General features: G+C 52.5%; 83 protein-coding genes across 83 annotated transcripts; 41 read left to right on the forward strand and 42 right to left on the reverse strand.

The window, feature by feature from the left end:
* Positions 1–786: 786 nt before the first annotated feature.
* JN550_007610 (uncharacterized protein) lies at positions 787–3,502 on the forward strand (the record flags this gene model as incomplete). The annotated part of the gene is made up of 3 exons (XM_049319479.1): positions 787–1,186; positions 1,239–3,188; positions 3,243–3,502. 3 exons carry the CDS (start codon positions 787–789, stop codon positions 3,500–3,502), a joined length of 2,610 nt encoding a protein of 869 aa, XP_049170267.1.
* Positions 3,503–4,240: 738 nt separating this feature from the next.
* JN550_007611 (uncharacterized protein) lies at positions 4,241–6,259 on the reverse strand (the record flags this gene model as incomplete). Its single annotated transcript, XM_049319481.1, has 1 exon — positions 4,241–6,259. One exon carries the CDS (start codon positions 6,257–6,259, stop codon positions 4,241–4,243), a length of 2,019 nt encoding a protein of 672 aa, XP_049170268.1.
* Positions 6,260–7,426: 1,167 nt separating this feature from the next.
* On the forward strand, positions 7,427–8,511 carry JN550_007612 (uncharacterized protein; the record flags this gene model as incomplete). Its single annotated transcript, XM_049319482.1, has 3 exons — positions 7,427–7,534; positions 7,617–7,740; positions 7,802–8,511. 3 exons carry the CDS (start codon positions 7,427–7,429, stop codon positions 8,509–8,511), a joined length of 942 nt encoding a protein of 313 aa, XP_049170269.1.
* Positions 8,512–8,618: 107 nt separating this feature from the next.
* JN550_007613 (uncharacterized protein) lies at positions 8,619–9,995 on the reverse strand (the record flags this gene model as incomplete). The annotated part of the gene is made up of 3 exons (XM_049319483.1): positions 8,619–9,446; positions 9,501–9,688; positions 9,851–9,995. The coding sequence occupies 3 exons, from the start codon at positions 9,993–9,995 to the stop codon at positions 8,619–8,621; spliced, it is 1,161 nt and encodes a 386-aa protein (XP_049170270.1).
* Positions 9,996–12,012: 2,017 nt separating this feature from the next.
* Positions 12,013–15,056, forward strand: JN550_007614 (uncharacterized protein; the record flags this gene model as incomplete). Its single annotated transcript, XM_049319484.1, has 2 exons — positions 12,013–14,437; positions 14,491–15,056. 2 exons carry the CDS (start codon positions 12,013–12,015, stop codon positions 15,054–15,056), a joined length of 2,991 nt encoding a protein of 996 aa, XP_049170271.1.
* Positions 15,057–16,773: 1,717 nt separating this feature from the next.
* On the forward strand, positions 16,774–17,939 carry JN550_007615 (uncharacterized protein; the record flags this gene model as incomplete). The annotated part of the gene is made up of 2 exons (XM_049319485.1): positions 16,774–16,950; positions 17,004–17,939. 2 exons carry the CDS (start codon positions 16,774–16,776, stop codon positions 17,937–17,939), a joined length of 1,113 nt encoding a protein of 370 aa, XP_049170272.1.
* An 806-nt stretch (positions 17,940–18,745) lies between these two features.
* Positions 18,746–20,749, forward strand: JN550_007616 (uncharacterized protein; the record flags this gene model as incomplete). Its single annotated transcript, XM_049319486.1, has 1 exon — positions 18,746–20,749. One exon carries the CDS (start codon positions 18,746–18,748, stop codon positions 20,747–20,749), a length of 2,004 nt encoding a protein of 667 aa, XP_049170273.1.
* A 1,401-nt stretch (positions 20,750–22,150) lies between these two features.
* Positions 22,151–22,627, forward strand: JN550_007617 (uncharacterized protein; the record flags this gene model as incomplete). Its single annotated transcript, XM_049319487.1, has 1 exon — positions 22,151–22,627. The coding sequence occupies one exon, from the start codon at positions 22,151–22,153 to the stop codon at positions 22,625–22,627; it is 477 nt and encodes a 158-aa protein (XP_049170274.1).
* Positions 22,628–23,398: 771 nt separating this feature from the next.
* JN550_007618 (uncharacterized protein) lies at positions 23,399–24,529 on the forward strand (the record flags this gene model as incomplete). The annotated part of the gene is made up of 1 exon (XM_049319488.1): positions 23,399–24,529. One exon carries the CDS (start codon positions 23,399–23,401, stop codon positions 24,527–24,529), a length of 1,131 nt encoding a protein of 376 aa, XP_049170275.1.
* A 1,565-nt stretch (positions 24,530–26,094) lies between these two features.
* Positions 26,095–26,912, forward strand: JN550_007619 (uncharacterized protein; the record flags this gene model as incomplete). The annotated part of the gene is made up of 3 exons (XM_049319489.1): positions 26,095–26,451; positions 26,507–26,610; positions 26,708–26,912. 3 exons carry the CDS (start codon positions 26,095–26,097, stop codon positions 26,910–26,912), a joined length of 666 nt encoding a protein of 221 aa, XP_049170276.1.
* Positions 26,913–28,200: 1,288 nt separating this feature from the next.
* On the forward strand, positions 28,201–29,705 carry JN550_007620 (uncharacterized protein; the record flags this gene model as incomplete). Its single annotated transcript, XM_049319490.1, has 3 exons — positions 28,201–28,674; positions 28,911–29,328; positions 29,473–29,705. The coding sequence occupies 3 exons, from the start codon at positions 28,201–28,203 to the stop codon at positions 29,703–29,705; spliced, it is 1,125 nt and encodes a 374-aa protein (XP_049170277.1).
* Positions 29,706–31,676: 1,971 nt separating this feature from the next.
* On the reverse strand, positions 31,677–33,539 carry JN550_007621 (uncharacterized protein; the record flags this gene model as incomplete). Its single annotated transcript, XM_049319492.1, has 3 exons — positions 31,677–32,136; positions 32,190–33,298; positions 33,345–33,539. 3 exons carry the CDS (start codon positions 33,537–33,539, stop codon positions 31,677–31,679), a joined length of 1,764 nt encoding a protein of 587 aa, XP_049170278.1.
* Positions 33,540–34,446: 907 nt separating this feature from the next.
* On the forward strand, positions 34,447–35,784 carry JN550_007622 (uncharacterized protein; the record flags this gene model as incomplete). The annotated part of the gene is made up of 1 exon (XM_049319493.1): positions 34,447–35,784. One exon carries the CDS (start codon positions 34,447–34,449, stop codon positions 35,782–35,784), a length of 1,338 nt encoding a protein of 445 aa, XP_049170279.1.
* Positions 35,785–38,268: 2,484 nt separating this feature from the next.
* JN550_007623 (uncharacterized protein) lies at positions 38,269–39,740 on the forward strand (the record flags this gene model as incomplete). The annotated part of the gene is made up of 4 exons (XM_049319494.1): positions 38,269–38,445; positions 38,491–38,744; positions 38,799–39,384; positions 39,552–39,740. 4 exons carry the CDS (start codon positions 38,269–38,271, stop codon positions 39,738–39,740), a joined length of 1,206 nt encoding a protein of 401 aa, XP_049170280.1.
* Positions 39,741–40,668: 928 nt separating this feature from the next.
* JN550_007624 (uncharacterized protein) lies at positions 40,669–41,667 on the forward strand (the record flags this gene model as incomplete). The annotated part of the gene is made up of 1 exon (XM_049319495.1): positions 40,669–41,667. One exon carries the CDS (start codon positions 40,669–40,671, stop codon positions 41,665–41,667), a length of 999 nt encoding a protein of 332 aa, XP_049170281.1.
* Positions 41,668–42,653: 986 nt separating this feature from the next.
* JN550_007625 (uncharacterized protein) lies at positions 42,654–43,944 on the forward strand (the record flags this gene model as incomplete). The annotated part of the gene is made up of 2 exons (XM_049319496.1): positions 42,654–42,661; positions 42,744–43,944. The coding sequence occupies 2 exons, from the start codon at positions 42,654–42,656 to the stop codon at positions 43,942–43,944; spliced, it is 1,209 nt and encodes a 402-aa protein (XP_049170282.1).
* A 305-nt stretch (positions 43,945–44,249) lies between these two features.
* JN550_007626 (uncharacterized protein) lies at positions 44,250–44,900 on the reverse strand (the record flags this gene model as incomplete). The annotated part of the gene is made up of 1 exon (XM_049319497.1): positions 44,250–44,900. The coding sequence occupies one exon, from the start codon at positions 44,898–44,900 to the stop codon at positions 44,250–44,252; it is 651 nt and encodes a 216-aa protein (XP_049170283.1).
* A 1,300-nt stretch (positions 44,901–46,200) lies between these two features.
* JN550_007627 (uncharacterized protein) lies at positions 46,201–46,854 on the forward strand (the record flags this gene model as incomplete). Its single annotated transcript, XM_049319498.1, has 1 exon — positions 46,201–46,854. The coding sequence occupies one exon, from the start codon at positions 46,201–46,203 to the stop codon at positions 46,852–46,854; it is 654 nt and encodes a 217-aa protein (XP_049170284.1).
* A 1,247-nt stretch (positions 46,855–48,101) lies between these two features.
* Positions 48,102–48,838, reverse strand: JN550_007628 (uncharacterized protein; the record flags this gene model as incomplete). Its single annotated transcript, XM_049319499.1, has 3 exons — positions 48,102–48,183; positions 48,296–48,448; positions 48,513–48,838. 3 exons carry the CDS (start codon positions 48,836–48,838, stop codon positions 48,102–48,104), a joined length of 561 nt encoding a protein of 186 aa, XP_049170285.1.
* A 4,039-nt stretch (positions 48,839–52,877) lies between these two features.
* On the reverse strand, positions 52,878–54,080 carry JN550_007629 (uncharacterized protein; the record flags this gene model as incomplete). The annotated part of the gene is made up of 1 exon (XM_049319500.1): positions 52,878–54,080. The coding sequence occupies one exon, from the start codon at positions 54,078–54,080 to the stop codon at positions 52,878–52,880; it is 1,203 nt and encodes a 400-aa protein (XP_049170286.1).
* A 962-nt stretch (positions 54,081–55,042) lies between these two features.
* JN550_007630 (uncharacterized protein) lies at positions 55,043–56,411 on the reverse strand (the record flags this gene model as incomplete). The annotated part of the gene is made up of 4 exons (XM_049319501.1): positions 55,043–55,524; positions 55,602–55,760; positions 55,822–56,080; positions 56,145–56,411. 4 exons carry the CDS (start codon positions 56,409–56,411, stop codon positions 55,043–55,045), a joined length of 1,167 nt encoding a protein of 388 aa, XP_049170287.1.
* Positions 56,412–58,661: 2,250 nt separating this feature from the next.
* JN550_007631 (uncharacterized protein) lies at positions 58,662–61,172 on the forward strand (the record flags this gene model as incomplete). Its single annotated transcript, XM_049319503.1, has 1 exon — positions 58,662–61,172. One exon carries the CDS (start codon positions 58,662–58,664, stop codon positions 61,170–61,172), a length of 2,511 nt encoding a protein of 836 aa, XP_049170288.1.
* Positions 61,173–62,307: 1,135 nt separating this feature from the next.
* On the forward strand, positions 62,308–65,148 carry JN550_007632 (uncharacterized protein; the record flags this gene model as incomplete). Its single annotated transcript, XM_049319504.1, has 1 exon — positions 62,308–65,148. One exon carries the CDS (start codon positions 62,308–62,310, stop codon positions 65,146–65,148), a length of 2,841 nt encoding a protein of 946 aa, XP_049170289.1.
* A 666-nt stretch (positions 65,149–65,814) lies between these two features.
* Positions 65,815–70,076, reverse strand: JN550_007633 (uncharacterized protein; the record flags this gene model as incomplete). Its single annotated transcript, XM_049319505.1, has 12 exons — positions 65,815–65,845; positions 65,903–66,131; positions 66,257–66,660; positions 66,813–66,937; positions 66,991–67,393; positions 67,607–67,669; positions 68,185–68,250; positions 68,305–68,533; positions 68,654–69,020; positions 69,075–69,105; positions 69,254–69,372; positions 69,444–70,076. The coding sequence occupies 12 exons, from the start codon at positions 70,074–70,076 to the stop codon at positions 65,815–65,817; spliced, it is 2,700 nt and encodes an 899-aa protein (XP_049170290.1).
* A 2,115-nt stretch (positions 70,077–72,191) lies between these two features.
* JN550_007634 (uncharacterized protein) lies at positions 72,192–75,623 on the reverse strand (the record flags this gene model as incomplete). Its single annotated transcript, XM_049319506.1, has 2 exons — positions 72,192–75,497; positions 75,555–75,623. The coding sequence occupies 2 exons, from the start codon at positions 75,621–75,623 to the stop codon at positions 72,192–72,194; spliced, it is 3,375 nt and encodes a 1,124-aa protein (XP_049170291.1).
* A 570-nt stretch (positions 75,624–76,193) lies between these two features.
* On the forward strand, positions 76,194–76,715 carry JN550_007635 (uncharacterized protein; the record flags this gene model as incomplete). Its single annotated transcript, XM_049319507.1, has 3 exons — positions 76,194–76,449; positions 76,518–76,579; positions 76,641–76,715. The coding sequence occupies 3 exons, from the start codon at positions 76,194–76,196 to the stop codon at positions 76,713–76,715; spliced, it is 393 nt and encodes a 130-aa protein (XP_049170292.1).
* Positions 76,716–76,970: 255 nt separating this feature from the next.
* JN550_007636 (uncharacterized protein) lies at positions 76,971–77,610 on the reverse strand (the record flags this gene model as incomplete). Its single annotated transcript, XM_049319508.1, has 2 exons — positions 76,971–77,459; positions 77,542–77,610. The coding sequence occupies 2 exons, from the start codon at positions 77,608–77,610 to the stop codon at positions 76,971–76,973; spliced, it is 558 nt and encodes a 185-aa protein (XP_049170293.1).
* Positions 77,611–78,108: 498 nt separating this feature from the next.
* JN550_007637 (uncharacterized protein) lies at positions 78,109–78,916 on the forward strand (the record flags this gene model as incomplete). Its single annotated transcript, XM_049319509.1, has 2 exons — positions 78,109–78,138; positions 78,203–78,916. The coding sequence occupies 2 exons, from the start codon at positions 78,109–78,111 to the stop codon at positions 78,914–78,916; spliced, it is 744 nt and encodes a 247-aa protein (XP_049170294.1).
* A 1,444-nt stretch (positions 78,917–80,360) lies between these two features.
* JN550_007638 (uncharacterized protein) lies at positions 80,361–80,684 on the forward strand (the record flags this gene model as incomplete). The annotated part of the gene is made up of 1 exon (XM_049319510.1): positions 80,361–80,684. The coding sequence occupies one exon, from the start codon at positions 80,361–80,363 to the stop codon at positions 80,682–80,684; it is 324 nt and encodes a 107-aa protein (XP_049170295.1).
* A 794-nt stretch (positions 80,685–81,478) lies between these two features.
* JN550_007639 (uncharacterized protein) lies at positions 81,479–82,907 on the forward strand (the record flags this gene model as incomplete). Its single annotated transcript, XM_049319511.1, has 3 exons — positions 81,479–81,723; positions 81,785–82,034; positions 82,092–82,907. 3 exons carry the CDS (start codon positions 81,479–81,481, stop codon positions 82,905–82,907), a joined length of 1,311 nt encoding a protein of 436 aa, XP_049170296.1.
* A 614-nt stretch (positions 82,908–83,521) lies between these two features.
* On the reverse strand, positions 83,522–84,460 carry JN550_007640 (uncharacterized protein; the record flags this gene model as incomplete). The annotated part of the gene is made up of 1 exon (XM_049319512.1): positions 83,522–84,460. One exon carries the CDS (start codon positions 84,458–84,460, stop codon positions 83,522–83,524), a length of 939 nt encoding a protein of 312 aa, XP_049170297.1.
* A 2,034-nt stretch (positions 84,461–86,494) lies between these two features.
* On the forward strand, positions 86,495–87,236 carry JN550_007641 (uncharacterized protein; the record flags this gene model as incomplete). Its single annotated transcript, XM_049319514.1, has 2 exons — positions 86,495–87,058; positions 87,108–87,236. The coding sequence occupies 2 exons, from the start codon at positions 86,495–86,497 to the stop codon at positions 87,234–87,236; spliced, it is 693 nt and encodes a 230-aa protein (XP_049170298.1).
* Positions 87,237–89,003: 1,767 nt separating this feature from the next.
* Positions 89,004–90,472, forward strand: JN550_007642 (uncharacterized protein; the record flags this gene model as incomplete). The annotated part of the gene is made up of 3 exons (XM_049319515.1): positions 89,004–89,054; positions 89,268–89,971; positions 90,025–90,472. The coding sequence occupies 3 exons, from the start codon at positions 89,004–89,006 to the stop codon at positions 90,470–90,472; spliced, it is 1,203 nt and encodes a 400-aa protein (XP_049170299.1).
* Positions 90,473–96,283: 5,811 nt separating this feature from the next.
* Positions 96,284–98,469, reverse strand: JN550_007643 (uncharacterized protein; the record flags this gene model as incomplete). Its single annotated transcript, XM_049319516.1, has 2 exons — positions 96,284–97,666; positions 97,747–98,469. 2 exons carry the CDS (start codon positions 98,467–98,469, stop codon positions 96,284–96,286), a joined length of 2,106 nt encoding a protein of 701 aa, XP_049170300.1.
* An 876-nt stretch (positions 98,470–99,345) lies between these two features.
* On the forward strand, positions 99,346–99,680 carry JN550_007644 (uncharacterized protein; the record flags this gene model as incomplete). Its single annotated transcript, XM_049319517.1, has 2 exons — positions 99,346–99,549; positions 99,606–99,680. 2 exons carry the CDS (start codon positions 99,346–99,348, stop codon positions 99,678–99,680), a joined length of 279 nt encoding a protein of 92 aa, XP_049170301.1.
* Positions 99,681–100,482: 802 nt separating this feature from the next.
* On the reverse strand, positions 100,483–100,842 carry JN550_007645 (uncharacterized protein; the record flags this gene model as incomplete). The annotated part of the gene is made up of 2 exons (XM_049319518.1): positions 100,483–100,634; positions 100,695–100,842. The coding sequence occupies 2 exons, from the start codon at positions 100,840–100,842 to the stop codon at positions 100,483–100,485; spliced, it is 300 nt and encodes a 99-aa protein (XP_049170302.1).
* A 2,739-nt stretch (positions 100,843–103,581) lies between these two features.
* Positions 103,582–105,744, forward strand: JN550_007646 (uncharacterized protein; the record flags this gene model as incomplete). The annotated part of the gene is made up of 5 exons (XM_049319519.1): positions 103,582–103,878; positions 104,266–104,575; positions 104,637–105,382; positions 105,442–105,638; positions 105,696–105,744. The coding sequence occupies 5 exons, from the start codon at positions 103,582–103,584 to the stop codon at positions 105,742–105,744; spliced, it is 1,599 nt and encodes a 532-aa protein (XP_049170303.1).
* A 667-nt stretch (positions 105,745–106,411) lies between these two features.
* On the forward strand, positions 106,412–109,624 carry JN550_007647 (uncharacterized protein; the record flags this gene model as incomplete). The annotated part of the gene is made up of 9 exons (XM_049319520.1): positions 106,412–106,466; positions 106,521–106,889; positions 106,931–107,082; positions 107,139–107,876; positions 107,928–107,983; positions 108,103–108,527; positions 108,580–109,146; positions 109,194–109,366; positions 109,421–109,624. The coding sequence occupies 9 exons, from the start codon at positions 106,412–106,414 to the stop codon at positions 109,622–109,624; spliced, it is 2,739 nt and encodes a 912-aa protein (XP_049170304.1).
* A 592-nt stretch (positions 109,625–110,216) lies between these two features.
* JN550_007648 (uncharacterized protein) lies at positions 110,217–110,774 on the forward strand (the record flags this gene model as incomplete). Its single annotated transcript, XM_049319521.1, has 3 exons — positions 110,217–110,245; positions 110,307–110,441; positions 110,573–110,774. The coding sequence occupies 3 exons, from the start codon at positions 110,217–110,219 to the stop codon at positions 110,772–110,774; spliced, it is 366 nt and encodes a 121-aa protein (XP_049170305.1).
* A 134-nt stretch (positions 110,775–110,908) lies between these two features.
* Positions 110,909–111,478, reverse strand: JN550_007649 (uncharacterized protein; the record flags this gene model as incomplete). Its single annotated transcript, XM_049319522.1, has 1 exon — positions 110,909–111,478. The coding sequence occupies one exon, from the start codon at positions 111,476–111,478 to the stop codon at positions 110,909–110,911; it is 570 nt and encodes a 189-aa protein (XP_049170306.1).
* A 395-nt stretch (positions 111,479–111,873) lies between these two features.
* JN550_007650 (uncharacterized protein) lies at positions 111,874–113,410 on the reverse strand (the record flags this gene model as incomplete). Its single annotated transcript, XM_049319523.1, has 3 exons — positions 111,874–112,963; positions 113,014–113,104; positions 113,164–113,410. The coding sequence occupies 3 exons, from the start codon at positions 113,408–113,410 to the stop codon at positions 111,874–111,876; spliced, it is 1,428 nt and encodes a 475-aa protein (XP_049170307.1).
* Positions 113,411–114,958: 1,548 nt separating this feature from the next.
* Positions 114,959–115,316, forward strand: JN550_007651 (uncharacterized protein; the record flags this gene model as incomplete). The annotated part of the gene is made up of 2 exons (XM_049319525.1): positions 114,959–115,126; positions 115,191–115,316. 2 exons carry the CDS (start codon positions 114,959–114,961, stop codon positions 115,314–115,316), a joined length of 294 nt encoding a protein of 97 aa, XP_049170308.1.
* A 631-nt stretch (positions 115,317–115,947) lies between these two features.
* Positions 115,948–116,244, reverse strand: JN550_007652 (uncharacterized protein; the record flags this gene model as incomplete). Its single annotated transcript, XM_049319526.1, has 1 exon — positions 115,948–116,244. The coding sequence occupies one exon, from the start codon at positions 116,242–116,244 to the stop codon at positions 115,948–115,950; it is 297 nt and encodes a 98-aa protein (XP_049170309.1).
* Positions 116,245–117,487: 1,243 nt separating this feature from the next.
* Positions 117,488–118,971, reverse strand: JN550_007653 (uncharacterized protein; the record flags this gene model as incomplete). The annotated part of the gene is made up of 4 exons (XM_049319527.1): positions 117,488–118,071; positions 118,123–118,187; positions 118,251–118,695; positions 118,761–118,971. 4 exons carry the CDS (start codon positions 118,969–118,971, stop codon positions 117,488–117,490), a joined length of 1,305 nt encoding a protein of 434 aa, XP_049170310.1.
* A 1,802-nt stretch (positions 118,972–120,773) lies between these two features.
* On the reverse strand, positions 120,774–124,061 carry JN550_007654 (uncharacterized protein; the record flags this gene model as incomplete). The annotated part of the gene is made up of 1 exon (XM_049319528.1): positions 120,774–124,061. One exon carries the CDS (start codon positions 124,059–124,061, stop codon positions 120,774–120,776), a length of 3,288 nt encoding a protein of 1,095 aa, XP_049170311.1.
* Positions 124,062–125,269: 1,208 nt separating this feature from the next.
* Positions 125,270–131,773, reverse strand: JN550_007655 (uncharacterized protein; the record flags this gene model as incomplete). Its single annotated transcript, XM_049319529.1, has 4 exons — positions 125,270–126,905; positions 126,973–129,764; positions 129,837–131,627; positions 131,702–131,773. The coding sequence occupies 4 exons, from the start codon at positions 131,771–131,773 to the stop codon at positions 125,270–125,272; spliced, it is 6,291 nt and encodes a 2,096-aa protein (XP_049170312.1).
* Positions 131,774–133,743: 1,970 nt separating this feature from the next.
* On the reverse strand, positions 133,744–134,817 carry JN550_007656 (uncharacterized protein; the record flags this gene model as incomplete). The annotated part of the gene is made up of 1 exon (XM_049319530.1): positions 133,744–134,817. The coding sequence occupies one exon, from the start codon at positions 134,815–134,817 to the stop codon at positions 133,744–133,746; it is 1,074 nt and encodes a 357-aa protein (XP_049170313.1).
* A 10,149-nt stretch (positions 134,818–144,966) lies between these two features.
* Positions 144,967–147,408, forward strand: JN550_007657 (uncharacterized protein; the record flags this gene model as incomplete). The annotated part of the gene is made up of 1 exon (XM_049319531.1): positions 144,967–147,408. The coding sequence occupies one exon, from the start codon at positions 144,967–144,969 to the stop codon at positions 147,406–147,408; it is 2,442 nt and encodes an 813-aa protein (XP_049170314.1).
* Positions 147,409–149,433: 2,025 nt separating this feature from the next.
* Positions 149,434–151,418, reverse strand: JN550_007658 (uncharacterized protein; the record flags this gene model as incomplete). Its single annotated transcript, XM_049319532.1, has 7 exons — positions 149,434–149,487; positions 149,555–150,163; positions 150,213–150,301; positions 150,355–150,453; positions 150,591–151,023; positions 151,072–151,099; positions 151,180–151,418. The coding sequence occupies 7 exons, from the start codon at positions 151,416–151,418 to the stop codon at positions 149,434–149,436; spliced, it is 1,551 nt and encodes a 516-aa protein (XP_049170315.1).
* A 1,407-nt stretch (positions 151,419–152,825) lies between these two features.
* On the reverse strand, positions 152,826–155,047 carry JN550_007659 (uncharacterized protein; the record flags this gene model as incomplete). The annotated part of the gene is made up of 2 exons (XM_049319533.1): positions 152,826–154,893; positions 154,956–155,047. 2 exons carry the CDS (start codon positions 155,045–155,047, stop codon positions 152,826–152,828), a joined length of 2,160 nt encoding a protein of 719 aa, XP_049170316.1.
* A 1,229-nt stretch (positions 155,048–156,276) lies between these two features.
* JN550_007660 (uncharacterized protein) lies at positions 156,277–157,656 on the forward strand (the record flags this gene model as incomplete). Its single annotated transcript, XM_049319534.1, has 1 exon — positions 156,277–157,656. One exon carries the CDS (start codon positions 156,277–156,279, stop codon positions 157,654–157,656), a length of 1,380 nt encoding a protein of 459 aa, XP_049170317.1.
* Positions 157,657–158,729: 1,073 nt separating this feature from the next.
* JN550_007661 (uncharacterized protein) lies at positions 158,730–159,505 on the reverse strand (the record flags this gene model as incomplete). The annotated part of the gene is made up of 3 exons (XM_049319537.1): positions 158,730–158,893; positions 158,951–159,108; positions 159,198–159,505. The coding sequence occupies 3 exons, from the start codon at positions 159,503–159,505 to the stop codon at positions 158,730–158,732; spliced, it is 630 nt and encodes a 209-aa protein (XP_049170318.1).
* Positions 159,506–160,703: 1,198 nt separating this feature from the next.
* On the forward strand, positions 160,704–161,681 carry JN550_007662 (uncharacterized protein; the record flags this gene model as incomplete). Its single annotated transcript, XM_049319538.1, has 1 exon — positions 160,704–161,681. One exon carries the CDS (start codon positions 160,704–160,706, stop codon positions 161,679–161,681), a length of 978 nt encoding a protein of 325 aa, XP_049170319.1.
* A 4,846-nt stretch (positions 161,682–166,527) lies between these two features.
* Positions 166,528–169,097, reverse strand: JN550_007663 (uncharacterized protein; the record flags this gene model as incomplete). Its single annotated transcript, XM_049319539.1, has 5 exons — positions 166,528–166,768; positions 166,817–166,996; positions 167,048–167,596; positions 168,093–168,681; positions 168,740–169,097. 5 exons carry the CDS (start codon positions 169,095–169,097, stop codon positions 166,528–166,530), a joined length of 1,917 nt encoding a protein of 638 aa, XP_049170320.1.
* A 1,473-nt stretch (positions 169,098–170,570) lies between these two features.
* On the forward strand, positions 170,571–173,527 carry JN550_007664 (uncharacterized protein; the record flags this gene model as incomplete). The annotated part of the gene is made up of 7 exons (XM_049319540.1): positions 170,571–170,686; positions 170,739–170,852; positions 170,906–171,104; positions 171,167–171,334; positions 171,389–172,812; positions 172,861–173,128; positions 173,177–173,527. The coding sequence occupies 7 exons, from the start codon at positions 170,571–170,573 to the stop codon at positions 173,525–173,527; spliced, it is 2,640 nt and encodes an 879-aa protein (XP_049170321.1).
* Positions 173,528–173,738: 211 nt separating this feature from the next.
* JN550_007665 (uncharacterized protein) lies at positions 173,739–175,667 on the reverse strand (the record flags this gene model as incomplete). Its single annotated transcript, XM_049319541.1, has 1 exon — positions 173,739–175,667. One exon carries the CDS (start codon positions 175,665–175,667, stop codon positions 173,739–173,741), a length of 1,929 nt encoding a protein of 642 aa, XP_049170322.1.
* A 938-nt stretch (positions 175,668–176,605) lies between these two features.
* JN550_007666 (uncharacterized protein) lies at positions 176,606–178,578 on the reverse strand (the record flags this gene model as incomplete). The annotated part of the gene is made up of 8 exons (XM_049319542.1): positions 176,606–176,786; positions 176,856–176,992; positions 177,056–177,183; positions 177,240–177,406; positions 177,464–177,965; positions 178,021–178,114; positions 178,166–178,254; positions 178,326–178,578. The coding sequence occupies 8 exons, from the start codon at positions 178,576–178,578 to the stop codon at positions 176,606–176,608; spliced, it is 1,551 nt and encodes a 516-aa protein (XP_049170323.1).
* Positions 178,579–182,058: 3,480 nt separating this feature from the next.
* Positions 182,059–183,581, forward strand: JN550_007667 (uncharacterized protein; the record flags this gene model as incomplete). Its single annotated transcript, XM_049319543.1, has 5 exons — positions 182,059–182,395; positions 182,465–182,540; positions 182,596–182,734; positions 182,805–183,358; positions 183,413–183,581. The coding sequence occupies 5 exons, from the start codon at positions 182,059–182,061 to the stop codon at positions 183,579–183,581; spliced, it is 1,275 nt and encodes a 424-aa protein (XP_049170324.1).
* Positions 183,582–184,160: 579 nt separating this feature from the next.
* JN550_007668 (uncharacterized protein) lies at positions 184,161–187,123 on the forward strand (the record flags this gene model as incomplete). Its single annotated transcript, XM_049319544.1, has 2 exons — positions 184,161–186,698; positions 186,767–187,123. 2 exons carry the CDS (start codon positions 184,161–184,163, stop codon positions 187,121–187,123), a joined length of 2,895 nt encoding a protein of 964 aa, XP_049170325.1.
* Positions 187,124–187,928: 805 nt separating this feature from the next.
* JN550_007669 (uncharacterized protein) lies at positions 187,929–189,882 on the reverse strand (the record flags this gene model as incomplete). The annotated part of the gene is made up of 2 exons (XM_049319545.1): positions 187,929–189,334; positions 189,468–189,882. The coding sequence occupies 2 exons, from the start codon at positions 189,880–189,882 to the stop codon at positions 187,929–187,931; spliced, it is 1,821 nt and encodes a 606-aa protein (XP_049170326.1).
* A 1,566-nt stretch (positions 189,883–191,448) lies between these two features.
* Positions 191,449–192,840, reverse strand: JN550_007670 (uncharacterized protein; the record flags this gene model as incomplete). Its single annotated transcript, XM_049319546.1, has 6 exons — positions 191,449–191,481; positions 191,530–191,649; positions 191,700–192,278; positions 192,342–192,373; positions 192,630–192,673; positions 192,755–192,840. The coding sequence occupies 6 exons, from the start codon at positions 192,838–192,840 to the stop codon at positions 191,449–191,451; spliced, it is 894 nt and encodes a 297-aa protein (XP_049170327.1).
* Positions 192,841–193,875: 1,035 nt separating this feature from the next.
* JN550_007671 (uncharacterized protein) lies at positions 193,876–196,653 on the forward strand (the record flags this gene model as incomplete). The annotated part of the gene is made up of 4 exons (XM_049319548.1): positions 193,876–194,020; positions 194,098–194,614; positions 194,676–195,547; positions 196,007–196,653. 4 exons carry the CDS (start codon positions 193,876–193,878, stop codon positions 196,651–196,653), a joined length of 2,181 nt encoding a protein of 726 aa, XP_049170328.1.
* Positions 196,654–196,813: 160 nt separating this feature from the next.
* On the reverse strand, positions 196,814–198,069 carry JN550_007672 (uncharacterized protein; the record flags this gene model as incomplete). Its single annotated transcript, XM_049319549.1, has 5 exons — positions 196,814–197,275; positions 197,327–197,431; positions 197,515–197,694; positions 197,769–197,956; positions 198,051–198,069. The coding sequence occupies 5 exons, from the start codon at positions 198,067–198,069 to the stop codon at positions 196,814–196,816; spliced, it is 954 nt and encodes a 317-aa protein (XP_049170329.1).
* Positions 198,070–200,238: 2,169 nt separating this feature from the next.
* On the reverse strand, positions 200,239–202,455 carry JN550_007673 (uncharacterized protein; the record flags this gene model as incomplete). Its single annotated transcript, XM_049319550.1, has 1 exon — positions 200,239–202,455. One exon carries the CDS (start codon positions 202,453–202,455, stop codon positions 200,239–200,241), a length of 2,217 nt encoding a protein of 738 aa, XP_049170330.1.
* A 548-nt stretch (positions 202,456–203,003) lies between these two features.
* JN550_007674 (uncharacterized protein) lies at positions 203,004–203,429 on the reverse strand (the record flags this gene model as incomplete). The annotated part of the gene is made up of 1 exon (XM_049319551.1): positions 203,004–203,429. The coding sequence occupies one exon, from the start codon at positions 203,427–203,429 to the stop codon at positions 203,004–203,006; it is 426 nt and encodes a 141-aa protein (XP_049170331.1).
* A 1,749-nt stretch (positions 203,430–205,178) lies between these two features.
* JN550_007675 (uncharacterized protein) lies at positions 205,179–207,745 on the forward strand (the record flags this gene model as incomplete). Its single annotated transcript, XM_049319552.1, has 3 exons — positions 205,179–207,032; positions 207,104–207,344; positions 207,414–207,745. 3 exons carry the CDS (start codon positions 205,179–205,181, stop codon positions 207,743–207,745), a joined length of 2,427 nt encoding a protein of 808 aa, XP_049170332.1.
* Positions 207,746–211,350: 3,605 nt separating this feature from the next.
* On the forward strand, positions 211,351–213,372 carry JN550_007676 (uncharacterized protein; the record flags this gene model as incomplete). The annotated part of the gene is made up of 5 exons (XM_049319553.1): positions 211,351–211,550; positions 211,606–211,930; positions 211,980–212,207; positions 212,261–212,374; positions 212,434–213,372. The coding sequence occupies 5 exons, from the start codon at positions 211,351–211,353 to the stop codon at positions 213,370–213,372; spliced, it is 1,806 nt and encodes a 601-aa protein (XP_049170333.1).
* A 439-nt stretch (positions 213,373–213,811) lies between these two features.
* Positions 213,812–215,444, reverse strand: JN550_007677 (uncharacterized protein; the record flags this gene model as incomplete). The annotated part of the gene is made up of 2 exons (XM_049319554.1): positions 213,812–214,808; positions 214,900–215,444. 2 exons carry the CDS (start codon positions 215,442–215,444, stop codon positions 213,812–213,814), a joined length of 1,542 nt encoding a protein of 513 aa, XP_049170334.1.
* A 1,100-nt stretch (positions 215,445–216,544) lies between these two features.
* On the reverse strand, positions 216,545–218,108 carry JN550_007678 (uncharacterized protein; the record flags this gene model as incomplete). Its single annotated transcript, XM_049319555.1, has 2 exons — positions 216,545–217,054; positions 217,131–218,108. The coding sequence occupies 2 exons, from the start codon at positions 218,106–218,108 to the stop codon at positions 216,545–216,547; spliced, it is 1,488 nt and encodes a 495-aa protein (XP_049170335.1).
* Positions 218,109–219,254: 1,146 nt separating this feature from the next.
* On the reverse strand, positions 219,255–221,104 carry JN550_007679 (uncharacterized protein; the record flags this gene model as incomplete). The annotated part of the gene is made up of 7 exons (XM_049319556.1): positions 219,255–219,526; positions 219,583–219,862; positions 219,907–219,998; positions 220,048–220,221; positions 220,284–220,460; positions 220,520–220,527; positions 220,590–221,104. 7 exons carry the CDS (start codon positions 221,102–221,104, stop codon positions 219,255–219,257), a joined length of 1,518 nt encoding a protein of 505 aa, XP_049170336.1.
* Positions 221,105–225,399: 4,295 nt separating this feature from the next.
* Positions 225,400–225,840, reverse strand: JN550_007680 (uncharacterized protein; the record flags this gene model as incomplete). The annotated part of the gene is made up of 1 exon (XM_049319557.1): positions 225,400–225,840. One exon carries the CDS (start codon positions 225,838–225,840, stop codon positions 225,400–225,402), a length of 441 nt encoding a protein of 146 aa, XP_049170337.1.
* A 750-nt stretch (positions 225,841–226,590) lies between these two features.
* Positions 226,591–227,290, reverse strand: JN550_007681 (uncharacterized protein; the record flags this gene model as incomplete). The annotated part of the gene is made up of 4 exons (XM_049319559.1): positions 226,591–226,726; positions 226,802–226,901; positions 226,966–227,093; positions 227,181–227,290. 4 exons carry the CDS (start codon positions 227,288–227,290, stop codon positions 226,591–226,593), a joined length of 474 nt encoding a protein of 157 aa, XP_049170338.1.
* Positions 227,291–228,676: 1,386 nt separating this feature from the next.
* On the reverse strand, positions 228,677–230,776 carry JN550_007682 (uncharacterized protein; the record flags this gene model as incomplete). The annotated part of the gene is made up of 2 exons (XM_049319560.1): positions 228,677–230,151; positions 230,224–230,776. 2 exons carry the CDS (start codon positions 230,774–230,776, stop codon positions 228,677–228,679), a joined length of 2,028 nt encoding a protein of 675 aa, XP_049170339.1.
* A 1,271-nt stretch (positions 230,777–232,047) lies between these two features.
* On the reverse strand, positions 232,048–232,938 carry JN550_007683 (uncharacterized protein; the record flags this gene model as incomplete). Its single annotated transcript, XM_049319561.1, has 1 exon — positions 232,048–232,938. The coding sequence occupies one exon, from the start codon at positions 232,936–232,938 to the stop codon at positions 232,048–232,050; it is 891 nt and encodes a 296-aa protein (XP_049170340.1).
* Positions 232,939–233,845: 907 nt separating this feature from the next.
* On the reverse strand, positions 233,846–236,383 carry JN550_007684 (uncharacterized protein; the record flags this gene model as incomplete). Its single annotated transcript, XM_049319562.1, has 1 exon — positions 233,846–236,383. The coding sequence occupies one exon, from the start codon at positions 236,381–236,383 to the stop codon at positions 233,846–233,848; it is 2,538 nt and encodes an 845-aa protein (XP_049170341.1).
* Positions 236,384–242,417: 6,034 nt separating this feature from the next.
* On the forward strand, positions 242,418–246,188 carry JN550_007685 (uncharacterized protein; the record flags this gene model as incomplete). The annotated part of the gene is made up of 1 exon (XM_049319563.1): positions 242,418–246,188. The coding sequence occupies one exon, from the start codon at positions 242,418–242,420 to the stop codon at positions 246,186–246,188; it is 3,771 nt and encodes a 1,256-aa protein (XP_049170342.1).
* Positions 246,189–251,011: 4,823 nt separating this feature from the next.
* On the reverse strand, positions 251,012–251,896 carry JN550_007686 (uncharacterized protein; the record flags this gene model as incomplete). Its single annotated transcript, XM_049319564.1, has 1 exon — positions 251,012–251,896. The coding sequence occupies one exon, from the start codon at positions 251,894–251,896 to the stop codon at positions 251,012–251,014; it is 885 nt and encodes a 294-aa protein (XP_049170343.1).
* A 1,968-nt stretch (positions 251,897–253,864) lies between these two features.
* Positions 253,865–256,105, forward strand: JN550_007687 (uncharacterized protein; the record flags this gene model as incomplete). The annotated part of the gene is made up of 5 exons (XM_049319565.1): positions 253,865–254,320; positions 254,372–254,760; positions 255,234–255,284; positions 255,336–255,531; positions 255,584–256,105. 5 exons carry the CDS (start codon positions 253,865–253,867, stop codon positions 256,103–256,105), a joined length of 1,614 nt encoding a protein of 537 aa, XP_049170344.1.
* A 3,031-nt stretch (positions 256,106–259,136) lies between these two features.
* On the forward strand, positions 259,137–260,652 carry JN550_007688 (uncharacterized protein; the record flags this gene model as incomplete). The annotated part of the gene is made up of 3 exons (XM_049319566.1): positions 259,137–259,242; positions 259,329–260,032; positions 260,137–260,652. 3 exons carry the CDS (start codon positions 259,137–259,139, stop codon positions 260,650–260,652), a joined length of 1,326 nt encoding a protein of 441 aa, XP_049170345.1.
* A 702-nt stretch (positions 260,653–261,354) lies between these two features.
* JN550_007689 (uncharacterized protein) lies at positions 261,355–262,259 on the reverse strand (the record flags this gene model as incomplete). Its single annotated transcript, XM_049319567.1, has 3 exons — positions 261,355–261,660; positions 261,844–262,088; positions 262,202–262,259. 3 exons carry the CDS (start codon positions 262,257–262,259, stop codon positions 261,355–261,357), a joined length of 609 nt encoding a protein of 202 aa, XP_049170346.1.
* Positions 262,260–263,959: 1,700 nt separating this feature from the next.
* JN550_007690 (uncharacterized protein) lies at positions 263,960–265,959 on the forward strand (the record flags this gene model as incomplete). Its single annotated transcript, XM_049319568.1, has 4 exons — positions 263,960–264,742; positions 264,798–264,876; positions 264,939–265,513; positions 265,630–265,959. The coding sequence occupies 4 exons, from the start codon at positions 263,960–263,962 to the stop codon at positions 265,957–265,959; spliced, it is 1,767 nt and encodes a 588-aa protein (XP_049170347.1).
* A 780-nt stretch (positions 265,960–266,739) lies between these two features.
* On the reverse strand, positions 266,740–267,072 carry JN550_007691 (uncharacterized protein; the record flags this gene model as incomplete). Its single annotated transcript, XM_049319570.1, has 1 exon — positions 266,740–267,072. The coding sequence occupies one exon, from the start codon at positions 267,070–267,072 to the stop codon at positions 266,740–266,742; it is 333 nt and encodes a 110-aa protein (XP_049170348.1).
* A 944-nt stretch (positions 267,073–268,016) lies between these two features.
* JN550_007692 (uncharacterized protein) lies at positions 268,017–268,579 on the forward strand (the record flags this gene model as incomplete). Its single annotated transcript, XM_049319571.1, has 2 exons — positions 268,017–268,086; positions 268,161–268,579. The coding sequence occupies 2 exons, from the start codon at positions 268,017–268,019 to the stop codon at positions 268,577–268,579; spliced, it is 489 nt and encodes a 162-aa protein (XP_049170349.1).
* Positions 268,580–268,603: the final 24 nt, after the last annotated feature.

Consider the following 268,603-nt stretch of genomic DNA (forward strand, 5'->3'; position numbering starts at 1 on the left):
AGAAGTAGCCTCGCCTATGAGCCACCCCATCTGATTGGCTCTCGACCAGTTGGCGCCAATCCGGCCTGCTTAGGGAGCTTGGCCTGTCTACCCGTCCACCAGAGTTACTACTAACGTTTACTTGCTGTTCAGCACCACTGTAGGGGTCAGGACAGGTCTGGTCAGGATAGACAGACAGCCCGACATTTTCGAGGCGACGAACTTCCAACCCCCAATCCCACCGCATCCCATCCCATCGCATCGCATCTGCCATGCACTAGCTGCAAAGGGGGCCCTTATTCTTCGCTGTCAATCCTTGACTGTTTTTTTTGCTCTTCTCTGTACGATTTAGTTAATAGAGACCGGCCCGATCTGCGACGACAGCATCACCGCTACCATCCCGACCTTCGACCATCCCCGAGTTGCTCACTTGATCGGCAACGGCCACCCGCGACCAGCTTTTCTCAACGCCGCGTCCGCTCCGATCCCGCCCATCAGAGCAGCCCCAATTGCTCGCTTGTCTGCCGAGCAACGTCGACCCCCAGTCCTCCCTTGCGACGGAGTGGCATTGCCGCTAGCTCGCGCGCTTTTCTCTCCCGAGCTGCGCGCGTGTCTTGGTCTCGGGACAACCACCCAACCCAGCACCCCCGGCGAACCGCAGATGTGTATATCGGACCGGCTTGCCTCGACATTCCAACGGTGAAGGCGGTGGAGCAGGGCTGAATACCGTCACCCACTCACCAGCAACCGCCGCACAGCGCTTCAGGGCTCGAACCCGTGGGCATGAGTTGGCAACAGGTATCCGCAATGGGTGCTGGAAATGGCGCCGGTGGTGCCAACATGGGCGGCCAGGAGATGGGCGGCATGCCCATGAACGGTGGGAACCAGCCCCATGCTACCGAGTACACCCTCCAGGGCGTTATGCGCTTCCTCCAGACCGAGTGGCACCGGCACGAGCGCGACCGCAACGCGTGGGAGATTGACCGCCAGGAGATGAAGGGCCGCATAGCTGCTCTCGAAGGCTCTGCCCGGCGGGCCGATGCCACCCAGAAGGCCTTGAGGAGATATGTTGGCATCCTGGAGAAGAAGGTCAAGGAGCAGGCCATGCAGCTCAAGTCGACGTCCGAATCCCATTCGTCAGACGAACACGCCGTCAAGCAGCCGCCCAAGACCGACCGCGCCGCCCTCATAGCCGAGAAGCTGAAATGTGAGTTGACTCTTGTTTGTTTTACACGAGTGCATACTGAGACCTTGTGTAGCAACGGATGACAAGCCCAAGGAGCCCATCCCCGGCCTGGAAGGACTTCTCGGTGAACGTGTGCAGGAAGATGAGGAGCGTGAGAACCTCAAGACGTTCCTGGATCAGTGCCAGGCTGAATTCACGTATCTGATGCTTACGCCTGCGAACCCGATGCCACCTAGAGAATCGCCCCCCTTGCCCAGCATGGACGGCTTCAACGACGGTGACTACGGGGTGCCACTAGATGCCGCATTCCGAGGCTTGCACCTGAACCAAAATCAGAACCACATCAAGGATCCTGCACCACGTGCCCAGGCCAATCTGAACCACGCACCACCGGTGCAGCAGCAGCAGCAGCAGCATCATCAACAGCAACAACAACAACAACAACAACAACAACAACAACAACAACAACAACAGCAGCAGCAGCAGCAGCAGCAACAACAGCAGCAGCAGCAACTGCAACAGCAACAAGGCCAAGCCACCAACCTGGGACGACAGGCTGTGCAGGAACTCCAGGCTGCACCCATGATGCGGTCGGCCGATCCACAGAACGCAATCTACACCGACTGGCCCGCTCCTGTAGGGGTAGCGGTGACAAGCCGGGAGGAACCGCCTCCAAGGCCGCAGTTCAACAACGAGTACCCGAAGCAAAACAGCGTCGAGGAGCAACCTGAAAAGCGCGGCGCGTCAGAGACAGACGGCTGGGACTTCGGTGAAAGCTCCTTCCCAGAGACCACTTCTTCTCAACCTCTTCAAACCATGCCGTCACACCGCCCCGACACGGATGTCTTCCCCGCTGCCGACAACCTGCCAAAGTCCCCCAATCGGGGGCCCAACCCTCATCGACGGAAGACCTCACTGTCCCGCAGGCGCAGTATAGACCATGAGCTCTCGTTGAACCCCGCATCGCAGAAGGCAGACAGCGGCAACTTCAAGCTGCGCTACGGCCTTCGTGGACACCTCAACACTGTCCGGACCATAATTTTCTCGGGTGGCGGTAGCCCTGGCGAGCCCGAGATCTGCACCGCTGGTGATGACGGCTTGATCAAGCGCTTCCACATTCCCCGCGAGAACCCTAGTCACCTCAATGCCTCCGACCTGGATGTTCCTGCCGACTTTACGCATCGAGGCCATGCCGGTGCCGTTCTTTGTTTGACCTCGTGGTCCCCCTCTCCCAACTTCGCCACTGGTGGTCGTGCGCAAGGCGATGGCTGGATCTTCTCTGGTGGCCAAGACGCCTCCATCAGAGTATGGGAGCGCGGCCGCGTTGATCCCAAGGCCACGTTGGACGGCCATACCGATGCGGTCTGGGCTGTCTGCGTTTTGCCTGCCACTCTCGGCGCCGTCTTTGGCCAGACAAGCAGCTACGGTAGCCCAGATCGCATCTTGCTCGCATCTGGCGCAGCAGATGGTGCGGTCAAGATATGGTCCGTCAGCGCGCCGCCGCAGCTGACATCACCGCAACCCGGGCCTGCTGGACGGCGTGCTACAGGCAGCCGGGGCAGAGGCAACTCCATGAGCTCCGGATCACAGTTCCCCAACTCACCACAGCCAAACATGACTTCCAACACTCCATTCCACTCAACGCTGATCCACAACATTACCCGGTCGAATGGTTCCAAAGCTAGCCCTACATGTATTACACCACTTTCTGCGAACGGCGAGGCCTTTGTAGTGTCTTATTCCGATGCAGCTATTATTATATACGACACAAGAACTGGAGAAGAGATCGGTACCATGGCCAGCCTAGAAACATTTGATGGCACGTCTGCAACGAGCGTCAATGCTGTCGTTGCCACAACAGCTGCACTTGAGCAAAGCTCTGGGCCGGGCATGGGGGATGAAGATGGTAACGCAACGGCAGGCGGTGCGGGCCCTACCGGCGGAGGTACTGGCAGTGGGATCGAAGGTGTTGTCATCAGTGGCCACGAAGATCGCTATGTCCGTTTCTTCGATGCCAACAGTGGTATGTACACCAGTTGTCTCGGCACCTTCTGACGCTATGCTAACATGAAGACAGGTCAATGCACATACAACATGCTTGCTCACCCTGCCGCAATCTCGGCCTTGTCGCTTTCACCCGATGGGAGAGAACTGGTTTCCGCTGGGCATGATGCCAGCCTCCGGTTCTGGAGTCTAGAGAAGCGCAGTTGCACCCAGGAGATCACCAGCCACCGCATAATGCGCGGCGAGGGCGTCTGTGCCGTAGTCTGGAGCAGCGACGGCCGATGGGTTGTCAGCAGTGGCGGCGACGGCAGCGTCAAGGTCTTTGCTCGGTGATGAAGAAGAAGAGAGCCACGCCTTTTTTGGAAAATGATTTCAAGACCCCCGAGCAATCTCGACGCAAGATTGACGCCGCTACGAGTTCAGGAGATACGAGATGCGAGTTGGCCTGTTTTTCATGATACCTAGTCCCCTCATGGCCCCACAAGATGAGGATGACAGGCCTGTGTATAAATTCGAAAGGAGCTTACTTGCTCTGTGTGTGACACTAATGCAAATGGGGGATTTGACGCGGAACTTTCTTGCTGCCGTGGGTTGTTGTTGGCAGCCATTGTCTGCCAAGCATCGTGACTCTCTGATACGGCCTGTGAAATATTTATGCCAGTTCATCATCCCATTCCTTCGGTGTTGAGACAAACCTGTAGATTCCTGAGACTAAAGCCCCTATTTCAGTGTGTCCTACACGGTTGGACCATCAACGCAACCGCATGGGCTCCATCCTTGCCTCTTGTCTATCCTCAAACTGTGTCACGATGACTTCGTCCCTTTTTGCTGCTGTTGTAGATTATAAGCTGGCTTCCACCGGGTCACCGGTAAAGCGTTTGAGCATGTCCAGGTCAAGTATAACGTGTAGAAACCTGAGAGGACTTGTCTGCGCAAGACTGCAGTGAAATCACTGCCGCCGTACATTGCTATCGTGTCCATTGATTCATACAGCACGCTCTTTATGTACATGACACATCCATCCGCATGCCAGCGGAACCGTCCTTGACTCCACCCTCCCCGAGAACCACCTCACGAGCTGCAGCTGCACTGCATGGCCCTCTGGAACCTGGGCACCTCAGCGACCCAGCGAGCCTCCTCCTCCTTGTCACCCTTCCAGGGCTCGCCGCCCTCCTCGCCGGCGATTGTCCGCCCGTCCCACCCGTCCTCGAACGGGTGCAGCGCCATGCGCATGGCGCGGCCCAGCACCTCGCGCTCGCCGTCCTTCTCGACGCGCCGGATGATCTCGTCCAGGACCCAGCCGCGCGGCACGAAGCTCGGGTTGACGGCGCGCATGGCCGCGCGGCGCTCCTCGTCCGCTGCCTCCGCCTCGCCCCAGTCCTCGACGACCCGCGTCCGCCACTTGCCGAGCCACTCGCCCACGCGCTTGCGCGCCTCCTCGTCCTCCCGCGGCGTCGGGGCGCCGGCGTTGGTGCCGTCGTTCTTGGGGAAGAACAGCCCGGCCTTGACCTCGCGGGCCTCCTGGGTGTCGAGGTGGGCAGTGCGAAGGCCGCCGAGCCGGCGGAAGAAGAGGTTGAAGTCGAGCTCGAGCGCCTCCATGGTGTCGAGCAGCGAGCTGAACAGGTCGTCGAAGTCGGACTCGCGCGAGGTGCGCAGTCCGAGGCGCGCGCCCATCAGCCGCTTGTACTCGGCCAGGAACACGGCCTTGTACTCCTCGCCGGCCTGCAGGATGACCTTCTCGGCGCGGGCGATGATGCCGTCGGCCTCGGCCTCCTGGACGCCGTCCTCGACGAACTTGGGGTCGTCGACGCGGGCGCCGGCCCCGAGCAGCTCGCCCAGCGACTCGCCCAGCCGCACCAGGTTCCACCAGATGATGGACGGCTGGTTGCGGTAGCTGTAGCGCAGCATGTAGTCGTCGTGGTTGGGCGTGTAGGCGGGGTCAAAGTTGTCCATGAAGGCGAAGGGCCCGAAGTCGATCGACAGCCCGAACAGCGACGTGTTGTCCGTGTTGAGCACGCCGTTCATGAACCCGTACGCCTGCCACCGCGCTACCGTCAGGGCGTTGCGCCGCACGATCTCGCGGTACAGCCGCGCGAAGCGGTTCTCCGCGCTCTCGTCCGGGCCCTGCAATTCGTCCCGCGCCACGCTGCGGCCGGGCTCCGGTGAGCTCGTGGGCTTGTCCGGGTCCTCGAGCCGCGCGGGAAGCGCCTCCCAGCCCCCGAGCACGTCCTCTGCCACGTACGTCGCCAGCTTGCGGATCATGTCCCGCTCGCCGCGGGCGCGCAGGATGTCAAAGTTGCCGATGCGCAGCCAGCTCTGGGCGAAGCGGCTGACGATGGCGCCGGGCTCCATGGTCTCGCGCCGCACCTTGACCTCGGGGGTGAGGACCAGGCCGAGGGCGCGGGTGCTGGGGATGCCGAGCGCGTTCAGGTACTCGCTGACGATGAACTCGCGGATGCTGGACCGCAGCACGGCCTTGCCGTCGGCGAAGCGCGAGTACGGCGTCAGGCCGGCACCCTTCAACTGCAGCTCGTATCGGACGCCGGCCTGGTTCGTCGTCTCGAACAAGCTGATGGCTCGTCCGTCGCCCAGCTGGCCCGCCCACTGCCCGAACTGGAACCCGCCATACAGCTGCGCCCAGGGGTAGCCGGCATCTGATTTGTTTCCATCCGCACCGTCTACTTCTTTGCTACTGGCGCCGTCTTCCCAGCCCTGGATCTTGTTCCCTGCTAGCGTAGCTATGAAGTCCGGGTTCTTGGTATCAGAGGCTTCGATACCGAGGTCGCGGAGCGCGGCGGGCGAGACGGCCAGGAGCTCGGGGTTCTCGACAGTCTCGGGCCGCACCCAGGTAAAAAGGGCATCGCGGACTTGTCGCGGGCCGATCTTGTCGCGCGGCGTCTTGTGCGAATCGGCGGGTGTTGGGAAGGTCGAGTCGGGCGGCAGCTTGGAGGTGAAGTTCCAGGACTTGGGGATGTCGTTTATGGAGGCGCCGCCGCCCGGTGAGGGCGCGGACTTGGCGTGTAGGGCGGCCATCTGGACGAGGCGCGGGCGCGGTATCGAGGCTCGGCGCAGCAGTTGGCGACAGAGCATATGGAAGGAATCGTGGGTGTTGTGTATAGCAAGGGATGCTCTTGCTGTCTCGACTACGAAAGAAGCATGGGGAAGATGTTGCGATAGTCGCTATATCGGATGGCAATGCGTAGAAAATGAAAATTGGATAAAGCGCGAGAAATATCTGTCACAAAGGCACTTCTCCGTCCGTCCCGGCGACGTTGAGATCACATCATTACGTGGTTAGGAAGTATGGAGTGGCGATTCGGAAGAGGTCCCGTCGCCCTGTCAGAGCTGTCCCGGCCGAGGTTCATGCCGCAAATCTCAAACCGGACATGTACACTAAGTTGACTAAATGGCATTGGAAGGTACAATGTTGTACCTGCGATCTATTTCGCCGGCCAGTCTAGCACTTCAATCTATGCTTGTCACGACTATAGGACTATATCATTATCTTGAATCTTGCACATCTCTCGAATGTATGCTTGGCCAAGCTTGACGTTGATGGCCCAGGCTGCCCGGCCTCTTATCGCGGGATGGATAACGTCATCCCTCCTACCCCACCATGTAGTTCGACTCTCCTGTATACCATAGTACGGCCGTGTTACCCTGGACCGAGAATGGGTTCGACGACGGTACCAAGACGTTTGTACGACACGAAAACGCCGCAAAGTGTCTTTGCAATATAACCCATCTCCTGCCAATGAGCTGCCGATCCCGCCGTGAAGCTACGGGGCATATTCAGAAGTATACAAACCACTATCCGCACGTTATAGAATTAGGGAAAGACCAAAGCAATGGTGGGGAAGGAACCCTCGTAACGTGCACTGAATGATGCCATCACCCATCTACCGGCACCAGGGCCTGGCAGGGTTGCTCACTGTGCTCCATGAGGCCGCATACCGGCCCCGTAAATTCAACTATTGCCGTATAATATCCTCGGACAAGGCCTCTCCCCAGCTTGTCGAGCTGTCTGATTCAAAAAAACGAAGCAACCACTTCACTGGCATTGAACCCCGTTTTCAATAGTAGATGTCATCTCTTCTCCTTCGCCGGACTTATACTTTGACTTCCTATTCTCCGCGATCTGCATTGGCGTTCAGTGCATCTCTACGACAGCCGTCTGCGTTCTCACCATTTAGAAGCACATCGCTTCGGGCATTCTCGGCTCAGAGGGTAGCTCAGTTCAGAACCGTTCCCAGCAAAATGCATTCTGTCGCAGGGCACTTCAAACCCGACGCCTCGGGCGCAGCTCCGAAGCAGATGGAATACCTTCCGCACCTGAAGCTGAATGATGGGAACGAAATCCCCATGGTACATCTATACTATCTGACTTTCGACCTCTCATATAGGTGGAGGTTACATGGACATCCTGGGACTAACCACTATGGTGTAGCTCTCATATGGCCTAGGCACCGCCCGAGCTAAAGATAGGGATGCTACCGAGCAGGACGAAGAGGTCGTGAAGCTGACCACCATGGCTATCAAGAACGGGTACTACCACCTCGATGGAGCCGAGGGTGAGTAGATGATCAATCCAACTTTTTGGGCACCTAAGACTCGGCACTGACACCTGCTCAGTCTATAAGAACGAGGAGGAGCTCGGCGCCGCCATCAAAGCGGCCGGCGTGCCGCGCGAGAAGCTCTACGTCGTCACCAAGCTGTCGGGCACCAAGAAGCAGGACGTGCAGACGGCCTTCGAGACGTCGCTGGCCAAGCTGGGACTCGACTACGTGGACCTGTACCTGGTGCACGCGCCGTACCTGGCCCACACGCCCGAGGAGCTGCAGGCCGTGTGGGCTAAGATGGAGGCCATCAAGGACTCGGGCAAGGCCCGGTCCATCGGCGTGTCCAACTTCCTGCAGGAGCACATCGAGACGGTCCTCAAGACGGCCCGGATCCCCCCGGCCATTAACCAGATCGAGTACCACCCGTACCTGCAGCACGGCGGCCTGGTCGAGTTCCACCGCCAGAACAACATCGCCATCTCGGCCTACGGGCCCCTGACGGCCGTCACCAAGGCCAAGCCGGGACCCCTGGACGCCACGTACGCGGACCTGGCCAACAAGTATGGCGTTACGGAGGCCGATGTGGCCTTGAGATGGTGTCTGGACCAAGGGATCGTAGCCATCACCACGAGCTCCAATGAGCAGAGGCTCCAGGGCTATTTGCGAAAGCTACCCAGCTTCAAGCTCACGCCCAAGGAGGTTGAGACGATCTCTGAGCTGGGTCAGGAGAAACACTTTAGGGGATTCTGGAACAACCGGTTCAAGAACGATGATCGTCGATAACTGGACTGATTCGCATCTCCACTGCATATAAACTGTGTTTATTGACTGTCACCTAAGAAATAGGACAGGCCTAGACTAAAGTACCGAAAAACGTATATGTGACAAGCTTATAACTCATCGTCTGACTCTGTTTCATCGTCGTCCGCCGTCTTTGGTGACTCCGGCTTCCTGTTCTTAGTTTGGTACGGTAGAGTCCGCCTAGGGGGTGAAACATCGTCATCGTCTTCATCGTCTGTGGGTGGTGTTGCATCCCCCTTACCCTTTCGACTAGACTTTGGCGATGACGAAGCTCTACGCCGCGATGCCGCAGACCTTGCCGTAGGTTTCCTCTTGGTGGTCGACTTTGCAGGCGGTTCTGGCGGATCCTCGACATCTTCGTCTTCGCTCTGTGTTTCTGCCCCCTGCTCCTCGTCGGTCGTCTCCTGTGCATCCATGTCCTGGTCATCCTCGGGCTCTTCCTTGATGTCTGTAGATTGATCGACGTCCATCTTTGTGAAGCCATCATCGCTCTCGTCTGATGACTCCTGAGCAGCTTTGCGTTTTCCACCCCTTGATGCCCTGGCCTTCCTCATGGTATTTTGGCTCGCACCGACATTCTCTAGTTTATCGGGGTTTACATCTGCGGATGCCAAGAGGCGGTTCTGCTGACGGATCTTGAGCTTCTTCTCATTGAGAAGATCCCGGAATTTCTCGAGAAGCTGCCGCTCGTCATCCTCCTTGGCCTTGATAATATCCTCGAGTTGGGTCTTCAACTCGTTGACGGACTTCTCTAGCTCTTCCGCCTTGGCTGTGGCAGCAGCCAGATCGTCAAGGACCCTGGCCCGTGAACCAATGGCGGCCACGCACCAGTCGAAGAGTTGCGGCCCATTGTCAGCGCCGGTCTTGGGGTCTGTGACAATGTCAAACTCCTTCAGCTTGATGGACCCAAGCCGTTGCTAGAGCCTGGTCAGCGGCCAAGACGATCAGACGGCACGATGATAAGGACGAACCGTTATTCCTTGGATGTTCTTGCGGAAGTTCAATGTAGTTGACTCCGATTGGAGATCAGCCTTGATCTCGATATCGCGAGCATGGGCATGGTCTGGCTCGATCAAGGTTGAAATCAAGATTTGTTCCCACTCCTCATCCGTGCAGTGACCACTGGGGGCTTTCCATTCGTTCACCCTCCGGTGACGCACTGTTTTGAAACGAAACAAGGCAAGTCAGCATTCAGGGTCCGAATCCACGAGCGCTAAGATCCCGATGCATGAAATACACGTGCCGGGGTGATGGAGCCGGCCGCGTCGATCACGAGCCTAGGCCAACGGCACGTGGATATGTACGAGAAAACCTTACTTACACTTCACCTCATATGCCCCTGTGCCCTCTGTGCCCACGAGTCTGAGGTCGAGCGGATGCTGCTTGCCGTTTGGGATGACTTGTAGAAGATAGAACTCATCCTTCTTACCCGAAATTGGGAAGCGGAGGACGGGCGAGTATGCCATATTGCGGAGGCTCCTGCGAGACGGCCGTAGCAGGAAGTCTAAGCGATGAGCGTCTGCGCGGTTGCGTAGGTACCCAGATAGGCTTGTCCGATGAGACGAGCAGAGAATCGAGATTAAGGGTCGGCGTTGGTTCCGCCAGGGAAGAGTCGAGGAATCAGATGGCCCGGGATAATCAAATGAGACTACGTTTCAGCTGTCACGGATGGTATATGATGGTGTGGGGTCGTATAATAGTCCCAAGGCTGATATCATATCCAGAACTCGGGGAGCATGGATCAGCTCAGAAGCAGAGCTGCAAGGTAGCCAAGGTAAAGAGCTTGCATAAACGTGACGTGCGCCGACGCGTTGCAGCAGGTGCTGGCACAAAGTCAAAGAGAGTCAAAGAGAGTCAAAGCAATTCAGAGAGCAAAGCTCCGTCACAGAGGCGAGGTCTGAGCAATGCCGCGCGTGGAACGGCGCTCTTTAATACGTCGCGGCCGAGGGCAGTCTGTTGCGATGGCCGTCGCCAATTGGAGGTGTCTCGGGCCGTCCAGACACCCGTGTGCTCTCCTAGGCAGCGCTGCAGGCACCAGCGCCGTGCCAGCGACGGGGGAACGGGGCACGCTTAGTACTGGGCTCCAGCCGGCCTCCGCCTGTTGCCTCACCAAAGCGCAGAATATAGCAGACCATAACAAACAAATATTGGGGCGAGTGTAATTAATCAGGATGAAGACATTCCTGATTGTCTTGCATTAGAGATCAGCTGCCCGGGACAGGGTACGAAAAGGGCAATTATCGCAGACGGATGGAATGAAGTGAAACATTGGGAAGGAGGGGTGTGGTTTGTCTCTGCGCAGTCGACAGGCTGACCCGTGAGCGCGTCAGACCGCGTCAAGCTCGCGATACGGAGGCTTCCAGAGGGCTTCTCCTCGGAAGACTGCTGAGGTGTGCCGTGCCTGTGCCGTGTGCACCTCAGGGGTCCAGGGCCAGCCTGCCAGGGGGGGGCTAGGTGCTCTGTGCAGCCTGTGCGCTTCTTCCTCAGCGCCGAAACCCGCGAAGCAGCGTCCCCCGGCCACGTGATTTCACTGAGAAAATCCTGCTCCAGGGGAGGGGCCAGTGGGCCCCCGCTGTTGTTGGGCCCCGATCTAGGGCCCACAGGGTCTTTTTTGGCCCGTGCCCCCGCCAGCCCAGCAGCCCCAGCGGCACCCAGCCAGCGCTGCCAGTTTGCCAGCCTTCCGGCCACCAAAGCTCGATTTTGCAACCCCCCCAGTCCCCAGCCTCTCACCAGACCCAGGTCCACGTCTACGATCCACGAATAGCAGAGACCGGCCACACGACCACGATCGATACACCGACCTTCTCGAATCCGACGACCACACGGACTGCAGGCCAAATCCTGTTCTCGCTTGTCCACCCTCAGCGGCTGCGATTCTTCTCGTGCCTGGCATTGTGTCGCGCAAGCTTGCTGCATCATTCCTCCTCTGTTATTGACGTGCCCACCCACCGACGCCACGGCATCCCACGTCGACCCTCATCTTCACGCCATTTGCCACAGATTGCCGCAAAACACCACCAGATCACCTTCCAAGAAATCATTCGCGGCCGGAAATTGCATCTGCGACGCACCCCTACATATCACATCTGCCTCTGGACTCCCGCGGGATAGACTGGCCGCGAGAACAAGGCCTTGCATCTACGCTACTGAAACACACCACCCCGAGAAACGAAACGACAGATGAACCACGACGATGCGACGAGAGAACATGGGAAACTGCTGATGTGAATATGATTCCCGGATATTGAGCCCCAGAGCTTCGTTGAGTGCTGAGAGCCTTGCGAGGGCGAACGTGGTCGCGACGTCCACCTCTTGAAGTCTGGATCCGTCACGCCGTCGCGACCCTGTACACATATTACGATTTGGCTCCGCAGCACGACTTACGACTACCGCAACATTGTGGTTTCTGACCCGAATTCCTTCGCTTAGCACCTTCCCCCGTACCAGAGATCCGCTCTCTGGCCTTCACACACACCCACCATTATGGACACTTTACGACTTAAACCCAGGCTACCCGTCGAGGACGAGGTTGAGAACTGGGACGATGACGACTTTATGATAGATAATGAGGACCTGACCTTCCGGAGCGCTTCCACCGCCACTACGAGCAACCATCCAAATCGTAGGGACAGCCATGCTTCGTTTAGATCGGACCGAGAGTCCCTGTTTGGGGACGAGGAGAGGCAGGTTCACCTGGCTGGGGAGGACGAGAAGTCTACCATGGATGCCATAGCCGCCGCCACGACGGCTGGCATTCCTATTCCCCAGAATGTTCCGCCTTCCGCCTTGATGGGCGGCACTATCAAGCGCCTAGGCGGCCGCAAGATTAAGAAGGTCATCCAGGAAGATTGGGGTGATGACATCGAGATGCCCAAGAACGGCCAAGCCCTCCGAATGAAGCACCGCGATGCTTCTCAGTTTCCAGAGACTTTGCGTCAGGTTAGCGGCTCGGTGACATCAAGTCCGGTCAAGCTGATGAGCCCGCCTGTCATCCACGAGTCTCCACGGAAAGAAAACCAGCCGCCGACATCGTCCCCGGCGTCCACCTTGGATAGATTCCGAGACAATGATGACGATGACGACGATGTCTTCGGTGACGGCCCGGCCACCATCAAGGCACCTAAACTCCGCCCCCAACACAAGCCCATCTCTCTTATAACCCCGCCGACCCCCCAGAAGAAGGATGAAGATGATGACTTCGAAATGGATTTGGAGCTTCCTTCCAGCGGAAAACTCAAGCTTACCAACCGGAGAGATATACCGCCCAAGACTCCCAATGTCAACAGTGGTGATGAGTTCGACTGGGGAGAAGGCAGCTTGGGGACCAGATTTGGAGGCACTCGAAGGGATCCATTCTCGAATCGCAGCTCTAGTGCATCTGCTCTGAGCCCAAGCATCGCAAGCTCGATCACGGCTGAAAGCGAGGACGATGTCTTTGATGGCATAGTCCTACCTACCGGGCCCCTAGACCTTAATGAGCGCCTCAAGCGGAGGAAGCAGAGCCGGTCTCCCGCACGACCTTCAGATATGGACAAGCGTCCTAGATCATCTAAACAACATGGCCCAGAGACGCCTGTCGCCGAGAAGGACAAAGAGGATCTCCTGGATGGTCTTGATCTTGGCGATAGTGACGTGTTTGGCTCCGGAAAATTTACGCTGCACCGCAATGTAAAGGTCAAGGAGACAAGGCAGTCCAGCCCTGCACGGCCCAAGACCGCACTCTCTTTGACATTCACGCAGAAGCCGGTGGCCGCTCAACCCTCACGCTTGCCTCGACCCACACACATCCATCATGAGCGTTCGCATACGCAATCTTCCCTGGAACCCGTCTCAGAAAGCGGTGGTCCCATCCCCGTCCGACCGGCTCGAAGGTCACAATCCCGGATGGGCCACTCGGCCACATCGTCTGTATCTAGTATTGCCACCCCTACTACTCCATCTTCGACAATGTCCTCCCAACCATCAACCCCGAGGCGGCGAGAGCTTGGCCAAAAAGCCTCGACCGGACAGTTGCGGAACGAGTCTACAACCACGAGCGCTCAACTTCTGCGATTTAAGAGGTCGCTTCCAGTCATGAAGGGGCCTGAGTCACCGGCACGGTCCGTTGGATCTCGCTATGAAAGGCCGTCCTCCAGGACAGATTCACACCGGTCCCAGTCGGCTTTAAGGCCCAAGACTCCGGTAGAACGAGCGCGAACAGCTTATGAAGGCAGTGCAGCTCAGGCCAGGAAGAACTACGTACCATTCTTGGCTGGTGGCTCTACCGCCTCCCAGTCGCATCATGTTGCTGCCAGGAGTTCGCGGACCCTCCGACGCCATGACTCTGATTACGGTCCAGAGACTCGCCCGCTGTCTCGTGCCATGTCTCGATCCACGATGAGGTCGCCGAGTCCCCGGAAGAACCGCAGTGTCGACAAGATTGCCATTGAACCCTGGCAGCAGCTCAGTAAGCCTCGGCGCCAGCGCCAGTTTGGCGACGGCACGGAGCTCGACGGGTTCGACGACTTGCCGACATCGGCACAAACAGAGTCGAAATATACCAAGCAGCCTCAGGGTAGCAGTCGAGGGTCAATCAGGAATAAGATATACCAAAACGTGTTGCCCGATCGCAGCACACCATCACCCGTGTCGCCATACTCCCCGGCCCGGGTTGATTATCAACCACACTTCGCCCGGGACACTGCTGCCAGTCGAATGGCTAGGGAAGCTAGTCTGGCACAGCGCGCCCCTTCAGGGCCCCTCGCCCCTCTGACATCCCAGCGAATCGGTCAACTATCTACGAGAACAAACTTGAACCCCCATATACCTCATCTTCCACATGGTTCGATACGGACCAAGAAGACGCGGAAACCTCCACAACTCAAGCCCCACCTCATCTCTAATTTGACTTCCGCCAAGGAGAGCAAGGGTATGTATCATTCACCGATCCAGTATTTAGCTCTTACTAACGTGTTGATGTAGTGGTTAATGGGATGACTTATGACCCAGTAACATGTCGATGGGATGGAAACGAGAATGTCCTGAACGCATTTGATGCTCCCGCTTCATCACCATCAACGGCGTCTTTACCGCCACATATGGCTGGCAACAAAGAAAACGGGACGCCCCGACCGTACCTCATCACTCCTATGGGTGTCCCGAAGGGCGTCAAGCGGGAAGGAAACATGGTCTTCGACCCACAGGCAATGCGTTGGCTTGAGTTAACCAACAAGGTGGCATCTGCCACTAGCACCGATGACCCCATGGAGGGGTTCGATGCTTTGGAGGACGAGGATGACCCGTTCAAGGACATTCCCGATCTCGAAGATAAAGAGGCAGAGAAGGGCGAAGGGGGCAACGGCCGTGTCAGCGACATTGGAAGTGAATGGCTCGTTGGAGAGGAATTCGACGTTGGACCCGAATTCGTGCGCAGGCAGAGAGAAGAAGAAGACCGCTGGCGCAAGAAGTGCGAACGATGGATAAGCACCACTGCTCGCGACAATGATGCATGGCGATGGGCCCTTAGAGATATTGTCCAGGGCTCATAGGTTCAGGCCAGAAGTTGTCTTTCGGCATCCACTGAGTAGCTTGTCACTCGCTGGCAACGGTCCCTCAAGACTTTGGCGTTTCTGGGCATACTATCTGGTAATGAGTGGGGGTTTTGGAAGGAACAAGGGGGGACCTCCTAATGATCCTTACGCGGCATTGTACTCACTACTTACGACCCATTTCAGCATAACATGGGACACTTGGAAGGGAAAGGATCAAGGTGCCTAGGAGGCCAGGAGGACTCCATTCACACTGGAAGTGCACGGCACTCCCCGCTGGCGACCTTTGATGCATGATACATGACGGGGCCATTACAGCCGCACCTACATAGGTGCATCGAAGTTTTGGTTTTGTTTTTGGCGGGTGGGAGGGTTGAGGTTTATTTTTGCATCTGGGCAAAACGGCTTTGGTTCACGACGAAGGAATGAATGACATTAATGACTTGCAATGCTTATGATATCGAATTGTACTTATAGGGCTACTATCATCGACAAGGGAGTGTCGAAAGAGTTGATAGACCAAAAAAGGGATGTTTGTTGTTGCCGATGCCAATAACATGGTTCTTTCGCAGTGCTTGAATTGATATGCGTGGGTTTGACTGTGCCAGTCCACACATGTGGCTGGCTTGGGTTTCGATGCCATCCTGTCTTCTACGCTACTGATATCAAGCTGCAGCCAAGTAATGGCTGCGTTCAAATTGATTAGTATCAGTCGTGGTCGCAGTTCGGCCTGATCTGTAGAAAGAACAAATTATCTCGATAACCTCGACGTGCCTTTGCTGCTCCTTGGATAGAGTCTGACATTTTCTCGCCAAAGGTGAAGCTCAAAAACTCGATTATACATAAGACCATAGACCATACTTGTCCATCATCTTGACATTGTCTAGGTCTCGCCGAGGAAATCCTCCGCGACTACGTACACCACGTCAGAACCAAGTGTCTCAGCAAGAGGCTGCCCTGGTCAAACTCGGTCAACGTGACACGCCTGAACCCGACCATTGTCGCCATGGCGAGTTGGAAATCAGTCCATATTTCAAGCCGACCAGGAGCATATAATGGAAGTCCTTTCCGGCGATGATTCTTGGAACACTGATGTAGTCGCTTTTTTGAGTGTACCTTGCATTCGCCAGAGGTAGTCAGGTCGGAAGGGGTCACACAAATGCCAGCGCTTGGGCCACGCCCTCCAGCTAGCTACCACCACCAACCACCACCAACCCCAGAGGCTGCGATTTCGTAGGCCAAGCCATCCTCTTTTTACCCCAGGTCGCCAAGCTGCACGAATCCTGAATGCGCCGCCTTGTTGAGCCTGGCGTCCGCCATTTTCGCAAGCCCAAGGCCTAATCCTATGACTTGGAAGCAAACTCCTTGGCATCAGGCCGCCAATTGCAATTGATTGGTGCCGTCTGCTGTGTTTCATCTTTTTGTCCTTGTACAGCTCAGTGACAATGACGTAGACGTAATGTGAGCGTGACACCTGAACGCGAACGGTGAATCTTGATGCAGGGCTGGGCTACCACATAGAAAATGTGTATATACTGGCAACAGTCCAGGTGGGTTTGCCTTTACTCTCCTAATCTCTTGTTCATCTCTATAGCATAGCATAGCTGCTCCACCATCGCGCTGGACGACCCACCTGCAGTTGTAGGTCAAGGTGCAGCCCTGCTATCCCAAGATCAACAAGGCAGCTCGAGTCGTTCACCACATGCCGCAGTCCATCATGGGCTTTCTGGGTCGCCGCAAGGAGCCACGTGCTACCACGAATCGGGAGCGGAAATCATGGCTTCGGCGCAGCGAGCCCTACAGCGTCGAGAAACGGCCAAGCTTTGGCCAGTGGTTGAAGGTCACCATTTTGGACATTCTGACGATGATCGTTCTTGGTGTCATTGCCCTAGTGGTAAGGTCTCGGATTGGACCTTGGGAGGCTTCTCATATCTGACATGTCTTTAGGTTTTCCGCGCTGGCCCAGCAGGCACACGCACGTTTCCTCTCACGGTTACCAACACCGGTGAGGTCGTCTACCCGCAGTTCGCATACCCATACCGACCTCAGTTCGTTGCGGCGTGGCTAGCTACCTTCTTGGCAGCCGTGATCCCGATTGTCATCATTCTGCTAGCTCAGATCCGGATCCGTAGCTTCTGGGATATCAACAATGGCATCATTGGCTTGATCTATGCCCTCGAAACCTCGGCTGCATTCCAGGTCATCATCAAGTGGCTCATCGGCGGCCTACGACCGCACTTCTACGATATCTGCAGGCCTGACCCCTCTCTTGCGTCACAGGGCCAATTCAATGCGACGGGGTTGAACGGCGTGGGCTACCAGAACTACATGTTCACGGCGGAGATATGCACTGGTGAAATAGAGGGGATCAACAACGCGCTCGAGAGCTTCCCCAGCGGGCACTCGACTACCATATTCGCCGGCATGGTGTATCTCTACTTATACCTAAACGCCAAGCTCAAGGTTTTCTCAAACTACCACCCAGCAATGTGGAAGCTGGTGCTCCTGTACTGCCCTATCCTCGGGGCCTGTTTGGTCGGTGGCTCCTTGACCGTGGATCAAAGTCACAACTGGTACGATATCGTCGCCGGCGGAACCATCGGGACTGTTTTTGCGTTCTCTTCGTACCGGATGGTGTACGCAGCGATCTGGGATTCACGCAAGAATCATATCCCACTCAACAGGAGCAGTGCGTTTGTATGGTCAGATGGCGTGGAGGGTTCCCGTATGGTTTTCACGAAGCGCGCCGGTTGGAGGCCGAGCAAACGAGGCACTCATGCTGTGAATGGAAATGAGCAGCGAGCCAGCTTTAGCAACGGCCACAGCCCCAAATTCCCCCGAGGCACTGCGAGAGGATCTAGGAGAGGTGATGACATAGTCTAAAGAATCGGGCGAGATTTCAGTTTATAACTGTACGGGCAATTTCTAGGAGTGGATGGCTTGAAGACTGGCTGTTCGACGTATAAGTAACGAATACTGTCAATGCAATAATACATTCTCAGACAGCATGAGGCAAGTTGATTGAATGATCAAATGTGTACAGTAAGTTTAGAATTCAATTCAGCCTTGGGAGTGCACTCTGCCCCATCGGTATCATTTCATTGGCGGCTCCGTTTAAAGTTGAGGATCCTCGCGAAGCCTTCGGTATTCGGCAGCCCGTGTGGATCTACCCCGGATAGGAAGGTCGGCATTGCAACGTAACTGCTCATTCCGCATCTCGTCCTACAGTACTCGGAGGTGAATCATGACCCAGATTTCTAAAGTACTTGACCAGCAGGTGGTAGTATCAGCCGTGGATTCAACAGATAACTTTGTCTTGGCATGCATGCATGGAGTAATTTCTCCTGCATCCCCATTATTCGTACCGCTTCTAGCCCCTGAGTGGATGGCGAGATGCCGAACCAGGATGGGGTTACAATCGGATTGTGGCAAAGATGTACGATGCAACAAAATATGGCAGCAACAGCGCAGTGTATATACAAAAGCGCGGCAACAGTCCATTATAGTTCCCCCGCTGCTGTCGTTCTAGAGTGTTGTGCATCGGGCCATCGCTCTTGAACTCCACATATCGCGTTCTCCAGAGCGTGTTCAAATTCTGGGGTCGAGACTACCACATACGGCGTCCGCTGAGGTTGATCCAAAGAAATACAGTCAGAGGGATTTAAAAATTGATGCTGTGCAAGCTCGCGATGGGTCCCTACCAGACGCTTGCGACGCTCATTGCGTTGCACTCGAATGCAGCTTTGGCAGCATTGGTCGGGGTATCCAACTTGGATCCCTTTGGGGTGCTCGATCCACAGAACTGGGTCAATCCTGATAACATGACCTGGGCTGATTTCAAACCACCTCCGGGGACGAATTGGAGCGACCCACCCCGGAAGGGATCAGAACGGAACTTCAACATCGCGCTCGTGACGATAGACTACTCAGATCGCCCCTTCGTCGTCACTCAGCCGACCGGCTCGACAATCTACGGCAACCCGCTGCCGGCAGCCCCTCTCCTAACAAGAGATGATGTGCCGGTATACTACCGTGATCTACTAAATACTCCGAATGACTTGAACAAAGGCCATACTCTGCATGAGTACTGGATGGGCGACTCGCTTGGACGCTACGGCGTGGACTTGACAGTGTTTGGTGCTTATGAAATGCCGTCTCTATCTTACCAGTACGGCATCACAAACGACATGAATTCTGGCGGCTGCCCTGAGACCGGTGTCTGTAACAAGGATATCCGCACCGATGCTTTGAGACTGTGGCGGGCAGATGTGGGCAACGCAACCGCCGACGCGTTCGAGTTGGTATTTATCCTCTCAGCTGGGCAAGACGAGTCGTCTACTTGGCAAGAGTTTGGGGAGATGAAGTTCCAAACCAAGGATGACGTCCCAGAGGAGTTCGGCCCGCCAGATGCCGCCGCCGCAAACCTGACCAACTATGCGAAAACGCGATATGTCGAGTGGACTTCCTGGGCGGCTGCATCCAACACCTGGCCGAACGCTGGAGGTGGGTCATCTACACAGGCCGAAAGCTCGGGGATGTCGACATACGCGCACGAATTGAGTCATCTGCTCGATATTGGCGACAACTACAATAACCCCTACGGCACTCCTCTTCGTAGGGCGTTCGCCGGCCCGTTTTCGATGATGGATCGAGGGAGCTTCAATGGTCCCGGCGGCCCTCATTCGAGGTGGCAGATTCCCGCACTAGAGGGTGGCTCGATGGGATCTCTGCATACAGTGCGAGATAAGGCTCAGCTGGGCCTTATTAGCAACTCCAGCATACTCCACCTGTCACGCGAAGCGCTGGCTGACTCGGGACTCGTGGTGGCGGAAGTCACAGCTCGTGCAGTCGATCCAGGTGAGAGCGGACTGATGGGTCTTCGCATCAACATGAACGCAGACCGGTCACCAGCCTGCAGTATCCAAACTGATGTTCTATGTGACGGTGGCCGATACAACCACTACCACGTCGAAGTCATCGACCGAGTCGGTGCTGACTCGTTTCAGCCAGACTCGGGTGTAATGATTAGCAAGACGAAGGAGCAGGACTCTCAGCCCTTTGTCTGGGTCATAGACGCAAATCCGCAGGATATCGAACTAGTCGACTTCTATCGCCCGAATGGCACCGCGGCCATGATCACCATGGGCGACTATCGTCAACTTGCTGATGCCCTTTTCCATGCGGGAACGCGGTCAGGCAGTGAATTCGAATACGTCGATACAGCGAATAGCCTCCATTTCTACGTAATTGATGTAATCCGCGACGGTGCTGGAGTGCTCTCTTACAGCATTGGCATACGTTCGCTGAACGGTACTGGGGGCCCAAGTGAACATGGCATCTCGCTTGAGGCGGGAACGACCACAGCGGAAAATGTGACGGATCAGGGCGTCTTCTGCACATTTCCACTGCTTAACAACGGAACTTACGTACCAGGCGAGTACGGACATCCAGACGACGCATCGGCATATCTTGACTCCGATATTTACCGGATCAGCGCCGAGGTAGACGGACAAGGGTGGCGCGTTGAATTGCCCAATACACTGGCCGCGGTCAAGTTCGGCGCGAGTGGCGAGGCTAAAGTTGCTGTCGGTGCTGATGAAAATGCAGTTACGACTGCAGTCGTCACGTTGACCGTCTCGTCAGAGTCTGACCCGTCTGTTATTGCAACTGCTGAGTGCCTGTTACAGAAGTAGCAAGGATAGTGGTGTAAAGATTTGCATCGTAATACATCCCAAGATATCTATACGCAAGACCATGAATTGCTGTAGCTGTAGGTCTCGAGTTGTTCATTCTCTGACCACAATGAGTTCCAATTGGTTGTTACCCTGACCGTCGTGACACCCCATCGGTTACTCTAGCTGTACCTAAGACAATGCAAGAATTTTTCAAATCCTGTCAATCGGCTCTCGCCACGTTTCTATCCGTACAGCTCGCTGCCTACGATGTCCTTTCAAGAACACGCCTTCCTGTATACTGGCTTCATGCAGGGGTATCCAAGTTACGTTCTATGTCACAACGGATAGTGTATAAAATAAAGCCCTGTGATAGGCTTACTAAGCAAACAGTGCCACATACCACCGGAGAACATGTACGTAGCATCGTGCGTCAGGGTCACGGAAGATGGCATCTGATAATAGTCACTCGTTACTTGCTAAACCAGAGACATGCCACGCGCCAGCTCAGACTCACGAACTCTGGTATGTAAGACAGATTGTCTGTCTGGATCCTGGTACAATTAGGGTCGTCACAGACAGATAACTGCGGACCCAAAATTGCAATGTATCTCTTCAATGGTGTGTTGCGATGTACTTTAAATATAATTTCTATACTGGTCGTGCCTACTAAGAGTGAAGCGAGCATGTGCGTCTTCAGACCGAACCTGCACAGAGAATTGTTTCCTGCACGTGGAACAGGCAATCACGGCGAAGGATCAGGCGTTGAACATGCACAGGCATGTCCACACCCTCAGGATTATTTCTCAGCATGTTTTGGAGATGTCCCGGAATGCGTCCAAATGCCTATCGTATTACTCACTCAAGTCTTCTGAAAAGCCAGTAGCTGAGTATTTGTCACTTGAATTGCATCAACCGCCCGGACTGACTACCTACAAGTCCCAGTTCAATGTAGGAGTAATAAAGTTTAGAAACAGTTATGATTATGCGATCAAGGTTTGCGAGAATGATACGAAGTAAAATGTGCTGGTTTTTGAGGGTTTGGAAGAACCTGTCACGCTGAATGATGTTATATTCACTCAGTCCAAACTTTAAACTTGAGATAGAATGCGAGGGCTTCGGAGATGAAACACTATGGTAATATATAAATCCATGAAATAGCCAGAAGCTAACATTCAGTTCGTGTCTACACTCGTCACAGCCAAAAACAAGGAAATCCTCAACTGGAACATTCAACAACAAGTTTCACACAAATCAAATCAATACTACATCTTCGACAACCAGATCAGCGAAGATCAGGCTACCGCTATTACTACAGGAAGCTGCACAATCGACATACGTACGTAAGTCCCTTCAGAAATAGGCGAAGCCATATGAAGACATTAACTTGCAAAAGCGATCAGGGAAACTTGACGGTAAATCATGAAGCTCGTCGCTATCACCACTATCGTCGCTCTTATAGCGAACTCGGCCTCAGCACCAGTGATTGTGAAGCCGCAAAGCGATGTGAAAACTCGGCACATCATCCCAGTAACTGACGTCGGATGTGGCGGTGATGTACTGGATCCTTCAGACACGGCGGAGGCGAAGAAAAAGATGATCAGATGGGACAGAGCGGGAAACAAAGTGGACCAGAAGAATTGGCATCCGGAGTATTTCAATGGAACGGTCTGGTACTTGTGCAATTGCAAACTCTTCTGGAGAGATGGCGCTCCGGAAGAAGAGCTGAACCAAGTTGAGCAGATCTTGTCGGAAACATGCGGTCCCGCCCACACTGGCTGGGTTTGGAGCAAACCGTGGCAAAAGGCATACAATGTGGCGAGTGTGAAGACAATATCGGGCAAGAAACCTCCTCATCTCTGTCCCCGTCACTGCATGTGGGCGCATATTGGAGACTAAAACCTAGGCAGCCGCACCACGAGATGTCCTCGACGTCAGTTCAATGTGAGCTCACCGGGGATGATGTCAGTCGAGTAGTCTAGCCAACGAAAGTGTATAGCCTCGATTAACTTCGACTTCATCCTCCGGGATCAACATTGATGAGTCCGTCGTCGCAGGTACATTAGAACCCCTGCCACTGTAGGAGTGAGATGTATGGATAATCGGTCAAGGCAGCTGGGACATTATAAGGGACACTACTGGAGCATGTGAGCGTCTGCTAGAGCCAATCAATCTGTGTATATCAAGAAACATAGCGACCTCAGATAAATCATTTGCCCACTCATTTCCTAATTTGAACTCGCATGAAGCACGCTAATCCAAGGATGAGAGTTGACACTGCAAATTGTTGAAAGTTTATAGTCAGTTTCAATTGAGTCTCCTTGGTAGAGCAGAGGGGGCAATGCGTTGGGTATTAGAAGTGGGGTCTGAACTACGGAAAAGTGAACCCGTATGTACCATTGCACGTGGTGGCAATTCGTCAGAGGGTGGGTAGTGTTACGGGTCGATTTGAGCCACCACATGAAGGCGGAGACGGATCGTGCGCGTGACGATATAAATGGTACCATGCCCAGTTAGCTAGAGGGTTAGTCTACAGAGTACAGCTATCTTATTATTGAGACCTACTCTTCTTTTCATCTTGTCCTGTCTAAAACGCCCTTTCAGTTTGCGGCCGAAGCATCTGGCAGAATATCTAGTCACCACGTGTTCCAAACGTGCTAAAAGTGCACAATGATCAAATTTGATCGACAAAAAAACGAAGAAACTAGAACGACTTCAATAGAAAAATTCGCCATTACAAACGTCCTTGTTTTCGATGGCGAAGCGGTCAGGGGTCCGGAAACTGTAGTCGTCGAGAATGGGACCATTGGAACCAAGTCCGACGGTGCTACAATTGTGGATGGTACCGGTTGTATGGTGTTACCGGGGCTCATCGACACACATGTTCATATCGTCGACGAAACTGAGTTGCAGAACTGTGCGAGGTATGGCGTCACGACAGCATGCGACTTGGGTGCATATCCAAAAAATCTCTTTGAGAAACTGAAAAAAGTCAATTGGCCAACGGAATACCTTTCCTCGGGGCTTGCAGCCTTCCCTCCTCAGAGCTTACACGCCCAATTCCACTCGAACTTGGACAAAGACATGTCCCTGAGGCCAGAGCATCGCGTCGCGGACTGGGTCGAAGCTAGGGTATCTGAATGCGTTGATTTCATCAAGATTATCGCCGACGAACCGGGATTTGATCAAGCGGTTCTCAATGAACTAGGCCGATATTCTAGAGCCAAAGGCAAAGTAACAATTGCTCATGCCACGAATTACACAGCTTACGAGAGAGGAGTGGCTGCCGACTACGATATCTTGACACACGTCCCTCTAGAAAGACCAGTTGATTCCGTAATGGTAGATAAGATGCTCGCACAAGGGACAGTATCCTCTCCAACATTGGTGATGATGAAGCTTATGGTGGGAAGCGAGCACTTCAAACTCCCCGGCGCAGACTATCAAAACTGCCTGAGAGGGGTCAAAGAAATGTATAAGGCTGGTGTTCCCATCCTCGCTGGCACCGATTCAAATCTTTTGAACATGCCAGTTCACCATGGGGCGAGCATCCATGACGAACTGGACCTTCTCGTCACAGCTGGACTGGATCCTACAGATGCGCTTAGAGGCGCTACGTCATTAGCAGCGAAGCACTTTGGGCTACATGATCGAGGCAGAATTGTGCCTGGGTTCAAGGCAGATTTAATCCTGGTTGAAGGAAATCCAACTGTAAATATCAAAGATACTACGAAGATTAGGAAAGTGTGGAAGGACGGGACGGAAATACCACACTCTGGAACAGGAGACCACATAGCATGATAACATGCACACTTTGCACTGGACACTGGCGGCCCCTTAGCGTCTCTCCACCGATCAGAACACAATGGTATTGTTTAGAAACTCGTTAGTATGATTTGATCCACTTGCTGGTTGGGATAAAGAAGGTTGAATGGTTGTTGAACAATAAGTAGGTTGCACTTCAAGAGATAACCGCCCGACGCGGCTTGTTTGTTGCGCCCAAGTATGGTCTGAATGCCATGCGATTGACCCGCTGCAACGGTAGCTCCCTCGATTTCTCGGGCTCAGGCAACTTAGGAGACTAAATTACGGTATCTGCCAAGGGTCGATCTTGATAAAATGGCATCATCAATTCGGGATCAGGTTCTTGGTGTGCAAGAACTTCTTGAATCCATCTTGCTTCAGCTAGACCAGAAAACCATCCTAGTTTCAGCCTCTCGAGTTAGCAAGAAATGGCGAGCAACAATTGACCTTTCGCCTGCATTAAAGCGGCACCTATTCTTTGAACCTGACTTGGGCGCCCCTCCCACTCATAACCCGCTCCTAGCACTTCATTTCCCATTCATGTTTTACCACGTGGTATCTCCAGATAACGTCGCGCCGTTCAGCTCTCTAACAACGGCCAAGCTAGATGATCTGGACAATGAATTTCCCGCAATGCCTTGGCTTGTTGAGAAGAAAGAAGCCTACATGTATGAAAATGCCAGTTGGAAGACGATGCTCGTACACCAACCACCCTTCCGGGGACTAGGGTGTATTGTCACCGACCACCACATTCTGCTTCTCGGCTCCGGTAACCGAACCTGTTCGGACAGACCTATAATGGCACAGGATTTGATGGTCTCCAGTCTTGCACATTACCATCTACAGGTGAGTGGAAGCTACGTTCCTACAATAACTAGTTTTCGCGTGCTATGGAGAAACTTGCCTGCTGATATGATCAGTCTGGGAGCAGCTGCCGACGCAGACAGCAATATTTTTCTAACGTCAGATAATCTAGATCGTGTAGCGGATATATTGCCCGAGTTGGATTTACAGATGGAATTATTTGGAATTGTGTTGCACATGGATATTTGTCAAGAAACGCCGTCGGCGCTGACTAGTGCGACAGGCATTCTGTGGGAGATTTTGAACTGCGATTGTTGTCTATTAGATTCTACTTAATTTAGACGACTAGACTCTAGATTGATACGCCCCACAGATAAGAAGAACTAGCTTTGTAAGTGTAGATGCGGCGCACCAAATGCGTCACGGCAAGGTTACAAAGGAGTTCTGGGGGGTTTCTCTATCCTATGAGATTAGATTGAATTGACCAATGATAATACCCCATTCCGTTTCATAACTGAGTACAGTATGCTCAAAAAGTCATGTTACCTAGGTACTAATAGTGATCGAATAAGGAGTATATCCTCAGAATTTTCTCCACTCATACCGGTCTGACTCATTCGGTATGCACTTTCGGGTGCTGCACCCGGCAACGGCTGGTCTTACATCTGACGACTGTCAATGTGGTTATATAGGAAACCTCCATCATTGTCAACACGAAACAATAGCTGCAACTTGCATTTCTCTAAATCCTACGAACAATGGAATTTCACAAGGAAGCTCTCGCATCTTGGGAGACCAACGCCTCGTTCTGGAATGAAGGTGTGGGGAGGGATGGCAACAAATACTGGAAGTCACTTCAGATGCCAGCTCTTGAGCGCATGATCGACGTGCGTTCGGGCAGCCGAGCCCTGGAATTCGCGACAGGCAATGGGCTGGTAGCTAGGTGGCTTGTAAGCCGCGGTTGCAATTCGGTCCTCGCAACCGATGGAAGTGCAGGCATGCTCAAACATGCAGAAAATCGCCAATCAGCTGACGAGGCCTCCAAAATTTCCTACAGGCAGCTTGATGTCACGGACCCTGTCTCATACGATGAGTTAAAAGCGGATCCTCGAGCTGTAAGTAGCAGAGAACCGCCTTAGGCCTCTCGCTGATCTATTCACACATTGGTAGACTGGTGGGTTTGATATCATTATCATCAACATGGCAATCATGGACATTGCGGATATACAGCCGTTGGCCCAGGCACTGCCAAAACTATTGAAGCCTGACGGAGTGTGAGTACTTTTGCGACAGATGTTTACTGTCTGAAATTGACCGTTTCTGTCATGCAAATCGGGTAGTGGAGAGGCATGCCTACTAAGTCGTGGATAGATTCGTTGCCACGGTCCTCCACCCTGTGTTTTTCACCTGCGGCGCAACACGGTCGATTGAGATTGACAGCTCCGCCGGTATTACCGACAAACCGATTGTGACCAGGGCCAAAGTAATACGGCAGTACCTGAATGTTCCGCCATATCACGGCGTGGCCCTGTATGGCCAGCCGGCGCAGCAGGTCAGTCACTGTCGACATGATTGAAGTGGGACCCTACCCTTACTCTATGTATCAAAGGTCTATTTCCATCGCCCAACACATGAGCTATTCAAAACATTTTTCCAAGCTGGGATGGTCATGGATGCTATTGAAGAGCCTGCTTTCACCGGACGGGACAGTGAACCAGACCGGATCGAATCACATTCTAACTTTGACCAACTTCCAGCCATCTTAGCATTTCGGCTACGGGTCAAGTCTTGAAAAGGCCGTATTGAGGTGTGGTACCTGATAGCCGGAAAATTGTCCTCGTGTTGTCCCACGATAATTCGATAGTCAGGCGCTGCGATAGTGCGTTGAGGGGTATTGATGATTATGGACCGAGTTTTTCATGATCAATAGGAAAACTGATCAATTGTTTTCATACTCTGAATGATAATACTTGGTATGGGCCGAATCTTTTGGTGGCAGTGGTTTACGACCGGCAGTGTCTCGTGAGCCGCACTAAATGAACCCACTCTTGTGTCAGAGTGCTCTGGCATTTTCCACTTCCTACTTTTCTTTATGCATGCATTAGATCGTATGTAACGATGTGTATGACCGAGTGGGAAAGCCTGGAAGCAGAAGGTTCAACTTTCAACGGTGCATCGCGATCATCTTCACTGAGTATATGACACCACGACATTCGATACGACCAAAGCGTATAGTAATTCCAACGAGTCCCAATATCCCCAGCTGACGGAGCCTTGCTGGGTTAACTATCTCGGTGGGCTTGGCCCATCCGCATTTCACGGGCTGCAAGGCCGCCATCTATTGTAAGCTCTAGCTGTTCTTAGCCATCTAAAGGAAAGCGATCCTGTTGTTTCACCGCGCGTCAATCCGAACTCTTGCCTCAAATACTGCAAAAGTGTTGGGAACGGGCCCGATAGTTTGATAACGGCCAATGCAGCGTGATAATATCTGTAGAGAGGTTGCTGGATACGACCCGATGATAACGGTCTTGGTAATGCAGCCAGCCCGTGCCATGCCAGTGTTGATGATTGATTTTCTGTGACACAACAGAAATCCTATGTCCCAAGGGAACGGAACCGACCTTTTCGTGCACAGGGGTGGTGGATAGGCGGCTAGAGAGGGCCCGTGAATGGTCATCTGCACCTGGGTTATGGAGGATACGGCCCCTGTCGGGAAGCCGAATCTGCGGCAATATTCGGGTACTTGAGAAATAGAGAACTCATCGAAATGAAACATATGAGAACCGAACGTATTCTCTCCAGGTCGACGAACCTTCCAAAACACCAAGCGCTGTTGTGACGGAATCTGTATCCTGACACTTGCAATGGCACATCCTCATCAGTACCACTACGACCCGTCTCACGAATATGACCTTCCTCAAGAGGAGAATATGGGGTCAGTTCCACCATATCCCTACCACCTCATGACCCCGCCGCCGCCGCCGCCACCACAATTCCCGTCGCAATTCTCTCCACCTCTACTTCTACCACCACAGCTGCTAGCTTCATACGTGCCGCCACAAGTACCGGTTCAATCTCAGGTGATGACACAGCAATACTCGCCGTTTCTCGTAGATGAGGAGACATACAACTTTGGGCAGTATGACTATGTTCCATCCCAGGCAATGACGCAACCCCCCGACATGGAGGAATTTCTCCTGGCCCCACCTCCGAACCCAGAACCAGACACGCATGAAGTGACTGGTACTTCGATCATCGCGCCGGGCACAATTGCAGACAGTAATGGACGTCTTTACCAAGGATATCGAGAGGGGCGTTACTTCTTACCGAACGACCCCGTACGTCTTACTTGATTGACCGATGCGGAGCTCGTAAGCTTATTGAGATTGCCTAGGCCGAACAAGACCGGCTCGATTTCCAACACGCCGGCACGATGATTCTTCTTGATGGCAAGTTAGCTTGGGCACCCATCCAGTCGCCAAAATATGTTCTTGACATAGCAACGGCAAGTGGCATTTTGTGTTCTTAGTAGTCTCTGCCTTCGGCTTTGGAATACTGACAGTGAGCATTGTAGGGGACTGGCATTTGGGCCTCAGAATTCGCGGAGCAACATCCAGAGAGTCACGTAATTGGTAGTGACTTGACGTTGATCCAGCCGGAGGCCAGAGTTCCTAACTTAAGCTTTGTCCAAGAGGATTCGGAGGAGTTATGGGTCCACAGCCAACTCTTTGATTATATCCACCTTCGGTATGTCTACACGTGCTTCGATGACCCCCGGACTGTTATTAGATCGGCATTCGAGAATCTCAACCCGGGTGGATGGATCGAGTTCCAAGACTCGGCAATGGAGCTTCATTCTGCGAAAGGTGCCGCCTATATAGCTGACAACCCTTTAAAACGGCTTATGGATCTCGCGGTTGAAGGCGCGGCTAGACAGGGCCGAGACATTCGCGTCTCGAGGCATTTTAAGCGATGGTTGGAAGAAGCTGGCTGTAAGTTTATGCTGTTTACCTCCGGGTCTTACCTTGAATGGGATACTGGCACGTCTGAAGGGTCGACAATCATGACCGCAATCAACGAGTTATCCTTGTTGCGAGTATGGTCCTAAAACAGATGCATAACTGATCCCATTACAGTCGTTGATGTCGTCGAGAAGAAACTAGCAATCCCCGCCAAGGAGTGGCATCCAAGCCCGAAGTTAAAGAAGGCTGGCAAGTATTTCAGCAGGATGATGATGGATAGCCTTCGGGGGATCGCGTACAAGATGATTCAAGGCAACGGGCTTACCGGAGACGAGATCGACGAGGTGGTGACGCAGGGCAAGACACAGGTCCGCAACTTGGACATGCAAGGATTCTTTCCTTTGTAAGCCCCCCTCCCCTTCGAGCCTCTTCTATGGTGTGTACAGGGTTAACAATGTAATGTGAAGCTGGGTTGTGTATGGGCGGCGGCCAGTTATAAAAAGCGAGCCTACTCATTCATAGGAGGGCGATGCGTTTGTGTCTTCCATGTTTATTCAGCAAGATACATAAACCCACTTGATAGTTTTATCAACCATTCGGCATGCTTCGATTGCTTTTTCGTAATTAAACGTGTACAGTAAACAAACGTTGATGGTGTTCCATCTCCGAAGTTGGTTGGGAGTAGTGAGATGCCCTGTTTCTTGCGTTCATAATTTCGGCTTCCTCTGACCCCTCATTTACGTTCCACCTCATCGGAGTCGCTGCTGGAAACAATGCAGAACCCGAAGACGACATTCGGAATAGTACGGCGGCTACTTGTCAGTCTAATGCATGGCGCAGACTCCACATGCCACGAACACGTGTACGGCGTACGCGTATGGGTTCTTCTCCCGCTGCTTGTCACATGCAGGCACACAAAGCGCTAAAGTAGCTGCGAAGATGGCACATGTTTTCAGTTAGCATCCGATCATTGCCGGCAGATCTTGCCATGTGGGATGGCGCAAACCGCACTAGTTAGCCCTCTGTCAATGTTTGCCGGCACCCGAACCCCACGGCTCGGGCCGAGAAGTGTCTCAAACAAGTGGTCACATTTTCCCCAGTCAGTATGTATGGAATGGAAGAGACCAAAGGCTTCATCTCGTTCAGTAGTCGGACTAAGGAGAGCTCTTCCTGTAATGTGAGGGACCGAACAAGTGATAGATGCAGCGTGGACAAAAGGTGAAAGTTTATCCGGACCGTTGGCAAGGTTATCCGCCATATCTACAGCTCCAGCCACTCTTCATGCAGGATATTAGTTGACGATGTGAAGATCAATCACCCGATTCATCAGACGATTTCACAGTGGTCGGCCAAGTTGATGTTAGTTTCCAGACTTGATGCACACATATGGTTAGCTCGTGGTCTGTGCCATCGACGGTCACAAAACGTGTTACGGTAGCGCTGAGAAATACCTCACTACGATCAATAGTCCCTTGTAGATCACCTGAGTTTCACCAACTAAAAAGCTTGCATATCAATAGTCCACGCGGAAGACTATCCAGCATGCATCTAGAAATCCTTGAGAAAGCTGCAAAATCGCCCTCCGAAAATTCACTCAGCTGAGGACACGCACTAGATAGTAGATACACCGCTCCTCTTATGTGTTACCCGAATCATCGAGGCGAGCGCTTGATATACTTGACGCACACCTTGAACAATCCATGTGCTAATCTTTTCAAGCCATGGGGACAACCTGCCTCTTTCGTAGGGTTATGGTACAGCTGACTCTACATCAGCCAGCCTCGGCATTGATGTTCGACGCCGTCCCACCGTACCCGTACCAATTGCAATACAGATACCTATCTATAACCTGATCACATGCACCCTGGTCTGCAGAATCCTGGGGTTACATAATGGTTACACTTGAAAAGGCTTCCTGATCAAGTACACCGTGGGTGGGATAAGGTGGAGGTGTTGACCCACTTCCGGTCGGAAAACGCTCCCATACACGAATGCAAACGACTCAGGATGTGGGCAGTGTGACTACTGGTTTCCTCACCTTGAAAGTCAGCATCTCTCCAGTCTCACCGCCGGCGGCTGTCACTAGATGCCGGGGATAGGGCAAGTTGCGTGATAATTCTCCCCTTGCATGTTTGTTTGTCAGATGTTCTCTAGGTGGACTGTCCGAGTAGCTATATCGTGAGTTGTGAAATTCATCAATGGTATTGCGCATGTAAAGAGAGACGAGCCCATAACATGCCTTAATCATTGCGCATTTATACCAAATTGAGTAACGGACTAGCCGATGGCATGTTCAATTGAAGGGTGCTGTTTACTCATAAATGTGCAATCATAGAAGCTGAAATTAATTTGTAACAAGCGCCTTGAAGATAGCGCTATCAATCAATACGTTTCCTTTGTAATGAAAGCAACCAGGCAGTCGTAGCTGGGCCACCAAGGTTTTTCTTTGCTGCGCTAACAGCAGTCGACAAGTTCCTTCGCAGCTTCGCAATCGACTTCCGTACACTCTTGTACAAGGACGGCCACCGCCCATCATCCATCTGGAGACCTGTGCGTTCTAACAATTTGAATCGTTGAACTTTGCCGCTCGGTGTTCTGGGTATACTCTCGACAAACACAACACCTCCAGCTAGCTTCTTGTAGCTTACAAGACGGCTACGTACGAGATCATAAATCTCTTGGCCGAGTACAGACTCTCTACCAGGATGCCTTTGGACGACATAGGCACGAGGAGCCTCGGTAACCTTATCCTCGGACAAAACGCCAACTACTGCGCAGTCCACGACATTTGGGTGTTGTATAATAACCGCCTCGAGTTCAGCGGGTGCAACTTGCCATCTGACGAGAGTTAGTTTACTTCAGCATCAATAGGGTAAAGCTCGAACACTCACCCCTTCACTTTGATCAACTCTTTCGACCTTCCAACAATGTAGAGCTTGTCCTCGTGTACCTGCGCTATGTCGCCAGTTGGAAACCAACCATCTTCGTTGCACATTGGGATTCCCAGATACCCGGTCATGATCGCTTTTGATCGAATAAGAAGCTCACCAGGCTGGTTGTCCTTCACAACTTGTCGGCCAAAATCATCAACAAGCTTCATCTCGTAGTCTTCCATGAGCCGCCCAATGGACCCGGTATCATCATGCTCACCCCACCGAAAAAGAACCGCTGGGCCGAACTCTGTCATTCCCCAAACAGGCGTTACAGTCGCTCCTGGCTGAAGATATGAGCGCATTTGTCTCATTGCTGTAGCATCAATTGGGGCGCCACCAATGCCGATGTACTGGATCGTAGACATCAGTTGGCGCAGAGGTCTATCGGATCTGTTCATGGCGTGAACCATTGGGGGTGCCATATAGGTTTCACTTATCGCGTATTTGTGGATATTCGATATATAGTCGTCAAGTGAGAACCGCGCCATGATGTACAGAGGTTCTCCGTATCTGAGTGGTGAGAACAGGGCCCAAGCAACCCCGAAGATGTGAAAGAGTGGGAGACAAGCTAGTCGCACTACTTCATAAGGCGTTTTCGTAAAGAGGCTCTTGTGTTGAGCGATCAGGGAGTAGTGAGAAAGGCTGGCGAGCTTGGGTAAACCTGTAGTACCAGATGTGGGAAAGTAGATTGCTGGTGTGTTTCTTGCAGCCTCCTCGTCAGGCAATGTATCCCATGGTGATTCTCCATGTTTTCTAAGGTCGCTGACGAAGTTGGTGCCAGCAGATGCATCTTTCTCAGACGCAAGCGTGTCGTCTGCCTTGGCCGGATGATCCAAATGTTCTGATTGCATTGAGAGGTCGTCGAAAGCAAAAACGCATTCATTGGGTATACCCTTGATTTCGCACATTTGTGCAATTGTGGGGATGGCACCTGGAGATGCAATAATGAGACGAGGCCTGGCAATGTTCGCGATATGAACAAGCTCGTCCAGCTGATATGCAGGATTGGTTCCACAGAACACGCCGCCTGCTCCGACAATACCAAGTATCAAGGCGATATAGAAACACTATAACAATGAGTTGCTGTTTGGCGGCAATGAATAACAGACTTACATTGTTTGGCATGCAGACCAACACCGGATCACCTTTCCTAAGCCCTGCGGCTCGGAAGCCGGCAATAAGTTGCTTCACCAAACATTCCGTTTGAGTTGCACTCAATGATACCGAGGAATCTGCGGCGTCGATATACAGAGGCTTATCTGAGTTGTAAGAAGCTTGTGCATCGAGCGCGAACGAAACAATATCCATATTCCGGTTGAAGGGGGTAAATTTCACTTGTTTGGCGGTCTTGTAATACGATGTTGGTCAACGAGGTGCGGTAAATTGGTTAACACTCTACTTTGCTTATGTTCCAAAGTCTTTATATCTCGCTTTAGGTAAGCTGTGTTCGGCGCATGTCATTGACGGATCTAAGCGATGAGCTGTATGCAGCTCCGATCATGTTGGCGGTGTGGATAAGCGGCATGCAGGAATGTGGATATTATGCAACCAAAGAATAGCTTCGTGAGGAGTAGAAGTCTGGGTGCAGTTCCGCCCGCATAGTGGGAACCCGATACTGACATTTTCAGCCACCGGCATTCGAGCTGGAAACCGAGCCCCGCTAACGACTCCACACACGGAACACCGCCTCCAAAACTCCTCATCCAGATATCTGACATCGCCGACCTAATGACCACGAACTCGCTGCCCACCCAAGCCAGTAGTTCAAAAGTTAGTTGTGATTCTCTCTTGAGCTAACTAGTCGGCGTTAGAAAGCACAAGTCCCGCACAGTCTAGCACAATTGGAGTATGCACGAGTTTGAGCTATTGATGGATGCATGTTGTTGTAACTGTCTCATTGGGTGGCTATGTGGTGCAACTGCTAGGAATGCTTCTGAAGTGGGAATACTAACCTCCTAGCAAATGCACGTGTCTGCATGTGTGCGTGATATTCTCGGTGTAAGTCATACGACGGGGCGGGAGGCGGGTAGTCCAGAGCCGCAATGCGTCGCGGTGTACCATCTTGCGGTAGTACCGTGTAGTATATAAAATCATGCATACATAGGCCTCCAAGATTTTGCTTTTTTTCGTAAGACATATCGTCAAAGTATAACGCCAGATTTCTTGCCCTGGTCCCCTCATGGAATCTCACTTACCCGGAACAGGGACAGCCAAGATGTCTCAACTTGAACATCACGTTAGATCATCTATCGACATCGAGAAACAAGTTGAGCCCGTCGTGCATAAGCGCTTTGCGAGGCTCAGATATGGGTTGCTCAACACCTACCGGCGCTTGTTCGGTCTGGCATTCATGGGAAACCTCATCGCATTCATCATCGTCATGGCCCGCGACCGATTTCTTCTTGACTGCATCAACGCTTGTGCAATCAATATATTGGTCTGCGGTCTTGCACGGCAACCTCTAGTTGTCAATGCCCTATTCGTGTCTCTCTGCGCTGTGCCCAGATCGGCACCACTCAGACTCCGACATTTAGCATGCAAGATTTTCCATCTAGGAGGCGTTCACAGTGGAACTGGTGTAGCCTCATGTGTGTGGTACATCGGATTTCTCGCAGTTTACACATATCAATATCAGCCTTCACCCGTGGCAACCGCGGTGCTAGTACTGGGATACTTGATTCTTGCTGTCCTAATACTGACAGTTGGTGTATCTACTCCAAAGTTTCGGATGATGCACCACGATTGGTTTGAGTTGACACATCGCTTCTCAAGCTGGGCTGTTCTGGCGCTGTTCTGGGCACTCCTCCTCACTTTCGCATCTCAGCAGCAACCATCTATGGGCGGCTTCTTGGTGTCGCAACCGGCATTTTGGGCTATTATCATCGTTACGATTGCCATCATCCAGCCATGGGTAATGCTTCGACGAGTGCAAGTGATGGCTGAGCCTCTCTCGAAGCATGCTATCCGTCTACACTTCTCTCACACGTCTATAATGTACGGACAGGGCATTTCGATTTCGAAACACCCGCTCCGAGACTGGCACAGCTTTGCCACAATTACGGACAGATTCGATACTCCGGATACGAGGTTCTCTTGTCTCATCTCAAAAGCCGGCGATTGGACCTCCTCTATCATTTCACAGCCTGCGAACCGCGTGTGGGTTCGTGGCGTTCCGATCTATGGCTTTGGGTACGTGATGCGTGTTTTCAGCCGCATCATTGTCGTCACAACTGGGTCAGGCATTGGACCCTGCTTGTCGTTCATCGATGACGATAATAGGCCACAAATGCGTGTGGTATGGCAAACCAAGTCTCCATTGCAGACATACTCCCAAAGAACGATCGATCTAGTACACAAAATGGACCCAGATCCATTGGTGATCGACACAAACATTTCAGGAAGGGTGGATATGCTACAAGATGTACTGCGTCTACATCAAGAGTTCAAGGCTGAAGCTGTCTGTGTTATCAGCAACCCTATGGTCACCAAAAAACTTGTCAATGATCTTGAGGAGCGCGGTGTATATGCATATGGCCCAATTTTTGATAGTTAGCTACTTATTACCCTTATATCAAGCTACTTTGCAATTTTGCCCCTAGCTACACGTATCAATCTCTATCACTATAAATGTTGTTCATTCTTATAAATTCATTCTGGCTGCTAAATTCATGATATCCATGGGAGCCAGGTTTGTAAGAATGAGGTGTTTTGTTGGATGAGTCGTCACGGTCTTTACCTAAGATTCGTAGCACTAACTTGGGTAAAGTGGGCGCACAGGCCGACATGATGACAAGGTCGGTTTCAATACTAGAAGGTTCAGTGTGCGCAAGGGAAGAAAATAACAGTAAGACTCACTACGTAGTGATCATCAATGAGAATAATCCCCATGTGACATCCTCGACCGTATTTTGATAGAGCTGAGTGGTCTTTACGATGGCTGCAATCATGGCCCTGCGGATTGTTGATCAACAGAGGTTTGTAGTATGAGCTTAGGAGCTTTTCTTACAGAAAACCAAGACCCATGATTGTCATAATTGCAAATTTGCGGCTATTTTTCATTTGCAAATTCCAAAATATTGTAATGGGGAAGACAGCCAGGACCAAGTCCGTGAATGCTGACCATGCTGGATCAAAGGCAACTTGAGTTAGTCGACGACATTGCGCACAGTGCAAGAAAAGGAAAACGACTTACCGCCTCCCACGTATGTGACATCCTTCAATACATAACTTGGGAGACAAGTCGCCTCCGAAAAAGGTTGCCAAAGGTGAGAAGGCGGATTACACTGAGCGAAGAGCATGATGAAAGAGAGAGCAGAAGTTATAAAGAGTACTGCGATAACGGAATATAGAAAGTATACTCCTCGTTTCGCAGTGCCCATTAATTTGATGATTAGCATGACGACGGCCAGCTTCGGCAAGCAGTAGGCTGTTATGCCAACTGGTTGCAAGACAGTCGCATAATATAGGGTGTTGGTTATCTCTTCTTCGGATAAGTAATAAATATGGCGGCCAATGCCGTGGGACACCGCAACGGAGGACAACGAGTTTGTGGCGATGTTCAAGAGAGATGCAGCGACTATGATGCCGTCATCCCATCCAGCAGATCGGGTTATACAAACCCTGCTGTATATACGCAAAGCGACGAAAATGGTGGCAAGAGTAGCTCCGACCCAGCCTACAATGTTGATAATGTAGCCTCTACTTTCATCAGGAGGGAGCAGAGTGCTGTGTTCAGAGGCCATTGGTCCAACCCAAGGAATCGGGGCAAGATTTGTTGAACTAAACACAAGAATGATCTCAGCAACAACTCAGGCTGCAGGAGATTAGCAAAGGGCTCAAATGGAGAGACCGATAGTGATGAATCGAAGCAGAGTCAAAAACGTAGACGACACGAGATGTGAACGATCTACATCGCTGCACAATAAAGCATATGTATAAGGGAGCATACATTGTAAGCGCTAATGTGTAATTTCAGGTACATAAACCAGCTGCACGTCACGTCTAATCCGCCGGATCCTTAGTGCTACATGGAAGATGTAGCATAACATGTTCTGCATGATCATTGGAAGGTTGGCGGCCCATGGATCAACTACAGAATATGATGCATCTGCCCAGCTGCGGGCCGGATGTTTCTGCAGCTGTTGAGACGCCAGCCTGCCAGCAAAACCCCTCCAGTTTCAGCACCATTTCGCGAGCAAACGGAATTTGCAGGGCATCACACGGTCCAATGTTCCCAAGCACGCCAGGCGCCACTAAATCGCAGCTAGCCCAGCTTTGACTTCAAAGAAATCCATGGTATATAGGCTAAATCGACCCAAGAATAAAACGCCGACCTCAACCCTCGACACTCGAAGGACCCACCCTTGCTTGCATAAGGCTGACGTGCGAGCATGGGCGCGTACGAATGACAGCGGGCCGTTCCATGGCCGTTCCATTCCTTCATTTTGCTGAAAGCGCTGGAAGTATATCAATGTGCAATCGCTTTGCCGTTACGGGCCAGGTAATCATCGAGTGTACGGCAACAGCAAGTACTGTAAGCTGCAAAGGTCTAGCGTCTCCGGCTAAGTGACAACGAATCAAGGGCGGCATTTCGACGCCGCAATCCAGCAGTACGCATGTTACTATGGTGCAGGTAGAGAAGAGGAAGACTAATGCTACCTTGTGCGGAAACACGAACTCTCTGCATAAGGTTACCGAAATTTGCACATCCAACCTGGGTGCCGAGGCTAAAGATCCTGGTTGGTTGTAGGGATGGAGTTATGTGCATATCGTATAATATGTCTTGGCAGATCCTTGAAGCAGGGAGACAAGGAAGCCGATGCATATAACAGTGGCAAACATACAGTAAGGTAGGAGACCCCTGGCACTGACAGATTGGGGGAATGGTATTGCTTTGGGATCGCAGCATTCGGTGCATCGCTGATCTACGTATAAGGCTTCTGGTCTCGGTGTAGCTGCACAAGAACTGCACCACGCCAATACAGTTCCATTATCGGTTCCCACCAGGGTTGGACAGCATACTACTCAATTTCTCATCATGTCGGGTTTCTCCAAGGACAATATCTCTCAGGCGCTGAGCCAAGTTGCTGCCGAGGGCAATGATTTCCTAAATGGCCAACCAGGATCACGAGAGAAGCTGATAGCGAGCGCTCGAGATCTTATAGCCGTTGCCGAAAGCCCCGTTGAGTCGCTTCTATGGAGTATCTGGGCACAGGTATGGACTTCACTTTTAGTCGAGCGATATTAACTCTTTATCCAGCCAACCCGTACTGTTGCGGCGCGCATTGCAGTAGATCTCAAAATTTTTGAGACGGCTGTCCAAGACGATGGCCGGCCGAAAACAGATTATGAGCTGGCTGCTCCAACAGGAGCGTCGCCTGAGCTTGTCAAGCGTATCGCGAGAGTGTGCGTCTCGATGCGTATGCTAGATGAAAAGGGACCAGGGCTATATGTTCCAAACGGACTTACTCATGTCCTAACACAACCAGAATATGCTGCTGGTATCGTCTTTTGGTTAGTGGGCGCCAGTAGAAGCAAATGGTTTACAGTGGCTTACCTGTTGAGCAGTTTCGATAGCGCAAATCCGTCCTTCGCTCAAATGCCCGCCTATCTGAGGAGCACCCGATTCCAGAATCCTAAGGATCCCGTGCAAGGACCGTTCCAGTATGCCCATAAGTGTGGACATGCCTTTGGGTGGCTTCTCGAGCACCCAGACACATTCGAGGCTTTTCATGGCTATGTACATGCGCTTAGAGTACATCGTCCATCTTGGTTCGAGATGTACCCCGTTCAGGAATGTCTGCTGGATGGTCTGAAGCCGGAGGGTGATGCATCCGCCCTCGTCGATATTGGTGGCGGCACGGGTCAGATCCTGGAGGATTTCCACGCGAGTGTGCCACACTATACCGGCCGCCTTGTGCTCCAAGATCTTCCTGAGGTCATTGCGACTGCTTCGGGCTTGAGGGTGGGCAAGGACCCGCGCTTCGAGCTGCAAACGCATGACTTCTTTACCGAGCAGCCAATTAAGGGTGCACGCGCTTATTTTATGCGTTCTGTCCTCCACGACTGGCCCGACGATAAATGCCGTATAATACTCAAGCACCTTAAGGATGCTATGGAACCAGGCTATTCGAGGATTCTCGTGAGCGATTGTGTATGTATTTCCCGGTGGATTTTTGCGTTTTCATGTGCCCGCTACACTGGAAGGAAATGATTTACCGACACCAGTTCTACCACATACTTCCCTTAGACTATACGGTAGTTGGAAATGGTCCCTTCAAATCCTCTACAAAACATCTGCTGACTACAGGTCCTACATAGATCGTCGCCGATGAGCGTGCCGCCTGGCAGCACTTGTCACTCGACATCTTCATGATGGCTCTGGCTTCGTCTCAAGAGCGAACCGCAAAGGAGTGGCATGAACTCGTCGAAAGTTGCGGGCTGAAGATAACGGGCTTTTATAATAAAGGTCAGGGGAACGAAGGTCTGATTGAGATCGCGCATCCATAGTGTACTAGGGACATAAGGCTTGTTCATGTTAACCACAACCGCCAGGAGATTACGTTGATTGATAATGCTTAGTATAAACCTTGAGGGGTTGCATAGTGTTACGGTAACACAAATGGCTTGAAGACTCGGGTGCGAATCCTGTCATATTGCAAGAATCTATGGCTGGGAAGGATCACGTCACAGCAACCATGCCAGCAATCCGCCACAAACTCCGTAACAGAAAGTAGACTCACTTAGTGCAGGGATGCGATACCCTGACAAGCGCACCTTCCACTAGTAGTTACTGCAATTATGCAACGTACCTGGAAGTGGATCTACCTATCACAACAGTACTTCTGAATACAGGCTATTAACCACCTCCAAGCTACGCCGCTGCAACATGCCAATTAGCTACTCTACCCGTTTGATAGTTGTGATTCCATTAAAGCATTACTGCTGCAACCCTGTGCTGCATAAATGACCTGAGGGTTATGAGCACCATAAATTGTCGCCCCGGCTGAACCGGAGAAATGGTTATAAATCTAATCCCGTGACCAACCTAATCGGATCGGGTGCATATGTATGCAACCACGGACTCCGCCGTACAATACATACCTAGGCAGATATCTTGCTTTGCAGCTTGTCCCAACGGAGGACTTTCTCGTTAAGTCAAGGCACAGATTTTGCGTCGTTTCCTCGAATTATATCCAACGATCCAATCAGATCATCCCTGCTGCTTGTTTGACTAGGCACTCGTAACTACCTAAAAGGATCGCCGGCGTGACATTTCTTGCGTATAAAGAGGACCGAGGACTACATCAAATAATTGTGTCCAGCCCGGACTGTCTTCTCTGAAGTAGTCCCACTCCCAGGCCATCACAATTCTCAACTTGAAGTTTTGAGCTCCCTAAACGCCCTTGTCTCGTATCCCCAGTGCCCAGTTGCAGCCATGTCTCGCAGGCAGCCGAGTACGAAGCTGTCAACTAACAAGGACACTCCCCATGATGACGACGCTGCGAAACTGTTCGACGGCATTCACAGTGGTGCATGGGTCTATCGGTTCCCTCCGTCCTGGGTCCCATACATACAGCTCGCGCGCCTCAGCCCCCCCGTACCTGTGCTTCTGATCTACTTTCCGCACGTGTTTGGCATTGCTCACGCGGCGGCTACGCAGAAAGCACCTTTGGGGGATGTCATACGTGTCTGTCTCTTGCTGCTTGGCGGCAGCTTCTTCCTGTCAAACGCAATCCATAGGTGGAACGACTTGATCGATGCTCCCATTGACAGGCAGATTCCACGCACGCGCAATCGTCCTGTTGCACGAGGAGCCATCAGCCCCCAAGGCGCAATGATCTTTACAATCTCCCAGGCGTTTGGCGCAGCTCTGTTCTTACTCTTCTTACCCAGTGATACGGTATTGTGTACGTTGCCCAGCATAGTTGCAAATACGTACTACCCATTTGCGAAGAGACACACGCACTTTCCCCAAGTGGTGCTCGGTGTTGCTCTACAGTGGGCAGTGATAGTCGGTAGTTGTGCTATGGGCGGTGGCAGCCCACGGGCCAACACATCGGTTCTCTACCTGTTCCTGGGCTCTCTGCTCTGGACGGTGATTTACGACACGATCTACGGCTTTCAAGACTACGCAGACGACATCAAGATAGGTGTCAAAAGCACTGCGGTTCTTTTTGGGGAATGGGGAAAGCCTATCTTGTGGCTCATGAGCAACTGTATGGCGGGTCTGTTACTCGCGTCAGGCCAAGCTGCTGAGATGAGCCTGATTTATCTTGTGATCGCAGTGGGAGGTACCTTTGGATGTCTCAACTGGATGATGGCCAGTGTCAACCTCAAATCTCCCGACAGCTGTGCATGGTGGTTCACGTATGGCTTCTGGGGTCCTGCCGTATCGATCTCGCTTGGGCTTCTTTGCGAATATATCTTCGCCTAGACTCATCGATCCGCGCGATAGTCTACAAGATGTTGAGGATAGACGGGCTGCTGCAGGCAAAGATACGCAACAGACAACCAGACAACCAATCAGTCAGCCCCAAGGGTGAAGTTTAGCTAATGCCCACCATCTCTATCAAGGGCGGTATCATGGTCGCCGGGTGCTTTCAGGCAAGTCACCGTAATTCAAACGATGGACAAACTAGGAGACCTAGGAAAACAAATTTAAGCCCTCCCTTATTTTGTTAACGACTGTCGTATCTAGTAATACAACCAGTTGCACCCGTCTCTACCTTGCATTACTTGTTTCAACAAAAGGAGTCGTTCAGTAACCGCCAGATGGTGACTCAGCCGCAGCTCCAATGGCCAAGAGCCGGGTGCAAGATGGAGATGTCTGATTACTCTTGAAACTCGGAAGATTCGCCCAATAGCTCACGGACCATGTGCCACATGGATATCCAATGAAACAGAGAGAACTTCTCACTATCCCTGAAATGGTCTCTATTCTCCTCGCTATTAGAGGCCCTCCCATACAATAAGTACTGGTCAGTGCGTTTTGCTTCTATTGCTTCTATGTATGGGAGCTGGTCCATGAGCTATCAGGCGAATCTTCCGAGTTTCAACGGTATCTCATTGTCAAAAAGGGAGCCAAGTAAGTTAAACCTTGGCCAACCACACAGCAGCTGGTTAGGAGAGGGTTAAATACTGTATTGAGTTCGATGCTCAATGGCGCCAGGGCATTGAGTGACCCTGCGGGTCCCTCTTTTTTCTACAGCTACCCAGGCTACCTGTCCCCACTACCTAGAGCTTACCTAGGTAGCTCCCGAACGCCCCTGGCGCCAGCCTACAGGTGCCCCTCCAACGAACGTCGATCATCCATCCATCCCATCGATCCGTTTGAAGAAAACATTCATTCATCAGGATATGTTCAACACGAGCAGGCTATGGGCTTTCGATCAAACATAGCTTAATTAAATCTCCTCCAAGATGCCTCTGTAAGTTCCCACGCTAGCCCTCTGCGCTACTTCTCGAGGCGCTGTACCGTAGCAACTCTAACCCCACCTGTCTCCCCTGCAGCCATCTTCTGGGCAAGAAGTCATGGAACGTCTACAACGCCGACAACATAGCGCGCGTGCGGCGCGACGAGGCCGAGGCCCGCGAGCGCGAGCTGGCCGAGGAACAGCGCATGCAGGAGATCGATGGGGAGCGGCGCCTGGCCATTCTCCGGGGCGAAGTGCCGCCGCCACTGCCCCGAGCGGCATCGGCAGAGGACGCAGGGCCGGACGGTCGATACCAGCGCGACGCCAGGGGCCAAGAGTCCTCGCGCGACTGGGCTAAGCAGGGAGGCGGCGAACGCAGGAAGCGCAAACGCGTGGGCGAGGACGACACGGACTTTGAGATGCGCGTGGCGCGGGAGCGGGCGCAGTCGCACGGCGCGCCGGACTCGACGATGCAGACGGGATCCAGCACTGCCCTCGTGCCGCACAAGAGCAGCGACGCGCCGCTGACGGACGCCACCGGCCACATCGACCTGTTTCCCGTGTCATCTGCGTCCGGGACCGGGCCGCACCAGAAGAATGCCGAGGCCGAGGCCGAGAAGGCCCGCAAGCGCCGCGAGTACGAGGACCAGTACACAATGCGCTTCTCCAACGCGGCCGGGTTCAAGACGTCGGTCACCGAGGGCCCGTGGTACAAGAGCGGAAAATCCGGTGATGCGGAGCCGGGGCCTGAGGAGGCCGGAGAAGTGGGCAAGGATGCGTTTGGCAACCCGGACCCGGGGCGGCGGAATCGCGACGCCGCACGAATTGATGCGAATGATCCGCTGGCGATGATGAAAAGGGGCGCAAAGAAGGTTAGGGAGGTGGAGCGGGAGAGGAAGGTCCTGAATGAGGAGAGGGAGCGGGAGATGAGACGCCTGCGCAAGGAGGAGAGGAGGGACAGAAAGAGGCGCCGAGAAGACGACGACTTGGACGGGTTTAGCCTTGATGGTCCTGCACCAGAGAGCCGCACACGGGCCCACGGGGCCAGGCGAGGCCATGACGAGGAGAGACGGCGAAAGCACCGCTCATCGCGCCACGATGAGGATCGTGATCGCAGGGAGAGGAGCCACCGTTCCTCCGGCAGGGACAGTGAGAGGCATGGGCATCGATCCGAACACCGGCACAGAGACGGTGACCGACGGCAGCATTCCCACAAAGACCGCGAATCCAGAGACAAGGAAAGCCAGCTAAGAGACAGCCGCCTTCGACGCGAGATGTCGAGGACGGATCATTATTAACATTACTATTGGCATAGGAGTTGGCGTTTTCTAGTGATTCTAGCATAGAGATACCCCATAGTTCCAGTCGTTTATTAGCAGAATGTCTGCGCTCAGACACAATACCCTCAGGCGGTAGTTTTCGCCCTTCGCGACTTGCCATGGTGCAGGCGTGGCCGACGACCCAATGTGACGGACGACCTCCTCGTCGGCGTCATGGCCCCGGCGTCGTCGTCCCATTTCCAGATGGCGCTGGACCCGCTCCGCCGGCCGATGATCCACCCCTCCCGCGGATCCCATATCACGCTGCCGGACCGCGCGTTGTCCTATGCGCCGCGAGTCTTCCACGGCAGCTTGATTTCCACCGCGAGCATGTCCTTGCTGACGAAGTCGACCACCTTGGGCGCCGCATCCAGGCCCTTAAGCGCCTTCATGACCTGGTCCAGCGTGTCCTGGCTCAGCCCCTCCTTACGGTCGCTGTAGATGTCGACGCCCTCTTTGGTGAACAGGGTAGGCGCGAACCAGGTGACAACCCAGCGCTCGACGCCGTCGGCGTGCGGGCGCTCGCCCCAGCCCAGGACCTCCCAGTGGCTGCTCGCGATCTTGAGCCAGCCCTTGCCGCGCCAGTTCCAGGAGCCGGGCGTGGACGGGTCGGGGGTGTCGATGCCCTCGACCTTCTTGAGCGAGCCCTTCTTCTCGTACTCGACCAGGTCGTCGACATTGTCGGTGGCCTGCCCCGCGGGTGCGGCCAGCGGCTTGTAGGTGATGCGCACGTTGCTGGCGGAGCGCCACATGGGCAGGGTTGAGTGCGTCACGGACCAGGTCCGGCAGACCCAATCGAGAGGCGGCGAGACAAAGGTCGTGTTGGATGTCGTTGCGGGTTGCGACTTGTCTGTGAGGTACTTGGATGGGGCGCGCAGTTCGATGGTGCTCGGGGGCGTCGTGGCTGCCGTCGGCGTCGTCTCTGGAGCTGCCATGTTGATCTGAGGGTTGCGCTGCACGGTAGGAATATGAATTGATCGCAAATGTTACAGGGTTCAGCCGAAAGATCCTGTTGCGACAACAGTTGTGAGTAGCGATGCCAGGAGCAGATAGGTTGGGTAGTCTCTTGGAGATGCGAGATGCGATTATGGAACGGGAGCTAGGACAGGCGGGTGTACGGCCTTCTTGTACCGGAGGGATCAACGAACGGCGGCGAAATGATGCCAATCTATCACAGCGTCTGGCACTGTCGATTGGTCGCTGAGAAAAGAAGTATGTACAGTGAACAACGGAGGCAAGACAGCAGGAATAGCTATCCCAGCGTGTCCAGCTTCATATCGGCATCTCGAGCTTCCGGCACTTGCCAGCGGAGCCAGGGAGCTAACTCAAGGGACCAGTGACCATCGATCAGTTAGCGTTTCAGGGATCCGGTGATGTCACAGCGATTACAGAGCAGTCGACCTCCCTGGGCCCTCCTATAGCTCTCCACTGCCATCCGATTGGACCTCGAGGTGCTTAACTTACGTGCTGGCTGATCAACGGCGCCACCGCCTCGCATCCTCTTGTGAACCTGCGCCGACAGTCGAGTTGAGAAATCGCGATTAGGACTGAGTTCTTCTTCGGACGCCTTGTCCTACCTCGGCCAGATGCGGCTCTTGTCCACGCAGCCCGCACAGCAGGCGACGGCGCTGATTGTGAGAAGTGACGGGATTCCCCACAGCCCTGGAGCCCGGCCAACCCCAGTGCAGTTGCTGAAGAAAGCCTGGAGAAGCCAAAAGCAATGCTGGGCAAACTGTCAAGAGTAGCCTAGGCCAAAGTCTAGCAAGCTAAGGCCGGGGCCCCTTGCCCACGTTCCCGCACCACGAGGCTGAACCGAATGGGGCACAAGGCCTTAAAAGTTGAGTTGGTTTAACCACCGTATCTCAGTTTAGCGATATTGGGCCATCCCGACCCGAAACTTATGGCCAACGTCAGTTTCTCCATTCCCCATTACTTCCACATTCTCAACCCAAGCACGTGGATCTGGGCGAAGAGAAGTTCTCAGGCTATCGGAGAGAGGTTTGCAGACAGCTTCCTTTCCTGCTATTGGTTCCTTTGGTTCTTGTACCTGGGTCTCCTTACCCGGGCTCCAAGTGACCCCACAACAAATTGTTTCTCAAGTCGCAAAGTTTGAACGTCGCGAAATCCTCTCTGATCGTCAAGCAGCTAGGCCGACGTTGCCAATTTGCCCGCAACCCCCGACCTCGACGCCTTCCCGACCACGTCCCAGCCATGGACGACGCCGACGCCGACGCCATGGCCCGCGCCATGGGCTTCTCGGGCTTCGGCACCCAGCCCGCCAGCAAGCGGCGCAAGTACAATCCGCGCATCGACGAAGCCGTCACCGACGCCGCACCCGCTCCGGGCCTCCCTGTGCGCCACAACCAGGGCAAGGGCGCTAATTCGCTGCCGTTGGGGGTCAGGCGTGCAAACAAGGACGAGATCTCGCTCGATGATGATGACGACGACGCCGCCGAGGACGGGGCGCCCGCCGTTGTCCAGCAGGATGAGGTCAGGGCTGGGGGAGCACGGTCGTCTAATGGGAACGACGACGAAGATGACCCGGAGCCTCAGTATATCGACACGTCGCGCCCGTCCTTACCAGAAGTAGACGATGTCCAGTCCAAGATCAACGCCATCGTCGGGTCAACGACAGATCCAGCCCAGCCAGGGCCCCAAGGCCCCTTCGCGGGCGCTCGAGGGGGACATCGTCCGGGAGGCCGTGGCGGTGAACGGGAGGGCCACGTGTGGTACGAGGACTACTATGATCCGACGACGAACATGAACCCCTGGGAGAAGCTGGAGAAGGATCTGGGCTTGAAGCCGACGAACTCTTGGCTGACCTGGGAGGAGTCCAAGGCCCGGTGGCAGGAGATTCAGGAGAAGAGCCTGCAACAAACGCCTGCTTGAACACTTCTCGACTGCTCGAGTGCGACGCGGAACTACCATGTAGCGTCGAAGAGCACCCGAGATCACCAGTGTTTATAAAGCGATCATCGAATACCTGTCTTCTACCTGGCTCAAGGTGTCAGACACTCTACCGGCCGGTCTATGGCTCTCCGGCCCTTGGGTGCTCAGCCATCACGTGACACCCTCCGTCGTCCACGTATTGTATGTCTCACGGGGTGACTGGAGCTAGATGGTCATGACGCGTGGAGGGAGGGTCTTGCCCACCTCCCTTGGGCCACCCAGGGAGCCCCAGGGCTTGATCACAGGCCACAAGCACCGTGTGGACTACATCACTACGCACATGGGCTATGTCAACAGGAAGAAAAGCCGTTATATTAGTACGCCGAGGGAGACCAACTCGTCATGGTCCAATGGGAATGACCAAAGCGCTCTGGAATCAAGATATCAACACACCCTTCTCGAGCCTAGGGGGCACCACGCCGCCGTCCAGTACAGAAGAGGTAATATCCACGGCCCCGAAATGGCAAAGTGCCATCGTCATCGCTATGGACTGTCTACAACCCTGTCTCCTGCCTCGCGTGTACCCCTAGGGTCAGACCAGCCTCCATTTTTGGCTCCTGCCGCCTCATTCCTTGCTCAGCACCAAGACCTTGGTTCTGTGACTTCCATGGGCAACCCTGCAGTCTGCTTGCATATCTGCAGCCCTGCCGCCGCCTGTCACCACACCGGTCGCACGCAGCTCGCGTGGCTCCCCGCTCTCCCGTACATGCTAAAGGATGGTGTACTTTTGAAAATGGTGTCCACGGTGTACCCAGATTACTCCCCTCGTCCAATCATAAGTCATGTCCTCGTGAAACAGCCGCAGCCCTCCCGCGCCGCCGCTGCCCTCCTATGCAGCAACGTGGGGAACGAGCCGAACAGCTCGATGCAGGAACGCCCGCTCTGTCCATACCCACCCACAACCCCATCATTGACACTGCGTCGTAAAGCAGCGACATGATGGCGTCTGGGCCAGGGGCCGTTCTGCCGCGCGCTTCTCCTCGACATCCACCAAACAACGCCAGGTATTATTCCGTGCAGATCCACGGGGCCGAAAAAGGAAAGGGGTGTGTACGCATGCTGCAGATGCCAAAAACTGAGATCCCAGATCCCAGATGGCGCCAAAAATAGAGATCCGCTAAAAACTAAGACATGGGGTAGAAGATGGGTAAGGTGAGTTTGCTAGCCCTGGCCGTGCGGCTCAAAATCTAGTACTCGGGCGAAGGGTACCTTTCGCGAGCCTTCTTGTACTCCTTGGAGTGCTTCTTCGAGGCCTTGGTCTTCATAGAGCTGTCAAGCTTGTTAGTCTCAATTCATGTAGCAGTAGATCGTAGTCCCTGCAGGATCTTGCAGGCTGCCGTTCTCTCGATGCAATTAAAGTTGAGGCTCTGGGGCTACTCACGAAACCTTCTTTGACGTCCACTCGAGATTGGCGCGGACTTCTTGCGCATCCTGAACTCCTTCTTGGAAGCGCGCGCGCGACTTGGCAAGACGAGCTTGGGCCTTCGCCTGTAGCTCGAGGAGCTGTCTGTGCTTGTTGTTGAGTTGCCCAGATCTGAAGACGGTTATTAATAGGTCGCTCTCCACATTGCTTGTAGGATCTTGAACATTATACTTACGTCTGTGCTTGGACGGCCAAACTGCGGTCAAGCGGGATTGGATCAAAAGACTCAGCAAAACGATCGTGAATATAGTCATTGAAATCCACGCCACTTGCGGAGGCAGATGTGTCCCAGTCGCCGCTGTAACTTCCGTCGTAGGTAGAATCACCAACGGAGTAGCTGTTGCCATAAGACGCGGTACCTGATGTTACAGAGGCATCATGGTCCTCTGGCGGCGATACGGAGTAGGCGCTGCCGCTACTGTGGTAATAGGCCGAGTATTGGTCGCCCTTGGTGGGGATAGGCACACCTGTTGTGTAGTAGTGGGACGAATAGGAAGCCATTGCTGTTGATATAGAGGTGTATAGGGGCAGAACAGTATAGGTACTGGTTGGAGAAGTAGGTGTGGTTCAGGGGAAGTATCAACACTTGAAGTGATATGAGAGTTCAATGAGAAACTAAGACAACTCTTGAGGGTTTTTCCTGAACAGTGCAATGGTGTTCTGGGGACTCAGGAAAGTGATGAGGAAGGAAGAGGAAGCAAACAGACCAAACCCATCAACGATACCCCTATTTATACTTTTTCCGAGCCTCCCCGGCTCACTAGAAAACGACATCTTCGTTGCCAGAAGGATAAGTCCCGATGAAACTATTCGCCGAGCATAACGAACCCCGCTCGATGGCGAAGAGGAAGGTAGGAGGCAAGGGGCCGGATAGAGTGGTGATGGGTGACGATGCTCTAGCCCGGGTCCTAGTGCTGTCACTCACTTACTCGTTTCATCATCTCCTGCGGGCAAGGTGTAGAGCCAACGCGCATGCCGGGGAGTCTGGCCGACAAGCAGATCCCTGACCGTATATCTGCCAGGAATCAGAAGCTTGGATTGGCTCCACGGCTGAGTTTCGATTGCTCAGAGAAAGAAGCCATCAATCTCGTCTGCATGTGCCGAGAGACGATTGTCCCCCTTTCCTAGACTACATGGGTGGAGACGACCTCGTTGGAGGGGGGTGAGAGCCAGAGCAAGCGAGCAGGGTCTAGATAGTTCGGAAGTCAGGAGCAGAATGGAAACTATCACCTCTGGGGGTGAACCGATGGTCACGGCAAAGGGGGGCGGAAACCAGGCGGACGTGTTGCCGTCAGTCTCTAAGTCTTTGCAACAGTAGCTACCTGACAGATAGTGCCCGGCTGACTGACTACTTGAACTAAGGATAAAAGCGGTTGGAAGTTAAAAAGTCAGCCTAGGCAAAGCAACATTACCGGTAGCCCGTACGGATGACGGCGTTTCCAGATGGAGGATGGAGCACGCACCAAATCATCTACTTGAACACTGGGGCGTGCTTCAGTCAACTGGATCGGACGATGACCCTCATATGCAAGGTTCTCTGTCGAAGACCCAACGGCTTTCTGCTCCCACGCCCCCTCCAACAGCCAGAGGCACACAGAACAGAGGAGGATGAGGGCTTCAGACAAGCGCGGCTAGACTAGCGGATGGCAAAAGCGGCGATGGATCGCGTCTGGGCCACTGGCCCACGAGCCGGGAGCTGGGAAGGAAGAGAGGAGAGCCTGCAGCGGAGTCAGAGATGCGTTTGGTCGATAAGAGTGGGCATGGAGGGAGGCATCGAGCGTTGAGCCGTCCAGAAACCGGCGTGCTGGATATTGTTCCAAGCCAGGAGTCCGGTCAGGCAGAAGTGCAGCAAGTCGGGCAATTTTTTTTTCTTTCGTTGTGTATGATGTGTTGTCAAGTCTCCGGGGGTGTGTCATCAGCGAATACAATTTCACGTTGCATTTCCCTCCTCGGGCTGCCGTCGAATTATTTAGTCTGGAATTTATGTGCCCTTTGAATTAGGAAAGACTACGCAGCAGGCAGGCAGGCAGGCAGGCAGGCACGTTCTTTTCCTTCAGCCCAGGGCCTTGCAGGGTGAGGTGACTTTTCTCCAAGCTGCACGCAATCAATCCCCCCAAAACCTGGGGGCCCTGTCGCTTCCGCATCGGGCTTGGGAGGCGACTCTGTCTAGAGAAATTCCAGAAGGGTGCAGGGGAGTTCCAAGAATTGGCTGAATTTCGCGAATTTCCATTGGCCAGAAAGTCGGGATTTCGCTGGACAGGGGTGGTGGAATTGAGCAGAACGAAACGTGGTCGTCAGTCAGTCGTGACCTGACCCCTCTTCAGGTGCTCGAAAAAGTGCGTGCGATTGCCCCTCCGTCATCCGTCCAATGCCCCGCCACGGGACGCTGTTGTGGTGAGCGATGATGATGGCCGTGTCTCCATGGACGAAAATGGGCTTTGCGCCTCGGGAGTGCATTAGAACACGGAGCCGGCGGACATTGCGCGTGCAATGGGGTATGGCTTCGTTTTGTAGTGGCCAACGAGTAGCCTGCGTACCGTCGAAACGGCCCAACCTGCGCATTACCCAAGGGGTGGGATGCTGCATGTGATTTTAGTTGCGTCCGAGATACATTGACAACTAAGACTGCATGCGCTGGCTGCCTCACCCTCATGGGTGGGTTTCCAAGGGGGTGCGCTCCGTCCCGCACGAGTGAGGAATAAAACAGTCGGCCACTGGAAGGCGAGATACTTCACACACTGGTATCTCAATGTAGACTCGTAGTCTGCTGCCATATAGATGCTGCTGGCGATACAGGACCACCTTCTGTTATAAGATGCCGCAGATGGGCTGCGTGTATATACGTGTGCCGCATACTTCTAGACTGGCGGCCACTAACCTGTAAAGACTGGAGCGGGCGAGCACTAGATATTTGATTACACACCAAGTAGTGGCATACAGGGCCGGCGAACTCTAGTAGGCAGGCTGAAAAGATCCTACCGGTTGCTTTGGTGGTACCCAAACCTTGCTCGGTGAAAGACAAGGGGTTTTTCGTCGTGCTAAGAGAAGCGCAAGTCCAGCCGTGTCAGCAGACCAGCATACTGACTACAGGGTTTCATGTCCACATCTGGCTCTTCGAAATATACAGCCCTTCATTCTGTGCGTCGACAGGCGCTGACACAATGCTCCTGAGAATATGAGCTTCTACGGGCGCCAATTGTACAGCCTCTTCATGTCGAGACAGATCATATTTGGAGCGGACGAAGGGCGTTGACCCTTACGGCAAACAGTTGCTGTTGGAAGGTCTCATTTCTGCCTATCATGTCGTCGAACTAGGTAGACCCAGCTTTCGGGTCCATGTCATGTTGGGCTAGTCATTTCTGCATTAGCTCATGGAGGTCGGCTTGTCTCGTACATAATATGTACACGCCTTGCCGGGCGGGCCCTCATCACTGTTGGTCTTCTAAAGTCCAGATGATCGCCTAGCGACTTCGGGACAGGGGTCTTCTTTAGTATACGGGCAATGTCCATACAATCTCAGAGGATTGCTTGCTTGCTCGGTCTTGAGTCCTAGCCCTGCCATAATATAGAGGCGTGTCCTTCACCATGCGAGGAAGAACAGTAACCAACATTCATTGAGTAGAGGAATATTGACTTGTGTACCGAAGCATGACGAGATGAGCCCGGTGGTGAGAAAATACATTCTAGCCGACTATGGGGGTCATGCAGGAGGCTTGGTTAAATGCGGTGGATACCGACTAGGTACAGCGAGCAGTAGTATGTGTTGTATGTCGGAGTGTATGCAGTCGAACAGTAATTGCGCTCCGATGATGATGGGGCAGTGTCTCATAGGGTGGGTGAAGTAGCCGAGTAGGCCTTGAGCATTCTGAGAGGCCAATTCCGCCTTGGGTGGCGGTTTTTGACAACAAATTCTACATGATTCTGAATGCAGATTGCGACGTTGCCTCTTTATCTGTATGCAAGTCCACATATGCGCTGGACATTGCGAGTTACTGCTGTCTAAGTCCTTCGAAGTACTCACGATATCTAATCCGAGATGCATGTGCCTACTCTTTTGGGATCATAAGCCGCTGGCCTTCAATAGTTGGTCACTGCAGCGGACGGTGGGTTTCGACTCCCTCCCAAGAGACCCGGTTATGCACGATGTATCTGTCCCAGGCAGTGGACGATGGCCCGGCAATGTGAGCGTTCAAATCCCAGAGGCAACGGACCGGACTGTGCGGGAACCGAGTCTAGCTATTGGATGCAGACATCATCCCGATCTAAGGAGCTGCACAGGCGCTGAACTCGCACTAGCAGCCATGCTGCAGATGAGCTTGCGACCTTGTCCTTGCTCAGAGGTCATCTGAGTTCCACGATCCTTGACACCATAGAGCAGAGAGGGTAGTTTATGCCAAATACTTCGAACAGTCATCCCACCCGGATCCTTGTCCATCTGGGGCCAGCCAATGCCCTACCATCCTTGTCTTGCCCATGCCAACGCCAATCAAACAGTGTTTGCTCTGTCTTGAGTTGTCCTTCTACTGTAGTTCGTCTATCATTAACCAAAAATCTTGAGAAATCCCCATATGCCGATGCCGCTCAGGACCGGTATCGTGAGATTATCATCCCAGCCAAAAACATCGATCACCTCGCTGCCGGCCGCAACGAACCCGGACCATAAGCTCATCAGGCCCAAGGCGGGGACTCCACTAATCGTTGTTTGCTCTTCGCTCAATCCAAGCAAGCCCGTGACGAAGTGAGGTAAGCGCAGGGAGCCGCTGAACATGAAAGGATGCAACTCGTCGCCTGGGAAAGAGGGGGTTCGTGGGGCGAGCCAACCCCAGAACCAACCGGCCGTGATGACACCCACCAGGAGTGCAGCGAGTGAGCCTGCAAGGGACTTGCCTCGTCTGATTCGGGGAGTATGTCTGCCGTATAGTCGACCAAACGTACTAGCGGCAGTATCGCACCAGCTAAGGAGCATGACAGAAACAACAGCCACGTCCTTGGGGAAGAAATGGAGAACGATCCAGGCCCCCAAGAGATAGAAAATGACGCCGTTGTATCCAGAATACTCGCTTTCCCGCATAAAGGCACCAAGGCACTTGACGTAAAACCGATTTAGTGACGCATATGTGTGCCGGAGGAAGTCGGTGGTGGCAATGGGTATCAGAAATCCCATTAGCCAAGGGGTGACCCTCGATGTCTGTGTACCAGTTACGTAGAGCCAATACACCAGGAAACCGATCGACACGTGCAGGACCTTCCTTGGGACCTCATGCTTGTGTACCAACGTTCTGAAGTGTCGGTGTATTGGAATCAAGCCCAAGGGGCTTGGGCTGCGACTAAAGTCTCGCCAGTTCCAGCCCGTCGGGGATACTGGCGTCGGCGCAAGGTGGCCATTGGATGTCGTGAACATCCCATTGGCATGTTCGTTCAGCTCTTGTTCGGGGGCTTTGGCAACCCGTTTCGATCGTGGCTTCGTAGTGGACGAGAGACCCGCGACTGTGCGTGTCTTGATCGGGCTTCGAGATCGCGTCCGGGCCCGCCGAAGATCTGGATCCGACTCTTCATCCACGTTTTCCTCGATAGGCAGCTGGGGTGTGATGCTGCTGCCAGTTTGACGCCTTCGCGCAGCCGAACGGGTAACAGGCCCGAAATATGAATCTTGGGAGCCATCGAGGAGGGTTTCTGAAGGTGTTGGGCTCGGAGAAATGACGCGAGGTGTTGCCGGAATGACCGGCTTGCCGCGAGTAGACATGTCGTAAGGAAAAGGTGGGAGAATAGGATAGAAAACAGCACCGGTAAAAAGTCGTCGTAAGTCGTAAAATCGTAAAGGCCAGAAAGTTGAGTGGAGGTGGTTATCTCTTCGAGATTTGCGCGTGGTGAAGGGAGAATTGGTGCCAAAAAGCGAGGCGGCGGCTGGTATTGAATCCAGCGTGAATTATGATGACGATGATGCAGCAGAGGCGAGCCCTACCGCATGCATGATGGTTGGGGGAAATAGAGATGTCGCGGACGGGGCTCAAAAGCCTGATCTGGGGCACATGAACCGGCTCATCCGAGACGCAAGAGGGAGTCCAGATGATAGGCTGGCAAGCGACAGTCGGGGTGGCTTGCGATGGTGGACAAGTTGGATGTTGCCAGAGGTTGGTCAGATTGAATTTTTCACAAGCCAGATACAGATACCTAGGTACAGACCGACTCAGGCGCCGAGCGGTGACATAAGGCGGGCCGCCGCACACGATCAGCACCCCGGCTCCAGCCCGCCAATCCCCCAAAGCCCCCCGTCGTTCGCTTCCACCGCGACGGGTTCCGTCTCCAGCGGTCCATGCTGGGATTAATTCTCCGGTCAACCCAACTTATCAGGTCTGTCGGCGTTCCTGAATTGGCTCCGTTATCGAGCTGCACTGCTTCTAGGTTGGCAACATCTATGTCTCTCAACACACATATTATCTTGCCACTGTGCCGCTGTGCGGCCACGAGTTTGGAGACACATTCACGGACTCCTCAAATATTACCTAGGTACTTTGGGTCATTATTGGCCAGTAGCTAGTGTTAACCTTATTCTCGTCCCGTCTTCACGTTAACACCAACCTCCTCGAGGGATTACGATGGATTACAGAACACCCACTATGGCATTGAGACCTTTTCCCGTGAGACGATAGTTGTATTATAGATCAGGATTTCAAATTCAAGGCTACATCAACAACCCGAGTAAGTTCAGGCGCCTCCTGCGTTGTTGTATGCAAGGAGGTTGTTCGACGACAAGGCCAACCCCACGACACCTTCGTTTGCCAACGCCTGGATTCGCTCACAGAGGGCAATGGGATCACGCTCTCCCTCGAGCGCCAACAGGTACGCGCCCAGGCCAGTGACATGCGGCGTGGCCATGGATGTTCCGGAGATGATCCCGGTCGAGCCGTTGTTCCAGGTCGAGATGATGTCAACGCCAGGTGCGAAGATGTCAACACCGGGTCCCCAGTTAGAGAACGAAGCACGCTGATCGTTGGACTCAGTCGCTGCAACGGTGCAGACGCTCGGCTCGGATGCGGGCGATTGCAAGATGGCGAGAAGACCATCGTTACCTGCCGCAACAGCCAGGAACAGCCCAGCCTCAACTGCTGATGCTGCAGCATCGTTGACGGATTGCGAGAACAAACGCAAGCTCCCCAGTGACATGTTTGCCACAGCTTTCCCAATGCCTATCGGCTGTCAACATTTGAAATAGGAAGGAAAATCACCGATGGGTTATCGCTTGACTCTCAGGAGGACTACTTACGACCCTTGCTGGTTGCGTCGTCAACGGCCCATTGAATACCTGCGATTATCTGACTCAATGAACCAGAACCTTCAGAACTAAGGACCTTGACAGCGATCAGGTTGGTTTTCTTGGCTACACCGTATGTTGCTGAGCCAGTAGTTCCTGCGACATGTGTACCTGAAGGGAATGTCAGATCACGACCCTACAACTTAGCCCCTAGGTGAGAATGGGAACTTACCATGACCATGGCCGTCAACGTTTTCTTCGCCTTCAACGAAGTTGGCGCCCCACGTTGCCCGGCCTTCAAAGTCAGGGTGCTCAGTATAAATACCAGTATCGATGATATACGAGTAGGTTCCTTCTCCGGCTGATTCGTCGTAGATGTATTCTGTCGTTCCGGGTTCTACGTGAGAAATTCGGGCAAGCCCCCATGGGGCATCACTCTGAGTTACCAGAGCATTCAAAGAAACCTTGGCATCCGGCTCGATGTATGCAACCTGTTAAACCTAAGGTCAGCCAAAACGAAGCCGCCGTCTTTGTATATTGGCTCTGAAGTCTGACCTCACTCAGTTTCGAGATCGTTTCGATCAATCCGTTTGCTGCGGAGACATGATAGCCTTTGAAGTTGCCGAGCGTATAGCTGAACTTTGGGGCCAGTCCGCCAAGGATATCTGTCGCTGACTGGATACTGCTTAGGATACCATCACTAGTCGTCTCGGGCTTCAAGACAACGATAAACTCGCCCGGGATAGTCGTATCCTCCCTCGCCTCGAGGATAGGAGCCCCAAGAGCAATAGGAGCAGCAAGGATTAAGGAAAGCAACTTCATCTTGCTTCTAATTGGGATATGTATGAATTCTCCGAACAACCCAAGATAAGGAGAAACTGCCCAGAGAAAGCTTGTACCTGGGGCCGGCTACCATTCGCCTTTTATGAGCTTGCATCTACCCGCCTGCTCCAACCTCCACCCTTGCTGCCTGTATTGTGATATGCGCCTCAATTGCACATGTTGACCGACATCTCTCAACTTCGGCTCCGCTGATGGCACGATGCCTATCACGACCTCAATTCGGCAGAAGCCCTGTGGCCGGCCAAGCGCTAGTGGGCAATAACCGCAGAGTTGACAGCCGGGGCGGTCGCTCTTGAGGAGACGCCAAGACACAAGCTTAATCCTGAACCGTGGAGGGCGGCCGTCGATCCCTATGTTGGTTACCGCTTCGAGCGACAAACCTATTGATCGAGAGTCTGAGCTCTTGCCCTTTGCCGCGTTCCCCTCATTTGGACCCTGGCCAAGGATGCAAAACAACATGCAAGATTGCCATTCATTGCCCTTGGTGACTCGTGGGGTAACCGGGGTTCACTTGTCAGTCTGCAGCTGAGGGTTATGTTATCATTACGATGTTGTATGCATGCATTTCGCAACGTGAGCAGGCAACCAGGCTTCAGCACTGTCAGGAGCCTGGGATGGAATCGCACATGACAAAACGAGGGCTCTTTGGTCGCTGTAGGTGCGATTCGCATCGAAAGGGCCTCGTAATGAAACAGCCTAACACCATGTGAGGTATGTATCAGAAAAGGGACTAGATTACGAGCAGGTCTGTTGGGGGAACAACGAATGTCCCAAGCAACCGGCAAGGGAACTGGTCGTTGGTCAAGATGATGAGCAGATGCTGATCTCGCCCCACCTTTCGGTCCAAGTTAGGGAGCTATGATCCATAGAAGATCACTTGTCCTTCAACGGCGATTCGTCCTTTTTCTTGTTGATGCGATGTGATGTGATATGGTATATCCTTCATGCTTCTGGTGAGTCTACTGGTTGTAGCATTGGCTTGGCGGGTTGCCCATGGATGATCAGACTAGAGCCAACACATTTAGTCCCTCAAGAGGCTTTGGTCATCGCAACGTTCAATTGATACAGTTCACTTCATGAACTTATATTACACAAACGGAGGCTCGCCTCTCGGTGCCTCGAAGCTGGCCATCGGCAACGCGTAGAAATCAGTGCATCCCCGTGTCCCCGTGAGCTTCTTCAGGCCCAACGGACATTACCTATCGTAATCGTGTCTTACAGCGTGGGACATGGGGTTGGTTTCTTCTGAGTCAGCCTGCAAACCTCCAATGCCCAGAGTTGAGTCTGCCGAAGATTTTCATAGCTTCCATGGTCCGCGGTTCAGTCGGAGGAAGAAACCAATATCACAGAGGGAGCTCCCGCCCAGAGTGAAAGACGAGCTCGCAGCAGTGATGTTTCCCCGGGGTAGGTCCTTCCAAGCCACTTGGGGTGTCCTAGGCACAAGAGAGGATAGAGTTCCAGTCCTAGCAAAGAAGCTGTAACGTTTTTCAATTCGAAAGCTGCCGCTCACCGAAGTAGGCGCGAGCCAGGAGAATGCACCGTAGCCAAAGTCCGCCGTGGCTCCGGGCAGCCGGGCTCGTCACAAGGTCGGCACCGGAGGCGGGCAAGCTGTGACAGCGGGACGTAGGCAGCCCCTCGACCCGTGCACGAGACGCTAAGCCGCATTGGCCCAACTTCGCCCCACCAGTCAGGGCGTCGAAACGTCAGATGCGACATGGCAGGCAGCTCCAAGCGGACCCAACGCATTTCTGGTCAACTACAAAGAACATCTCAGCGACAAGACGACATCGTGGCAACCCGACGCTGGAAGCGCCACTCCAGTTCTGGTAACTTCTCTTCTGTGTTAAGGAAAACGCATCATTCGCTTGCCACTGCATCCTCGAGCAAACCGCTAGGCGGCCTGGCATTTCGCTGCCTGAACCACACATGTAACCACCCCCACCAACAACCTGGAACGCACCAACTTGTCATCTTTGTACTGACCAGATGTCCACAACCAGAGACTCATACAGACGAGTTCAAACGACGACAAATACCCATTACCGAGATACCAGCCACGTCATACTTTCAAGGCCACAGGAGCCTTATCACGGCGTTCAGACCATCTGTTCACACGTGAACCAGCGATTTACCCAAGTTCGGCCCCGCGCCATCTTCGAATAGACTACGACGACATTTCTCCTTCCATCTTACACCAATTCACCAGATATCGTGTTTCTATCAGCAGCTATGGACTCGCGGAACGCTCTCTTCGGCAGGGGACCTCGCGCCGGGCTGCCTGGTCGGCAAGTGCAAGGCGGAAACCCAGCGGGTTATAATCAGGCTCCCCCGCCGCCCCCTCGAGACTACGGCGGTCCCGGGGACTACAACTCACAAGGTGGCGGCTACGGCGCTCCATCGCCTGGATACGGTGCACCACCACCATCTCGCCAGCCGCAGAGAATGTCTGGTGGTGGCGGTGCTGGCTACGGCGGCGCCCCAAGTCGTGCTATCCCTCTCGGCATCGAGAAGCTACCCAACGGGCATGAATTCATTTTCCGCAATTTGTCGGCAGTATCGCCCAACGATTTTCAGTCACGCGATGGCGGTGATGTCTATGTCTTGTTACGAGGGCCGTCACTTCAGGGCGAATATGTCGTCACGGCTCGACCGCTTCCGGGCTTTCCGAGCGGGAGAATCAGTCTGGCGGAACATCAGAGATCGTGGTGCGGCATCGCGATGCAAGACCAGTTCACTGGAGAGGTGTACGACCCCTTTGCAAACAGCAAAAAGGCTTACCTAGGCACCCTCGACCTCGAGGTTGGCTTTGCACGGTCGAAGGTGACCGAGACTCCTTACGATCAGGATAAGCTCTCTGAAGAAATTGCCAAGCTTTTTGGAAACCAGATGTTCTCTCCCGGTCAAAGGTTCCTAATGGATGTGCAAAGCATTCCATTGGCTTTTACTGTCAAGACGGTCCAGCTTGTGGACTTAAGCATGGAAAAGGGAGGCACCTCGGACGCTCCCTCTACCAGCGACAGAAGCGCCCGGGGAATCCTTACCAACGTCACTACCATCAACTTCTTCAAAGACGCAAAGTCCCCAATCAAGCTGAAGGGGTCGGCAAGGAGACCGGCTACCAATGCCATTCTCCGACCTGACTTCAAGTTTGAGAATATGGGCATTGGAGGACTCGACGAGGAATTCTCCACTATCTTCCGAAGAGCGTTCTCCTCACGTCTTCTTCCTAGTGGCCTCGTCGACCAGATGGGTATTCCTCATGTGAAGGGCATGCTGCTCTTCGGCCCTCCAGGAACCGGAAAAACCTTGATTGCCAGGCAAATCGGAAAGATGCTCAATGCCCGGGAGCCTAAAATTATCAATGGCCCCGAGATCTTGAACAAGTTCGTTGGTCAGTCAGAGGAGAATGTTCGCAAGATGTTCGCAGATGCCGAAAAGGAATACAAGGAGAAGGGCGAAGAGAGTGGACTTCACATCATCATCTTTGACGAGTTGGACGCTGTCTGCAAACAGAGAGGCAGTGGAGGAGGTGGTGGCACTGGTGTTGGAGACAGTGTTGTCAACCAACTTCTGACCAAGCTAGACGGTGTTGAACAACTCAACAACATCCTGCTTATCGGTATGACCAACCGGAAAGATATGATTGACGATGCTTTACTTCGTCCTGGTCGTCTCGAGGTCCATGTTGAGATTTCGCTTCCTGATGAAAATGGCCGTCAACAGATCTTTAAAATCCACACGGCCAAGATGCGGGAAAACGGTCGCCTAGAAAGCAATGTCGACATCAGAGAACTTGCGGCCCGAACGAAGAACTTTTCTGGCGCCGAGATCAATGGCCTCGTCAAAGCCGCTTCTTCATATGCCTTCACCCGCCAGGTTAAGATTGGGGAGCTCTCTAATCCTCAGGTGAACTATGATGACATCAAAGTGGGACAAGAAGACTTCCTCCTCGCCCTGGAAGATGTTAAGCCGGCCTTTGGTGTTTCGGAAGAAGAGCTCGAGTCCGCGCTCCCTCTCGGCATCATTCCGTTCAGTCATCATATCAACCGAATACGTTCCGACGGTCAATTCTTTGCCAAACAGGTCGCCACCTCGGCGAACCAAAGGCTCTTCTCAGTACTTCTCCACGGCCCTAGGGGCTCAGGGAAAACGGCTTTGGCTGCTGATATTGGCATCAACTCTGGTTTCCCCTTCGTGAAACTAGCCAGTGCCAAGCACATGCTTGGAATGAGCGAGCAAGGCAAGATTGATTACCTACGGAAAGTCTTCAGCGATGCCTACAAATCCCCAACGAGTATTGTCATCCTTGATGGAATCGAGAAAATGATCGAATGGACACCGGTCGGACCGCGATTCCAGAGCGGTGTCATGACTGCAATTAGCGTCATGATGAAAGCGGAACCTCCCAAGGGACGACGCCTCCTCGTTCTGGGCACAACGTCTCGTCGCAGTATTTTCCAGCAACTTGACGTTCTTGAATTCGACCGTGAGCTGGCTGTTCCTGCCGTGAAGGATGTGACAGAGCTTAAAGCGCTGCTTGCAGCCAGAGGTTACCAGCAGCAGGATGTCAACGAGGCTGGGTACGAGGTTGAAACTCTTATCGGCTCAACTGAAGTCGGGCTTGGCGTTGCTCAGGTCCTGTCTGCCCTAGAAACGGCGGAGGCGAAGAGTGCTCAGGATGATCGACCCATTGGGCAAATTTTCGCTGGGGAGCTTTCAGAAATCATGACCACCATGTAAACTCTTACCGATATCAGATGGTGAGCATGGGGGATCTACCTCCATGCCCTTTAGAACTGGGGATAAATAAATAAATAAATTAGACTTGGTTCAAAATTACCTCACTGCATACTTATCAAGATCATGCCATTGTCAGGCTACCACTCTGGCCAGCTCCAGGTCCACCGGCGGCCTTGTTGATGGCAAAGAAATGATTACCCAATGCCTGAGGTGTTGCTGGTGAGGATGGCGCTTTTGGGCCTTGGGTTTTTTGTAGTCCGTTGATGACGGCAAGTAGGTACAAGAGCGGCCACAAATCCCCTAGAAGTCCGGGGTGCCCCACGATCTCTTTCAGGACAATCTTCCTTGACAGCCAGTGTATGTTCCGGAGCACTGATCCTGGTTCCGAACTTCATATGTACAGATGCTGTGATTGAAGCTCATAGGTCTTGGGGGCTTCCCTCGAAACGAAGAATTGGCCCTCGAATTGATACATATACCAAGCGCTTATCTCACAACTTAATGGAGGCTCAAGACCCTCTCTTATGTGGTCTCTGAAGGCTCGAGGGGGAAAAACACATTGGAGATCCAATCTCTGGAGTTCCCAAGTCCACCAACATATTCTAGGGTTATTGTCACATGGCATGATCAGTTTCTGCTGCTGCCGAGCTGTCATGTGCCCTCGGGCCGTCCCTTGAACCCAATTAGGTGACTTGCGTCATCTCTTGCGCCGCTGTACTGAATGGTTCGACGCGCAACTGTGACGAGAGGCGCGTTCTGCAGCGAAAGGCTACATTTATCGCCCGGACGGGCAAGGGTGAGTGGATCTGCACTCTGCAACCCTCAAATCACGAGATCGGACGTCGCTGCGAGAGTGGGCACGGGTGTGACAACTGTGCCGCTTTGCAGCATCTCGGGCCGCGTCGCGTTCTATGCGAGCCGGGCGCGGCAATTTGGTGGCGCTTAACGGTGCGCTTCTCTGGCTTGATTGGTTGTCTATGGAGAGGAGAGAGCCAACATGCATATATATCCCATTTGATTTTCTGGTTTCTACGGTATTTCTGGGTCCCTCTTCTCCGTTGTGTTCTAAAACTTCTAACCTCTGATCGCCGCTGCTGCAGCACGTGTGCTGGGGAGACCATACTTTCTGATTATCATGGCTCGATTTTCCGATATACCAGTTGAGCTTCTTCTACATGTTGTCCGTCTGCTGGGCACTTGGACGGATCTCACCGCTGTCTTGGCAGTGAACCGGTACACGAAAAAAGTCGTCCAACCTTTCATCCTCGACCAATTAGCCAACACAGACCTCCTCTCTGTGTACTTGTCTTGGCTGATTGATAATCAACATGCCGACGCCGTGCAAGCAGTTTTGGACTTTGGCGCAGACCCAAATGAAATCCTCAGCCAACTGAAAACACGATTGATACTTGACGAGGCTTTCACATCGTCATCGTCGCCGTCGCCGGTAATCACGTTGCATTATCGGCGAGCAGGCGGATTGGAAGCCTCATTGAAGGAGCCCGGTCATTGTCGAGAGAAAGACGATCCTGGTGAGGACGATCTTGGTGAAGTCTCCAACGGTGTTGCCGCCCCCGGAAAACCAGGACTTTCACGACCATGGAGGCTCCTTGAATATCTATCGTTTTATCGCGGCGCTGATTTTTCTCCTCTTCATCTTGCGGCTCAGAGAGGCAACGTTGAAATCGTCGCAAACCTTCTTGGCCGTGGTGCCGATGTGGAGTCCTTGTCCCTAGATACCCTAGGGAGTGCTGCTATGGCAATGAGAATCCTATTCCCTGGCTTGCAGCAAGGTCAGAACACAGCCGATCAAACACGACCATATGTATACTTCACTCCCCTATATATGGCTGCCATTTCGGCAAATATCTCCGCGGCAAAGTGTCTTTTGGCTTCAGGTGCATCGGCGAAAAGGTGCATCGTACCGAAGCACAATCTTTTGGTCTCTGGGTGGATGGTGCCCACGACAATAATACACCTGGCTGCCTTCGTTGGTTCCTCGGAACTGGTCAAATATGTGGTTGATAATCGATATGACAGTGGGATAAATTCGAACGACGAGTCCGGCCTCAGTCCGCTGGCATACGCCACCGTGAGCGGAAACTTAAGCACCGTGGGGCTATACCTGCTCCAAAAAGGGGCTAACCCGAACGTTACCACCTCTCTTAAGTGCAGTTTACTGCTTGAGACCTGCTGGCATGGGCGATTTGGTGACGCACTGCTGTTACTCGACTATGGGGTTGAGCTTGGGAAGTCACAAGATCTTATTGTGCCCGCTCTCCACGCATGCTGTAGGACGAATAATGGCCCGTTGAGGATGTCTAGTAAATGGCAGAGTGACATCCCAACATCATCTGACCGGCATCTCCGAGCTCAAGTTGTCAAAAGACTCGTGGAATCCGGTGCAGATGTCAATGAGCAGGTTCAGTTTCCTGGTCTGGGTCCCGATACAACGACCCCTGTACTGCTCGCAGCCGAATCCGGATTGGTAGATGTGGTTGCTGAACTGATTGCTGCTGGCGCCAACGTTTCAGTTCCGAACGCCATGCACCGCAATGCCTTACTGGCGGCTATGGGGGGACATCAGGACTTGCTGTCCAAATACGACACGATCTCCTACCTCCTCGAACAGGGTTGTGACGTTAACGAGAGAACTGCCTGGGGTGGAACGCCACTTCATTTACTTGGAACCATGAGCACAAGGAATTCACATAGCTATTGTGATCACTGTGAGGAGATGATCGGCCGAGAGCTCATCACACGGGGCACAGATATTCACGCCAGAACCACTCAGAGTCAACCAATAACCGTCTTTCAAGTATTTTGCAAACTCGGATCCTACACGCTGTGCAAGGTATTGGCAGACCTTGGTGCTGCAAATTCATTGAAACCTCAGGAGTTCAAAACCATCTTTCGGAAACTGGTACAGAGTCGCTCTGTTCACCGTACAGATACCGAGGCCATCAAAATGCTTGATCTCTTACTGAGCCTGGATCGAACCCGATCGATTTTGAAAGACGCTGATTGCTTTGACTTTGCAGTTTTCAGCGGAGACACGATAATTGCACAGATGCTGCTTGAAAGGAATTGTTCGCTGGAGTCAAACGGCACTCAAAACTACCACTTCGTGTCCAGGGCATGTCTAATCGGAGCGGTCGAGGTTGTGGCGCTGCTTCTCGACCGTGGTGAAGACGCCAATGAACCGCGGTCGCTCGACCTTCAAGGAAAAACCAGGTTCCAGACCCCTTTAGAATGCGCCATAAGGTACAGCCACGACCTGACTGGGTGCCTTCTCGAGCACCGGCAGAAGTCCTTCCAGCTGGTAAAGCTTCTTCTCGACCGCGGCGCGTTCCTTGGTGGTCATGACCTTGTTCGCGCCGTAGTAATGCAATGTATTGGGTCCGATTTGTGGGAAATACTAGACATGCTGTTAGAACGCTGTGACGTTGGGATACACTCAGAGAGCGATATCAGCGAATATCTGGCGGCTCTTTGTGATTCCAAAGAACGAAGATGTCAACCAGAACTGCTGCAAGTGTTCTTCAAGCATTTCCTGAGGGCACCACGGACACTCAAAGTCATGAATGCGAACTTTCGCAACCGCTACAATCAAACTCCCATTTCCTGGCTGCTTTGCAGGTACGAGCCCTTACACTTCTGTCCATACGAGGATTGCAACTGCGGTGAACGTCTGCTGGACTGTATCGTTGTTCTTATGTCAGGCGGACAACTATCATATGCGCGCTCGCAAGCAGCTGAAGTGGACGAGGTCCTCACGCAGTGGTGGGATGACTTGAAGGGGGCTGTTCGCGATGCTACTTTACAGATGGGAGGACGCGTCACTGGAACAAGTCCTGGCGGGCGGGGCCGAAGTACCAGGCATTGTATAGAATTCCTGATGGACAGGCTGGGTTTATCAAGCGCCGACATCAGGAACGTGTCGACCCGGGCCACGTTCCTCAATACAGTTCTATAGGTATTTCGTGACTACTTGGGGTGCTCACACAAAACTGGAGAAATTTTAAAGAATTGAAGTGCACAAACAAAATTATGCCAGGAAGGATATTGAACAAAGTTGAGTGTATCAAAGCCCTGGGTACGCCAAAGTGGTTGCCAGAGAGGAAAAAGACCATGCCATAATCTGCACGCAGTTCTCACTATAAAAGACGTCGGCTCTGATACCCTTACTGGGGGGAAAACGACTAACTAGGGGCTTTCGGACCGAGTCCTACATCTTGAGGTGCAGAAAATGCGGGCATTATAGAGTTGCATTTTCATTCTGACAAGTACAACCAGCGATTTATATACTACCGCATCGGTAAAAACTTCAGGAGCAGTAGACACAATGGTAATATACAAGTCATCTAAAATCAAGCTGACGTTGAACCGAAGCATATACTATCCCCCAATGTCTTCCATATCTTCTTTGTTTCAAATCTTGCATTTATTCCCAACCTCGACAGAGAGCACAGTGTCCTCTGATTTCTCGCCCTGAAGGAAGCCACGGAAACAGGGGCGATCTTTGCTTGCCTGCGTCTTCGGGTAGTTCAGCCAACTATATGGGTGACGAGGCTGTCCCTACGCCTTACTGGATGTACCCAAAAGGACCTAATTGAAGAGAACCTCGTCCAAATAAAACAATTCAGAAAGGCTTTCGTCCATATACTATCCAGCTGCAGAGTGGAAGTCAGTCTTGAAACCCCAATTTCACCAAGGCGTTAGAAGCTTACAAGGGATAGTAGGCCTTAAGGCTCAGATCACGGTACTGGGGCTTGACATTGGCCACCATGTCGTCGATCTCGAACTCCGATAATCCGTATCCCTGGAGCATCTTCCACGATATCCCTCGCAAGTTGTCCAACATCATCCTGCTATGGTAGTGCCCTGCCTTCTTCAGCTTCGGATGGGAGTGCCATGCGTTAATCGGTAGACCTAGCGTCATTTCCACAACGTCGACAACTGACTAATGTTAGCTGTCGTCTACAAGTAATTGACATCATCTAAGAGCTCGAATACCCTATGCGGAATTTGTACCGCGAAACCAAATGCTGCTTGTAATGGGGAAGGCTCTCATTTAGACTTACACCCTGCCTCTTCTAACCAGCGCTTGTAATGCTTGGACACGAGGATGTCCCTGCCCAATCTCGCGCTTCCTTCAATAGCCAGGTCCAGAAGTTGTTTTAAGGGGTTATGATCCAAAACCCTCGGACCCTTTGCCGATCGGAGCTCAGGTGAGCCGTCCTGGAACTCGATCCATCCCCCGGGATTGAGATTCTCGAAAGCAGACTTGATGACCCGTCGCGGGTCGTCAAAACAGGTATAGACATATCTTAAGTGGATATAGTCGAACTTATAGCTGTATAGCCACTCCTCTTCTGCATCTTCTTGGACAAAGTTGAGGTTTGGAAGCCCAGGTGTAGGCTGAATGAGTGTCAAGTCTGAGCCGATGACCGTTGATTGGGGATGTTGCTCCGCAAACTCGCTAGCCCTATGGTGATTGAATTAGTGGTATGTTCTCAAGAGTACAGCCGTTTCTATTTTGTGGGTTGTGAAACTTGGTAGCATGTAGTTCGTATTGCGGTTTCCGCGCTGGCTTGAACTAGTTCCCAATGGTCTAAGACCATCTAATAGCCAACTCACCATATACCCGTCCCCGTTGCAATGTCAAGCACATATCTTGGAGATGTGATAGGGGCGCATGACAACTGATCATCCATGAGAAGGATGGTCCCCGCATGTTGGAAGTCAAGGCGATCTTGCTCGGCCTATCAAAAAGTAAGCCACCTAACAGGGATCATGTACCCGTCGGACTACATACAGCATCGTTTGGCAGATAATAGCGATCTGGTTTATATCCCTGATACGTCCTTCCGTTCGAGTCTTGGATCGAACCCGGCGCGGCGATGGAATCCCCGCTCACATCATGGATCCCTGCTTCAGGATCTGGAAGGACGACTTGAGGTAGTGGAAGTGGCATTGTCGAAAGCCGCGAAGTTTGGGACCCTCCGTTTGTGCCAGTAAAGATGGCTGTGAGTTGCCGGTTAGATGGCACTTGGGCCGCATTGGGTGCCCCCTCAGCGACATGGCTATCTATTCCAGCATATGGAGCAGAGTTGGCCCTTCCATGAACATGTCGTAAACCGTGAATATGATCTGGCTGGATAGGCAGAGAGAACTGGGACTGGAGATAACTTCGCCAAAGCTTGCCCAGCTCATTTGGCCTGTTGCACATTAGCAAATGTTCCCTGCAAATATCTTTTAGAGAGGGGACTTACGAAGAAGACCTCGGCGCTAGGTTCCTGTCATCATCGGTCTGGTTGTGTGTGTGTGACATAGTATGTTAATTGGAGGTAGGTCGCTGATGCAGAGGCTTATGATGCGAGAATCCAGCATGACAGGCAAGAACCAATACCTAGTCAATAGCCACGACGCACCGTGCCTGGTTTCTGGGGGTTGAATCTGGCTGTGGGGTGACTCCTGTCGCGACAGGGGGCGAGCTGACCATTCAGGAGTCAAAGTTAGCCGCTCCAACTATGTCCAAGCCTCCTTTTACTTAATCCTTCACCTCGCTTCCAGACTGTCGGATATTTTGAGAGGCCACGTCCTCATGGATTTCGGCAGTTCACTGAAGGTGAAAAATTGGGGTTGGTCGTAAATAGAGACTTCTGGCATGACACAAAACAGACTATGCTACTCGCGGTCAAGAATACAAGTTGTGCACTCAACCTCCTCTTTTGAAGCTTTGACTAAACCCTGTGTACATCTCATAAAAAGAAGCAGCTCCGGTAACTCTACGCGTGACATTGACTGGCTATCAATCACAGGAAGCCTGCATACTAACCATAATCAACCTGCTCAGCTCAAGCTGCAATAGAGCGCGCGTAATTATTGTCAGGTTTTCAGAGTTTACATACCAGGCGATGCAAGTTGTTAAACCATATGTATGTCGAAAAGCTCTGCACCATGTGTTTAGGCCAATAACCCGTTCCCATTCGACCTAGCCTCACCTTACAACGTGGTCTTGCTGTCAATATCTACCGTTTCCCCATCATATGGCTTCCTTCCATACACGATATAGCTAAGCGGTGATGAGCGCTTGTGGCACGGCGGCAAGCGGGGTCGTCAAACTCACAACGGCCAGAATCCATGGATATCTGTGTTCTGGAACTCCTCCTTGCACTGAGCGACGAGCTGCTCAATCTCAAGCGGTGACAGCCCCTTGCTCTGAAGCATCTTCCACGTGATGCCGCGCGCGTTATCCGTAAGCATCCTGCGCATGTACATGCCGGCCCGCCGGAGCCTCTTGTTGGAGGGCCAGTCGTTGATGGGCCACGGGCGTTTGAACTCCGTAACGATCACAACTACCGAGTCGCACCGCGTCAGTTAGTCCACGGTCATTGGAGATCATTCCGTAGTTCCCGGAGAGAAAACCGAAGGGGGTCTTGGAGCCCGCTAGGGAGAGAGAATTGGCATTGACTTACACCCGGCCTCCTCGAGCCACTGCTTGTAGTACGGCGCCACAAGGATATTGCGGCCCTTGGCGGCCGCGCCCTCGATCATCAAGTCCCAAGTCCGCTTGATGGCGGTGCCGTCGGCGTCGAGGACGCGTGGGCAGGTATCGTGAAATTCGATCCAGCCCCCCGGGGCTAGACTCTCGAAGGCGTACTGGATCACCGTGCGCGGGTGGTCAAGGCATGAGTGCATCAGCCGCATGTGAATATAGTCGAAGTAACCCGGCGGGTATAGCCAGGGTTCCTCGACGTCCTCCTGCACAAAGGTGCAGTTGGCTGGTTTATTTTCCGGCTGGATCATGCTAATGTCGTTGCCGATGATGCTGGACTCAGGGTACTGTGTTTGGTATCAGCTGTGGTTGCCAAGTGTGGCGAGGTTGTGATATCTCACTTTCTGTGCGAACTCGATTGCCCAAATACCACTGTATTTTCGTTGTCAGTAAGCTTCATACTTCCCTCCTCCGCGAAGGCCGACCCCCATGATCTTGATTTTAGAGGCTACATTTGTTTGGATGCATTCATTTAGATTTAGAAACTTGTTTCTAAGAGATAGGCGCACCGTTTACTCACGTTCCGGTTCCAATATCCAACACATTCTTTGGCGGACCGGGCAGCGGCGCCCATGACAGCAGATCCCCCAGGAGGATGGTGAGGCCGGCATGCTGAAAATCTAGGCGGTCCTGTTCAGCCTACCACCATCAGGAGTAAGCGACCGAATGTTGCCACGTGTCATGCCTTCCAGAATGATAGATATGCTTACCGGATCGTTGGGCAGGAAATAACGGTCCTCACGATATCCTTGGTAGGTTCTCCCATTCAAATCGACAATCGAGCCAGCCTCGAGGACCGAGGAACCCGTGGAATCATGCAGGTCTGGCTCAGTATCAAGGAAAAAGTCGGACGGTATCAGGGAAACCGCGGGTCCATTAGCTAGCATGGTCTGGTTCCAAGTTACCTCACCAAAGCCTGTTCCCTGCTGTGATGGGAGCCTTTGAGATGAAAGCAATTGGGAAGGCCATAGTGGGACGGCATTGCTCGAACCATGTTGAGACTGACCCTGGTTGAGAAATCCGTGATAGTTGGAGTTGGGGTTCTTTGAATCATTCTCGGACTGGCTCTGACCAGAAAACTGCCCAGAGTAATTATAGTTTGCGTTGTGCGACATGGCCGAACTATCCCGCTCGGCGCTGCAATCCGAGGGGTCCTCTTCCTTCCGATCGGGGCGGGTTTCTCCCTTGCAGTTCGAAGGGGCCTCTTCTTTGCAGTTTGAGGAGACCTCTTCCTTGCAGTCTAAGAGAGTCTCCTCCTTTCGATCTGAGGGGGGTTCCCCTTTGCAGGATGAGGGAGATTCCTCTTTTCGGTCCGAGGAACTTTCCTCCTTGGGAAAAGACATGTCGAGGATCTTATTCATCCCTACTATATGCGAGTTGTGGGCGGTACGAGTCCGAGTTGCTGTTTGCTCGGCATCCCGAGGAGAGGGGTGCGGCACGGCCAGGCAGCGGGTCAGACATCGATGCGCCTGGCCACTCACGGGTCACAAGTAACCGCTCCGCATGGGACCCTTGTTGATAGAAAACCATCCATTCCGAACTGGCGGGCCGACAGCGGAATCATGGATTGCGGAGCGTGCCAATACTCTCTGCATTCAGGCAAGAAAGTCCAGTATCTCCTAGTAGACGGAAAGATGAGCCGCAGACTTAGCGCCGCCTATAACCTTGGAGCTTTAAAGGTTTATGTGAGGGAATAATCCAAGTAGGGAATTGCAGTATAAAGCAGACCCTTCGCGCACTAGGGCTTCATAGCGCCGACTTTATCTGTCGTGGCTTTTGCACCAGCTTTTAGCAGGTTATACCATTCTTAAGCATTCAGTTGCGCCCGACCCTAATATGCTATGTTGGTACTCCGTATATAGGCACTAAATAGCCAGGATCTGGCTCGGTCTTTCAATTATGGCTTCGTCGTCACGAACACATGTATGGACTTACACCCATGCAAGCAGTAACTTACTCAAGTGGAACGATTGAGTTAAGTGTCAATCGTTAGAACAGATGACTGGTGGTACCGAGCTGTATTGATCTGGCCCGATCTGACATGATTGAAGAAGAGAAAAATCCAAGGGCGTGTTCTCAGCGGTACCCAGGTAACGTTTCACATCGTGCCTTTTGGTCACACGCTCGGCATCCCAATACATCCGAAAAGCACGATGACAGTACAGTTTACCATATATTTTGCTTCCCTTACATAAGTGTTCTGATAATCAATTCCCCCATACGCCCGTTGACAGCCCCGCACCCGCTACATGGCTTCACGTTTATGTATAGGTCGTGCTCAGTTGATCTCAAGTATGCGGTCCTGAGCTCAATTCTGATCCGACTTCAGCTTGAAATTACTCAACCAGAAGCTACCGGTCATTGTCGCAGTTGTTCGATCCCAACCCAGGTTGTCCAGACTCTTCTGCTCTTCAACATTTTGGTACAGTTGCAACAACCATGGCATTGGGAGCTTATCATTTCGTCATCGCCGGCGGCGGCACAGCCGGGCTGGTCCTTGCCACCCGTCTATCCGAGGATTCTAGTCATTCTGTCCTTGTACTGGAGGCCGGCTCCGACCACAGCGACGATTTGCAGGCCAAACTCCCGCCTTATACTCGGCGCTCTTTGGGGGGGACGCTGATTGGAACTTTGCAAGCGAACCCAAGTACGTACCTACCATTCTTCGACAGGCCATCGCATTCAAGGTAACCTTGCGTTCTTTTCGTAGCCGAATCTCCTGGGAAGAGTAGCCAAATTGAATCAGGGCAGAGGCCTCGGCGGCTCAAGCACCGTGAACGGCCAGGTTTGGGCTCCATCTACTCAGGAAATCATCGACGAGTGGGAATCTCTTGGAAATCAGGGATGGAGCTGGCATTCACTTCGCAATGAATATGACCAGTCCAACACATTGCCAATGGTCCCTGAGTTCATCAAGTATACGCTGGGCGCGGATAGTTGGCAGACGACCAACAACACCGCTTCGGGTCCAATTCGAACCTCATATCCGCTACCGACGCATCCCATCAGAAAGGCATGGGCAGAGTCTTTTGAGCAAGTTGGGTACCCATGTGGCATCCGGCTATATCATGTGCCATGTTGCCGCGGGAGATCGGCGGCGTTGTTGAGTCGCACTTGAAAGTCCATGGCGTTAAAAGGGTCCGCGTCGTAGATTCGAGCATCGTTCCACTACTCCCTCCAGGGAACTCGCAGTCAACCGTATACGCTATCGCAGAGAAGGCAGTACGTCTGATCAAGATGGAATATGGCTTAGATTGATAGATCAAAGAATGAGGACTGCATAATACTATACCGTATTTTCGTAATTATAACCGTAATGACAGGGACCCTGTTTAGGCAAAATAACGAAAGGTAACACCAGTTTCCATACGTCCGCTTCAGCTTCGATCAAATCACATCACATGGTTCTATTCCTTGGACTCAAATCATATATGATTCTCTACTACTCTAGCATTGGTCTACTCCACATTTTCCAGCGCGAAGGACGGCGACCCGGGGACGGCGTTCTCGGCCATGGGGGGCAGCTCGGGCTTGTCAAGGCCCTCTGCGTCGCCGCCGACGACCTTGCCCTTCTTGCCGCCCTCCTCAACCTTGACGAGGTCGATGGCCTTGAGGCCGGCCGTCTTTTTGAGGCCGGGGATCATCTGGCGCAGGATGGCGAGCTCGTCAAAGGCCAGCTTGCGCTCCAGGACCTTGTCGGCGGGCTCGCCCGACTGGAGGCGGCGCTTGATGGCCTGCACGAAAGGCATGGCCTTCTTCATCTCGCCCATCTTGCCGATCCGGCCGTTGAGCTCCTTCTCGTTGCTGAAGGTCTTGGTGGTGGGGCTCCACTCCTCGCGCAGCAGGTCGATGTACTTCTCCTGCCACGCGGGGAACCGGTCGGTCATGAAGATGGTGAGCTTCTTGGGCTTCTTGAGGTCGAAGGAAATCTCCTTGCCCTTGGCCTTCTTCTTGGCCTGTGCTGCCTCGGCTGAGTTGATATTCGATGCCGTGTTGCGCACGTATTCACGTGCTGCAGAGAGGGTGGCATCTACGGCGGGCGCAGTGGGGAAGAGAGCATTCTGGATCGTCTCGGGCTTCTTGAGGACCTCGAGCCAGATGTACTCGGACCAATGGGGTGCAATGACGGTAAGAAGGAGGGCTTGCAACTCGATGTAACGGAGGGTAATATCCTTGTGCAGCTTGATGCCAGCAGAGTTGCAAGCTTCACGGTAGAAGTCACGGGCGTTTGTGAAATCGTACAGACCGGCCTTGAGCGCCAGCTTGTAGTCGGTAGCCTCGTAGTGTTTGTGCGCCTCAGCAACAAGGGCGTTCATCTCGTTATTGAACAAAGCATCCTGGAAGGAGTTGAGCTCGCCAGTGCGCAGCTCATCCTGATCCTTGACAACTTCTTCGCACCATTCGCGAAGGTTGAACAGGCGCAAGACGTTGTTATCTGCAACGTCTTCCTCAAAGTTGGCATCCGTGATACCGTCACCTGCATCAGCAAGGGCGATACGTGTAGCATCGGCACCGTACTTCTGAAGCATGTCATTGAGGGTCATGAAGTTGCCAGTTGACTTGCTCATCTTCTCTCCGTTGAGTGTCAAGTGGCCGTTGGCTCTGACACCCCTTGGCCAGTACTCCGGAGGGAAAAGTGCCAAGTGGATATAGAGGAAGAACGTCAGATGGTTAGGGATGAGATCCTTTCCAGACACACGGACATCCAGAGGGTAGAAGTACTCGAATTCGCGGCGCATGCCCTCGAGGGTCTCCTTGGAGATCTTTGAACCAGAGAGGACATCATCACCGATATCTCTTCTGCAGAAGATGTAGTCCCAGACCTCATCAGTCATCTGCTCGGCGCCAACGTTTCCGGTGCCCTTCTCGCGCCCGAAGATGTCTTTGTGGAGGATATGGGCAACGGTATAGTAGGCCATGTAGACTGTACTGTCACTCAAACTCTCCACCAAGAACTGGGGATCCCAGGGGAGCTTGGATCCGAGACCGTAGGTTCTTGCGCAAGCCCACTGGTTCAGCCAGTTGAGGACTCCTTCGAACTGGTTCCTGGTCTCGCTGAAGTATGTGTTCAAACCCTTGCCGTCCGCGTTGCCCACCCATTCGAGGGCGGTCTTCTTCCATGAATCCTCACCATAGTCGAGGTACCACTGGTCCATCAAGGCAACAATGCAGTCGTCTCCTGATCTGCTGACAACCTTGCGTTCAGGCTCCGAGTAGGCGAACGCTTCGCCAGCATCGATGAGCTCCTTTCGGACCTTCGGCTTGGCCGTCTCGACCTTTTCTCCACTGTACTTGCCAACCTTCAGGGTACCCTGGTAGAAACCCTCCTTGTAGGCGAGTTCCTTGGCCTCCTCCAACTGCTTGGTGTCCTTGGGAGAGGCAATCTTGAGTTGCTTCACCAAGGTAGGAGCGCAAAGGTCTCCGTAGGTGGGCGTGTCGATAATGGGGAATATTTCGAGCTCGGCCCACTCCTTCTTGATACCGTAGTAGTCGGCCTTCTTGGCGAGGTCGGTCACGGTAGCGAAGTCATCGGGGCTGTCGGAGGGGACCGAGGTCACGACTCCTGTACCCTTGGTGGGGAGAACTGTATCCATGGGGAGAACGCGGACACCCTCCTTGTGGAGGGACAAGGGCGCATTTACGAGAGACCCGACAAGGTCGGAGCCTTGGATCTCTGCCACCTTCTCAATCTTGCCTTCTTCAGCAAAGATGCCCTGGTATGCCATGTTGCGTGCGGCGCGGTCCGTGACCAGGTAATATTGGTTCTCCGACGCCTTGAAGATGCCGTAGGTGATCTTGGGGCCAACGAAACAGCAGGTCTGGCCGTACATGGTCTCCGGCCTTAGGGTTGCGGGGACCATGAAGACGCTGCCTCCGCTGGGGATCTTCTCCTTCAAGAGCTCTTCCGCCTTGGGTGCCCACTCAAGAACCTTCAACTTGAGAGCCGTGTACTCCTGCGGGCCGACGGCCTCACCCTCAGATCTGTCGTGGTCCATACAAGGCTGGCCGTCCTTGATGGAGTAGATGGTGTAACGCTTTCCGAACTTGATCTTCTTCAACTCCTTCAAGCGGTTCATCTGCCATCGAACGAAGGCGTCGTAGTAGGGGTTGGCATCAGTGGTCACCATGGATCTGCGCCAGTCGATACGAGCTCCAAAGTTGGTCAAGTCGCGCTGGCACAGAGGGGGGAAGAACTCGAGCCAGTACTGCGGGTCGGCAAAGAGATGAATCTCCTGGAGCGGGATGCCAATGGCCTGCATGATCTGGAACTGGTACTTCATCTTGACGGTCTTGGCGGCGGCCTTGCCCTTCTTTGCGGAGAACTTGGTCGGGTCCTCCTTGGCGGCCTTTGTCGGCGCTACAGGTTCCTCCTGAACGACGGGCTCGTCCTCCTTGTAGTTCTCGAAGTCGCGGCCAAACATCTTGACCTCGTTGACGAGCTTGTCGGCGCATGCCTTGATGGGCATACCGGTGCAGTGGAAGCCCATGGGGAAGAGGGTCCGCTTGCCCTGCATCCGGGCGTACCCAGCGCCGAACTCGATCTTGGAGACGGAGAAGGAGTGGCCGGCGTGCAGGGTGCCGTTCATGTAGGGGTAGGCCATGGTGCCAAAGAACTTGGGGTACTTCTCGCGCAGCTCGGCGGCGGATATGGAGTGGAGGGGGATCTCGGCGGTCGAGGGAGCATCGGGCTGGAAGACGCCATCCTCGTGCCATTTCTGCTGGTACTTCTTCTCGACAGCAATGAGGGTGTCTCGTTTCTCGGTCTGGGGGGAGTCAATTACACGTTTAGATGGAGAGACAGGGGTCGACGGGCAACTTACGCCTTTCAACTCCTTCGTCTTGGAGACGGTGAGGCCTTCGAGGGCCTTGGACACGGAGGTGGCAGCCATGATGGAAACCAGGAATCGGGTGTCGACCGAGGCGGAATATTCTGGGACAGAGCGCGGCGACGTGGGCTCGTCTTATAGATGCCGATGCACCCGCGCAAGACGACAAATGAGCGTGTGAGTCAAGGGACCCGGAGCCTCAGACGTGTTGTTTGGGCTGAGAGGCTGAGAGGCTGTGAGGCTGTCTCGACGCTCGACGCTCTGAGTCAACCAAAATTTGAAGCTCGACTGCGACTCAGACCACACACCAGACCAGGCGGCTGTTTCGCGGGGTCAAAATCAATTATCGCCCAAAAGTCGCCTGGCCCCGGGGTCGCTCTTGGAGGGGTTTATGCAAGCCCCTGCGCCCGCCTGGCCCACTGAGTAGTGCACGTTGTGCTATCGCCTCGCCATGCATAACTTGTCTTATCGTCGCCGCTCCAGTCGAACAGCTGTGCCGACGCCAGCCCTGGCCATGACTGACCCGTGTGCATCACGAGCTCCCTTGCAGCGTTATTGCAGCACTGCGGCACCTGGCGCATCGAGCGCCCATACCATTGACTCAGAGACAGTGTCCGACTGCGCACCCAGATCATGTTCGCAACACTTGTCCGACGCGCGGCCGCGGACTCACTGCCTGCCAGGCTGAGGACCGCGGCGAGGCCGCCGCCCCCGGGCGTCTACAACAGTCGCTTCAAGCCGCGGAAGATCTGGCCGCCCGACTTCTCCAAGCTGTCGCAGAAGGAGCAGTTCCGGTTCGAGAAGAAGTACAAGCGCAGGGTGAAGCTGGCCACTGCGCGCCCGCGCTGGGACAGGCTCGTCAAGATGGCCCAGCTGTTCAGCGTCACCAGTAAGTCTGGCCCGCACTGGTACTGTCGCTGCGGGCGGCGAACATCGGTAGCTCACGACGGAAAATAGGCGTTCTGATATACAGCGTGCTGTTCATGGACTGGAACACGGAACACCAGCCCTTCCAAGGAGTATGTTTCCACCTTGAGCCACTCATGCTTTAACAGACCGACTGACTGGCCTCCCACTTAGCTACGAGATAGGTTCTGGGGCGCCGTGGAATCCTTCTCCCCTGACAAACGATACGATCGTCGCAAGACAGAATAAAGGCCGCCCACGACGACGACGCCGCCTTGTACATTACAGGAATTATGCATTGCATGACCCGGAGTTTTTTTTTTTGAAACCGGGCAATGGAAATACCCATTTGAATTACCAGATGTAAATATATATTGTCGTCGCATGCTTGTGACAGTAGTCCCTTTTTGCAGCCCTCTCCATGGAAACGCGAGATGCAATCCCTAAGTGACTATAACGCCAAACACCGCCCATGCACGTTGTCATTGCCTCTTTCTCAACCCATCACCGTCCCGGCCAGACGAATGTGCCGCCCAGTCCCGCGCCCAGTCCCGCCCCGAGCCCCGAGCTCCTAGTCTCGTTGACGGGCCTCTTCGCGACGGTGCCCTGCGACTTGACCCCTGCGACGATGCGGTCCAGATTCGTCTCGATGACGACGCCGCCGACGATCATCTCGCTCAGGGTCGCGTGCAGGGTCTCGAAGTTGAAGATCAGGTCCAGCTCGCAGACGTTCTCGAACAGCTTGTCGAGCGACTCGACGTAGACCTGGATCAGGTCCAGCAGGGCGAGCGGGGACTCGGTCGAGGTCGAGATGACGATGAAGTAGAGCGTGGCGTAGTTGCGGTAGGTGACGAGCGAGGGCACGTCGTTATGGGGCTCCGAGGCCGAGTGCGAGGTGCCCGAGGCGGCGAGTATCGGGGGCAGCGGCAGGAAGTTGCACGCGCCGTCCGGCCGGTTGGAGACGAGGGCAAAGATCTCGTTGATCAGGCGCTGCTGGATGCTGGTGTCCTGCGGGCGCGCGCGCGCGCGGGCGAGTTAGCATGGACGGTGGCGGGCGAGTGAGCGAGTTACCTACGAGCTGTGTGTAGAACTTTGTCAGACGAGGCTGACCCTGGCCGTTGAAGACCAAGACGGCGTTGATCATCCTATCGGCAGCATCCGAGCGAGAGAGGTGTTGTTGATACTGTCCCGTGTGAAGCAGGGCACCGTGGTGACGGACTCGCCGTCGTGCCGCCCCAGCGTCGGGCTGGTAACAGGCTTGTCCGCCCAACCGGCCCCGCCATAAGCCTATAATCCATCCATGGATAAGCCTCAAGCCTCGCCGGCGGGTTACAAGACACCAAGACACAGCGGGGCTATGCTGTGCAGATGCGCACTATGGCACACCACCTGCAGGTGGGCAGCGCTTACGTGCACGGGCCCCCTCCCCCCCGAGACCCTGGGACCTGGACTTTAAAGACGGATCCCCGCGCCCGTCGCTCCCTTCTCCTTCCCTTTCTCTCCCCAACCCACCCAAGATCACCACAGTCTTGGGACCAGCATACCCGCCGTCTCCAGGAGAAGACGGCGCTTGAACAATCCCCCTAGCATTCCCAGACGTTTCTCACCCGGTCTCGAGTGGAGACCGACCCAACATATCGCCATGGCCTTCTCAACCGCATCCATCGCCTACGTCCCGAGCCAATCCGCCGTCGGATTCTTCCGACCGGCTCAACTCTGCGCCCTCTTCTGCCCAGCCTAGTGGGCCGGCGCCGTGGGAGATCTCCGTCTTTGAGCCCGCGGACTTCTTCCAGTACGGCGTCGCGCCTGGGCTCGGGGACCTCGCCTCCGCCAACCCCTCCGCCCCCGCGGACAATTGGCTGGCTGGCACGGGGGGAGATGGCGGCTTCGGCATTGACCTGGCTGGAATAGAATGGGCCGCGGGCGCCCGTGCCCTGCCCGACACCAACTTCGGATTTACAGATGTTATGCAGAATGATGTTTTTGGTAAGCCCCGTCGCCACGTCGAGCTCGGGAACAGACTATTAATAGGCCCCCCTCCTGCAGACCAACTACTTGCATCCACACTCCCTAGTACCACCTCTGGACTCACTGTCACTGTACCTTCTTCATCCTACACTCCCATGTACCACTCTTCTGCCTCATCCCTCTCTCCTGATCTGTCCCCCGAGCCAGCCTTCGCGCCGGTCTCGACAGAGTCCCAGGGGCAACGCACCTCTCGTAAGCGTTCCCCTCCGGCGGACCCTGAGACCGCTCTGAAGCGCCAGCGAAACAACATCGCTGCGCGCAAGTATCGTCAGAAGAAGATCGATCGCATCAGTGAGCTGGAGGACGAGCTCAAGGGGGTCAAGGACGAACGGGATGACTTGCGTGTCAAGCTCGCTCGTCAGGAGGCGGAGACGGCTGCTCTGAGGAGCCTGTTGAAGATCAAGGCTGGTATAGAATTATAGTGTTAGCAGACTGTTCGGGAAAGAGATGAATGATACAAAATTGTTTTGCGTCAAAACTTTGAAGAATCAGACGATGTCGGCTCGTGTGTCTCGCTCATTCAGCTTTTGATAAGGAATGTTCACATTCGGCAAAGGGAACGTATGTTGTCATCTCGTCACGGCGCAGTGTATGTATGTTGGGCGGGCCTCTACTTTCCTTGCTTACATGTCTTCATTATACGAATGCGCTGAATCGTCCTTGACATCGAGTTCATCCCAGGTTGTCATTCTACATTCTACAAAGACATCATCATCCCGGAGTATTTATTGCGTACAGGTTTCTCCTAGAACTAGGCCATGATGCCAAATCACTCATTCAAAGTCATATCGTACAGTATATGAGCGTGTACCGCATCACTTCTCATCATTTCACATCATCTACTGGCCGTGTCCTACACAGCAGCCTCCTCGAAGGATTCGGCGGCGGAGATGCCTCATGAGGCTGCAATCTAAAGTAATCCCCGGGAGGTACAGCATCGAGCAGACCCGCCATTTATCGTCGCCGGATGTGTATGAGACCAGTATGGCGAACATGGCGAAAGTGGTGTTACCCGAGATCTGTGACTAGGTTACAGGACGACCCGCTGCCAAGAGATCTCCCGCATGGATCGGATGATGGGTCATTATGATTCATCCGCGCTAAACCTCTTCCGCCGAGGGCCCCGGCCCACCAATCAGAAGAGTCCAAAAAGTTCTCGGTTTTCGTGGACATTGGCCAATCACCTCGCCGCGTGAGTCAAGGCTGCGTGATAGTTGTGTCGGGGTTGGTGGAAGTTGTGCAGATCCAAGGAGTTAAGATACATGTCGCTGGGGCCAATAGACTCGTCGAAGACTTTATACATAGATGGACTGCTCGCAGAGATGACGAATTGTGACTCATTTAGCCAGTCGTTGAGTAAATTATACAGCAAACCCTTGGGGACCCAGGAACCTACGCGACACACATTCTCGGACCGCGACCTGTATTCCTACGTGCAGCTGCTGTGAGAGCCAAGGCACTCGAACATAGGCGCCATGCATGCCCAGCGGATATAGTAGCTGCATTGGTTGCCTATGGTTGGCAGCGAAGTTCTGGCCAGTCGCCACGACTCTCTCGTGGAGGTGTCACCCGTATCGGTGCGCGCTCCTAGGCCAAGCCTGTACGACATGACGCAGATTATTGCAGACTTGACCTACAAGTTTTATAGGGACTAGTTATTCAACAGCCAGCATGCAATTGTCTGGAAAACCGTAGCTGGTTTAGACTGACCAGCCCCCCTATACGGTCGAGTTTTGTGGCACACAATGCATGCGCCTCCACGACCCCAAAGTCCCTCGCACCTTTTTTTTATTTTACATCAGACCGCACATTTTCTCGGATGAAATTTATCTCCAATTTCTCATCATCCTCGTTACAAGTCAGACCATGGCCCCTCGCCACGTTGTGTCGATAGCAGAACTCATGTCCACACTGCACGCATCGGGCGAACGGGACTGTGTCGCCGGCCTTATATATGTGCCCCTATCTGCTGTCAGCGAGACACCAGAGAACGCCCGGGACCCCGCTGACGGCATTCTGGAATGCGAACTTTTGATATCTAGGTTCCGCCAAGTCAGTGAGTTTGACATCACAAGTCGCGACGTCTACACTGCACTTTGCATGCGTGTCGCTGTTGCCATAGTGCTCAATATCTCCGTACGCCAGTGGAAGAGCCGGGCAATACATCGCATTCCATACGTTGGTTTGTAACTGTGTCCGTATGAACGTTTTCACAGTCAATACATGCATGCCTGTGGAGTGTGTGCACATTGTAGCGACACTGCGAATGTAGGGAAATCAATTCAAGGTTTACTCTCGGTACACACATTGCCCTCTTGCGGCTGGTCCGCCGACGCCTCCCACGTGGCATAACAAGACGAGTGCCGTTGGATCGCCTAAAGTATGTCTGACCTATTCCGAAGTTCCTGTTGCGACTGCCAGCAGCTGGTCGCGGCCATACAGGGAAATGAATTACATTCCCCGGAGATAGGAAGGGTTGTTACAATCTGGGGAATAGTCTTGAATGAGAAACTCCTAATCGAGCGTCTTAAATGTCAGGGTTCATGCCGACATAGAGGCAGGGAGATTCAGGCTGTGGTCCGGATCGGTTCATTTCAGTTGTACCGTGGGGAACTGGCAACACACCCGTCATTGCGCTCAGGTTTGTCAGCATAGTCGCCCTCAGCAAGCGAAATGGATCTGTCAAAATGCATATAGTAATCTTTGATTCGCTGCAATTATCATACTTGATCATTTTGGGAAAAGCCTCTGAAGGTTCTCTCACCTTGTCAGTGTCAAGAACTCATGCTGAGGTGCATTGCGGTGCTTGTCTCCACTCCCTTTTCCTGCTTATCACGCATAGCGTAATCCAACCGCGCACGCAATTCACGTGATAGTTGACGCTATACTGATAAACTTACGATGTCGGATCCGCTACGGGATTCGTATCATTTGAGTACAGCAATCCGGAAAGTAGATTCTAATACATGCTCCTGCAAGTTACAATGACTGTTGATCCTATACCTCACCTGAAGATTGCCGTTGTAGGCGGCGGCCCTGGTGGGCTGGCGACAGCTATTGCTTTGTCCAAGATACCAAATGTTGAGGTGACTATTTACGAGCAAGCCAGTCTCTTACGCGAGGTCGGAGCTGGGATTAGTATTGGGCAAAATACATGGAACGTCTTGGAGTTACTTGGTGTTGCGGATACTCTCAAGAGTGGTCATGAAACATGGACTGTTCTGAATATGTAAGTCGTTGGCTGGAGATCATCACGTCGCACGGGCCAATATACTTATGTCCTTGGCAAGGAACGGTCGCAGTGCCGAAGAACTACTTCGTCGCGAGAAACCCCTAGTTCCCAGTATACGAGCACCCATCCGTACTCAGCGGACTGCACTTCAATCGGCACTGTTGGCACACGTCAAACCCGGGGTTATCCAATTGTCGAAGAAGCTTACGAGTATAGTTGACCGAGGAGAAGAAGGAGTGGAGCTGAATTTCAGCGACGGCACAAACGTCATGGCTGACCTTGTCGTGGGTGCTGATGGTATTCGCTCTGTAAATCGCCGCATTCTCTTCTTGTCGACAGTTTGAGCTGACATAACAACCAATCAGGTCGTTCGGGACAGTGCTTGGCCCTCATACGAACTCAAGTTCACTGGAACCACGATATGGCGTACGCTGCTCCCCTGGGACGCGGTGAAAGACTTAGATCCGCGCTTTGAGATCACGGGCTGGTGGCACACACCGACAACACACGTCTACTTCTCACCCGTGGGGGAGGGGCTTTGGGAGATAGCTTGCCGGGCCTGGCATGACCCTGCAACCCACAGTGCAAGTAAAGTCAGCTGGGGTGTACCAGTGACGAATGAGCACGTTGAGTCGCATTTCACTGTACGCCCTTCTTTTAGTACACTCCTGGATACGGATTTTGTGAGAGAAAAAACTGACAAGACAAAGGAATACCTTCCTGAGATTCGCGAAGCACTCGCCCGTGTCCCGACAGATGGTTGGCGGGAGTTCGCTGCCTTTGCCGGGCCTGAGCTCTCCAAATTAACGGCATGGGATTCAAAGGTCGTCCTTGTGGGAGACTCATCACACGCCTTGTCCGGGGCGTTCGGTTCCGGTGCCGGGTTTGCCATTGAAGATGGCTGGGTCTTGGCACAGGCACTGTCGTACTTCCGCAACGATAGGCGCAAGGCGCTTCACCTGTTTGATGAGATACGCCTCCCGTACTACGCCAGAATGTACGCGCATCTTGAAGAACAGTCGACACTTCGAGCAGCTAAGCTTAAAACTTTGGGAAATCCGACATATGACGAAAGGGTGGCGAACAAAATTATATCGGACGGTGGCAAAGATATGAGTTGGATATACGGCAATGACATAGGCGCTGTCTGGAAAAAGAAGGCCGAGTCATTGCCAGCATGAGTGGGAGCGGCGTTCTTTGAGATCACTTGACCATAGAAGACAACCGTAGACTGTAAGAAATCATTCACGTATCTCACATTTCTTGTTTCACTAGTCAGTCATTGTCTAATGATTATCTATTGTGGTGCATGGGGCTTTCGGACCGTCTATCGGAGTCCATACCTGCAGGCATTCAGAATATTGTAATCATACATTCTTGGTCACTTCGGGTCTGGTAAGGTATTCATAGAACGTTCGCTGTTTCCTATCAATTGCAATGACTGTTCCACGCTAGTTCAGAAATTTCTGTCTTCCGAAATCCAAGTTCCATGAAGGTCTTCCTTACAACCAAAGCATTGTCCAGCTCCAAGTTTCCTGCCTCCCAAATCCCAGCTTCCCGCGAAAGTCCTCATTCCAGCCAAATCATGGTCCAGTCTGTCGACATAATGTGAACACAAGCACAATACTGTCCGGTTGTTTGTAGAGAGGGTCACATGTCATGTGATTTCAAGGTGGTGATGTTGAATTCTCAAGGTCGTGTGACAAGATGCTGTGAAGGCTGTTCTGGAAGTCAGACGCTTAGCGTCGTATTCAGTAAGAGCCTCTTGAATGAAATGACCCGGTTTTAGGGTATTTCAGGTGAAAGATGGCAATCCATACTTGGGTATGTTTTCGCTTCTGGGAGTGATGTCCACGTTGCGCTGGGTGGGGGGGAAATTACTTCGGCGCGGCCTGCCCGAAGCAGCCTGGGCAGGCCGCGCCGGAGTCCGGGCGACGACGGCACTCCGAGAGCTGTTGGTGTTGACAGCTTTGTTGCCGGTAGTTTGTTTGAATGCAATCGATGAGCTTGTCTGAGATTCAGGTTGGACTTTTCGCCTTTTGACTGGGTCCAGCTTGTAAGATATCGCAGTGGAAGTAGCCTTGCGCTTTTGTGTTGGCCTTGAAGTACTTAGTGTTTGCTGGAGGCGTCTATCGTTGAGGATTTTGTTAAGGCCCGCGGTTTTGTGCTTCATGTGAGTCCACAGGTCCATTCGACTCTCTTCGGTCATTCTGAGCCTGCGATTGCCTTTGTTGAATTTGCCGAGGGTTGTGATGGGAACAACAAATGGGGTCTGGATATATACCCAAGATGCCTGTGGCTTTGGGAGGAGATCGTCATTCTCGAGGTGGAGGGTCGAGCGCTCGTTAGGGCATTCTGAGCCATCAAAGGCTCGGAAATCATTCTGTCTCTTTCCGGAATGGCATGTCTGTTTCCAAGGAGGAAGATAGTTATTGTAGTAGCCCGAGCCGTAGGCTGAGACACTTATCACAACGGCATGAGTTGCATCGTCTGACTTGCGGGAGAGAATGATGACAGGGTTACCAAGGGCTGTCTTGGGGATATAACCGGAGTTGACCAAGCAATGGTAGTCGGTGTCGTCGAAATGGTGGGCAGATTTAAGGAGTGCAATGTCGCCAGTCTCCCATTTGAAAGCCTGGGCGCTATCAAACGATGGCTTGCACTGGGCCCGCTCATAGCGTGAGGCGGACTCTATTTGCGCCTTCAGACGCTTGTCGGAAACGAAGTAAGACATGGCTGCGAATAGCTGGTAGCTGTTTAGCGAAGTATAGTTGTCAAGGGTCGCTGTGAACGGCAGCTGAGAACTTGTCGAAAGTGGCAGATGAGTCTGTGTGGCACTTGAAAGTATCGCACAAGAGAGCCAGTACGGATGGTGGAAAGAGAGAGAGAAATCTTTAGAACTGGATCGGGCCTGGGAGAGTTATGTATGCCGAAGAGCGAGACTGACTTTTTATTTATTCGCGCTCTTGAAAGTTGAGAACGTTTTGAAAACATTTATTTTGTTTTTCTTAATATCACGAGGCCCGATAGGCATTTGACGCTTGAGGGCCCTGGTGAGAATTCTGGTTTTGTACGGATATGCTTTTGGTTGAGAGCAATACCTTTGTCACGGGTGGGTCTCAAACTCGAGGAAAACTATAATATGCTCGTTACGGCCCACACGGTGAAGTATTTGCGTGCACTACTCAACCAGCTTAGGCTTGATCTACTTCCAAATCCTACTAGGGCTGTAAAATCCCAGGAATCTACATTCTTGAGATCATGTAAGGAATGGCGAGGCTAGAACTCGTCGTCACCAAAGCTTTTTACATGATTTAGCAAATGTTGTGGAGCCAGCGGAAGATACTGCCCAGGATTGGGTGAAAAATGAGGACCTATGTATAGCAAAGGGATGAATGTGTTCAAGACTTAGCCAAACGTTCCCTAGAGGCTGATGTCAGAACAACCAGTTGACCTCCCGTCATGAGCAAAAGAGGAATAACAGTTCAGGAAAAGATTGATGAGTACACTACGATCTGCAGCAATCTGCCTGTGTGTCCATCTCCCTGGGATAGCAGAAGAAGAGAGAGTTCTTAGAGAACATGGCTGAGAAGGTTTTTATAGTTCTTCTCCGGAGCTTGTGAGCTCTTCATCACAAATGAGTTGAGCTAGATACTTTCAATAATACCGATCGGTATTATGACCCACAACTTCAGAATCTCCCCATTAACTACGTTATGTATTTACAAGTACTGAGGTATAAGAGAGACTTAATGTGACGCTGTGACTGGTAGCCACAGCGGGCACCTGTGACGGAGTTCAAGACGTAATCTTGGCTTGACTAGGGGGTAAGCTTCGCATGAGCAGTTCATTACAATTCCACATTTCTCAGGTTGTTTCAGTTCATGCTAGCGTGCTTGTATTCTCCCGTTTTCGCACAATTTCCATGGGTGTATTTCATGTTCTCTATACTCCCTAAGCATTGAAGTAAGACTATCTGTTTGGAGTGTTTTCGACAGATCAAGAGGTGGACCACCCTTGGAGGGCTGGTTCCAGTTAACTACTATCTCAGTGTCTGCAATTTTGTTCCTGAATAGCACCCTCAAGCAATAAAAGCGAAGCCCCAAATCGCTACTTTGAATGGTGTTCTACACTGCTCCTGGCCTACACGTATTTGATATTAGACCACAAACAGAACGAATCGTGTCTTAAGCTTCTACGTAAAGCACGCCTGTTCCTCTATCGCTGGGATGTCACCATCAAATATTTTGGTTATATTTACGTTACTATCAGTACAAGAATTCCACCCGACTTACAGTAAACCCTTATGGGCAACACATTCGAGGCTTGCTGCTAGGAACCAGGATGGCGCAATGCGTTCGGGATAGAGCGGGTACCCCACCGCAATTTAGACCCATAACGGCTGGGGCCTTGTCGACGTTTGCGCTAACCTGGATGTTGGCATATCGATGGACCATCATTATTTAAAAGTCGCTAACTAGCTAACTAGTGCTAGGGGGCCTAGATGTCTGAGCTTTAATGATCGTGACTTGTCTAGGGCAACAAAATCTGAGGATAGCGTTGATCTCAGTTGCCGAAAGGCCGAGCATGCCAGCCTAGATACACTTTTGACCAAGATCTGCATTTCACGAGCATGTCCTTACGGATGGCAGGAAGGGAGAACTGGTATTTAATCCAAGAAACACGCTCGGTCAATAAGACGATGTGATCTCTACCGTGTTTCTTTCGTGTAGATACAGTCTTCTTAGCAGAAACCCAAGTCTGCACAATGCATCAACTCACACTCGCGCCACTGCTGGGCTTCCCATTTATGCTGCTAGCCGTACGTGCGGCGCCAGTCGGAGAAGTCCAAATATCCAGCACCTGTGCATCCTACACGATCATCAACACACGAGGAACCAGCGAGCCCCAAGGAGAATCTTCAGGTTTCAGAACAATAAATTCTGCCGTCACTTCTGAACTGTCAGGCGGCAAGATATACAACACAGTATACGCCGCGGATTGGTCACAGAACTCTGAGGCTGGCACGCAGGATATAATCAACAAAATCACCTCCACGCTACAATCTTCCCCTGCGGAGTGTTTTTTTCTCGAAGGCTATTCTCAAGGTGCAGCTGCAACGGTCAATGCCCTCCCTAGCCTTACTGGTGCTCTTTTCAGCGCAGTCAAAGGTGTGTTTCTGATCGGGAACCCCAAGCACAAAGCTGGTTTGGAGTGCAACGTTGATCCAAACGGTGGCACTACGACTAAGTACGTGAATGGGCTGCAAGCGGGTTTCGGTGAGACTATTCCCGATGACTGGATCAGCAAGACTCTTGATGTCTGTGCCTACGTACGTAGTCTCTGCTATTCTCAAATCATTGGATGCTAACATATAGCAGGGAGATGGAGTTTGTGACACAACTCACGGGGCTGGCATAAATGCCCAGCACCTTTCCTACCCTAGTGATTCCAGTACTCAAAAGCTTGGGACGAACTTTGCTGTCCAACAACTTGGTGGCACTGCGTGATGACAAGTATCAGGTAAGAGGGGTTGGGCACACTCAGGGGTTACATGGAGACGTGAAGGCCCCGGCGGTGACGATCGTACTAGTTGGTAGTTGAAGGAGTCGGTTTGCCAGCAACAGCTAGTACGAGAAATTTGGACGCTGTGACAAGTAAAAGTCTCTTCATCGGTCGAAATTGAGTTCACTCTTTCGATAATGCATTCAATAGGCGCAACAAAAAACACAGCGTTTCTTACTTCTCTTCCAGTTCGAGATATCAGTGGTATCCTGATACTCGCCTGATAAAACGCAGGCGGACTTTCCTTGTTTTCCTTTCTCCAACTCCGCCCGCTCAAGGCAAGCACCGCAAGCTTGTGGTGTTGTTGGCGCCGGTTATAATGTTTTAATTATCGCCGGACTTCGTTGACGATGGACGTGGTGTGCAAACAATGCTATATCGTACGAGAAGATGTATTACTTTCATTGCCACTATCTCCACCTGCATCATTGATGATGAATCTCTACCTGGAGGTAGTATTATTTTCATTAGTCAGTTGAATTGCTTGGTTGTGTGGCCTTGCTGTCCATTGTTCCCATGGGCGTGGTCCATGGGGGAACGCCAGACCGCACAGAGCCCATTTCCAAGAGAGGCCGGGCGTCTCATTCAGCACCAGTGGCTTTATCAATGCACATCTGTTTGCCTTCAGTCAAGGCTGTCTAAAAGGTCGCACGTAGCGGAACAAAAAGTCCTCCAACGGGTCAAAGCGTTGCCCCAATGAGCCAAGTTTGGACATTTACGACGGGATTCACAGCTGCGAGTGGCATGCAACCAGTGCGTTTTGTGGTACGATTCCACATAGCTTGATGATTTTCCGCTTCTAACCCGCATCACATGAGAAAATAGGGAAACGTCAACGGGCCGCTCATGCATTGGCGAGCTGTCAGATGAAAGTACTGCTGCATACGTGGGGGTGTGAGGGATGGGATCAACGCATGGCGAGCAACGATCATTGCTTAGCGTTGAATCCGTGTGCAAAGACGGCTCGAGCGATAACTGCGTGACCATTAATGCAATTGTTAGCTTGATCCTAATGCAGCTGCGCTTGGATGACCGCACTGCACTGTCAATTGAGACTGTGAATGGCGCATAAACTCAAGAGTTACCACAATTTCAAGTCTTTTCTGACTGGCTGCATTATTTCGTGGAGAGAGATGAGCGCATCCTGTCCACATACTGCGCCCATTAAGAAAAGACTTGCATGGCAAATATTCACGTTGCCAACGGCAAGAGAAAAGATGTGGTCGGGGCCGGTTGCGCCGGACGCACATAAATGCACTACCTGTAGCTCTACAACGTCGTGCAGATATATGCAATCAGGTCAAAGCGCGCGCGAAGCAGATCATATCCTAATCCGTCTACGCCGATGTAACTCAGACGTTCGGCTGCCGAAGATAGCGGTTATGAGAAACATTTGTCCTCTCGACGACTTCGTATTTGCACCAGGCGCCTCTGTGACCGTAACTGATCTGCCCTTTGCGCTTTGCAGTCAAGACCTAGGCTAAGTGATCAGCCTTGCGAACCAGGAATGTCAACGCACGGTGACTGGGTTCAAGACAGGGGTATATTAAGCTTATTTATAGTTGTGACGAACCTCACGAAAACGGCAATGAAGTTATCAATCATCAGTCATTGCCTATATCATTCCAAAAAGCGGTCTCGCAAAGCATCGAAGTGAATACATTTTCAAACAACTCTAGCAGGGTCTCCAGCATTGTGCTTGTGCCGGCATAATGGGTGACTCACATCTTGCAGTTCTGATGGGTCAACTCCCTAGATGTGCAGTAGGTGTTCAGTCTGCTGCTCCATTCAAGTCAGAGATTCTAAATAAATGAAGCTTTCATGCTTTACCACTGCTCTAGGGCAGTCGTCATGTGGCTTGGCCGATATTGGCTGTCAATGTACGAATCAAGCACTCAATGCTGTTATAGAAAGCTGTGTATTGAGTCACTGTACAATACCCGAAGCTTTGAGTACGTAGTCTCTGAAATCAACAGGATGCTCTGGAGACTATTCTGACCCTGGAAGATACGAAAAACATTACCCAAACGATATGCGGAGCACCAATTCGATACCAAGCTGCAGCCTATTTGCCCGTTTCGGTCACTTTGATGGCGATAGCATCTGCCCTTATGCTTATTCGGCTAGGTTACCAGAAGTTCATTTCTGCCAGTGGCCTATGTCTTGACGACTGGTTCATTCTCGTCACCTGGATTGTCAGCATAACGTCAAGTGTCGTCAACCATGTCTTAATAATGCATAATGGCCTTGGTAGGGATATGTGGACGTTAAGCATCGATACAGTTGGAGACTTTCTTCGAGGCCTTTACCTCATGGAGCTTTGCTATTTCACCGAGGCTCTTTTCATAAAGCTCTCGATGATTGCCTTCTACCTCCGAATTTTTCCAGACAAGAACATTCAGCGCATCTTGATTGGAACCGCTATATTCGTTGGCATCTCTGGTGTTGTCTTCCTCTTGTCGGCCATCTTTCAGTGTACACCGGTAGCCTTCTTCTGGAAACAAGTCGAAACACAGCAAGGAAGGTGTCTTGATATTGGCGCATTAGCCTGCGCCCACGGAGCTGTCAGCATAGCTCTGGATATATGGCTACTTATGATCCCTCTCTCGCGACTTCGGGGATTGCAGATGTCTCGTGGAAAGAAAATGGGGGTTGCATCAATGTTCCTCATTGGATCCTTGTGAGTCAGATTGAATTGCCTTCTTTCGAGATTGATCCTAATAGATACCGCAGCGTGACTGTCATTAGCGTAGCTCGCCTTGCAGCCCTTGCTAAGATGCGAAAGTTGACAAACCTCACATGGGACTACTATGAAGCGTTACTGTGGTCTGTTGTCGAGGTCACAGTTGGCATCATGTGTACATGCATGCCCTCACTCCGCTTGACATCTGTTCGGGTTGCAAGATGCTTGAGGACTAAAAAGCCCCACATTTATGTCTATGGCGGTCCAGACTCGTCAATAGAATCGGGTTGCACGGATAAGTTTAACTCAACGAAAGGCAAGTTGAGTCTGAATAGTGCAGAAAAGCCATTACCTAGACTGCCTGATGCGCCACCAGGCCAAAGTGTGGACTTCACAAAGCAAACGCAAGATGATGCTTGGAACGACAACACTCACCTTTTGGTCCCGTTCAGGACGGTACGGGTGTACATCAAACGACCAGCCCATGTCGAGAGATGAGTTGAAATTCAACTATATCAGTCGTTACCTTTTGCTCTATCATATATGGTTTGTGACATTCGTGCATCATTCTAAGAATGTAGCTTAGTAAATATACTTCCAAATGATGTGAGTACAGAAAGACTCATTCATAGCCAAGCTCGCTCCCTGTCTTCTACACCGTATGACCGCCTTTCATCTCTTGAAACTGACTACTTAATGTTCTCTACGTTTTAATAATTTCTGGGTTAATACACAGCCCATGGCCCGCACAATGTTCCGAACTTAAACATTCCTTCTAAGAACGCATGCTGCCAGCTTGGCAATAAGGATTCTGTGCATGTGCTACAAGGGGGGAGAGGGGGTGCAGATTGCCGGGGGCGTAACATCTGCAGGGTGAGAGTAGACTCTTGCGCTAGGCTGCAATTCGATGATGCATCGTTGATCTTAACCTCCCCTCAAAATATGTATCCAGTCATTTCCAATTTCATCTTCTCGGCAAAGAAGATCACAGGTTGCACTACAGTGGCCAAGGACGAAGACCATGTGCTTCTCACCCCCAGGAACGTGCATAGCATAACCACCCACGCTACAGCCTGGTATGGATGAAAGGCGTAATCTACGACGATGTACTCATATTCCCTATTATCATTGCGGTCTTTATATGATCATATGTGCCTGACTGATAACATTATCTAGCTCCCTCCGTCATAAATAACTTGATCCATAGTTTCATGTGCTTCATGCGCTAAACATTACCAAAACGCCTGGCCGCGTCACAGAAAAATGCATTACCAAGGTGCGATATCTCCGCAATCTTCTAATACGCCACGCCTGATCAGGCCGCGATAGAGAGGTCGCAGTGTCGAGATGTTAGAGGCCGTGATAGCGAGTCCAACCTCTACAGTAGACCATATAGCAATGTCGACAGTAGCAACTAGGCTAACGTTAGCTTTTACACTTTGGTTCGAAAGGCCATCAGCCATTGATAGTTCGTACATAAGAATTCCGGATCTCCCAAGTTTTGAAGATACGCCATACGTATCAACGGGCAAACGCCGGTCCTTAAAATGCATTAGACTGCAGTACTTCAGAGAATGATAGGATGCAGAAGGTTGAGAACGAATAGAAGCGTGAGAGAACCAGGTATCTTACAATCCACCCAGACCTAGGAGTACTGTAAGAGCAACCCTTGTCTTTTTTTGTAGATGGGTGCTCAGTACAATTGCTGCAGGTACTCCACAGAGACCAAAATCGCAGAGAGCTGAGACTGTCCCGTAGCAGTAGCCCAGCCCAATGAAGGCGTTTATCGGTACACAGGACCCCTCTGCACCAGACAATGCCTTCATCCAGTAGAAGCTCACTGGCGCGCACTGGAAAATTACCACAAAGGTAAAAACCACGCCCGCGAGGGAATTCACGAGTTGAATAAGATAGACGGTATAGACCTGGGCCTTGGATATCGCGATACGTAGCCAGCACAGCCCAATGGACAGCCTGGCAACTGTCACGGCTAAACCGTAGGCCATGTAGCATAGCCACCATATCTAAAAGGCCAATTAATTCAATTTCCGAAACTTGGCTTGAACGGGAAACAACTACCAAGAAGGACGTCATCTTTGTCATATCGTCTAATTCTTCGTTCCGTCTGCCAGTTCCGTTACTGGCTCCAATAAAAACTTGAACAATATACCAGAAATACAGAATCTGCTTGAGAAAATAGTTTAGCATAAGTGACGAGTGATGAAGTGATTTCACTTGCTGTGGCAGCACCCATGACAGCATCATCCTTGCGAAAAGCCTTGATGAGATATATCCGAGTGTAAAACCTGGCGACAGTCGTGATTACGGACAGCAGGCCAAACAAACTCGCGACTCCGACTAGTGCTTCTCTCTTCCCCATGGCATCGATGAACAGGATTGATCATGGGTTGAGTCGTGCAAGACAGGCGAAACATGCTAGAATGAGTTCGTTTCGCTATATAAGTGGTCTAACACTGCCCAGGCGGTCGAGTTCGTCCCATGCTGCGCTAGCCGTGACACCCGGCAGATCCGTGCACTAGCGGGGCTGTGGTCTAGATCATCTGCCACTAAAGCGCACTGACAATACGCAGAATGACACTAGTATACGAAACTAGAGAGCTTTCTCCAATTCTCGCTGGGTAGCATGCCCCATTACAAGATGGAAACCCTTTGGCAGCACTCTGTCTAGTCAAGATTCAGTTCGCAGGGGCCAAAGACTCAAGGCTTCTTTATGTGCGGCATGCGGCGATTGTCTTATGAGTAAATCGCCAACCGTTGGGAAAGAGTCGTTTGACGATTAGTTATCCAGTTCTCTTTTCGTACTACTTAGCGTATCTGTGAACGCCAAACTGCCCTATGTGTTTGTGGAAATGACATGCGAGGTCTGCCTGCAAACGCTATGACACTAGGCGATCGGCGCGGTTAATGGTAACTGGTGGCTTTCTAAAACTTTATCCGTACTAGCCAGTAAGTCTGACCACATGGCACACTCACCAGAACTTCCACAAGTATTGGTGAGGGGAAGTTTACAACTTGGAAAGGCTTAACTGCTGGTTCCTTCTTCATCGTGGGAAGAGCTGCAAAGAAATGAGGGCATGGCTAGGAGTGTGAAAGGAGTTGTTGGTCCCTTACATTCGCTATGCTACTCTACTATTTGCCCTTTCAATACATCTAGGAATCCTCTGACAACTATTTTACCGTTCGCTTGATGATATGTGTGAAATGCAAAAAACTTAGAGATCGATTACTTGCAGGAGTGCCCATCTACCCAGCCCCTTCCTTTCCCCGTGCTGGACTCCCCCGAGGGCAGGACGGTTCTTTCAGATAGCCAAGAAACGAAGCCACCGCCAAGTGTAGACCCTACAGTGAATGGGAGGCCAACGCAAGAGCTATGAGCACGGCCGGACCTAGGGCATGACCTTGGCGTGCGCTTTCTTCACAATATAGAACCTTGTCCGGCAAGCGCTTACATTAACTAGTGTCGCCGAAACATTCGCTGCACTAATAAGTAATCAGAGCATCCAGTCTATTCGAAAGATATCACTTAAAAAGATGATCCAAGCGTGATTTTGGGAACTCGTGTGCAAGCTTTCGAATACTCGCTTGTCTGGTAGCCCGTCTTTCCTTCTCCCCGTCATGCAGCGCATCTGCTGTCCCAGCAGACCCGAACAAGACACCTAAGGAACCCGCCATGACGGGCCCAGTGAATGGCGAAGCCGCGCCGCCAGAGATGACTGTCAATCCAGCTGCGCCTAGAAAAGCTGCAGCCCCACCGCGAACTCCGTTTTCACAGGCCTCAGCTCTGGGTCGGCAAACCTCAGCTTTCCTAAGCTGAGCTAGGTGCCTCATTATATTGCGGCATATGTCGCCGGCACCTTTGGTCAGAAGGTAAGCCAGAATCAAGGTGAAGTCTGCGCCATTCCACCATATGTTATAATACGTCCAGTCCGCTTGAAGCCGGGCATATACTGTAATATTTTGTTAAAACGTTTCGGACATCAAGCCTCAAAGGTGACGAGCATCCTCAGCTCAACAACAAAACAGATTTCAACTTACAAGTTGAGCACCTTGGAGGCGCATTCTCCATCCGGATGGATCCAAGCTTCTGGATCGCATTTATTTTTATGATTTGAGTAGGATCCCAAATTGTACCTCTTGAGCTTGAAGCTTGGTCGCCGCAATAGTCCCAGAACAATGCTCTCCTTAGCCTAGTGGCTAGGGTCTCATTTGACTTCCAGTCACTTATGGGCACAAGACACAGAGCAAAATGGCGCCGAAAGACAAGGGACGCTAGCATGTCAGGGAAAGAGGTTGCCCCCTTTGAGCTCCAACAAATTTCTGGAGGCTGGTCGTTTGGTGTGCAATAAGCGTCGCTGATCAACCGGTACCTATGTGTTGGTGGCGTTGTAACAAGAAGAGCATAATACTCTCGCGAGTCGCGTGAAGTATCCGTTCTACGGCTTTTCGAAGATGAGCCTTGAATATGGACCAACTTGAAGACTCCTACCTATGCCACAATGACCGGCATTAGTATTGGTTATTTGGAAAATCTCAACGCTTTTCGAAGAAAGAGGAGGCGAATGGCAAAGGCGAGTTTGCAACACAGCCTCCCTGAGATACCATACCAGCAAGGATGGTTCAACAGTAGGCATATATCCTGCCGAATCGACTTGGAAAGGGAGTATTACTGACCACGAGTCCCACACCGCAAACCTTCTTTTGACCGTGGTGTTTCTCTCGAGATTGTTGCCCCATTGCGGCTCTGTAAGGGGGGTGGGGGTGGCAAGCTGGTATACTATCACAGGCCGGCTCACTGAATATCGATTTGTGACGGGTGGGAAGCGTGGCCGTAGGAAGAGAAACCGTGTGCATTAGCTTCGATCTATATAGTGGAAAAAGAAGAGAGGGGTAGAAGAGCGTAGCCTCATTTCAGAAGTATCAAGAGTTCTACCGATTCAACCGTTTCCAGAGATTTTATTACCACAGCAAGCGCCTTGCTTTTGCGGCAGGCTGCGCAGATTGGAGGCGTTCATTGGATGATTTTGGTCACGACCGCTACCCCAACTGCATAGTTTTTTTGTAGACCATCCAATAGTAAGTGTATTTGTTGTGCTAGAAGATGGGAATGTCATGTTGTGTAGCAATGTGCATTCGTGCTGGTGGCATCGTGTCATCTTGCTATTGGGAGAAAGTATCGCCATATGCACTTGTATGAATGAGCGAGCCTTTTACCACAGCAACTATTGCATGATAATACAAGCTTGGCAGTAGCTGAATGCATCTTGTCAATCTCCACTAGCAATATTCCTGCAAAGGAGCGATGCTCAAGTGTCCGATATGGAATGAAAACCTGTAAGGAAGATCACGGGTAGCCTCATTCCCGCTGACATTGCTTTGGGTACTTATCAACAAGTTTAGTGAGATTCTCTGGAGTCTTGAAGATGCCAATAGATAGCGGCCTGAGAGGGCTTCGCGTGACTCGGATGCCTCAGAATCCTTGATCTACAAGTACAAAGGGGGTATGCAGTGTCCACAGATCAAGCACTGAACATCTTGATCCTCCATGTTTTCCTCTGGGGCCAAACTAGGTGAGTGTTTGCGGTACTTTACCAACATCAACAATAACAAACGCCAGCCGTGCTACCAGTGTAACCTGCTATACACAGCCATTTTCTCATATTAGAATCAATGGTCTGTAGTATACTTATACTTGTGATGCCCCAAAACACGAGATGAGTCAAAGTAAGCACGACCCACTGTGTTCATTCTGATGGGAATGATTCTATGCCATATCCCACGAGAAAGATGCAACACTGAGGAATCTCGCCCATGGTTGGTTGTAGGTATTAGCCTAGATCCTACAGGAAACTATGGTCTTGGACGAGCGCTCTCTAGTATTCAGAGCGATCATCCACGGTCTTCTCGAATGAAGCCCGCCTCTTTTGGACCATGTTTCTTGAGCAGACGAATCTGAGCGACTGCTATCATTTAAACACGTCTCTCGCAAATGGCTCACAGCCTGAAGGCCGGGAGAACTCGGTAGGTTGCTGAGACGTCATGCTATAGAGGCACTGAGCCAACGCCGAGGTACCAGGAAGGCATTTGGTAATGGAAACAGCCTAACTCGACCGTGCCAGGCGCAGCTAACGAGGACATATAATGGTGCAATGGGTATGTGAATTATGCTTGTGTCTTCTCATTCTACACCAATACCAAAAGCTACGCCTACGCCGATATGCGAATACCTTTAGCTCAATCGAACCATGCAGTATGTAATGAAAATATGTACTTTCACTCCCCGGCCAGTAATTACTCGGCAGTCAATTCCCCGATCCTCCTCTCAATTTCAGGCACCTGTCGAAGCAGAACGTCCAGGTCCTCCTTCTCGTCTTCGAGCTTGAGTCGTTTCTCGGCGTCAAGCTGCGTGAAGATGTAGTTGCCCTGCCCATCGAACTGCAAGATCTTGCTGTGGTATTTCCACAAGCTCCGTCTATGGCTAACAGTCATAAGGGTGATGCCCAATGCCTTGGCATTATCGTACATGACTTTCTCTGTTTCCAATGTGACACTGCTCGTGCACTCATCCAGGATGGCGTAGCGCGGCTTGTGGTAGAAGAGGCGCGCCATGGCGACTCGCTGCTGTAGACCCCCGGAGAGGACATCACGCCATTCGGCCTCGGCATCCCAGCCCTCTGGGTATAGGTCGACTAAGTGCTCGAGGCCCAGGATCTTGAGCATATCCAGAAGCTGGGCATCGGTGACACCGCGCGCACGGACTGTGCGGAGACTATCAGGGTACGTTATCTGCTGGCGCAGGCTGCCACGTGAAAGGTATGGCCTCTGGGGAATATAGAAAATGTCGGAAAATGGTGGTTTGTGAACGGTACCGCCGTAGACGGGCCATAGGCCTCCGAGGATTCGGAAAAGACTCGACTTGCCGCAACCATTGGGTCCAACCACCAGCAAGTGATCACCCTGCCTGAGCGTGAAGGATAAAGCTCGAACGAGGACATCGCCGTTTGGAGAGATAATAGGCACGTCGAGGAACTGAATATCCTTGCTCTCGACAACAGTGCCCCGACCTGCCAACACTGCGGCGTTGTCCTCGGTACCAGAGCTGGAGACTAGCTTCTTCTCAAAATGGCCAGCCTGGATGTCGTCCATGACTTCTAGGAGAGATGCAACACGCGAGGTGTAGCCTGCAAGTTCCATGACCTCACGGTAAGAGAACATGACACGCCCGAAAGCATCAGAGGCGCCGAGCAACATCCGTCTGTTGGTGACAAACGTCTCTGTCCTGTCTCCCATGCTGACAACGCCGCCGGCGAGCTGGCCAGGTAGCTTAAAGAAGACAGGTACACTGCACAACAACAGCCCCAACGCGCCCCAAAAGTACTTGATGACGAAGTCTTCCATGACTCCGTGGTAGAAACGCCGACGCAAGATGTAGTTCACATGCTTAATAAGCGTGAAGTAGCCTTTGTCCAGAGTGTCCTTCTCCGCCTCGTGGCCTGAATAAAGTGCGACCTCTTCGCCGTGGTCTATTAGTCTGGAGTGCTGGAAACGGAACTCTCCTTCAAGTCGGGCTTCGTCGGCCACATATTTGCCGAATGGTGGAGTCAGAGCGCGCATGACATTGGCAGATAGCTGTACCAGCAATGACATGAAGACCACGCCTTCGCCACCTACGCTCTTCGATAATGAGTATGTGTATATAGTCTACTCGGCATCAGTTGAAATGTCCACGAATAGATCTCGAGCCATTGGCTTACCATATCGAGAATGGGCTTGGCCAAGTTGCTGTATAGCTCGGCCAAGCTGTTAGAAAACTTTGCTACATCGACAGAGATGAGTTGGTCGGGGTTCTTTATACGGTCATCCAGGGCCGAAATGCCGTAGAATGTGAGCTGCGACAGGTACTTGTCGTGAATGTACTGGGTTAACCTGGTCCGATACTTCAGGGAGAGCTCGGCCTGGTGGTACGACAGCATGGAGTTTGTGAAGGTTGCGGGCATGGCAATCAGCATCCACCAGAAGATGCGCAGCAGAAACTCCCTCCCGTTTCCTTTGACGAGAGCCTTGACGATGGCTCCGTCCATCTCGGCGACCTTCAGACTGATCAAGGTCCGGATGACGAGGAAGACGCTGTGGCTGAGGAGCAGGCGCGACTCCTTGCTCTGCCAGCCGGGGACGACGATGCGCAACAGCCTGAGCAGCGAGCGGAAGAACTCGCGGTTCAGCTCAACCTTCTTCTTGGCGGTGGCATCGGTGCCGTCGCTCGATGTCGTGCCCGAGCGGCGTTTGGCCTGCTCCCGGGCGGATGCGGCCTTCTGCTCGGATATGGCATGGCGCACACGGTTGACGAGGGCGAGGAGGAGGGTGAGGTAGACGGCGCGGGAGATGCGCGTCCGGTTCGAGATGTACAGGTTGGTCAGCTGCGCGATGGCGCTCTTAATGGACCGGTCGGGCAGGACCAGCTTGGATTGCACCGCCATGGCGGCGGACCTTGAGGAGAAGTGTCCTCCAAGCACGTCGGCGGAGAGAGCACGGGGGTGTGATATCGCAAGACGAGAATCGGGTTCACGAGCTCGGCTTCATGGGGGCGCGGGCTACTGCAATGCAAGCGGGCGCGGCAGAGTACAGAATAGTGCGACAGCAGCCGTCCGACTATCTTACATGGCGGTCGGCAGCATCATGTTGCAGGGAGACTGGAGACTTGAGACTTGAGACTTGGGGGACACACGATGCCTTTGCGGACGAAAGTCACAATCGAAGCATCGATCGTTCCTCGGCGGAATCGAGCGAGGACGACCAGGCCGCTTACCATTCGCTGGTAGTGACGCAGGGTCAGCGATGGCATGTGATTCCCCCCGGTTTCCCCAGCTTCCCAGTAGCGCCACGCTCCAGTAACTACCTAGGGGAAGGCTCTCTCTCTCTCTCGGCAACTGGGCTGGAACTAGACAGTAGACCGGGCCACTGACAGGAGTGCCCAGTGCCCAGTGCCCAGTGCCCAGGTGGCTTTGCTGACTACGAGTTACCGCTGCCCAGGCCACCTACTTCATACAGGCTGACAGGCTACAGTAATAGGCTGCAGTAACCAAGAAAAGCACTCTGGCACTGTAGAAAACCGGGTACTGTGGCGGGTCATGCTATTGTATCTGGTCTTCTGTGGCGGTGCGCTTCTCAACCCCCCGGGCTGCCCGGGGTAAGATAGGCACTAAAACGGCCAAGTGAGTCTTCGGCCTCTGCAACGGTCGCCGCGGGGTCTCGGAACAAAATTTCTGGCTGTCGCATTCTCTTGTTTCCACTTGGCCTGGCCCCGAGTCACCAGCACAGCACATCAGCGCATCACACGCACACAGACCGCAAAGATGGCCGACGGAGAGGAAGAGATCGCTGTCTACGACGAAGTCGAAATCGAGGACATGACTTTCGACGAGGCCCTACAGATTTACCACTACCCTTGCCCGTGCGGCGACAAGTTCGAGATCGCACTCTGCGACCTTCAAGATGAGACCACCGACATAGCTGTCTGCCCCAGCTGCAGCCTCATGATCAGAGTCATCTACGACATGGTATGCCGTTGCCATCATCTGTCCAACCCGAACGTTGTACTGACATTGCATCCAAGGATAACCTTCCCAAGCCAGACCCTGAGCCTCCGGCAGACGAAAAGCCGGTCGAGCAAGTTCCGATCGCCGCCTGAGAAATACCCTCTCCACTCGGGAGACGAATAGATATATGATCCCTTCGAAATTCGGGGTGCAGGTCAAGTGGCGGTTGGCGCCAGGTTCAATGCAGATGGGCCCTTGCTGCGGGCAATCGACGTTTCCTGCTTCAATCGAAAGTGGCTCGGCCAGTGTATAGCTACATGTGCAGTTCGCAAGAGGAAAAAGAGCACTAGTATGACAAACAGGGCTTTGAAGGCCATGCCTCCATGTACGGCTCTCGTATATCACTTCTCCACAAGACAACATACAGCGGCATGCCAAGAGGGCGCGACGAGCAGCTTCGACAGCTTAAGAAGCCGCATAGCGCCGGCATGGGAAGGTGGATGACGGGACATCGACGTGACGGAGAAAGTACACAATGCTACGGGTTCTAGATCATATACAGTCGTCGGCATATGATCACGCTCCAGACATACAGCGACAGTTTTGTAAGTCCAGCATCACCGTTCGGCAGCCATGAACGATAAAACGGGGACGATGAAAATTTGCTATCATTGGCACCCCGTATCGTATCTACATCGATCCTCTCTCTATGTGAGGTATGTCAGGTCCACCATATATATATATATATGTCGTCGAAAATCTCGTCAAATCGGTATCTCTCATAAATGCATGCCCAGTAGGTATCCAACGCCAATGCCGATGCCGATGCAACCTGAACGCCGTTGAATGAATTGCCGCCGGAAGAAAAAAATGAATGTTGGGTATCTCGTGCTTCCGTCCCTCCACCATCTACACATATCTATATCGTCTCTCGCCGTTCGGTGTTGTACCATCTCATAGAAGACAGAGTCCGGCGACACCAAACACAATCAAGCTGAATATCGACTTGTCTAGAGTTGGCGGCGGTATATCGCTCGAAGCTGCGGCGGCTGACGGGGATTTCGAGGAGTCCATTGACTCTGCAGGAGAGCTTGTCGCTGCTGTAGCTATGGTGCAAATCATTTAGCTACGCCAATTCGAGAACAGTTAACTCGGCAGGGACATACTTTGCGTGATATTTGCGGGCCCTTGGGCATATGGGCCAGCAGTGCCGGCATCGTGGCTCAGTAAGACTGGAACCTGGGGAGCACTGCGTGGTTGTACCGCGCAGATGGCCGGGATCGCAGCAGCGAAAACAAGGCTGGTAGGCCGCATTTTGAGGGTCGAACTGTCTGGTTTCTGGTTTATGCGAGCTTGGGCGTTCGTGACAGAAATAAACAATGCAGACTCGCGGTGCGCTGCAAGATATGCCTCGATTCTGAAAAATCGACACAGGCAAAGGGCAAAGGGGTGGCCCGCTAACAGCAGCAAATCTTACGATAAGCGGGATAGCACAACAAGTGGGAAGCTCGATCGGTGGCAACGAAAGGCTCGGGCGCTCTTGGAGCTTTAACAGGCCAGCCAACCAGGTCTGCGGCGGGGCAGGGGCAGCAGATCAGGTTCTCAATCAAGCTGGCACGACATCATCATCGCCAGACCCGGCAGAAACGCTGGAACCAGGAATGGCGGATCGGGTTCGACTCGCAGGCAAGGGGTCGGAGCGTGGAGCGTGGAGCGCTGCTGGGTGGGTTCCACGTTTTGAGAAACGGAGCGGCAGAGCGGGCTGCATTGAAAGGACTCGACTCGCCGGAGTGGCCCAGAGCTCGTACTATCTTTGCTAACAGCTCCCGTTTCAAGACCTGCCTTGGAAGTTGGGGCCCTGTCAGAGTCCAAGGGCCGATTTGGGGGCTCCACCAGACCAGCCAGGCACTTTTCGCACTGGACCGCACTAGGCACGCCCACGGCATGCCTGCTACGGACGCCCGCCGGCCCTGCGTGCCCAGTCCCTATCGTCGCCAACATGCGCGAAATATCGACCGAGAGCCCCCTCCCCAGAGTCAGGAAAGATGCGACGATGACGGAAGCGCCAGGGGTGTGCGACCATTGTGTTGGTGCTTGAGTTTCTCCATCCATGCTCACTGCTGACGCTCCTCTTGTCTGCCACGCAACAGGAAACAAAAACCTTGGGGAGGCCGCCTCTTGACCACGCATCTTCGGCCAGCTCGCTGCCATGCGGCATTGCAGAAGAGCCTCGTCGTGCAGATTCTGCAGGACATGCTTTTCTCACCCCCTTCCACTGTTCCCTGACGATCGCCACGGCACGAAGTGCGCCTCTTCTTGCTTGCTCCCCCAGACTAGGAGAAATCAAGAACCGCCCGTTCGTTGCATGCACGGCTGAGTCCGCTTGGCTCTGGTAGGCCTTAGCCCACGCCATAGTTCGGCATGGACGCTTGCGCGGCTACGGTTTAGGCAAAACCGGGAGGTTTGCTCTGCTTCATTGATTTTATTTCACATCAAGCGCGGGAAACACGCTGCGTGGTCGTCAATATCAACCTTGATGCAGCTCCTGTGAAGCTTGGATACCTGCGACAGCCATTCCCCGCGATAAGCTTCCTGCTCTCATTGTGTCGTCATTGTGGCAGGGATTCGGCGGGAACTCGGCATAGGGCGACATGCCTTCATCCATCACCACTCCGTCTACCCATCCAGCCAGCCATCCTCCCCACCTACACATGCATAGCAACATGCTTATCACGAAATATTGCTCTCAAGGAGCTGACTAGGCTAGCCCGGATTCCTACGAGGAAATCAGGAAGGCGGCGTGCGCAGCAACCCAATATTCGTAGATTGTAGACACCATGTAGATAATACAGTGAGTGCCCCGGTCGTTTCCGAATGACAGAACGGTGCCATCCGGCCATTGGTCACATCGCAACACAAAGGCTTTCGTCGCTCTATCAGAAGCCGAACCAGCACTCGTCCAGGCTCGTTCAGATTTCACACATTGTGCGGGTTTATCTGTCTACTTCGAGACCGAGGGTTGATGCAGGGTGGTGCAATCTGCTCAAGCGTACTCCCGTATACTATACATCCCTAGGATAGCTTTCCAGGTGCTTGTCCGCCCCAATACGAATGATATTCCAAGCCCTCGCTTGGTTCTGTGCCCATTGTCTTTGTTTCCAATCCTATGCACGTGCAATGCAGGTACTAATGGTTTTGCCGGGCGCAACGTCGAGGTTCCCACTGCCAAGTCAATCAATTGGGCCCATCTCGGGTCCTCACCACCAGAAAAGTCCTTCCACTGCCCTCCAGGCCAGGTGTGGCTCGCGTGCGCAGATGCAACTTCGTGGCCGGGACTCGGCTCCCATCCAATGCTCTCTCGAGGCGTCCATCAACTCGTTAGCAGGTGACTAGTCAGCTTGCAAGCCGCGAGGATGGAGAAAACCCCGCCATGCCGAAGACCCCTGTCGAGCATGGAGAGGCGCGGCGCGAACCCCTCGGCTTCTCAATTGCGAAAATCCCATTCGCGGCAGGCTGACGAGCTGGGCTGAGTCCGGATGGGTCTGCGATGCACCGACAGATTGGAAGCTCCAAGTCCTTGTCAGCTGCGCCTGGACCGTTGCGACTGAGCCGCGAGGAGCCAGTAGTCGCTCGGAATCCTACAGACCAAGCCAGAGGCTTTCTTCAGCGGAAGTGCAAACTAACTTTGCGCCGGTGGCCTTCGCTGCCTCAACGTCCACTCTTTGATCTTCTGCGCGCGGTTGGTTCCGGGAATCTGGGGACGTCTCCCCCGAGGTAGTAGCTCGCAAGCCAGCCAACCCGGGTCTTTTCGCCATCGATCACGAACAACACCGATTGCGACCGCGAGACCGCACCCGCAGCTTCAGCCCTCCCTCACGAGATATTCGCAGCCCTCGGGACGCGCGTGACCGGACCAGCTCTGGGTTCCTGCAATAAGCCGCAGGCCTCCCCTCGATGACCCACGAGGTACATGCCCATTGCGTAACCTAGGGGTCCAATGGGAGCACGCCGCCGTCGACACTCCCAAACCGCGTGAAGCAGGAGAGCAGGAAGATGGCGGGCGACAACGGCGGCACCAGCCAGGCCGCCGCCAAGGACACGCGATCCGACAGCGAGACGAACGGGAACGCAAAGTCCAAGGACAGCACCCCCACGGCCACCAATGCCGCCTCGGCCAGTGCCACCGATGCCAATAAGAGCCCCAGGAAGCGGCGCAAGGTCAATCACGGTATGCTGTGCTTCGATGCTAAACTCCTATCCCCCTTGATTCAACAGGAGAAAGATCGTATCAACGAGCCATGGCTAATTTTGGACCGTGTTCCTACAGCTTGTGTCTACTGCCGTCGATCTGTAAGCTCTCTAGTTCCTGTCCGACATCTGTCACTGCTCCCCCCGTCCATTGGGTCCACGTCTGCGTATCTTCCCAGCGTGTGTGGATCGCACTGATAATGGCCCGTCGCTCGCCGGGGGCGCCCTCGTCCTCATGGCGCAGTCGACAACCCATTCGCGTGGCTCCGCGTACCTCTGGTCCAAACAGTGAAGCTCTTCTTGGTGTGACATATGGCTAATACTTAGGCCTGCGGGCTTCCAGCATATGACTTGCGATCTCGTATGTAAGATCCTTTCCTTTTGCGTTACTTGTTTAGAAATTCGGGTCTTGGCCTGCATGAAATAATGGAGTCGTCGCTGAGCCTGTTTGTGTGTCTATAGGAGAGGCCGTGCACAAGATGCATAAAGCGGAACATCGCTCACCTGTGTCATGACGAGCCCCGAGATGCGGACTCGAAGAAGCCCAAGAATTCTCATGGTACGGCCGCGCATGACGAATCAGAGGTCCAGACAGAAATGCCGCGCAACAACTCGATAGACCAGAACGATGCTTCTGCGGCGATGGGCCCGCCCTCCTTCAACGGCGCCGGCGCTTCCCAGGGCACCAAGCCAGGCTTTGGCGCAGGTGCGCTGGGCCGGGGGAATCCCCTACAGCTTGTGTCACCGGGTCCGGTCTCTGGGATGCAGGCCAATGCCTCTAGCAGCAATATGAACCAATGTAGGTTTTGTAGAACCCCCTATGAGAGCCAGGGCCGCCGAAAGCTGAAGTGATCGTGTAGTCGCCGGGTTTTCTGATGCCTGGTTGACCGCCCAGAACCAATTCCACGATATGCACAGCTATAATCCCCAGTACATGCTCGCCCCTGAGGTCACTCATGAGTTCAACCTACTCAACGACTTCCTCAACACGAGTCTCCTCGATGACACCGGGGCGCTTCCGGACGATCAAAATCTCTTCAGAAACAGCCAGTCTGACATGGCGGGCTTTTCGGGCAGCAATGCCAACCTCCTCCCGCCCAGCGCCGCGCAAGGGGGTTCGATGCTTCCGCCAAACATAGAGCAGGCCAACTCCATATCGCGGCCGGCGAGTGTCATTCCGACGGACAAGACGCGCGAGTTCTATCTCCAAGCAGCAGACCCGTCAGGCAACGACACTCCGGAAGAGCGCATGCAGCGAGTTTTGAAGGCCAAATACGATGCCGGCCTCTTGAAGCCGTTCAACTACATCAAGGGGTACGCGAGGCTCGGCAAGTACATGGACAGCCACATTGCCGCTGCCTCGAAGCAGAAGATACTGCGCCAGATTGATCGGTTCCGGCCCAAGTTCCGCGAGAAGATCCACAACCTGACCGACATGGAGCTCATCTACGTCGAGATGTGGTTCGAGCGCACACTGCTGGAATACGACAGAGTGTTTGCCGCGATGGCCGTGCCCGCTTGCTGTTGGAGGCGAACGGGCGAGATCTTCCGAGGCAACAAGGAGATGGCAGAACTGATCCACGTGCCCGTCGAACGATTACGAGATGTCAGTGGGGACCCAAGATGAGAAGCACTCTGGCCACCTGAGCTAACGCAGATGTACAGGGCAAGATATCTCTGCACGAGATCCTGACGGAAGAGTCCCTAGTACGCTACTGGGAAGAGTTTGGAACGATTGCATTCGACCCTGCACATGATACCCTCTTGACGGCGTGCGCGCTCAAGAACCCGGACGATCAGTCGCACGACCCGATCGTCAACTGTTGCTTTTCCTTCCATATCCGGAGAGATGACCACAAGATGTAAGCAGCGAGCATATCTTGCTCTTTGTGGTGCTGATGACGCTAACAAGCCGCCAGACCCAGTCTCATCGTGGGGAATTTCCTCCCGCACGACCCTGCGCACTAATGCATGGATATACACTGTGCATGTTTTCTCTGGTGGCGTGATAACCGGCAGTAGCTACAGAAATGCTGGGTCGATCTGATATAATCACCCGGGTAGTTCGGCGTCTTAAACCTCGATACCCTTCAGGCGGCTCTCGTCTCTTGTCACGTCATATATGCCCACTATTTCCTCGGTGGAAAGACAAAAGCAAACTTATCAATAATTTAACATCTATCAAATGCCTGAGCCTACATGAATATATGCCAGTTTTCCGTGCTCTCTTTTGCGGGCTCTCATTTTGAGCAAGGCTCGGTTAGGTTGCATGATGCCTCCTCGGAACGCATCCGGACGCGCCTTCCCTAGATGTAGAGTGAGGCAGCAGCAACACGCCACGCCATCCCTTTGGTCTCCCGTAGAGAAATCATTCCACCCTCAACTTATTTTCCAGTCCATGGAAATAAATCCTTGAGAACAAAGTGATTTGGTGCCTACTCCATCTCCCCCGACATCACTAAGAAGCGGTGTGAATGTTTGCTACCTCGACTCTTTCCCGGCATTCAGTGCATTCTCCTGCGCGTTGATCTCAGACCACGACCGGATGGAAACATGGTTATTCTGTCCAACAATAGAAAGCGAATAGAATTGGTGTCGTGCAGACCCTGAATCCTGACGACCGCAAGACTTCACGATGGCACCACCAACCACTGCAAATGACAACCACAAGCAAGCGGACGCTTTCATCGGTTAGTCTGGATACGGCTTTTATGGTCCTGGTCACCCACGTTGACAGTGCCTAGCCTACGCGCACGAACTCCATAACAGACTACGAGATCGGAAATCCGAGAATCAGATTCGCCAGCTGAGGGCAGAATTAGAAAGTCAGATACGCGCCGCCAAGTCGTACAGCCTGCGCAAAAGCCGGCGGTACGAGCCACTCGATGCAGCGGGTACCGACCTTTGGAATCTGTGCACGCGCCTGAACCGTGAACAGGACGGCGATTCTACCACTTCGCTTCGGCAGACGCTGACACTGGGTCGGGTCTTCGCATTTTCTCTCGTCTCCCTTGCCCACGGTTCGAACAACGCCTCCGTGCCCGAATTGATCCGCCTCACAAGAATATCTCTCAAGGCAGGAAGGTCATGCATAGGCAAGCTGCCAACTTCTGGTACTGTGGATGTAGTGCTGCAGAGCTGATACCTTGTGTAGGAGATGGTGAGCTGGAATGCGCACTGCTGACGCTGCAGAAGGCCGCGGACTACAACGGACTCCTGCAGGGCCAGCGGCATGGAATGCCAGATGATGAGGTCGTTGCCTGCAAGAGGCTCGAAGTAGAATACTTCATCTTGCGTACCGCACTAGTAAGTGACCGTTTCCGTACTAATGATATGTACACAGTGCACTAAAGCTCTTCAAGTCATGGAAAGAGGGCCGCCTCGATGTTGCCGAACATATGTACGGCAAATCTGAAACCCTGAGAGATGATTTGGACCCCACAACGGCGGAGAAGCTGACAGACACTCTATTTGAGATCGGCCGTGATTTTCTAGGAAAGAATGATTCTCCGATGGCTACCAAGTGGCTTGAAAGAGCGTACGAAGTAATCGGCAGCCAGGAGCTTGAGAAACTCTCCCGAGAGGCGACCGAGCTTCGTCTTGCTGTTTGTCAAGCGCTAGTGCAGGCTCTCCTTCAGTTGGGCACATCTGAAAGCTATCACAGGGCCGAAAACATTGTCTCTTATATCGAGTCTGAGTTGGGTGACAAGGTTCTTGTGCTGCTTCTTCGCCTAGAGATCCTCCTGAAAGTGCCAGGGGAGGTTTTTGAAAGCGACGCATATGCCAAGGTTCTTCGTCGCCTATATAGAGCCGCCAGCCTCTCGGACTCCATGTTCAAGCTTGTGGTTAGCCATATAAGGAAACTTGACGACAAGAGTCCGACCCTGGCGTGCCAAGTACTCGACGATTTCATTGCCAGTCATGTCATTCCCAGCCAGCGAGATGATTGGCTGGGACGTACGGTGCTCATCCGAGTCCACATGTCAACCAACCAAAGGGAATCGATCGAGACTACAGAAGGTCTCCAGAAACTTTTGGATCAAGTCGACCTGGGTACTGAACAGCCTTTGGCTGCCGATACATCGATCACTATCCTCACTGTATGTTATCCTATAATGCCCAAATCGAAGATCTTGTACTAATAACTACAGCTCATTTGGAAGAAGCTAGACTCAAACTTCAGGCAAGGGCAGCTAGAAGTGTGCGAGTCATGGTGTAAAGTCGCTCTCCATCCTATATTACGGCAATATGGCCCTGCTAACGCCGGCAGGGTTACCAGGCAAGTTCCCCAGCCCACTTATATCATCGGTTGCTCAGACTAGGTAGAAAGTTACTTCTTTGCGCCCTACAACGGAACGATGTAGACGGCGCCAAGAACATATTTCAAACAATGTCGGAAGATGTTCAGACTCAACAAATGACCCTATATCTGGGCTACAAGCTGGCCATTAGGAGCGGCGATCAGGATATGGCGTCGCGATGCATTGACCTCGTCAGCAGCGCAGCTTCTAATGACCCCAAGTTCCTGTATGCGTGCTGTGTGGATGCTCAGGAAAGCGGAAATGAACTTTGCCTCTTGAAAGCTCTGAAAGAACTTGCCAACAAGAATGAAATCATCAAACCTGACGTTCATTTCCCAGCTTTGATAAGAGTCACTATTCGACTTCAAATCTCCATCCTCGCTAAGGAAGACCTGCCCAGCATCGATTCCGACATAATTATCAACGACTTGTGTGAAACATTTGAAGGAGGTTAGCAATTTCATTTCACCAGCTTCAGGTCTTATCGCTGACACTACATAAGTTCTTGGGGTACTTCAACGAGACCCGCGGGCTGGAGACGGTTCCAAGTTATTCTCAGTTACGGAACTAAATTGGTTCTGCAAAAATGCGTATAATCTGGGCATCAGCCATGCAAACGACTGGGGCCTTCAATACGTGATACGTATGTTCGAGGTCTGCCTCTTGATCATAGAACACTACCCGAAGGACCTCCCCGGCCAAGAGATGGGCGACATCACATTGAGGGGATTGTTTTGCAATTTCATGGTCGCGGTAGCGTATGCTGCCTTGGCTCGAGCTCAGGATCAGATTGAAGTACAGCTGCAAAACTACGTTAACATGCGCAAACGTATTCGAGGTTTTGACATCAAGTTGGAAGCGCACCTGGCTCATCTGGATAACGAGAGTAAGGAGGATCTTCAGGCAAAACTGGGGATGCTGCTAGTTTTCGACTTCGAAGCTGCCATATCCCTAAAGGCTTGGGATGATCTCGTAGTCATTACTCGGAAGGCACAGACTTGCAAATCTTTGAGGAGTCTTCAGGCGATGGCCGACTACCTTCTCAGAGCCGAAAAGCCGCCGATGCAGAGTACGTTGATCCCGCTGTCCGCGTTTGCAAGTACTTACGACTTCTAGCTCTCTACTCAGCATTGCGCACCATTATCAACGAGATTTGGAAGCTTGAGGGATTTGACATCAACAAACTTGCAAAATACCTGCGGTGCCTCACGCAAGCCACGCTCCCGGACAAAGATCTTTCTCTGGGGTTGATAAAAGAGACTTGCGACTACGTCAAGAGGGCGGAAAACGTGAGCTTTCAGGACCAAGCGACTTTGTGAGCATGCCCTGACTTTTATCGCTAGACAGAAAAGCCGTTTCCAAAGTTGGAACTGGAGTGGTTCGCGACGACTGCGTTCAACCAAGGTGTCGACTACTATGAAGCACAGGAAGACGAATTAAGCAAGAAATGGATCAGCCAGGCCTTCACTCTAGCCCACTATCATCGAGATGGTGGCTTTTTAGAGAAGGCGTTGCAGGAACATCATACCCGTCTGAAGTGGGATTAGCGATGTACCGTGTGAGATGGTTGTTTCCGTACAGGCTATACTGGCCATTTTAGCTGTCGCCTACGTCAGTTTAGAAGCTTCTGAAACGAGCATTGTTTGCACTTGTCTGTTTCTTTCGTGTTTTTGTTGTCTCGTAATGCCACCTCGGTATGGTGATCTTGGCATCGATGCTATTGATCGTAAGGAGTACACTGTTGTACGGACGTGTATTAATTGTATGTAAAGTGCAAGTACTGAGCGTGCAGTCGAAGGTTCTACGACCGCGGACATGAAATGAAGAAATTCTCGCGATTCTCATATAGACATAATGTTCAAGTATAAGGTCATGAGAACGGTGCATGATTCCAGGATTCCATTATTCCATCCCCCGAGGCCCATACTGATTGCTTTGTCTGGCCAAGTTCTTAACTAGTGTACCATATCCATGACGTACTCGACCCAGCCCACGACGCAGGAACGCTGAAGTCATCCCAATAATTGGAAGTCCTCTTGATGAAAAGTCAGAGAGATTTCTCTCGAGTATGTATAGGTAGAACCAAGAATTCTTCATTCTTCAGGATTAAGCATCACATCAAAAACGAGCGCTGCCAAGATGGTTAAGGACGATCAGACAGTCATCGAGTCAGTACCGTGGCCTCCACTGAATAGCGCTAAGCAAGTTGCTAACCGCATCGCATAACAGGGAGTTCAATGACATCGTCAATATGTCGGCTTCGGAACCTGAAACCTGGCTTAAGGAGGAGTCTTCTGAGAGCGCAGGCTGGAATAAAGATGATGGATCCGGCGAGACAATCGGACACGAGAGGAAGGGTTTCTCGTCTACCCTACTGTGTTCACTCACTGACCCCTGTGGTCTCGTTCCTGAAACGATGACTTGCACCCGGAAACCCGTTTCTTTCCCTATCAAGCGTATCATTTCTGAATTGGCCTGAACTGATTGCGACACAGCGGGCGGAAGATCATCGAGATCCTAACGAAGAATCCCAAGAAGGACGCAACCAAGTACGACGACGACGACATCGCGCACATGCGGCGCGTCGTCGCTTACTGCAAGCGTCACTTGGCGCAGGAGGAGAAGGCGAAGCAGGACCCCGAGAGTAAGAGCGCGCGCTCGCTGAAGAACTGGGGCCACGATCCGCAGAAGGCATAATGCCGGCCGATTCGATCCTCGCAAATGCCTGCGCTTAAACTTGTGCTTCGGCGCTGGGATAATAGACAAGTATCCGGTATTCAATGAAAACATGTTCGGAGGCACTTCCTTGTCGTGTCGTAATTCTCACGGGCTCACACCTCAACCCCGAGGAGCGCCCTCTTCTCCTTGACCCCGGGCGGCAGCGTCTCGACGCCCTCCATGCTCTCGTCCCCGCGCGCGCCGGCCTCCATGTCCCGGAGCTGCCTGAGGAACCCGTCGTTGGGCCGGACGCAGGGCCGGCGGCTCACCAGCAGGCGCAGCGCCTCGCGCAGGCTCAGGCCCTCCTTGCGCACCAGGTACGCGGCCAGCACGGCGGGGCTGCGCGAGACGCCGCCGACGCAGTGGACGAGCACGCGGGCGTCCGGGTCCCGCCGCGCCTTCTTGATGATCTCGCCCGCCAGCGCCGCCGGCGCCCCCAGGTCCGCCCCCGGGACGTCCAGCAGGCCCAGGCGGTGGTATGCCAGCGCCGGCGACCGCGGCGACACGGGCTGGCAGCCCAGGGACACGACGTGCGTGATCCCCGCCGCGAGCGCCGTGCGGGGCTCCGTTGCCGTGCGAGGCCCGAGGTACAGGTATGGTGTTATCTGGACGATGGTTGCCGAGTCCGAGGAGGCATAGAGGTGAGATGCAGATTGCTTTTGCTTCTGTTTCTTGCGCGCCATTCTTGAGATACGTGGAGTGCTCGAGGATACGTTGAATAGAGATTTTTCACGGTATAGTGTGCCATGACAGCATTACGACTGTTGTGTTCGGCTGATGAAGTCGTCGTTGAGGCGCAGGTGCTCAGGGCTGTGCAGCTTTATGAGTCATCCGGCTTATATCAGTGGAAGCACTCATTGGTTCCCACGGTCGTCTGGATTGGTCCAGGTTATACTAGCGCTATAATTGAACAAACCATAACTTGAATACTACAGGGAGGAATTCTTGTAATGTCGTGCAGTTTGTTTGGTCGCGCTACTCATATCACAGCTCAGCACCACGCGTCAGTGAAACCCGGGTGGGATAAGGCTTGAAAAACTAAGATTATCATTATCAGGTATTTCGACGATCACTTCCTTCACCCAATGGTCGTGACATTCATCGCCTTAACCCATGGCTTCCAGTAGTTGTCAATGGTCTCGGCGTCGTTCCAGCCGCTCCAGTCGAAGTTAGTCAAACCCCAGGTGTCGGCGAGTCCCTGAACACCACTTCGCACTCGGTAGGAACCGGCGAGACCCCACATCATCCAGCTAACACTGTGCTTCTTGGTGTACTCCTTCATGCAGTTCTGCAGTGTGCCGTTGTAGAGCGTCGAGTCTTGGGCATGTCCAAACTCCGAGAAAATTACAGGCGTCAAGCGCTGCGCTGGGGGACAGTCGCCAGTGATGTCACAGGCGGGAGGCGGCTCAATACCGAGAGCGTTGAAACCGTTGCGGTATAAACCAGCCTCGACTATGGCGCAATCACCAGTATCCAAATCGTTGGACATGGGGTAGAGATGCAGTTCCCAGACGATCTTGTCAGCAAAGGGGTAGCTGTCAAGGTCAAAGTATACCGGCTCTCGACGGAGAGCATCACGGATGGCATCACATTGATAGCAAGGCGCCGTCAAGATGTTCTTCTTGGTTGTCAAGGCAGACAAGTCCTCGTCGTATTGCATTCCAGACCATGTGATGAGTAGATCGGGGTTGGTGTCATGGATCGCGGCAGCACCCGCGCTCATGTTGCCCACCATGGTCTGCCAATTGTAGTACAGGTCCGTCACATTCCAGGATGCGCGCAGTTCGTTGCGGAGAGACATGGAGACGATGTTGGGGTGCCCCTTGGCCCAGTCAGCGACGTAGGACAGGCCACGGCGCCAGTTGGAGGCATTGAAGTTGTAGTCGTCGAACCAGGAGCTGCCATCGTAGTGCGAGCAACACCACTGGGCTTTTCCGACGTGCACATCGGGGTGGATGAAGATGCCTTTCTTCAAGGCCAGGGCCGCGATGTCGGACCATATTTCAAAGCGGGTGGTCTGAGGAGTCCAGCCGGGGTTCTTGGACACGATTTCGTTGGTTACCTTGGTACCGTTCTCATACCCAAGGGCCATGATCATGGTGACTTCGAGAGGGACATCGTCCCCGTTCCGTTCGTATATTTCATCCACCATTTGAATGGCATAGCCCCTTTGACCTGTCAGTCAGACAATTTAGACTGGTAGAGTGTAGTGACTAACATGCGAATGTAGTTGAACCCCACGCTCTTCACGTTGTCGAGAATCTCCTCGGCAGACGCCCATTCCAAACCCTCCGGGACCATGGTTTCTCCTGACAATACGGTCTTAGCATTCTCGCATGCTTTCAGTCATATTAACGCTATCACTCACCACTCATAGGCCAATTGACACCTGCCCAAGTGACGACTTCACCTTTGCTGTTCACCACATCGCGTCCCTGCGTTTTGAAAGGGCCGTAAGGCCAGCCATCGGTCGAGGAGTTATCCTGCCGCGGCCGGACCTCTCTCTGCCAGCGCGGTTCATGGCGTGCTGGTAATACCGGAGCTACGGGCATCCACGAGCAGGTTGCCGAAGTGGCGAGCGACGCGACCAGTGTCGCGGAAGTCAAGACTCTCATGTTGGGCGATCAAGGTTCGCAGCGAGGGCACGCGTGGAGAATAGACGCTGTGAGAGGAGGCCGTCCAAGGTTCAGGTGTCGCGAGGACCGGCAGACCGGTTTTATTAAAGGCATATCGGGGGATGTTATCCTACAGCGGCCCAGATCGCCTATCCAGGACCAAGTAAACTACGTTCGTGCGGGGTCGTTCAAGATCGTGAGAGCACAATAAATGTTTGCACGTTGGTAACCTGGGCACCGACCATCCAATCGCCTACGGCTCCGTGATCCCCGCGAAGGAACCAGGGTATGCTGGCCATTTAGGCGCTCGAATTGGCCTGAATGACGTTGGAGACAAGCGGTCTCTTGGGGGAGATGGGGAAATTCTCCACTGGTTTGCGGGGTAGTTCAGGGGTCGTTCCCGAAGCGCTGGTCTTGGCTCATGATCAGGTTGCATGTTCGGGTTACAATCTTTGCGGTGAGCGGAAGAATTACCTTCTTTCAGAGATCAATTGGCCGAGACAGTGGATCTAAAGAACATGAAAGCAGTCCAATGCTCAATGAACTCCGTTGGCTCCAGCACCCGTCTCGCTGGGTCAGGCTGCCATGCTGAGCCACCACGCGGCACGAGTATCCGTCATCAGGTATTTAAACTAGCTTTGACAAGTTTTGTGCGTGTTGGTGCCTTGAAAAGCCAGGAGTTCCCGATCCACGTACTTCCATATAAGCCATGTCTAGATCAGTTCCCGAGTACACCTGATCATGGTTGTGAATTCTGCGTGTAAATCCAGCAGGTACTTGGGTAGTTGTCTAGTGGCTTGAATGGCGACTGGCCAATGTCCTGACCACGGCGGTGCGCTATGTTTCGGGTGAAGCGGCTGAAGAACTAGTACTGATACTCTATCGATCAACCGTCCGTGGGACCTCGTGTCTATCACATGACTATCAACAACATGTGGTCTGAATTTGCTTAGATGTGACCAAGACGCTGCGGTACTGGATCAACATGTAATGGCCTAGACTAGAACGAGGCTTCATATACAGCAGCGACAGTGTAGGGCACCTAAGTGTGATAAGAACTAGAATTTTGACGCAAGAATTATTGCAGTGCTCTCCAGTACAGTTCGATAACACCTCTTGCCAGTTCATTGCTTCTTAGACCCCATTTACGCTACTCCTAGTTAAGCACAGTATCATGCTGAACAGTGCCCTCATCAGTGGCAGTGATGATTTTCCTCCGACTCTCTGCGTCAGTCGACTCTGTCCATTGATTACGTCCACATCCGCCCTGGATGGCAATCTTGTTGTGGGAACTTGTGCGTAGCGGGCCAAGTCTGATTGAGCCGCCCGATACTCCCAATCAGCGAATCTGGTATGGTCCTGCTGAACTGACTCTCTCATGTATCTTTCTCAAATTCATTATTCGCCAGGAACATAATTAATAAAGAAGACGAGTTTATTGACCTTCTCAACCACCCACTCATCGACGAAGTCATACCATGGTACCTAGGCGATCACTCAATCATCTACTCCTACACAGCCAACATTGCGCGACTTGGCAATGTCCCCATGCAGCTGCATACCGATCAGTTGACCATATCGCCACCAGCAAGAGACATTGCTTACGGTATGGATATCATGTTCTACCTCGAGGATATCACCGACAACAACGGCGCCACTCGCGTCTACCCAGCGTCGCACCTTGGTAACATTGCGCCGAGTGACATATCTACCGTCGTGAGCTCGGATTATCGACCTTGGTTCATGAAGCTACACCAAAATACTGACTGAGCATCAACAGGATGGTTCAATCCCAGCAGAAGGCCCAGCCGGTACAGCACTGGTTTTTGAAAGCCGTCTGTGGCACGCAACCGGACCGAATCGTGCTGAGAAAGGGGAACGCCTGTTATCCTACTCTTTTCCATGAGAGCTTTCGTTCGTCCGCAAGAGAGCGCCTACTTGTTGTTGGGCAAGGACGTCGTAGCCAAGCTACCAAACCGGCAGAAGGCTTTTCTGGGGTTCAGGACAGCGCCAGGGCTTGGGGGTACCGAGGGAAACACGCTTCAAGGGTTCTATGTTAGTCGAAAAGAAGACGCCATTGGAATCTTGTGGGAGCCACACGCTGAGATATATGACGATTGACTACTATTTGTTGAGTAGCAATGTGCATAGATTTAGTTACATATGGTCCTGTTGTGCCAAGCTTCCCTGACATATATTTGCAGCGCTTCCTTATACAATCACAACGATCGACCCTGACCCAAAATGAAGTCACGGTGTATGCCTAGTAGTATCACGCAGAACCCGACTATCCAACTAAACTCCGAGTCCATTTCTCGACCCAAATCCAGATTAGCTTCAAAGGCATACAGATACCCCTTTCAAGCTTTCTTTGTTTTCGTTTCAGCCTCCAGCGCCGCAGCCTCGATCTCCTCTTCCGCTTCTTTAAGCAGCTTGGGCATTCGGTCCTTCAACACTTCAAGTGACCGGTTGTCTTTTCCTGTAGTCGCTTCGCTCAAAACAGCACGCATCATAGCCTTATACTCAACATCGATCCACTAGAACACGGCCTTCTGCTCCAGTTCGGTCCGCCAATTGGGCATCCGCTCCTTCCATGCATGCACGCGGTCCTCCCACTGCTCCAGTAGGCGAATCCAAGTGATGCGGCATGACAGGCAGTAGTCACGGTCAGCATCCGACGTGGTATCTAGCCGCTCCACCACGCGGTGTCCTAGATATAATCCGCAATGGACTCCGAGCCGACGCGTGGTCGTGCACGGCAGGTCTTTCAGCGGCGTGGCGTTGGTGTCGGCGTGCCGACATTGCAGGTAACCCCGGTAGCGGTAGTAGCACATGGTCACTTTTCTTCCTTCTGTGCCCTTCTCAGCGTCTCGAATCTGAATCGAGAAAAGCTGCGGATGCTATCAACAGGGGCCTGCCATCTCGTGCCTATGAGGGTCAAACATATCCAATGACCGTGGATGCCGTCTCATTTGGAAATAAGACCTGGTATTGTTGCAGAGATTATACAAAGAGTATGTGCAACAAACACAACCTATGGATCTTTATAATGCTCTTTGTACTGCATACTCCCCTTCAAAACCCCAACGTCAACCTGGTAAGTCGTGCTAAACATTCTCTTGCACTCTCAGGCTTTCAGGTATCCTATGCTCTCAACAACGACCAATGGAGATAGAACTCACACCAATGTACTTTCGATTTATTTCAATACTGTTTGTTTAGATATTGTCCCTATAGTCTAGTCAAGATGTCAGCGTCAGCTATCGAACAAAAGCATACCAGAAAAAGAAAATTTCACCTAAGACTCAACGAAGCCCGAACCTTGACAGTTAAAATTATGAACAGGAGTGGTGGACGGATGCTGGAATATCATATACGGCCTAGAGCCTTCATCTCATCCTCGTAGACTTTTTCAAACCATTTGATAACGAACTTCAAAAGGCACATCAAAAGGCACATCAAAAGGCACATCAAAACTGTGAATCCCAAGACGTATAAGTATCCCTCGTAGTACTTCTGTCGTCTATAGGCTCATCAGAGCCTTATAGTGACGCTTGGCATCTACGGAAATACGCGAATGGGAACAGGCCGTGTATAAAAAGTGGATCCCGAGAGTCAAAACTACTGCTCCCGTGTAGAGCCTTGTCCCTGTGCGCCTGGTTGGTACTAAAATTGCAGTGCTGGGTAGCTGCATTGTCAGGTTGTAGTGCCGGGTGGCTGCATTAGAGCTCACTATACAGTCTGGCAATCGGTCTTTGTATAAAACCCCCTCTTCCGACGGAACGTTATGTACATAGCAAGCCCGTATCTTTGGGCGTGAACCCTGCAAAACCGATGCTACTCGCGCGGTTGTGGTCTTTCGAATGAAGCCGTGAAAACAATATTTATTGCATACCTTCCTTGCATGCTTGAATAGCAAAATGTTGATTGCATTTGATAGGGTAAAGGAGAGGTATCATGTTCATATCTTCTTCAACTTCGGAACTCATATTCATGATAATGCCTCATCTGCCCAAGATCTTCTTTTCTTCTTTCTTTGTTTCTCTTCGTTGCCGTTTGTTGACTTTCACTCATTATTCAAAACCCTTTAAACCGACCATCATCCCAAGCATCGTCGGCGTCCGTACAACTCGTGACATGCGTCTCGAAGCTCTTCCCCCTCCTCGCGCCAAGGTCCCCGGGCGCGACTCCCAGCCCTTCCTTCCAGCTCGTCGTCGCCTCCTCGACCTTGCACACCACCACCCGCTGGATGTTGATGGCCGGCCCGGTCGAGTTGCGCGTGCTTGCCCGGCTGCTGAGCGAGAAGTGGCGCTGGAGGGGCGCGGTGCTCATGCTCATCGACGAGCGCCGCGACTCAACCAGCCTGGACGCACGCGGATACAGCGGGGATCGGAGGGACGATCGTGGCTGATCGTTGCTTTGGAAGACGTAGGACGCGTAGCTGCGCGGATCAAAGGCGGAGAAGCGCCTTACTTTGGGGAGAGTCGGGGGCAGAGAAAGGGTCGAGGCACGCTTTGACAGCAGGTTTTCGCGAGTGCTGTACTGTGGTAAAGTCACAAAGGGGCTTGTAGGGGGAAGTGGAAGTAAGTAGGCGAGATTAGATAGGACCAGATATCCCTGGACTTCCGCCGTGCTCCAGAGGATACCGGGAATGCTGTTATCTGTGAGGAAAGTCAGTATCGTGAATTGATTGGCTGGGTAGTTGAACCCACAAGTCATGTCGCGCGTGTTGCTAAGGCTGAGCGCCGGTATGCGAAGGCCAGCTGCAACGCAGACACTTGTGTCCATATTAGTTAGTCTCACACCTGCTTACGGAGGTAGAGGGGTGAATTAGACTCACAATCCTCCCAGTAGCAATATCAAGGCTGAGTAGAACAGCTTCTGTTTCCTTGATACCCGGAGCGAAACCACGGCTTGAATAACTGATACCAACACCGTCACATCCCCGCCAACGTTCAACATTGCGGAAACGGTATAAAAGGTGTTGGTATCTATGCAGATTCCTGGCGATCCGAGCCAGAACTTGCTGATAGGGGTGCACTGCAAAATAAAGCCGAAGAGGTTGGCCAAGAACACACCAAAGATAAAAGCTCCGACCGCAAGCACGGCACCTCTGCGGAAAGCAGTCCTCGGGGTCAGTCCGTAGCCAAACAACAGCAGCGAGGTCTTAACCCCGAACGTACTGATGGCCCAGAGCAGGTGGAACACATAGAGCAGCTTCCGGAACTCGACCACCATGTCCTCCGCGAGCGCACGGCGGTGCACCCCAAGGCCCAGGGAGAGACCTGTCGACGTGTTAGGCAGCATGTTCCCGCAACGGGCGTCAAGTGCAACAAGGGGAGAGTCCCACCCAGGTAGCCCAAAGCACTCAGCGCGAGGGCCAGCACCGTCGCCAACACCACGACCCCATCGTTCCACCCAAATCTGGCCCCGCCGGCACTCCACGCGCGGCAGCGCAGGCTCAGCCAGGCGGCGAACGAGGCGACGGAGAGCCCCAGGGACGCCGTCACGACGCCGGTGACGAGGCGTACGTTTTGGTCCTCGTCGGGTTCTAGAGCCATGGGCAGACTGAGGATGTATACCAGAGAAAGTCGGTAGGTATGACGGAAGATACGAAGAAGCAAGGAGAAGAATCCTCAACGGCTGTTCTTTGTTTTTTTTTCGTTGGCTCTTAGAAGATGGAGAAATTTAGAGCCCGCCTGGCAGGCTCGACAGCGAGTCTGTGGCGGAACGTCAATTATGTATTTACTCTAAGACCGCAGCGTCCCTCCCGTCCGTCCGCCGGCCCAGCCATGGCAGGTGTTTGTTTTCCGGGGACCGAGCGAAACCTGGGGATGGCCTCCGGCAACATTGGTGTTTGTTGTGACTGTGGTGTTTCCTTTCTTTTTTTTTTCTGTTGGGGCTTGCAGCCAGCCGGCGCGAACGGGCTAAAGCTTGGGCGAATTAGAGTTGACCAGAGGTCCTCCATAGCTCGGGATTTTAGGTTTAGAATGCATATAGTACGGGAGGGTTGTCTCGCGGCTAGTTAGCCGGCTAACTTGTCTTAGGGAGTTGCAGAGTCGTAGCAATGGCGATTTGTTCTGCGGTTGCCTGAGTTTGTGGGCTCTATACTGTGAGGACATGCGCAGCGACGTCTAAGATGATGCCGACTCGTACGTAGACCCAAATACTACATTTACCCAAGGTCTATTGTGATATATCCCAATCTTTCAACGGTGTACAAGCAGTGCCCACGTTGCGGGCGCAGAACGCTATCTAGAACACTCTCGATCTGGTCTCGGACATCGAAAGCCGCTAGCGCAACCGCAAGCCGACAGGAACGGGAAACCCTCCTTCGAAACGGCCCGCAAGGTTCGTCTTGAGATTGAGCACGTGTGGCTAAGAGGAGCTGGTGAAACACGCTGCCGAAAAGATAAAGGATATCAGGGGGCGGGAGAGTTCAGGGTTTCTGCGTCCCTGAAGAAGCTTGATGGAAGGAACAGAAGACAAGAGGAACATTAGGGCCTTGTCTGCCTACCAAGGTACCTTATTCTACTTTGTGGCGAACTGCTGAGATACTATGATTTTGAAAAACACAGACGTAGCAGTGAGCAACTCCCGAGGGCGAACAACACTGAGAGGTGTAGCAAGCCACTGTCCCCACACGGTACCCCGGGTTATAGACTGTCAGAATCCAACATCAGATTAAGCTCGTCCGCCCCCAGTTCACTCTGATGTCTCGCTCCATGGCCTGCCAGTACTTGCAGTATCGTGGTCACTGGGTGCGAATACATACATCGAGAGCCGAATACATTCACCCAAGCCCAGGCAAAGCCAACCTAGCCTCGTTTTCTAGAGAAGACTCCTGTAGTTCACATTCGCTGGCATTGAATAAAAACATAAAACGTTGGAAATAACGCTTTCATTGGATGCAAAAGCTATCTCAACATGCTCTACGTCTCCATCGCTGTCATCAGGTGCCCCTGAGTACTCTACTAGGGGGCCCATGGAGTTTTCTCCAACCGCTTCAAACCCCATCCCTTTTCGCTTTTCAAGCCCACCGCCCGGGACACCGAAGCTCAAGATGCTCCCTCCTTCGTATGCTAGGAAAAAACAACACGTGCTGTGTGGGGGTATCAATAGATATAATGTGCTCCGATCGATCCAGTCTAAAGGGAAGGGGAAAAAAAGACAAATAAATCTTCAGCCATCCATTTTTCATCCGCTTTGAGGGGGGCGGGAATCGGCGTAGTCGTTGGATGTCCAATGAGAATCCATCCCGTTGACTGGCCTAGCCCGAATACGCTTGTACAACCCCGTTCCTACTCCATCTACGCATAAAATCTTCTTGTCGCTGTCGACCCATGGTTCCCCTCTCTCTACCTCAGCCAAGTCCCAGCTGCGTCTCCTCCTCGGCCGGGATCGGCGTCCGCACCATCATTGCCCTCTCCTCTTCAAACTCTCTGAGGTCTGCGATGCTGAGGCTTGCCACGCTGTTGTCCTCGCTCTGCCCCTTGTCGTTGGGCAGGGGGCTGGGGCTTCGGCTGGAGCTCCCAGAGGCGATCCGGGGTGTGATGAGGGCGGGGGCCGAGATGGCTTTCTGCTGAGCCTGCTTTGCCTGGTTCCTCTGCTCTTCTCGCTCCTGCATAAGCTGTTTGTCGGCGTCGATAGCTTTGGCCCTTCGCTCCTCGACATCTTCCCTCTTGACGACTTTCCGCAGCCCCTCAGAGGCTTGGACCAGGCCGTCGATACTGATGGCGTGGTTCGTCATCTGACGGTTGATGTAGGTGTAGATCTCAGACGGCGCATCACATTGCAACAGCTGTTGTTCGTTCAACTTGAGCAGCGCCAAGGCAACCTGGAATAAGAACGTGCTGCCGTCGTTGGTGCACAAAACAACATCCCACACTCGGAAGAGCGCTTCTGCCGAGAGACAGTCTGTGAATATGCTCAGGAACCATTGGAATGTCAGTGTCTCGAGCTCGATTGACATTGCTTCCAGATGCTGCGAAAGCTTTGGTAAGACCTGCGAGACATACTGGCGCAGAACATGCTGGTCCGCACGCGAGGCCATGAGGCTGTGATCAAAGTAGCCCTCCGGCAGAATCCGCTCGATCATGCAAGTTAGGATCCAGAACGTGTCCTCCGTGGAGGGCATGATCAGGAGCAGGTTGGCAACGATCAGATTCATACCCTGGCAGTACCCAACGCCGGGGTTACGTCTAGCGTAAGCAACCAACACCTCGTGCAGCTTAGCCACTCCGGGTCCCTTGAGGAAGAAGATGTTGTCCCTGAGGGTACGGTCAATGTCCCTATCGATGTCGGTGACGGTGCTAGGATCAAGACCCTCGGCACCTTGTGCGACCAAATCGTCGTAGTAGCCAGGAATACGCTTGAAGGTGGCGCCGGAGCATTCGGACCAGATCTTGGGACGATACGTGACGGGTATGCCGCCTAGGACAAGATTTCGAAACTCGTTCCACTTCGCCCGGCCGACCTTTCCCTTCATGCCGAGATCGGCAACGCCGATGATCTCGCCGTCGGCTAGCTTTGCTTCAGGCAGCATCAGGGGCGCTTGTTGAAAGCGAGCCTCAGCAGCGGCAACAGCAGCAGCCGCTGCAGCTTCACCCTCGCGTCTCCTTTCAGCGCGTACTTTGCGTAGGAAATCGTTCCAGCGGTAAGTCTTGTCGCGCTGCAGTGCATCGTGTACCTCGTTCAACTGCTCCAGTAGTAGTTTCACAGGCTCAGTGTCTTCCTGTGGCGCAGTAACCATCGAAGCATCCTCGCTGGGTTTTGCTGTCTCGCTCGCTGCTGTCTCATCATTGACGGCGGCAGTGGTGCTCGCGGGTGGAACAAAGCCACGCCCCTCAGCCGTCATCAAGCCTGCTGGCGTATTGGCTTCATTCGCTTCGAGTACCTCCAGGGCGGACGCTGTTATTGAAGGCGTATGGGATAAAAGTTCAGTGGGAAAGGTCGCGATCTTGAGGTAGTCTTGCCATCTCTTGGGTCTTCCCTGGTCTAGAATATCTCCTGTCGATGAGGGGCTATCTGGTCTTTCGACAGACCCTGTCTCTGTTAAGGATTTGACGTCGTCCTCCACCAAATTTGGTGAGATATTGGCCCTCCCGCCCGAGAGCATTTCAGTACGGCTGCCCCTTTTCATCTGAAGGGCGACCTGGGCAGCTTCCTTCTGCCGCTTTTTTCTTCGCTGGTCATAAATGAAACCAAATCTATCCTTCAAGAACTCTGATCCGGCGTGATTATTATATACGTGGGTCAGGATTGGAGGCTGGCCCTCTGGCGAGAAGATGGTATCCATCTCTACCGGGCCAAAGTTATCGGGGCGCCCACCGGATGGGCTGGGTGGGCTGGCACCAGTGCTGTCCCATCTTTCGTGTGGTGTACTTCGGGGCGCAGCGTTCATGGGGGTGGGTGCCGCCCGCCGCATGGCCATGAGGGCCTTTGGGCCCATCTGAGTAGATACGGCTCGGGTTGACACATTAGTCCGGCCGCTCGCAGCAGATGAGGTTCTCAAAGAGCCAGCGTAGCCCGCAGAATCGGATCTTCCTCTGACGGAATCGCCGTCCCGACCCGTAGCCTTGCCGGCGACTAGTTGGAGTGCCATGCTGGCAAGCGATGCCGACGGCTTCCTCGGTCCAGGAGCGGAGTATATGCTGGAAGCCCGGCTAGAGCTCCTGACGGACTCGGTGTCTGGCGGTGTGAAAAGATCCTCCTGTATGGTTGGTCGGCGCTCGCCGGTCGTGGGACCGCGCAGGGCGGCCTTGGCCCCGTCGCCGTTGACACTGCTCGCCCTACTATTCCTCTTGCTCGTGCCCGTTCCCAATATCCAATCCTTCCAGCCGCGCATGGTGCCCTTGGGCTCGTTCTCTTTCGGCGTGGACACGCCCGTTGCCCTGATCGTAGCGTCGTTGAGCCTACCATATAATGAGCTCCCGTGAGACACGGAATCTTGCATTGCGTCGCTCATCAGATCCGAAAGACCTCCCTTCTTGGACTGGTCCTGTGCTTTCAAGTCGGCCTCAACGACGCGCAGCCGCGTCTCGAGATCCAAGTTGGACAGTCCGCATTCTAATATAATCTTCCGCAGAGCCCGTTCCCTCTCGTCGGCCCTCCTCCGTAGATTTGCGATCTGAGCGTCGCGCTGGGCCAGGTCCTCGGCGACCTGGCGGACCAGATTGACGGCGCCATGGCGATTGATCAGGCGCTGGATGTGGTCGTCATCTGCGACATGAAGGGCGCCCGGGATCTTTCTGGTGGAGAGTGGGGTGTCCTCGAACAGCGAGTTCCTGTTCGTCCGGGGGGTGCTCTCGGACGTCAGGTCGTCGACGATGGAGTTGACGCTCTGCGAGTTGGAGGGCTTCCTCCTGGCGTCGTGGGTCGGGCTGGCGTTCCAGGCGGCCGAGGTGATGTTGTCGAAGAAGGGCGGGTCGGCGCGGGGCGAGTCGGGGGAGAAGGACGGGAATGACGTGAGCGACTTGTCGGACGCGGCAATGGACGAGGCGGAGCTCGAGGGCTGTGAGGTGAGTTTTGCTCTCTGGCGCGACTTTGCGCGCATGGTATGGCCGCGGCCGCTCCTCAGCGAGGTGGTCGAGAGCTGCGAGGTGGAGCGCTCCAGGTGGCCGGTGGTGGCGGACGACGGTTCAGACTCCATGTCGTCGGCGGTTCCAACATAGCCAGCGGTCAGCGCACTGCTCTGTGTTGCTGTCGGCGGTGGTGTTATTGCAGGTTGAGCGCTCGCGGCATGGTGTTTATGGGATGGGAGAGGCCCACGTCAACAAGAAGCCCGAGGCAACGAGGCTACAGCGGAGCGGTGCTGCGACTGTTAGACTGTTAGTCAATGATGGCATTCACATGATTTGTTGATTTATGCAGCCCGGTCCTGGTGTGGAGATGTGCCACGTCGAGATTCGGTAGCCGTGCAGGGTCCAGTCCGTCGGGCTGCTGGGAGGGGGATAGGTAAAACGGGCCCCCCGTCATGATGATCCGTCGGCCAGGGCAGGGGGAGGACCAGCAGCCCAACCAGTCAGTGAATTATTAGCCAACTTACACTTGGGTAACCTAGCTCGTACCGTGTACAGTAACCCAACGCCAACGTCACGCCCCAAAGCCAACGGCCCTGTCCCAGCACCTTAATTGTTTATTTGCCCGAGCTTGAACACCCCATGCCTACGGCCTGTTTGTCCTGTTTGCACTGCACCCACCTGCAAATGCCAGAGTCTTGCTTTGGAATGCAACGGCGGGCGGTGGCGACGACTGTTTGTGCACCCGAGCCCGCCAAGCCTCGGTGACATCAAATTGCCCCAGGGTCCAGATCGGGTACAGACGACGATCTGCGATGCAGCCGCTAACGGCGAGACCGCACCTCCACCGTCCACCTGCATTCATTAAACGTCACCTACAAGAGGCATGGTCAGATCAACTTTAGCTTCACGCCTACCGCTCCCGACATTGTGTCAAGCTCAAGGGTTTTCCCCTGCCCCTGAGACAAGTCACCGGTCAACTGTCACCTGATACAAAGTACAATCGGTCAATTACCGAAAATGAAAAACACTGATGCCTGTCGCTGACGACTAGAATCTACCGCAACGCTGTGATGAACATGATGCCGGAATATCCTGGGCCCCTACGCTGCCTTTCCAGATAGTAGCCGGCCAAAGTGGCCACTACACACATATCTGGCCTGTGCTACGAGTCCTGAGACAGTCCAGTCCAATGAAACCGTTCTTTTTCCCCTGTACCATGACCTTAACCTTTACCTGGGGATGTGCAAATCAAATACCAAACTCCTAGAATTTCTCCTGTGTACTTATACAAATCGCGTGGGCCTGGTGTACCAAGATACACTGTAGCTCTTGTCGTCTAGTGAAAATAGCTTCCACGCTGCTCGGGTGTCAAAAAGGTCGGACCGCGTGTGCTGGGGGTCTCATCGTGCTCTCTCTTGTCTGCTTCCGTCCACGGCACGTCTCGAGGTGGCACACGGTGCGTTATCTCTTCCCACGTGATGCATGTGAATCGTTCTAAGTCAGAAAGTTGGTCAATCGTATATCCAGGACGGATTCGGGCTCCAAGTTCTGTGTATCGTACCTCGTTTGGTTCGCCTGTCTCGCTCGGATCTCGTGCGGCGGTAGCAGTGGACTGCGAGTCTGGTCTTCCGGTTGCGCTGTGAGACGCACCATGAGGCTGTGAACGATGTGTTCCGGCGCCGTTGCCGTTGCCGTCGCTCGCCTGCGTCAATCCGCTCTGCTCTCGGTTCTGGTCCGTTGTAGATCTTGAGTTGAGCGTGATATTGATCGTGATGGCAGTGTCATTACCGTTGTCAGTTACCAGCCGAAGAAGGTTCGTGAGCTCGTTTCTGGTTCTGGAAATAGCCTCCAGGCACACGTCAGAGGGCGGTCCTCCGTTCGTCTGCTGGCCGTTCTGGCGATGGCCGTTTGCACCAGATGTGATGCCGTTAGTGCGGACCGTACTGTCGGAAGACATGGTCAAGTTCTCTGCTTGTGACGGCTTGTTGACGGTATCTCTCGTCTCGTCTGTTTGGATGCCCTGAGAAGCATGAACCGGGGACACGGTCTGTGTACCACGGGGCTTTTGCTGTGGTTCCCACAGTCCGTTACAGGAATCACCTGCTGACCTTCTTCTTGGGGTGTCGTCAATGTCGGAACCAGTATCCATTCCACTGGGTACGTTCGGCGCACTGGAGGATCTGCTATTACCCACGTGTTTGTAGGCCGCGTCGCCAGCTAGGAAGGCCTGGTCTTGTTGTGCAGTCACTGTTGCGTCTGGATCGTTTTGCTGTTCAACAGCAGCAGGAGCAGGCTCGGGTTCGGGAATCGTGCCTTGTAAAACTCGAGACTCTGACGGGAGTGCAGATTGCGCATTAGGTACCGACTTTGCGTGCGGCAATGGTGCGATGCGATTCTCAATTTCAGATGACGCCTGTTCGACGATTTTATGTGCGACACCAGCCTCAGTGGAACCGCTCTGGTGAACCTTCTCAACTTTCTCAACATGGATCGTATTCGGTTGCTGAGCAGATTGTTCCAAACCGTATTCTTGGGTCCCCGCCCCCATACGAGGGTGTCCAGGCAGTGGTCCAGGCAACGGTCCCGGGAACTGCGGATGCGCCTGCCAATGATGAACGCTTTCTGCAGATGCGTTCGCCGGTCCAGGAACTGTGCCATTCATGCCACCATAAATGTCGCGAGGGCTCGAATACAACGCCGGGCCATCGAAACCGGCTTGACCCGAGCTGTACCGAGGCACTCTACTGTGAGGCGCGGTGTACAGAGTATCATACTGGCTATTGAACGCTCCTCCGTGGTCAAATTGGGAACCTTGAGGATAAGAGCCATGGGAAGTGGCATTTTGAGGAGCGTACGGATTGCCGACCATGCTGTTGAAAGCCGATCCGTAGTCACCGCCGATGACTGGGTGAGGACCTCCAGGCACGTTGAAGTTCTGAAATGGACTCTCAACGTAATAGTTGGGCATATCTCTGCGGGGGGGAGCTGTTATGCCTTGCGGTACGGCCTGGTTTCGTGTATCCACATGACCAAACTGACGGTTCGGTCCTTGACGCGTTGTCCTTTTGGGGGGGGCCCAAAGTGGCGGCATGTTGCGTGTATGAAGCAGGGTTATTTCTCGAGTCCCTAGTATAGACTTGGCCTCTATCCGCATTGCCAGTGGTCTCATTCTTGGCCGGTGCCCGTTTTCCTCTGGTGCCATTGTTGTTGACTCTTCCCGTCATGAAGCCAGTTCGCTGATTTGAACCATTCTCGGCCGGCACCTTTCGCCTGCTTGATGTGTTTGGGGTGAATGACATGGGTGCATGGGACTCTGATACCTGTTTGGCCGTCTCAGTTGTCAGCAAAGAAGAGTCAATGATGGAGTTCGTAGGATTGTGAACCCGGCCCAGATCAGTTGAGGTGCCAGGTTTCTCGAATTCCGTGCCAGCGGTCTGCTCCTCGGGGACAGACGTGCATCTTTGTTTCTCCAGCTGCGAGAGGAAGTCAGGGGGCCGGGCATCACCAACCGTTAGCTTCTCCTGCTTTTCCTTGCCTTTATATGCTTGTGCATTGGCCTCGGGTGCTGTTGACATATTCTCAGTCTGATTGCTTGGAACAACGTTCTCGACGGTAGAAGTACTCGGACCATCGGTCTTGATTTGGGCTTTGGATCTCACGGCCTGGCTCTGGCCAACAATGCCAGTCGGCTCCCCATCTGCGATCTTCTGCTGTGCGTTTCCAGTATGGTTGCGGGACGAGGAGGCTTTAGGGTCAAAAGCCACAGCACTATCACGACGGAAATCAAGCTCTTCAGGCTTCTTGATAGCTTTCAGATTCGATCGATTGTTTCTTGAAACTGAATCTCCTTCATTGATGCCTTTGTTGTCATGTCGAGGCAGAGACTTGGGTATTTTGCCATCTTGACGGTCTTTGCTGGCGCCCTGGTTTCGAGGTCTCGAAGACAGTTGAGAGTCAGCACCTAATAGCTCCTTCTGCTGCGCCTTGCCCCCACGAGGGTTTGGTGCCCGTTTGACAGTGTTGGCTCGCGATGACTTCTTCTCCTTTGTCTGTCTTTGTGTACCTACGGCAGGTGTCTGAGAGGGAGACTCGACGATGCCCAGATGCGAAGGACCCGCTCTGGCATCAACCGGGATGTGTTCTTTCATGACAAAAGAGCTGACTGCTTGGGGTGTATTGCTCCAAGGTGCCACAGGAGCGACTGTAGAGGGCGTTGTCTTCTTTTGTTCGGTCGCCATGGAAACTTTCTTCGCCACCTGCTGTCCAGAAGGCTGTTCACCACGGCGTCCTTGGACAGGCTGGGCAGGTTCGGCTTTCTTCTTCAAACCGAGAAGCTCCTTTCCTGCGTTTATCTTTCCCATTACACAAGACGTGGGAGTCTCCTGAGAGCTGTCAATTGAATCAGATTTCACACGAGGAAGCTTTCCACGCTTGACCGTAGTCCAGTCGTCACCATCGAGTGTCACAGGTTCCATTCCTTGGAGGGCTTCCGCATAAGCTGTGGCTGCGAACGACTCTGACTGTGCAGAAGTGGAAGTCGTGGTGGTTAGATTCTCCTGCGGGCCCGACTGCTCGCTGGAGGCAGCTTTTCGGTTGGATACTCTGTTCGACTGATCACCAGAGATGGAATCTGTCTCATTATTCTGCTCGGGTTGGCTTGCGAGAGCACCTGACATCATCGCCGGATCTTTCGTCGACGCCTTCTGCAGTTTGTCAATCTTGTCGTACACTAGAGAATCCAGGGAATCATCAGCCTTGTGCTTGTTTTCCTCCTGGCCGCCTTGTGCAAGGTGCGACTCGTTGACGGGTTTGTCGGCTGGCTTCGACGAAGATTCTTGGCCAACCTTGCCATCGGCGCCTGAGCTCGGCGTCTCTAGAGGTTTGGCGTTGTTGATTGTAGACTTTGAGTCTTTGCCTTTAGCTTTGCCTTTTCCTTTGCCTATGCCCTGCTTCTTCTCTGGCAGCACTTCTGATTGATTTCTGACCCTTGTGGGCTGAGAAGCGGATAGCTGCTGTTCTTGAGCCCTCGCTGCAGCCTCTGCTATCAGGTTTTTCTTCTTAATCTTCTTCTTGATCCTTTTTGCCGCTATAGTGTGCTTGCCTTGGCGCTCTTCCGGCTGGGTCTTGGGTACAGCTGAGTCCGAGGTATCAAAGATGCCGTCAGTTGTCTCCAGGGGTCTCTTTGTGCTATTTTCAACTTTCTTGCCAGAAGAGTGTGGATGAGCTTTTGATTCACCCAGAACCTGGACGTCAACCGTTTTATGTGCAAGGCCAAGTCTCTCCCTTGCCGTCAGGCCTCTGTCAACATTCTCTGGGGTAAGAAGATCCAGTTCAACCTGCGGAGAATTGCGCAACTCGCCGTATTGTCCAAGAGAACCTTTGTGTGCTGGTCGGACTGTGTACGGGTGAGCTTCCAGAACTTTGCGACGCGAATTGAGGTGCCGCCCGTCGATTTGATTCTTCTGTTGCTGGTTGCTCCGAGCCTTGGGGTGGACATCAGGTGCTGCAGCTCGGAAGTCTGCGTTGCCGTTTGATTGCGCCATGTCCATCCCAACTTCTTGTGAGTCTGCGGAGTTGGCAATACCGGATGCCGGTGCAATTGTCTTGGTCTTTGCTTCAGCTTCTTTCAGGGCACCATTCACTACAAAAGATATGTCAGGGTTCTCTGCCTCGGACTGCTGTGCCACTGAGGACTCGGCCGGGTTGGTAATGGCGCTCTGTGGGTGTTGTGACGGTGTGATAGCCGCCCTGGTGCCGCTGTTGACTTGTTCCCCGATGGCACCTACGAGTCCTTGTTGGTCCTGATCCACCGGACAGGTGTCTGCAGATAGCTGTGATGGAGTGAGGGTTAGAAATCGACCAGAGCATGAAACGTGAGAATCGATGAATTGCAGATGGCTCACCTTGGCTTGGCCAGCTGCTCCGGCTTGACGATGCTTGGTATCGATATCGCTTCCAAAGCTTGGCGGAGGCGCTGTTGAATCCCAGGCCTGTCTGTTCCTAAGTGGCTTTGATGCTTTCCTGCGCTGGGACTTGGTCACAGGCTGGAGGGATGCTTGGTGGTGCTCGAGATGCGCTCCTCCCTCCGGCCCAGGATGAGGATGAGGAGTAATAGAATAAGGATGAGGTTCAGGTGAAGAAGAAGGTGGCTGCGGGGTAACCTCTTGAGATTCTGGCGTTGCTCTGTGACCCAGGCTCCTATGCAAACCAGTTGCGGCCTTGTCACTGCAGCTTGTCGGGCGTCGGTCCTGGGTGGGCAACGGGGACTGATGCTTAGACGGATCCAGGGGCCTGGTGGGCCTTTCCTCCACCACCGGGTTGCGACAGTGTTGGCCTTCTTCCTCCGGGCCATCAGCTCGACGGTTCCATTCTAGTATACACAGGTGCTTGGGCTTTGACTCCGTTCCCCAGCTGTCCAACACAGCTTCCCGCCGTACTTGCAGGCTACATCGAGCAGCCTGGGCATGAAGATCCGACGCCGGTGTATCAGTGCTGTGGAAGCGACCGATGATACCTGCCGAAGGCGTTTCGCACAAGAGGGTTTTCAATGGGGCTACGGTCGCCTCGAATACGTCTCGGTTCGAAGTCAACTCCATATTGGTAACGTCGATCAAGTCGAACCTCATTGGGTTCAGCAAATGCGTTGTGTCCTTGTTAAGGTCGATTTGGGTCATTGTGATCGTCGTTGGCTCCATGCTTTGCAGCTTCAACATGAACCGGACTAGGAGAGGACGCAAGTAGTGGAAGAGCTTCCCGTACAAGTCATTGCTGGCTGCGTGAGACTTGACTTGTAGGACGTCGGCTAGTCGCCAGCCGTTTATTGGCTGTCTGGACTCATGCAGACACCTCCCCTTTTGGAAGAACGAGTGGTTTCGTTGATTGAACTCCCTAGTGTCCGTCAACACTGGCAGTACGGCATCGCTTAATCGATACAACATCTTGGAAAAGCGCCAGCGTCCATCGGTTCTCGACAGTTCCCTATTCGCCTGAAAGTTGGCGGCCATGGAAGTGCCAGACACGGACTGCTCTCGTTCCATATCGAATCGGCTGATGGGTTTGCAATCTAAGTATTCAAGTGCTTGCTCATAGATTCTTCCGCGCAATGCTAGTTCAAGTTTGCTTTTGTCGTCCTTGCCCCAAGGTAGGCTGACCATTGACAGCATGTTGGGAGTTTCGTTCACTCTGGTATGCTTTGAGAAACACTGAAGAGCTAATGCAACTCTATCACGGAGCAGTTGCATTGCCCAAGAGGGTAAGCGTGCCGAGTACCACAAATGGATGATGGCTTCTGCTGTGGAGACCATATTATCAGGGCTGATGCAGGCTATAAGTATGATGAGGTTTCGGCAGACAACCCTGGCGTTCCGATCATTCAATACGAATACAAACTTATCGGCGCGGGCTTGTGGGATCTCAACAATAGTCTTGATCAGGGTCCCTAGGTCTCCCGAAGCTCCCAGTAGCACATGGATCTCCTCTTGGTCCCAGAGGAGATCGTTGTTCGGGTCTAGCATGTTATAGGCGGGCAATGAGGCAATCAACCTATGGTCATCGCTCTGTTCCCATAGCTCAGCACCATTGTCATCGATATCCTTCTCCACCTTGGACGGCATGGAAGCTTCTTTCCGGTAAGAGTTGCACAGACCCTGGTGGCTGACCTTGAGATCTGCTTTTCTGCAAGCATCACTGCAGTACTTTCTCGTGGAGGTATTCCGTTAGCTTCGCGGTCACGGTCGCGGTCTTGCTGCAATGTTGGGATGAAACATACCTTCACAAGTCCACATCCCTCGCATTCGATCAGTGGTGCCTTGTCGCATACTCTCCGATGGAGATCATCCATTCTGCCGCAGGCTAGGCGGTTTATCGGCGTGGAGAGCGCCATGGCACATTAGGCCAGGAACGCGTCTGAGGCCAGAAGTGACGTGTCCGACCAGTGGGATGTAGAAGCTCGATGGGATCAGGGCTTGAATGGGAAAATGGAAGCCGTGGTTTTCTCGTATGCTCCTCCGTTGGGTGCCAGAGCGAAATTTATTGATGTGTTCTGAAGGACGGAGAGAATACCGTGGAGAGATGTAACATTCGGATTGACCTTGGCACGCGGATGTGAGGCAAGACGCGTTGCTGGACAGCGGTATTCACACCTTAAGAGCATCCAGTGCCCTCAGGAGACAAGGTCTTGAAATCGCGATGACAATTACTCGGCTTTGGGAAGTAGAATTTCCGCTAAGAACGATAGGCAGCAAATCTCATTGCTCACAGATGCCTAATTTGGCGTATCAAGGAAAGTAGCCGTATAACCGTCACGTCTCTTGTTTTTGTTAGTGGTGTTTTGGTTTGTGGTGATCGGTAATCAGCGGACATCGAGATATCCGATGGCAAGATACAATGTGCAGTCGGCCGTAGTGAATACGCCAGTATCTACACACTGAACCCGGATTTGTTCTTTCAAGGGCAGGCACCTCAGTTTGTTTCTGCACCAACCAGCTCAACGTACTACTCTATTACCATCATTTCACATCTGACACACGAGAATGTTTGTGAACCACATTTTCCACTTATATTGCTCGATCAAGAAGACTGGATACCACTCTGTAGAGCAGTCACGGGGCTAGCAGTTACCACAAAGCAAAGCAGAGCAGTAGATAGATGTGATTTTGTTGATGATATTAATGAATTGGATATGGTAGCTATGGGCCACGGAGGTGAGAAGGTACCCATGAAATGCAAGAAATAACTCGAAGTTTCTCCAATCTAGCGGCTAGCAATCAAAAAGTAGCAACACAAGCAGTGACAAGACTCGAAAAGAATACAAGAATGAATTAAAACGGCTGACAGGTGGTGTGTCTCTGCATGTGTTACCAGACTCTTTTTCATGCATTGCCAACCAGACATACATAGATCATATGCTTCCTGCTTCTCTTCATTGCCTCTGGCCATGCTCACAATCAGAGTATTTTGAGAAACTTCAAATGGATGCAAAAGTGCCAGCACCACGTACTGCGAGTAATACATGCTAACATGCTGAAGAGCACAAATTTCCTGTTGATGTCTATTCTTCAGCCGTCTGAAAGTTGGGATGATTACACCTGGTTTAAGCCTAGACCCAGCACCCTTGAGGACGTAAATCGACCTAGATATCTCCGTACCGTGAACTAATGCCACATAGATATCAACGACTTGCTTGATATGATAAAGGTAATCCACGGAAGTGATTCAGAATCGTCCCCCTCTTCTGGCGAGGCGGCGAAGTGGGCGAGTCTTGGTATGGCCATATGCACGTGTGTTTGCAAGGCAATAACTCAAAAGCTCACAGCAGCCACATACACGCGGTTATGTGAACTGAGGCAGACACGCGTTTAAAAGATCGCTGCCATTATTGCAATATGTATCACCATACTCGATATGTCGAGGCTGCCACAGACTTCCCGGCGACAGTCACGGGCTTTATGTACTAAATCACATGTTTCCTCCGTTGATCCATGTACCATGGCATGCCAAGCAAACGGCATCGGTGTTGGCCTTGTGAGCGTGTTGAATTGTGCCTCAGGCGTCTTTTGTCGTGCCCTCAATGCCGTCAAGCCGGGACTCCACATCCGGCCGTCCGTGAAAGAACCAGCAATGGCCAGTATCTTCGGTAATACCTTTAGGGAAAACCGGGGAACCTGGTTGGGAGCTGGATTTCTGAAACCTAGGTACGGGCTATGGCTGACGTACGTGGTGGTCCAAAAGGGAAGGTCCCGATCGACCACCAAGACATGTGCCTCGAGACTCCTCGCCGCGAGGAAGCGGATCGTCTGCTCCTTCGTCTACTCACTGGCCGCCCAACTTGGCGCTCCAGGTGGAGATGACACCGTCAATCTCCGCCAGCAGCTGCGTCTTCCTCTCCTCGCTGCACCAGCTACCCAGCACCGCACCCGTGACAATGCTCTCCCACTCCTTCACCGTCAGGCCGAACGTGTCTTGCAGGACACAGTAGTTCTCCAGGATGTAGCCGCCGAAGTAGGCGGGGTCGTCGCTGTTTATGCTGAAGCGCACGCCCGAGTCGAGGAGCTTCCTCAGGGGGAACTCGGAGATCGACTTGATGCACTGCAGCTTCAGGTTGGACAATGGGCAGGTGGTGAGCAGGGTCTTCTGCTCTACCAGTCGCTTGATCAGCGCATCGTCCTCAAAGGACCGCAGGCCGTGATCGATTCTCTGAGCGTCGAGAAGGTCTAGTGCCTGGACGACGTAGTCGGCCGGTCCCTCCTCTCCCGCGTGGATGGTTCTCTTGATACCGGCCGCCTTCGCGGCGTCGTACAGCTCAGTCCACATCTTGGGAGGGAAGGGCGCCTCAGATGAATCCATACCCACGGCGAGAAGCGTGCCGTCTGCGAAGAAGCCACCATCCCGGGCGTGTGCAAAGGTCTTCATGGCATCAGGAAGCGGGAGATGCTTGACCAAACACATAATGAGCTCCGTGGTGATGCCGAAGTCCTTCTCCGCCCGCCTCTGGGCCGCTTTGAGACCAGTGACAACCGTCTCGAATGCCACGCCTCGCTCCGTGTGGACCTGCGCATCAAAGAACACCTCAGCGTGCCGTACGTTCTGGGAGGCCGCCTTGCTGAAATATGCGTACGCCAAGGCCTCGAAGTCTGCTGCGTCAATCAAGGCCGACATGGCGATGTAGTAGTACCCCAGGAAGTCATCCAGGTTGGCGAAGGTCAAATACCGGGCCTTCAAGGCCTCAATTGAGGCGAAAGCCGCATCTTTGTCCGCCGGCAGAGTGATGTTGTTCTTGGCTGCCAGCTCGAACAGGAGTTCGGGCTCAAAAGTGCCCTCGATATGAAGGTGGTGCTCGCATTTCGGCAGAGCAGCCAGAAATTCATGGAATTGCGACTTGCACATCTTGGACTTCCACACGCTTCGTGAGACAAGAGCTCAACAGATCTTCGAGTAGCTGAAAATCGACCTTTGCACGTAAAACCGCTAAGCTGGAGCCGTCTCACTTTTAGGTACTACAGGTTCGATACTGTTTCGCTGTACAATCTGCTTCGAAACTGTGACTACGCGTACGGAGCAAAATCAGCAAATAGGTAGATATAGGCACGAAAAGTCGTCGAGTGGATATTATGTGTCATTGAAGGGAGTCTGCTAGCTACGACGCCGTTGTGTTATCACGATCCCGGTGGCTGACGGCCAGATTACGAGCAGTGCGTTTTGTGGTGTTCGGCGCCTACCGGCGAACGCTTGCGAAGCCCCTCCGCCCGGCCAAATGTGAAATTTGGGTGCAACGGTGTCGAGGGGAATCCAGACTTGTCATGTCATGTTCGGCCTTATCCATTACCCACAACGGCCGGGGAAATTTTTTTCTTTTTCAGATGCAAACATTGAAACTCAGCACCCAGTAGGCTGTTCGCCCAACCGGTGATCAGCAATGGAGGCGAATGGAGGCGAAAAGCAACGGGATGTCGTTCCCGATGCGCCGCCGATCATTGAAAATAGGTTCGGCGCCGGACCCGAGACAAAGGGTTCAGGTGTGTAATCGGCGACAAGGAGGTGGGATATAAATAACGCCGATCAGGGTGAGATTGAACCCAGTTGTCATGCCCACAGACTGCCAGAGCAAACGTGGTCAAGCAGGCGATTCAACCTGTTCGAGATGCATCCTCATGCGGCTCTTCCAATAGGGAGTTACGGGCCTGGTGCGCAAGGCGATGAGCCCTCTGCACGTAGCTGGACAGGGCCACGAGGTTTGCTGCAGGGAGCACCCCCCACTGATGAAAGATCCCAGGGGTCGTGGACTCACTTGCGTCGTGTCGACCCTCACACATCCTGCCTGAGGTGAGTCAAACCAACCGGGGAGGCAGGGGGTCTTTTTTTCTGGATGAATGATGGATTCAATTGATGCGACCTGTTGCTATTTCTAGCGTCGCACGACAAAGTTTGGTTCCTCACGAGGGTTTTTATTTTTATGCTTCAAGCAGGCGGTTGAGGGGAAACAGGAATGACAGGAGTGACTTGCTTGACTCGGGCTTCTGTAACACGCATCGTTAGAGAGGCTGGATCTCCCTACCTAGATCAGATCTTCCCGATGGGCACGAACTTCCCGAAAAGCTTAAGACCTAAAATAGACCCGTTGGCATGTTTGATGGGCGGGAAGGATTTGTTCAGCGAACAGACGTTTGCTTAAGTCATAGTGCGTGAGTGTGTGCCGTCCAACCCGTCGTTGACCTGTGGAGTTCGCTACAGCCAGCACGCACGGTGCGCATGTAGATATGTTACTTTTCGTTTCAACCCTCGACGACGTTTGGCAACGATTCCGGTTGGCATGCGAGACAGGCCCTTCTCTTTTTGGCCCAAACCCCTGTCGCATGGTCCCTATTGTCGGATTTTGACTGTCGGATTTGACAGTCGAAGCTGGCCTAGTATAGTCTTTTACAGTTCATGCGAGCAAGGATCGCTTGCATTTTCCACCTCTCGGCGCATCGTAAATAGACAAGCTTCTCTGCAACAGAGGGGCTCTCGGCTACCGCGAGGCAGGCTCTCCATCTGATTGCGCAGGACTACACAGATGCGAATCGGAAGGCTTCGTCTCCGGGTGAAGCGACGCCGTATAGTGCAGCAGTCGTAGAGGGTGATGCAAGGTTGCTTGTCCTACACTGTTTCAAGAAACACAGTTGCATGTACCACGTGCGTGGTCGAGGTTACCACGTCGCTCCCCTACCACCGCCTCAGGTAGCACGAGCAGGGTGGATGGTCATACCACAGCACGAGTCGCACGCACATAGTCAAGGCCGAGCACGTCGTCAATTGGCATGTATAGCTGGCAGGGAGCTCAGCTTACGTTGCGCAGCCTGACGCCATGCGGCGATGCGGCTTGAGTTACAACTGCCGGGTAATCTCTCCGTGGAAGGCGTCGCAGCTAGCGACCCTACCGTGGCATGCAACGGCCAACGTTCCCCGGAGGGCAATAACGTGAAAGAACCCATGCACATGCAGCGGTGCAAGTAGTCAACGGGTGGGTAGCAATTGACGTACAGTAGGGTGAGGAGGCTCGAGAGTTACCTAGCTTGACAGGCCTGACACCGGCCGTGACAACGCCGCGGGTCGCACTCGGCATTAAGCTTGATGCAGTGGCTTCTGTGTCACCACGGCGACTACTGCGGCATTCGTCACATGGTCCCTTTGGAAAGTGCAACAGTTCTCTTACCGAGTATAAACGGCAAACATGCCATCGGCGACGGGAGAATACCTCACCTACTAAGGCGGGGTTGACATCGCTCGTTGTCTTGGCGAGTAACATCGCGCCATTGCAGACGGGACGTCCGTATCCAAGAGATTCCTGTGCGCAGAGACCGTTGCTTTGATATGTCGTGTGGCACATGTTCCGAGCCGTTCCCGAGGCATTGCGATGGCGACTGAAGCTTCTGGAGTGCCTACTTGCTGCGAATATAGTTACCAGGATGGAGAGGGTATGCACTATGCAGTCAGCCTGGTATCTGTTGAGAGTATACACGGGTCAAGCCTCATGATAGTCCTTGACGTTATCTAGGTCAGGCCATTCTATGTTTGGCGGGATGCAACCCTCTTCCCTCACATTGGAGCGGCATTGGAACTTGATTGCCTATTGTGGTAATTCGATCTTGGAAGCTCGCCTGTCTTAGTCTGAGCGTCGAGTCTGGAAAGTAATAACTCGTATGCGGGGCCGATTTGGTTTCCCCGTAGATTCGGCAATCGGGCAGGATCCAGGTGTTGTAACCGCTCGGCTCCACAGCTCCATTGGGAATTTCCGCCCCGTGTGCTGCGATGCGACTCCTAGAGTTGGCGCTATGATGTATATGACGGGGATAGGAATATTCGATTCTGAAGTTTCCCGGTTCATCGTTGGCATAAAACCTCGTTTATATGTTCAAGAAGCAAGGTCATTCATCGGCGGCTTTGTACCACCGCTCAATCCCTTGCAGATTACCGTACGTTACTTTTTCCTGGGCTCTGCGGTCAATCTCCAGTTCCAACCGCTTGGCAGGTTGACACGGCTGCGTCAGCAATATTGTGGCCTCTTTCCTAGATGCCCTGGCGGAATCGCGTAGCGTGGGGGACTTGGGCACTACTTGTTTGCTCATCTCACTACTGAGGTATCGCTCTGAGTTAGCTTTGATAGCAATCAACGAACACTTAACGGCGTTATCAAAGATAAACAAAGAAAAATTAATCTTAAAGCTGGATCGTCGGTCAGCTGCCTTGGGAACTCGGAGCGCTGCACTGCAGGCCACTGGTCGCAGCCGAAAAGGGCAAAGAACGGCTCGCTGCTGCATATTGGAATGAAGTTTTGCCAGCCACTTGGCGTACTGATAGGGGTCTCAAGAGACTGCCTCGTCATGTTTTTGGCAGGTTTGGGGTGCGCCGTCGTTGAATGCGCCTGTGGCTTTCATCTGGAGGCTCCCGACGCAGCTCACCCCAGTCCTAGCGATAGCTGGAAGCTAGGCAACCCCTGATCGAGGAAGCAACCGGCCGAGCGCATAGAACGTGCAGAGAGCCGTCGATACAACCTCGATTTCGTGCAAGGTTCCTTCCCAGCGTCCTTGAATACTGGCCAGCGGCATTAGCCATGGCTTCGAGAAGAGTGGTATTCTAATCCTTGATCAGATGCTCAGGTGCGTTACCGCCCGCCGCATGTTGATCTCGACTAGTCTCGTAGGACCATAATGCGTAGGTATGCGTCAGGCGGCGAGTCGAATACAGTGTTCACAGGCGGAAGATTCCGATTGAGAACATTGATTGCTTTGTGGGTCTTAACTATATTGATTTTGCACGTGTAAATCAAGGCAACACGGCATCGAATAATATGTCTGAATCCGTAATCGCCTAGTTGGTGCCAGGTATCAAATCTCAGGGCATCTTGTTCAAGAGGAGGTGTTCTTGGATGCGCACTGTCTACCATGGATGTAAGCTGATATGTAGGTCATCGTCGTTCACTACTTTCGGGGGGGTGACTTCACCATGCCTTGCTGGTGTGTCTACACAGTTTGTCAAAGTTTGGCATATATGGTTCGTGCATTGCATTGCATTCCATTGCATATACGCATTGCAAAAAAGATCTGGAGCAAACCAGTCGTTCCTCCTTACGTGCGCCAGTACTTGCTATCCTCAGTATCGCCTGGTTGGTTGAGACTTACCGCCAGATCACCTTGACCGGAACAAGCCGAGAATGTTAATTAACGCGCCAGCCGTCCCAGAAAACCCACGAAGTGTCTGAGGCGGAGGGGAATATATTATTAGTTCGAGATAGCGCCATCACCCGGCGACGTTGGCGTCCGGGTTGGAATTAGGCTTGCGTTTGGCCCGGAGCCGCGCAGGATGAGAAACCATGACGCTGTAGGCGCTGCAGACCCAGTTTAATAGACGAGCCCTGTGAGACTTCAAGCTTTGCAGATGGCGGCGCGGGATGATATCCCATTGCGTGCACACGCATGACTGGACCCTCTTGCAGATCGCCTTACGCCTCGTGGGAAAGAGTCAAGACTGTGGGCTGTCAAGTATGGGGAAGGCAACTCACACCTGACCATTGAAGGATGCGTGCATGTCTGAACTTATATTGCTACGAGGCGCTGTGAGACAATCGAGCCAGGCTGGTGGTCTGGTCTGCAATCGCCAAAAGTCTGTCGCACCACACGAATACGTACGTAGGGGGCCATTTGCCACTCACGGGGAGAATTGTTCTGGAAAACTTCGCCGAGCTAGAAGGGACGGCAAATGACATGGTCTTAGCATCGGGAGCCTCCCGACGCCATGAAACCCAACCATGTCCCCGGGTACCGCTGATCACCTGGATGGAATTCTGGTGAATGACTCTGCCAGCAGCGGATCAACAACAGTCGAGTCGCGGCAACAGCCCGACTCGCCAGGCCAGTAACTAATGCTAATGGAAAGCTGCTTCCGATATGGAGCTTCAAGACCCTGAATTTTAGAGCGGCTTCTCGCAAATCTCCCCACGCATCGTCGTCACTTTTGTAGAGATGGAGCTGACGAGGCGCCGGAGCAGCGCACCAAAGCACAGCCCCCGCTGGTGTAGTCCCAGCGCCCCGCCATCACGGCCCATCACTCTGGGTGCGCCGCCCGCGGCGCCTTGATGAAACCTCCGGTAACGGTGACGAGCCGGCTCTGCTACCTGGGTTAATATCAAGAACCCGCGCTTGCCTGGCCCTGTGTCCCCCCTGCCGGCCGGGTTTCTTTTGCAAAAGGACGAGAGCTCATTATGATACGTGTATGCTTTTGGTACCTGGGCTGCTCTGGGTGAGATGAGTACCGTAGCTCTCCCCTGTCTCCTCCCCTGGCGATCGTATTTTGCTGCTGCATCCATTGACCAGACCACGTCCCCATCATCGGTAGTTGTGATTCCTCCCGAAACCCCCCATAGATGGAGCTAGGCACATTCTCACATCTGCGACAAAGCCGTCTCGGCGAATTTCGCGGGTCTGTTGGGTGCAGCCCTCAGTCCAGACAGCCTCGAACAGAAGTTGTATACACTATCACACGCACTATCCTGTGGTTTGCTCAGAGGCGCGTCCAGACGTGCCCACCCAGAGCACTCCAAGAAAAGAAACGTTTCGAGTAAAAAACTCCGGGCCAGAATGTCTGCATAGTATCATCGTACCTTTGAGTTTAGTACCCATAATTTTGCATGATGTCAGCCGGGCTACTGGCTGGGCTGCGTCAGAAAAGGGGAGTGACTCTGGTCCAAGTCTCCATCAAAGAGAGCATGTACTCTCATCCCGGCCCTTGTTATCGTGCCATGGTAAGATGGTAAGGTGCACGCTTGTTGAACATGGGGCCGAGAAGCTGTTGGGGTGTGCGTTGTTGCAGCCCCGGCACATGAGTTACCACTCCATGTCTGCACTTGTCCGGTAGCATCCGCCGTTCCTCCGAGATCCCTTGAGTGATCTAAGCATTCCGATTGACTAGCCACCTCACAGCCATGCTCAACTCACCACGCTATTAGCACTCATCAAACTCCCGGGCACTGGGATCATGACAGTCGGCACGATGCAATGATCAGCTTGCTGCCCAGCCCAGGTCCTTGCATCCGCCCTTGGCCACTAGGCCAATGCTATGCCCCATCGGGTGCTGTCCACGAGTCAAAAAAGACGCGGTCAAGCTGTCAGTGACTACCGTGACCCCGGGTTATCATGCGAGATCTTGGTTTGGTTAAATGAATGTCGATTGTTTCCTTCTCCAGCTTGCCTGTTCTAGCCCTGCCCTCCTAGCGACCGAGAGCATTCACTAGCGTCCAGATGCCGGCCCATGTGCCTGCAAGCCCTGGGAGCCCTAGGTTTCTTTTGATAAAATGAGCCGGGGGGCTGCTGTGTAAGTGTACTGGCTCCGGGATGCAGAAGGCACTTTTCCTGTCACTATTCCATCAAAGTTGACGCTATTTTCCTTGCATCATCGCACTGGAAGTATGGCCTCGTCCACCATCATGGGCACGTGTCTATTGGACGTGGCTGAAGCTCGGTTTCCACGTGTGTGGTCTCCCGAGATGGGCATTTGGAGGCATTCGGGTTGGAACATGGGATTTGCCCGTCTCGAGGTGTGTAAGCTACTGACTAAGACGGGCACGGCCACATTCCAGGCTCGGTGCCACCCAAGCATCAACTCCCGCCGTTGATAATTGCTGCTCCACATCCACATGGCTGGTGTGTCAGACCGCATCGCCATCCAAGATCCACGATACATGGACCGGGCACTTAGCCATCCCTACAATGCCATGGATGACACCAAACCAAAAGGTTGTCGATTACCATAAGACACGAATCTCAACCAAGTTGCAAGGCAGTGACTTGACGCGTGGGGCGGGGGTATGCTCCGGCCGCCAGAGACCTGTTTCGTTTGGGCCTCATCGAGGGCCACCCTTCAAGTCGGATGGATGTCCAATATCCGCAAAGTAGCAAGTTAGCGCGGCTAGGAGATCTCAAGTGCCATCCGGTCAAATCACTGCCCGGCAAGTGCCTTGATCGATCGTTGCCCGAATTCGACAGTTGTTGAGTGAGATAATCCCTGACAGCCAACCCTGGTCATCCTCGTTGCGGCGGACACCAAGGGTACGTAGCGTGAGTACGTATTCTGCCCAGTGTTGATGGGCTTGTGCCCACGAGGCCGTCTGGGTATAATCTACGAGTTACTTCTGTACGCAACCACTACCCGGGCTGTGATGCCGAATGCTGTCACCGGCCGGATCGCGGCACCCTTCTGTCATTGCCATTCAATACACTAAGAATCAAGCCAGGCCGGGTGCCAGCACGCCGGGAAAGACTGAAGGCTGCCACTCAAAAGGTTAGTAAAATGACAGTTGAGGGGCCGAGTCAAGGTGGGTCTCCTGAAAAGCTCGGGGAAAACGCCGTCTGGCGCCACATGTTTGTGATGGCGGTTCCTTATCGTTTCTTTTCTGCTCCCAGAAACAGAAAAGGAGTCCCTGTTTCCAAGAAGATATAAAAAGAACTCCTGCGACAGGAGTTGCCCAAGTTACCTTAGGCATATTACCTAAGGCAGGGCGACCAGCATCAGACGCACGCTAGGTGCTGTCTCCGGAGCCGAGCCCACCTCCATGGGTTTTTGGGACCATGGGTGGTGTACTATGTAGGCACGGTACCATAGTCGGTAAGCTACCAGGGCTACTACAGCAGTAAGTCGTAAAGTTGCATTACAATACCTGCCTTGCCTGGGTTTCCCGCCTGGAATTAAGTTGAAGGCATGCATGTACTTCGTACCTTTGCCGACCGGCTCTGGCGAGTCAAGTGCTGACTGCCCCAAGTTCGTCCGTTGCATCGACGATGCTGCAGAGCATGCGACGGCCTGATCTTCGGTACGTTTCAAGCTATTTTCTGTCTCCCTCTAATGATCTATCGTCTGTCCCAATTGCTCGCATTGCCATGCTGTGTCGGGCAAGGGTCCAAGGCCATTCCCCTTTCATAATGCATGTTCTTATTGAATCGATCTGGGTACACACGTTGGCCCAATGCAGCACCCAAAATGGCTCGTGGTCTGAGCCATGCTTGTCATTGAACCTTGCAGTCAAGCTTCTAGTCTACGCCATCAACAAATGTCCGAGTTTGCGCAACCTGCTCAAACAGGTACCTAAGTACCTATCTTCCACCAGTATCCAATGAGATGCCGAGCAAAGCTGCCAAAAGTCTGTACCTATCGGCCCCGGGCGGTCGACTTAGCAGTGGTGGTAGCACATCCAACACGACTTGCCTCTCGACTCGACAGGTCACAGTCTTCGAGGCCCTACAGCACGCGGAGCCTGGAAATGGCGTGGGCTTCATCTCGGCCTAGAAGGCGTATCGTGTCCATCCCGGGAGCTTGGCTCTTCTTCACGGGGCCGAGTCGCTGGTCGACCTAACGCTTGCTAAAAGCTACCGTCTCGACTAATGAGTACCCAGCGCTAAAACCCACCTACTATGTAGATGGCACTCGAGACTCCCACTCGGCGTGGGTGTTGCATACTGGGTATGCTCCCGGATCCATACCAATACAGCTAGCCATGTTATCGGAACCTACAACTTTCCGCGCACTTACGGACTGCTCTAGCCTGACAAGACACAGTTAACGTACGTATGTTTCATTGTCCCATCTGCCTCGCTGAGTGTGCATGACACCGCCGCGTGCATGAAAGTAGGTACCTGTGTACGCCTCCGACCACCATCTGTCAAACGTTCGTAATTAGCACCGGGGAATCCACACAAACTGCAGACAGCCCTGTGGCATCGAGTGTTGCTGCCGTGATATCCCAGTTGCCTGCACCGCACGGCTGGGATGATGGCAGATGGTCTTCGTCAAGCAGCAGATAGTATCTGACCCAATACAAAAGAGATCATATGCAGTAGAAATGTGATGCCCGCCTACATGCAGTACGTATCATCGAAGGAGCGGGTAGAAGTCGGTTTAGCTGCGGCAGAGGGCCTTATTTTGAGTAGTAGCCGATTCGCCATCCTCGACCGGCTCGCTTTCCTCCCTCCCCAAGGATACACGCAGGGGTCAAGGGTTTCCTAGTCCCTAGTCCAAGGTAACAACCAGGACGGCCCACCTCCGCCTCGAAACACGTTAGCGATTTTGGCCCATGAACATCACTCACAGCCCTGTTCGGTTTTTCCCTCTTGTCATTTGCAGGGGTGCAGGGGGGGCTCCTAGGAGGATTCACCCCTCCAGATTATATTTCCGATTCTGCTTAGGCGCACGGAGAGCCCCGGTAGTGGACCAGGGAAGCTGTGTAGATGGATAACCACTATGGACATCCGCGAGCCGACTTAGATCGCAGTTCACTTACTCTCTCCTCAAATCATAGCCTCTGCCGTACTTCCTTCCACTCTGTCACCAAGAGTCGCCTTGCCACGGACCTACCAACCTGATATCCTGTTGCCGAATCCGCCAACTCGGTAACACCCCCTAGAGCTTTCAGGCTTTGATATCTAGGTCTTCGGTTCGACAATCCTCTGTCTGGCTTCCTGATTAGGCAATACCATCCTCCAGGCGTTTCCAACCTGGACCAAGCATGACCACCAACTAAGGAGAGCCGCAAACGATAGATGCTTAACTGCCTCTTCTCCCGGCACACTGTTACCAGATTCGGCGTACAGCATTGACCTGTACTGTGCGAAACGCTTCCCTCGGTCAGTGGAGTAGAGTGTGGTGAGTTGGAGGATTTCCAACAGTATTGGAGTTGCACAGCGCTGCCGCACTCACGGGCGCTGGCCAGCAGGATCTACAGGAGTACAGTTCTGAGGTTTGTCTGAACCGGATCGGACTGAGGTAGCATCAGCACGAGGGTAGTCCTCGGCCGCGTGCTGGCTATTGTTGCATACTTGCCGTCTCAAGTATCCCGTTGTGGGGAGACAGTTCCGAGTCCTGCTCAAATACTAGGCCCTTCCCAAAGAGATACCTGCAACATTGTTCTGCATGTTCCTTGACCGGAGGCTTCCTAGTATCCAATCCATTGGGGAGCCTGTGGAGAGCCTACCCAATCAAGTGGAAGACTATTGGAGTCTCAAGTTCTCCACGATGGCAACATCGTCGCACAATCCATTTCCTCGATCACCGAACCCATCCACCAGGTCATACGACTCTTCCTCTGTGTCGTCGGCGACTTCGCCAAAACCTTCGTCACAGTATATGGGCAGTTTGATGGGTACCAGCACGAGGACAAGCACTGTCCACGCCCCCCAGCCCATTGGCATACCCCCTCTGCCGTCCGCCAGTCAACCAGCTTTTCAACCTTACACGCCAATGACGGGAAATTCTCTAATGGGCCGGGATTCTTTACCTTCAAGCGAGTCAGTAGTCGGCACACCTGGACTCTCAAACGCTCAACTATCTGCCAACGTGCAGGCACAGAAGCGGGCGTATCGACAAAGGAGGAAAGATCCTAGTTGTGATGCCTGTCGCGAGAGGAAAGTCAAGTGCGATGCCACAGAAACAACCAGCTGTTCGGAATGTTCCAGCCGCAATGTCAAGTGTCAGTTCACCAAGGAGACAAACAGGCGGATGTCCTCCATCAAACAGGTTCAGGATCTGGAGAAACAAATCGAGCGTGTGCGTAGGGAGAACAGCAGTCTACGCCGCATGCTGAACGAGCGGGATGGGCCAATGGATATCGACACAGACACAGTCGACCAAACCCTCGTTCCAATACCAGATATCGGCTCTGACCCCAAGCGTAGAAGACGCGCCGCGCCACACCACGATCTTGGACGAGAAAGAGCGAATTTCCGAAACTTGTCGAAAGGACTCTTCAAACCCCCTATACCGCACCGACAATCGCCCCAGACCGTCTTGTTCGACCCTCCGTTACCGCAGTTACCGCCAAAAGCGGCTGTGACAGCGTTATTGCATTCATACTACGGGGCAGTCCACATCATGATGCCGTTACTCCATTGGCCAACACTACAGCGTGAAGTTGAAGACCTGTACCATCCTGGGGGCTTACAGCGGGCTCCAGTAACGTGGCTTTCGATGTTCTTTGCAGTACTCGCTATGGGCAGCTTATTTAGTACTGATCCACATCCAGAGCGGACTTACAGAGCAACGGAATTCTTGGAAATCTCGCGAGGTCTCACCGACCCGTGGAACAATTATTTTGTCCTCGACAACGTTCGAGCTACCTTCTTGACAGCTCTGACCTTGACCGAGTTGAATCTGAAATCCGCAGCCTGGACTTGGCTGGGAAGGGCTGTCCGGGCCGCCCAAGATATCAGCCTGCACCTGGAAACAACAACGCGCTCGAGGGTAGACGCTGACATGCGACGGAGAGTGTGGTGGGCAATATACATTGTGGACCGTGTCATGGCTTTGGAATTGGGACGCCCTTCGTTGATACACGACTCTGACTGCGATGTTTCCCTTCCCGAACCCATTGACGACCATTTTTTGCAACACGAGGGCCCAATGCACCCCCTGAACGTGGAGCCACTTACGCATTCACTCCATGTTATTATAAACGTCGTGCGCTCGATTCCCGCCCTTACGCAAGCCTTCTCGTTCCCGGCGATTGCTCCGACACGACTGTCGACCTTCGATGCGCACTTTGCAGCCTGCCAACGGGCTTTCCCGGCTGCCTGCGACCCGTCGAGCAACCTACCGATCCCCCCTCACATGCTGATGCCTTTGGCCTATCTTCTGAGTACCAGGCTTCTATTGCACAGGCATAATTTGGGGCCAAACTGCTCCCCAGAAGTGAGGACGGTAGCAATAGAGCAATGTACACACACGGCGCTTGAGACAGCCGCTTTAATAGGCCGTACAAGTGCTTCTTTGGCGGACACAGCAACGTCGCTCTTGACGATCCATATTTTCCGGTCAGCATTGTTTTTGGTCTTGACGGGACACAACGAATATGCAGCCACCTGCGTCCGTGCTCTAAAATCGATAGACGCTCGGCGCGATGTTGCAATTTCATGCGGTCGTTTCTTGGCTTTCTTCATCCAAGCTGTGTCAAGCAGACGCTCCGAGTTGACTGCTTACTATTCACGACCAATTCCTGGGCAGGGCTACCAACAGCAGTCTTCTTCAGCTCAGGCAGTACAGGAGCGCATTCTGACCGACGAAATACTACTCGCTTACGTAACCGCCGACCTGCAAGCCGGAAGCGAGACGAGTTGGGTCTGGGCTGGGGGAGAGCAAGACCACATCGCCCCGGGTGCCCCGGCCGGCGGCGGCTTGAATCGCGTCGAAAACCGAACCGGCCTCGCCCCCGACGAGCAGCAAGACTGGGGAGGCTGGGACCGGCTGGACGGCCTTCTCCGAACTCCCGTGGGCTCTTGGAGTGCGGCTCCTACATATACCCCGTCTGCCCTTCCGCCGACGCTGCCGCCTATCAAGATGGAGCAAGGGCCGTCTGTGCCGCGGAGTGGCAATATGGGCCCAGACAGCAGCGGCAACAATAGCCCGGCACCCGGCGGCCCGAAACGCAGCACGGAGCGGATCAGCATCGCGAATATAATATAAGCCGAATCTAATGCGATCGGGGCCTCGTTTGTTCAGCCAGCACCGTATATACACGAGAACAAAAGGTGGTGGTTGTTCGTGGATCTTTTTCTTGCAGTGAAAAGATTCTGCTTACACCACACCTTTTGCAACCTGTCATTTTTTCTTAATTTGAATTTCAAGAGAGCAACAAGGGATGGAGGCAATATGACGCATTTACAACCGAATGAGTCCTGTATCATAATTCATCTCCGGCGGCAAAAAACAAGAATCTTGATGTTACTAGACATCTATACAGACTCTATTTCCTTACGCGTTCTACGTTTTCCCTCTTGTTTGCATCCCGTCAAGATTCCCCACGTTGAAACGACGATTCAGCTCTGTTTTACGAACCGATACCATTCTTCTTGCTGCGCTACTTCCCGCTTATTTTTTTGCCTTGGGTTTTCTGGACGAGCGAATTGAATTTCTCCTGCATAACGAAGCTGCGAAGATCTGAATTTCTGTGTCTCAAGCTATCTATTTAAACCATGACTTTATGCGCAACAAAGAAGTCATTATGTATCCCTCAATACTTGGCGGATAGTACTAATACAGCGGTTGTGGACTGAGGCTCTATTCTCGTTCATTTGTTTATTTCCTTGCATCCGACCACGAGGGTCTAATTTCTAAATTCCCGCGAGGCGACGTGTAGGCGGGAAAGCGAGGCGTCGTTGGCTGTTTCTGGCACTTGGGAAAAAATGTTCTCATGGTTCTCACGAAGACATGACAACCGGACTGGTGTTTCTGGTGGTGGGGCCGTGATAGACCGGGTTCTAATCCAGGCTGGTTAGCATAGCGAATTCATAGTTCGCCAGACGGGGCGAATGAATCAATTGAGTCCAGTACCTTTTTTGGCGCGCTACAAGGCTCTTCTTGCTCGCGACTTTCAGCCGCCAAACACCTGAAACACCTAACTACTTTACAGTTCGCACCTGATAAGCCTCTATTCCGATAATTACTAGACTAGAGAGACGGATCCGCACGTCGCTCCTAATACGCGTATTTCCCACCCCGGCTTGTCCAGGTTGCCACGGACCTGGAGTTGATGCGGCCGAACCCAGCCGGATTCCGTGCGTTTTCAAGGTCCAGGTCCATTTCCGCTTGCATTTTGGCAGGCTCGGCTGCTAATGCCGCCCGGGATCTAAAATCTCACTATTGAAATATTTCTCCGCCATGGGCCACGGTGCCCCCCTGCTCAGGCCAACCGTTGACAGCGCAGGGGTAACCAAGATTGGGATAAATTAATTTAAAAACCAGGCGTCTCGTCTCGGGGCCGATCTGGTACCGTGATTCCACTCAGAAGTCTAAAATGTCCCATGTCGTACGAGCAAGTGCGGCTCTGGACTCTGGAGTCTGGATGCCGGATGGTTCGTTTCGCTGACGTTTCCCCCCTGCGGGTGGGGACTTGAGTTCCTGAGGGATATCTACATGGTACAAAGTGAGTGAGGGATCTGGACTTCACTAAACGCGATCTGGCATCACAGCGGGGGATTGAGGACGCGTCTATGCTTGGCGAGTCTGCTTTAGGTTCTTCATAGGGAATTCTTGCGAGGGATTTGGTCAGTGGGCTCAGAGGAAACGAACTAAGCAACTCAGCTAAACCACTCCACACGGGACATACCACTATGGCTTACAGGCCCAATGGGAAAAGTCACTTCAAGCCCAATCACCTGTCGGGATACTGCCAGTGTACTACGGTATAGTACGGACGAGGCAGTTGAAACACTTGTGTGAAACCTTGGGCATGACTTGCATCTCCGATAGGGAATTGTTGATATCTCGTGTCGGACAACTTCTTGATTGATAGGCATCTAGATAGCGCAAAGGCTATTCAGTAACCCTGCTGGCTGGATTGCTCGGTCTTATTAGATTCTGCAAGAAAATGACCCGCAAACCTGTCATTCTTGAACTTTTTGTCACTCAAATCTCTCTTATTGTGTCTCTGTCTTCCCTATAGGCGATGGACTCGGCAACCACATCCCCAAGCCAAGCGCTACAAAGTTATTAACAGATAGAATGCGTCTTTCCGAACTTGCCCTGGATAGAGTGCTTCTCCTTCTGTAGGCATGTCTTAGCAGTGTGATCTGATACTACGGGTGCGAAGAAATATGGCAAGAGAACTTACGCGGTATCTAGGGTGGTTGTGCTTCGCCTGCGAACTGTTGATAGCGTGGTTGCGCAAGAATTCTTCTTGCTTCTTGATCGACTCCTTGTCCATGCTCTCCAGAAGCTCGGAGCAGAGCTTGACGTCACAGATGAGAGCATCGCAGCGGTTCTTGGTGAAGTCCTCACGAACGACCACGCGGAGCATCTTTAGGCCTTCGGTATGGGGGGCCATGGTGTATGCGGGAACAACCCAGCCACGAGCCCGAAGTTTGTGTGCCAGCGCAAATTCGTCGAAACCACGGTTCTCATCGGGCTTGAGGCGGAAGGCAACAAGGGGCAGTCCTTCACCGGACTTCTTGCTCATGATGATGAAGCCTAGGGCCTCGAGAGATTCCGAGAGGTAGTCAGCTGTGCGGGTCAGATTACTCATGATGGCCCGGTACCCCTTCTTGCCAAGGCGGATCAGCTGGTAGTATTGGCCAATGACTTGGCTGGCACCCTTGGAGAAGTTCAGGGTGAAGGAAGATTGGTCAGCTCCCAGGTAGTTGATATTGAAAACAAGCTCCTGTGGAAGGAACTCTGCGGCGCGCCAGACTACCCAACCGACACCCGGGTAAACTAGACCGTACTTCCAATTGTTAAGTCCTGTGCACAATCGTAGGCAAAGTAGAACGTACCTTGTGCCCAGACACATTGATGGATACAACGTTCTGGAGTCGGAAGTCCCACTCAAGATCAGGAACAACGAACGGCGCAACGAAGCCACCTAAAATGACGCATCAGTTCCAGTACATGATAGAGATCTGAGATAAAACTGACCGCTAGCGGCGTCAACATGAATAGGTGTATCCATGCCCTTCTTGACCAGTAGGTCATTGACGGCCTTGACGTCCTCGTACTCGCCTGTGTAAGTCGTTCCTACCAAGAGTCAGTATCCAAATCGAGCTTCATTCTCCGTTGACGTAACAGCGTCACAGAAGACGTGTCTCAGTGGCACGTAGTACCCCTGGAAAGACTCCCAAGATGCTTGGCGGGCGGATTCAAGTGTTACCTACCCAAGATCACGCAAATGCCGATGGTGTTCTCATCGACCAGGTCAACAGTCTCCTGGGGGTCGATGACGTATCGATCGGGGGTGCAGTAGACCAGCTTCTCGTCAATCTCGAAGTATCGGGTAGCCTTCTCCCAGCAGACCTGAACGGCCGAGGACATGACGATGTTGGGATTCTCCGTGGATTTACCCTCGGCCTTTCTCTTGTTCTTCCAGCGCCTCTTCATGGCCAGAACACCCAGCATGATGGCCTCGGAACTGCCGATGCAAGAAGTGCCGACTGCGCCCTCATTGCTGCCGTTGTGAGTGGGCGCGTTGAACAGACGTCCAATCATGGATACACAACGGTTCTGGATGTCCGCAGACTGTGGATACTCTTCATAATCAATGAAGTTCTTGGAGAAGCTCTCGGCCATGAGCTTCTCAGCTTCCTCTTCCTGATGGAAAGTTAGATACGATCAGACACCCATGTGCGTATCGCTTACCATGTACGTCGTGACGAACGAAGCCAAACTGTAAGGAAGACCAGCGTGTCAGCTCATGAGCACAGGCTAGGAATAGAACCCTCATCATTGCGGGTTCAAGCGACCTACTTCAACATGGGGTTCCCGTCCAAGCTGAGCTCGTCCTTGATCATTCTGTACGCGACCTCCTTGGGCATCTCACCGTCGGGCATCTCATGCCTGGGGAGGTCCTCGGCGGCGAACTTGGAGCCATAGACACTAGTAGTGAACGAGTCCTGCTCGTTGCTGAGCTGAAGTGAGATCTTCTTTACGGCCTCGGGAAGAGTGCCGAGCTCATTGTCCTTCGGAATAGCGGCAAGATGGACCATCTTGGCGGTGGTCGAGCGAGGTGGTTTAACAACAACTAAGCTAAGTGGGTTTCGAAAGAGGAGAGGCGAGGTGATATCCGCTGAGAATGCCTTGGATTTCAAGGCGATCCCAAGCGACCTTCACCGCCGGTAGCTTCAAGCTTAGATAGAGAGAGGTACGGGGTGAAAGGGGGGATGCGGGGTACTATGCAGTAAGCGCCGTGGGAGAAGTTGACAGGAACAAAGAATGGCTTGGGGGTGGTTCGACGTCAGGTCTTGGCAGATTTATAGAAGACCAATTGGCCTCAGCTTGTTTGAAGGACTGCCTAGGTAGCAGATCGAGATGGCTAGAGAGGTTCCTGAGCTAGAAGTCTGGCTCATCGGAGGCCTGAGCAAGCCAAGCGGCATGTTTCTGATCCCAATCATGGTGTCTGCTACGCAAATAGCTTCCGGAGCTACACCCCACTTGGCCAGCGCGGCCCTGAGTGAGCGCCCCTTGGCCGGATCCAACTTATTCACCCTCTTCGATCCCGCCCCGGCCCAGTGTTGACGCACACATCGTGCGTGGGATACGTGTTTTAGGGGGCATCTGGGGGGTGCCACCGCCATTCCACCGTTGCGGGCCATGCAGCCGGCAAGAAAGCTTGGCCACGGGATTGCGCCCACGACACAGCGCTAGCAGGGGTGAGGCCTCAAAGTTGCGGGTATATCCAATCACTAAAGCACGCCAGCTCGCACGATGTTGGTATCTCCTCTCGGTGCAGGATTTCGATAATGCGTAGACTTAGGGCATGAAGATGGCAGGCCCGCGTTAGTTGTGGCGTCTGTTTCAAGCTCCTCAATTACCTGCTTGGGGTTGCATTTCTCCCGTACTCTCATCCGGGAGTTGCGTGTCTGGGAGGCAGTTTTGGATTGGATGACATCATCGTACGCTCGACGAGCGGACGCCCTTCTGGGTAGCAGCTGGGCTCCCGCGCTGTTACAACTCACGACGGCGTAGCTGTGATAAGCAATGAGTTTCTACTCAATCAAGCAGTTTAGATACAATTTGTGGAGCGCCAGGCGACCTCGTATGTGTTACAACTCAGCATGTCCAGTCGGTGAAGATCCGGCACTCTTGCTTGGCCCCTGGGCTGTCTGTCCGTAGGTGGGGTGAGATCGACCCGCGCAGGCCGAAAGCGAAGAATACCACATACTCGCTACCAAGCTAGCCCAATACCACCCTGGGAGACGCTTCAGCTCTGGAAATCCGTGCTAAGCCTTCTCCCTGTGTCTGCTCATTTGCTACAATTTCCGGATTGTGCCGAGACTCCGATTTTAGCTTGAGGTCACACAGACATATGGAAAATTGGGCGTGATATATGGGATACCATGTACATTCTAGATTTATCTAAGTGTGTCCAAAGTGAAGCCTGCCGCTACTGCCGTTCAATCATCGTCGTCGTGAGTGCCCGTCAGAGGCCCAGCCAGACCCTGCATTCGTCGCCCCAGAAGATCATCAGAGCTGTTTAGCTTGACTAAGCTCTTGGTCTTCTGACCAAACTTGGCCTTGCCGTTGATCCTCCTCCTGGTGGAATCTCCTGGTTTCTGGTTCTCCGCAGGTGAATCCTGTGGTGGTGTGCCTCTGCCCGTGCTCTCATCACTGGTTGTCCGACCCCTTGCTCTCGTCATGTTGATTTCTAAGGGCTTGTCCTCATCACCACTCGAGTCTACGCGGCGGTGGTGCCGGCTGGCTCTCTGGTCAAACTGTTGTCTTTCACGCAGCTCTGCGGCATTGAGCAGGTCTACGGCCCACATCGCACAGCGGTCGATGAGCTTCCATGCTGGCGGGTAGATGGTAGGGAATTGTGTGAACCCATGGCTGATGCCAGGTATGAGTACCACCTCTGCGACGTTCTTCTCATCAAAGTCCGAGACCTCATCCAAAGCGCCAAGGCCTTGAGAAGTCTGTTGAGAATGGTATGCCTGCTTGACCTTGCGCAGTCGCCCGGCAAAGATGACCGTATCGTCAACGAGAGGGTCACGTTCGCCAGTGAGGAAGTGGGTTTTGGGGAACCGCTGCAGGAGGATATCAGGCGCCAAAATAGGCGACAACAGATAGTCTTGTGAGAAATCAGGTCGGTTATGCGGTCCAACATAGAGGATGATCATGGCTCTCATCATTTCCGGCGTCAGCACACGATCGTTGAAGTACGAGATCATGGAAGCCATGGCAAGGCGAGTGCGGAGTGGCTTAGACTTGTGCGAAGCCGATTTGCTGTCTCTTCTCTTGGACGCTTGCGCTGCCTCTTGAGGTTTCGACCAAGTCTGGGGATGAGCGTGTGAGAATTCGGGATGGGGGCTGCGCATGCCCTCAGGATCCGTGCTGACAGCTTCTTCGGACGTTTTCGACCCTGCAAGGTTTTGCGCCTGCGGATCTTCCTCGTCATCAGATTCGTGTGGTGTCCCGACGAGATCAGTGTACTGGGTACTCTTGCGTCGCAAGTAGTCCTTGTTCGTGACGCGCATCCTTCTATCCTTGACCAGCGCCATCTGCTCGTCAGACATCCAGTTGCCAATGTTCATATCCAACCCGGGGTATAGAAGGACAAGACCGTCAGGCACCGGAAGCTCTCCTGGAGAGAGGCTTGGGCGCCTGCTGCCAATATCACTTTCAATCACCATCAAAGTCAAGGCCGTTGCAAGGTTACCTCCTGCACTGTCTCCAGTGAGCACGATCTTTGGGATATGTCGGCCGGACATGCCAACACACCTGCCCCTGCTCTTGATAATCGTGGTGTACACGTCGAAGCATTCGTTCAACGCATATGGATACGGGTACTCCGGTGCTTTCTTGTAGTCCAAGCTCAGAACTGGTAGACCTGTCTTTCCCGCCCATGCAAACAGCTTATCGTCGTTGGTTCTCGGGTCCATGGCAACGAACCCGCCGCCGGGAATGTCGAGGATCATCTTGTTGATGTGTTCCAGATCAGCAATAGGCCCATCATAGTATAGCCACCCGGAGACTGGCTCCTTATAATCGCTCGTGCTCGGTCGGGGTATGCGAATGGCTCGGGGCGGCCAGCGAGTAAACCGCGGTCGCATCAAGTTCTGGAAGAACTGTAGATATGGCGTCGTTCCCTTGTCCCAACTTACACGCAGGTGTTCCACGGTGAGCATCCCTCTTACCTTCCGGACCTTCTCATCAGCCCGCTCCGCAGCGACTAGATAAAATATTGAGAACACGAAGCTCGCCAGGTCCCGTAGCCATTTCTGCTTGATCTTCATAGCGGTCCAGAACCCAGCATCCAGAGCAGTTAACACCCAAGTCGCTCGAAAGTATGCCTTTTCGTACATGTTCGACATCGGTTCGGGGCTGGCCAGTCCTACTAACGTACTGAAGTTCCTGGCTGCGTATTGGTACATCATCGTGAAGAGCACGGTTTGCCAGGCCGTCAGCCTTTTGGTCGACAACTTGGACAGTAGCCGAACGAAAGGTGGTCCATGTCGATTGCCTCTGTCGATTGTCAGTCAGCCAATGCAAGCGGACAACAGCCTCTGCCAGAGAGCTAGGCATACTTCAAAAGGTAGAAGGACCAAAAGGCTAGCACAGAGAGTACCTGGAATCTCCGCGACTTGACCGATGGCCTACCCAATACGTGGTCGAGCATATTGATATCTGGGAGTGTACTTCCATAGGGATGCCAGAATGAGAACAGGCCAGAAGCAAGAGTGGCAGATCAGCCGTTCCGGAGCCTCCGTCGAGAACCAGAGGAAGGGTTCGTGAGGTCAAGAATGATGGATGAGCAGTGGCTGGTGGGAGCAATGGAGGTCACGGGTCTGCAGCATGGCCTGCAGGTATGCCGAGTCAGGTACAGGGATATTGGATAGTTACAGCATCAGACGGAACAGCAGGGGGACAGAGGGCCAAGGGTAGCTGTGCTTCATTCAACGCAGAATGCGAGTCGCAAAGGCCGAGGAAATGGGGAGAGACGACCGGCTATCCTGGACAGCGATGGTCCGAGAGTCTGGAGCCGCATCATGCCACCGAAGGCTCTGGCCGCGTGGGTGAGAGGCCGTCACGGTCATGCGAAATGGAGAGCCGTGAATGGCTGCTTTGGCTAAACTTGGTTCTGACGTTTGCGTCGAGCTGACATGTGAAAGTTGGCATCCCACCTGACGCATCCCAGTGGCTTGGAATGGGGCCCCCGCCAGCCCGCTTCTAGCAGACGGCCGGGGGGCGGGCGTCTGACATAATGTAAGACAGCACTATTCGCATCGAGAGTTGTGCACGGCCAGGAGCTTCGTACATCTGAATTTATGCAAGCGGATTTAGCAATCTGTCAGTCCCCGTTGTGGTGAGACGACGTGAGTTTTTGCAATCAGAGACTTGGAGTTACTGCATTGGTTATCAACTATAACTACGCAGCATACTCGGTAGGTACTTGTTCTATGAGCGGCTTTAATCTCGCGAACACTAGGAGCCCCAACTCCAGGGTCGAGGCCACCAGACGTAGCGCCACTGCGGTTGCCATGCAGAGCGCGCCCTTTGCAAGCCAGCAACACTATGCCTCGAAACCAACACAGCGATGACTCCCATCAATGAGTAAACTCGCCATTTAACAAGACCGATTCTTATGATACTTGCCTGATCCAGTCAAAAATTCGCGACGACGAGCTGCCATTGGCCGGGCGATCCCATGTTCCTGACTGTTTTACGGTCCTAGTCACCGATGGCTGCCGACCTCGGCGGCGGCCTCCTTTATCGATAGCGCTAGCGGGTAAATCAGACGATCATTTTTAAAAGACTTCCATAATCTGGTAGCCAGTCCTCTCTACCCGACCTGGCGCGGAAGATTGCAGCGTCATTTTGTGTCTTTGCGTTTCCAACCCTCCCGCGATGGCCTTCCGACTCCCGATTCGACGACTGGCGACCTCTGGCCGACGATGCCTCTCGTCAGAGGCGGCTGCAGCCACCTCCAACCTCCCACGGGCTGCCCAGTCGGCCATCGCCAGAGATGCCGCCCTGCCGAATCCGGATCCCGCTGAGGACTCCCCGAGTGCGGCCATGGTGAAGGAGCACCAGAGATACATGCTGGCAACATACGCCCGGCCGCCGCCTGTGTTTGTCCAAGGCGAAGGCTCCTACCTGTGGGACCTCGAGAACCGCAAGTACTTGGACTTCACGTCCGGCATTGCTGTCAATGGACTTGGCCATTCCGATCCAGGTATGGCCAGGCTCATCGCCGACCAGGCCAAGACCCTATTGCACGCTTCGAACCTTTACTACAACCCTTGGACCGGCGCCCTTTCCAAGCTCCTTGTCGAGAAGACCCTCGAGTCCGGCGCCATGCACGATGCCGAGACAGTTTTCGTATGCAACTCGGGTTCGGAAGCGAACGAAGCGGCGATCAAATTCTCTCGCAAGGTTGGCAAGGTGTTGGACCCATCGGGGGCCAAGCATGAGTTTGTCTCTTTCCACGGCTCCTTCCATGGCCGAACCATGGGAAGCTTGTCGGCCACACCGAATCCGAAATACCAGGAGCCCTTTGCGCCGATGCTGCCAGGCTTCAAGTACGGAACATACAACGACGTTGCTGGCATCAACGAGCTGGTCACGGATAAGACATGCGGTGTCATCATTGAGCCCATCCAGGGAGAGGGAGGTGTCAACGTTGCGACCGACGAGTTCCTGATCGCATTGGCCAGGCGGTGCCGAGAAGTCGGTGCCGTGCTCATCTACGATGAGATCCAGTGCGGCATGTCCCGAACTGGTAGCTTCTGGGCTCACGGTCATCTACCTAAGGAGGCCCATCCCGATGTTATCACCACTGCAAAGGCTCTTGGCAACGGATTCCCCATCGGCGCCACCGTCGTAAACAACACTGTGAGCGAGAAGATCAAGATTGGTGACCACGGGACCACTTTCGGCGGCAACCCGATGGCATGCCGACTGGCACACTATGTGGTGTCTCGATTGACAGATCCCGCTCTGCAGAAGGGTGTTGTCGAGAAATCGGAGGTCTTGAGGAACCGATTTGCTCAACTCCGAGAACGATTTCCAGACCTTATCAGCGAAGTCCGCGGCAAGGGTCTAATCCTGGGTCTGCAGCTCACGCAAGACCCTACGGCGATCATCAAGGCAGCCCGCGAGAGAGGCTTGCTGATCATCTCCGCCGGTACCAATACCTTGCGATTCGTGCCACCCCTCACTATCAGCGCAGAAGAGCTAGAAAGTGGCCTGGATATTCTGGAGGAAGCCATTGCATCGACGCTGTAAAGCTGGGGTAGATGGATATCCTTCCGGGTACAGTTCTCGCACGAAATGGCGTTATGGGCGTTCAAAATTTCAGTCATTGGACGCTGTTCTGTAGAGCAAGACCACTGTTTTCAGCGAGAAAGCGATGCCTTGCTTGCCTTGTTTTTAGGTCAATAGAAGATACCTTGGATCAGCAATAGCGATCTACATTCACCAGCTTATTTCACTTTGGTCGAACAGTGATTGCTTTCATTCACCACATCTCAGCTGCTACCCACTCCTCACACCACTGGCTCGCGGCAGGGTGTGCCTTTTCCCCTGCCCTATTGGGCATCTTACCATCTGTCCTTGCACAATTTTGCAGGAATCATAAATTGACCAACCTCCGTTGCGCCTATCAGTGCGTCTTTTCTGTGATTAACGCCATCCGCTCCACCACATCGACTGCACCATGTGCAAATCATACATCATGCGCTACCCCTGCGGCCACTCCGGTCAGGGACTTCAGCTCTGCGAACGCGCGACACCAACCGCAACTGCCTGCGAGAGACCCAAATCCACCATTCAGGTCAAGGATGTCGAAGGCCGCTGTGGAACCGATCAATGCAGCTTCGCGTCAAAGGGCCGAGGTTGGAAATGCTGCACTTGTGGATGCAGTGGCAACCTGACAGGCTCTTGTGCTGAACACGATGTCGTGGGCCAGAAGTGCCTGCACGTCTGTTGCAAAGACTGTGTGTCTAAAGTCGCTGCGCTCAAGGATGATGAAGCGAGCGATCAGAAAGTTACCACCAGTCAGGAAGTCGGTGGTTCGTCCGCAAAGTGGTTGATTCTTGTCCCCGAAGTTCGGCAGGCAACACGGGAGTACTAAGCATGCTGATCCTGTGACGAGGACCTCCAGTACGGGTCATGAAACACCACGGCATGAGTGGTAAACGAATTGGTATCACGTAAAGGAGCTGCCTGAGCTAAGAAGAATCTACGAAACAGTACTGCCCAATCACCCAGGGCACATCCACCATACCTCTCTTGTTCGTACGCCATGATTTCCAACAGTGACCTGTGCCCCATTGGTAAACTCTAGTCCATCATGGACACTATGCTTTCCCAGCAGCCTGAGCAGCGAATGTGGCAGCTTCACCAGCATCCTGACCATAGGTCAAATGAGGCGCCAAGATCAGATCACCTCCCTGGCAGATGTTGTCGCCCTGGTGGCAGATGACCTTGGTTTTGGCGATGCCCTGGACGGCCTTACCATTATCTGGGTACCCAAGGTTAGTCGAGGAACCCATTATGCTCTCTCAGTGTTCTCGCTTACCTGGATCACCAAAAATGACGGCGCCAGCCACCTTGCTTGCAGTGGCAGCAGGCAGCTGCGCTGCCGCGTTATGAACCAGCTGCCCTCCTTGCGAGTAGCCGGCCATGATCACCGACGTGCTGGGGCAATCTGTCATAGCCTGCTGCACGAGTTGTGCCCTGAGTTCTCATCAGTATACTCGTACCTCAATGCTCCACATAATCGGTTGTCCTATATCTTCACTCCACTCTTGCTCCACCTTGCTTACATCTTTTTGCTCCCGCCTGCGTCGCCGCCCGCCAAGAACCCTGGGATATCAGCAGGATAGTCGACACCCTGAACTGCCAAGTCGCCGCCCACTTTAGTCGATAGCGCCTGGAAGAAGGGTGGGCCTGCGACGACTCCTACGTTCCCAGGTTCCGTTGTCCCCCGCGCGAAGATCACGGTCGTCCCCTTGCACGCTCCGCCCAGGCCGTTCTGCGTTGTTCCGGCGAGGCTCTGGCGTTTGTCGAAAGGCGCAGCGAGAGAGCCCCCAGCCGCGAGGACCATCAGAAGCGTCGTGGTGAAGGAAGGCATTTGGAAAGACAAGAAAATAGAGTTAAAAGTAGGTAATGGATGAATGAAGGAGAAAGCAGTCTATACTTCCGGATGAACGCCAGAGGTGTCTTCTATTGCAGTCATGGGACGACGAGCATTCATATCTACTTTCAGCACTTGAAGGCTTGGTGTACTTTCGGATGCATCCGGTCCCGCAGCTAATACGGCATCTCTACTCGAAACGGTCAATAGGAGTCCGCAAGGAAATCCAGAAGAGGCAAGCTTGGCGAATTTAGTGCAATGATCCCTGTGCAGATTGAAGATGGTAGGATGTTGGGAATCAGAGAAGGCCCACAGTTTAGACCAACGTCTGAATTGCTTCACGGAGGTTCCCGGGCCTCGGGCACACGCTCACAATGAATGTAAGCTGCATGCTGTGGTATGATGAACGCATTATACAATCTGGCTACCACGCAAGTCACAAATCAAAGGTGGGCTGCCCCAATGATGCGATTGGTCTCCTTGGCAGGTATCTGAAACGCGCACGAGGTATGGCTTAGCTTACGTTGAAACGACTCTTCGCGAGGACTTCCCAAACAAATCAACAATTTCAGATACTGATTGCCAATCCCTTGCATCACCATAGCGCATTGTCTCACAAGCCGTCTAGTCTGTGTCGTGGCTCGTGGGTCTTTCCGCAAACGGCAATTATCGTTAGACGCGAGCGCAGACCTGAATGCCGCGAGTCGGTAACTCAGCATATTATGGCTGGCATACCAACAGAGCCAGGTGGTACTAAAGTAACACTCAATGCTGGAACAGAGGGGAGGCTGAAAGTCTTTGTGTCTGTGTGTTTCTCTTTCAAGCATACTCCGCTACCGACTATCGCAATAGCCATTGAATGGTGATCCTTGATGTTGAGATTTCGTGCAAACACCATCGATATGAAAACCCCTCAAACAGGCGAGCTGAGCCCTCGCTCTATCGGTTTCAGCTATAATGTCTCTGGAATTCCAACGATTTCGCTTTCGGTGGACGAACACAATGAAGAGACTAAGACTACCTACACCAGACCCGGTAGCAGCTACACAAAGCAAATTGACAGTAGTCAAGTGTCCTCTTTGTAGAGCTCAGCAATAAAGTGGCAGACCGATTTCCCTTAGACGAGAAAATTTCTTGCAACCTCTTGCCAGGCATTACAAGCGGCACGCGCTAGGCTAAACAAATTGCCAATAAGATGCAACGCAGAAGAGGACCAGGCCCAGAGAGAGTGGAGGAGAACGACTTGTGGCTACCATTCTGGAAACATATGTCCGCAGAACAACTAAGAGAACGGAGAGGCATGTTTGACGGGTGGATGGCACAATGGCGACAAGGTCTTTCGGATGATGCAGAGGGCCGAGAAATGGAACAAGCGCTGGAGGAACAGGTGGAAGCAATGAGAAATTCCATCAACAACAGGCTGGCCGAGCTGGAGAGGGATGGCAGTAGGAGGAGACAACAGACTCGGCCTGGGCGCCCGCCCAAGAGAGCGAGGTCCTCCCCTGCCGATGACCTACCTCCGCCGAAAAAGACGAAGGTTCCAACAGGCTCAAAGACGGCGCCGGTAGACATAACCAGCGATGGAGACTCGGGTGATGATGGAGAGGATACGGACAAGCAGCCGCCGCCTGCTGTAAAGACGACGAAAACAGCTAGAGCTCCGATCAGCAAGCGTGTGCCTAACGCTACAGGCCCTCGATCTGTGCCTGCGCCCCATCCACTGGCAAGACCTGTTCGTCGCGGAATGCCTTCAAATGGAAGGCAGCCGCGCGTGTCTGTCGAAGAGTCGTCGAGCGACGAGTCCAGCGACGAATCAGACGACCTGGATGATATCGAAGCAATTGAACCCTACAACATGAAGGCGCTCAGGGCACCGGCCCCTCCGAGAGCGCACATGCCTCAGTCTTCAACAGGGCGTCGACCCGCTCATGGAACCGTCAAAAAGAGAAGATTTATCTATAGCGACCAGGAGACGACCGACGAAGAGCTCAGTGACGAAGATACCGATGACGAAGATATGAATGACGTAACTGGCGAGGACTCGGAGGACTCTGAGTCGGCGCCGCCTCAGAGGAGTTTTATCCCAGGGGCCGTTCGTATGAAGCCTTCTGCGACTCGAGCAGTGCCAAACGTTGCTCATAAGCCTGTTCGGGGACCTATACGTAGAAAGTGATCGAATGGAATGTCTCTGTGGCTGTTGCAGTCTAGTACGCGAGGACTTTCCGCAGAGGTCTTGATTCTTGCAGCGTTCTGGGATTGCCACGATACTCAACGGGGTTTGAGCGCTCAAGTGCGGCCTTAACTCAGACCTTGGCTCCCATCAGTTCAATTTATCTGGCGAAGCAGTCAATTTCCTATGTTTGGTTGGAGACACGTATAATAATACACTACTCCACGAAACCTTCTTGAGTGAAACGACTTGTTTTTGTCCTATCCTTTTGTCTTTCGATAGAGGGACGATTGGATACGTGGACTGCATTACAAATGCTGAGTAGTGCATCCAATACAAGCTTGGCCTAGCTCCTTCCAATATCAGTTGGTAATAAAAATCCAAACGAAGATACGTCAAATGGATGGCAGTTGTAAAAACACCACTCGTAAAGTTCTCCCTCGGGCGGCCGGGGATCTGAGGGTGCGTAAGATATAGAATTGCGGTTACGTTGGTCCATTATCCCAGTGTATTCCTTATGTGACGTCCCAAAATTCTCATTTCGACGCTAAATTCGACACCCAAACTCCCTTACTTTACTTAATCCTCTTTGTTTTGTTAACCCGTTTAGTAGTTGCAACACTTGTAGTTATCCCCTCCAGGACATTGGCCTACAGATAGGTTAGTTCCCGTTCGCACAACGCGAGATGTGCAACGCAGGGTGGTCTCAACAGCGAAGTCGATGAAATCTTCGAAATAATACTGACCACTGATCCAGCTGCCAGGGCAGCCATTGGAAGTCCAAGTGCAATAAGAGCTGTTGTCCTTGCAAGGCTCCACATGGCAACACTTGACATCTTCTTTATCGAAAGGACAACCGCCATTGATGTATTTCCCGCCTTTCGAGGTACAGGAGGACTTCGTGACACAGACACCCTCGCTCAGGTACAGACCGGTTGCTTTGCCTCCCTCGCCAGGGCCACTGCAGTGGCCGTTGACGGCGGCAAGTGCCGCCAAGGGAAAGAAGCATATGAGATATTGGATGGGCCTCATGTCGAATGTCGACGGATGCTAGATTACAGTTGTGAATAGTTCCTGTTGTCTTAGACAATTCCTGGCGAGAAATCTGGCGGTTCGGGTGGCTCAGCAGGCAGCAAAGGATCTTTATATAGATCAGCCTTTTCAGCTGGTCTTGGCGAGGTATCGATGACTATGACGAGCACCAGAAACTTACCTCCTCGTCAATAAGCAATGTAACCAAACGGCGAATAGCGAGAGTAAGGCGGGCATAAAAGTAAACCGAGTCCACGCGACAAAATGAGTGTATAGAGTGTTGGAAAGTCGAGAGATTCGTGGAGATTGCTTGAAAAGAACACTTGGAGGGACGTGAATATTTGCTGCTGAACTTCGATGCGACCCCCCTGACCTCCGATTTAACCAGTCATAGTGCATTCTGGATCTTTACCCCAGCTTTGGGAAGCCAATGGGAGGAGCGCTTCACTCAGCCGCACTTTGCACATCGTGAACCCTGTCACAAATTATGGTCGAAACAAGTGTCGCAATAATGATTTTTTTTAATACAACTGCACCCAGGCGTATACAATACAAGAGAAAGTCAGTTCGACGGCTGCCGAAGTACTTTTTGCGCTGGTCTCGCCAAATCATTGTACATAGTCTACTGGACTAGGCCGTCGTGGAAGGCCCAAGGTCGCACGTGGAAGGGCACCGGGTACAGTAACCGTATGCATTCGGGGATCTGCAACGCTAATGTCTCGAGTCATATGAGCAGTGCAGAGCAGAGCAATGACTACCAGCATTGGATTCGATAGCTATTGTCGCAAACTTGATTAACACTCCATATTTGACGAACAGAGGAAAGAGTAGACACACATCATTGGAAATAATCTACCGTTATTGACGTTGAGATAAGCTCAATGATGGTGGCATGACGAAAGCGTACCTGGAAGATTTGGGATGTCTTCTATCTCCATTACCTCTGCGCATACTGCTTTTGATAGCACAACATTTCGAGGAGAAGCTTTGGAAACATATCTCCTACTCCCACACGCTCCAAATGCTTTCTGCGCCGCCAATCCGTTGTGGTGATTGATTTACCCTGGATCACTATGTGGCACACTCGGTCTCTTTTGCAAACCACAATGCGTCTCGTTCGCAATCGAATTGCCACCAGCAGCCGGCAATTTTATCAGTATCGTTGTCATAGGCAACATGAATGAGGAACTGACGCCAGCTCCCCAAGTATGACATCCCCCACTTCTGAAAATTGTCCTCCTTCAAGGGGAAAAAGCACAATGTATTTTCGCAAAATAACCACAGGGGCAATGACAATGTCGTCACATAACCAAATGAGATGGTAACACCAGCATCTGCCCCAATCTCCTGTGCATGATGACGTGCGGGGTGCTTGATAGCTCCATGGATCTGTATTTTCAGTCCAGTATTACCGTGGTAACTTCCCACCAACGCCTGTGGCGAAATAGATTTGATTGGCGGCTGGCAGGATATTTCGCACTTCAACTGTTCGAATATTCTTTTCCAACTCCCAGTGAGATGCCTGGTGTGCCCCACAAGTTCTATTTCAATATTGTTGAAGTTCAGCTCCAGCTCGCAAAGTGTTGACGTTAAGACTTTTGCGACACTATCAACAGTCTCGCCACACCAAGACGAGTTACCTAGTATGATAACCGCGTCTCCTGAATCTGGTAATATGTGTATTGAGGAGCTAGAGCCATTTCCAGTGCCGCTGTGGTAGAATATATTCATTGGCGCTTGGTTGCTCGGCTTTCGTGGTAGAGCAAAGGCTTCATGTAAAGCCGTGTTCGGTGGCACATTGTCGATATCGAAAATATCATCGAAAATGAAATATCCCTTGCACAAAAACCAGCCCAGACAGTAAGATACATCTCCTCCAAAGTCCACAGGAATAGGGCACCAAGGGTGTAGTACCTTATCCATCTCATTTAGAGTCGAGTCAGTGGGGAGACCTTGAGACCTACCAGATGAAGCCCGATGGGCTTGAATTATAGCTGAGGCCCATCTAGTCATATCTTTTGCGGATGACTGGATCCCCATTGAGCTATCGAAGGGGAAACGGTACGCAGTATTAGGTACGTCCCGCTCAATATACATGCCATCTGCATTAGCTGTATACGTTTTCACATGCTGGCTTGTATTACCTTCAACGCATGAGCCGACTAGACTTGTTGATGAGAGGTTTAAAGGGCGAAAAATCCTAGCTGTGACAAAATCGGCAAAACTCATTCCCGAGACCACCTCAATCACTCGTGCCACAAGTGCGTACGGCAATCCATTATAGCTCCATGATCTCCTAAACTCTGTGGGATCCGGGTGCATTGCTATCATTGTAGTGATTAATGTCTCCGGATCAGAGAACCATGGAACGCCGTTGGGGCCGCAGTATAATGTTGGCTGATCTTGCAACCCAGTCCTATGACTGAGGACGTCAAGAAGATTGATCTGTGCAAGTGGACTGGTGTCTTCCACCTGCTTGAGCTCTGGCAGGACCGAAGCCAATGGTTGGTCTATGTCTATGCGATTAGTCCCGCCATGGATTCGAACCAGCGCCTCGTGCTTAACACCTTTGGTACTTACCCCATTGTATCATTCCTTCAAAGACAAGGATACCACACGCAGCCGCTGTAAAACCTTTCGTAACAGAGGCAATAGGGTAGACAGTATCACAATCCGCTCTTGTTCCGCCTGCGATGTCGCTAAACCCAAACCCTTCTTGCAAGACGCTCTGACCCTCGCATAATACAGATACGGATAGCCCTGGGCAATTCCCTAGCTGCATCAGGCGCTCTATGGTTTCCCTTTGAATGGCGAGAGAAGCCTTGAACCGCTCTATGCGCCCTTTCTTGAAAGTGTCTGCGCCCACGCTCATGGCAATGTATGTGTCTGCTGGGTTTTGTACTACGTCAAGTTGATGGCGCAGGTTGAATGTGAAGCTCTGTCTTGCTTACTGTTCGCGGTCTGCAATACTTGAAACCTTTTGCTCGATGACGCGAAGTTGAGGCTCTCATTCTACGGCGCCAAATTCCGGGAACAGTCTTGCAGGGTTGTACCCGTGATGATTTGGGGCGTGGATATCAATGCAACCATCAAAAGTACTTTGCATGACACTACTGGCGGGTGCAATGCGGCTGAATTTCTTTACAGCTCGACATTTCACCGAACGGGCTTCGGTCCTTGGCTGTCACACAGTAGCTGCATACTGTGCCACAATCCGGCAAATAGGAACTCTTCTTGAGGAATCATGTTGGAAATATGTGAGTTAGCTGCAGCCGGCCGCACCTTTCCATCGGGCGCTCTCTGTATTACATGACATGCGTCATGTGGGCACAGCCTTCTTCTGATAAGCACCAGAACATGGAAGGCTATTAATTCCCCACTCATGGCAGCAATGTGATCCACGTTCTCGCTTTCTTTCAATCTCCAAAATAAATCAGTCAAATCTCATTGTCAGCGAGAAATCCCTTAGTCATGCCTCAGATAATGCCAACGATGCCTCTTCTTGCACGTGCCGTGCACAATGGTGTAGCAACGCCGGCCAACTCGAAAGAACCTAGCGGCTCCACAACCACGCATATGTCGGATACCACCAAAAACAACTCGAAGGTTGCTCGCAAGCGGTTTCCCATTATGCAGTCCAACAGTAACTTCGGGGCACGCTAAATGAATTCAATGTTCATGGGTGAGGTGACATCGGCCCTCACTTTATTGACGCAGAACGACTGATGTTGCGACTTTAGAGTTTCAGATCATGGTAGCTTCAGTGTGGCACATTAGGTCCGTGTTATAGAAATCATTATAAGTGGAAGTGTTTCCATTATCTTTCGTAGTGTGGGACCATATTGTCAAAGTCTGAGTAATTCAACTTTTGTTCCTCCTTGGCTTGCGCTTTCCCAACGTGTTCAGTGTAGAGAAGGTAAGCTTCAGCTCTGAGGTTTGACCTTTTGGGATCATCGCCTTCGCCTTGAAAGCAGCTCAAATAGTAAAGTGATCTTGCAAGACAATTCTTCGCTTCTGACAGCTTTCGCCACATGTCGACAGCCTGTTCCATGACGGATCTATTATAATTCAGCCTTCAAGCCGGTTCAAATCGTTCACGTACTCACAATGCTTTCGTGTAGTCTTGCTTTGCTTTCAGAATCGTCGCATAGTGATGTAAAGCGGCAGCAGTATCCCGGCTGCAACCGGCAACATTTGTCTGAATATCAAGAGCTTTGAGCAATAGCTCCTCTGCTTCCTCCAGTTGCATCTGATGCTTTTTGATCCTTCCTAGTGTCGCATAGCAGCTATGACTGTTAGTTGCATTACAAGCGAAGATATCTTCGTTTTGAACTCACTCTGCAACCATGGGGCTACCGAGGCCATAGACTTGTATTATCAACTCTGTGGACTTCATGGCGGCCTCCCATGCTTGGTCGAACTTCCCCAATGCAATATATGCCGATGACATGATACCTAGATTAGAAGCTTGGCTGTTTTGATAGACGGAAACATCATGCAAATTTGCAAATTGTTCGTCCAAAAGTTGACCGGTCTCTTGCAAAATCTCAAGAGTTTTCTGAGATTGATTTAAGCTCACATAAGCCGAGGCTTCGTTTCGCATGATGTAAATCAGTTCTGTGTCAACCAAAGCCAAAGACTGTCGCATCTTCACGGCCGCTGTGAATTTGTGTACTGCAAGATTGAAGTGGCCCATTGCCATGTGGATTTTCCCTTGTGAGTTAGATATGTCCGACAAAACCTTCGTCAACTCTACATTCAATTCACTCTGTGAAGGGGATGTTGCTGGATCGGCCCCAAGCACCTGAATACCAGTTTCAGCAACCTGTTCCGCTTTGCGAAGTAATGGCGATGCCCCTGCTAGCAATCCACGTTCACAGATGTACCTGTGCATATTAGCAAGTATCAAGGAGGACGACGGCGAAAATAACGCCTTGCAGTATCAAGACGACCTTACCAGGCGGCTCGCTCCAACAATCCCGCCAATTGCAGGTACACTGTATGTTGATATATAGTTGACGCAGAAAACAGTTCGGAAAGGCGTGATACGTGTGTAATTCCCTCACTACAACTACTCCAGGCGTACACAAGTCTGTCTGTGTCATCGTATGCAGGAAAGAACTCATCCACTATAGCCACAGCTGAAGAAAAAATCTCTGATTGGTCTTCAGGTGATAGCCTGGCCAGTACTGATCCTTGGACAAGCCTATGCATAGAATAGGTATTATCCATGACACCTTTTGAAAGCAAAGAATGAGTCAACAGTTTCAGAACGTTCTCATGCGTGCTAATCCCCACGTTAGACTTCAGCAAGTTAAGGAACCTAGGGTTCGCGCGTGTTGAAGGAGGGGGGCTTTATTGTATTTGGTGGGGACCACGCACCCGGAAGTATGACCAACCGTTTCGGGAGAACTTGCTTGTGGTATAGGCACCGATGTGATAAGGTGATACTGTATCAGATCGGGGTCAAAGTGTGCTAATAGTCGTACTAGCCTCAGAGCGGACGGTGTCAACGACGAGATGGCGTGTTCCCAGAGACGAGATGTGCTAATATGGTGGAAATAATCGGGTTGACTTAGTTTGTTGAGCTCAGAGTTCTCGTCAAGGAACGCAGTCTGCGTGGAACAGAGGTTGCTTGCTTCTTCAACGGATACGTGAAGGGCGCGTGTATATCGAATGACCTGTGAAAGAGCCAGCGGAAGCCCTCCACACGCTGCATGTATTTTCATGGTGTATTCTTGATTTCGAGTATTCCCTACCGACCTTGCTGAACTATTCAAGTTGTTGGATAGAAATAAATGAGATTGTTCTTGTGTGAAGCATTTCAGATGCAAGTGCGTGGTAATCGGTGGCTGGAAGAGGGTTTGATCTCTCGTAGTGATGAGAATAGAGCCGCGGCCGCCTGTAGGCACATAGTCTTGGCAAATAGCCATAGACTCCACATTATCCAGTACGAGCAGCCAACGATGTTCTGCCGATTGTCAGCTCGATAGAACGCTCTGAGAGATGCCCCTGTGATAAAACCATACTTGTATTTCTAAACCATTTCTTCATAGGTTCTTGCAATAGGCCGAGCGAAATAGGCATATTCCCATCAGTTACACCAACTTCCTTGGCAACCTCTTCAAAATCCTGAGCGAGCTTGATCGCGGTCTCTGCTTGGACCCAAAACACAGCGCTGAAGTCTTCAAGATGATCGTATATGAAACGAAGTGCCAACTGAGACTTCCCGACGCCACCTTCCCCGATAATGCTCATCAAGGGGAGTGTCGTTCCACTTGGCGTTACTAGAGACCTCTCGAGCTGGGATAATTCATCTTGCCGGCCGAAGAACATGGTGTTTGGAGCAAATGGGATCCTCCTGAAAGATACCGATCCAGCAGACATGGTGGCTGGCTTGCCTATTGACGCCAACCCTGATAAAATCTGCTCGTGGCCGCGATTTATCAGCTGTTGGGAAAGTAGATGGAGACCAACGTTGATTTCCGTGTTGATCCACTCAGTGTTTTCTTGTATGCTGTGCAGCAGATGGGCGAATTCGCGCTGCAGCTTATTTTTTCTTTTAATCCACGGCACATTGATTTGCACTATGTTGACTTTGTTCGTGTTAGACAGGTCTGATCAGATACACAGCGATTTTCTCAAGGAAGGGCCTACCAATAGGATGTCGGGTAAGGAAGATACATGCTTGCAAACAGAATTGAATTAGGTCATGATACAAGCCACAGAATGCTTTCTCTATCCGCTGTGATATGACAAACAGATTTACGAAACTTTGGACTCGTGGCAAGTGTTTGGAAAGATATTCAAGTATACCCAGAATATTCTCAAGGTAGCCTTGATGTCGAAGGGCAACCTAGCTGACCATAAGCATTTGTATCTTGCCCTGTTGACGGCTGGACTTTAGGTTGTGCTCAGCCATCCTTGAGCATGACGTTGCCTGGGAGAAACATACTTCAAGTACCGCATACAGTGAACCCCATATCAGTGAAGCAATCTCCGGGTTGGACTGAACATAGATGCTAACCGAATTCGCGAAAAATTTCAACTGCTGGAGGAATGGGTCGATCCTTGCTAATAGTCTTGGTATTGCCCTTTTCCGGTACGCAGATGAGAGACTGGTGACTTCTATTAAGAGTTTCTCAAGGCTCCCGATATTCTGGAGTTTCTGATATTGTGGCGGCGAAAGGATCCTTTCAAAGCCTTCTACGGCCTGCGTCCAGACGTTTCGAAGGCGTGACTCTGCAGTTTCCGCCTCGGCGGGGTCATTCGTGTCGGGCGCTTGGGCCATCTGATAAACGCGGGTGGACGGGCAAGCCAAACAAAACGCTACAGACAGTGTAGTTTGGCAACGCTAGGCTGAGAGTACTTGCAACACTTATGTTGAAACAACTGTATATCATAGTAAAGTCCAAAGCATAGCGGACCCAGCAATGGTCGAGGACGGCATTTTGCCCGTACTCCAGATATTGGACGGCCATGCCCGCCGCATTGTCAATATGAGTGCCCCCTGCGAACATGGCTGGGGGCCTGGACGCCACATTTTGCGTGGAACACGCAGCAAGATTCCTTTGGCGGTACTTTGCGAGCCTTGCATCAGTGTCCAGAGCGGCGGGGCTGCAATTCATTGATTGGATCGCGGAACTTCAAAAGCATGCAACCTCCGCCCCACCCAGTGTCTGAGATTGCCAATGCAAACTAATCACGGTGAGACCTTCATGGATCAACACTGTGCTGTCCCTCGTGTGTCGAAGGATAACATTTCAAACGACTACCAAGCCCTGTAGACTCACCGCTGTCAGATTCTTTGGTTCTGTTGACTTCATCTCGATTTCACTGCCCACAAGCCCTGCCACAACCATGGCAAATATCGACGAGCGTAAACTCCTCCCGGCGCATGTCAAGCCAAGCAGCTATGAGATTTGTTTAGAGCCCAACTTTGATGCACGGACGTTCTCTGGCCGCGTCAAGATTCTGTATGTCGATCTGTACTCAACACGCAGAAGTCACTACTTATTACCCACGCAGGTGCCATGTACTCTCACCGACGAGGCAGGTTCAGTTGAATGGCAAGAATATTGTTATAGAAAAAGCCGTCATTGAACAGGAAGGCACTGAATTGGGTCTGCAAGAACCTGTGAGGTAGGACAGGCCTCCACAAACTGTTGGCTGTTGATTGATTCCTGATTGATCAGCTACAATGACCTCGAAGAAACGATTGAGATCACTACAACTGAAGAGCTTTGTTCTGGAAGCGAAGTCCATTTGACTTTGGAGTACTCGGGGCAGTTTAACGAAAAATGCGTTGGCTTTTATCAGTCTAGCTATACGGACAATGATGGTTTGAAGCATCCAATTGCTGCGACAGCTATGGAACCGACCTATGCGAGACAGGTAAGCAGATTTGGATCATAAGTTCAAAGTGGCGATGCAAGTTCACTGAATGCTACTATTAGGCCTTTCCTTGTTTCGATGAGCCTGCACTGAAAGCCAAATTCACGATTTCCGCCCTCGTCGACGATTCATTTGAGTGCTTCTCAAACATGCCCGTGAAGCAAGCTGAAAGCGTTTCAGGTTCACTCAAGCGGGTAGTTTTTCATGAAACACCGCTCATGTCAACCTATGTAAGTCCTGAAATAGCACCATGATGACGAGACTAATGAGTTTTTTTTTTGAAGCTGGTAGCCCTTCTTGCGGGACATTTGGCGAAGACCCAGTCAAACGATGCTCGGATACCCATCACATTGATCTCTCCCATTGGTCGTGAAGATGAGACGAAATTTTCATTGGATCTTGCTTGCAAAGGGCTGCACTTCTTTGAACAATTATTCGGATTATACCCACTCCCAAAACTAGACTTAGCCGCTGTGCCCGACTTCGCAAGCGGTGCACAAGAGAATTGGGGGCTTATCCTTTTCCGCGCTCAGAACCTGCTGGTTGATCCGGAAGACAGCGCATTGGACAGCAGAAAGAATACCGCTAGGACTATTTTGCATGAGATTTCTCACATGTGGTTTGGCAATCTGGTCACTATGAAATACTGGGATGGACTCTGGCTCAAAGAAGGATTTGCTAATCTGATGGCATGGATTGCCACAGACAAATTCTTTCCCTCTTGGACTATTTGGGATCACTACGTCGCCAACGACCTTCAGGCCGCCTTGGAGCTCGACGGACTTCGAAGCACACATGCCGTGGAACAGGTTGTGAAGAATCCAACAGAGGCCAAACAGATTTACGATGAGATCTCGTACAATAAAGGCTGCTGCGTTCTGAAGATGATTAGCCATGAAATGGGCGAAGAGAGCTTTACGCAAGGCGTCAAAAACTATATCGATGCATTCCAATATGGCAGCACAGAGTCAGATGATCTCTGGTCCTCGTTAGAAGAGGTTACTGATCTTCCGATCAAGGACAATATGCATGTCTGGACCAAAAAATCTGGGTTTCCGGTCGTTAAAGTCAACAAGCGGGTTGATGAAGCCTCCAAAAAGACATTCCTGTGGCTGACTCAACATCGATTTGTTGCGAGCGAGATGACTGCAGGAACGGATTCTGTAGGAAGCAGTCACACAAACTACCCCCTTCGCATTACTATCAAGTCTGAGTCTGGCCTCGACACATACGACATGTCGGAACAAGAACTCGAAGTACCGATATCAGAGGAGACGTGGTTTAAACTCAACGCGAACCATGACGGTTTCTACGTTACGTCATACTCTTCAGAGCTTCTGGTGAGCCTTATAGACGCCGCTGCAAAGAATAAACTGAGTCTACGTGACAATGTAGGCATGTCATGCGATCTGCAGCGATTGGTTGCTTCCGGGGTCAACCGGACCAGTGATCTTCTGAACCTAATCATCGGTTTTCGACATTCCAGCGACTATCTCGTCTGGGAAACACTGGACAGAAATCTGCGCGCTGTTCAATCCGCATTCAAGTTTCGAGGGCCAAAAATTACGGACGGCCTCCAGAGACTGTCATTAGAAGTCTTCGGAACCAAAGCCCATGAACTCGGCTGGGATGTGGAGGGAGACGACGACACTACAACTGCTTTCAAAGCGTCCATGTTCAGTTCTGCAGGCCTTGCTGGCAACGAGAAGTAAGGATTTATTCGCTCAATAATGCTTTAAATATTAATCAAGATTAGGGTTGTATCTGCGGCCCGTGAGTTACTCGATGCTCGAGTAAATGGCAATGATCGAAGTATACCCGCTTCGTTGAAATGGGAGGTATTCGGCATTGTAGCGGCGCACGGTGGGAGGGAGGAGCTACAGCAATTGTTCAATATCTGGAAAACGTCTCAAAGCGAGGATGAGAGATTCTACGCCCTTGAATGCATGGGACGGACTTCGACACCGGAATTGGTTCAGTGGGTTTTGGGGTTTTCGTTCACCGACGATGTCAAAGGACAAGATGTAAGGCCATGAAACAAACGTTAGTTGCAATCGCTAATACATAGCCAGCTATTCGTTATGTTGTGGCTAATCAACTCATCGCCCACAGGCGCTATTGAGTTCTGGCAGTGGGCAAAGCAGAACTGGGATAAGCTTGTGGAAAGGGTGACTGAGCAGCACCTTGGATACATCCTAGAACTGTTGATCGATGGCCTCGGTACCAGGGAACAAATAGCAGATGTGGAGAATTTCTTCGATGGACGCGACACTGCTGCTTATAGCATGACTCTTGCAGGAAGATTGGAACACATGAAGACTCGATGTAGCTGGTCCGAGCGTGACGAAGAGGATATAACAAATTGGCTGGTCAACCATGGATTTACAGATAGATCGCACCAGAGCAGCACATTGCAAGGATAGGGATATTAGACAAGCGATCTTGTCGCCTAACCACACAAGCTTCCTTTCTTTCTACAGCACGATCATCCATCAATATAATGAGTTAGGAAAACAAGATTGGTTACGACCAGTAGTCAGTAAGGTGAGCGATCCCTAGCCTTCCAAGAAGCTTTAGAACCAAAAAACTAGAATCCCTATATGGCTGTATGTCTGATATAGATGCATTTTATAATCAGCGAAGTAGTAAAGAGCCTACTGTCGCGGTCGTGCTTTCCAATGCTTCTCCGTCCATGATACCATGAACATAGCTGTCTCCAATTAACTTAAATACTGGGTATGAGGACGAATCATTCTCCCTTGAATCTGCTTCGGAGTTATCAACTCGGTGCAGCACGAAGGGAACCTTTGAGCCGCTAATCACGTATACGTCGTCGCCAGGCAAGATAGGATCCGGTCCGAGCCCGAGATAGCCGTTCTGTGTAACAAAGAACTTCCTGTTCCTTGTCGCTCGGACGACCGAGGCCTGGTAGCCCTCCAAATCCACAATGCCTGTATGGTTGTTGAGAGCCTCGTCGTACCCGAATTGAAGAACTGTTCTCCATAGCTCGTACATTTGTCTGTCTTCTGGCTTTGTGCGCCTCATCTCGTACTTCAGGGAGCCTTCGATTTCGACAATCATGTCTCCGCAAAGTGTCCGCCAGTAGGCATCTGCCCATGTTCCGCCGCATTTATAGATCTGCCTGTCATCATCAGGCATGCTTGCGAGAGCCAAGACATCGCGACAGGTTGTGGAGGTCGAGTCACCTATGTTCTCAGAGTTCATTAGTGGGCCGACAGCAGCTATCGAATCAACGAGGACTCCCTCGACCTTCAGTATTGATCCCGGAAGCCGATCAGCCACGAGTTCACAGTTCTTCGTGGCGTTGTAGTGGTGGTACATGGCCGTTCGCTCGATGTCCCACTGCCAAACATCTTTCTTCGACTGCTGGCCCCAATCTGCTACCCAAGAAGGAAAATCTGCATTTCTTGTTGCGTCTCCAGCTAAGACAGACAAACTCGATACAGAGCCGATTAGATTCATGGTGACATCTTCGTAGACCTCGCGGGCGCTTCTTCTGTAATCTGGTCTTATCGAGCCAATATCTCGTGGTGAGCTGACCAGCCCTAAAACTCCGTATACTTTGTCTCTGCTATCCGTTGCTTCTCGATGGAAGTTCTGCCGTAATATCCAAAGAAGGTCAAGTTGCGTACCGATTGATCGATGCATACGTATCATTTCGAGCGTTCTGGCTTTGAAACTGAACGCAGAAATCACGTCTTTTACCTCGCCCGAGAAATTTGTACATTGTTCCAGGCAGCACGAGTTGGCATGATTCTCAAACAGCATCCCTGCCTGGGCGATGACGTCCCATGGACAATTCATAGACCCGTATACCACGGTAGCGGACGGAGGCAAGACGATCTCTTGAACTATCCAAATCCGAGTCCAGTATGCCAAGCTCACGATGCTGTAGAACTCTCTGAACCCAGAATTGAAGCAGTCAGATACGTCCCACAACGATGCCCTGCGTTCAACAAAGCATGGCAGCTCGTTAACATGTCGGTCGCTCGAGAGGATGTAAAACATAGAAAACGCAAGCAGAACCTCGTAATTATCCAAGTCGACGCCGTCTGGGTCGCGAGTAAAATCTCCAGCCTCCAGAAATTTTCGAAGTTGGTCATGGCCCTCTTTAAGGGTTTGCCTGTCACCCTTGGGTTCTTCTCCTTTCCTCTCACCGAGCCACATAAGTACCTCCTGACAACCTTCATATATCTCGCCCATAATCGATACTTGCTGGGAGAGTTCATCTAGCAATGACTGGTTGATGCACAAAGCATCGATCCAGATGACTCTCGTATCAGTTGGTAGTCGCAAGCGTCGTAAAGCAGCGTGGAGGTTCGTTGTAACCGGAACTTCGCAGCCATGAAGAAGAATGAGCTTGGTGGTCTCTGGACTGCCCCACACGTAAGAGAGAGCCTGGTACTCTGGCGTGTCGTCTAGTGAGGCAACGTGTAATTCGCACGATACTTGATCGTCCCACACGCCCGGGAGTAGATGTAGCAGCCTAATTTGGCGACTGTGAATATCAAGGCTCCTGTACTGGTAGCACGGAACATCCATTCTTGCAAGAGAAAGGCAAAGAAGTACGCGTGGCCGCTATCACCGGCCAGGATATTTCCATGGGCTCCTTACGTCGCGGGTGAAACCATGAAACTTTCATTTCAGCTGAGTGATGCTCTCGACGTTAGCTTAAGAGGCAGGAACGGGAAAGCAACGGATAAACTCAGCTTCCGATTCCAAGAGCGTTTTAGCCTCTCTTTGATTCTACATCAACAAATACCTTATGTTGCTAACCTTAGGAAGCAGACTATTGTACCTTGCCTTAGCCAAGTAACGCGCAGTCTCTGCTCAAGGTCAAGACCCACTAAAAAGGTTGCAATGGCAGGTACACTCATATGGAAGTAACTCTTGTCCCCAGTTGATGCTATTAAGTATGCCCAGTTTTACCTCTTCTTTAATAGCACACGTTGCGTTCGAGTTTCTCCAGCGCCAGAGCTCTGAGGGGTCTATCTGTCGTCGCGATGACTGCAGGAATGAGATGAAAGCTTGGCGAATCTTGGCGTCCCGTGCGGCCCCTCGCTGACATTCACTGGAACTGCTGAGGCAATCGCTACCAAGACTACATGGCACAGTTCAATTCAATTGATGGGGTTTCATGTATCGATCAAATCGATACCCACTCGTCTTAGCTTGGATCTGACCGACCAATCCCTCCAACACTTGAACCCTCGAGGCCACGATTGTGCTTTGCTGTCCGTACTCATTGGTGTGGATCATGAGGAATTGCTTATTAGGCCAGGTTATATCCACTGAGCCTTCGGACTTGCCGTGGTCTATTTTTCGTTGATATTGGTTGTCCAGGCTTATCATCTCTATCAAGCATAGTGCCTAGCCGTATCACACTTGTAGAACAAGCTTCATCTCTTGTCTATCCCCGCATTGTCTCTTGCGAGGCTTGTTTTAGCTCTTATTCAATAGCCTCGTCTCAGCTGGAGAGTTCAAGCGGCAACCTTGGCTCTCCTGAGGAAAATCTCCTTTGTCGAATCCGGCATTGAGTCAAGCCCTACATCAATGTTAGGATAACGTTCCGTCACTCCGTCCGGCATCTTAATATCGTATCCTAAGAGTATCCGGGCCAAGACAATCTTGATCTCGTTGGCAGCGAAGAAACGACCGGGACTATGTCATGTCTGTGAGCGATTCCCCAAGACGAACCCTTAGGAAGAGTAATCGAACATAAGGGCTTACCATGAGTGACGTCCATATCCTAAGTGCATGAAATCCTTCGTGGTGGTAACGAACTGGTACTGTTCTTTGTTTTTGTACAGCAAAGGATCCATAGTAAGCCCGTTGCGCAGATTCACGAAACGGTGGGCATCGAATGTCTATCATGTGCATGAGCAGCTGCCTCGAAAGAAGCCAGCATATTCAAAAGAAGGATTGCTCACTTCTGGATTAGTATAAAGCTCAGGATCTGCGGCAATCTCTCCGTATGGAGCTTCAATCATGGAACCAGGTGACAGATGCGTGCCATCGCTCAGCGTTACTGGTTGATTAACATAGCGCACGAATCGGACTGCAATATTTGTCAGCACGTAGTGTTCCCATTTGACGCTTTGGGTCGGATCATACCCAGATTTCCAGGGTTAATCCTTTGCGACTCCTTCATAGTGCTGTCGAGCAGTTTCATTTGAAAAAGCGCTCGGGTAGTGAAGATGTCATTATTTGCAGCGAGCACGGTCCGGATTTCATCTCGAAGCTCTTGTACAAGTTCGGGCCGGACGGCAAGATCGTATAAACTGCATAGTTGGGTCAATTCTTGCGCTGCGCGCGAACTTCATTGACAAGACACTTACATCATGGTGGTCGTGAATGTGGTGGTATGGATCGCTGCAAGGCTCAAGTTCAATTGGACAAGGGACAGTTCGTCGTCGCTAATATTGAAGTCCGCTCCCTTGTTCATCATCCACTGTAGCACGTCATCCGGTAATTCCTCGCCATCTTCCATCAACTGCCGTCTTGCTGCAATAACAGGCGCTAACCACGTTCTAGCCTTTTTCTTCTGTTCATTAAAAGTTCGAATCTCAGTAATAAAGTGCTGGCCTATAGGGCGCAACCATGGCTTCCACTCCTTTAATTTGTTCATTGAACCAATCACATTTACCGTGTAGTTGATAGCAGGATTGATCCAGTCATCCGACTGGCACAGATCAGGGCCTAGGAATATATTGCCAGAAATGATCGCAACAATACGAAGAAGCTTTTGGTAAACAACGACAGGGGTCCATTCCTCACAAGATCCCAGTTCACTAAGTACCGTTTTGGCGCTTGCTTCATTTAAGCGATAATTGATACGGTCTGTCACAAATTAACATTAACCAAGAACAGTACGTAAGTAAATTCCAATACACACTGAGAGAGCGGGTTAGGTCGCCGCGAACAACATGGGCTAGGAAATCGGTATGGACCTGGTTGCCTCCGATACCTGTATACTTGGCAACCATGACCTACACTCATTAAATTAACCTCGTCCACTTCAAAACAACGTCTGAACGTACCTTCTCAAAAGCCTTGGTAAGGTTGAAGTGACTGTCGGGCATGTGTCTCGTTTCGTGTATCAGGTGACGAGGCAGAATGATCCTATCGCCTAACTCATCATTAAATACATGTTCTAGTAGGGAGCCTTGGCTGAATTCGCATGGTAAAATGACATCTCACCATCAGTGCCTGTCACTCTCCAGGCTCTATTTTTGAACTCCCTATAACCATTCTTATAAATTTCCCGAGCATTTTCGATGAAAGCCCGTCTGCGTTTATCCGTATTGCCTAGCTCCCTCCCTACTAGGGGTATCTTGTTTGTTGACTCGCGAAGAAGCCTCAGACTGTATAAGATGAAGATGCTGGCGAGAAGCGGCACGACGAAACTCTGAACGAGGCCCCTTTCGATGAGGAGATACGCAAATCGGTCCATATTAGCCGTGGTTAACAGGACAGTACTTGTGATGAATTTTAAGAAAATTCTCTTAAGGACAGAGATGGAATTCGTAAGCAAATATACTAATGGCAACCATCAGAGAATAAAGAAATGAAACAGCCATCAAATTGTAAGCCGGTAGCAAAATTGGAACAAGCTGCTTCAAGCGATGATATAATCGCCCGAGCCGTTATCGCACCTTCCATGATTACGGAGCCAATAAGGTTCATCTATCTGTTCTCAGATGATCACAAACCTTCGGCATGGTACGTTACATGTTAAACAAGGACCGCTTATACACACTGTGTTGCAGATTTAGAAACTGGACCCTTCCTTGCAACGATGGCGCTATCATGCAGGGGTCGACAGGGTCAGTGTGATCGCTGTCGATCCTGTCAAACCAACGTGACCCATCACCGACATTTTCAATATCACGATACCGGGTGAAATGAAAATTTAAGATACCATCCAGTTCTGTTCAGACCAATGGCGGGAAAACATCTAGCACTCATGTTAAGTTGCCGGCTTGTGATTGTCACCAACAGCCGGCGGAATGCAACGACTGTCGGAGTGAATATTTTGTGCTGCGCCTTTTCCCACCAGGATGAAACCAGCCTTCTGAATGGTCTCGAGCCGCCTCCACCACGATGGATTTTGACTTCGCGGCTCCCTTAACCAAAAATCCCTACAAGTGTGAACTTTATTTTTGAAAAATTGATGCATAGATCTCGAGATAAGGTTTCTGACAATGTAACCCTCATTGTGGGCTAGGAAAGGATGGCGTGGCCTCGGTAGATCCCATTAGACGACATCTGCCAATAAGGTGACGCTGAAGTTGGTCGTTATTTCCATTGCCAAGACCGTGTGACATCTGGCGACAGGCAGCCCATCGCAATTGAAACCGTAAATTTCTCAGCAAGACAAGTCTCAAGGCTGGCATATGCGGCTGCCAGTACTTTAGAGCGCAATCCACATCGCTGTCAGAAATGGTACACCTATCAAACACGAGGGGGCTTAACTGCCGTTAAACCTTAGATTCTTGGAACGGGTCTACACAGACGGACCAGCTCCCATACATAGAACATAATAGCACTGACCAGGTCCTTATTTGTGTGGCCACAAAGGTAATAGCGGGGGAAATAGGTACCAACTTAGGAATACTATATAGTAGGCAGTTCCTTTATTTGATTGGACATGCTGAATCACTTGGTTTGTGTAGACCCGTTCCAAGTATCCGAATTTTAACGGTAGTTACAGTCGGGAGAGAAAAGTCTAAATCTCAGCCGGGATGTAACCAAGGATGGAGCCGCCCGCTGCTAGCGTCGAAAGGTTATCTGGACGCGCACAGTGTCTACAGTACGCGGCAACTACACAGTAATATAGATCCGCCAAGTGTATCGCCAAACCTCCATATGCAATTCGAACAAATCAAAACATCGCCGCCGTACCGTGGTACTACGAAAACGCTGTATCAATACTCCGTGTACCATTCCGCAATTACTGTAAAAGCTTAAAGTCGACGAGGCATTAAATCTAAAAGGGATGAAGTGCAATAGCGCTCCTTTATGTTTCCCCTAAGGATCTAATTACACGGTTGGGTAAACATCCATACGGCTTATACTCCCTATATCACGTTCAACGGATACCTCGTTAATATAACCAACGCGGCGGTATAATCATACCGTCCAAAGTAGATGTTTAAGGTCCCACACAAGTCGTTTTCCCGGGTGTACTTTCGTCTTAAATCAATGGATTTGAGGAGGTTCCGGGAGGTATTATATAGATTTAAATATGTCATTACATTTTAAGTAAGGTCTCTGTCTTTTGCAGGGAGCTTTCGAGGTATACGAAGGCGTAGCGATGAGACGTTATTAATTCGTATTTTCTTACATCGTATCGTGTTTTGATAATACCAAGAAGGATCTCAAGGTGCTATACATTAATTTACAAATCTCTCACCTCAACTGAGGATAGAGTTTCTTTTCACGATCCATCATCGACAAGGGCTTCAGAAATGAGCTGAATTGCTTCGAAACGCGTGTTGTAGGACGGTGAAATTGAGTCCTAAAGGCAGCCACGCGTCTCGTACGGATTTGGAATGGTGGCTTGGCGGCGGACTTATATTAGTTGCCACGTACTGTATCTTTATAACTAGTCATGATGAAAGCATATTGAGCCTAGTTCAAGGTATTTATGGAAGCAAGAACTTGGCAAAGGCAGATTTCAAGAATTGGGTTTCGGTAGTTGCGCAATAGCGGGACACAGATAATGGCTTAACAGTGATGCATGGCTTCAGTTGGCATATTGTCTTTGTGTCGTCATATCTTAGCTACGCTAACTACGCACAGCATTGAGTTTACCATGAAACAGCGCGAACGTAGACTTTGAGTAGAGGCGAGGCTGGGTGAAGAATAGCGGAATGCCCGTGAGTTTTCTTCAGTGCATTATGTCATGATAGGGTCCGACGGTGGCATCGTAGGAGTGGAAACTGGAGAAGCATAAATCCGGTCGCCCTTAAGTTACACTGAAAGTTTTCCCACATCCCTAAGGTCTAGGGCAATGTGAGACAAGGCATCGCAACCTGCGGTCAAGTACTTTCCCGTCGTGCAATTGCCGTTCTACTTGACATGCTCGAATCACTTGAAACAATATCGTGGTAGATAAGATTACAGTTTTACTAAGAATTCTCACGATCCGCCATTGGTGCAGCTCGGTGTGGAATATTATGTATTGATCGACGTGGCCTGATACCATGTTACCAAGCAATCAAACTCGAGATATGTAGCAGCATAGACGTCCATTGACCGTGATGACAGATTGCTACATCTTTGTGATTCTGGCCAAGACCTTACTGCATTGTCGATTGACATTGCACTAGTAGCTAAATCCACAGGCAAAGCATCAGGTCATGCCCTGCTGCATGGACCCCATCTATGTCTCATCACCCGTCCGGCTTGAGAAGCGGGAATTAACCAATGCGCCCTGGAACCTAAACTTTTGATCCCCACCTGTGTACGGCAGTTACCCATTGATCTATTTGACTTACAATTTTGCTCTGGAATCAAAATGATACCACTTTAAAGTCAAGTTGCTTCCCGCCCAGGTTGTTGCAGCTGGGCAAAACGCACATTATCATCGCAGGCTTACAATCCGAAAGAGATGTCCCTACTATCTCTCCTGCGGGACTTACATCCATCTCAAATTGGAGTGCTGCTTCCGCCTGTCTTGTTTGTCTATGTCATTCTTGCTTGGATCATCCAGGGAAAAAGCTCTAATACCGTCCCTGGAACTGATACGTGGTCAAAGTGGGCTAAGCTTTGCTTCCTGGCGGTAAAACAAACACCGAACATTGCCGCAGAGTGTTACGTCAAGGTAGCAAAATTCACTATCTCTTCCTTACGTGAGAATATGGCCCCTAATACCAAGATGTAGTATAGCAAAAATGGCAAGACATACGCAATTCCGAACCTACTCACGATGCCGGACGGACCGGACTACGTTGTTCCCAAAGAGGAGCTGGCGCGCTACCTTGCTCATGAAGATGTATTGGACCTCTCACCAGTCCTCTTCGATAACTTTCAGCCCGACCACTGTTTTGTCTATCCAGTCCATAAGAACCAATATCACCCCCCTTTGATGCGCAAACTGGCACGTGATGTCTTCGGTATGGTAGAAGATATGATGGAAGAGGTGCAGCATCAGGGCACGGCTGTGCTAGGTATGGAGACATCCTGGACTCAACGTTCGGTATTTGTCTCTATAGAGCGCCTCACTGCTGGAGCTGCTTCAGCAATGGTGGTCGGGAAAGAACTAGGTGAGTGAAGGACTACCAAGAACATGTGCGGCAGGCTGACCAGCGAAGCTCGCGATAAAAATTATATAGACAACCTGATTCGCTGGAGTAATGCGATGTTCCTGGCTGGAACTATCACACGAGTCTTTCCCGGGCTTCTACGACCGTAAGAGGGATAAGAACGATCTATCCTAGACACTGGGAGCTGACGAAGTTTCCAGGATCGTGGGGTTCCTCGCGATATTTCCCAGCCGTTACTACTTCAGTAAATTTGCTGCATGTCTACAGCCGAAGATGAACGAAAAGCTCGTAGAATTACAAAAGGCTCGCGAGGCAGGTGGTGAGACAGATGCTGCAGCTGTACGTCCTGGAAACCTTTGAAAACTAGCTTACAAGGCATATCTGTAGTCCATACTGATCTGAGAGGAAGGCAAATGTTCTCGAGGGCCATCTCATTGAAGCGCTGTCACGAAACGACCCCCGAGAGCTTCACCCGGGACTTTTAGCCTACCGCATCATCTTTTTCTCAACCTCAGCCTTCCAAACCATGTCGGCCGCGGCGACGCACCTGATGTTTGACCTATATAGCGCCGACCCATCCTTAGGCGTTGTTGAAACCCTACGGTCCGAGATTGAGGCTGCACTCCGATTGACCGACGGCAGATGGACCGCTCAAGCCCTTAGTGCCATGCCGAGGCTCGAGAGCACCATTCGCGAGAGTATGAGATTATCCGCCTTCAGCACGAGAGGCTGTTCAAGGAAGGTTATCAGCCGCAATGGGTACACGACGTCCAAGGGTGAATATATCCCATACGGAGGAACTGTCTCAATACCGCAGTGGTCGATACACCACGACGATACAGTTTACGAGGAGGCGCTATCTTTCAGGCCGTTCCGCTTCTATGACGAGAAGGAGAATACTTGCGTCAGCCTTGCAACGACGTCGGAGAACTTTTTGTCTTTTGGACATGGGAAACGAGTTTGGTGAGTTCATAATCTCCACCGAGGCTGGAATCATGTGCTGACATTCCGTACCAGCCCCGGGAGATTATACGCAGCCGTGACGCTCAAGCTAGTGCTGGCATTTGTAGTCATGAATTACGACGTCATGCCGCTTGCCGAGCGTCCCACTGGCCACTGGTTGGGCACGAATCATGGCCCACCGCTGAAGGCTACATTGACTGTTAGGAGGCGAATCACGGTGTAACTTTTCGGGAGGAGAACTCGTAGGATCTTCCATTCGCAGCAAATTAGCATCTTTAGTTAAATTAAATCAGAATATCAGGGAGGTTTGCAATGCAGCTGATTCGTGCAAACCTATATCTTTCAGACGGGTTACATCGTAGTCTATAGATAATAATAAAAAAATTTCTTGTCTTCCTCCGAGTAACTGCCCTCTTAGTAGAAATAAGTGCCGTCGTGAACTCGCTCTATAAGATCAGTGGTCACGAAGCAGCTTGTAGCTGCCGTTCGTCGGCAGCTGGCAGCGGGCAGTATACGCCTCGCATTGACCTTTGGTGACCAATGTCTCGGGCTTATGTACACCTGAGGCCGAGGGGCCAGTTATCCGCGGCGTGCCCCACTTTATTCGTGATTATGCAGTCGGTCACCAGCGCAAGCTGGAAAGTCGTCAGCTGAAGGAGCCACAGAGCCTTCCATATCCTGTCTATCTTGCTCGTCATTCGAATTGTAGCATCACATTCCAGGAGAACTAACGCAAGAGTCAATCAGCACTCGTCTTATCCTAAGATTGTTCGTACAGCTAAAAGGTCGAGCATTGCCCGATATGTCGACGGCAGGACCCTGGCAATCCCTTCCATATAGGACCGCCAAAGCTGGGTGGAGTGAGGACGTCGGAGGCTCGCACAGCCCTGAACGTGGACGGCCACTTGAACATGGGGAGTTCCTGGTACGTTGCGCAACGCTCCTCATGGTTCTGGACGGCGTCGCCGTAGCGACAAAGACTGAAGCAGCAGCGGTTGAGCCACTCCAGCAATGGTTTTTGGCACACGACACCAGCGCATCAATCGGAGGGGATGAAGGGCCTGCCTTACCCTTGAAGGTATGGCAGAAAGACATTGGAGACCGCTTTCGGCAAGAATATGAGTGGCACGTACTGGCCAGCTTGAGTCTGGCCGTGGCATTTCTCCATGACAAAACTCGGCAAAAGAACGAGGCTTCTCAAGAGGTGTCCAAGGAAGAGCTCGATGATGTCTGGCAAATTGTAAGAGATTGCTTGGTCTTCTCACCGGAGCGACAGCTCTTCACTGCCTCGCGCAGCGCACAGGGATTCCTGTCTGTCCCATTGTGCAGTCTGCAAAAAGAGGGCAACATTGATCTGCTTTATCGCCTGCACATATGGCTGCCTGACGGGAAACGCGGAAACCCAGATTTCGCAATACACTCCCATCAGTGTTTCGCTCAAAGCTGGATTCTGGCTGGGCAAGGCAAAGACAACACTTACGACGTCACCCCCGAGGAAATCCCTGGGGAAGCTACCCACGCCGAGTTCGCGCTCGTTTGGAGTGACGTCAATGGCAGCAATGTCGGGAAGTCATATAAGACGCACCAGAAGTTTTCCAGGATTGAGAATACGAGGAAATTGGTGTGCACCAAGGTGAAGTCGTCTAGCACTCATACAGCGGGTATGTCCTACACAATACCAGAGGCAGCCTACCATACTACGACCGTGTCGCCCAAAGGGATGCACGCGACATTATTCGTCTTTGACTCTCGAAGGGGATTCAAGCAAGATGCGGGAATTCTGGGCCCAAAATACGAAGAATTCTCTTCTCAGAGCCGAGATCCCGACACAGCGATTCCATCCATGCTTGCCAGGAAGATCGACGTTGTACGCAAATGGGAAAGGCTCATTCGCCGAGGACGTATGTTAGCTGAGGGCTCAGACTTGGACGGCGCCTTGTCAGCCTTCGACGAGGCTCTGAAAGAAGTGGAGGCATACGACTACTTTCCAAATGCTCCCCAGTACAAGCACCAGACGCAGGGCGATCGAGCGAAGATATATCTTCGTTTCGGCAAATATAAAGACGCGGAAAACATCCTTCGGTCAACCGTTCAGGAAATGGCCCCCAGCGTTGAGCGCGTTGAACTCGAGGGAGAGCTAGCCCTCCTGTATGGTGGCATGAAACAGCTCGACGACTACAAGCAAGCTTGTAAGGATGCATACGACACTGCAAGACGGCTGAATGTCGACCATCTCATGTGCCGGACAGTCGGAGCCCTGGGATTAGTGAACTATTTACTCTATTTGCGTGATCGAAATGAAAGTATACTGGAGCTTGCTATATTCCAACTTCAAGAGCGTGTCTACTTGGCACTGAAACTCAAGGAACAGGCCTCTAAGCTCCTCGACCCTGTTACAAAGAACAGCGAGGTCAAGTCTGCTCTCACAAGAGCATCGATTGGCTATGGCCGTTTGTCGCTGTGTTATGAAGCACGTCAAGATGTTCCAAATGCTACCGCAGCGAGCTTGGACTCATTGAAAATGGCCATCGAGTCAGGAAGCGCCTCTGTGATAGCCATGTCACGCTACTTCTACGGTCGAGCCCTGTTACAAGCGAATCAATCAGGAGACGCGCTAAGACAGTTTAATCCACCAAAGACATGTACCCCGGCTATGGCGTTGTGTATGGAACCTTCGGATGAGAACCGTGAATACTTAAAACAAATCGTCGAAGCTGGTGCGGACATGGATCTTGTTGATGAGCAGGGCTACACAGCTCTGGACTATGCAGTCTACAATGGAAACCTGGAAATGGTGACCCTACTCCTCGAAGCACTACGCCGCAATTTTGGATCTGCCGACTTTGTTCAAGCGCGTGTAGATCGCTTACACCACGAGGCTAAAGTCCGGAGAGGATACAGGGAGATTTTCCAGGAGAAGCTCCGACCAATTCTACTCGAGGCTCAAAGTCGAGGAGGCGGGGTGGCCCGAACAGTCTCCGGTCTGCGTCGGACCTATGCAAATGCCCTTGGCGCTCAAGACAGAAGCTCGCTCTTCGATAAACTCAGATACGTCAAGTACACGGACTTCGTGGCACTAGGTCGGCTACCCCATTCAGAAGACGTCGAAATCATTCAAGAGTACGATGCAGATGTTGCGCAGGGTGTGACGCAAGATCAGCGTGATGACGACTTTGTAATTTTCATATCATATCGCTGGATTTACATGGACGTGATAAGAATGATCCAGTCACCTGATAACCCTTCTGATAATAGACAATATTTGAGGATGATCAGGGCAGTAAATGAGTTTCTACTACAGAATCCTTCGATTAGCAGGGATAGAGTCGGAATATGGATTGTAAGTCATGAAATACCTCTCCACCTCCTCATGGTCACGAAAGCTAGTTTACTTAAATCTCTCCTTAGGACAGTGCATGTATCAATCAGAAAAACCCGGGGCCTGGGGTGTCAGCATTACCTATTCTCCTCGCCCAGTGTGATGTTGTGATCAGTCTCGTAGACAGAGACTATTACAATCGCGCATGGTGTTGCATCGAAGTTGCAATGGTTCAGCAGCTTAGCAGATCATACAAATTGCACCATTGGTACGAGCATAAGGACAGCACCGAAGGGCAAAACGGAGAGAAACTTGAACGTGGACCGATAGATAAGATAATCAACATGACAGAGAAGCAGCTGACATACGAGTCTGACCGGCCAAAGGTACTCTTTCTTGAGAGGCAGAGCAGGTTGCTCGGGCGAGATGTTGATTTACAGTATTGATGGCTTCGACAGCAGGAGGCCTGTAAATGGAACCCGTTGATGACAAGTGTATGCTTCTTCGAGATAGTGCTAGGGTCAGTCTGAGGAATGAAGGAAGCAGACCAAAATAACGAAAGACAACATGCATGACGATCTAGATCTAATGCTGTTAGAATCACTATCTACTATTACCTGTACCGCAATTTTCATATGCCGAGAAAGACGAATACGTTGTTCACATATATTTCGATTGGGTTTGCCTGACTGGTACCGGACAACGACGAGAAATCGAAATCCCTTGGGCGCCCATCCACGGAATCTTCTCGTGATTATGCCCGAAGCCATCTTGAAGATCTTCAATCAGTTTGAAGAAATCATGTTGATAATTGTCATTTATTTGTCGAATTCATCAAAAATTATCAAGAGCTTGGCCTTTGTTACTGAGAGGACTGTGACCTCCATGGAAAGAACACTTGGAAGGATATCTCGATCGTCACTGTATAGCCTAGTCTACTCAAGATTTTCTGTTGTAAACTTGCAGCAGATTTTCGCGTCGCGCAGACCTCTACGCTTTTGATTGATGCACGCCAAGGTTATGATTCAGCTACTCATTTTGCGGATTCAAGTTGCGAGATTTCATTTTGAGAGACCTGAATAAATGCATGTGTCACCAATATTATGCCTATCACCGTATCACTTGCTGTGTGACTGGTTCGAATTATTGAGTGGCTGAATGCAGGTGTACCCGAAAATAGATTATACGTGTACTAAGATATAGATATATAGTTGTCCATATATTTTGTTTCCCACTTACTATTTCCCCGCACTACGCTCCGGTCAATATATCCTCCGACGCCTTCTCAGCCAACATCATTGTCGGACAAACGGGGAAAGCCCCAGGAACGATCGGGAACACGCTGGCGTCGACGACCCGCAGGTTTTTGACGCCGTGGACCCGGAACTTGGAGTCCAGCACGGCCATGCGATCGTCCGCGGCGCCAATGGCACACGTGCTCGTCGGGTGGTGGCTGTGGGCCTGCAACTTCAACCTCTCCTTAATGTCAGCATCAGAGCAGTTTTGGTTCTTTCCGGGACACGGGTGCAGCTCGTCGAAGGGGCCGATGCCCGCCGGCGCGCTCGCGAAGGCCTGGCGCAGCGTCTTGACTGCGTCGGCCATCTCCGTCAGGTCTTGGTCAGCGCCGTGCTCGAAGAAGCGGTTGTTAACGTCGGGCGTGTCGCGCGGGTCGGCGCTGCGCAAGCGCACGTAGCCTGCCTGCGACTTGGGCCGCATGTGCACGAACGCGCACTCGTACTGCGCTGGGCCGTAGTTGTGCGGGAACCCGGGCCAGAAGCCCTCAAAGCTGAATGAAGTGCACCAGCTGTAGATGTTGCGATCCTTGGTCGGCGCGGAGGGCGTACGTAGCATCACCGAGACTGGCGGTGCTCCTCCGCCTTGCAGCGGCCGGGCAGCCAGGCCAAGGACGTAGCCCTCGTAATTATCGGCCAAGTTCTCCCCGACACCAGGGAGGTCCTTGACCAGGGGAATATTGAACTTTTTGAGTTCGTCCGCTGGGCCGATACCGCTGAGCTTTAGGATCTGTGGAGAGTTGAAGGCACCCCCGGCGATGATGACCTCCTTGTTCGCGAAGACTTGTTGGACAGTTCCCTTGGCATCAGCCTTGTAACGCGGGTCTGCACTGTACTGAGATTTTCCTCTCAGCAGTTCGACCCCAATAGCCGTTGGATTCTTGGCGTCATTATTAAAGAGCACTTTGGTGACGAGGCTGTCCAGCTGAATAGTCAGGGGGTACTTGGCTGCATCAGCCAAGGTCGCCTTGAGATAGGTGTTGGTACCAGAGCGGAGGCCCTGCTTGTCGGCGTGCGATGCTAAACTGAAAACTCCAGTGTCCTGGTCACGGTTTGGATTAAGGGCGTTCATATCCTTAGCCGCGAGCTCGGGTAGCTTTGCTGGATCGCCTCCCGTCACCTTCACAATCTGTTCCCCCATTGCCTTGAAGTCATTTGTGCCATTGGTCCATGATGTATCGCCAATCGTTGTAGCCACCCAGCCATCAAAGCCGTGGCCCGGTGTTCCGGCTGGCAGATATTGGTTCTTCTCCATTTTGACGAAGTACTTGCGCATATTCTCTGCTGCCCAGCTCTTGTCGCCGGTCTTGTTGACGATAATGTTCCAGTCGTCATCTGCGGGTAATGCGCATACACCTGCATTGTCTGCACTCAGTTTGGTTAGTAACCGTTCGCGATACATATCTCGAGATAGGTGGCTTTCAAGAGGCCTCCTGTCACATATCAGGCACCACTGGATGGATTCTTTGAGACTATGTTCTGGCCAGAGATCACTTACGCATTGCACATCCACCCAAGGTCCCGGCTCGAGGATACCAAATTCCCAGCTGTGTAGCACCAGCCGGCGGCTTCAGACCAATGTAAAAGGAACCATCAGTCTTCCTCCATACCATGTGTTCGTATTTGAGTTCGCGCTCTGGGTCCTCAGAGTGCTTGGCCCAGAAGTCCCACCGCGTCGACTCATCACTCGCTGCCGGATTAAAGTTGTTGATGATGGAGATATTCGGGTTGTTCGCCTGGTCGTCTCCAGCTTCTAAGAGGATGACGGTGTGGCCGGCACGAGCCAAATTGGCTGCGAGCGGCGCACCTCCTGGTCCAGACCCTACGATGACATAGTCGTACTTCGAGGTGGTATTCTGTGCGGCTACTCCAGTAGCAGCCAGGAAAAGGGCTGCGGCAAGTCTTCCAAGCATTTTCAGATTGACTGGGCGCGCCCTGAAGTACTAGATGTGATGCCACCGAAGGGGTACAAAGGCCCATTATCCAGCGTGGCGAGCACCTTTTATTATACCAGGCGGTTAATCAATTGGTCCCATCCCAGTGGAACCTTCCGTTCGGAACATCTCGACCAGCCTTGATTGATAGCTCTTAGTGCGGAGATAACAGCTTGGTGCTGAGATTTAGAAATGGTTTGAATACTGCAGCGAGATGGTTGCATAGCAGGCTTGCCCATCTGGGTATGTTGCCGCTCCGGAGAGGCTTGGCATCTACGTTCATGGCTAAAACGGCTCACAAGGGGGGCAAAGCAACGCTGACCTGCGCTTATCGTAAGCGATCCTGGGAGAAGCGTAGCACCAATATATTATATGCATGCCGCTGTGCAACTATTTCTCGGCAAATATATAATGGCCGGCCAATTTGCAAATCAAGTTGTGGCTTTGGGGAAATTGAAGGCTAAAACCAGTAAGCAGTACCATTGGCCTTTGCCGCTTCAGTTCCGCCCTGAATGACAAGCTGAGGCTGAATTCGGATATCATATCACAGACCTATAATGTACGAATCGGCCGCCGGGCATTTTGCGAGAGCCGCCAAACCGTTAGTGGAAATACTGAGGGCTAGCATCTAGAACTCCACATGTAGGTTTGCCTATCCTTTAAAATGTACATTACAACTTGGCTCCGTCAGGTAAGTACAAGTAAAAGAATCCCTGGCTCTTGCCGCTCTCTCGTGCCTATTCATAGTCCGTGCCAATTGGAGGGTCCCCAGGCTCGTTCATTGGCCATCCGAGGCGAGTCTTCATTGAATGCCCATGAGACCCGTGAGGGGTAAAGGAGATCCAGTTTATGGAGTCCCCAAAAACAACTTCATTAACTCCCAAATACTCGGAGATGGTGCCTGCATGAGGGTAATGTAACGTCGGGGTTCTGGACTGTGGTGCGGCCCGTTTATGCGACGAGCGGGATCTATTGGTTGCAAATGAGGACTGGAAGGACCATGGAATAGACTTCGGCAGAGCCATTTATTACATCAGCGATGCTGTGGTCAGACCCAATGCTGGCAGATGATTCCATACTCTTTCGGCAGCATATTTAAAGTTCAAATCAACGCTACACTACTCACGTCTGGCCAAGAGAAAGCCATCACATAGGGCCGTATATCTCCAAGAGAATATCGATATCTCTTCCGCTCTCCTGGATTTGAATTGAAATTCGTTCATCTTGAAGGCTATTCCTTAGAGCAGACGATTCATCTATCAGTGCCATCTTGGTGCACCCGCCTGATCTTGCGATACGGACTGACAGTCTGGTAGTAATTAAAACACTAAATACCCCTAAAATCAATCTTGACGTGGGAGAAATTGAAGGCTTGTTCATTCGGACCAAGACACAATGAAGTAAGAATATTTTCTGTAGGAATAAAGCAACAATTTGTCAGTCTGGGACAGCGATGTATCGCGTTCGAATCTCAACCAGTAAATGCCGCAGCGAATTCCGTCGCTCAACCCTTGTAAACCAAGCCCTTTATAACAAAGGCTGCTGCTAAGGTTTAGTCCCCGGAGCATAGTTGTGGTTCTAATTATCGTTAGAGTTGGTCAATGTATCAAGTGCATGCTTACATACCACAGTGCCGGTCAGAACGTTAGCGTTCGAGGTAGTGCCATAGAGATGTCCAGCCTGAACCCCACCGGAGATCGTGGAGTTCCTATAATCTACACTTCCGCTCTGAATTACCCCGATTGACTTTTTCTCCCAGTTAGCAGGGCTCAATATCAGTGATCAGAACAACCTACCTGAGCATTAATCCCGCCGACCCCCGAGGTACCTGCCGGTCGTGGCTTATCGCTGTTGGCAACCCACTCTCGCAACTTCGCCGCTACGTTCTTGTAGTCAGTCTCATCCTCGTCTTCGAACCTGCACATGTCCATATGATTCTTCGAAATTGGAAGAGCGTCGGTGCCGAGCCAGCTTGCCGACTCCTTCGGCACGATGAAGCCAATGTCTTTCCCAAACTTCTTCAATTTACGTTCCTCGAAGAAGCACGCAACTTCTAGATAGGGCATTTCTTTCGTGCGGTCTCTCTCCTTCAGATATTTTGCAAATGCGTCGTTGATGGCTACGATCTTCACAGAGTGTTTCTTCAGGGTTTCCAAATTATCAGTCTGCGTGTCCGTGAAGTACTCCAAGAGCCGCGCCGCCAGACGACCATACTTGGCGAAGTCCGAGCCTTGGAATGGCGTCCCGAGGAAGAGGGTACCGATGGTGTGGTTGGAAATCTCCTTGGCTGCTTCTGAGTCATGGGCTCGAGAGAGCGCGTTCGCGACGACCAGACCTCCGAGGCTGTGTGACACGAAGATGATAGGGCGGTCCTTCTACGTCGAGACATCAACTAAGCATAACCAGTCTTCGTGCTCCAGTTTGAAATGGTGGCTTACCGAACTAGTCTCATCTCTCAACCCAACCAAAGCTTGAAACAATGATTTTGAATGGTCATCAACTGTCAATTCGGGCGCAACGGTCTTACCGCCCGAAGGATAGAAATGTGTTATACTGGAATTGTACCCAAAAGACATTATTCTGGCAGTAGGACAATCCTTTGGAAGAAGTGTTTGTGGCCAGAATTTTTTACTGTATTTGTCTTTCCATGTCCCTGTTTGCTTTACGTTAGGCCCGGCCCATTAGAAATGCGGGAATAATATCTACTTCTCTTAGGGGTGACTTACAAGTGTCGAACCTGTCCCCGTTCAGTCCGTGGACAAAGACGATGCTATGTTGCTTGTTAGCATGGGGAGGCCATCGAAAAACCTTGGTGGCTGTTACATAGCCACGAATTGAAGTGGTGGCATACTCAACTTTTGCCTTCTCCTTTGGGTCGAAGAGGGCATCTCCCAAGCCCCACCTGGCAGGAGTTTTAGTTGCATTTTCCTGGCCCATTTTGTCTTTTCAAGAATCCGGCGTAAGTATCAAATATCTGCAATGATTCGATGTGTAACTTCCAAGCCACAGCGCGGTAGCCTTGGCCTTTTAAATCATGTGAAGGTAGCATCCGCTCTTTAGGTAAAGGTCTCCACTCGGCATCATTTCATGCACGATACAGCCTCGCGAAGTTGAAGCTACCGATCATCATTCCCCCCCTCCCGCTTTGCATGCTAGTAAAATCTTCATGCAGTTTTCTAAGTGCAACATCAAATGTCGTTGAGGTCAATAATTAAAGTTCTAATACCATATAGAATGATATCGTTAGTATAGTATTATACAGGATCAAGCTTTTGAACCGATCACTCATCCTCATGGAGTAGCTTCACATAAGATACCTTCTGTTATTGTCGTAGAATTCCTGCGGGGCTTGCCGACAGCCGTGCAAGTCCCCCTTAGTGTAGCAACCCTCAGCGGACGGCAAGGGCTGAGTCAGATCGGCTGATCAGCTGAAATCGTTAATTGACCTCTTAGATTCGATTGCTGCTGATGACAAATCAAACTAGATCTTCGGTTGTGTAGAGCAGGTTCGGTAGCCGACCAAGAACGCGCAGCGAGCCTGCTTCTCATGTAACCTTTGAGCACTTCAAGAGCATGCATTCGCCAATCATGGCTGGTCTGATAGTCTTCGATATCTGCACCAGGGGGGACTATCTGCATTGTGCTATCAACATGGACGTGTTTTACGTAAAAGCAAAACCCTTTGCGTGTGCAACCACAGCCGTGAGGCTGGATTTGGGGGCCAATCCGTCATTCCAGGCAAAGATTTGGGGCTTATCCTTGTTGAGAAGGCTGGAGCCTGCCACGGCTTGGTCCGCGTACAGCCTTAGATGATAAGTAGGTGGTAATACCAAGCCATGGATCACAAGGTCTGATTCGGCCGCGCTTTAAGTTTGAATTCATGAATCACTCACTTGCGCTTGCAAATACACGCAAGGTCGAAAAATATCAGCACTCATTCCCTCTCTCGATTGATATGATGCAACCCCACCGATGGCGGAAAAGCCACCTAGCCCGCCTCCCACCCCATCGAAATCTGCTGGAGATGCGGGCAACCAGCCAGGGGTCGATTTTCGCGGGGCCAATATTAACGGCGGTGTAGCGACAGGGAATGTTTCTGGGTATAACACCATAACTGGTGTGGTCTTGCGATCATTTCTCTACTTGTGCCTCGGCTAACCGCATCAGGAACAATTAACCTGACAATTGAATCAGCCAACAATCTCACTCAGACAATTGAGAATTTCACGGCCAGAGTAGCAACGGCCCGTCAGAGACTGAAGGCGATTGCGGATAAGATTGGCACGACCTCGGCCGTCTTGAGCAATATCAGTGCCCTGGTCAAGAGGCAAGCTAGCCGAGAAGGCATCAAGATCACGCCAGATGGCGAGAGGAGTGCGCCGAGTAAAGATAAGCCCGATGGCCGTAATAGATTGAACAATAGCGAAGGGGAGGATGAATCTGGCGTTTTGAAAATGGGCTGCTTCAAAAGTCTGAAGGAAGCCAGTGAAGGCGTGAGGGCGGCTTTTGAACGGATAGGCCACAAACTTCAACATGCTAGTAACGAGATCCAGAACGAAGTGCGCCGTGGGGGGAGTGAGAAAATCAACTTATCTAAAGAGGCTCAAGGAAGATTTTCCTTGAGAGATACAGATATTGATGTCATGGAGAAGGAAATTGAGTCCCACAAACTGGAAATGCAATTGAGCTTTACCGTCTTCCAAGCTGTTTTGTAAGTTGTGCCGGCTGTTCCTTATACCGACGTGAGAGAATGCTTACTGACAAGGACATAGGAATGATGAGAGGAATGACACTGTAAAACGGATCATGTTGGAGATCTTCAAAGAACTAAGAGCCACAGTAGCAAGTTTTATGGAGGCGTCAGAAAGTGATTCAAATCGCGTGGGCACAGGCAATAATCCGGACTCTCGCAGCATACCTCGTGACCCGTTGGATACGTCAAGGACACCTTTGAACATGCGACCTCGCATCTTCCCGAATGCGCCACAGCTGGCATCTGTTTATATGGGATGGACGTTCATAAAAGGTCACCCATCCCCTTTCGAGGTTGGGCTTGGATTTTCTCGGCGGTCTTGGAGATTTTCAATCCCATTCAGGATGCCCTTCTCAACTGAGGAGCTCTTTCTAAAGGTTTTAGCTCAAACCACGCAGCGAGCAAAGCGTGATCGGGCACTACGGGACGATATTAAAAAAATGTTAAGATCCAAAACCCAGAGGAGGCTCGTTGATAACTTGCTGCTGCATCAGAATTTCTTGTTACAAAGAGACCACCCACAGATAGAGTGGACATTGACTGGCTTGGAGTGTCACACACGGAACGGAAGAAAGCCTCCAAAAGGCACGAAAGCAATCGATGTCATCTTAAAGACTCAGTGGATTCTCGGATTTGAGCCATGGCGTCCTCTCTGGGGAGGTCGGGGTGGGCGACCGCGCGGTCCTTTTGGTCCTGACGGTGGTCTTCCTGGTGGAAGTGGTTATGCGTTCTATGGAGACCCTGGCTACGCCAGCCGTGCAGGTGTCCCTGCGACAGGTAACGTCTTCGGTTACAGCAGACGCGAGCACGCTGGCCCTGAACGCGGAAATCCGATTGGGGGTGTCCAAATTACCGGAGACGGGGCGAATGGGATACCCAGTGTTCGAGTAGGTCACTACCATGCCCGCTCTGCTCGAAAACGACCGAAAGCTGCAAGCGACAGGGTATCGACGATATTTCACGATCCGCTGTCGTTCTTCTTCGGAAAGAGAAAAAAGAGAAGAGACAAGGGCAAGGCTACGCCAAAAGAGAAGAGTGACAACAGTCGCTCGAAGCATTCTAGGCATGCTAGAAAAGGTCGGCATGCTCACATAGAGGTTCGCCGTCCGGGGAGCTACCGCAGAAGCAGGAGCCAGGAAGGTTTTCCGCGGTCGCCTTCACCGGGTCCAGTTCCGGGCTTGGGTCCTCGCCCAGGTCCAGGTTCAGGTCCAGGTCCAGGTATACATATACTGCCCCGCCCACCTGCCTTCGGATCTGCCGCTTCTACTTATCCCATCAGAAGCAATATGCCTCCTCACCCCCCTCAACCTCCGCCTCCTCCACCACGCCCACGACCGCACGCTCACACAGATGCTGTGCCACGAGATGATGGCATGACGCCTGAAGACGAAAAGTTGGTCGTCGAGGAGCTGTTCGCAGAATGGGAAGAATTGGAGGACGAGAAAGGAAAAAAGAAGAGTAGGAGGGCGGCAAAACCTCCCTTGAGCGCCGGGATGTCCCACATCCTCGGCGGGAGCTCTGCGGATGTTGATCCGGATGCAGGACTTACTCGACGATTGATGAGACCAGTGGAGCAGGAGAGCCATATAAGAGAGAAGATGGAGAAGTCGAAGGAAAAGATAGAGAAGGAAAGGAAGAAGATGGAATTCGAGTTGAGAAGCAGTAGAACACAAACGCGGGAAGGTTTGCCGCGGGGATACAGAGGAGAAGAGTCCAGGGAAAGTGAGGGATACAGCAGCTGGAGCGACTTGGCGATAGAAGTAGAACCTCGCCACAGGACACGGCACAACGTGTCTCACATAGAGCATCTTCCGAGACCGCCACCAATGATGTCGGGCGGTTCGGGTCCGGCAGCAGAGTATCACGATAATATCGGGGGCGGCGCTCATAGGGAGGCAAGAATTATCGACGTCTCACGGAGAGTGGGAGACCGAAGGTCTAAGAAATCCCATAGGGTTGTAGAGCGTAGACCCCATTCTTCTGAGGACAAGCGCTAGCCTTCCTTAGGGTAATGCTAAGGGCTTTTGGTGGTAGCATGGGGGAGCCGCTTGAGCGTGCGACATGCAATGCGTATAGTTAGGATTCTCTACGCATCTATTAGCCACCTCCAGACACTCCACTCCGTCGGCTGTAGTAAGATGCCAATGGGGGGAGATGCTACAGCTCAAATGCGAGCACTTCCTTTACCCGACTCTCAGGCGAACCTTGCACCAACCGTGATATCATTCCTGCGAACGAATTCAACCCATTGATAATTAGCCACAGAATGGTCTGTTTTATAGTCCCCTTGCTAGCTCTCTCTCTTACATCCTCCAAGGACCATTGGTCACACAGTTCTAGAAAGCGCTTGGGGTCATCCGTGATGACGCCGTCTACTTCGTTGTGAATGCTAGCTGCCATCCATTCCTCCTCATTGTCAGACCAGGAAAACACCAGGCGATTGTGTTCTTTGGCCTGGTTTCTAAAGCGTGAACCGCTAGGCGTGGCAAAGGAATAATTGTATAAGTTAAAGTTGAGGTTAGGGAAGGGTAACATGGCGGAGGCGTAAGCGGGTAAGTAGGCGATGAGTGTGATTGGGAAATCTGGGAGAAATCTTATACATGCTGCCACCCATTCGGCCTGTAGTGAAAATTAGAAACAGCTTATGATGTTAAGACTGGGGAATCCTACGTTCCAAGGGCCGAGCACAATCCGCTGATGCCAGGGTGGCTCCGACGGGATGGAGGCAAGAAGTGTCACCAGATGGCTCAACATGTCGGTTGAATTATCGTGCATCTATCACGATATATTTGTCAGTAGAAACATTAAATATCGCGTCTAGGCGCTTTTCATCACTGCACTCGCGTGATGTGACATACTTTGAGGTCGAGGAGAAGCCATATATGCGCCTGTGCAGGCTGGGCAAGGTATTCGAGCAGGTCAACTAAGCGAGCTACTGGCTGTTTTGGCTCGCGCAACGTACGTAGCTTGCTCAATTGTGCCCAGTCGCATGCTGAAACCCTCTCGGCCAAGCCGTAGCACCGCTTCAATGTGGCATCCTGTAAAGCGGCGAGGTAATTGTTAGCCAACACGCTTTGGAAACCCTATCGCCCAGATGTTGGAGTTTACAAACATGAGACAAGACTATGACTCCGTCCTTGGATAAATGCAGATCGGCTTCGATAGCATGGGCGCCGACTTCGACAGCACCCCGAAATGCCGCCATCGTGTTCTCCGGGAAAACAGCGTTATAGCCACGGTGGCCTATGGCTTGTGGCATTCGCCCTCGCTCCGTAGCCCTGTGGCCAGCAAATGGCGCCGCTGTTGAAGACGATGGTCAGTGACATGATTCAATTCTGCCATCAAGCAGTACACGTGGGTCCTTTGACTGCTGGCGGGTGGTCGTAGCACTCACCCGCTAAGCTGATAGCCATCGAGTCTTGATCGTCAGGCAAACAAAAAGTATAGGGGCTGTGGGTTGAGTTCGTGCGACGTATGCTAGCTGTTGTGGGCGTTGATGTGGTAGTCGTGACTCGCAGTGAACAGCAAACGCAACTGGAGGTTGCCTGAGGGTGGGCGGCTGCTTCAGTAGGCTAGGTCCCGTAACACCTGGTTCAATTAAAGAAAGGGACACCCCGCGATCTGGGGCAAGATCGCCCAGTATATGATATGTACTGAAGTACCTAGGTTCCTTTGGTCGCATATGATACGCCACCTTTCAACCCGGCTAAGGGAGACCCTTGTCCACCACTGCCAACAACGTACCTATGTAGACATGTGGGAAGGGCAACCAGGGGTGTGCTGCCATGAGCCACCAACACAGGTTCGCCAGCATACTGTACATGGGTACTCGCGTATCTGCGGGAGTAATTAACGGGTTGGGAGTTGACTAAAATACCATGCATATGCAGTTGGTGCCAGTAGATATGCACAGTATTGGCCGTGGTACGTGGTTGTACACAGTGCCCAGCTTACTGCATCCAACCAGCCAACTTCATGTTCCCTCTGAACCAAACCTTCGCAATATTAAGCCTCTTGGTACTCTACCACCGCATGTTCTCCGTAAACCCTGCACTGAAACGCTGGGTAGATGGTTTGGCGTTTGTTCAAACTGCTTGGGGAATTGCCATGTTCTTCACACGTGTCTTCGGCTGTACACCAATATACAGATTTTGGACACCATCGGTCCCAGGAAACTGTACCAGTGTAAAGATGCTTCTGGTTGTCCCCGAAGCGATTAGTTCGTTAATCGATTTTGTCACGGTTGGCATAGCGGTTTGGTTGGTCCGGAAGTTGCAGATTTCGTACACGAACAAATGGCGACTAAGCTTTCTCTTCGCGCTTGGCGGCCTGTGAGTAATAAAGTATTCCCAATCCGTTGACAACTGCTTGTTATAATGCTCATTTGTTGAGCAGGAATCGTCGGCTTCATCAAGATAAGCGATGCCTACGACTCTGTCGGTAGCAGTGGTCTTGATGCCGTTTGGGATGTTATCCAAATGGCCGCAAGCCTCATCTGCTGCTGTATGCCTGTTACCAAAGCTCTGTTGCCCAAATCAGACCTATTCATATCCCTGAGATCCATATTCAAACGAAGTACCGAATGGATATCTACAAACAAAAAGTCATTCGGGTCATCCACAGAGCAAAAGAGGAGCAGAGAGCGGGATCCATCAAAGCAGCCATGGCGGTCACTCGATGGGACCAGCAGCCATGAGCTGGGTTGGACAATCGAATCCGGCAACTATGTTCGCGAACCATTAAGAGATGAATCCGCAACCCGTAACGCTTTTTATTATCCTCCTCACCCTGACGGTATCAGGGTTCAAAAGACGGTTGAAGTAGTTTGAGTTCTATAGAGCTCAATACACAGACCTCAGCGCGTGGTAAGGTGTAGGTGTTCAGCTCAGCCTCTCGCTCAAGACTAGCCTTGAAGACTTTGATAGTCATAAAGCTGAATCATCCCGATATATAGTTTGTATGTATTATTATTGTATCCCCGCATACCATGTCTGTCTACTTGTTTTAGGCATACTGTACTATAGAGGTACCACCGATGCATTGATATAATGACCGGTAAATCAGCTTTGATGGACCGAGTTATGAAACACACATCCAATGCGTCTCAGACCATATGTGTTACGCACTGGTTGGTAGTTGTTGTGGTGGGGATGAGGGGTGGTCCACCCCTCCTGTAAATAGCAAACGCAACGGTTGTGGAGATGTCACGGCACCACAGGTGGGATCGAGGCTGTGCTGCAAATCCTGTAGTATTGCAAAAAAATCTAAACCTGGGAGAGGAAGGAAAGAAGAGCTCCTTCCACAGCTGTGGCGTTTGCTATGCACAAGTGTGGTGGACCACACCCCTCGTCCCCCACCACAGTAGCTACCAACCAGTCCGTAACGGTTGGCTTTGTTGGCGGTGAAGTAGCTGGCTCATTATACTCTTACTTCATCTGTGGATAGTCCAGACGGTGCTCAGCTTCTCATGTCAAACATACCCTGAACGGAAGTGGCTACAATATCTCAGAAACATGAACCCGATGACGTATTAACTGCGAAACAGATACTCGATTTTATTGGGTATCAAAACTGGACTGAGTCTATTTACCAACACCATTGCGTCTCCGCCCGCCCGACTTGGACCTGTCCGTGTGGGCCTTGAGGATATTCCTCGTCTGCACCAGACTCCTCCTGTTCTTCTGCTTGGCCTTGCCGAGGGTCATGAAGAAGTTCTTCTTCCGAGCCTTCTCCTTGTTCGTGGTGGACTTGCCCTCGGCCTCCTTCTTGGACTTCCGGATGGCCTGGGTCGACTTGTGCTCCTCGCGCTCCGGCTTCCCTTCCTTGGCCATGGCCACACGCTCTTCCTTGGTGGTCTTGCGCAGTTTGGCCGGCGCTTCGATCTGCTCGGCCGTCAGGCCTTCGTCAATGTGCCGTGCTTGGGCGTCCTGCTTGCGCTTGCTACCACCCATGGCCTTGTCGACCTGGGCCTCCATCCGCAGCTCGCGCAGTTTCGCTAGGTCAGCCGGCGTGAGAATTGTGGTAGTAGCCAGCTTGGAGAGTGCCAGAGCCTCTTCCTCGGCGTTTTCCTTGTCTTCGTCTTCAGAAGCATCATCATCGTCTCGCTTCTGTTTCTTGGCCACTGGTTCGTCCTCGTCTTCAGAATCACTGACGCGTATCCACTCGCCTGAGCTGCTGCTGGCATCAGAAGCAACCTCCCAGCCGTCATCCTCCTCCTCCTCTTCATCCTCTTGATCCTCGTCATCCCCGTCCTCGGGGAGTCCCTTGGCAACACGTTTCCGTTTCTTCTCCTCTTCTTTCCACTTGGCCAGCAGCTCGAGGCCTTCGATGCCGCCAACCTGCTCCTCGCCGAATCTCCTCTGCTTCTGTTCACCACTCTTCAGACCCATCGTGGCATTCTTTCCACGGTCCTTCCTTGCCAACATCTCTGCGCCCTTCTCGCGGTAGAGCGATAGCAACCCTCTTGCCGCCATGGAAACACCTTTGTCCTTGCTCTTTCTGTACTGCACAAGATCTTGAAGAAGAGTGTCTCCCATGGCTAGCGGCTGTCTACTACATATCTCCCTGATTGCGTTCAGACCAGCCGAGCAGACTTCAGCTGCGGCGGCTTCTGACACAAACTCGTTCGCAATCCTCTCGATCAGCGGCTCAAGCACATCCGGTGGGACTAGCTCGTGCGTCGCTTGCGCCAGGGAGGCCAAGAACGACGTTGCGGATTGCTGTCGTGGGGTGAGATGCTTGATGAACCAAGAGTAGAGCGCAATGACGGTCAACTTGTGCAGACCAACTAGGCGCGTGACCAGCTGCAAGATTTGCAGCTTGGACTCGAGAGAGAGCTTGGTCTTGGAGTTCTGAAGGTGCTTCTGGAATAGGGACTCGGCGAACCCTTGGGGATCATGCAGCAAGTGCAAGGCCGAGAAGTTGAGGGGCGACGGGGCGTGTTTCTTGCGCTCCTGCCTCTTCACCTTGTCCACGGCCTTCTCGAGTGCCTTTGTCTTCTTCTTGGTCTTCTTGTTGATGCCAATCTGGTGCTTGACTTTCTTGATGTCGATGTTTTCGTCCTCGCTGCTGTCGTCCTCCATCTCCTCGCGCTCCTTGTCGCCGCCGAGAAAGAAGCGCACTGCACCAACGACAACCTTCTCGTTATCGGACAGGCAGGCCTCCCTCATGACATCGACCGGCTTCGCGTCGGTCCAGAGCTGGCGCCTCCACATCTCACGCGTTACCTTGACGGCCCACAGTGCTTTCGGCGAGGATCGATCGGAGGTGACCAGGTTGTACAGCACAGTCTGCATGGTTCGGTTCAGCTTGTGGTTGACGTGCTTGGTGTTGGCTTGTCGGAGGTCGCTGACGATCTTGGAGAAGAGCAGGGTGCGCAGCGACTTGGAGGGAGTCGTGGTCAGGATGGGGAAGAGCGTCGTCATCAGGTAGCTCGAATCGATCATGTCCTTCCTCTTCAAGAGCACGAGGGAGCTGACGACCTTCTCGCGGAGCTCGGGCTCGAGAATGGCATGATGCTTGACCAAGATCTCCTTCAACTCGTCGGCAAAGCCAGCCGTGTGCTCGGGATAGAGCTCGGCCACGTGGGCCAGGAGATCGATCTGCTCGCGGAAGGAGATGAGCACGCCGGAGTCCTGGGCGACGGGCGAGGCCATGAACTGGTCCAGCGACGAGCCGTACTGCTGGAGGTGGGCCAGAAACTCCTGCTCGTAGGCTTGCGGGTCGCGGCGGATCTTGTACTGCAGACCGGCCAGATCGGCCTCGACCTTCTCGAGCGCAGCGACTTTCCTCTTGCCCATCTTCGCTGGCAATCGGCCTCTTTTGTTTGTGGCGGGTGGTCGGTGTCGGTGGTGATGGATGGATCCCGGCTGCGACTTTGGAGGGCTGGAAACTTTCCAAAATTCTGATCTTATCGCTTATCGTTATCGTTACCTAGCGCTGGAACTTGGTGGGGTGGGGGTGGCTCAACAGGGTCCCTTTCAATTCTGTCCAGTAGTTCCGATGGTCTAGCCCAACTTGAATTGTGGGACCAGCTATAGTCCTACCTACTGGGTCCTACCTACTGGGTCCTACCTACTGGGTCCTACCTACTGGGTCCTACCTACTGGGTCCTACCTACTGGGTCCTACCTACTGGGTCCTACCTACTGGGTCCTACCTACTGGGCTACTTGTTGCACTTTCAGGTTTGGGTAGGAAGTCATTGCGGTTTTATCCGAGCTAGACGAACTTATCATTACACTTCGCCCCTCATTGAGCCACATGAGGCAATGCAGGGCCTGAATAGCCAGACTTTCACATTGTGCGATGTTGTAAGCCATACCCGAAACCCCCATGAAAAATTGGCCCTTACCAGCCCCAAGGTGTGTTCCTCAACGTCCTTCTAACTGACGGTGCAATAACCTTGAATCCCCCGGTACTGAGTTGTTCATTGTCCTCCTCCAGCACTTGTGTTGACTGCGCGCTTGGCTCCTCTAACTTTTCATCACGACCAGCTCCTCCCTCACCACTCCCACTTGCTGCCTCGTCCTGTACAGTTGTTTCATGGTCACCGGATGGATATCTTTGGCTCTTGGTCCATTGTATGTCTTCGTATGACTGGGTGAAGCGACCCATGTGTTCGAAAAGCCAGGTCGTCACAGCGCGGGATACGTAGGGGCCATAGACTGTCTGCGTTCGTTGCACTAACTGAGTCGAGTTCAGGTTCGGGGCTCTGTAGAGCAGAGATTTGATAAAGTCGATTTGGACATGGTCTCGGTTCGTGTAGTTAGGCATTGTGAAAGTGTCCGTTTCTTGGAGTGCGCGCCAACCTGGATTCGGAGCAATTGTAAGTCGTTTATTCCTTCACTTGAAGTTGAGGCCACAGGCGATTCAGGGAAGATAACCTTACTCGAAAATGTGTCCTGGAAGGATAGGAGTCAGGAATCCCTCGGGCGCCGCAGTTAATGTGCTTTATAAGGTCCGAAAAGGGGCATCTCCGATAGACTGGAGAAATCGACTCTGCACCACATTGCGAAACTTTCGGCTCCAAGTGGTGGAGTGTGGCAGTCACGCATGAAAACTCTGTTGCCAGAGTTTCTTCTTTGACGATGTTTCCTTCTTTGTAACATATTTTCTTGTAATTTCTTTGATGAATTTCCTACCTCTGGCAACTAGGCATCACATAGGTCTTCGTCTGCGAAAGCCGCCCACGGCAAGGCAGGATAATTTCTTTACGATGGCATGACTTCTCTGTGTCTGAATAGGCATCAGTGATGTGATAAATCACCATCAAGTTCGGATTATGCTGCTTAGATTTGGTATTAGCTCCCCATTCACTGTAGTTAGGCCCAGATGAACCTCGACCCATGCAAGAACATAGTACTCTGTAAAGGACAAATTGAGCACCATGTACCCATCAGAGGTACATGAGAGTTGTGGGATGAGTGAGCAGCGCACGGTTCGGTCGATGAGACCTGTTAGTATTCATGTCGCGGCTCAAATTGCCGGTAATGACTTTAGTTCCGAGGGCCTTTTTTTTTTTTTTTTTTTTTTTTTTTTTTTTTTTTTTTTTTTTTGCGTATTATTAAAGTGATGCCTATCTCACGGAAACAATAATAGAATATAGTTCTTTGCCTATCGATATCCAATGTAAATTAGTCGTCTGTTTTGACTATCGAGCGTCAAGCCGTTCAAATTGCAAGCCCAGAATACAGTGCATATCAATTTGACTAGAAAACCAGAGACAGAGCAAAGCCGACATCATATTTTGTGTTGAGCACCCCATGTGCTATGACATCCGCCCAGACACATCCGTGGCAAATTCAGATTAGTGGTAGGCCGCATGCAGTAGACCAGCTGTTATCGTCCACTTGCAAACACAGTCCGCCGACCTCAAATATAAGGCCTGTAATTTCTTCTTTCGAAGCCTCAACTGAACATCTCCCTTGAGAGTCAATCAAACATCGCCATCTTATCAGGAATCCAATTGCAAGGAAGCCACTAAGATTTGAGAGGTCTTTTCCCCGGTACCTAGACTGCCTGACCAGGATCATAGCAGTTTACTGGAGGCCCAGAATTTGCTTTTTCTCCTGCAATGAGATATGGAATACCAGCGCGGCTGCGTGGGCGGCGTCTATGGTCACCGGTCTCTCTTTAGCCTTTGTGTGTAAGCAAATAATTGGCCGGAGCTTCCAGACTCTTTTCGCCTGCATTTGAGGTGATTAGCCATTAGACCACTCACGGACACGTCCTGGATCAGGATGCAGGTAGGCTTATGCAGGAGGCCCAACAGAATTGTCTCAGATCGGCCCAAAACATGAGGATAACAAAATACCGCTTGTATACAGTTACTAGGGCGGAAATGCCTTAGCATTGCAAGTGTGTCGCACACTTCTGCCTTCAGGCTGGGCTTTGACAGGAATGTTATTTAAGCTGAGCTCACTGTCAAGTTTTCGGCTTTGTCGAATTCCCGTCCTGACTCGACTCCCATCCCATATCTCCCTCCTACTCAGCCCGGGCAACACTTCAAACACGTCATTCAACATGGTACTCACTACTTTCCGTTCAGAGGCGTTGAATGGCCTCTGCTCCAAGGAGCGTCTTGATCTCATGGATTCTATCGACAGCCTACGCTCTCAGGGTATCAATCATTTCGTCTCGCTCCCCCAGATTATTGTCTGCGGAGACCAGTCCTCTGGTAAAAGCTCCGTCCTTGAGGCAATATCCGGCGTGTCATTCCCTGTCAAGAGTAACCTCTGCACGCGGTTCCCGACGGAGCTCGTCTTGCGCAGAACTTCCCATACCAGCGCCAGCATCTCTATCGTGCCCCATCACTCGAGAAGCGACTCCGAGAAGGAAGCCTTCGCCAGCTTTCATGAGGAGCTGGAGAGCTTCGATGGCCTGGCTGATCTGATGGAGAAGGCCAAGTCTGCGATGGGCATCAACACTCTGGGAAAAGCTTTTTCGAAAGACCTCCTCCGCGTTGAGATCTCCGGACCAGACCGACCACATCTCACCATCGTTGATTTGCCTGGGCTCATTCACTCGGAGACCAAGAATCAATCGGCCGCAGACATCGGCCTGATTCAGGAGGTGGTTGAGTCGTACATGAAGGAGCCACGAAGTATCATCTTGGCTGTCGTTTCGGCTAAGAATGACTTTGCCAACCAAGTGGTCCTCAAATTGGCACGTTCCGCTGATGGTACTGGGAATCGCACTCTGGGCGTTATTACTAAGCCCGATACCTTGTACCCGGGGTCCGAAAGCGAGTCACTCTATGTGTCTTTGGCCCGGAATCAGGAAGTTGAGTTCCGTTTAGGTTGGCACGTCCTAAAAAACCTAGATTCCGAGGCGGGCTATGGGTCGCTGGCTCAGCGCGATATCAGGGAGATGCAGTTTTTTGAGCAAGGCATCTGGACAGAGCTTCCCACGTCAGTTCTAGGAATTGATCAGCTGCGTACCCGACTGAGTAAAGTCCTCCTCAACCATATCACAACAGAGCTACCTAGCTTGATTGGGGAGATCGAGTCAAAGCGCAATGCTTGTCACGAGAGACTGAAGAAGCTGGGGCAACCCAGAACTACACTGTTTCAGCAGCAGCTTCACCTGATACGTGTTAGTGAGTCTTTCCAGCGACTCGTGCGGAATGCAGTCGATGGCAATTGGAATGACACGTTCTTTGGCGAAGCTGAGTTTCACTATGGCTATCTTCGCCGCATCCGAGCCGTGATCCGGAATCTCAACGACAAGTTTGCCAAGGACTTGTCCACGCATGGTCATCGTCGTCAGATCACTGATTCTGCAGAGGAATCCGTATCACCGCATTGCATCTCTGTTACAAGGGATGATTTTATCCATCAAATCCAGATCAAAATAAGCAGATCTCAGGGCAGGGAGTTGCCTGGTCTGTTTGATCCCATGATCGTGGCCGAACTCTTTCGCGACCAAGCAAGTCGATGGGAAGAACTGGCCCGCAGCCACGTTCATGCCGCATGGAAGGCGTGCCATGATTTCCTCAAACATGCCGTTGCCCATGTGGCCGATGCAGGGACTTCCACAGCCATAATGCAGAAGATTGTGCAACCTACCATGGACTCCTTGTTGGCGACACTTGATTCCAAAACTCTGGAGATCCTGAGGCCGCACCAAACGATTCATCCTATCACTTGCAACCACTACTACACAGACATAATCCAGAAGTTTCGCAAGGAGAGGAAATTGATTCTGATTAAGGAGGCATTGCGGAAGTTCTTTAATGTTAAGAAACTATGCAAAGTTTCCTGTGAAATTGTGGATCTGTCAGGTTTGGCGAAGGTGCTGGTTGATGACAATTCTGAGCCGGACATGCATCGATTTGCCGCATCAGAAGCGCTGGACCATATGAATGCTTACTACAAGGTGCTTCGAGTTCTATCCAAGGGAAATGGTCAATTTTTCAAGGTGTTGGTACTGATGTTCTTGCTTAACAGGTTGCCATGAAGCGCTTTCTAGACGACGTCGCTGTCGAGATTATCGAGGTCGTCCTCGTGTCCGCGCTCCCTGCCATCCTGTCTCCCGTCAAGGTCTATGAAATGGCACCTGAACTTGTTGCTCGCATAGCTGGGGAATCTGAGGAGGCCCAGAACCAGAGGGAGCAACTGACGAGGCAATTAGAGGTACTGAGCAGAGGAGCCGAGACTTGCAAGGAGTTCGCCGTAACGAAATTTAATGGTGAGCAAACAATTTCCGCATGTAGCCTTGAGCTATAAACGGACCGTAATTGCTAATCAGTAAACAAAGGGCTTGCGGAAGAGGATGACTCAGACCAGGAAGATGAGCCACAACATGAGTTTGACGCAGTCGAAAGTGGTTCCTTTGATGAGATTGACAAAGCGAGGTCAATTGAGTCTTTTGCGGAAAGTATGACCCACCCTCCTTCACCGCAACTGGAGGCTCATCCGGCAGAACTGGAGCCGGCAGTTCCTGAACCAGAAGAGCAGCCTGTAATTTCCGACGTTGAATATGATCCTTTTGGATTCAGCACAGGCAAAAAGAAGATGAGTAAAAAGGCTAAGAAGAGGTCTAGAGTAACAAGTTACGATGATCCAGAAGTCGGTTTACCTTTAGCATAGAGCAGAAGGCGCCGTTCCTGGCGAGTTGCCTTTCAACTGGTTAGCGGGCTTTGGCGGACAAATACCTCTTCAACTCTGGGTTATGACCTCGCAATTTCTAGCAATCAAAATTAAAAGAGCCATTGATATATTTAAATACTACCAATCACGCCCGCTGGTATGATTTGATAGGGGTTTGTCTGTAGCATCTGTACATTACCCTGAAGCAGACTACTCATGTCTACCTAGGTGTCACCGCCAGCGCTAGTAATGTGATTGTTACGTGGACTTGATACATCTTGGACAAATACTGAAACTTTACGGCTGTCGTGAGCACATGAGCTTAGATGTGGTTCAGTGGAGATATGTTTCCACAACGACTGGCAGAGTGACAGTCCTGCTCAGTTCAGTCACGAACCCGAAGCCCACTTATTAGCCACTATTAACAATCAGTGCTAACATTTTTCCCACAGCTAGCTCAAACGGGATTTATGAGCGTTGGCCTCGGATGGTCAGTAACGTCCAATAATGGTCACAGCCCTGGATGCATATTCAGCACCAGAAGCCATCTTCATAAGCTGTCCATGGCACACTGTTCAAAGAAGTCCATGCGCACCACAAGCCCAAATGCCAGATATTTCTTGGTGGCACTGATTATGCATCCCAGTGATGTGGCTATTGTGGTCGATAAAGCTCGTAACGTATGTCCTTTACTTGGGGTTTTTGCAAGTATGGCTTTTCCGGCATCCCCGGAGATTGAGGAGTTGATTCATTGAGTGATTCACTGGCGGTCTCGTCGCTTGGTTCCGTCTTTCCGGCCGTATCGTAGCCACGTTTGGATCGACGCCCTATCAAGTGTTAGTTTCTTCCAACTCGTTGGACCCGGATACATGCGTCTATGCCACAGAAATAGAAAGCTTATTATTATCCCACAAGCCAAGAATGCACCAAGGGCAATAACCGCAATGACGCCCGCCGATAATTCTGGAGTTCGGGGGCTGGGACTGGCGACTGGGATCGACGGCGTTGGAGTAGCAACAGAAGCGGCTGCACTATTTCCAGAGCTGACAAAACGATTCCCAGTTGGTAGTGGGTTCGCAGAGGGACTTGAGAGACCGGATGACTGGTTGGGGCCATCAGGTAAGTCGATATCTGGGAATTCGCTCGATTCGCTTGGTTTCGGCGCGGACACAGATGTGCCGTCGTGTTTCCCATCCACTCGGTGAGGCCCTTGACCAAAGCGAAACGGTTGATCAACTTGTGATGGGGTTCCCGATCCTGGACCCCTTGAAGCACCACTACCTGTGCTGCCTGTGCTGCCTCCCCGACCACCTCCGCCCCGAAAGCTTGGGAAGGCTCTAGCGAGAATTGACATCGTGGGCACCGAATGGGTGAAAATATTTCGTAAATCCAACCAGTCTTTGAACAAATGCATACATCGGTGCTTCAAGTAAGACGGTGTTGATCTATCGTGACATAATGAATTGCAGCATATCGGATCAATAGCGTTGCTTGATATCAAGGAAGCACACCGGGAGAAGAAGAAGCCAATATATGGTGTACTTTAAGCATTGTTAATTCTGTTGGATCTAGAAGCCAGTTCAGTTGTTGTAAGCCTTGTTGCGTCATGTCTGATCACCAGCCAGCTTTTAGGCATTGGGAACACAGCCTCATCAATCCCGAAGGATCGTGCGTGCATGCAATGCATTTTTGGAAGCGTGCTGTGCCGCCTTCAGATCCCTGAGTCTTTGCCCCGCGATCATAACGTCCCAGCAGCACCCTAGCCTGCCAAGATTCATCGGTTGCAACTTGAAACTGCTTTGAGAGCACATTCTGTAGGTGGTCAATTATCTATAGAACATGATACAACTCCCTAGAAGTGTTGGGTCCTCTGCAGTCGCATTTGACGTATGGTCGAACGGAACTCTTGCAAATCACGATTTGCGAAGATAGCGAAACACAGTTTTGTCCTTGTGCTGACCTGGCTGATGCATTTATCCGCATTGAATCGCCTTAAAGTCATTGTTCTCGTTTGATAGTGCTAGAGGCATGTAAACTCATTTCCCCTTGGCGTTGAGAAAGTTGTGGTCGCTAGTCCTTTGAAATAGCCTCCCTGTTTGTCAAATAGGTTGCAATGTGATGTACCATCTCCTTCCGTGATGAGAAGCTGTAATGAACGTGGTGGTGTTGTGGGGCTGTGTATGCAAGTGAGTTAGGAGCATTCTGTGACATGAACCATCACAGGTCTATCATGTATGATTTTACTCTTGAAGAATTGAGAAACGTTATACAAGTTGTACAAGCAACAAAGCCAGTCCGTGACGAGTGTTGCTGATAGAAGTGCTACATGAAGTCTGAGAGAATGCTTCTTATCTAGTAAGCTGGTAAGATAACATCAGTATGCAGTGGCCAGGGTGGCTCTTACCTGTGCTCACTCTCCATCACATTTAACCCAGATCGTCGCGAATGGGATCTTATAGTCACGTCAGTGCACCCCATACACCAAATGGCTAGAAGGTAAGTTGACAGAGAAAACCCATCCACACTTCGTCGCCCACCACGCTATTAGTCAGAACCTAGAATGCGATAACTTGGCTTTTCCTTCAACAATTCTAGCTGCTCGGCTAGCTCAGTTGGTTAGAGCGTCGTACTAATATCTCCATTACTGGAAATATCAAGTTTATGCGAAGGTCCTCAGTTCAATCCTGTGGCTGAGCAACAGCTTTTTGCCTTCAACGCTACTGGCTTCTCTTACTTGTTGCATATTGAATTTTTGTGGGTCGTGTTCTTTTTCAGCGCTTAGTGACTGACTACTTATGCGACGTTAAATATGTCTCTCACTGCATATAATCTTTATGGATTTTGGGCTCAATATGGAAGCATAGTTCCAAGGGAGGATTTTACAGATATTGACTGGATCATCCCGGTTTTCGTTGATAGCCGTATTCTGTCTCTTGCCCTCTGATGCATCCATGATCAGGCGCACATGACTAGTGTGGAAGCCCTATGCACAACGTTCTGATGCGACGGACGGTGTATTCCTGGCCTGGCGGTGCTGTGAGCACAGCAGCACGAAGATGGGAGTAGGCCATGTTGCCTATTCACCCTGTGGGGGGTGACCGTGAATATTGGCCTTCCTAGTGGCCATTCCGAGAGCCCATTGTATCTCCCACGAGTAGAAATGGCTTTCTTCACGCCCGACATTGGCTCACTTTAGTACGATTATGTTCCTGGCCGCCTTGCGCCCCGCACTTACAACAGTCAAGATGTTCGGCATAGCGTTTCTTGGCCACTGTCATGAAAGATGACAGCCAACTCCGATTGGGTGAGCTAGGGTAGCTTTGCAGAATCCGCAATCGCAGTGACGAAACTCTGCCTGGAATGCATTGCCAGTAGATGCGAATCGATACCATGGGCAATATTTCAAGCCATGCGGGGAAAGTGACGGGTATCCAAGATAGACTATGTCTCATGATACGATCACCCGATGCTTGCTTCCTTGATCAACGTCAACATCGCTCGACGAGCTCAAATGCGCTCGATCATTTAATTGAAAGCAGTCTTCTTTCTGCGTGCTCTACCGCCAGAATATCACAGCAAACTCTGATCTTCATTTCAGTCTTACAATGTCATTGATGCGACTTCTTTCGACAATTGCAACCTTGTACATGCCTCTCTGTGCCTGTGCTATACCTTCTGCCAATTCTGCCACCTTCTCACGAAGTGACTTGGCATCCGACTTCAATACTTCGCTTCATGTGGACCTTGGCTATACGGTCTACAAAGGCGTGGCCAACTCCTCAACTGGGCTAAACACGTTTAAAGGGTGCGTATAGATCTTTGCAGTCACGTCCAATGAGCGTCTCTGATTGTTTGAACAGTGTCCGCTTTGCTGCTCCCCCAACTGGGCCACTTCGCTGGCAGCCGCCACGAAAGCCGGTCTTGAACCGCACTTCCGTCCAATCCGCGGCATCTTACAGCCCGATATGCCCACAAAGTTTCAATGCAGTGCCCGGGAATGATTTCGTTCTTGGCGATGAAGATTGCCTTTTCCTTAATATATACGCGCCGCCAGATGCTGCCGATCTCCCGGTTTTAGTATGGATCCATGGAGGGGGGTACGGGTTCTTTAATGGGCAACAAGATATGTCTTCGATCATCAATACCAACAACAACAGTTTTATTGGTGTTGGTATTCAGTACAGAGTCAGTTCCGCCGTTGAGAGCACGATTAGAAAGCTAAGTATATTGGCAGCTCGGAGCCTTTGGCTTCCTCTCGTCGGACGAAGTTTCGAGAAATGGAGTCGTCAACGCTGGCCTTCTCGATCAAAAGTTTGCGCTTGAATGGATCCAGGAGCATATTTACAAGTTCGGGGGCGATGCGTCCAAAGTCACTATTGCTGGCCTCTCAGCTGGAGCAGGTTCTGTTATGCTGCACAACATTGCATATGGAGGCTCTCTTGGCACTTCTCTCTTTACAAATGTAGGTCACGTGTGCCAGTCTCTACCACTTCCTCTGCTCACATTCACTTCTAGTCCATTACTGCGTCCCCATATCTGCCGACACAATATAACTATAATGATTTTCTTCCCACGCAAGCATACTACGCCTTCGCCGCTGCAGCTGGATGCCCCCGAAATTCGCTTACGGTAACACTTCTCGAACAATCTTTGAATGTCTTCAATCCCAAGATACTGTCATCCTACAGAAAGCTTCTCATGACATCTCCACGTCAGGCACCTTCGGATCTTGGGCATTTCTCCCTGTTACAGATGGCGAGTTTATTCGTGAAACCCCAAGTCAAGCACTACTAAAACGGAAAATAAACGGTCTCAGACACCTCACCAGCAACACTGCCGAGGAAGGTCCTGCATATACGCCCCAGACAATCACCACCGAATACGAGTTGATTGCATGGCTTCTTCACACTTTCCCACTTCTCACAAACGAAGACGTACAAAACATCTTGTACTATTACCCCTTCAACCCTTCAATAGACGGCAACGCTCCCCCAGAGTATCCAACTGCTGGAGACTCAGGCGCTACCGCCGTAACAACCAGTCAAATTTCATCTGGCCATCAGCAACGAGCCAACGCTATTCTAGGCGAAACTACCTTCATGTGTCCTTCTTACTGGCTTACCGCAGCCTTTAGTTCCTCTCAGACTAGACACCATAGCTACAAATATCAATACTCTGTTCCGACCGCATTTCATGGGTACGACCTGGAATCATACTTTGGTCCTGCGCGCAGAAACCAGGGTCCGGACTTATTACGTGCATTGCAAACTTCTTGGGGAAATTTCGTGCGCTTTGGAGATCCGTCTATCCCGTCAAGCATCGCGGACGGCGCGAATGATACTCGCTCGGAACCACACCCTCTAGAGCATTGGCCGGAGTGGTCTTCAATCAACCCCCAGATGGCGGTTTTCAATCAAACCGGTGGCACCCCATATGAGTTCATAGCGGTGCAGGTCAAGAACGATGGACCACTCACGGTCGTTGCGAATAGAGACAAAAACGTAACATTGCATACAGAGCCAGGGTTGAGAAACGACTTCCGAGTTGTGGATGCATACGCTTGGGAGGGAAGGCGCGGAGCGAGGTGCGATTTCTGGAGAAGTATTGGGGCCATTGTGCCCGAGTGAGCATTGGCTGAAGGATACTTTCTTGAGGTTGGTTCGGAGTGGTGAGTGAATAGTTGAGAGCTCAAGCCGCTTTCAGCTTCAACTAAATCAGCAATCACGATTGCCGGCTCATATTTGTCGGTTCAGGGCCAAGATGGCGGGATTGAAAGTACACCGCTACATTTTAATAAATAAGAAGATGAACTAGAAAAAGAATCCCCTTAAGATAACATGTTACTATGTGGTTTGTACAGAGCAATTCCCTGTATGGGAAACACGGAACTTAGGAAGAGGTATTGCAAACGGTGCTTTTCCACTCAAATACGCCTCTTCTTTTCAATGGACTTCAATTCTCAGCAGTATATTACAAGAGTGGTTCTCCTCGCGTCAGTTGACGGACACAGAACTAGTAGAACAAAACACCTATATACCAGGAATGGAGATAGCAAGCGAGAGTCCCCTACTTCGCAGAAGTCCTCCTCTTCAATCCGATCTCAAGCGCCAACGGCTTCCTCAGAAATCCTTCACGCGTTTCCATAATGTCTTGTCTGAGCTGCACATCGTACCTCCGTGCCCACGAAGCTGCAATCATCTTCATCTCCATCTCAGCCACATTCCTTCCGACACAAGCACGCGGTCCGTGACTAAAAGGAATAAATGCATTCTTCTGGCGGTTCGTCACATTCTCCCATCTCTCAGGCCTAAATTCGGTGGCATCGGGCCCCCAGATCTCTTTAGAATGATGGATCGTGTAGGTTGGCACGCTCAGGACGGTTCCCGGAGGAAAGTAATAGCCGTTAAGGTGTACACCTTGCGAATCGAACGGAATCTGGCGAGGAAGCCCGATACCTGACGTCGAGTGGTGGCGCAGTGTCTCGTTGATAACTGCCTCTAGATACGGTAGGTTTCGAACCATCTCATACGATGGTACGTCTACACCATCTGGAATAGCTGAGTCCAATTCGGCTTGAAGCTTGGACAGAACGCCAGGTGTCTTGGTTACATGATAAAGCAAGGCACAAGATGAATTACTGGTGGTATCCGAGCCAGCAATAAGCTGGGTTAAAGCCTCTGCGGTGAGTTCTTCGATACCGAGCGGTTCTCCCTTCTCATCGAGGCCTTCTTGGAGACGTGACAGGAGATCCTTGCGAGTAATGTCCGGCGGGTTTTCCAGTCGGCTCTTTACACGAGCAATTGCGATACCTGCCAGGTTCTGGACGGCCTCCATGCCCTGGCTGAAGAACGGATCAGGGAGCCATTTAGCGTAGGGCTTCAGTTGTGGCAGGGTTCCCAACGTGGCAGAGACTTCACCTCTGCGGTTCAAAATCTCGACTGCAGGGGCATAGATAGGCGGCGCATCTGGGGAAGACCGAACCTCGGCTATATCCGCACCCGCCTCAAGCATTCCAAATGGCGACCCAAAGGCAAGATCACCGATGGTATCGAATGCAACATAACTGAGAGGAATCAGTACATGGAATCAAGGCATGAAACGCAATCCACAGGCTGAGGTTTCCGCCGCATCTATTCATGTACCCAAACACTTACTTGAACCATGATAAACACTCAATGTGGGCGTATCCATCCGGCTGGCGTTGATTGTCGGAGATTTCATCCCATTTCTTGACAAAGGTCTCCAGGTTCGAGTGGATGTAGGGCTCAAATTGCCCGACAGACTTCGGCGCAAAGGTATGCGCCACGATCTTCCGCTTGCGAGTGTGCTCTGCCCGGTCTCTGGTGTTGAAGAGCCCACGGCGGATGGAGACAAAGGCGTCATAGAACTCAGCCTTCAAAAATCCATTGCCATGGCCGTAAATTACTGGGATAGCCTCATCGTCCGCTATGCTGACGTGGTTTGGCTGAATGCGGACAACCGGCCCTAGTTTCTCATGCACCTCGTCTGCACACAAGTACCGCTTCCCACGACGGGTGACATAGAGGAGCCATAGGTTCGAGAACTGGGCCGGGAACGGAGCAGGGATCCCCCGAAGCTTGCCGTAGGTACCAAAATACGGAATCAGGTAGTACAAGCCCAAAACCACCGGTACCAATGCAATGGCCCAGGGCGAAAGGATGAGGTGGACGATAGCCATAGTATGCAGCGCCGAGTCAGGGCCAAGGCTGTCTGCAGTTGAGGTGGACAAGGAAGGAAAAAAGACAATGCTTCGCTTCAGCCGAAACGGAGAAACTTTCTCGAAACGTGACCCAGTCGACTGCAGATCAAGTGATTATATTGAAAGCACTCGCTTTTCCACGGAAGCTGGCGCGACTGAAAGGTAACGAAGAGAGCCACCCTAACTACCGTCATTATGTGCCCACCTTAAGGTCCACTAAGGGAGGGCAGGCCAAGTCCATCTTCCCCTCAAGCTAGCACAACGGCTAACCAACGGTCCCCCACATCAAGCCCCAATGAAACGGCCTGGATTCCTCATCTTGGAAAACCCATGCGACAACCGGGACGGCACTGATCACCGGTAGTTGTACGTTGCGAAGGCAGCCTTGGTGATCAGGGATTAGAGAGGTGACACCGCGGCGCCCGTGGCATGGGTGGACGTCCGGGCAGGCCGTGTTTTGAAAACCTGATAAACTCTATTAGAACGATGCCTGCTAGCTTGCCTATCATTGATGATTGAGTGATAAGGGAGCCCCTCTAACGAATGAGAACAGTCCCATAGTACGGAAGGGCCGGGTTTGGCTATAACTTTCCTAACTGGAGCCAGGAATACGAGGTTGATATAGTTATCTTGGCAAAATCCTGACCTTAAACTAGTTCCAACACGCAAAGGAGAGCATTGCGACAGAACACGAGCAGCTGAGCAACTTGTTTCCTAATGTTGTCTTCGGACCCTGATCACTGCTACTGATTTTTTGCTTGCGTGCTGCCTTGCTTGCAATGTGATATTCTAATAATTCCCAAGGCTATCTCCCACAACACTCGTCTTGATGTTGCAAGAATGCCCCAGTTATTTCGGCTATTTGAAGCATGACTGAGGTTTGCAATACTTTTGAAACATGATCATTACTCCTATTATAGTCTACTTAAGCAGTGGCTAATTTAATTGCACTGAATACAGGTATAGTGTTCTACCTTGTTTCCGTATGTATTTACGCTGAACCAAATGCCTTTGATGTTCATCTTTCCGACTGAATGTTACTGCAACGATGAGTTTCTCATACACCGCATGAGGCGAAACTAACACCTTTGCATCACCGTCCAGCCAACCTTTTTCAACCTGGCCGTGGTTATGAGGCAAAACCCGATCGCCATCACGCAGGCTGCCCAGGCTTGAGATCCGGTAAACTTTCCATCGCTTGCCCCTTGTATCGCCCCGCCAATTGGCGGTCCCGTCAATGCGGCAACTGAAACGATGCCGAATCCCATCCCAATCCGAGCACCCATCATATCGAGCCTTGGTGTCAGGCTTGCGATAGCCGTGGGGATCGAAGATTGCACAGCTCCAGAGACAGCACCATAAAAGCAAGTGAACACATAGTATCCAGGTATATCTTTGACAGCAAGCCAGCAGAATGATGCCACGGTCCAGATCAGGAAGATGGGAACCAGGGTGTTGACAGGTCCCACACGGTCAGCAATTAGAGGCACGGTCAGTCTCATCGGAATGCCAACTGCGTTGATGATGACCACGAGCAGTGTAGACGCTTGGTAAGATAGACCTAAAGTCTCCCTACCAAAAGATGCAATCTAATGGAACTATGAGTAAAATGGAACCGGCAACGATACATATGAATGTGCTCGCAAAGTGAACAGGCTGACTCACATAATAGAAGGTATAGTAATTAGCCCACATGGAGAAGAAGACAGCAAACACGAAAGCAAGAAATACTGGTTCTTTCAGAGCAGTCAAGTCAACCATGGGCCCCGACTTCCGGGGCGGAAGCCGGGGCTTCAGAAGAATCAAGCCCGTTGCCAGGAAGACCAGGTTTATCAGACCCAAGGCTCTCGTAGTCCAGGCAAACCCGATCTGCGGCAGCAGTTGCCGCGTAATTACAGGATATAGCGCCCCTCCCGTGGAGTTGCCGGTCGTCACAAGCCCTACTGCGATACCGCGCCTCTTACTGAAATAAGTGGTGATCATGGCCAGGGTAGGGGTGAAGAAGATGCCGTTACCAAGTCCGGTGAGTACACCCTGCGTCAGCATGAGCTGCCAGTATTTGGTCGAGATGCTCATCAGGAAAATGCCCAGGAGCTGGAAGATGGCGCCAACGATGTACGTCGGGTAGAAGAACCCGGCGTCCAGCAGACGTCCGGTGAAGACGCCCACTGACAAGCTCATGAAGATTTGCACGGATCCTATCCACGAAATGGAAGACGGCGACACGGGGAGCGTGCTAGTGTAGTAGGTTTGGAACGCGCCAAAAGCATTTACGTAACCCCAGGTGGTGAAGATGACCAGAAACCCGGCTCCGACCTGGAGCCAGGCTCGGGTACCACCATCCGGCGGTGGTGGGGGCTCCTCTCGGATCCGGGTGGACAGGCGCGAGGCAACCTGGCTGAGTACATTGCTGGCCGTTCTCCGGAGGTCCTGAGAAACGCGGCCCGTCGACTTCTCACTGAGCCGTGATCTCCGGGTGGGTATCCTTTCAATGTCCTGTGCAGCCTCGTGGATGGAATCAGTGTCCGCGTCAGAGTCCTCATCCGTGGAAGTGCGGAGAGAACCATTGGCAGCGTAAGGCTCATGCACCGTAACGGCACTCTTCTCCTCGGGGGTCTGCATGGTATTACAGGGGCCTGCCATGAGGTTTGAGAGCGTTTTTGAGAATTGCTAAGTACAAAAGCCCACTTTGGCTCTCGGGCGCCATGCTTTTATTGTTATGGACAAACCTGCTCAGTTTCTGCCCAAGAAAGGCCAGACGGATAAGAATTTTAAACCCGGCGATGAAACCGCTCGCCTCCGCCTTCGGACAAGAAAAAATCCACAGGGCGTGTCGGATTAGGCAGTTTAGTTCGTGCATGATGTTGTTTTGCGGAGTCAGTAGCCGCTATTAGTGGAGACGATGCAGCCATAAACTGCCGGAGGCAACGCGAGGACTGGCCCTGGCCAGTCACCTTCACCGGGTTCATGATAAATGCAAACCAACGACAACAATAAAAGTCCGACGCAAGAAGTGAGTAAAAGCTGCCCAGAAAAGGAATATTGTCCAGTGGGAAGCGCAGCACACTGACTCATAGTCCGGCAGCTGTAGCTGCCCCAATTCAAGATGTACAGTCATCTTAATTAGTCTCAAGCCGACTACGGCGGCCTAGGGGCCCAACGTTGATCAAATATGGAATCATGACGATAGTCTTTCAATCGAATCTGATACCACAGATCACCATGTGATGCCAGAAAGGCCGGCTGCGGCCTCGTGACAACTGCAATGATCTGCACTTATACAGTTGCTGGGCGAATAGTGCGGCTCGGCTGGCTTTGCCAGGATACCCACCCCTGTTCAACTCTATGCAGTCGACTCGGTGGACGCGTTACGGGCCCATTATTTCGGCTTCAGATCCCGCACACTCAGAAAGATATATCGGAAACCCGAATCGGGCCCAGGGATGACCAGCAAAGACGACAGTATCCAGTGGAATGAAACACACGGAACAGCATCCAAGCCCAAGACTGCATCTCATTCCGAGCATTGACATCGGTCAGTGCCTGAAAAATTCACGTTCGAGCAGCGCTATAAACAATCGTAACGTGCACAATTCAGTTCTCTTCCCTATGAACCCTATTATCTACCTAAGGCAGAGTGACTATCCAGTCTTTCAATATCGATTCTCCGGCACAGGCTTGCCGTGCCTTACGTGGTATCATTCCAATCCTTTTCCTTTTGTGTGCATCTTTGCCATGTAGTCAAGATGCCTGCCTCCTATAATCTATCGACACATGATCGCACATCAATCAGACCGTGTAGCGGAAGAAGGTCGCATTGTCACCCTTCTCACGCTCGAGAAGCTTCTCCTCTTCGGTGTACTCGGAGGGAGGCTTGTACTCAAGGTCGCGGCGACGGTTCTCGCGACGCAGGTAGAGTGTCATGATGATGCACAAGATGGTGGACATGGTCTCGGTGGCAATCAGGGTGCCGTGGCCAGGGTAGAACATGGGCGCATCCTTGGTGCGGTACAGGAATCCAGAGATGGCACCACCCAAATTACCGAACCCAACGTGCATGGCTGCATGAGAATGTTAGAGCCTAGGCCTTCAAACCGTAGATGAAAGGTCTACTTACCAATACCAACACCACGTTTGGTCGATCCGCCGATGTTGTTGCCGTTCCACGCAACACCTTGAGGGACATTGGGGTAGATACCCATAGCTGCCAAGAAAGTACCGGCATACTTGACTCCATTGTGGTCGCTGGCGATGAGCAGGATGAAACCGAGGATTGCAACGCAATTGAAGAAGATCATGTAGATACCGCGGGTGCCTTGTTTATCAGCGAAGTAGCCACCGGCGATACAGCAGATGCAAGCCACCACGTAAGGGGGAACGGTCATCAGTTGCGAGGTCTGACAATTAGCCAACGTTTGTTGTTGAGAGCGGTAGTGCTTACCTTGTCGTTCGTAAACCCCATATTCTTGACAATAGTCGGCAGGAACAGCGAGTACGAATAGAGGGGAGTGTAGACGCCGATGGTGATGAACACTGCCCGAGGTTAGCTTCAGCGCAAATGTCACGGAACTTGGTGTCGTACTGTGGACCCAAATCTTCCAATCCTGGATAGCGTGCCAGAAGTATTTGATGTCGAACTCATCAGCCAATGCCGAGCGGTCCTCTGTCAACCGGCGAAGAACCTCCGCCTTCTCATCCGAGTTCAGGAATTTGGCAGTATCCGGGTAGTCGTTCATGATGAAGAATGCAGCAATAGCTAAAGGCGATGTCAGTCTCTCACCCACCCTAGCGTCTGTATGTAATCGGCGTTGGACTTACCGATGGCCAGAGTAGCAATACCCTCGAGGATAAAGATCCAAGCCCAAGCATCTTTTCCGCCGACACCTCCCATCTCCATGATACCACGGGCGAGCAACCCACCGAAGGCACCAGCGGCGGTGGCTGCGGAGAAGAAGATAGCCATACGGAAACCACACTCATGTCGCTTATACCACACTGTATTCCGTCAGTACCACAGTCTCATTGGAGAATAGAAACTCGCTTTATTGACGTACGCGTGATGCTAAACAAGAGATTCGGTCAGCGCCCCTCAACACGAAGAGATCGGATGATGAATATGCTTACTAGTAAGTGATACCAGGGAAGAGGCCACCTTCAGCAAGACCAAGGGCCATTCTGCAGGCCAACAGCCCGGCGTAGTTGTGAACAAGACCCATCAGGGTGCAGATGACGCCCCAAGCAATCATGATGCTTGGAATCCAGATGGAGGGGCGAAAGCGCTTCATTGCCAGGTTGGACGGAATCTCGGCGGCAACGTACCACGGGAAGAACACACTAAGAGCAATGTTGTAGTCCAAGGCCCACGGGTCGGTGTTCATACCGAGCGCCTTCTCGAGACCGGCGAGACGAGCATTGCCGATGTTGGTTCTGTCCAAGAAACTCAGGAGGTAGAGCAGGGCAAGGAATGGGATGAGAGCCCAGTCGATCTTGCGGATGAGCGTCTTAGTGGCTGACGCATCGAAACCCTGTCGCTCGACAGCAGCGAGTTCTGTTTCCTGGACGTCTGTGTCCTTGGTCGCATCGATGCTAGGCGTGGTCGAGTCACCAGAGGCCTGCACCTTCTCGTCAGTTGCCGACATCTTGATTATTGTGAGTTTGCCAAGAAGTCCAAACGGGAATGTGGACGGGTGTCAGTGAGATGAGGTGAAGAAAGACTAGTAGCTGGGGCGGCGGGTGGTGAAGCTTTAAGAATGGCTTGGTCACCACGGCAAGCTGGCTAGGAACAACCAAAACATGCAAAAAGAAAATGAGGCAGGTGCCGAAAGTCCACAAGGCTGGGTGATGGCCAGAGGAGTCGGGTTTATGTCTGAAGGAAGCCAACCAGACGCTTTAATATGATTTCGCGTGGCACATCCCAGACCAGAGACACGGGAGAAATGGGCATTAGTGTCGAATCTGACACCAGATATGTATGTCTTATAAATAGTCGTACTAATTGGGTCAAGGAAACTAGGGCGGAAGGAACAAATGGTACTTCGGTACCAGGGCGGCCTGCACAGTCCAGAATGGCTTGCAGTAGGCTAGCCCAAGGACAGAGGGTATCACCGTTGATGTATGCTACGAATCTTGGCAGCTTATCTCTTGTGTGTCGGGTACCCGAATGTTGCACCAGTCAAGGGCCAGCCCTCCCGTCGAAGCAGGACCGCAATGAAAGAAATGAGCACTGGCGCGAAATCTGAGTTCGTCCCAGCGGCCTCTCCCTTTTTACTCTTGAAAAACAGCAATAAAAAAACATACTTCATGGGCTGCACTGTACTGTTGACTTTTCAGCCGTGCGCTTTATTGAGAACGCCACCCGCAGCTGGGGTTGGACATGGATGCGAATGTCTCTGGATTTTGCATCCTTTGCAGTCAGCCAAGGGGCAGATCTTGCTCTGGTCGGCCAACTTGGCTGGGAGTCAACAGTTGGCACTTACCAATCTTGACCGTCAGATCATATCGTCGACTCAGCATCGATATAAAGTTTCAGTCTCCTATTGGCTGAGGAACGTTGCACGCCAAGCGGCTGGGGTTATATTGTTGCCAAGTGCTCGGTAATCCAGGGCTAGCCCAGTTTGAGCCCCAACGCCGTGGTGTCGCATCGGGCCATCCAGTAAACCTTCCAGAGTGCGGCTTGGAGGGTCCAGTTCTCCATTGGCCAAGCGCTGGGTGCCGTGCCAGCTTGCCCGACATCTGGGGTTTGAAGGAAGCGAGATTTCGCAGGTTTGACGCCGAGCCCACTTCCCCGGACTGTGCTGGGCCTCCTCCTGACGGCTTGAACGGCTTCTGGGGCGGAGCACAGCCCACACCTCTGAAAGTTGACACCGTCACCACCGGGGGAATCATGGTTCGTAAACCAGATGACTCGGTATGCCCAGCCCGCGGCCCAGAACAGAGCCTTGCTGTCTGGCTGTCTGGCTCTCTGGCTCGTCTTGTCGCATCCACAATCCGCCCGTCTGAGCTGGGCGCGCGCTTTCTCCAACGCGGGGTAGCTTCCCAGAAGCCGGGGTAAGTTGGGACCCCCTTTTACTGGTGGACCAGTCCATCGGGTTGGGTTGAAGGTCGCGTCCCTCTTCTCTGCTTCACTTCATCGCCTGTGGCCATCGTGTCGCCGTCCCAAGACTTCAGCTTCACCAGCTTGGCGCATTTCCAGCTCAGTCCACGTGGCGACCATCTCGTCGGCCTTTGTGCCGGCCTCAAAGGAGAGTCTGGCCGACGAGCCCGGCAACGCGCACCCCAATCAGTGGAGTTCGTCTGCCTCTTCCGGAGGGTAAATGGAAGTGGCTTGCCAAGGTCGTGCCAAGTCAGCCGGGGACACGACCGTAATGCGGTGATGAGCCACTGGGCATGGACATGAGGCCAATCTCCTTGATTCTATCACTGGCGAGGCCGGCATCCCGCAACAATGTCCTCTCTGGTTCGACGTTGGCCCTGCGCCGTCAGCAAGCCACACCGGTGAAGCCCTCACGCTTCCCGCCCTCATCCTTGCCCTCATGGCTGGCGGCCTGGCTTGCCAAGCTGCTCAATCCTCAACTGTTTCTGCACAGACTTTCCTCCCACAGACATTCCCACGCGCGACGATCTGGACGGCATCACTTGCAGCGCCGGCCGGATGGAAGCTAAGAGATCTTCAGCAGCTGTGCTACGCCAGCCAAGCCTTCCAAGGCAAGCCGCTGACAACGATGTGCGTTTCCCCTCCGACGAGGGGACGACCTCATGATTTCTAGAAATCCCATAGCGCCTGGGCATGGAGAAGTGACATGGTTTCACGTTGCAGACACGCATCGCATGGCAATGTTCCCCAGATCAACTCTCAGGGGCTGCCGGCCGTTCCTTTCTCCTCGATAATGAAATTTAAGCAAGAGGAGCGGTCTAGAATTACACATGGCCAACAAGCGCCCTCGCTTCACTGCCTGAGTTATTAAACGCATGCAGCCCGTCTCCATGAGACCGTTGAGAAATTTGGTGCTGCTTTCCACTTTGGCAGGGGTGTATTTGGGTTGCAGCGTTAGGGTTGCGTAAACGACATCTGCAGGTGCATAGAACCCCCAATCGGCGGCTGAACGCTACCAAACACTTGGAAATGAGCAGGTCCCCATCCCTCCCAGCAGGGTGCGTTACACCAGAGAACCCTGACGGAACTCAGCACGTTTCCTTTCCCGATTGTCGCACTGCGTCTTGCGGAACACTCGGGCAGTTTGACTTCCAGCGCTGTCGCTGTGCGACACTCATAGTGCCCGTGAAGGTGGGTTCTCGGAGGCGTGCCCATTGCTCATTGGGGAAGGTATACATATTGGGTGATACCCGCAGCAAGGAGCTGCATCAAGCGTCGGCTTCGCATTCATGATTGCCCTTGCTAATGTGGAGTGCGACCAATCGCTTGCATTTCGGCTCGAGCAAGATGAGCGCTCGGCCCGTGCCTTGTTACGATTCGGACAGGCTTCCGACCCATGATCCCTCGCCTGAAGCACTTTTTGATGCGTCCTGCTGACATGAAAGCAGGGAGGTTATGCCAATTGGATTAGGTGTAGGTGCTGCAGCTAATACGAAGTATTGCGTGGCTGTAGAGATAGGTGCTGACGGCGGCGCCGTGGGTAATCTATCACGTCCAGTGGCATTGATTACCTTCATCAAAGCCAATTCCTCTATATTTGAATCTCATTTATGAGTTCTAGCTGTGCAAGTGTCGTACACCAACTTCCACCGCGCTTTGCCCCGACCACGTTCTCATTGATGTCGTTCTTACGCGCGATCTGCGGTGGACATAATATCGCCGGATTTAACCTATTAGGCCCAAGATCCCCACGTTTCTAGATGATCCCTTCGAACACACGGCTCAAAAGTTCCATACCTACATACGTAGGGGCAATGCTACGCGTCCCTGCAGGTCATGCATAAGATTGATGGTCTAGAATGGAGGGCAGCCACTCATATCAGCAATCAATGGGATACTATCGAATGCTGACGGTAAGAGCTAATCGAGCACACCGCGCCTATTCTAGATTCATACGACCAGAGCATCGAATCAACCACGAATCTGGTTGTCACGGCTGGTTCAGGCACGAATGCCTCATATGTACACTGGTACGGACGGGGAAGTACTGCTACTCATATCTACAACTCTCTTTTTCACCTACAGCCATTGGCTGTGTGCGCGCCACAAGATGAGCCATGTTGTGTATAACTGAGCGGGTTGTGATGATAAGTGTAGTCACATGATTTGTCCTTGATGCTCCGGAGCTGCCTGTGAGCGCGTAAGTCTTATTACAGATTACATATTGGCGTGCTTAGCATGGCATTCGCTCTCTCGCTATTAGACCTGAGGTGATTACCTTGAAGTTGCCTTCTGAAAAGCCACTGAGCTGCCACTATTCCGCTGCGACCGACTTGAAGAGTGCTCCACAGATTGGCCAAGTTGTCATCTTGATAGCCTCAACCGTAGTAGCTTGGGTCCTGTCGACCACTTCAGCTCTGCTGAAAGCCGGTGTAGTAAAGTGATGCGGATGATGCTTCAGTTCAGGTGAATATGGGTCGTTAAGAATGCGCTGTGCATCGTACGGGTGTATGTGGAATATCAACGACCACCGATTGCTCGCGAGAGCCGCCCTTCCACGTTGAACTGCGCTCACTCATTACAACATGTGCACTATAGGCTAGACAAGCTCTCCACCATTTCGGCGGAATTGAATTATCCTGGCTGGCTGTAATCTTTCTCATTGAGCACTGTAGCTATCCCCACCAGATATCTGGTGCAATGCGAAACATGACCTTGCAGTCATATAGACCAACTCAATTTTTCTTTGGAGATATAAGGTCCAGAGCTCGGCACAAGACCATCCAATGCTATTACCTTCAGGCCATCTTCTGGGAATGATATCTGTTGGCATATCGGTTTTTAATCACCAGATCTGCCAGCACACCGAATGGTCCAATCAGAGACGTCTACTCTCTCGAGCCTGTCGGGGTCATCTCCGAGCTTGATATATGTAATCCGGTCCGTCAGGGGTCGATCCAACTGCTGGATGGTGCAGTAGGGATGAGTGCCAAGCCCACCCACAAGCGCGATCGACGTCGCCCGGAATTCCCCATCGCCATTGTCGATGGCGCTGCCTGCATAGATATCGGAGACGGCGACTGCATCGTTATCCTGGCATATCTCCCGCCGGGCGTATTTCCCCGTCCAGTCGTTGGAAAAGGCGATGGCGACTTTGCTACCCCTACAGTGCCTAGCCTGGTGCAATGTAGCGTCGAAAGGGGCTGTTGTCGTTGGTGCCCCCGTTACAAATGACCATAGCACAGCTGTAAAAACACCCAGGGTGATTGTTAGGGGCTTCATTCTGGCAAGGGAAAATTGAGATTAATCGGAGCTCCAGAAGCTATGAGCGGTATAAAATGAAATGTATATTAGAAATCTAGGTAGCACAGCAAAACCTCAGAGATGAGGGCGATCTTATAAGTCACACCAGCCACAGAATTTTTCAAGAGATAATCATGACTCTACCCGAACTAATCAGGATATTATAGTTCCACGGCTCTCGTTGAGCCTAATATTCGTCTCGGATGCAGAGCCGTGTCTGCACTGAAGTATAACCATTGCTAGTGACGACCACTTTATTTTAGTGCCACTCGAGGCGCTGCCGCTGTATCGTCTTGATCCCAACACTGATATGCTTCCTGAAAGCCATTTGCACGCCGAAGTTAACCTGTTAAGCTAGAGTGAACTACCTGTAGCCTCATCAAGATTTCTCGTGTTACAATGCCAGCTCTAGAATCGATGAGCGCAGTTGCTTCGAGATATCAGGTAGTCTACGAATAGCACGAATACACATGCGGAGATAGTCATAAGTAGAAGACCGAGAAAACAAGAGGCCGAATTTGGTACTCAAACAAACAAGTCATGGGGTCAATTTGGCATGGGTGAATGATCGACATAGGATCAAATAGATCTTGATTATGCCTACGACTGTATTCCTTGCAACACACTGCCTACATGACAAGAGTCCTGGAAACCTCGGAGGTGACAACCAGCCCTGCATGAAAGCGGAACAAGCACGCCAGCCGCGGGCATCAAGTCTCCTTCCATTGCTCAGCCAGTGAACGGGTCGAAGTACCACTTGGTGTTGTCGGTGTTCTCGATCGGGTAAGAAATAATATCAGTGCCAGATTGGGTAGCGCTACCCCTGACATTGAGCTGGCCGCGGCCGTTGAGCTTGTTGTTGATACTAGAATCAGGACCATAAGAGTCAGTCCAAGTAAACACCGACAAGCAGTTGGCACAATGACCGAATTTTCCTTACACAAATACATCGTAGCCGTTGGTGCGCGATGACTTGATGAACCAGCGGCAAGACGCGTCGCTGGGAGAGATCTGGGGAGTCGACGTGATGGTCTTGTCGCCTATGATCTCAGGTCAGCAAGATGATTTCTTCCAAGATAAGCAAACTTGAAATGCTTGGCTCACCAGTGGCCGTAAGGAAGTAACCAGTCAGAACATTGATAATGAGATATTCCGCATTATCCCCGGAGCCGGCCACTTGGGCTACTTGCCAGAGCGTGTTGGGAGTTGGGCGGTCGCGGTCGCCGCGGTCGCTTGAATGGAACAAGTATCAATCACACGGGCTTCTTGGAGAACAACCATTCCTATATCTTTTGATGTGACATGGGTAATAGGCTTACTAGGTTCTGACAACGGCACCAGCCTCCTTATGACCTCCCCATGAGTTCATGCTCAGGCCTGGAGCCTGGTAAGGGACGATAGCATAGACGCCGGGACCTGAGAAACCCATTTTGAGGGGTGAATATAGAGACAAGGGGAGAGTTGAAGAAGATTTGAATGCAGCTGATTGAGTCTTGTTATGAAGATGATGGTAATGTATCAACAAGACACTTCGACTCAAAACGAAGGAGAAGCTGGACCTTTATACACAGTGGGTTGAACCCTTGTGGCCGTCGTATCTCCTTCCCCTCAATTACTCTCTGTCATAGAGATTCTGACCGGTGTCGCCATTGAGTGGCTAGCTGTCCAGTTGTAGATCATCTGTAACTCCCGATGTACGAAAAGCAGTGTTACGACATGTCGCGAGAGCGGCTGGCTGTGATGGAGATCGGTAAGCCAATTATACGCAAGGCCAGTGTGCCCAGCTTGCGGATGAAACATTCAGGTGAGCCGCTGCGTCCCCTTTTGAACTTGGTGTAAAGTGGCTTATGCACCTGTACTTTGCGGGTGAAGATATTAGTTGGAGTGTAGCTGAAATGGACCGCGTCTTACGGTGTGGAGAAAACTGAACAAATCACCACTCACTTCGCTAGCTCGCCTCTTCGTCTCTTTGTACACCTTCAGTCGTATGTGATTTCGCCCGCAAAACCGTGTGATCGGTCATACACGGGGAAGATCAACGCTCGAGCTACACAACAGTTCGGCACCTGCGTTCAGAGCTTCACGTCAACCTTCATGCCCAAGCTGTATCCTATATCCTAGATCTTAGATCTGACCTGTTCCTGTGCAGGCCAACATGAAGGCTTGGATCCGGCCAATGATCTTTGATGATGCCGGGACTGCATTGGTGTCTGATGCCGTAGACATCTGTATTGGCTTGAGGCCGCAAAGAGTGTATCATCCAGGTGACACAACACGACGGCAATACGCAATGCAGGCAGAGCGTATGAATGGCGGTAACATCTGTGGAAGACCAATCATATCTCAGATCTGTTGAGGCGCCATGAAACGGATACACTCCCGTGCTCCCTTAGCTCATGCACCGGGATGATCACATAGCGGGATCTGGTTCTGTAGCATCTGATGAACGTCAAATCACCAGGTGTTCCCGCCGCTTCTATGGACTATGCCCCACCTTGCGATACCTGCATGTCCTGGTAGCTAGTGGTGACTGTGACTGTGCTGAAAGGAGGAGAGACAGGCAGGCAGTGGTATCCGGATGATGAAAGGCAGTAACTTGGGCCCACCGATGTGCGTAGCTGCGGTGTTTTCTTCACTTCACTCCAAATGCCTGCAGTGGTTCTATATCACTGCCTTGATGCTTGAAGAACTTGAGATGTAGCCAAATTAATTATGTCGTCGAATCTGGGTATCAAATGTTGCTATATACCAAGCCCCCACAAAGTGATTGTCTATCCATTCTACCTGTTCCGTACATTAAGTGTCTAAATGGGCATTACATGCGTTTCTCATCAGGAAGTGCCCCCGGAACCCGGGGTTCGCTGCTGCTTCGCTCTCCTAGTCCTTGAAGAGAGGTGTCGAACCGTCCTGCCTGATCAAGGGACTTTCGGGAATGGTCGGCACTCCTCCTCGACTTCTTTCGGCTGTCGTCACTGTCTCGGTGCAGGAAGTCGAGCTTGGGTTTGGGCAGGATGAGATTGAGGCCACTTGCCCCTTTCCCATCTTCTTCATCGATATCGTGGAGTTTCCTCTCCGCTTCTTCGGCCTCCTTCTCCTTTCGCTGTTGCACTCGTCGCATGGCCTCTTGCGTGAGCTCCTGTCTGAATCTACGCTCGACAACGTCCTTCTTGCGCGTCCGTCGGTCACCAATGGAAATGAGGACACCTGCCGTGATGTTTACAGCAATGGAACAGCACAGAATGGTAGCCGTGAGCGCTCCAGGACGTACCCTGTAGTCGATGCACCAGGTGCACAACCCAAGAGCAAGCTGGAAGCAAGAATGGCAATCCAAGAGCACGACGATGGCGATGAGCAACCGCTGTGGAAAGGCAAAGTGCGTGTCGGTTTCGTGGGGCTTGTAAAAGGTGTGAGACTTGGCAAACTTGGTTTGGTGGTGCTCCAGCTTGGCCTGCTGTTGTGGGGTCAAGACCGAGAGCTCCTCCTTGATGTGCAAGTTCCTGGCCGCCTCGAGATCAAGTTGCTGGTCTCGATCAGACACCACGGGCTCTGTTGGGAGGTCGTTCTTGTCCTTCAGGTCCGGCACGGCCATCTTCTCGCGCAACTTCCAGGTGAGATGAGAGTAGCGGGCAATGAAGATCATGTGGTATGTATCAACAATGCGCCAAGGGATCAATCCATCACCAACAATAGCAAACAGAGCCACCAGGACGTTGTCAATCACGTTGGTGGTATATAGCTGCTTCTCACCAACATAGATCCAACCAATCAGAAACAAGACCCATGCCAGACCGAAGACGGTGATTAGGAACGCGTATAACGTAACGAAGAAGCCAAGCGGCCTCTGGACGTATTGACCAAAGGCCTTCATGCTGCGTCTGAAAGCAGAGCGGCGCGAGTGGAGCATATGCCGGACGTGGTCGTTTAGTTCTGCTAGATCCTCATCGCTCCAGTCTGCTAGCGACGTATTGGGGGGACGGACTGCGTAGAAGCGCTCCGTCATAGTGCTTGGTATGCGTTCGACGGAGGGACGCCCAGGTCGCTCCGCCTCGGTATCAGGCGTCGTGGCACGGCTTAGTCCACCGTCTCCTTGGTCCCCTTCCTCCGGGATCATGTTTGACCTGGAACCTGGGCGTTGAGAGGACACATCGGTTTGTGACGGGAACGAGCCGGGAAGCTGGGGCAGACGACTGAGGTTGTACGTCGGTTGTCGGTTGATGAACCTTCCCATGGAGGGCACGAAGAGAGAGTTCTGGACGTTGGTTATGGAAGACAGCGTCGAGACTTCGGGGTCTGGGCAGCACGATCAGGATTAGCCAGGCAATGTAACGGGATGGGCGCTGGGCCTGCTGTTTTCTGACTTACCCAAGACATCGAGCATGTCAACAATGTTTGGGTCGTACTCGTTCAGAACGGCGACCTGCTCTCCGCCGTCCTGCTTACGCCGACGGCCGAGCAATGTCCTCCCTCGGAATCGACCTAACCTCTCCTTGTTGGGATTGGACTGGGCGTCAATCTCGGGCGCCTGGCCGCCCTGAAAATCTGTGGCTTCCGCGGGCGGTCCATTGTGGCCGTCCACATCCAGCATGGAGCGCACGGGCTGTGGATTGGATGGCTCGCCACGAGGTTGCTCGGCTCGCGTCGTCGACCCGAGTCTGTTCAGCCGTATGGACTGGCGGTCCCGATCATCATCGCCTACGTCCAACATGGACCGGATCTGCTGTGGATTGTCCTTGTCCTTGGGTCCATCGCCAGGACCATGGCCGCCATGTCTCCACGTGCCGAGCCTTCGCAGCCGGATGGCGGACTGTCGCGGGCGGACGGGGCCAGTGGGACGCTGTTGTTGCGGCTTCTCTGTCGTTGCTGCTGCTGCTGCTGCTGTCGCACTACTCGACTCCTGGGGCCGTTGGGGGTTCATAGCTGGCCTGGCGTCTCGACAATGAGCAAGACAGCTGATACTGTCACCGGGCAAAATAGGTTGGACACAAGTCGAGGTTGGAGCTGGTGGTTGCACCCCTCGGGCAGACCAGGCAATTTTGTTTATCAAGCAAAACCCATGGGCTGGCCCGGAACGCTTGAAACTTGGAACTACTAGACAGGGATGACGGGCGAAAGCCACAGCGCGCATATGACGTTATAGGCCCGCCGGCTGAGCGCCTGTCCCAATGACAGATCGCCGCCATGCTGCATGCGGCGTCGCTAAAAGCTTAGCTGGTCTGCGGCCCGGCCGCCAGAGGACGTGGGTGCAGCGGACTAGCTGGGGCTTGCTGGGGGGCCAATGACCCGAGACGTCACCTGGGCCTCTCTGGCCTCCCTGGCCTCCCATTCTCCTGTCTGCATCTGGCCCCAAACGACGACTGGCGCCGAGGAAAAAGGAGGGAAGCCCGAGTCATAGCCAAAGCGCGGAGTCGGAAGAAGCGCGAAACGCAAATCGCCCTCCGTAGGTAAGTGGCGCCTTTTCTCAAGTACGACTGCCCGCCTGGGCACTCGTTCACGCGGAGCTATCTCGCGTTCCCCCTGGGGTTCGCGGCCTTGTGGGCCGTGCGACTTGGGGAGCCGCGACACTTTTTCTCAGTCTCGTGTGGACACCTTATTCCCGGCCCAACTCGATATTTTCAGTTTGTCCGAACTCGCCGGCCAGAACGTGCAGCGCATGCGGTCCGCGCAGGGATCGCTGCAGCGTCCCCCACTGTGAAAATATCGTTACTTGGATCGCCAAAGCACCTTGTCTGGCGAGTCGTCAGATTGCTTGCTTGTGACATCAGCCCTACTCGACAGCGCCCCTGTTGTCCCGGCACGTTTGCTCCCTGCTGCGGTAAGATCGTCGACTGCTAACGCCGATAAGTCCCTAGTGCAAAGACCCGATAATGTGCGATTTGGCAGGATGGAGTCAACCACCACCACCTTACTCTGTAACAATTTCACGGCATCCACAAAACCTGATGATCGCCGATTCAAACAATGCTCGAGGTAGCAAGCATTCACAGCAGCAATGAATCGTACACTTTTCTCCTGTGGGTGGAATTTCTTCACGAGATCAAAGCTATATACAAGTGCCTATCGTATAGACTACGCACCTCGCCTCCAGTTCCTATTCAGACTGGACTCATTGAGAAACTGATCTCGTACCTAAGCTAGTTAAGAGAATGAAAGGGTCCCGTGGCACAATGGTATACCGTCAAAACCGGACTACTCATAATACTGCCTCGGCCAGATGTTCATCGCCGTCTTAAGCCCCCCCTCCAGAGGCAGGCCCGCGTGCATGACCCTCTGGTCCCCCGTCCCGTTGGCGTGTAAGTTGACCCAGAACACCGCATTGCCCCTGACCGGCCTGAACGCGATGCCGCCGCCCTCATGCTCGTACCACGTGCCATTGCTCTGAGCACCGCTGATGCCCGCCGGTGCGCGAGCCCTGGCCTTGACGTACGGGAAGTGGGTCGCGCCGCCCGTGCAGCCGTCCTGCAGCACGGCGAAGAAGCTGGCGACGCGGTTCCAGCTGCGGCCGAGGCGGCGCTTGTCGCGGCGCGCCGGCTGCGGGCGGTCGTACCAGTCGTGGTGGACGTTGAAGCGCTGGCCGGCCGTGTAGCGCACCAGCTGCGGGGGCCCGATCTCGCCGCGGCGCCCGTCCAGCAGCGTGCCCATGAAGGCCTCGGCGCGGCCCAGCACGCAGCGCACCGCCGCGTCGTCCGCCGGCAGCCCCGCCGACTGCGACGTGCGGTCCGCCGTGCGCTGCTCGTGCCCGCGCTTGACCACCTCGGACGGCGCGAACTCGGCCTCCCCCGCCGCCAGCAGCGCCGTGATCTCGGCCGGCGCCAGGAACGAGTCGATGTAGATCACCAGCGGGTCGAGCGAGACCAGCTCGGTGGTGTAGGCGTGGGGGCGGCACTGGAAGGGCGCCGGCTGTTCGGACGGCGATACCCTGCCGGGGATTGCAGCGAGGATCGCTCGTTTTGCTGACTCGAAATGGTCAAATGCGAGTGTCGTCGAGGATAAGCAATGGTAGATTATTGGCGCCGAGAAGGCTAAGGCGGCAACGACGGCGGCCGCCCGGGCGCCTAGAGATCGCGGCACCTTGGCCATTGTGGGGTCATTGGATCGGCGCCCGACCCGTGATGATCGCGGCGGCCGGCGATGCGCAGTTTGATTTTGTTCGGCCTTGGCGACTGGAAAAAGTGTTCGAGGTCCTAGCCTCTAAGCTACGATGTAATGATGGATACAAAATTGTAGGATTGAGCAAGTGGACAATATGCTACTCCACATCTGAGGCCTTCGAGTGTGCCAGAGAGTCCCCGGGGTCGTGGAAGATGTTCCTCCGCCCCTCTCAGAGGCAACTGGTGTAGGGGTGGCATGGGTGGTGAGGAGGCATCGATGTAACGCGTTTTGTGTATTTCGGCTGAAAGTCGTTTGACAAGCACCAGTGCTGTCTCGTACAGAAGGCTTCAAACAGGGTTTCGTCTATCGGAGAACGCTCAGCTTGGCATAAGAGCCTATAGCAAACTCCATTATCTCAATATTTTGATTGGCCGTGGCCTTTCAGCGGTCAATATCTCAGTGTTCCATGGCAAATGAAGACCCCTGCTCACTCCCTCTACGTGGGAGTTTCGGGGTGGTCCGCGATTAGGATAGCACTAATGCAGAGATCAACCAATGCTTCGCTCGTGATGTAAAGACTGTACAAGTGAATCTCGCTTTTCATGAAACTAGCAGCAGTATCAATAATCTGTCATGTCTCTTGACTCATGATAAAAATCCCCTGTAACTGATGTGACCCAGACGCCGTAAATAACCCGTGTTCGAAAGCCGTATTCCCCTTGTGCAGTGGTTCTAATACATATAATCTCCTGTACCTGGAACGGCAAAGACACTTTGGCAAAGCGCTCTATCACACCGAGCATGCAAATCCCAAAGATGTAAGGCCCCCTTCTATATCAGCATGCCGGCAACCTCCTCAAGCCCAAGCAATGCAATGCAGCTCTATCCGGGCAATCTATATGGCCCAACTGCCTCGTCTAGCTCGTACGCCCCATGCTAGTGGATTCCCTTCATCACCCATACCAGGGTGCTGTCTAGCCCACTCGCGTATATATAATCGCAACGCCCTCCACCTCGGTGGCTTTTGAGATCTCTTCTCATCCTCCTCCGGGGTTCTCATCTCGTCGGCACTGTCATCGGAGGTTGCAGAGTCACCGTTGACCTTGAGCTCCATCTCTAGCATGAACCCCTTACCGATTTCCTTGTTGTCATCCGCTTGTAGCACGTTGACGGGTATGCCGCTGATCTTACTCAGCTCTTCATCAAACGCCCGGGCCGTCGCGGGATAGCCGAGGCTAAGGTAGTTGTAAACCTGCGTCACAAAGGGATCGTCAAACTCGGCAAGGAACTGCTCTTCTTGGAGTTTGCGGGCCTGTTCTTTCTTGAGTCGTTCTTCAATACCAGATAAGAGATGCAAGCCCTTGGGTTGGTCGCGTCTTGTTGGTGATCCTGGAATACGCGGGCTCATCGCTCCACTGTCCATATTGTTGGAGAACGCTGCTGAGAAAGGGTCGGCAGGAGTCGACGGTTCTGCAGGCGTGGCTAGGAATTTAGGCTGACGGAAGTCGGTAGGGGCCATGTCTTCGTTGGCCTTGCCCACACAGTAGCCACGCCAGAGCCCTGTCTCTTCAGACTGATCGCGCTGCTTCTCTTCCGGACGCGAAGCTTCATGTGTAGGCCATGGGTGATCTGGTTCCATCCGTGTTGCCTTGGGACTAGGGCACGTGCGAAACTTCAGATCTGCACCCAGCATTGGAGGAGACGCAGCTTTGCGCATGCGGCGAAGATGGGGGTCCTCTTTGTCGTTGTAAGTGGCGAACGGGTTTCCGAATGGGCCAGATTTGAAGCCAGTAGTTTCGGGCTGAATACGGGGCGAGGCTCGTTCTCCGTGAGCAGAAGGATGGAGACGTGGTGAAGAGGCTATGAGATGAGGGCTTTGGCACTCTGCGAGCAGCCTGTCGCGTGGTTCTGGACGTGGGCCGGCTGTAGTCCATAGCGGATCCTCAGGGGGTGGTGCCATCTCGGCCTGATCCGTATCGTCGTCCACGCTCATGTGCCTGCTGCTTACCCGCAGGTCGGCCAACTTCTCGGCATGTTGCCTCATTTCCTTGACAGCCCATCCCGGATCCGTTGATTTACGACGCGCTGGCAGCTTGGATGTGCCATGCCTCAAAGTCTCTTCCTCGCAAGGTATATCATCCTCGGAGTTGTCTCTCACGAAGAAATGCTCTACACCCTCTGGCGGCAACCCGTTGGGAAACGCGGACATGACTTCCTCAAGCTCGCGTTGCCTAAACGCCTCTCTTGCAGCAACAGCAAGTAAATAGCCAGAGAAGTCTTCATCGCAGGACTCTCTCCTGTTCTTGGCATCCGGATTCCTGCTGGCCCATCTCTCACCGTCCGAAGGGACACGCGCAGGCGCGCCAATGCTGAACGGTGGTACACTAGACTCTTCTTCTCCATCTTCTTCTTCATCCTCCTCGCCGGACTTGTCTGATTCGGATGACAGGATAGTATCGAGGTCTGGGTGGAAAGAGCTTGTTCGCGTACTGCGCCTCGTGTTTGGGTGCGGCTTCATAGATTGCTGCCTCCGCGGCGTTATAAGAAAGCGCAGGCTCTCATCGGTGCTCTCCCCAACTCCAGCGCTGGAAACACGAGTAGGTCCTGGCTTTCTCTTGGGCTTTGGTGCGTATATGTGATTTGTACCCGGTGTAATGTCTGTCTTGTCCGTGGGCTTGGTAGCCGGTCCTTGTTGACCAGCCTTCCGTGCTCTTCTCGATGTCTCTATCAGCTGTGGTGCGAATCTTCGTTTCGGCTTGTGGTCCGACGTCTTTTTGGTTTCAATTACGGGCGCTGAAGGCAATTGTGGCACTGGCGGGAGCTCGTCGGTCGGCGAGGGATCTGGTGTCAACTCTGCCGTTGGGCCGTGGGGGTTCTTGTTCACTCTGTACGAGTCGAATGTCGTTTCGATCGGCACGGGGGCGAACCGCCGTCGAGGTGGCGCCGAAGGAGCGTCTGCCATCTCGACATCGTCTACTTGGACGGAGGCATCCCTCGTCGTCCTGCCGCTGGAAGAAGCGGCAGACGACTCTCGGGTCTCTGGAGGGCTCTGTCTCCTATTGCTGCTCGAGGACTTGACGGTCTCCTCGACGAGCTGGGGAGCGAAACGGCGTGGGGCTTTTGTCTTGGGCGGTGGGATGTCCGTTGACGGCTCGTGAGCTGCTCGAGTCTCTGGGGCTGCCTCGCGCTTGCTGTTGTTCGAGGACTTGACTGTCTCCTCGACCAGCTGGGGAGCGAAACGACGTGGGGGTTTCGCTTTGGGTGACACCGGAGCATCTGGCATTGGTTCGTTTCCGTCCTCAGCACCTCGGCCTTTCTGCCCGTTATTACTGTCGCTGGATGACTTGACCGTCTCCTCGACCAGCTGAGGGGCGAAGCGGCGTCGGGGCTTCGCCGCGGGCGCGGGAGCGTCTGGCATCGGTTCGTCCGCCATGGTTTTACTCGTGGGGGAAGTTGGACGGGAGGCGGACGTGTTGGCAGCACACGAACACGATCAATGGGTTTGTATTCATCAGGTTCTTGGGTTGGCAGAACCAAGGAGACATGCTAGCTGTCGTGGCCCAGAACCAGCACCCCGGTTAGCCCCGTGACGAGTGCCTCGATGGGCGCACCGCTACTTGCGTAGTTGCGGTGCTTCTCGGGTGGTCTGGCAGTGGAGTGTGTGGGGTCTTTCACGATGTTGCCCCCAGGCCCCGGCAGACGCATTACTATGCGTCCAATGACGCTGCGTCGGAACAAGCCGGGGACGTCGCGCACCTGCAAATTGCTGAGTAGCGGTAGGCTTGGAGACACCAGCCCCGGTGGATCTGGCACGATACTAATTTCGAGGTTCATCAATCTGCCAACGAGGGGGAAACGACTGTGTCAATGAGCTCAATGAGCGTCTGGTGTACAGGTTGACTTGATGCTTTCACGGCGGCATCTCTCCAATGCTCGCCCCCATTATTAGGGTCGAAGGCTGGAAAGGAACTTGGAAACTGATCTGCGGAAACGTCACGCGGGGCAGTCAGTTGTCCCATGTCTCGACGGAATTTCCTACGTGGAAGTGGACCGAGGTGGCTTACACCAGGCCTGGCATGATTGGGTCTAAACAAGTTGAGAAGGTTGATAGAGTTCACAATACTGCGCGCGCTTGATGACTATGAAACTACGGATGACTGTCGACATCTACAAAATATCAGTACGCGAAATGTCACACTCCATGAGCCCATCGCACGAATGCTCGGTGTTTCCTCTTCGCACGTGCTCATGACAGGCAACACGGCGGCCCTTTTACTAAGTACCGCCTGACATCACATTGCACGCATCCTTGCTGAGATGTTACTTAAACCCCGGGGAGTCGTACAATGCAATTGTAAGCAAACAAAGAAATTGAAGTCTAGAGTATGAGGGGTTTGACAGAGAGCAAGCACTTGTGATCATGTAGACAGAAAAAGCAACGCACAATCTTCCGCTGATGGGTTGTATACCACGTATCTGTGGTTGGGATGGCCTTGGTCGCGTCGCACATTGATGGGGCCCGAGATCGGATGACTGACGTCTCCAATTATCAACAGCGCAGTCATGCTTGTGCCAGTTAGATGGTGTAAAAGGCCAAGACCGCAACGGAACGCCGATTAGTGACACATTCCTTCTTCGAAATTTCGAATTCATGAAAGCCATTCTGACGACCCGTGTAAATGCTTTGGGATGTTACTGATGTCTAGAACAGTATAAACCTGGGGTGCGACCTTACCTAGAACGTACAGATAGGTGAGGCCAGAGTGGCTAGCCTGTTCCAGCTCCTCAGTTAGCGGCTGGACCTGAAGACATGACTCGAGTTCTCGCATGCCAATGGCTCGAGGCTGGCTGGACTTTCCGTATCCCATCACGGATGGCATTCTCTGATATCGACCGAACGGTAGACAAATATCTTTGATAAGTTGACCCCCACGGATATGTTGCCCTCCCTATTGACAGGTCAATTGCTCGCTATTTGACAAAAGAAGATCTGAACATCCGTAGTAACAGATTTCGACCAGCCTCTGTTATCCGTTGAGGGCACATTGAAGCATTGAAGCAATTTGCAGGGTTATCCTTCGCCTATGGTCAGCACACCCCGCGTCCACTCCGCAGTCTCCTACGCAGCCCCATGGCCCAACTGGGGGCAAGCAAGGATCACATATAGGTCCTACGATGATCACAAGTCGTCGACTTGACTAGTATACAATTTCACATTTCGGCCTGCATTTGCATCGTGCTTCTGTCAAGGTCCCATTGTCGCCCTGGCCACGATGTCTCGTGATGTGCCACGATCCGTATTCTCTCCCAAACAGTTTAGCCTGGCTCTTGTTGTCCGCAGCCAAGGTGAAGTTCTCGAAGTAGTTTTTCCCCAGACGCCACGATTGGCTCAAGATTCCTAAAGCTTAGCTGCTTAGGTACAAGAGCATACAGGATGGTTCCAGTTTCCAACCACCTGTCTTGGTATCTTGGGAAGCCACGTAGCCATGAGACAGTCTGTGGAATTCAGCCATGATGGCTACACCGCCTCGGATTAGGCCTAACTATCGAAAGATCGAAAGGTTTCCCCATACCAACTAAGGCTTTAGGGACTCCGCACCAGGTCAACTCTCGGCTCACCGACTCTTCAGGTTCGGGAGTGACCTTCCTTAGCTGCAGTTCCGAATGTTTCAATTCGCATCGCCGGGCTCCAGCGTTGCATTGCCAACCCTTTCGCAGCTGTGCCGAACACTTGCGGCCCCACGGTCTGCCGTTCCCCGGATCCATTCGGCGGCATGTTGGTTCTAGAACGACCCGGACTATTGCGATAGCCGGATCTGCACAAGCACCACTTGCAAGTCAGGTATGGCCCAGTCACTAGCCAGCACCGTAGAAAACCCCCCAGCCAGCCAGCTAGATTCGTACGCAGGTGGCGTGAAGCGCTCAGCTGTCTCTTCCAATTGCGGAAGCGAAGGTATCCATCTCGGAACCCCGTGCCAAGGGATAGCTGTATTCGGATGATCCGATGTTGAAACCCAACCATCATTCAGACTGCGCTAGTATGGCCTTTGAAAGGCTGAGTGCGGCAGCACACGTGCATCATAGGACTACGGCGTGCTGTGGTGTATCTGCCAAGACGAAATATCTGAGATCACGGAGACTGCTTTACGGGTTCCTACATTGCGTTGTACATAGCACTGGCACGGTTGAGGATTGGTATGTGGTAATAAGTGTTCTGTGCATGGTCCAGGAACACTGGCGCCACTTGGCTATGCTCATATGTCCAACCTCTGTCTGCACCTCACATTGTGGCATGGTATGGACAGCCACTGCAATGCCTTCTAGTGCCAGTATCTGCGCGATGATATACACATCGGATGCATATATTGGTACCCAGCGCAATCGATGAAGCGCTGGATATGGGCCCTTGAAGATTTGAAAAGCCATCTCACGGCTCCACCAGCTTATCGCAGTGATTGTGATGGCGCCCCTTCCCATCCATAGATATCTTGGAGCGACTCAGTCGTCCCCTTGCTGGATGGGCAGGTCATCAGGATATACGGCGTGTCTGTTGGTAGCTGGCCGTCCTGTAGGCAGGCTGAAACTTGATTGCAGATGAGATTTCATTTTACCCTATCATTTCGGGTGTGATAAGGTCGTAGTCCCTTGCAGACAATCAGCTGATAAGTGAGGATCAGATGCTTGTCAGAGCATTCAGCCGAGATACGATGTTGTGAAATGTGAGAAGCGTTAGGACGCCGCGATTACCCGAGAAGCAAGCCGGGATATGAAGCGCGTACATGTAGAACGCGTCGGCGACCTGATTTCGTGTCACACAGCGGCGACCTGCCGTCTTGGGGGTCGAGGTCGAATATTCCACGTGGGCCACACGGCGGCGATAGTGCGATAGCACCTAGACCCGTGTCAATGAGCTTGCCGGTTAGGTCTAGAAATGAGAACATGCCGCCTTGATAGTTCTGTTTACTATGTGTTCACAGCGAAGGGAGAGGAGCACGACCGTTGTACAAGTTGACGCACCAAGGGACAAGGTTGGATGCAGTCGAGCGTCGAGAGAAGCTCCTGCCGCTGTCCCATGCAGCCACTTTCGACCAGCAGAATCCATCATGCATACTCTGTATCTCTACAGGTACTGTACATACTTGCAGCGGCCTGTCGGTTTGCACTTTTACTCTTTGTTATCAATTGGATAGCATCTCAGCTTGAATGAACCATGGTACTGAGCTGCAGTGCCACATGGGCACCTCTCTTTATTGGAAGATTTTAAGATGACTGCATGCAGACGCGCAGAATTCATATCAGAGACAGCCTCGGTGGGCAGTCGAGGGCACGAGAGCCAAGGCTTTGGCCTGCCCCCAACCAGCTTATCTATGCAAGAGACCAGGATTGGAGTGATTGGCGTGGAATGTGGCTGCGCCGTTGACGGTGCTTGACGGTGATCATTTTGATAGTGTTCGAAAAAGCTCTGGGCTTAGCGACGAAAGATGCAATCTAAGGGCTGAAAGGCTGTTGTTGAAGGTTTCCCCAAATCATGGCTCTCGGGTTCGTTGCCATGCATCAGATGTCGAGTACGGCAACTTAAGGTAATAATAACCTCGCTGTTTGTCCCACAAGGCCAGGTACCGAAAATGAAATGCGGAGCCGCCCAATTTGGGACTTTGTTTTGCAAGTCTCGACCATTTTGGGGGCCCACGTCGCCATGGATTAGGTTTAGACAGTTCGCAAGCCTTTCAGGAACGGGCTCGATGACCGGGTAACATCCATGGTGTTGCGCGTTCTCTGCGCAGGATCGAGTACTTGTATACACTTGAGTCTCGACGATGCCATTCCCGTTTGAGTTGCGCTCGAACTTGCCAGGGCGTTTCTCTGGCTCCCAGCCCCAATGGATTACATTGGAATGACGTATCTCTTAGGCGGAACCCCCAAACAGGGGCCTGATGGGCTCCGCGGAACAGGTCCATCATTTTAGCGCTGGTCAGGGCCTCCAGGGCGTAACAGGATTTTGATGTTGGGGCCCTGGGGCCCATGCAGGCTCCGGTTAAGAGTTTCGGTTTCATTGAAGGTACGCTTTTACCTGGTAAAATCGGTTGGCAGAGTGTCGAGCGTGTGCTTTCTGGACATTCCAAGCACCAGGTTCGAGCTTTGGAGGGTTTGTATGTAGGAACAGATTGGCCTGGTACCGACCCTCCTATCAAGCCTGGGTGCCGGTACTGATGTTCGCTGGGGTCTCTTTAAGCACCACCTCAGCCTGACAGGTTAAGGTTAATGCAGAATCGCGATCGCGCAACCCAGTTTTTCTGATAAGTGAGTGCAGTAGATCTTCACCACAGTACCCAACAGAGGCTTCCAGGTCAAGAACGAGGCACACTGGAACCGTTCCCGCACCCGCGCTGCTGCCATGGTTGGCATTTGGGGCCGGACTCCCGTGTTACTGTAAACCAAGGCTCAAACTCTCCAAGCCACTGTCGTGCCCGTGGGAAGACTCGACAATTCCAGTTTTGGCGTGCGCTAAACAACGGCGGCGACACCTCGTGTAAGCACCCAGTGGACTGAGCCAATTGCAGTTGTCATCGTCGATCTGCACGACGGACCGGCTACACGGCCCCGCCAGTAGAACCGTCGATTCTGGAACTGGAGCCCATGCAAGCCATGTCATGGCTTGCCGCTGAAGATAGACGGAGGCTCGTTGTCGAGCGACTACTATGGTACCGTTTAGTCAACAAGTCGGCCTCCACCCCGTGCCCTTGGGCGACGGTCCATGTAAGCTTGATACAAAACCCGCAGGCTACTTTTTTCTTTTCTGTTCATGGTTTTGGCTAGAGTTGCGTAAACGTCCCCCTGCGCCGGCCGGCCGTCTCGTCCCTTGTCCCTGTCCGCGCCCGACGAACCACACCAGCCAGCGTGCAACCGGGCAGGGATTCTGACCCGTCCCAGTTTATTGAGAAAAATTAAAGAAATGTCAGTGGTGTTTTGCAGGGGCGCGTATCGTGTCTGTATTGCGGGTTCGTCTTCTCCAGCCGGCCCTTCAGTAAGCTGGTGAGATAGTTATTAGATCCGATCGAGAGGATTGCCGTTCCCTACGAGCGACCGTCTGGCACCATCTATCTCTATCTGCTTACCTACCTACCTACCTGCCTACCTATCAACCAACCTACCAACCTAAACACATCTTCCCCATCCCATCCCTTTTGCGCGCCCGCCCTTCTCCCGCCGTTGCTTCAGTTCTGGATACCCAGTTGCTCAAACAACGAACACTGCCACCAAACACAGGAAACTTGGAGCGGCGTTGAGGGCGACCCACCTCAATGTTTCGACCTCTCTGAGGACCGGCCTTCCCGGCTTTGGATACTTAACAAACAAGACAGAACGGTACAGCACAGCGGGCCGTGGAAACTGAATCCACGAGCCTGGGACTGAAAAGCGGTTGCGCAGACCATCCCGCGCAACACACTTGACGTCCGGCCATCATCATGGCCGGGACTTATGCTGCCGTCATGCAGGACGACCGTGATGGATACGATGGCGCCTCGCCCCCGATGTCACTGTCGCCGGCGCTGTCGTCATCCCCCTTCCCCCAGCTCCCAACGTTCGAGACCACCCTGACGCCCTTGTCTATGGATAGCGACACATTTCTGAGCCATGATGCTGGAGATACCGACGACGGCAAGACGAAATTGCGTCTTGAGACACCAGCTGCAGGAACAGCAGCCGCCACAGCAGGAGCAGGCGACGCCGCGGGCTTGGCCCAATCGGTCGCCGGTCCTGCACGAGCCACAGTTCCAGCAATGGAACCCGCCGAAAATGGATACGAACTCCTATCGCCGTCGCCAGGGGCTGTGGATGCCGACTCCTCAGGCCCTTCCAGCCAAAACCTGAAATTGGGATTTTCGAGTCCGGTTCGCCGTGCAGCAAACACAGACACAGACACCTCCTCGACCGCTGCAAGCCCGACGTCCGTCCGCGGCAGTGCAGGTCCAAGAGCCACGCGACACCAGGACCCATTCCCGTCCCTGGACATCAACACCTTGCAACAGCCCACGATCGTCAAGCCCACGCCGACCCCTGTGCTCAGGACCGCATCCACGACCAGCGTGCAGCTTGTCCACCCATCTCCGTCCGTGAGAAGCCGGTCCAGCTCTCACGCGAGCAACATTGCCCAGCTCGAGGCAACGGCAGAGATCCTGTCCATGACCTCGTCCATCGAGGACGCTATTCGAGACTTGCACGAGGAGCAAAAGCGAAGCGACAGCCGGAGATCTTCCATATTAGCTGCCAGCACGGGGTCTGGTCCCGACTACAAAGAAACCTTCCCTTTTGCCAGGCAGGTGTCTGGCACACGGTCGATTCTGGAGACGAACAGCGCTGCACGTCTCGGCGGATACTCGCCTGCAGGATATGTAATGTCTCCCAATCACTCTCTACTCTCAAACCCTTCCCGGCTGAGGTCTGGATCATACACACGCTCGGAAGCCGACTCCAGCGAGCACTTGTCAAGAAGTGGCCCTGGAAAGGGTTCCACCCGTAGTTCCAAGTCTACTACCAAGCCGTTCTTGACAGACATTGCCGAAATGGAACCATCAGGGCTTACTCTGGCTGCCATGGACGAAGCCGACAAGTTGGAAGAGCACTCTGATGAGGAAGAGACTCTGAATATACCGGCAATGGACGACATTGACCTCACGCCAAACGCGGATCAATATGGCGCTTCTGGCACTACGGACTACTGGGGCCAGGCCGTCGCTCCGGACCATGCGAAACAGCCGGACGCCCATGATGGGCGAAGATCACCTACCGGGTCTACGGGCACTTTCGAATTGGCGGAAATGGCATTCGCAGACTTTGATGGCGAACATTGCTCCCCCGAAGCTGAGCAGGGCCCCTTTGATCAACCATTTGATCTCGACCTGTCTCTACAGTTGCCGCCGGAAGAAGAGCGAGACCCCAACAGGCCCAGGATTTCCAGACCGACACAGCCAACAGTCAGGCCCAAGTCATACATGGACCCCGAGACCGGCCAGCAAATGCTGTTCTACCCAGCGCGGGTGCCACTCATGCTGAACCTCCCACAGAAACTATCAAAAAAGCCTATGGCGGCCGTGCGAAATATCCGCAGGTCCCAGGTTCTCAGCGCTATGCCCCAAGCAAATCGCCAGTCGGCAGCTTGGTTACCAGAAGTGCTTCCCGAGCGACTCATCGACCCCCTAGGCTCTGGACCTGGCTCGGATGTTGCATCACCTGTCCCGCGTCCCGATGCAGCTTCTGAAACTGCCATGTCTCCCTCAATGGACCAGGAAGAACCCCAACCGGAAAGTCGGCCGAACCCCCAAATTCTCAACGAGGATGCCCGCAAATCACGTATGTCTGTTCTGGACCCTAGTGACAAACGCAAGTCTCGGATGGCCTACCCACTTGAGAATCTACCCCCACAACTGAGGGCGAGTGCATTCTTCGATATGCCCTCCGAGTCACCCCATGTTGAGCTCAAAGACGGATCTGCTATGGCTACTCTTGATAGCATTCTGGATGCATCTGCATCGGCGCCAGTCTCTGCTTTTACTGATCATGCATTTGCCGGAAAACTTGGCAGTGAAGTCTATGGTGTTGACAAGAAGCGTAGATCGCAAATGAAGCGAGCTAGTGTTTCTACTACCGCTGCCTTGGATGTCAAGAAGCGTGGCTCGTTCTTCCATTTGCGCACGCCAAGTAAGATTAGCATTAAGAGCTCCTCGAAAGATAGCAGCCGGAATACGATCACCGCCTCTAGACTGGGGGGAGATATTGACGGCGAATCGGACGATGAAAGGACCAAGCTATCCGGCTCGGTCGATGGCGAGCCGATCCACGACGACGAGGAAGAGGAAGGGGAGGAGGAGGAAGAGGAGGAAAGTGACGAAGACCCAGCTGCCTACGGACCGCCTACTACCCTCTTGGCTGAGCTACAGATCCGCAAACGTCAGCAGAAGCTGCGCACCCGCGCGCCTGCGCAAGCCTATCCCAACGGCATGCATTCAACACTCCTTGAAATCGACGCTGTTGCGGAGCTGGAACGCAAGAACAGGAAGGGTAAAAAGATCAATCTTGCTTGGGAGGAGCCGAACCAAGCGGATGAGGAATCAGATGACGAGGATGTTCCGCTTGGACTGCTTGCAGCAAAGAAGAACGGCACTCTGAACGCGCACACAATACAAGCGGAGATCAACCGCCCATTGGGATTGATGGAGCGCCGCAACCTGGAGGACAATGAGCCTCTAAGCCAACGGCGCAACCGTCTCCAGGGACGTCCAGCGCTCGCACAACGGCCAAGCATGATGACACTTGGGGGTGGTGCTCTTGGCATGAGTGGCGGTCTGGCTCCGCCAAGTCCCAGTCTGCGGATACAAACCCCCGAGGAGGACGAGGTCGAGGGCGAGACACTTGCCCAGCGACGGCGCCGCCTCCGGGAACGAGAGGAAGGAGCCAGTGCGCTCCCAGAACCCCGTCCGCTGAGCTCGGCCTTCTCGGTGGATTTACTGAACCAGCTTGGTGACGCATTCAAGGACGACAATTCGGCAGAGACCGGCAGCAAGGGCAAGGAGAAGGCCGCCCCAGCTGAAGAAGAGGAGACGCTTGGCCAACGCCGTCGCCGCCTGCAAGCTGAACGAGAAGCACGCGAAAAGGAGATGGGCGCTGGGGCGGGGGCTGCATTGAGCCCACCTGATGCGCCAATCCTCACCAAGCGGCATTCCATGGCCGATGTTCTCGGGGCAAGTCGGAAGACGGTCCTCGTCGACCCGAGGGCGGATGCCGAAAATGCTAGGCAACAAGAGGCCGAAAGGTTCAAGAGAGAACAGGATCAGAAGCTCGCCGGGTTCCGTGCTCAGATGCCGACAAGCTTGGTCACTCCCAACCTGCAGCGTTCAGGTGGCTATCTGGCAGGACAGCTCAACGATGGCAATGCGGGAGGCTTAGGGCGACCCCGTGTTGCAAGCAACTATGCGGTTCAGGCGCCTCCTATAGGCTATAATGGGGCCATGAATGGTGGGGGTATGATGAACGGCGGGATGGTGGGTAATGGTGCCTACGGTGCGGCAGGTGCTGGTGTTGGCTTTGGCATGCAGAACGTGTACGCGCACAACAATCTAAGCCAGCCCAACTTTGCTTACGGCATGCCTCTGCAGATGCAGGCGATGCAGGTGCCAATGCAACAACCCGGTCAGCAGTACGACAGAGTTGACCGGTGGAGGCAGAGCATAGTTCCCTGATGCGTGCCGGACGGCAGCTCTTGAGATTTTGGAGCCGATTAATACTTGGGCAGTCGGCAGGAGATGGATTATCTTGGAAACCGCAGCATGGCAACGGCGTTGATCACAATTGGGCAGCGAGACAGTATTTGGAATCGCATATAGCATGGCAGGGATCCCAGAGAAGGGCGGTGGTTCTTGTACAACACGAATTACATACATACACACACTATACACCCCTTGTAATGCTAAATAAAGTACGTCGAGCACACACGTATGGAGGAAAGGCACGGAGGATTGATTACGGACCGAAAGACAAGTTAGCCCTGCAGGGAATACTGGGCATAAGTAGGATCTCAAGTCATGCATAGATAATATTGAACTAATAAGGCCATCGCGGAACATCCTGTAGGAGCGTGTTGCATGGAGTTCGGCCGCGTCTGTGAATCAATCCTCCAACTCTCAGTGCACCCGCTCCCCATACTCAACCTTACTGAGAAAGATAGCCTTGAAAGGCGGACACAGCGAGAAAATGCACGATTAGCGCCCGAAATGATGCTCGCGCAATGCTGCACGACGTTGTGTCCAGCGCTGGGCAATCCATCCCCATGCGTACGACAGCCAATCCTCCTCCAGCGTTGATGAACTAGGTCACGTCGGTAGATGCTTCCCTCCCGAGTCCTACCCACAGTGGCACCCCTCCTTGTTCGTCCAGCTTACGTGCATGTCGACGAGCCAGGGCACGTACTTCATCGCCTGATCAGGCTAATGCAGGCCATGTAGTAGCTGTCGGCATCGTGCAGCAACTGACAGGCAAACCACGGCGTCGAAGAGCCGCAATCTTCCTAGGGCGGACGAGCATTTGCTCTGGCCACCATCTTCACAGGGGTCGCTCTTCTCTCTTTCTCTTTCACGCACACGCGGCGCGCGCATCGGGCTTGACGCTGCTCGCTAAAAAGGGGATCTTTCCTGCGTGACGACGAATATAGAACGTGCCGCTCAGCCTGTTCAGGAGACACCGGCTAACATGCGTACGGCACAGGACCTTTCCTGGGCAATTGATTGCGACGGTCACAGCTGAACGACTCTATAGCGGAGGGCAGGTCGTGTTAGGTAGGTAGGTAAGACCGGAGGGAGGTAGGCATGACCTGGGACTTCGCCGTGAAGTCCCGAAGCCTCCACAGCCGGTCAGGTCTGATATTGTTCCTCTCAGGTCCACTCATCTCTCACTCGCTATCTCTGCGTGTTCATATATGTGCATATCTGCAATCCTCACGGAGAGGCGGCATCAAGGCACGCCGGCAGCACTTGCCTACAACCTGGTCGCACGGCGTCATGATGAGCAGGTAGAGCAGCCGTCTTGCCGCCGCTTATTCATTGATCCTTCCCACTCCGCCCACTATAAGTAATTGCTCACGTAACTAGACAGTGGGACTACTGCTTGCCGCTAGGCGGGGTGGTGGGGGCAGATGGAGAAGAATAGCCGAACCCTTACGGCCACATGGTGCACCACCCTGCTGCAGCCCAACACGTTGTGTGCCTCAGATACAGGCTTACCTGCAGAAGACTGCAGCCCACTGGCCTGCAGCGAAGCGAGCCGCTGCGGGCCCCTAGAAAGGCCAAAATTGCCCGAAAGAGGCAGGACAGCAGACGTTCACGAAGCACGACACGCCGAGTCCACGACCCCTCAGGGTGCCCCAGGGAATTGCCCTTGCGAGAGGAGAGGAGAGATCTCTCGACGTCGGAGGGCCAAGACCACGCCGTGATTCGGCAGGCTACGTTCTCGAGCTGGCTTGGCAAGGCATGCCGGCAGGGGTTCATGTGCCCGCGTTGGCTCGTCACGCATGTCTGGTGCATCATTTCGTCGGCCTGCCTTGGCCGTTGAGCCTGAAAGCCGATCATCACATCAAGATTGGCCCGCATTGCCATGTTGCAACCTGCAGGTGATGGCGAACTAGCGCTTCAACGGCCCTCGAGCGAGAACCGGGGAATCGTCCGCTCAGTTGTGGGGGGCAAGGGGGCACGCCAGCGGGTTAGGACGGTCCTCCGATGTCCTTTGAGCCTCCGAGCACCATGCATTCCGCAAGATGGCGGTCTGCCAGGCGTCCGCCCTATCACCGTTGCATCCTGGGCAGCACGAGACCTCCGTCCAGCAGAGATGGAACGCCCCCCTGGACAGTCACGAAGGGGTTGTGTTGTTCCTTCGGGCTTCTATGGGGGCTAGAAACACGCGCGCACTCAGACACACCCGACATACACGCGAGCGGCTGCTTCCGGGAGATCAACGAGTCTAATTTCAGCGTCCAGTCAGCAAAATCTGGCCGAATTCAGGTCGAGCTAAGGGTGGTCGATCCTCCACTATTTACTCCACCTTGCCGTGCGTCACAGCAGACTTCAATGTCTTGACCACGCAAGCCAGCATATACTTTAACGCACATTGACGGCGCAGTTTCTTCTTGGGTGGGCTTCTACTGGCCCGACTTGCCTCTTTCAAGACAAATGTTCCTGCACGCCTGAGATGTTGGAGGGCTGCCGAACTTGACATACGACAACGACCACCAAATCACGAGCCGACTCAGATATTCCAATCCCCACATGCCAGACCAGCGAACGCTCGGCCAGCGCCTTAACTCTATCGTCCCCGGCCAACGAGAAACATGAGTGCATGCCAGACTAGCATAGCGACATTTCAGTCTAATTCACGACTTCCTACGGCAGTGGCCACTCGATGCTGATGCCGAGAGCTTTATATTCATTCGGTTTACAATTATAGCATTATAGCGAACCCTCCCTTTTGCCTTTCCGCTGCATGTGCGGTTTTGGTTTCTTTTCCTGAGGTCGTACCCCACACTATTTTTTTTTTCCAGAACCCTGAACGATCTACGCCAAGGAGCTTGTTCTCGCCTGATCAGCGGCCGTTTTCGCGACCACCTCCAAGTTCGAGGCTCCGAGTGCCTTTCAACATGTGAGACCCTCATGGGACCGTATATTGTTGACATATGCAGACGCTGATCAGAACTTCTATGGCAAGATGATATATTTCTATACTGGCACCAGGCTGGAACGCATTAGTCATATTGCAATCGTCAAGCGACCGCCATGTGTCGTTTGGTCCTGTTCGCCGGCTCTTGCACGAAGTGTGGGGGATATTTCAACTGGAGCCAACTGGCACAAGAGCTGCCCTGTCTGGAGTCGAAAAATATTGGCATCTTCGGCGAGTGCAGGAATGGTGTCCAGGTGGACCAGCACTCCTTTGACCAGGAATGCGATGCTTGTCTAGACGAGGAGGATGGGGCCGCCGTCGATATACAAGATAGCCACAGGCATCACAACGATAAAAGGGGCAAGAAACGGCAACGTACCACTTGAAGGATGAGTCGACCAGAGCTGGGCTTCGAGGGTAATACTGTAAAGGAGAATCAGGGCGGAAGCTTGATACCACGGAGGAAGACATTGTTTCGCCTTATTGCTTGGGCCACTTGCGAGGTGTTTAATGAATTGCATTGCATCTACGGAGAAGCATGCCATTGGGGATGCAGCGTTAGGAATGGCATATATTATATGACAATAATGGAATCGTTCAATCGCCACAGTTCATCACTTTGTGCAGGAATCCTGACGGCTGATCGAGTCCTCTTTGTTTCTCGACCAATGTTGGTAAGTAGAAGCCTAACATGAACATCTTTTGGACTATTCCAACTCGGCGTCCTAGATCTTGCATAGGAGTATAAGATTAGTCCGAGCCATACGGCTACGCGAAGATCACGATGCATAGAGAGGACATCTCATGATCCTGATCAAACGTCTTCGCTCGTTTGGTGCTTCCCCTCTCGCTGCTTGATATCCGTGGAAGCCGAGCAGCACCGGGACGTCGGTATCTGATTGCGGGTCTTCTTGGAGTGGTTCGCACAACCAACCCGTGCTGGGCCGACCACCCCCTCTCCTTTGTCCACATTGTTGGAACCTTATTGATTCCGCAACATTACCTACGAATAACTACCAACGACTTGCATCACGCGATGCATCAGAGTCATGGGTCATTGTATTTGCTGGAGAGCAGGTGTAACAAGCAGAGCTTAAGCCGAATCAAAGGAAGCGCGGGCATCATAAGAAAGCTGATCTGGTCTGGTCGAGTACCATCCTGTGTTGCAAGTGTAAGAATATTTTGACGCTTTGCGACGTTTTCGAGAGCCTGCATGCAGTCTACCGTGCAGGCAATCCAGATCATCCTTCTTTTGGACTAATACCCAACCCTGTCTCCTTTGGCTCCCCTTTCCCACATATCACCCATGCGGGCTGTACATCTATGTGCCAAGCGACCATCACCAAGAAAACCTGCTCCGGCTGCAGGAAAGCGGCCGTCCGGTGCAGCGCCTTAAGATGTCCCGAAGCCCACCAGAGAGGTCTGCTTGGTCGCTGCATTCAAGGTGTGCATCGTGCCAGGGACTATGAATTTGTTTCCGGGTGCGTCAGATGCCCTACCAACCTGGTTCATGACCATAGCACACAGAAGGAGCTCGCCGCGCTGCTTGATGGAGACCAGGACTATGTCATGATTACTGCGGACGACTTTTCCAACACCGAGATGAATTACGCCAGGATTGACGCAGTTGGCGGCGGGGGGGAATCCATAGAGCAAGGAGTGAGGATACATCCATTCTTGGGGGGACTGCTCTGGTGGATCGTGGGACGACAGAACGGCTAGATGGCTCAAGCGCTGAACCATTATACATGCATTACACGTTACTAGCAGGCTACATAGGAGCTTTGGACTGTAGTAGACACGCCGCGAACGTCCATGCCAGCATCGTTAATGAATTCTACATGTCCTTATCTCTTGGGCTCTAGTTCTTCAATGCGCCAGTGGTAGCCATCTCCCACGTCTCCCTCACAATCCTCCAATATCGACCCTCGTCGGCTCTCACGTGGGCAACATGGGTCCCGTCCTCGAACGATTCCTTCCGCACGACATAGCCATTGGCCGCCGCCTGGTCCGCGTGCAGCTCCACGTGCCGCCACTCGACCATGTCGTCCGCCTTCCCGTATATGTAGGCGCGGTTGGTCTGCCGCGTCTTTGCCGGGTTGTTGTGCCAGTTCGCATTGATGATAAGGTTGTACGGACGCTTGAGCGCTACCGCCATGAGCCATAGGTACATGTCCAGCGCGTGGATGACGGGCGCCATGATCCACCGCCAGATTCCCTTCGGCACGCCGGCCATCGAGGCGTTGTAGGCACCCCAGTAGGAGTAGAGTCCTGGGCAGGAGTCATAGACGGTGGTATGTAACGGAAACACAGCTCCCGTCTTCTTTTCATAGTCTTCGAAGAGGGCCTTGGTACTCGCCACGCCTCCATTCGAAAATATGTGAACCAGCATCTCAGGCTGTGCAGGGGACTCCGAGAGATAGCCAGAGTCGACCTGCGACCGCAGATACGAGACGGCGGGTTGGATGGCTTTGATACATTCTGACTGCCAGACAATGTGCTTGAGGTTGAACTTGATGAGCAGGATATTTGACGTTGGGTATAGTGCCTGGTACCGAGTGATATACTTTGCGATGTGCAGGTCCCGTGCATCCATCCAGCTGGCAACTAGGATCAGTCTGGGGTCGCCGGAAGTCGCCGAGCTGGCCACTCCCTTGGCCGGCTCGTAGATGGCGACGAATGGCGACAGCTTGGTCATCGTCGCCAGAGGCTTTGGCGCCGACGAAATGGCCTGATCTGAGGCCATCTTCTAAGCCTTGACTTCTCCTTCTGTCTGGATACGCTTGTTGCGCAAGCGAACGCGGCCCAAAGGCGAAGTTCGTACCTCTCTTTCTTGCTGTAGTACCTGGAGCGACGGGCCGGAAATACGATCCTCGCTCGGCAATCGCCCGTCTTGGCAAGCTGCAGACCTCGCAACTGCTGAGTTAGTCACCAGGCGCAGAAGGAACACGCCGCCTGAATTTTGCAATAAAAGAAGCCAGCTAGCCAGCCAGGACCTGCGGCATATATGTATGGACGGTTGGCCGAAGCTGTAGATTATCAGACCGACGGCCCTCCCTCAACTCCGCGTGTAAGATATCGACGCCGGCGGAAGCCCAGGGCGGACCGCCGGGGCAACTGGTCGCTTTAGTTGGGCCGAGCTGCCAGCCCGCGCTGATCGCGCCCAGTCGGCGGCGAGAAGCACACCAATTCTGGCAACCAGCTCGTCGGGCTCTGCACGCTAACACGCGTTAAAACCCACGGCCAGTGTCACAATCTGAGGCATCTGGGTCACTTCATCGTCAAGGACTTCATGCAATCTTAGAATTGCACAATGCGAAAATCAATGGAAACCAAGCACACGAAACGGCAGAACTCGACGCAAAGAAGAACCCCCAAATAATGCCGCCGAAGCGTGATCCTTTTCGACTGTAACAGGGCCTTTAGATCCCGGACCTCGGATGGAGAGGATGAGTCGGGAAAAGCCTTAGCCGTCTGGATCTTGGGCAGCTGGACAACCAGCAGGCACGTACCGTGTGCCCACGACATTTCACAAGCAACGCATCAAGATCCGAGGTTGTTTACGGGACTCGATCCCTGGAGCTTTTGCCCATAACATCCCATCGCCAGCAAATCGCACCAAAGAATTGGTGGCCAGCTCGCTGGCCTACCGATGCATCAGGGCATAATGAGCCTAGTTTATGATCCCGCCGACTTACACAGGCCGCATCAGCTGGAAGCCACCTATCATTCTACCAGACGTACAGAGCATTGATAAAGGATAAGAATACAGGAATACGGTGACTGTCTTCCAGATTGCAGTCCTGTTGCGTACACGACATTCCGGAATATGACCTTGGGTCGTGACACATTCAGATACTGCGGCTTTTGTGCTCCATTGGGTCTCTTGAAGGCTGAAGCCAGCAAGCTCCTTGAGCGGACTGTTGCACGACCTGAAGGGAGTATGCTGCATGTTTCAACAGTGAGTTGTCTCTTAGATTGTTGCTTGTCGCTGCGTTCGAGGTCTAGTCGACGAGAGGGAGTAGGGGCGGAGATGTGTTTTGAACAATCTGCAAAGGAACAGAAGACAGGCGCAGTTGAAGCAGAACCATTCGGCTCTGATGAACTTTTCTACCTATCTCAAGAGCCTTGAGCGTTATATATGAACTCGCAAAGGCCCGCTTCCATGTTCCACTCTGGAATATTGGTCTTTCAGCCACTCAGTAACTTCACGCGTCAAAATGTATCCTACGTCGTCATCCCCAACGCTGCAGAAAGTCTGTTCTATGTACTGCAGCAATTCAGCACACGCTACATCACCGAAGGTACAAAAGCACTGTGAACCGCCGAGTGCTCCAAACATGTTCATAAAGTTACGATTGGATTTCTGTGTATAGTTGAAAATCTCATATGAAGCCCTTCAGCAAAAAGTGGGTTCTGATGCAGTATAACCCTCATTCACTGAGAAATCCTTAAGGTTATACACAGAATAATGTATAAAGATGTAAAAGCCAAGATCTAGCCGGCGATACGGTGGGGATTAACGCGCTAGAGCGGCAACAGCAGCCTCGCTACAGTAACGTATGTCCAATCTAGTAATGGGTCATAATGCATGGCCAGATTATGTTGTAATCCATACCCATTTATCAATGCCACGCTGACCAGTATGTCAGCTTACTTGTCTATTATATCTGTTTCAGTCCTCCAGCATCCATAATAGTTTGCGTCGACGAAGATGTCTACCGCTCGAGTCGACCTATTCTCTAGCCTTGTCCTTTTACCTACAGCAAATGCCCTCGGCCATCTCGCACCAGCAATCGGCGCAAGCTGGGCGGCCATTGGGAGGCGGATCTGGGACTATCCTGTCCTCATGTTGCTATTCTCCGTGCACACGCTTCTGGACAGTTGGTTTCACCGGCTTTCCTTCACACTCGAGCTAGTTGATGCTGATACTACAGTAGGTTTCGACAAGTACATAGACGTTCCCTTGGAGAAAAGGCCACGTGCCTTGCTAAGTTCTTTCTGGGCTGGCACTCTCATACTTTTGATCGCGTGGTCATCCTGCCTCTGCGGCTTCCCTACCGCTATCCGTATAGTTTGGTACATAGCCCTGGAGGTCTTCTGGGCCGTACCTCTGATACCACTCTACACACCTCGGCATGGATTTCGCTTCTCGAAACTGAGACAGCTGGTAAGTGTTCCTGATAGGACTCCGTCAAGCCTGATTCTGACCCAGCATCAGTTCGGTCCCCTGAAGTCAGTCTTCTGTGGAGTTATGGCTGGCCTTATGGACGCCGAGCCAGCGGCATATCATGCCTGTCTCATCTACGCAAATGACTGTAGTCCTGATCACCAGCGCATGCAATCTCTTGCTTACAGTATACTGTACAACTTCATCCGCGAGTCGTTCTACGATGCGAGAGACATCGATGAAGATACCGAGGCTAATGTCACCACCATGGCTACATCCCTGGGCATGTCCAACACTATTGCAGTTCTCGTGGCTGTGGCCGTGACAAGCGAGGTATGGATCAGCGGTGAAATAACCCTGGAGACTGGCATCCGATCTGTCAGCGTCGTTGGCCTGTCCAGTCTGATTGCTATCACTCAGACCAGAGATAAACGATGGCCGTGGGTTCTTTTCTCGCTTTACGCATTAGCGCCTGCATGGCATGCTCAGGCCAGTTTGTGACCACATATCGGCTCTCCTTCCCGAAAGGAAGCAGGGAGTAAGCACTATTGGGTGTGATGTCCAATAAACATACCAATTTGGATAATTGCCAGCTAAGCGAACAGTATGCGAGATCCTTCTCAATGTCAATTGTGGGTTATCATAAACGAATTTGGAACAGTGAATCCTTCTTCAGAGATTGGTCCTGTGGTTGTCTCTGGAGTCGGAGACCGACTGAGATGCGAGTATATTAGATAGTATACCAGGCAAGAACTTACCATGGCTGAAAACGGGTGTTCTCCTATCTTCATGGCCCAATGGCTCCCGAAAGTCAAGATATACCCGTTTCTATCGCAGAAATAGTCCGAAAGGGTGAAGCTTACTTAGACCAACATGCCCGATGCTGGGAAGCCGAAACAGATACCGGCCTTAGGTTTCGGGACAACTTTGCCGAGCTTCTGATGCTGGAAGCGACCGGTAACTGGTAATAATCCATTGTTACACCGTGTGGGAGAAATGCACTGATTTGGTTCAGGGGATTGGTTGATCTTCGGATCCCACCTGGAAAATGGAATTATTTCGGGGGCAAGGCGGTGGTGACCGCGGACCCTTACCCTGAAGACATTGACACACAATCGATCGCAAACACTGTGATGAGGCCGGTAGACGCTACAGCGCATGCTGTTCTTGATGAGATCCTAGCAAGTGAAAATGAGGAGGGACTTATTCCAGTCGGTTGGCCCATTCATGTCGCGAGCTTCCGCAATCTGACACCCGTCACAGCTATACTTTCAAAAAGACAGGCCCCGTGTTTGCGTCGAGGTATGCGCCAACGCATGTACATTTTTCTATACATATGGTCGTGGCCATGAAGTACGAAAAACATTCGAATTTGTGCTGGCAACGTTGAGGAACCGAGACTTTGGGCCCAACCGCTACTATTTCACCCCTGAGCCGCTCATGTACTACTGCTGTCGTCTGGCTCATAGCGCAAACACACCGGAGCTGCTCGAAATGCGGGATGTCTTGAGAGGGGCTGTTAAAGACCGCATTGGGAGCAAGACGACCATTGGCGACGAAGAAGACAATGCGGCATGCCTCGCAATCCGGCTGCTTATCTGCCAGCGTCTCGGAACACCAAACCCTGTGGACCTAAAAGCGTTGTTAGAACTGCAAGAAGAGGACGGGAGCTTTGGTATCGGGTGGTATTACGGCTTTGGCATGTCGCAAGCGAAGATCGGGCATCGAGGATTAACTGCTGCATTATCTGTAAAGGCGATAAAAGGGGCTGTGTCACAAATGTAACCTTCGTAGGTAGATTGTAGAGAAGATATTATTAATTAAACTATCACATAGCCTTAAACTATGTCATCGTACTTACGATCAAAGTATATATGATAAGTTAGGTTTCACTTGCTTTGTCCTTAACGCCACGTCTACAGCGTGCAATCTGGGCCAAGCAGGGTCTGGTGTTGATCCTTCAGGCGAACGGGCCAGAGACCGGGGTATCTGCGTCAACTATTCCAGCACGAGACCATCTAAGGTGCGCCCAGCCTCATTGATGTTTAGCAGGGAAATGTCACTGTGTATGAACTGGCCATCGACCTTGCCACCAGCGGCCCCCCGCATGGTAGCAACATATCAACTGGTGTGCTAGGCTTGACATATCCCTCTTTGCTATTGGCCTTGTGATCCGGCGGTGTTCATGGGCATAGTTCAACACATGCAACGGCAGACTCTCCTCTCCTCAACTTGTTGGTTCAAGAGTCATCGAACCGATCTCAGTTTGGTCACCGTTTCGGATCAACCAGGAGCTGGAAACCCGTTCGACAGGACGCTGCGCAAGGAAAGTCAACACTGACTATAGTGAGCCGTACATCTCGAGGGGGATGTTCTCGGCCGCTGTGTAGCTCAGCTTTCACATGAGAGGCAGTACCATTGCTGAGTACAAGACCCTGATGCGAGACAGCTGAGTCTGGATCAAAAGCTAGGTAGTACTAAGCTATGAAGGACTGTAAGCTCGCTTTGGCAGGGAGGAGTTGACTCATCCGAAGTTGCCAACTTAAGATGTAGTCAGTAATGCCGCTCAGCGCCACGAATTCGTTTCAAGCCACCATGACCTCTCGATCTAGCAATGCGGAATGCCGTATAAAAAACTCACTAGCCGCATGACGTAATATGCTGCATGCTGCGATGTTTGCTTCTTATCATCTTATCACCTTGGCGCGCTGCTGCAGTGAGAGCCGGTGAGATAAATCAATCACATAGAATGTTCCGGACAATTGCGAATTGCGGCTCTTTGTGTCCGGTCACAGTCTTACTCCATCCAGACTCCGAGATCTGACTGAGAGCCAAGGTTTGGATTCTGTAAGCCCGTCTCAGATCCAAGCCCAAGCGACACCCCCACGAAACACCGATCTCAGTCACGACCGAGGGCTCGAGCTGCATCCTCTGCTTGGGGCGGGGCACGTTTGTAAGAGCCGCAACGACGGCATCGAGGTTCAGAGGACAGGGGGCACTTCTTCTTCCGTCAACCGTATACGGACCTTTGAAAGCAAAAGCCCACTCACGATGAGAGGTGTAGTCGCCGGCAGCGGCGGGTCGCGGCGCCATGCGTGGAGTTTCAGCAAGGTACGAACAAGTCTCTTTCTGTCGTATGCAATCAGTCCTGTTTATCCGCATCGTGGCCCGGGACGGCGCGACCGCCGGGCATGTCAAACCCCAGGAAGAGAAGAAAGCACCCCCGTCCGATGCTGGGTGCTGGGTCGGCTTGTCACACCGCTACTCCGCCGAGGTCATGAGACAGCGGAAACGAAGGGAGCTCACGATCCCGTCCTCCAGTGGAGACGGGCGGGCGCTGGGGGTGCACCGACGAGCTGCTGCTTTTGGCAGACCGCCCATCAAGCCGGGCTGAACTGGGCTGCAGAGGGCATCGTGAGGTTCCTTCGCTGGACCGACGGCGCGGAACTAGGCGCCCGCGCCTCGGGGCTTCTTGTTACCAAACGTTGTGCTGTCTCGCTTCCACTGTCATGTGCAGCTTGGGAGCAGACAACACCGGTACCGCGAATTTGCGGAGGACCCTGGCCCTAGCGGGCTATCGCAGTGTGTGTGCACATCACTCCCGTCGCAGATGATATTGAGATGGCCAACAATGGTGTCTGGATAACAGCACAAAGAAACCAGCCACAAGGTGCATTTGATAATCCTTGGCGAGCTGCCGGGAATTATCGCCGCGCAGGGAGAAAATTCAGACCTCGTGGCACGATATCAATCCGGGCGAGCCACACACCTGCATCACGGTACTTGACCACTTTGTTAAGGCTACCGCCGGCTCTCAATACCCTACATGCGTCTGTCGGCGTTGGTCGCCTCCACACACGAGGGACGGCGTTGCACCGTACCGTACCGACTCTTGCGTGCCATGCGTGCCAGGCGTTGCTTACATACGTACATAAGTTACACGGGCGCACGCATGCATGCATGAGCGTTTGGAGAGCAAGATTACTTAGCAACAAGCTTTGCAGCTGTCATGCCATGTCGAGTCTTTCCGTGGCTCGCGCGGTGGAACTTCCCTAGCCCGCTGGGCCTGGCTGGATGGATCCCGAGCAACGAGCTGGAGGTCCAGATTCTGCCCTGATGTCAGAGGGACACACGAAGGGGGTTATCCGTCAGCGACGTGCTGGAACGGCAGCCCTGTTACGGAGTAGTATAGTGGGACGGGGATACTATCAAGTGTCGTCCAGCAGGGGTGCTCCGTCTGCCAGGCAAGTCAGGCCTGGCACGGCTAGGCCGTGGCCCGCCCAGTGGCCCGCCCAGGGCGCCCCCCTTCCCCCCCCTCCCTGGTCCGTTGCGGGGTGTTCCCGAAGCTTTCCACTGGCTCACTGCCGCTGGGCCGGGAACGGGAACGCCTGGCAGCCCTGGGCAGGCTCTGGCCCTGAGAATCCCGAAGTGACGGAATCGCCATGCACGTCGGTCGACCTGGCACTGGCTGCGCTGGCTGGCTGGCAGAAAAACTGACCTGCACATGCACATCCCATCGTGTGTTTCCATCGTGCGAGCTAAGCCTTCGGACCACTCTCGCTCCCTCTCTCTCTCTATCTCTCTCTCTCTCTCTGTGCCTCACTCCTGTCGCACGGGATCCTGACAGCCTCATCTTGTGCCTTTCTTTCTTTCCCTCTTTATTGTCTCTCCCCCCTTCTGCTCGGCCTTGCCCCTCTGGTCCCTGAACCATTGTGTTGCTTGCTTTTTTGGGTGGCTGTGTCCAATCGCCTCACATGCTTCCGCTGCTACTCCAACAACCCAAGCTGGACGTTTCTGTAGCAAGTCGGCAGCAAGCATGGCACCTCGCACTAACGGCCGGGGCGTCCAGGTCGAGGACACCAAGATCTGCGTCGTCATGGTAGGATTGCCCGCACGAGGCAAGAGTTATATCGCACAGAAAGGTAAATAGCGACTATCCCCCACCGCCCGCGCATACAGAGTTGTCTGGTGTTTCGCTTGGCTAACATATCTCGCCTCGCGTGACCAGCTCAACGATACCTCCAATGGCTCTCCATCGACGCCAAGACCTTCAACGTGGGCAACTACCGCCGCACCGACGCACCCCAGCCCTCGGCCGACTTTTTCGACATTGGCAACACCGAGGGTGAGCGCCGGCGACGGGCTGCCGCCGAGGCCGCCATTGCCGACATGCTCGCCTGGTTCAAGCAAGGCGGCGTCATTGGCATCCTGGACGCCACCAACTCGACCAAGGAGCGCCGCAAGTGGGTCATGGACGTCTGCACCCGCGAGGGCATCGAGGTGCTCTTCGTCGAGTCCAAGTGCGACAACGAGGAGATGATCATGGCCAACATCCGCGACGTCAAGACTACGAGTCCTGACTACAAGGGCCAGGATCCCGAGAAGGCTGCGCTCGACTTCCGGAACAGGATAAAGAACTACGAGAAGGTCTACAAGACAATCGACGGCGACGGCGACGAGAGCGACTACACCTACCTGAAGATCATGGACGTCGGTAGCCAGGTCATCATCAACCGCATACAGGACTACCTGCAGAGTCGTGTGGTGTACTACCTCATGAACCTCCACATTCGCCCGCGCTCCGTGTGGCTGTCGCGCCACGGGGAGTCGTTATATAACCTCAACGGCAAGATAGGCGGAGATGCCGATTTATCGCCGCGGGGACACCAATATGCCCAGAAGCTGCCGGAGTTGGTCCGCCAGTCAGTCGGTGTAAGTCCGCCCAGGTGTATCCTACCGCCGTGGCGCTGTGGCCCGCAGGCTACAGCGTTGGGTTTACCATGGCCGTGCCTCAGTGAGCTAACTTGTCTGTTTAGGGTGACCGCCCCTTGACGGTATGGACATCAACCCTGAAACGAACCATAGCAACCGCTAGGTTCCTGCCCGAAAATTACAACCAGTTGCAGTGGAAAGCCCTGGACGAACTGGACGCTGGTCTTTGTGATGGCATGACGTACCAGGAAATCAAGGACCAGTACCCCGAGGACTTCATCGCTCGTGACGAAGACAAGTACAACTACCGGTACCGAGGCGGCGAGTCGTACCGTGACGTCGTCATTCGGCTCGAGCCCATCATTATGGAATTGGAGAGGTCGGAGGATATCCTGATTGTCACACACCAGGCAATTCTGCGATGCATCTACGCGTACTTCATGAAGAAAGATCAGGCGAAATCCCCTTGGATGAACGTCCCTCTGCACTGTCTGATTAAGCTCACGCCTAGAGCGTATGGGACTGACGAGGAGAGGTGGCAGGCAGATATTCCTGCCGTCAGCACCTGGAGAGCGAAGGGCAGTACCGCGAAGCATGAAGACCCTACGGGCACTGCGTAGATGCGGTTGTCCCTGAAGTCTTCTGAGACTGCACATAGACTTACTATCGCGCAGTTTCTGCGACTGCCCAGGCAACCTCTGGTCTGAGCAGAAAGAACAGGCGCCAAACAAAATGTATTCAGTAGGCAACAAAAGCCACCGAGATGGTCGAGCGGCAATTCTCACTTGGCCAAGCATATGATTTGTGACTGACGGGCGGAACTGGGCTGGCTTGTTGGCCGGCCCTCGGTGCATCAAATGGGGGTTTGGGCCGGCGAAATTATTGCAAGCCGGGATTGCTTGCTTTTGATCATAGAGGATAAGGGAAACAGTGTGCATATGTAAGGAAGCTCATGGCTGGAGAGGAACCACCAAAGCGTTACAAGTCAAGCATACATTCGGGCTATGAATTGATGATGATATTTGTGTGCTCTTACATACTTACTCTTGCATCACTTTGTAATCCACAGCGACCATGGTAAATGTGTACAGCCTTTTGACGGGATAGTCAGTTCAGCATGCTTCCTTTGTTGCACAACAAGCTCGGCGACCGGACCTGTTCCTCCACCCCCTTTTCATCATTGCTTATTGCCCACTGTCAACTCTCACCTTCCCACTTTTCCCCGACCACCATCAGTTGCTTACATGACCCGATTCTACCCTCATGCCAAGACTCGACACTCCCTCGCTCCGTTCCCCCGAGCGCCACTGACAAGACCTAGACTAGCAGACGTCGTAGGTCGGCAGGCCCTGGCCGCGGTAGACGAAGCCGACGTCGAACTGGGGCGGGTCCTCGCCGACAATGGTGCCGACCTGGCCGCTCTCGACGCACAGGGACTCGACGGAGCCGAGCTGGTTGCCGATGAAGTCGGTCGACGTGGCCAGCTGCTCGCACAGCGCGCAGAAGAAGCCCCAGCACGTGTTGAACTGGAACAGCAGGCACGAGCCCCCGGCCACCACCAGCGACTGCTGCGACGCGTACACCTGGTCGATGACCGTGTTGCAGTCCGAGCTCGTGGGCGCCGGCGACTGCGGGGGCACGGAGCGTGTTAGTGAGGAGAAGAGAAGGGAGGAGGCTGTATGGACACATATATACTAGGGGCTATAAGGGTGTAGGACAGAGGAGTAATGGGAGGGACAGCGGGAAGTAACGCGATACGCAAGAGATGAAGGAATGAAAGGGTGCAGTTGAAACAAGAGACTCAAGCATACCGAAGACCGGCACTCGAAAAAGTCTTGCGCCTGCACCTGCCGCCTCAGGTAACGCAGCGTCTGGATGGGTGCGTCAGGCGAGTCCGGGTCAATCAAGTCCGACGGCAGCTTCTTGAGGTTCTTCTTGTCGAGCTTGACCGAGGCCTTGCCCAGTGCTGTCTTGTAGGCGGACGGCGCGTCCTTCGGGATGCCGGGGGTTCGCATGGTCCCGACGCTGGCCTTCTTGGGTCGCCGGACCTTGCGGTCTGTAGTGGATGGTGACCTGTCAGCAGAAGGTTCTGAAGGTGCTTTTGGGTTTATAACCAGCCGCTATGGTGGGTAGAGATGTATCCTAAACCATGTGTGCATGTTTACTCACGGGGTCTGGAGGCTTCAGCCTCAAGAGAGAGCGCGGCTGTAAGGCCGACAGCCAGCATTATGAGCAGCAGTAGCTTCATAGTAGATCAATGGTAGAAGAGAAAAAATATGGTTTGACGCAAGACTAGAATCCGATACCAAGACCTCGGGCCCCTCGATCTTTGACGAACTTCGTCCCTTTATAGTATTGCCAATTCCGATTACCGAGCTAGGAGCCGAGACAAGCTCGTATGACTATAAGCTTATCTGCTTTAGGGTGCACGACTTCCCGTCTTTGGGGAGCTCTCATACCGCGCTTTGAGCCCCTGAACAAGGAGTATACGCAGGGCAGTGCCCCCCGTATAGTCGGGTTCGGCAACATATGCAGTGCCACCCTCTACCCCGGATTGTTTGTCACCTGCCGTCTTACCCCTCTACCAAAGATCCCGCGTCCATGAGTTCAGCTTCTGACAATAGGCCAATGAGGACCGGAGCTGCGCCTTCCTTCGCAGAAGCTCAAGGCAGCTCGCATCGTTGATGACGAGCACTCGACGAGTGGCAGGGCAAAGATCTGCCTATTCGTCTTGGCCCACGGGTTCTGCAGCTGACGGTCCTATGCATAGGACAGAGCCAATGCTACTCAATATTGCAACGTAGCGGGCCGTGGAATCCCATGACAAGGTCTGAGTCCAGCATGATCGATTCCGAGTGATGTTGGCCACGCTTAACCTGCCGGCTGAGAGCAGTGGGGATACCTCAGAAACATGGCGAACAATCATCATCAGTAGGAGGTGTGGACTGGTCTGACGGATAAGTCTGATGGATAATTGCGATATGGTTGTCTATCTCTTAAGTCTATCTTGAAGTTGTCGCCAAAGTGTCATGATTATAGGGCAGATGTTGTAAGATTCCTGGTCTTTGTAGGCTCTAAGTCTATCTGCCGTGTCTAAAACGAGAGAGCTGGACGTCTGGAGACTATTTTTAAACAGGTGAAAGCAAGAGAAGCTGGGTTCAAGGATCCGAGGTCCAATCTGCAAGATCCTTTCGTAAGCTGCAGGCTGTTCGAGACACCAGCCTTGAGTGCCTTGAGGGCTCAGAATATGCGGGTCGACTTTATCCGCCCGATTTAACCACTCGATCCCGCGTGGCTGCGACGCAACTCTATTCGACGACGGCACCCTGGCGCAAGGAAACGGTTGGAAAGGAGTGTTGGAATTAGGAAGGAGCGGTTACTTCGATGCGGAAACTGTCGTCAGTGCAAAGACGGTCAGACAGAGAGCTATGCTGTGCGAACAGCCAGCGCTGTGGTGGCGGCGTAGAGTAGCAAGATGAGTGATCTCTCAGAGGCTGCTAAGGATCGTGTCTTGCAAAAAAAAAAAAAAAAAAAAAAAAAGACGAACCCAACTTTACGGGTATCTTCAACCATATGTTTACCGTTAATTTACTTTGAGACTATAGCTGCTGTACAGCAGTTGTTACATCGACGCAGATAGGTACAGTCAGGCGTGTACCTGGAAATGCTGGCCAACTTGAAAGCAAGGTACCGAAGTACTATCGACCAACGCACGGGGCATAAGATCAGTTTAGTGGACACGCTACGCTGTAAGTTACCTAGCGTTTTAGACGGCCAGACCGGCCATCAATTTCTTATCGCAACCTGCGGTGGCCGATAAGCGAAAAAAAAGTTTGGGCGAGAGAGAAAGACATCCCACCACCCACCCGGGACCCTGCAAGACCTGTCGTCCGTCCCGACTGCAACTTCAATCAACCAACCGCCACCATGGGCTCGACCACGCACACCAAGAAGAGAAAGCTGAGCGACGCCAATGCCGTCAAGGCCCCGAGCAAGGCTACCAAACCCGTCGCCGCTGCGCCTGCCCCGAAAGCCAAGAAGGTGAAGCGCGCAGAGCCAGAGGTTCCCGCAGAGCCCTCGAGCGACGACGACGACGACGTGGAGGACGAGGAGGATGTCGAGTCCGCATCTGAGGATGACCAGGAGGAGGAGGAAGACGACGATGAGGCTGAGGCCAAGTCTGGAGGCGACGCAGACCAGGAGGCCGGCCAGGATCTCCCCGACGCCGGCAACCTGACGCTACCGCCGACCGCCGACTCCAACGCCAGCAAGTTCGATGAGCTGAACCTCTCCGAGCGAACCAACAAGGCCATCGAGGAGATGGGTTTCAAGACCATGACCGAGATCCAGCGCCGAGGCATCCCTCCGCTGCTGGCAGGCAAGGACGTGCTGGGCGCCGCCAAGACTGGTTCCGGCAAGACGTTGGCTTTCCTCATCCCGGCAGTTGAGATGCTCAACTCCCTCCGTTTCAAGCCTCGCAACGGTACCGGAGTCATCATTGTCTCGCCCACTCGCGAGCTTGCCCTGCAGATTTTTGGCGTCGCACGCGAGCTGATGGCCCACCACTCGCAAACATACGGCATCGTCATTGGTGGTGCCAACAGAAAGGCCGAGGCTGAGAAGCTGAGCAAGGGTGTCAATCTGCTGGTGGCAACGCCTGGACGTTTGTTGGATCACTTGCAGAACACCCCCTTTGTGTTCAAGAACCTGGTAAGCTACACACACCACTTGAGGCTGCATGAACAGGAGTCTGACTCTCACGTAGAAATCCCTGATCATCGATGAGGCCGACAGAATCCTGGAAATTGGTTTCGAGGATGAGATGAAGCAAATCATCAAGATATGTAAGCATTTCCCAAAACTGCTCAATTGACCCGACACGCAATGCTAACGTGGCCAATCGCAGTGCCCAAGGAAGACCGCCAGACGATGCTTTTCAGCGCCACACAAACCACAAAGGTCGAGGACTTGGCCCGTATTTCGCTGCGCCCTGGCCCTCTCTACATTAACGTCGACGAGGAGAAGCAGTTCTCCACGGCCGAGGGTCTTGAGCAGGGATACGTGCTCTGTGAGCCCGACAAGCGATTCCTGCTTCTCTTCAGCTTCCTCAAGAGGAACACCAAGAAGAAGATCATTGTGTTCTTCAGCAGTTGTGCTTGTGTCAAGTACCACTCGGAGCTGCTCAACTACATTGACCTCCCGGTCCTCGATCTCCATGGAAAACAGAAGCAGCAGAAGCGAACCAACACATTCTTCGAGTTCTCAAACGCGAAACAGGGCACCCTTCTGTGCACGGACGTCGCAGCTCGTGGGCTCGATATCCCCGCCGTGGACTGGATCGTGCAGTTCGATCCCCCGGATGACCCGCGAGACTACATTCACAGAGTCGGTCGTACCGCCCGTGCCAGTTCGAAGGGCAGGTCTTTGATGTTCCTGCAGCCCAGTGAGGCTTCTTTCCTAGGCCACCTGAAGAATGCCCGAGTAAGTCACCTTGAATCTCACAACTCATCATCAGAATGGCCCCAGTCGCATTCTTTATACAGGAATTCGGCCTACACTGTCAATCTCACTCAAGCTCAACATATTGACTTCTATAGGTACCTGTCTCCGAGTTTGAATTCCCATCCAATAAGATCATCAACATCCAGAGTCAGCTAGAGAAGCTTATTTCGCAAAATTACTACCTTCACCAGTCCGCCAAGGATGGATTCAAGTCCTACATTCACGCGTATGCCAGCCACAGTCTGAGATCAGTCTTTGATGTGAGCAAGTTGGATTTGAAGAAGGTCGCCAAGAGCTTTGGTTTCACTGCCCCGCCTCGGGTGGATATTCAGTTGGGTGCCAGTATGAGCAGGGACAACAAGGTGCAAGGACGGAGATCGTATGGCCAGCAGCCTCGACAGGGAGGCAGTTTCAAGAAGAGGTAGAGACGTATCTGATGCAGTGGAAGAGAAAGAGAGGCTCGTGATCCTGCAGGAGGAGCTATATACCCAATGCGCAGCGAAGACAAACTCGATTGATATGAAGCGTCATCCCGCAGTTATCTCTCCGATTTGTACAGCAGGCCTTAGACTAAAGGGACGGATCACACATATAGACAAAAAAATGTTCATAATCCAGTGACGAGCGACCTTACTCCCGTGCTTCGTAGTCCGCCTCGAACGGGTCTCTGACGACACCCACCAAGACGGGGGGGACTCATACCACTCCATTCCTCGGCTACGCCGAAGGGGTTCTCCCCATCTGTGTATATAAAACCTGTGACTTCTTTATCTAGGCAGAGATACCGGTATATCCCCGATTCTTGCGAGCCGATATGCACTGTGACATGGGGTCTTTCGCTCGGATGCCGTGTGCGCCATTCCAGGTCGTCACGAAGACAGCGCAGCAAACCCCGCCAACCTTGACCAGTACCCGGCCCCTCACGCTCATCCGTGAACCGCAGTTTTCTCAGTTCCACGGAGCGGACAGTCCGCGGCAGGCCTGACAGGATGGATACAAGGTCATCATGCGTCACAATGGCGTTCATCAACCCAAGGTGTCGCAGTTCTGGCCGTTGATCGAGTGGGAGCATGGGGTGCAACGACGGAGGATGGTCCAACTCGAGATCCTGCTCGGCGTCAATCTGAATCCGAAAATCAAGATGCTCGAGGTCTGTCGCCTCATGCAGCGCGGCATGCAGGCGCCCGTTGCCGAACGACTTCCAGTCACTCATCCTCTGCATCCGCCAGAAGCGACAGTTCCAAGTACCGGAAGCCCCGGCGGCCGAGCAGCGCCCCGAAGTCATCGTACTCCTGGCACGGCCGTTCGAACATGCGGCAGTTCAAGGCCGTGTTGAGCCCGTTTGCGTCGAGGCGGAACTCGACCACGGGGTGTTCCTGCCGGGCGAGCTCGTGCAGCACAATATATACACCGCGCCACTTCCGCCGTTCCCCCGCATCGTCCCACGACTCCACAGCGTACGGGCCCTGCCCAACCTCGGGCGTCGGCCAGCCGCGCGGGATCGGGTAGTTGAGGCCGTATTGGAACACATGGATCATGGGCGTCTTGTAGAGCGGTGCGAACAGAAACCCATGGGCCGCCGGCGTGACCGTGACTTTGCGGAGCGCAGGGCGTCTGTATCGTCCCAGACGATCTAAACGATGCCGTGGCGGAAAGTCTCGTGTTCAGCAATGGATTGGAAGACTTGGATATTGAGCGGGTTGGCAGAGAGGAAGACCCTGCTCAGGCGGAGCTGGAACCTGGACTGGAAACTTTGCAAGCCAAGCGTAGGTTTTTGATATCGCGACTTGGGAGGTGGCATGCCACTATGTCCCATAGCTCGACGGAGAGAGCGTCGGAAACTGATGTCGAAGCCAACATTCAAAAGGGTAGTGAGAATAGGTCCCACTGTCTCGATGATGCCGGTGTGCTCCATTAATACTGTAGAGGAACATATGTTCTTGGCCAGAGTTTTCTCAAACTTGATTGGTCTTCCCCCGTTATCCAATAGCCTTCGCTCACAATGTAGATAGTTAATGAGAGCATGCTTCCTACAACATTTCACCTTTGGCCCAACATAGGGATTGTTTGTATCACTTCAAGCATTATTCACCAATTGGGCTCGTTCCAGTGGTTAAAACCAAGACCGTCACTTCAACAGGTAAACTATCGTGCGTCGAAGCTCGTTGTTTTTTTCCCCTACCACCGGTGATTAATCATTATCCACGGTGGTATGTATTTGGCTGGGCCCGGAAAGGTGGCACAAGGCGGAAGCAACTCGGAGAAGTTGAGAAGTCCGGAATTGTGGGGCTCGGTCCGGATCCGCACTTCTATCACGCAAAGTAGTCCGTTGCAAAACATATAACTCCACGCCAAGACCCTGTTCAGAAAAGCACCCATTTGACACAGCTCACTCAAATCCATCGTCTCAACGACAACAACTTTGTATATATTACAAACCTGACACACCCATACACGCACGCATAGGCCAACTTACACCGTCATGTCTTTGACCAGCAGTCCACTGCCAGTAACGGCGACGGCAAGTATAGTTGCTTCGGCCTGGGCGGCTGGTAAGTCACATTCAACCCTATCGATTTAAAGATACCAGCGAAAATAAAGAGAAAAACCTTAACGCTCAACTCAGGCGCCGGTGCCGGTATTTCCCTCTTTACCATCACACCGTTGCTGTCTTCGTCGGCATCAGTTGGGATCATGCTGCAAGTGTGGCAACTTGCCTTCAACCGGGGGAAGTCATACATGCCCCCAGCAGCGGCCGCCATCACAGCCTCGTACCTGTACGTGTCGTGGACGCACGCGGCACGGGGACTCGAGTGGCGCGGGTTCGCTGTGGCGGCCGCACTGACGCTCGGCATCGTGCCTTTTACGTTCCTGTTCATTCGCGACACCATTGTCGAGCTTGAAGGCATGGGGCACAAAGAAGGTTACGGTGTCGCCGAGGCCGTGGTGCGCGCCACGCTGAGCAGATGGGGTGCGTTAAATCTGGCTAGGTCATGTCTGCCGCTTCTTGGTACTGCGGCGGCCATTTGGAATTTATTGAAGTGATTATGGACTATACAACATTTGCAA

The sequence above is a fragment of the Neoarthrinium moseri genome (genome assembly GCF_022829205.1).
Source record: "Neoarthrinium moseri strain CBS 164.80 chromosome Unknown scaffold30_Wmoseri_CBS_16480, whole genome shotgun sequence".
Lineage (NCBI taxonomy): Eukaryota > Fungi > Ascomycota > Sordariomycetes > Amphisphaeriales > Apiosporaceae > Neoarthrinium > Neoarthrinium moseri.